The sequence below is a fragment of the Nesoenas mayeri genome (assembly GCF_963082525.1).
Source record: "Nesoenas mayeri genome assembly, chromosome: 1".
Lineage (NCBI taxonomy): Eukaryota > Metazoa > Chordata > Aves > Columbiformes > Columbidae > Nesoenas > Nesoenas mayeri.
This window is the reverse complement of record NC_137541.1, coordinates 209,382,020-209,636,051: the sequence shown is the minus strand read 5'-3', so window position 1 is coordinate 209,636,051 and position 254,032 is coordinate 209,382,020. Positions and strand designations below refer to the sequence as shown.

Sequence of the window (254,032 nt, the reverse complement as noted above, 5' to 3'; positions counted from 1 at the left end):
AGACTTGATATTCTTTGCTATGGCTTTCAATCACAGGTTGGTTGGGGTTGAAGGGACCTCTGGAGATCATCCAGTCCAACCCAGCTACTAATGCAGGGTCACCAGAGCAGATCACACAGGAAGGTGTCCAGGTGGGTTTGAATGTCTCCAGAGAAGGAGACTCCACAACCTCTCTGGGCAGCCTGGGCCAGGCTCTGGCACCTCAAAAGTAAAGAAGTTTTTCCCCATATTCAGATGGAATTTCCTATGCCTTTATCAACTCCAAATGACCTTTTCACACCTTTATCATCAAGCACTCTTTAAAATACGCTAATCCTAATGGATTATTTTCTAAGGTACGCAACATATATGTCCTAATGGATATAAAAAGCAAAATCCTAACGTCTCAGAAGGGTAGTACCAAGACAGATTGTTTCACCCACCCGCTGTCCCTGCCCTCCCCCTCATGCCAACCTGTGCCCCGGCATGGCTGTCACCCTGCCTGTCCTTCCTGGGGGAGGTTTCGGATACCACAGACAGATCGGTGAAATTAAACTGCGTCACCATGACAGCCAGCTCTGCTTGAACACACCGTGGAGATCGGAGCACTAGCAACGTCAGTTTGGGACAGGAGCTATCAGGGCCTAAACTGGGGTTTCTGTCTGGGCTCCTCCTGATGGGGAAGGCTGGTGCAAACGGAAGGTAATTTTCCTGCAATGTGATGATATTGATAGATGCCAGGCAACCTGCGAACAACCACAGATTTAAATGTCTCACCCTGACCGAAGCACTAAAGCGGGTACTTTCCTTGCTGCCACATCACGTGTTTCTGTTCCTCACCCTGTGACACTCACAAGTTCAACGAAAATGCTCCTTTCGCATGAGGTTGTGTGTGAAGCTCCTGCCTGCACAGGTACTTGCGGAGCACAGACCAAAACAGTTTCCTTCTTCCACACCCTCCGTTTCTTGGCATTTACACCCTTCAGAAGCCCATAAACAGTCCTGCCCTCCTCCTCATTTTAAAAAACTACACAAGTATATAGCTCTTTTATCTTCTTTTTGCGTCAATCCCTCCAGTCCCAAAGTTGCTTTCCCTCAATTTCCTCCTGTTTATCTGCTACAAAGTAACAACCATCAAAGGCGGCAAAAAAAACAAAACAGAAAACAAAATCCCCCCACCCCTCGCAGTGATTAGCAACATCAGACCCGATTTTCAGCAAGATATTTAAGAGTTTTTAAAAATACTTTACCAGTTGAGGTGCCAAATCCCAACAGTTTCCGAGGGAATCAAGCACCCACGCGCTTTCTGGATTCCCACTAGATGCCTACCCACATCTTTCAGTATGTAACCACATGAAACGCTACTTTTGTTCTCAAGGTTGGGCTCTCTAAGTGTGGCTGAGACAGTCCCCTAACGTTCCCACTGAAACCCATCGGCTGCTGAGTTATGTCCCCAGGTTACAAAACACACACATACAAAGAAAGCCCACAACCTTTTTTGTTCCTTCATGCCCAGCACATTTGCCCGAATACCTGCTGCACAGTTCCTGACAATATGAAAGTTTCTCATCTTGTTTGCATATTGGCTATGAATTCTGAGGCACAAATGTTGCCAAAGTCTTTCTGTGCATATTCCAGGCTATGCAGAGATAAAGAGACATTATGCTATACCAGAAATGGTTTTTCCTGTTCCTCCCTGTGCCTGCTTGTTCTCTGTTTGCCCTTTACACCTGCATAACAGAGGAAAGAACATTATTTCTCCAGCCCAGTTGTGTTTTATGCTCACTATGAGGCTTTATGGGCAGTGTTTAGGTGACAAGAGGGTGACAGAGACTCAGCAGCTCCATAAATAAGCCACAAACATTTGTACAAGAGATGACTCCCGTTCTATTGTCCTTTGACTATGAACTGAAGGCCTGCAAGGTGGAAGAGGCCCAGCAGCATTATTTAACAATGTCAATTAATGACTGGTAGCAGCATAAGCAACTTAATTCTGTCTTGGATTAAAACTATACATCTAGCTGGATATCAGCAAGACGTTCGGGTCCAGAGGACAGATTATAACCTGCTGGGGAAAACATGCATCTGATTCTGAATCATCTTTTCAAAGTTACAGGAAGACATGTAACACAAAGACACACGATATTATGCAGGTAGGTGACGGGAAAAATCCCCAAAGTGCTCTGCTACACCAACAAATGAACCCACTGGGTGAAGCATCCAAGCTCCTACAGTGCAGCAGGGATTGCAAGCGTTGTGCTCACATCGAATTAAAGGAGGATCCAGAACAGCAAAATAAAGGGCGATGGGAGAAATACATGATCCCCCTGTGATTTTCTGTCAGGCTTTTTCTCCTAAATACATTTATTAAAGGCAGAGAATCAGTTAAGGAGGAGCCAAAAGCCATTTTGTACCAAGGACTTTCAGATTCGGAGCACAAGCAGGTCTAGCAGGAGCTGACCCGGTGTGTGCTAGAGGTTCAAAATGCTCAGAGGCAGAGGAAGGCAAGAAATAACCAAAATAACAAGCTGTACACAGTAGGTACCCCAACAATACACCATGATTTTCAAGAGTAAAAAGGAACTTACTTGTGAGTTCATCCTGAGAAGCCACCAGATCTAGTTGTGTATCTTACAGCCGTCATATCCAGATTTGAAACCTACCAAAGAGCTCTGGGATCTTTAATACTACACCCCAGCTACGCTCACTCCTGTTTCTCCATTAAGTTTTCTGCCAGGTCAGCTCACAGCCAAGCGCTGAAAAGGAAAAGCACCCTTGCCTTTGGATGGCTGCGTGCCACGATGAGCTCAGCTGTGTCAAAGCTTCCCCCCTCCGGCCCCCATCGCAGCCTCCCAGAAGAAATTCAAGCGAAGAGCACGCTCCCAGCAGGTGGAGAGAGAACCCTCCCGTCCTTTCATCACGCCTTCGATCTCCAAGAAAACGCAAGTTCAGATTATACTTTTAATATTAATGCCGAGTTGGCCACATCAAAAGGAAAACAGCTGCCAACAGCCACATTCTTGCTTTATAGTTTTGTGATGGGGGGGGTGAGGGATGGTTTTTGGGAAAAAAAAAGCAAACAAGCTTTTCATCTGTTAGTCAAAAAGAATGCAAAGTCAACCACAGGCTTTTTCCTTCCAAATTTGTAGTTAGTTCATTAGCAGTTTAGGATTAGAGCCCTCACAAAGAGGTCAAATAGTCTTTATGTTGAAACTAGCATGGGTTATGATTTATATAGAAGCCTTTCACTGCTCACTCCATTCACATCCCTGTGAAAATATAAAATAATGCTATCAAGAGCCCCACAACAGAAGGGAAGCACGTGAATTGATGAGAAAGGAGGAAGGCAGACCACAGAGATCACACATGCTCATCCTGTTGGATTTCAGATGGTTTACCTATAGCTACAGGAAGCACGGATGGAACAGGATCTCAGGTCTTCGAAAACAAACACAACTACATCGCACATGGGATGAGATCACCTTGGTGAAGTCACTGCTCCTCGATACCGAGCCAAAGGAACAGGGTGGGACTCAACGAGCAACTGAACATCACCAGATATGACAGACATACTCAAAGCTTGACAACAGAAACAGGTAAGATATTAAGAACAGAAAGCAACTTGCTGTTAAGGTGAAATTCTTTTAATCTCCATGACCATTTACCTCCTGAAAGGCACACTGATGCATTTAATGCTGTCGCATGTCGCTGTGTGATGAAACTTTGTTGAAACAAACAAAAAAAGCCCAGACAAGCACTGTTGGTGGCATTTGGATTAGGTCCCAGGATGAGTAAGTATTGGATCAGAAGGCAGGAAGGGCTCTTGAAGGATGTATCTAGTATTAGAAAGGACTGACTCTTAAGAAAAAACAGCAAAGGGCACCTAAAATAAAATGGATGATGCAAATTAAACAAATAAAAAACCCCCATGATTCTGATGATCCCCTAATCAGCTGCAGGAGATGAAGGAAATCGAGCTGTGATTACTCAACATTGGTATTTTTTTAAAGTAGCCAATAACTTTAAAAGAAGACACGGCACAGAAAAGACATTTTTGGCTGGACTAAGTAAATGACTAAATTCTTACAAACGGGGCCAGCTCATCACTTCTGAATGTTTTTTCTTTTGCAACTCAAGGGCATGTTTCAGAGAGATGCAGGACAAATGAAAATGCTGGTGCCCAGAAGTCTACAAAGACGACATAATGAGGTTTCTGATCATTAACCCACCCCTTCCCACCTTCTCCTGCCCTGTCCCCCCAAATCCCCTTTTCACCGTGAATAAACTGGAGATGAGTTTGGGAGGGGGGACTGTTAATAGGAGCTGGCAGGATGGTGTTTCCACAAGTATAAGTTCCATGTGAAAGCCAGAATTCCTACTATGACAGTGTAGTGAGTAACTTGACAACAAGCCATTGAGGCATTTAGATACTGGGTTTGAATTCTAAGAAATGACAGTTTTTTGCCCTAACTGAAGGATGTGCCTTTATTGAACCTAGAATTCAAACACGGCCTGTGACCGTCTGTCTCCGTTTAAAGACAGCCCACACAGACATATCTACTGGTTGTGCTCTACCTTCTGGCTTTCAGGAGAGCCCTGAAGGAATTGTGTGGTTTTTTGCTATTATTTTCCTTGAAGAAAGTCCTGCTTTTGCCATTCACAGCCCTGCCCTCACCTCCTCAGCCTTTCTAAATGAAATCTATACATTTTATCTATTTCCATATATCCCATCAAAACTGCTTGATAAAGAAAGTCAATCAGTCTAAGGTTTCCTCCTCTATCCAGTCTTCATCCTCCTCCCAAGCCCTGAAAAAGCTGCTTCTTGTTGGGACAGAGGACAAAATATTTTACCTCCCTGCTGCTCATCTGTGTTTGCCCAGTATCTTCAGGATCACAGATAGATGAGGATTCTGTTTCTCATCAATCTTAGGGATGGCCAGGGAAAGTAAAGACAGGCAGGAATCACAGAACCACAAAAACACAGAATGTCAGGGATTGGAAGGGACCTCGAAAGCTCATCCAGTGCAATCCCCCCATGGAGCAGGAACACCCAGATGAGGTTACACAGGAAGGTGTCCAGGTGGGTTTCAATGTCTGCAGAGAAGGAGACTCCACAACCCCCCTGGGCAGCCTGGGCCAGGCTCTGCCACCCTCACCATGAAGAAGTTTCTTCTCAAATTTAAGTGGAAACTTTTGTGTTCCAGTTTGAACCCATTACCCCTTGTCCTATCATTGGTTGTCACCGAGAAGAGCCTGGCTCCATCCTCCTGACACTCACCCTTCATATATCTGTAAACATTAATGAGGTCACCCCTCAGTCTCCTCCAGCTCCAGAGCCCCAGCTCCCTCAGCCTTTCCTCACACGGGAGATGCTCCACTCCCTTAATCATCTTGGTTTCCCTGCGCTGGACTCTCTCCAGCAGTTCCCTGTTGATGAACAGTGTTTCTGTAGAAAGGCAAAAGCAAAACAAACAAACAAACAAAAGGCTTAAATAGATATAAGTAAGGAACGGAGACAGAGAAAACAACCAAACAAGAACACAAAAGTTAGTTCTTAACTGCAAGTGAGGTTTAGTGCGATTGTCAGGGCTCCCAGATATGGACAGAGAGACACCAACCTGACATGAGAGTCTACAGCTTCATCTAAGCGTCATTTTAATTTTGTTCACACTCTCCAAAATCTGGTTTAGGAACACAAGCCAGGCCTGGAAAAGTCATTCTAGTCTCAAGTCTTTTAGACTCTCTTGGCAGTCGCCTGGTAGCAAACCAGACTCCTGCTGCTTTTTGTGAATGTTGGTACAGCCTTTTTAATCATTCTCTCTGCTACCAAGGGAGTCAAAATTGTGTAGGAGAAGAATTTCTAAGACACGCAAATATAAGTGACTGCAATTTTCAGCATACACTTTATTACCAAGACATACAGGCTGATGAAACAGTAAGAAATTTGATAAGCCAGGAGTTAAGACAGGTTTTTCATTAGATCAACATAACTGTGATGCAAGACTTGTCACTGGTGCTGCAGTTCCCTCTCCTTCCTCCCCTCACAACTTCTCTGGTTTTCTGTAAGGCAACCCAGCGAAGATTTCAGTGATTTTGGAGAATTAAATTATAACATTAATAATTTACTGCTAAGATGCAGTAGATACCCTCAATTCCCCCACAAAATTAGGAACTGGAGGGTCAACCCAAAGTCTCTGTGTGCTCATATCTCATTATTTTAGACTCCAAGGCTCACTTGGATCAAATTCTGTCATTTCTCTCTATAGACAGGAGTAGGAGAAGTCTTTTTTATATGACACAGATTTTTGCATAGCTTTCACATCTCCAGGATCTTAGAACTAAACCGAAAGCATCAAATACCTTAACATATAACCACTGCATGCATACATTTTACTGAAGAATCTTACCAACTCCTTTGATTATCAGAAAGCAGATGGGTTAGATGAAGGGCTATGGGACATTATCACCATTCATTTCTAGGCCACCCCTTTGAATTCAGCTCCCAAAGCTTTTCCGTTTCCATCTGCAACCTCCTGCAAGCATGACGCTAAAGCAGCAGCACTGAAACTATACTTGCATCTTACTCCAAAGTGGGACTGAAGACAAGCACAATGTCAGGGTAAAACAGGGATGTGAACCACGAGCTTGTGGTTAACATTTTGTGGTTTAACAGGACAGTGTGGCAAAATTCAATCAAACTTCCGTGGAAAATAGAATTAGCAGTGACCACATCCATGAGAAGCACCATCCATTTAACAATCATTCCAGGATCTTTGTTTTACAACTTTATCTTCCTCTTGCAAAGAAACTGAGTTTTCCTGGAGCAATTTCTCATTTCAGCAAGAAGTGCGTTGAATCAAGTGATCCAAACCCTATCAAAGCAAATCACAGAATGCCAGAATGTCAGGGATTAGAAGGGACCTGGAAAGCTCATCCAGTGCAATCCCCCCATGGAGCAGGAACACCCAGATAAGGTTACACAGGAAGGTGTCCAGGCGGGTTGGAATGTCTGCACAGAAGGAGACTCCACAACCTCCCTGGGCAGCCTGGGCCAGCCTCTGCCACCCTCACCAGGAAGAAGTTTCTTCCCAAATTTAAGTGGAACCTCTTGTGTTCCAGTTTGAACCCATTACTCCTTGTCCTATCATTGGTTGTCACTGAGAAGAGCCTGGCTCCATCCTCCTGACACTCACCCTTTATATATCTGGAAACATTAATGAGGTCACCCCTCAGTCTCCTCTTGTCCAAGCTCCAGAGCCCCAGCTCCCTCAGCCTTTCCTCACACGGGAGATGCTCCACTCCCTTCAGCATCTTTGTTGCCCTGCGCTGGACTCTCTCCAGCAGTTCCCTGTCCTGCTGGAACTGAGGGGCCACAACTGGACACAATATTCCAGGTGTGGTCTCCCCAGGGCAGAGCAGAGGGGCAGGAGAACCTCTCTGACCTACTGACCACCCCCTTCTAATCCACCCCAGGTACCATTGGCCTTCCTGGCCACAAGGGCCCAGTGCTGGCTCATGCTCATCCTGCTGTCCCCAGGACCCCCAGGTCCCTTTCCCCTACACTGCACTCTAACAGGTCATTACCCAACCTACACTGGAACCTGGGGTTGTTCCAGCCCAGATCCAAGACTCTACACTTGCCCTTGTTATATTTCATTAAATTTTTCCCTGCCCAGCTCTCTGTCCACGTCTCGCTGAATGGTGACACAGCCTCTGTCGTGTCAGCCTTTTAATTAAAACCCTTTTAATAAAGATATTCTTTAACAAAGTATAACACTTAGTAAAGCACAGAGATTCACGTCAGAAATCCAGCTTTAAGTCATTTAAGATTCGACAAGGCAATTGGATCTGTAGCCTGAAAACTGCGTTTCTATATTATGGAGGCCATATGCATATTTCTGAAGGAATGAGGGAAAATGTGACACTTTTCCCTTTTATGAACCAATGTTTCCTTTCACAAACTTGTTTCTTGAGTTTGTGAGCTTGAATCAAAGGGTTTCTCCTCTACATGCTTTGTTTTGAAATACATTTGTCTGATTTGCTAAAAATCTGCCAGTATGTGTATGTGCCAGTATGCCCTGTAATTTTTGACCCTAACTACAGTGACCTAAGTCCAATTACACACTGATTCAGAGCACTCTCAAGTAAAGGAACTTTTAATACATGATACTATGACTAAGACTTCCAGTCTATTATCAGCACTTTACTAAATAAAGCTCAAACTGGGGGTCCACTAAGAATTAACACATTCTGTGGTTTGCAAAGGAAATTGCATTAAAATTTGTCTTGAATGAGGTATTCCTGAAAGGCTAAGGCCACACAAATTGTTCTATTTCCAGAAGAGCTGCAAAATGTAATGAGAGTTTTAATAGTGTGTCTTATTAATTTTAATGAACTAATCAATATTGCATTTCTAATCCTGATCTGTTCGTTTGCATCTAATTTCTTTTCCTTCTGTGCACTCCCTGGTCTTTGCAGCTGTTACCTGACTGTTAAATACCTTCTATTTTGAAGGGACCCCAGAGTTCAGAGTCAGGTGAGCAATTTAGTGAACTAGGAAAGCAGAGAACACACTATAAGCCTGGCCTTATTTTTTTCCCCCCTATACCTCAACACAGGCTGGGGTTACAAAGCTCAGTATTGGCCTCAAACACACGCTGCACCGTACACAAAGGTTAGAACGGGGCCTTGAGCTGAAATCATAGAAATGAATCATAGAAATGAAATCACAGAAATGAAATCATAGAAATTAATCCAACAGCTTCAGCATTATAGACAGGACTGGGAAAGGGGGGGTTGGAATATTCCTCTCTGTTGCTGCTGGGAAATCAGCTTTTCCTTCATCCCAAACAAGCCTGAACTATAGCAGCACATGAATTCTACATTCAGCTGTGACTTCTAGCTGCTCCAAAGCATGACTGAAATAAGACATTCTTAAAATACCTGCTAAGGGCAAATGATAGATTCATCTTGGCACAAAGCCTTTACACTGAACTTGTTGGTGAAACTGCATAATGTTCACTTACAGATAGCTGGAGTAATTAAATCCAAGTTGTACAAATGGAATCACTTCTCTACTCTTTCTACAGAGGAGTTTGGGTTAAGCAGCCAAGCCACTCGTATTTTAAGATCAGCAGAGAACGTGCATTTGGGAATATGTAGGTACAGAAAATAATCTATATTGGAAATTCTTTATGTTAAAGAAGTGATAAGGTACTTCACATTACACTAAGCTTTCTATATGTAAATGAGGAGAAGAACCACATGAAGCAAGCCGCTAGTTCAGATAAAAACATTTCTCACCCCAGCCTGTTTCATAAATAGAACATAAGCCTTGAGAAATGGGCTTCATCTTGTACAAGAGACATCATTAAAATATGTGTGTGCCTCTTAGAATCATTACGTGATAGTTTAAAGCCCGACTGATGCTTAAACTAACAGTCCCAAAGTGGTGCTGTGACACCTTAGCAAGCCGGTCTGTCAAACCGTGTCCCAACATTTCTCTGCTGCCATTCCTAAAGTCATAAAAATGCCGTGTAGATTATGGATATGGACTGATTTTGTGGAAACAGAAGAGAACAAGAGTCAAGAAGCAAGGCTCTATGTCCCACTTGCACACAGCATGTACTTGCCACTCAATTTGCTTGCAGTCCCACAGCTACAGGCCCACCTGGATCCAGATGTTTGCAGCCAGATGTCACATACTTCAAGGGAGTCACAATATATTACCCGCATTGCCTCTTGCATGGTATTTGGGATAACTAAGGGCTACTGTAGAAGAAATTATTGCTTTTCACAAAGTACATTTGATTACTATTTCTGATTTGGCCTGGTTTTCCCAAATTAGGATGTTTCTCCTATCCTGTTAACTTCTTTTTTCTCTCTCCTCTTTTTTTTTTAAGCCTAGAATGATAAAAACATTTCCCACCACTTCACTTCACCAATTCCAGGCAGGAAGTAGAAAATACACTTTAAGGCAGTTACATCAGCTTAAGAGTGAAATAAACTAGTTATAGATCAGGTCCAAAGAGCACAGAGCCCAAGAAGGGAAGAAACCAAGGAAGAAAAGTTATTGTTTAACCTGCATCTCAGATGAGATGCAAGAGATAGGGAAAGGCCATCCACTGGAAGCTGTAACACTTGGATTGCCAGTCTGAACAGCTATTGCAGAGCCTGGACAATTCACCAGAAGCATATTAGTACATAAACCCAGAACTGAACACTTCTACTTTCTCTTCAAATTGCCCCAGAAATGCGCTTAATCAGATGGTTTTTTTGTTTCCCCCAAATGTTAAAATGAAGGGAACTTGTGAAAGCTGTGCTGCTACAGTGCTTTTGCCAGGGGATTTGTTAGCACTGCTGCCCACATCCTCACAGCCAGAGCAGCAACTGAAACTCCTCCCAGCTACCTGCTGCCATGTACAACAAATCAGATGGGAGATAAAGAGGACCAGCGTGACTACCCAGAGGAATCAGCATTTTCAGAGTGCAACTCTCTGACTTATTTTTAAATGGCTACTGCAAGATGATACGTACCACATCCTAAAAGGGCCTTTTCTTCTCTCTACTGGTCATACTGGGGGCCTGGGGAGACTTGTTCAGCTCTGAGCATCTGTTTTCAGCTCTCAGCATCGATGTTTTTGCCAAGTGAATCCCACTAAGGGCCCTGAAACCGTGATGTGCACCCCACTGCCAGGTGCTGAAAAGGAGATGGTGTGGGAGGACCCAAAGACCCTTCTCCAGCTCTAAGGATGTGTCAGAGGAGGAACAGGACACACGTTTCCCCCCCTGCCCGAAGCCAGGAGCAGTCATCACCAGTGGCGGCACTCAGTGTCACCCCTCACAGCCATAATGTCCACACCTACACATTCCACCACACACAGGTGCACCTACGATCAGGAATTCCAAGCCTGGACTTAAGTTTGAGTAAAAACCTGGTCAGCATAAGCAGTGTCAGCTGTTTTTAAGCTATTCATTCCTCAAGAGCATCACACGCCTTATGCTCAGAAGGGAAGAACTGATCACAGTGACTTACGTGCTGCATGAGTGAGCATCTGCTGATGGTCCCAGCTGTGCTGCCACCAAAGGGAATGGACCACAGAATCCCAGAATGTCAGGGATTAGAAGGGACCTGGAAAGCTCATCCAGTGCAATCCCCCCATGGAGCAGGAACACCCAGATGAGGTTACACAGGAAGGTGTCCAGGCAGGTTTGAATGTCTGCAGAGAAGGAGACTCCACAACCTCCCTGGGCAGCCTGGGCCAGGCTCTGCCACCCTCACCATGAAGAAGTTTCTTCCCAAATTTAAGCGGAACCTCTTGTGTTCCAGTTTGAACCCATTGACCCTTGTCTTATCATTGGTTGTCACTGAGAAGAGCCTGGCTCCATCCTCCTGACACTCACCCTTCATATATTTGTAAACATTAATGAGGTCACCCCTCAGCCTCCTCCAAGCTCAAGAGCCTCAGCTCCCTCAGCCTTTCCTCACACGGGAGATGCTCCACTCCCTTCAGCATCTTGGTGGCTGCGCTGGACTCTCTCCAGCAGTTCCCTGTCCTGCTGGAACTGAGGGGCCACAACTGGACACAATATTCCAGGTGTGGTCTCCCCAGGGCAGAGTAGAGGGGCAGGAGAACCTCTCTGACCTACTGACCACCCCCCTTCTCATCCACCCCAGGTACCATTGGCCTTCCTGGCCACAAGGGCCCAGTGCTGGCTCATGCTCATCCTGCTGTCCCCAGGACCCCCAGGTCCCTTTCCCCTACACTGCTCTCCAACAGGTCATTCCCCAACTTACACTGGAACCTGGGGTTGTTCCTGCCCAGATCCAAGACTCTACACTTGCCCTTGTTCTATTTCATTAAATTTTTCCCTGCCCCTTCCCATGTCTAGGAACAGGGGTGCAAAGCAGTTCCTCCCAGCTGAGAGCTGTGCAAGGGCATAAGAAGCATCACACACTAGACAAATTATTTTCTCCATAAAAGCAAGCCCTCAGCATGAAGCACAACACGTCTACATTCTCCCCAGTTCCTATACAGGCCAAGATATCAGGCTGAGAAAATGAGTTCAGCTCCTTGTCAGGCATAGAAAAAGGTTTTCACACAATACGCTTCTGGCACACAATATTCTTTTGCCTTCCCATAGGGGTAAAAAAGCCAACAGGAGATATTATTGTATCTGTCAAAGGGCTAGCAATCAACTAGAGTTTAAAGAAATATGACTTTTGGTTTTAGTTGCCCGGTTTCAGTCTGTTTCTTGTACCTCCTCACAAAGAGTGGTTGTTTTTCAGGGCCTTTACAAAGTCTATTTGCTTCTGTTATCTGCTGTTGACATGACGAACTGTAAACTAAGATCCCTTTAAGGGTGGGGTCTCTGGATCATTTCTGTATTTTGGTACTGAGAAAAAGTCTATTTCAGCTCTAGGCAGTTTCATACGTTGTTAACAACATAAGGGAAGTGAACCATAACAACTAGATTTTGAAATGACAAAGCTTCCCCCATCAAGGAAGTGAGACAGGTGCATAAAAGGGAGAAAGGAGGAAAGAAGCAAAACAAAAAACCAAGTAAACAAACAAACAAACCAGGTGAAATTCATGCACTTGTAGTCAAAACCGAGAGAAAAGGTCTGCACAGACCTGGTAGAGGATACACAAGAACCAGCAGTAATCAAACAGTCCTTTGACCTCTCAGGCAAGAAGAGCAAGCATCAGTTTTTAATCCAGTGCAAGTAAAGCAGTCAAAACCACAAGAAACAATCAATATTTTCACTTAAGGGAGTTATGCTGGACTTATCACATCTTTCTTCCCATATTCTCCCGATGCACGGAAAAGCATGAACCAAAAGCCTTACGTTTCCCTACTCTTTTTTTCTGAGCAATATCCAGAGCACACATTGTGTGCTGCCTAAAACCTGCCACAACATTCCCATTCTCATGCTACAAAAGCATTTTCCTCTTCGATTTTATTTTTGGCTTCCATTTCCAAGTCAAGGAATGGTAGTTTTATCATCCCATTTAAAGAAGTTGGTCCCTCCCCACAGGACTCAGACTAAATACCCACCCAGCTTATCAGACTCCAGTCTTAAACTCCAGCTCTGCCATACAGTACAGCTAAGAACAGATTGTCCCGTGGCACAAGACAGGGGCAGTCCATAGTTAAACAGATTCCTTTCAATTTCCACCATAGCTTCTGTTCTCAGTGCGGAGATGAGCTTTACTTTTCTGACTTATCCATAGAAAACACAAAGGGAAAAGCAATTCCTAAGCATCCAGTGAACAAACACACACAAACTGTTCCACAAGGAGGAGTTTTTCCAGCTTTATCCTAAAAAGCTGTGAGCAAGATTAAAACACCCACACTAAGCAATGTTAGAACAGCGATGGGAAGATGCTCCCAGCTTTGCCAGGTAGTGTGTGCAACACCAGGAAACTCCAGGTACAGAGAGGGGGAGGTAATTCAGTGAAAGGCATCCATGAGTCACTGTACAAAGAGTAATTGCAAGCAAAGAGAACAAACACTCTTCCGTCTGTGCCCGGCACAGCCATTTCACCCAACTACAGCACCTGCTTTCACTTTGAAAAGCTTGGTTAACTAAAGAGCTTTTACAGTTGTTTTAACATATACATATATATATATATATACACTCACCATACTTAATCACCACATGAAGTACATGCCTTACAGCCAGTAACAAGTACCCAGCAAAGAGCCAGGTTTTGACATCTATTTATAAATCTTGTTCCTGAAGAAAAACTCCTGGAGGTGATGCTGGAATGAAGATCAAGTAATGCTCAGCAGGAACAGATGCACCATGACACGCACACGGATGAAGCCAGCTATTCCCAGCAATCATGAATTTTAAGTCTGCTGGATAACAAAAGCAGCAAGAACAGGGATTGCAGGCACCGGAGAGCTGTAGATTGGGGCATTGCCAGACACAGTGGAAGAGAAAAGCGCCGCTGCCCCTGAGGGCTCGTCCTGCTGGTGCTGCCTCTCCTCGGGCTCCCAGGATCATTCAAGAGCACCCAGAGGTGCCACCCATCTCACGATGTCCCTTCACAGCTACCCACTCCCCAGGCAGGATCCCCTGCTTTAAGCAGGAGGCTGGACTAGAAACCTCTCTTCCAATACGAATTACCCCACGATCCTAAATTCAGCCTTGCTTTTAAGTACTTTAATAGCAAAAAGCCACAGTTTCATACACACACACGGGCGGTGGGGGTTAAAAGACACGCTCCCACCTCTCCATCCCAGCGCATCAGCCACACAAAGCCCGGGGCTGTATCACCCCATCGCCCAGCGAGGGTCCAGCTCCTCAATTCTTTGTGTTTGCGCAAAGCACCCGCCCCTCCAGCCGCAGGCAGGACGAGGTGCTCAGCAGAAACTCTGGGCTCAGAACCGCGATTCCGACTCCCAGATCTGCCGCGGAACCCCAAGCATGCGGACCCAAACGGGCTTGCAGAGCCAGGGGGAGGGCGAAGATAACTCCCTTTGTTAAACGAATGAGCCGGGGAGGCAGGAGGTAGGCTCGGTAACCCACTCCAAAAAAAAAAATATATACATATATGTATATTTATTTAATAAAATAAATAAATTAAAATAAAAAAAAAAAAAAGTCCGCTCAACCCCTTTGCAAACTTCCCGGCTACAAAACAAGAAGCGAGGAAATCCCCTTCCCCGGCTCGGCGGGACTCACCTTCCTTCCGCCCGCCGCAAGGTGCTGCCCGGCTCTCCGCCCGGCTGGCCGCCCTCCAGCCGCCCCTATTGTCGGCCCAGCACCGCCTCCCTTCGCCCTCCCCGCCTTGCCGCTGCCATTGGCTCCGGGGGGGCCCGCCCCGCCGCCCCCCCCCCCCCCCCCCCTGCAGCCAAGGTGGGCAACCGGGCACGGCGGGGTAGGGGCTGGGACCCTCTCGCTTCGGTCGGGAATGGGGCGGCGGGGGGAGCTCCGCTGGGGCGCAGCGCAAAGTTTTCAGGGAGGGGATGGTACCTTCGCGGTGCAGGAGATCCGGAGTTTGCTTCGCTTGGGTTGTGCTACAGTTGCTTCCGGCACCCTTGGAGGGCAGAGGGAGGGAGCGGCGTTGGCCCGGGGTGGAAAAATCTTCGGCGATCACGCCATCGAGGGAGCAACAACGCGGGGAGTGGATCGCCGGCAATTATACCCTTGGCATGAAGCGCTGTAATGACTTGACTTGTGGTGTTCGTATCGCACCGTGCTATCGCAGAGCCGGCTCCATTGTGCTGCGGACTGTGTGGCTGCAGATCCAAAAAAGGCAAGAATAACACGGGCTCTGCCCCTGCTGCTGTGTTGCACAAGCTGAGACGTCTATACCTTATATTGCAGGGATCCGGGTGTTTGCTCTCCCTGTGATCCAAAGCTCGCTGGAAACTTGTTGCCCCAGTTTACAGGAGTTTTCCGGCTCAGGGCTTGTGCTCTAAGAGAGGAAAAGAGGGATTTGATCGCACAGATGTACAGCTGCGCCGCTCTCCAGAGCAGAGCACGGGCATGGTGAGGTTGTGTACTTTGAAGATGCTGTCTAGACATCCAGAAGTACAGTGTTAAGTGAAGCAGGTAGATAAAGGCAAAAGGGAGACAAATAATACAGGTCACCACCCAGATCTAACATTTATAATGAGGCAGCATGGCTACAAATGAGAGATTAAGACAACACTGCCACAGTCTTGCCCTTGCACTGTTATCTGTTCCTGTGAGAAGTTTGTTTGGGAGCTAAACCAGCAGAAAACCCCACAAAAATAAATGAATGGAGGAAGTGACAACGCGAGTCTGGGGCTGGTAGGGAAAGAGAGCTGATGTCTGTCAGTTTAACCTGTTGTGGAATGGCACACTTAGAATTACTTCCCTCTGTTGGATACCCGAAGAGCAACTTCCTTTTGTAGCACACTCAAAATCACAAAGGCTTTTTAGAAACATGGGCGCATGCTGGTAATCTAAAAAATACATCTTGAAGCCAGGCAGGAGATTGGTCCAAAATACTCATAAACGTGCCTTGTTTGGTGACATATTTTACTAAATACATTCATTCTACCACCTACCAAAAAAAAGGAGAAAGGTAATTGCAGGGTATGACCTGGGGCCTGGCCCATATACAGCTGGTGGATTGTTCTAACAGACCCTGCTAGAGCTGTATTTATATCTGTGTAAAGGTACTTAAAGCAGCATGAAATAACCAGGGCTTTAATTATAGGTGCTCTTAAAGCCACCTGAAGCTGAGAAAAGACGCAGGTTAACTCAGTTCACAAATGGTTTCAATTAAATCTTTGTATATTGCCTGCCAAGGGATCTCACCAAAATATTCAGAGCTGTATTCTTATGTTTCATTATTAGCCTGCTCTATGGTAATGCAGAATCCTAAAAAGATATCCTGAAGGGATATCCTGGGATTACAATACTACTTTCAAGACTCCTTTGTCTGGGTATTTCAGAGGGAGTTCCCCAAGCAGAAGGAGGGAGAGGCATTTGGGATGCCCATGAACAACATCAGAATGGGATCTAGAGCTACTGCTGCAAACCAGAATTTGGTACTTGAGAAAGGAATGAGTGAAATGTAGACCATTTTATTTGCCTTCTAAGCACTCAGAGCAGAGAAAGTGCTCAGGGAGTTTTCAGGGAAAGGATCCATCTTGCCTTGTACTCAGGAAAAGGGGATTTCTTACACCTCAAAAAGGTCTCTTGAGTTCTGTGTGAAGAAGCCTGGCACCAGGCCCCAGCCTCAAAGACCAACTCTGTTGAACAATCGATTTCACAGTGATCACGTAAGAACCGCATTTTCCTCCCCTTCAGACATGCAGCAGAACAAGCAGTCCAGCTGCTGCAGGGCATAGCGTGAATGTTTCTTTTTTGTCAGCAGTATCAGTATTGATAGTTCTTACCCTGCTGTGCATCTCCGCTCCTGAGCTACTCCCTGCACTGCATCAGCACAGCTATTTGTGCCGGTATTTAATGGAAGGAATCAAAGAACTGGTTCTCCAGAGATTTTTTTTCCCTGTGTGTTTTTCAGCTATATCAAATCCCCAAATATTTTGGCTGACACAATGCGGGGGAACACATAACATGTGAAATAGCAGAAGCTAAATCTCAGCTGAGGGACAGTAACTTGTTATGACTTACCAACTTAGTCACCTGCAATCATCTGATTGCTCCTTTAATGTGGTCTGGCAATTAGAGACAAATTGGCCTCAGCCTACAAGGAAGAAACCAGAGTTCATGAATGACTTGAAAACTATTTACAAGTCTCCAAGTCTTGGTCATCAGGAAAGAACTGGAAAAGGAAAAAAAGATAAGAAGAGTTATACAGTCATACAATAGACAATTACAAAGCTCTTCACCCACATGTCTAGCTGCAAAGATGTAGAAACAGCAAACAAAAGTGAAGGTGATGGTGGGTCAGCATACAACTGCCTGGAGGTTTTTCACCCAGTAAATCAGAAGTCAATCCAGCAAAATAATGTTGTTATAGTGGTGTGAAGTGATGAATAAGACAGACTATGATTCAGCACTGCCCTACATATCATAAAAGCATGTATAGCTCTGCAAAATGCATGTAAAACAGTTCCAAATCAAAACTATCCTAGTTTGTCCAGATAACACAATAGACTAAAGTACTGGCAAGTGTGTTTCTGGCCACAAATCTATGATTCACAAGAGTAAATGTTTTCTCTAAACACACAAAAGCACATAAGTAACAATCTTCCATTTCCTCAGTAAATTTCAGGGTGTTTTAGTGCCAGAAAAGCAAAATAGCGAAATAATGAAAGGGCCAGAACACCTGACTGGTAGACAACAGCACCTGGTTCCAATCTTAATGATCCTGTTAGATAATGTGTAATAACCATCACAAATGAATCAGTTCCAAAATGTATGCAAGTGGCACATTACACCTGGTAGGTATTTAATGTGGACACGCATTTCCTACCATCCTGGAAAAAGGTTTGCTAAGATTCCTCTGCCTAGAATGAGTTCAAACGCAGGGGTAAGAACCAGGACCACCCTTTTAGCAAAGCTGGCTCTGGATTACACTTGTTTGACCTCAGCACTGTCTGCAGTTTTATCAACTGAAATCGAAAACCTTATGCACTACCATTTCTCTGTATTTGGCTATATCCAGTTGTTTCTGGATGAATGGTTAGAGCATTTTTCTGGACATGTTCCCACTTGCCACTTGGTCCTTCGTTTCTTTATCAAGAGGCTCACAGTAAAAAGTCGGGATCTGTCTGATACAGCAATTGCAACCTGGTACTTTTTCTGGATGTTTAAATCCCAAATCGTTCAAGTCCTCCTTAAGGGTTACTTTCTTATTAATTAAATTACTCTGTAGTAGATTGAAAACGGAGAGGAATCTTCATGCCATTCCAATTTTAAATCATCTCTTACTGCTTCATTGAAGTCCTGGAATCTGGTAAAACCTCTGGCGATGAATACACTTTTACATTCCAGATCTCCTTTAGCCAGGAAATCACAGAGAGACAGCTGAGAGCACTCGGTGCTTTGGGGAGCAGGCAGCAAGTCAGGATGAAATCCAGGGAAGCCACAAGTGACTATTTGATTCTGGAAGCCTCGTGTATCTCTGGAAGTCAAAGAATACAGATGGGTAATGGCTTAACAATGAGGGCAGTCTTTGATTCATTAGCTAACAGCTGAATCTAAGCACAAATATCCGAGTTTTGAGGCATGCTGTTAATTCAAGCTTAAGAAGATTGGGGCTGTTTTACCCTATACTGTGAGTTTCTGTGGAGTTGTACTGGATCCTGGTTTTGACTTAGATTTGATGTGTTTTCTCAATGATTTGAAGAGTTTTGTTTCTTGCAAAAATATGATTAGCCACTGGTAATTTTCGGTAAAAAACATATTCAAATGCCATAAGCTTTTTTGGGGGCTGGGGAGCAGGGCATAAGCATCAAACACATTGGGTCAGCCACTAGGGCTATGCAAGTTCATACCAGGATCTGACCATTGACATTTTAATTCTGTGTTGTGCAAGAATTTGTGGAGACAAGTGCCGTAGCTGCTTTCAGATATTTAAACCAGTACCAATGAGCTCCAAAAGCAGGCATGAAACTAAAGTCAGAATTTCCTCTTTTAGTCTCCCAGCTACCAGCGTAACTGTACTTCCCTGCATCAGAACTTCCCTCTGCCTGCAGTCCAAAAAGCCCCTATATGCATCCCTGCCCCTTCCTCAGCTGTTTCCTTAAATATCTAGTCCTACTTCTCCCATTTCCCCATCCGTCCACGTTCACTTAATCATTCACTTCATTTTCAAAAGTCCCTTTCCTTCCTGATCCCACCCAGCCAAGCTAAGGCGAGGATACACATACAGTCTAGACGCTCGTCTAGTGATGAGCGCTCTATCTTAACTGGAAAGCACGACAGCAACTCTGCTGTGTAAAACACAGGCTGCAGATGAAGAATGAGGCACCCAGGGAGAGCTGGAGGGGCACCGCTGAGAGGTGGAGGGGGGAAAAGGGGAGGTTGTAAATACTGGTTATTCACTTGGGCCTTTGGAGCATGAAGGAACTTGCTGACGGTGCAGGAAGTGCGGAAAGTAGCACGGTAAAGGCAGACAAACATCTCAAGCACATGAGAGCGTGTCTCCGGGCTGGCAAAATACCTGCAGAAAGCAAAGAATGAGATGTGGTTGCTGTGTCTTGCCCAGCTGCCCATACAAGTGGCTCTGGTCAGTGATATTGTGTGATAGGATCTTTTCAAGACAAAGAATTAAGAAAAAAACAGCAGAATGTTGCCCAAAATGTAAATTTGCTGCCCAGAACAGCGTTTCCAACAGACAAGTCTGTGACAGGCTTTCCTTAGGGATTCAACTCAGAGTTGCAGTTGCACACACTTAGCATCACTATTTTGTCCTATAATTTTCTAATAATTTAATTCTGTCTATTTTACTGTGACCTATGATCCTTGTCTGTGAGCATGTGGGGGAACACAGTAGAAATGGATTGACACATAACTTGAGCTCAACAACTCCTGCTGAACCAGTAATAAATAACACTTCTGAAAACGAAATTAATCCAAATTGTCCTGAACTATGTTATTGAAAGGTCTTTTCCAACCACAACAATACTATGATTATAACTTCAAGGCAATAAGGGAGATGACTGAAAGTGTCGTAAAACGGGCTGCAGTGAACTTACCTTTCATTAGGGGCTGCCCAAGTTTAATGGGCTATCTTATAAAGAAAATAATAATAAAAATAATTTTAAAATCAATTAGCTTTTCCTCTCTTCATTGATTTTTTAAAGTACGCCTCTGGAGAGCTTCCACTGCCAGTATCAGGCTTTAAATATAAAAAGCTAGGTAATCAAGAGACAGTCTGAATGAGACATCAGACAGGGACTACTACTCTAGGGCTACTTTATGAATCAAAACCTAACAAAAGCAGCTCATTTTTCCACATAGAAAGTCTTGGCTGCATTGGATGACACTAAACAGAGGAGGGTGAGCCTGGAAGAGATTGTAACAGTGTAATGGTATAACAAAATTAGATTGCTTTGCTGGTTTTGCTGAGTTTATTCAAGCTGAATGACTCTGAGGAGCCGATCCTGTTTTGACTGAAGCCAGGGAGAGATTTGCCACACATTTCAGAGAGAACAAAACCAGCCCTTCAGCCACAGCACCTCTGCCAGATTGCGTTTCACACCCTGCCAAAATGTCAGAGCTTGAATCACTTCAGTAGCTCGAGCCATTTAAAACTGGACTGAACAAAACCCCGGAGAATAAACTGCAGAGAGAAATCTTCCCCTGTGCTTTCCCTTATCTCTGCTATTCTGCCTCCCTGGGTTTCATGGGTAGCAACCAAAAACTGCAGAGCACTGACAGACATGCGGTCTCTGGGTGTTTCAGATGCTTCACTAGCAAGCTGTGCAAATATGAAACCACCAGCCTTCATTTCTACCTATTTGCATCGTGTCCAAGGTGGACTAAGTGGATCATCACACAAAGATTATAGAGTAGCTGACTTTGGTTTGGGAAAACTACATGGAATTTGAGATAGTTCTTGGCAACTTTGTAAAAGTCTTCAGCAAATGTAGAGACCCAGAGCATGCAAAGTATCATAAAAACACCAAGATAATTCTAGTTGTTAGCTCATCAAAAAGCTGGAGATATGGAACGTCCATGTTGCCAGGTAAAGAATGGCTTTGGTAGTTAATCCAATAGAGGGAGCTATAAAAATCTCAAGGGCAATTTGACTGAGGACAGTGACACTGGTAATTTAATTATACTGGTTGGTCACACTAAAACCAAAGTTACACTGGAGATATAGATCATTTCAGGCCTGCCAAGAGAGCTGGCCCTGCAGAATTCCTTTGATATGATGTACATCTCAGTGCTCTCCAAATCGCTGATGAGTCACGGATTGTTCTGCAGGACACAGGAAATCTTGACAAATTATTTTTATTGCATAATCCTTTCCAATTGCTTCCTCATATATACATGCAGGAACTGCAGAATAACAGCATACAAGCCCCTGTGCCTTTCCACTGACTGCCTTAGGATAACACGTAGATCTTCCAAAAGGATACAGGATACAACTGAGGTTTTGGGAACATGCCATCCCCTGATTTTACATCCACAGAATCACAGAATGTCAGGGATTGGAAGGGACCTCAAAAGCTCATCCAGTGCAATCCCCCCATGGAGCAGGAACACCCAGATGAGGTTACACAGGAAGGTGTCCAGGCAGGTCTTGAATGCCTCCAGAGTAGGAGACTCCACAACCTCCCTGGACAGCCTGGGCCAGGCTCTGCCACCCTCACCAGGAAGAAGTTTCTTCTCAAATTTAAGTGGAACCTCTTGTGTTCCAGTTTGAACCCATTACCCCTTGTCCTATCATTGGTTGTCACCGAGAAGAGCCTGGCTCCATCCTCCTGACACTCACCCTTTATATATCTGGAAACATTAATGAGGTCGCCCCTCAGTCTCCTCTTCTCCAAGCTCCAGAGCCCCAGCTCCCTCAGCCTTTCCTCACACGGGAGATGCTCCACTCCCTTAATCATCTTTGTTGCCCTGCGCTGGACTCTCTCCAGCAGTTCCCTGTCCTGCTGGAACTGAGGGGCCACAACTGGACACAAGATTCCAGATGTGGTCTCCCCAGGGCAGAGTAGAGGGGCAGGAGAACCTCTCTCGACCTACTGACCACCCCCCTTCTAATACACCCCAGGATGCCATTGGCCATTGGCCCTGTCAAGCTGGCTCTGGAATCAGAAGAATGTCAAGTTGCCCTAGTCATGGACAAATAACGTCATCTAGGATCTTCGGTTTAGACAAAATGCACCGTTGTACCTGGCAATAATTTCTCTGTCAAGGTTTCTGTCCTGCATCTCATCATCTCATGTGGGTTTGTTAATTAACAGTTTTGGGGTTGGCTATTTTGTTTTTGGGACATTTTCTGGGATATGTAGAAATTCTTACCAAATTATTCAATTCTTACCAAATAATTAACTTCAGCAGCATAAATTAATCACCAAACCATCCTGTGTTGCAAATGGGGAAAATGAGGTAAGAGCTCAAGCAGTAGCCTCAGGCCGTGCAGCAAAACTACTGCAATTATGCTTCTTGAATTCAGGCGTTCCTGTCTCCCACTTCTGTTCTCAGCCTAGATCAATCCTTTAAAATGTCTCTGAATGCTTCCAGTTATAGCAGATACAAACACAGTGGAAAAGCCCTGACTCAATGCAGTCACACAGAGAAATAGTCTTCGGCAGGCAGGTGAACTATAGGGAAGAAACATTCAATATTGCAGTTTGCATCAGGTGGGCAACCTCTGTCCAAAGGCTTTATGTTAGCAGAGAGCAGCCTGGAAGAGAAACATGATATTGAAACTTATTCTCTTGTTGATGGTGGCCTTTATCCCACTCAGACAGGAATATGTAAGCGTCTGTATAGAGAAAAAGGGCCTAGAGGCGTAAGGTAAATAATTTTCAAAGAACAGTGCAGAAAGTGAGCCAACTGCTGATGTATGCTGACTGCGTTTGAAACAGTGTGGGAAAGCTACTCGCTCCCAAGAACTGGGGTTGGGAACATTTAAGTTACATGATGGACAATGCTCTGCTGTGAAATCTGTGTATAGGAGGTTTCTTATTTTTTGCACATATGCCTAGATTTCTGAACAGCACATTTAATAAAACCATATTCAAGAGGACCGTGCTGAAGTAATTGTTTTTCCCCTTTAATAAGTGGCTAGAAAACAATGAAGCTCTCAGTTCTTTACACTTCACAGGGGAGAAAGTAGAAAGAGCTGCTTAATCTCTTTCAGTTCAGCTCTTTTATTCTCATGGGTATCCAGTTGCAAGGTATCCGTATCAGTCACTGAATTCTCAGCCGATCCCCAAAGCAAAGTGCATGCAACTGGAAGCTCTTGTTTTAACATGCTGTTTTAGAACCGACCAGGTTTCAGCATGAGCGTGTGAGAGTTGTTTTGCCTAAATCCGTTCGACATTGGCAGAGGAGCAGTATCACCAAACCCAGCAGTGCTCGTTCTGATGATGAAATGCCGAGTAAGCGCTTTCACAACACTGGGCTGATCTTAACGCTGATGTTTGCGATCTAGAAGGAAGCAAGCTATAAAGCTAAAGTAGGCATGTCACCAAGGAAGATTTGAATGCTTCCTGATTGGTTTTCCAAGTAATTATTTCATTTGCTTCTAACAGAAACTAGCCTGCGATTCAAGTATTACATGGTTTTCTTCATTGCAAATGAAGGTGTGTTAGACCTGGGGTGTATTAGAAGGGGGGTGGTTAGTAGGTCGAGAGAGGTTCTCCTGCCCCTCTACTCTGCCCTGGGGAGACCACATCTGGAATATTGTGTCCAGCTGTGGCCCCTCAGTTCCAGCAGGACAGGGAACTGCTGGAGAGAGTCCAGCACAGGGCAACAAAGATGCTGAAGGGAGTGGAGCATCTCCCGTGTGAGGAAAGGCTGAGGGAGCTGGGGCTCTGGAGCTGGACAAGAGGACACTGAGGGGTGACCTCATTAACGTTTCCAGATATATAAAGGGTGAGTGTCAGGAGGATGGAGCCAGGCTCTTCTCAGTGACAACCAATTATTGGACAAGGGGTAATGGGTACAAACTGTAACACTGCAATTGAGGAATCAGATGGCAAGATATAAACCGTACCACGGCATCAGCTAGGAAAGAATGGTGAAACCAGACAGTATTAGGCACTCAAATTAATTTTCTCCCATTATTACCAGGCAGTCTCAAATGCAAAGAGGAAAAAAAGGAACATAAATGTATTTATAATTAAGGTAATAAATTAACACCTGTATGCCAAATTAATTTGCTAAATTAAAATGCTAAATTTGGTTCAGTCACTTAGCAACAGCTGCATCAGTTTAACATGTTTCCATTCTGCAGCTGTTAGCTGTCACCTCAGGCTGGAGGTCCCGTCCCTCTAGCAAAGTCAGCAGAAGGAAAAGTGCGCCTGCATTTTGGCTGCCTCACTCCAAAATCCAGTGCCTTAACTCACCTGCCTCTTTGTCATCTATCTCCAAGCTTGGCTTTGTCGTCAGGTTAGAAGCCCCAGCATGCATTCATTCTGACAGCTCTGATGTGAAGCAGTAACCCACACCAGAGGGGCAGAATAAGCAGTCAGACCTTAAACTGCCATAGCGATACTCACCAGAGCATATCCATCAATGCCTGAAGTTAAGACAAAAGGGGAATTGCAAATAAGGATGAATGTGCCCAAGGAAATATGGACAAGAAAACTTCCACCACATTTTTGTCAGAGCGTGACAAACAATTCAGGATTTAGTTGGCCAAAAAGAATCACAGAATCGACTGGGTTGGAAAAGACCTCAGAGATCATCCAGTCCAACCCTTGGTCCAACTCCAGTCCATTGACTAGATCATGGCACTAAGTGCCATGTCCAATCTCAGTTTACAAACCTCCAGGGCCAGTGAGTCCAGCACCTCCCTGGGCAGCCATTCCAATGCCTGACCACTCTCTCTGCAAAGAATTGTTTTCTAATCTCCTGCCTAAATTTCCCCTGGCAGAGTTGAAGCCAATGCCCCCTTGTCCTATTGCTGACTGCATGGGAGAAGAGACCAATCCCCACCTGGCTAGAACTGCCCTTCAGGTAGTTCTAGAGAGTGCTGAGCTCACCTCTAAGCCTCCTCTTCTCCAGACTAAACAAGCCCAGCTCCCTCAGCCTCTCCCCATAGGGCTTGTGTTCAAGTCCCTTCCCCAGTCTTGTTGCTCTTCTCTGGACCCGCTTCAGCACTTCAATCTCTTTCCTGACCTGAGGGGCCCAGAACTGAACACAATACTCCAGGTGTGGCCTCCCCAATGCAGAGCACAGAGGAAGGATCACTGCCCTTGTCCTGCTGACCACGCTAGTTTGGATACAGGAGCCTAAGGGCCAAAGAAGAGGGAGCTCTAGTCTTGGTCCGAGCTCCCTTGCTTGCTTCACTGCAGTGGTGATTCACTTGTTTCCTGACATATGTGACTGTGTGTGCTGTGATGTGTATTCAGTTCAGCATTGGCAGGTGTGCTTGGAGGAAAATTCAGAGTGCAAGAAACTTTCCCAGCCAGAAAGAAATCACTTGGCTGGTGACTTTGGAGGAATGTGCCTGTGAACCTACACAGCCAAACTCCAATAGGACAGATTTTTAAATTTCATATTTTGATCCTTAGATATTTCTGTCAGAGAACATCACTGGAAAAAAACCCCACATCACATAAATTACAGTCACAGAAAGAGACTCTCTGTGGGCTGGTTCTCACATTTTCTTGTTCAAGTGGATTAAAGCAACGGTCTGCCAGGTATCACCATCTACTCTTGAACTCCCTCAAACAGCGTGATGTCTTCTCCCATGCTGTCCTTTGACAGAATGAACTTAACAACATCCATAAAAATAACACTGCAGCCTCCTTTTCACCACAATAAAATTTAGGCTAAGGATGATGCCATCGTACCACTCAGCCACAAGGAAGCAGTTGGTATGCTGGAAATGATGCTTGTTTTTCTAATCATCATAATTTTTCATTGACATTTTCTGTTTTTAGGGGTTTTTTCTGTGATTACACTGTACGCACCGCGTAGTCACAAAGGCTGCCACAATCTCTGCCTGCTGCACTTCAGATTTAAAAATTAAGCAGACAAAATACACACCTAGCGTAGGCCATACAGTCATTTGAATTCTCTTAAATACACATACCTGAAAATAATACACGAACCACATGTGTTATACAGACCAAGAGCAAGGTTTGCATCCAGTGTTTTTATCACTACCCGCAATGGCAAGGCCATGGCTTGTAGGCACCACCATAACACTAATTATGAGCAATAATAATTGGCGAAGGCCAAACTCACAGCTCCAGCATGATACAAACACTTCCCAACTGCCTGCTGGTACAATAGAGAGCAGGAGTTATTTTGGTTTTAGAAGCAGCACATCCTTGGGTACAAATGGAAGAAAACCATCCAACATTGCAAGTATACGACTAATCTCTGTAACAAACAGGCATCGTCAATATACCCAGGAAAAAGACCTAATAAGCTCAGTGGGCCTGATTCTCCTCTGTCCAGTATCCTTCATAGTCATTTACGACAGGGAGTAAGATACCAAGAGTTCATAATCTCTTTTTTAACCTCCAATTTGTTCTGCACCATGTGTATATACATATTAGAGCTATTAAAAAAAAACACCTTCAGAGTATTCACTACTATATTCACATCAGTAATAAGTCCACTAAAGCTTTTGTTAGCTTATATAGGAACTGCACATGGTTCCTTCCTACTATAGGAGCTACGTTTCTTTGGGCAGACAGTTCTCATGCATAAGTAAATGCAGAACAGAATATGTGTGGGGAAACATGAAAAAGAAGTAATCAGGATGCTATTATTAAACAAATTCAGATCAGAGCTTGCCAGTGGCTATATCTTTTCCTTGTTTTCTTCCCCAAACCCTGTAAGACAATGTGATGACTAAGAAGATCACAAAAACAGCAGCAGGTTATAAGGCCCACTTAGTAAGGGAAAATAAATTTAAACGCGTAAACTTAAGTTACTTAACAAAAATAAATCAGCTCAGCAAACAACCTCAATCCTCAGAAACTGTATAGGAAGTTTTCCACTTCCAAAGTGTTCCCCCCTCTTTTGTCTTACAAGATTTTTCTTAAACAGCAGCTATTTTCAGGTGTTCAAGGTGAGCAGAAACGCAGCTGAAATTACTGCTTTCTTTGCATGGCGTGAGGAATGCTTCTAGCATGTTCCAGCTACAGAACAAGTCTCCTGTCCGGCCAGTCACTGTCAAATGAAAGACACTGCTTTTTTGTCCAACAAACTGTGTTGCCAAAATTTACTTCTCCTTCCAGATGGACCCTTTCCCTTCTGACTGTCCCAGCGTACCTGTCCTGTTCTTCCCCCATTCCAAAGGCTGGGAGAGGGCCCACCCAGTCCAACAAGGAACTTGGATTTTCTACCTATTTCCCAGATCATTTTTTCAAGCACGTCTAGATACCGGTGCACTAATCAGATAGACAAAACCAAGGCTGACAGAGAGATTTCCCTTTCAGGTCCACTCTGCAAAACACTTCCCAAAACAGCTAATTAAGTCTTGGTCTACTTCATCTAATACTAGAAACTGACCTTTTGTAGGCTTAAAGACACTATATAGAGAGTGGACTTTGTACTTGCCCAGGACTTAACAGCAAAGCATGTCAAGCACTCAGTCACTTCATCCAATCATAGACAATTCAGCGTATCCAAATCACACAGGCCTCAAAAAATGCCCACAAATACAGTGACCTCAACATCTACTAGTTGTCAACCCAGACGGAGCTTGGTAAACTCAGGATATGGTTCACCCCCTTTGCTGTTCACCGGCATGTTTTCCATGAGCCTTTCCTTCACCGCCTGTTAGCTTGATGCAGATAATGTGGCACAAAACAACCGGTTCAATGGGCTCACGAGACACAATCATGAAAAATCACAAGTAAGTAGGGGACTTTGAACTCGCCTGTTTATGTCATCATCCTTGCCATAATCCTCACTTCTGCCCGTTTGACTCCGTTTTCTTTGTGGCAACACATCAACTACTTCACTGAAGACCTGAGAGATGATATTTTTCTCGTCAAAACTCAGTTATTTTACAAAATAAATATATAGCCCTGTTGTGATACTGTGTATTTTGGTTAACTCCTTTTACTTTTTACCTGATCTCCACTTGCCTCTAAATCCTCCAGCTTTGTTGTAAAGCCTCCGCTTCCATCAAGGCCAGATTAGTGAGTCTGAGAGGTTTACTGGCTCAGCTGCAGTTTGCTGGGTGCTCTGCAGGTTGGTCAGTGAAGAATTAGCACATGCTTGAGACCTCTACAGAGATTTGGGTTTTCTTTAAAGTAATTTGGCATTTTGCTTGCAATGCAATCCCAAAGAAAGCATTATACAGCAGTGAAATCGCAATGTCAGAGTGTTATTTACACTTCGATTGCAAGAGAACAGCTTTGCTAGCTGTGCCCACTATTTTTGTTTGCTGTGGTGTCACCTTCTGTGGTGGGGGGACATTATTAGGAACATCTACACTAGCACTTCTCCCTTATATAACAAAGTAATCATTTAAGGTGTGATCACTGGTTCTTACTGCAGATCGAAAGAGGGCAGCTGATGAAACTAAAGTTTGTCTGAGCGCGTGAGATGGCTGTTCTTGTTATTTCAATCGGAACAGAAAGTTTTGATCCTGCAGTTCATCCACATGCCTGCAAACTGAGCCAGATTCTCCTGTCAGTCACAAGTTTGCCATGTGCATTACATCAGAGTCATTCCAGGTGTAACTCCACAGACTTCCACGCAATCAGACCATGACAAATTTAGCCTACTGTTAGCTTTTTTTTTCTTATAATTAAATCTCTTATCCAGGCTTCTAGGGTACAGTAGACACTTAAATGGACATCACAACCTCCTTGTATTAAACATAGCAAGTAAGTTCAAAGGAAAAGGGGGAGACAGAGCTGCCAAAAATGGTACTAAGTTTGAAAAGTTCTACCCGGAGACCTGCAGACTGCTGGAGCAGAACGATGGCTGGAATCCACGGGGAGAGAGCTCTTCAGACAAGCTCCTTGACCTGAGGAAGCCCCATTCCCCCAGCTCAGTCAGAGGGGACTGCAGCATGAAGAACAAGACAGCCAGAGTGTCCTTGACCGCCTGTCTGCCTGAGGAGATGAGCGATAGTCACTCAGGCGTTCTCAGTAAAGACGATTCGAGCTGTTTCATGTGTTACAAAACCAAGCGGCTTATCTAATACTGTAAGAAATGCGTAGAAGCCAGAAACTTTCATGGTCACTACTGCTTGGCCGAATGACTCTGAGCTCAGTGGGAAGGAGAAGAATGGATGTGTTGGAAACCACAAGCATTTCCAGTGAAACAAAATGACAATCTCTGTTGTCTGTTAACAGCGCTCAGCCGGCAACATCCAGCTGGGGAGTTCTGACACGCACCAGCGGGGCTTAAGGATTTTAAAAGGTTTTATGTTACAAATGATTGCTAACCGTCTCTGTCACCACGGAATTTAGAGCCCTAGGGTGGTAACACAAGATAGTACGAATTCTACAAAGATAACACGTCTCTTGTTCTGAAAGGCACAGTCTAAATAGACAAGTCAGTGGTTATGCACCGCTATTTGTGTTCCCAAAACAAAGTTCATAAGGCTCATTTTTTTTCAAATTTAGCTCAAGTCAGTCGTAACTGAAAAATCTGGCCTTTTGACAGCTATTCCATGTTGTCACTGCAAAGCCTTACAATGCTTGTCTAGGGCTTCCAGGATCTACCTCTATACAAACAATATACAACATTAATTAAACACACAAAGGATGCTAGAACACTAATGAAATTAGCAAATCTAAGCATTTGAATGCCAAAGTGAATGTCAGCTGCACCACCTTAATTAATGCCTTTTGCATATATACCTTCTAATAGATTTTAATTGTCTGACTTGGTGCTGGTTTTCCACAACTGTTTCCTCATTTGTTTCACAAAAAGAACAACACTCGCTCAAGGGGGGATGGGTGTCATTTGTCTTTATGTAGCAAATATAGGTAGTCTGAGTCTTAAGTAAACTGAATCCCCTTTTGAAATAGAGATCTTACCAAGATGAAGGTACAAAACCATAATTTAGGTGTCTCAGAGATGCGACAGTAATCTGCCCTTCAAAGGAACAGCAGCTCTGTTCTTTTTTTCCTCCTTATTTCATGCATGTTTCAATGCCTTAGTCACTGCAAGCTGGACAAACCTGAAGACAGAAAACATTTCTTTATTCTATCTTTTTCTAGGATTTTTATCATTATAGAACCTCAACATTTTTCCCTTATTTTTATAATACCCTAGAAGGGGGAGAAATAATCTCTCCAGTCCTATAGGGAACAGCTCTTGCTCAGACTCAGTTTCTCACTTCCCCTACATCCTGTCATTTCTGGTTTGTTTGTCTGATATATTTGTCCCCACGCACACCAGACTGTTTAGGTAAATCTGTCTCTACTCCCCCACAGCCAATCCAACACCTTCCTAAGGCCAGTCCTAGTTTCCTGTTCATGTCCCCTCTCTCCCACCACCTCCTCATCCAGTCTCTGTCATTCTCCCACCCACTGTTTCAGTTCACTGTTGAAGTTCAGCCCATATCCCCAGAACACCAGAAGCGAGATTCTTTTTCAAAGGTTTCTGACTTGGTCACATTTAAGTCAATTTTCACATAGTCCTGACACACAATCCATCCCCTTGCCAAACTGGAAAAAAACACAAAAGCATCCAAGCTTCTAAGATGTTTTAAAACTGAAAAACAACCTATTCTTTTCTTTTCACATAGCGAAACAACTGAACAGCTCTGGCTGAAATTTCAGGGGAAAGTAGGGATGAGTCAGCCCCAGACAGACTCTTGGATGAAAAACATAAAGGTTAATTAAAACTAAATAGGTAGCCTCAGACAGTGGCCCCATTACAACTGGTTAAAGGAAAATAATCACTTTTATTGCAAATTATGCTTTCTCATGGTCTCCATATGAGCTGTGATTACCCTGGTAAGATATCAGTCACATTTCTGAAGAAATTTGCAAACCTATGGTCTACAGACTCTTGACATGAGATTCATCTCAGATTGTAAACACCAAGAGAGGGAATTAGGTTTTCACGTGCACTTGCTGAATACCTCACCCAAGGGGATCCATGCAGCTGATTATTATGTTTTGAATACATTTTAAATATGTTTTGAATGCATTGCATCCTTCAGCATACAAAAGCTGCATTTACAAATATTTGTTTCTCCACATTCTCTTTTCATCCGAAACAGCAGGATTCATTTTCCATGTAGTATTACAAGTCTAATTCCTTGGTTCATTTTAAGTCTGTGTCTTGGAATCTTAAGTATTTATTATCCTTGTGATTCGTGGTTTACCAGTTCAAGATTGTGGAATTGGACTGGAGTGAGTACTTTTGCAAACACTGACATAAAATCCTACAAAACCAAGGTTTAAGTCCTACCTCATTAAAAAAAGGTTCAATCTCTGTCTCTTTAAAGTATATTTACTTATGAAAGAGAACATACATCTGTATCCCTTTATTGACCTTCCGTTTCAGTTTTGCTCTAACATGTAAGTCAGTTTTGCCTTATCCTACATGGGTCTGATTTGACTTCTGAGGGGTTGGGCTGAAGATTCTGAGAATAGACTAAGAAAGATCCTCTGTTTGATCCCCCGCTTAATTAAAATCCACTCTTCCCATTTTTATTTATTGCTTAGACAAATTAGGCAGAGTCACTTTTGCTCTAGTGAACCCTGATAAAAACTGGTAACTTGACTTTGGCTTTTCTTTAAGATTGCTTCCCAGGCTTCTTGGAGGTGGATACATTTTAGCAGGGAAAAGGATTACTGACAGTAAACGAGCCCGCACATGTTTCAGCCATGACTCTACGAACCTAAGTGATAACATGACTGGAAAGGAAACCTTGAATCATGAATTCGTGTTCTCTGCTACTAAAAGCATTGGAAGCAAAGTCTTAAAATAAATGCGTTTGGTTTTTTTGCTTAGAAATCTTCCCCTACTTTACATTTTTTTGCTTATGCCTTTCCATTTGTTCTTTTATCAACACTGTATTTTACATTAAACAGGTTGTCTTTCTGCAGAGCATTAGCTTGCCCCATGTATTCCAAGACAGCAACTAGAGACATTTTAAGATTTCATTTGCCTTCATCTGGGCACATCTTAGTGCTGGTTCGCAGTACATTAGCAGCTGGCAACTGCATCCAGATGTTTTACCTCTACTCTTTCTGCAAATCTCCTCGCTTCTATCAACATATTTTTTCCTTATGACTTTGTGATTCATACTGTCAAATTTCACTGGATTCCTACAACTCCATTCCTCAAGGTTATGCAGTGCTTTCTATATGATGCTCCAGCCCTCTTTTGTTTTGATATTGCCTTCCAGTTTTATGTCATCAGTAAATATAATTAGCAGATTCTGTCTTGCCTGAAAATTAGCCCTGAAAATATTGTTCGCTTATTGTTTTCATATGTTTTATTTGTATTGTATTACTGCTCTCTGGCTTCTTTATAAGCGCTTGACAAGTGGATAACCACATAGATCTAATTAAAAAAATGTGTTTATCTAAGCAGCACAGTTGTTATTGCTCCTGTCAGTTTTTCCATCAAAGATTTTCTATCAGCTTCAAAGTTGTCATTGTTCAGTTACTTGGCCACTGGCAGACTGGGAAATTGTGATGGCACTTTAGTCCAATCCCTCAATGATATTCCAACTATAATGAAACAATCTCATTTGTTAAGTTCAGAAATATTATCCACTGAGAAGCAAGGCAAGCACTCACGTTTCTCAGAACTATTTTTCCCAAGATTTCTGAAAACTCATTTCAGTCACATACTGAATTGTTTTCTGAAATCCTGAGGGCTAGAAATCAGAGGAGGTGGGAGAAAATGGGTGTTTATAAGAAAAGCTTCAATTCCGGGAAACTAGTGGCATCACAGAAAAGTAGTAATTGCCTGTAGTTATGTGCTGGCTGAATCTGACCTGAAACCAATTTTTGTTTAAAGGTGACACAGAAGCTCAGGCTTCAGAGCCTTTAACATGGCACCTCTCAACAGACTAAAACTCAGACAAAGGTAGAAACAGAATCATTGAGAAGTGGCAGGTTTCACACAGAAGTTGTTTCAAAGATGTGGTGTCTCAATGTGGTCCTTCAATTACCTCTGATTATCCATCTTGAAGGATGGGGTGGGATAGACTTTATAGAAGGGCGTGTTACAACAGGACAAGCGGTAATGGTTTTAAATTAAAACAGTAGAGATTCAAGCTGGACATGAGGAAGAAATTTTAACAATGAGAGTGGTAAAATACCGGAACACATTGCCCTGAGAGGTGGTAGATGCTCCATCCCTGGAAACATTCAAGGCCAGGCTGGACAGGGCTCTGAGCAACCTGATCTGGTTGGACTAGGTGCACTTTCAAGGTCCCTTCCAACTCAAACTATTTTATGATGCCTAACAACTTACGGAGGAAAGAAAATCTCTTTACACTTAGTGCCCGCATCCCACCCCCATGAAACCTTCTAAAGCTTCAGTTGAGTCAACTTGGGTCCAGCACAGCTGGAGGGAGCATCTGGGGGACAGGGGTCCATACTTCACTTTGATCTTGTGATTAAGGCACAGACTTAGGAGTCCAGAGGTCTAGATGTTGCTTAGTTCCTTCACATAATCCAGAGCCTTCCTGTCATACCAGGCAAGGCATTTAACTATCTGTTGATTTACTACGCAGTAAAATTAATAATTTTCTACTGTATCTTGTAACAGTGCTATGAAACATATTTTAATGTTCATGTAATATGAAGATCATTACAAGATCATGGCTATTACTAATTCTTTGTATTACATTAGGGTCAGAGATCCCATGTGAGATCTGATTGCATGCCACAGTGAAATGATCATCCATACACCCAAGTGTTTACACTGTAAATTGACAACTAGAAGGATGTAGACAAGCAGAACAGGAATCAGATCAAGACCGCAACACAAATAATTGCATAAAAAGGATTAGACTGCACCTCTCAACTAACATACCAATGCTTTGCTACCAGATTACCTCATCTCCCTCAACTCAATTATTACTACTACTTAGAAGTAGTCCATTCAACACCTCTTCTTATGCTGGAAAAATATATGTATTCAAGTATAAAATATAAGTAAACAAAAGATGTCGTAACCCCCCATAGAAAAAGTACTGTATCTGTTTGAGTGAAATGAAGGAAACACAGTTGTGTTTAATAAGATTTAATCTTATTAAACTTTCACAGCAATTACGTGAATGCAATGATAAACAGGCAAGAGACATCTCCTAGTGCTGGAAGCAACAACATCACTAACATAAACTTCTGCCACAGGGAGCCACTCACTCAAATTGATCTCCCTGTCTAACGCTGAGGTTTTCCTTCACTTCAGCTTCATGGCATCAGAAGCAGACAAAGAACAAATGCACCTTATCAACAGGGACTCCAGCAAAGATGAGTTTACAAAATGCTCTCTCTGAAGGAAATCTTACAGGACAGAGGCATGCTACAGCTCAAAGGGAACACGGAAATATAAAACCAGGCATAAATCATGTTCCTTTTCCACGGTTCCACAACTTTTCCTTTGGCTTCAGAAGCAGACAACTTCAGAGCCAACTAAAAGTTGTGATCATTCCCTTTATATCTGTTTCTTCACTCACCTTTGGTCAAGCTTGCTGCTGCAGCCGATTCAAATCCTGAGATAGGTTACGTCCTTTTTTTCTCTTAAAATCTTTCATCACCTGTTCATAAAGAAAAGCAGAGCTCCCATTTGCTTTCTAAACTACTCCTATTGTATTTTTGAGGCAATAAGCAACACATGAGTCATTATCACTAACAATTAAGAGAAGGAGAACAAAAGAACTCACTTCTTTCCCACAAAGAAGTTTCTGGCACACTTGCTAACCCACATTTTTTGATAAATGCTTTAATACATGTCAAGTGAATGTGATGTCTGATAGCAGGTTCAGAAGGGCGCTTGGCAGGTGTATGCAGACACTAGAGAGATGATTTATACACGAGTACACAGTTTACCTACAATTAAAAGTTAATTCAATAACTGCTTTGGTAGCAAACACAAAAGGCAACATGACTAGTGCAAGCCCTCCTGCTCACACAGTCCAGCAAATGCCACTCACAGCCCAGAGCCATGAAGGACAAAGTAAAAAACTAGTATGAACCAGGCTGAAAAGTTTTCACAGAGTTTGTTTTGCTAAAAGCAAGAGAGCGTGCTAGAAGACTGCTGGAGTCCAATTCTCTAACTCAGCCCAGCAAAACACATATGCATATAGAAATATATTACAGTGCTACATGAGACAATACAGTCCCTCTTAATCTTTTTTCTAGCCTTGAAACCAGATTTGTACAAAAATACTAATTAGAGCCACTGTAAATAGCAGTGGCACTTTGCTGGTTTTGTTCCACGGCACATTACAGAGGCAGAGAAAGCTCATTATCTGTGACAGCAACTGGAATTCAGTAATGCAGCTCTCTTTCCAAGTTCAGCAGAATATTTTGGTTTGCTCTTACGTAATTATTTTTCTCAGAAACACCCACAGGTAAAAAGATAACACAGCAATGATAATTTTTGTTGATCTATGGCACCATGCATAATAAACAGAAGCAGATAATTCAGTTTGTTCTTCTGGACACTGTTGTTCTAAATACTCTTGAAAATTAGTAATTTCACCTCAGGGCCTTCTACTGGGTTTTCAGCATTTACAACTCTTAGAAATGTGGTTCTATGGAAAAATACTTTGAAAGTTGGGTGCAATGCAAAAATGGAGACAATAAACACTCACTTGATGGGCTCCTTGTTCAATACAGGACCAGGTTTTAAGGCAAGCAGTTTGATCCTGGAAAAAGCTTCAAACAGATGGAAAGCAACGCGATGTGAACAAAAGATGAAAGATGTACAATTTTTGTTCGCAAGTGTCACTTTACTATCATGAATGGGGCTGTGGCAGCTAACAGCAACACTTAAGAAAGGCAAAACTAAGTGTGATTTTGTATTATATAACCCAGAGCAGGGAAAAAAACCCCAACAACCAGAAGTGGGATTAAAAAACAAGAGTCTTTAAACAATTGGAAGCTTTTTTTCTCTGCCTTTAGCTTTTGTGTGTTTTAATTTTTAGCCTTTTGGATTATGTGAGTTTGTCTTCAAAACCAGGAAAATTAGATCCTTCTGTTTTTAAATCAAAACTGACAGATATAATCACTTGAATTCAGGATCTTGGTCTTAGGGGGAAAAGAGAAATACTGTAGCGCTCACAAGAAAATCAAGAGCTCTGGCAGCATCAGTCAATGCAAGAGTCTTTGCCAACAGGGCCTGCTTTGAAATCATAATTTACTTAAACCTAATCTATTCATCTTCGGGTTGTATTCAAAATTTTGTTTAAAAACCTAAGTCTACATGCGCTAATGCAGTAATAACAGGTAAGTTCATGGAGCAAAACATCTGGTTTTGTCTAATGTTGAAAGATCTGTCTATTATTATGGAATAGTGATTTTATTTCTAGTAATTTGTATATGTCTTGTTGCATTAAAGATTATAAACAACAGGTGGTTTAGAGACTTCGTTTCTCCACGATTCACCAAATAACATTGCTTGTTAGATTTTTTTAGGAATAAAAGTGCTTCCCGTCAAAGCTAAAAGCATGATCAGAAAACAGAAGACAGTGGTAGAACTCATTTACTGTGCAGGGAGGCCAGTCGTGACTGAAGAGCAAATAAACCTTTTGGTCCCTTCATAGGGGGCAGTGACCTTTGGTAGCAGAGTCAGGGAATGGATGGGGTAACACAGCTTCAGTTAGAATCATAGAATCATTTTGGTTGGAAGAGACCCTCAGGATCATCAAGTCCAACTCTAGCACTAAACCATGTCCCTAAGAGCCTCATCTAAACACCTTTTAAACCCCTCCAGGGATGGTGACTCCACCACTGCCCTGGGCAGCCTGTTCCAATGCCCAACAGCCCTTTCCAGGAAGAATTTTTTCCTAATATCCAATCTAAACCTCCCCTGGTGCAACTTGAGGACATTTCCTCTTGTCCTATCATTTGCTACCTGGGAGAAGAAACCAAGAGTTGTGGGTGCCTGAACTCAACAGGGTTTTGCAAATCCACATTTTCAGCCTAGTGGCTAAGCCTAGTCACTGTTATTACACTCACATTAGTAAATTAAACAAGTCTGGGACCAGTCTCTTCCCCTGAGGCTAACTGGCACAGCACATCCAACGTTCACTCTAGTACAGCCTCAAAAAGGCAGTGAAATCACACATCTGCCTACTGGGGATGGCAGGATATATCCTCTAAACAGTGTCCCGGAGAATTTTGGGAAACTGCTCATTGGCCCAAGCTAAAACCATGGAAGGATTAATGAGAATCAGTTGAAACAACTGAGCTCCAGTGCTCAGGATTATCCTGATGCTGTTTAATGTGCTGTACCTTTTTTCTACTTTGATCTGTGCCAATACCCTCTCCAGGTCCTTCCAGCAATACCCCACACATGCGGCAGCATGTCATGCCATAATATTAAGCACTCTTGGATATATTGGCCAAAAGCTCACAGTTGTGCACTGAGCAATTTCCCAGGCTCTTTCCTAGTGCTTGTGCACCAGGATTCCTGTCTGCGTGGCAGTGTCGGTACAGCAGAGCTTCTGAGTGCCCTCTGGTGCAAAGTCTGGCACTGTCTTTCAACCGCTGTGAATATCACCCAGAAAACGGTGATGTTCTAAACCTCCACAGCCGCTTGCTAGGAAAAGCTGTGCCGAAGCTGTGCTTGAACTTGCCAGGGCCTGTGCTCAAAGATTTTCTTGTTTGGAGGCACTATGACTACTTTTAGTTTCTGTATCTTATTCGTTACCAGCTTTAAATGTCAGTGGAAAGCTACTGATTTGAGGGAAAATGAACTAACCCACAACAGAGAAAATACAGGCACAGGAATTCCGTGCTATACAGTTAGCTGAACTATAGATTCAACTCATCTGCAACTGTTCATTAACATTAAAGTTGTTGAAAGTGTTTGCCAGCATCTTCCATCATCATAATGCCCAATTTTGCCCCTGCAAAACCCATCCAAGAATTCTTGGCATGTTGACAACCTCCAAATGACTCAGCCTCCCATAGGAAAAAGGAGTAGATAAGGGAATTTTAGGAAGGAAGGGTGCTGAAATCATGCACAGAGCTAAGAACAGTTAACTGAATAACTGCTACAGAAGGAGCAGGAAATATGGGGGCTTGGGCAGAGAAGGAAAGGAGGAATATACACAAAGGGGAAAGAAAATGCAAGCATTTATATGCCTGGAAAGAAAAAATGGAGAAAAGGATGTGGAAGATCTCTGAAATGAGGAGAAAAGAAAGTGGGGAGTATCATAGAACAGGGAAACGATTTATTTCTGGTATAGAGCAGGCAGCAGCATAAGCGAATTTGGTACATTGAGGAGAGAACAGATGCAAGGACAACCTGGAATGAGACACAGAGCCAGCAGTCCTGCAAGGAAGAAGAAACTGATGAGCCTAACTCGTTCCGTTTCAAGAAACTATATGTTAAAAAATAAATTTGAGAAAACAGTCCAGGCTTTAAGATTCGTTTTTACAAATTACAAAATTAAGGGCTTGCACTTCTATGTAGAAGATCCATATTCTCACCCATCAGTGGCAAAACACAAAATAAAGCTGCTACAGGAGCGTACCAAAAGCAATTGTTTGGAATGACACTACCCTCTGGTGGTAGGAAAATACAATTCTATGTATACCAGGAGGTGATCTATTTGGAGCTGATTGTACAGGCAACTATGGCTTATTTGACCCCTTATTCATGTCATTGGCACCATCTATTCTTTTTAAAAAATAGAATAAATTCCAAACCCACAATTCAGTAATTCACCTTAACAACATACTGTTAAACAATACATGCACTCTATTACCCTGTGTTATGAAATGACACATTCATGACCGGTCCGAAGCACCAATAACTGTCTGAGGCTCTGAAATAGACTGGCAATAATTTTTATGTTCTCTGGCAACGTGCAAGAACAGGAACAACACACATGGCTGTGCGTAGCTACTTAAGTGAAGGAAATAACACAATAATAAATATCCAAACTGTGTACATTGTTGGCAGTGAATTCAAGAGTGCATAAAGCTGTGGTTGGAGGGAAAAAAAAAAATAGGGGAGCCTATATAGATGTGTTAAAAGGCAGCTTTCTTATTCTGATCCTTACTTCTAGCAGCACAATCCTTAATTCCATCCAAAAAATCTTAAAGGGTATAACTTTTTTTCTTCCATATTAGAATTACAGAACATCATTACTGAGAAAAGCCATTGCTTCAATTCAGGGTTTTTATTAAGGTGCTTCGGGACTTATGTAATGCCTTAACACAGTCGTTATGTCTCCTGCCTTTCCTCATTCACATTTCTTGACATCTAATCTTGTACAAACAATAAAAGCCAAATATTAACCGCCCTGACATTTCTCTCTTTCGTCTCTTCACATTATCACTGCTTAACTGTTGGGGTTTTTTTTTTCCCCTCCTTCAAAAACACTCCTATTCCTCATAGCTAAATGATCCTCTTGGAACCTGAGTCTTCCAAATACTCTTTTATCCCCAAACTTCCTAAGACCAGGTGTCTCAAGGGTCTTAAATTTCTGGAAATGAGGAAGAGCTTGTTGTGTCACTCACTCCCTCCTAGAGAAATTATTCTATGTTTTGCAACTTTCATCTTGATGGTCAACCTTCAACTAAAAGTAAGGGTTTGCTTTTGTTACGTGGAAGCAATGTATCAGTGTATTGCCCCCTTGTAAGAAATGCACTGTGCAGACCTTGATAGGGCAAAAGTCATTCCCATGGTCTGATAAATTGTCATATTTGATGCCACCTTGTGGCAAAAATGCTGGATCCTAGAAATACTCAGCATTCGTTCCTCCTTGCAGGTGCATTTAACCGCAGCAGAGCGGTAACCGCAGCCAGCATTGCTGCAGTTTTATAGCTCATAAACCCAGGATTTTAGTACTCCTAAAACTGCGGCACCAGCCAGCGAGGGAAAGGACAGAAAGCAGGAAAAAGCACCACAAAATGCATGTATTCTTTGCACATGTTGAAGACTAAAGTGGTATATCAAAGCATACACGGCACAGCCATTCGCGTGCTCAGAGCCCACACACACATTTCTCTCTCCTTGCCAAAAAACTACACGTGGTGAGAGGTGTAGTCCCTTCTGAACACATAACTGCAAAATAGCATCACAGGTAGAGACTAAAGAAAAACTCAGCTCCAGCCTAATAGGCCAGGAACCATTCACACCAATTGCCTCACACTGAACTCACCCTTCTCAGTTACTAGACACACAATATTATGCTAAAGGAGCCCATGCCTATTTTTTCAGGGCTGTCCCAAGGCCATTTGGGGTCTGCTACGGCAGCCAGTGTTGCCACATTCTGCAGCATGAGGACGGTACCTATTTTTAGCATTAATTCTACGGCAGAAGCCCAAGAATCACCACCTGCCTCCTCCCGGCGCTGTGTCGAACGCCTTTCAACCTGCAAGCGAGCGGGAGGAGAAGGCTGAATTCATAGAATCACAGAATGTCCTGAGTTGGAAGGGACCCACAAGGATCATGGAGTCCAACTCCTGTCCCTGCACAGGACAACCCCACAGTTCACACCGTGTGTCTGAGGACGTTGTCCAGTCTCTTCTTGAACACTGTCAGGCTTGGGGCCGTGACACCTCCCTGGGGAGCCTGTTCAGTGTCCAGCACCTCTGGGTGAAGAATCTTTTCCTCATGTCCAACCTAAACCTCCCCTGGCACATCTTGCTGCCATTCCCTCAGGTTCTATCGTTGGTCACTGAAGAGAAGAGATCAGCGCCTGTCCCTCCTCCTCTTGTGAGGAAGTTGTAGACCCACACATCTGCCAGTTGTGCAGCAAGGTTCCCGAGGGCGAGGGAAACCACTTTACGAGCCTTCAGCCAGGCTCAGGCTGCCAGCACCACCTCGCTTCTTGTCCCTGGGCCCTTCAGCTGGGGAGCAGGGGCTACTCCGCTCCTCATTTCTCCTCATTTCTCCTCACCTCAGCACCAACGGCCGCCCGACCCAAGCGCGGGAACGCCTCGCGCACCCCGCTCCCCTCCCTCCCGCTCCTTTCGCCCCCTCAGCAGCGGCCCCGCGCATGCGCGCTCCCGCAGCCCCCTCGGCCGGCTGAGGGGGAGGCGGGGACGGGGACACTTTGCCCCACCCCGCGGCGGGGACGGACCTTATTCTTTAAAGGCTTTCGCTTGTCAACGGAGGTGCCGCGTTACCAATTCGGCTAGAGGAATCGGCTCCCGTTCCCCCGCGGGCGGGAGCGGGGGGCTCTCCCTCTCCTCGCAGGCTGAGGGGAGCGGGGAGCTCCGTCCGCCCCGCCGCGGAGGGGCTGAGGGGAGGCAGAGCCCACTTCAATCCCCTCCGCCGTGCCTCTTGTCCACCTTCCTCCTCCTCACCCGTTCCCTGGCGGGGAGAGGAGTCCAGCAGCCTTCCCCCTGCTCTTTGCTCCCCGCCGAGCGGAAGGTGAGTCACGTCGAGCAGATGGGGACACAGGCTGGTTCCTACCCCAAAGGGAAAGGCTGGGCATTTTCCCTCCCTTTCCCTCTTTTCTTTCTCTCCACAGGTGGTGAGGCTGGACTGAGGTGAACTCTTTGGCCTTCACAACCCTTGCCATGGCCATCAGTGGGCTCGGGACGTCGCTTCTGCTCATGGCCGGCATCGTGGTGGCGGTGGGACTGTGCCGGAGATTGACCCGCCGACAGCTGCGATCCCACCAGCGCCTTTACACTTTCTTTCTGGAGATGTTCAGCACCTTCCAGATTTGTGCCTGCACCAACGAGCTGTGCATGCTGGGCACTGTGGACCCCGAGCTGCACACGGCGCTCACGCTCACCTACGGTTTCAGTGTCCTGCATGGCCTGACTCTGACCGGCAGCACCTGCAACCCCTGCGGCGCCCTGCAGCCCATGTGGGGCGGCGGGATGTCCGTCAGGATGGGGGGACTCAAGATCGCCGCTCAGTTCGTGGCTGCGGTGCTCGCCAGGATGTTCATGCGCTTTATCTGGAGCCTGGAGATGACGGAGCCGCATTTTGGAGCGCTCCTGCAGGGCTGCGGCAACCCCATGCAGACCACAGAGGTGCAGGCGTTCTGCATAGAACTGCTCTTTTCTGTGGTTTTCCAGCTGACTGTCCTGCGAGTGGAAAGTGTTAATCCCAAGTACAGAGTCCATTTGGTCGCTCTTCTCATCACCATGCTCGTGTATGCAGGTTAGTCTTTTTTTTCTCTCTGTTCCTGCAATGAGCTTGTAACACAAGATTATTTTTAAACGTTTCCTTAGAAGTGTTGAGATGCAAAATACTTTTTCTTACATTACAAAAAGAAGAAGCATCAAGGAAAGTCTTTGCTCCTACAGATGCAGAGTTTGTCTGGAGTTCATATAAAGTTTGCCTGGTTAGATTCCAGACAGGTGTAGGACGAAGAGTTAAATGAGTTGTGAATTTAAAATGATGTCAAGTCTATAAATAAATAGCATTAAGAGTTTCACAGAACACTGTTAAATACCTCAGTGGAGCACCGTTTCATAATCGACTTTATATTGCGTGAGAGATTTCCTACAATGTGCTCTGATTTTTAAGTGACATTGGGAGAAAGCACCACTGTCTGCATCAGGAAAAAATGCTGATTGCGCAGTGGCAGGGTACAGACCGGTAATATGGAAGTTCTGCGTTGAAATAATGCATAATTCATATCACTGCAGTTTATTTAACTACGTTAAATCCTTAAATCAGAAACAGGAGTGGTTATTGGTAGAATGCATGCTGAAACGATACGATAATACCCCTTGTGAAACTAAATCTAAAAAAAGGAAAAAAAAATCAGTGTATCATGGCATTTACGAGAGTCTCTTGTCTCTGTAATGCCCTGTGTGTACATGTCCCCTTCCCCTGCGTGTCACCTCATGCCTCCCACAGCTGGGCCACTGTCACCAGCGTAGTCTCTGGACCAGTGAGGGGAGTCAGTCCAAGCTGCTTTCTGCCGATTGTATCAACAGTCTCCCCATGGAAGTGCCAGAGTTATATCACTTGAGGACCTGCCTGCAGAGACTGGGTTGTACTGGGAAGGAGATTCTATAGTACAGGGAGGTGGGAGAGATGGTTACGGAGCTTCTTGCTTGTGTTCCAGACCCCACGACAGAGAAAGTCATCTAGGAAATGACCCAAGACATTTTTGAGAGAGGGAGATCACTCTCTTATCTCCAAATGTCTGGGGTGTTATTGACATTTTGCCCAAAAGGTTTAGTGTATTATGCCATCTAACATAAAAGCATATAGTAGAATAAAGTACCATCAGATTTTCAGATGTATTAATGAAGAAACCGTCACTCATGAAGTTTAGCTGAAATTAGCTAAGACTTGAGAGAATAAAATAAGTCCATGGAGAATTTTGAGAATTAATTTAGCAATCTGAACTACTTTCTAAAATTATGTTTTGAAGGCAAAGGCAAGGTGGTAGTGGATTTTAGCACATTAAATATATTTCTGAATTGCTCAGGAAAAGTGTAGCCATGGATTATTCTCCCTCTTATACAAGCATAGAAAGCTGGATTCCTGATGCTTAACATTCCTTTGCTGCTTAGCAAATAGTCATATAAATTAAAATGTGTCACATTGTCTTTCTCTTTGCTAGTTCATACAAAGAATTCCTGCTCAGTGTCCTTGGCCAAGCTGGCCTCATATCTTTCTCTAGCAGGAGAAGGCTGTGTACCAAGTCCCCTTCCTTCTCATGAACTTGGACGTGTTATGACTTATCCAGTGTAATTGTTCTGCTTGTACTTCTGGGAAGCATCTGACTCACTGCACCCAGGCCTTTTTTCACAAGCACAGTTTGTGTGCTACTGTGTGCACAACACCCTGTGCTACCTGGACATTTTTCTTTCAGTTTCTTTTAATCTAGGATCAGGTCTACAGTAAAAATACACGTGCATTCCAGAGACCAGATCCTGAACCTGTTTTTTTCCTCTCCTTAGGGGAAAATCTGATTCTTTTTTGTTTAGTTTGCTATAAGCTTCCTGAGGTTTGTACTCTGTTTCAAAAGGAGAGGTGGAAAGTCTGGTCCTCCCCCAGCAGCGGTCATGAGCCCAATGTTTACTGTGCACTCCTAAGGTGTGGATTGAGGCCTTCTAAAGTAGTGGAGGGTGTAAACCCCAAGATTCCTATTGCTGAGCTGTAACACAAGCATGGGAGCAGACTGCTGCTATTCATTTCTTTCTGTGACGAAGTCACAGGCTAGCACCATAACAGATTTCTTTTTCAGTAGAAGGTTAGGTAGGTGTAGGACACCTTAGAGGTTCTCAAACCTTTCTTGCTGCCTCTTTCCCTCTGCCCACATCTACACACAAACTTTCCACAGGATATCATCCATTCTTCCATCCCTCTGTTTTGAGGGGTGCAGATTGGGACCCCCTTCCTGTAGCCACTCGGCACCACCTCCTGACAACACACCAAGCAGCTGAGCAAAGGGCCTGGTAGGTGGCCGCAATCTGTGTCTGGTGCACATATACCAATGACAGAACTCCAGGGAATGGCAGGAAGATGTGCCGGGGAGGTTTAGGTTGGACATGAGGAAAAGGTTCTTCACCCAGAGGGTGCTGGACACTGAACAGGCTCCCCAGGGAGGTGTCACGGCCCCAAGCCTGACAGTGTTCAAGAAGAGACTGGACAATGTCCTCAGACACACGGTGTGAACTGTGGGGTTGCTATATGCCAGGACTAGAGTTGGACTCATTGGTTCCTTCCAACTTAGGATATTCTATGATTCTATATACAACCCATGGTATATCCTGTGGGTCTCGTGGTGTAACTGTAGCCACATCTGTCCAACTCTGTTTTGAGAAAGGGTATTTCATACACGTAGTAGGAGGAGTGTCTTCCAAATTGGGAATTATGGCTAGTGGCCTCTGGCCAACCAAGCTCTCTTACAGGCTTTGAAGACAGGCAGATGCTTAACTTAGCTGGGCTGGATCGTTCTCAGAAAATCTGCACCTCTTGGTTAACTTCATGAGAACTTGAGCAGTTCTTTAAGAGGAATGGGTCTTTCTTGGTCACCCAGCAACAAAGAGCAGGGCACTCAGTGCAAATTTAGGCAAAGCAATGCTAATTTAGGCAAACTAGTAACATTCTTCCTTTTTCTTACAAAAATATCAAGTAGTTCAGAATATTGTATGAATAACGTTTTTCAAGCTTTCAGTTGACAGATACAGTGTTCTAAGTAGAAACTCAGGTGCATGTAGTTTACAAAATAAAATTAATTATTTATTTTTATGCTCTCCTTTTAAAAAACAAATCAATTGTGCCTTCAAGACCCATGCTTTTTAGAGTTACGAATGAATCAGAAATGTTAGAAAATACATCTCATACGTAGTATATCGTATTTCATTCTGTGAATTATGTTCTACTATACATTTGAAATCTGTGTCCTGTAAGAAGGAGTATCTCTTACTCCATATCAAACTTGGGTACAGTTTTTAAGGGTAGCAATCTGCCTATGGTTTACACTGGTCTAAATCTATTGATACACATACAGGGCTCAAAAACATTAAATTGTATTTAGATTGTTTACTAAGTTAAAATAATTGTTGACAAGTCACTGTTCTGTGTACCCCATCAAAAGTATTTAGGTATACCATGCAGTTTAGACCAACAAATAACATCAGCTTTTACAGTACTTATTTTCAAAAATGACAAGCTGCTTCTTTAGTTTTTCTTTTACTTTTTCATAGTAAAAAAATTTGGGTTTCTAATATATAAATTAATTTACAGACCAAATTTTAATACTAGTGCATACTGTACACAAAAGCTCCAATACTGCATTCACTCTGTTGCTTCTGCTGAATAAAAGGAAAAAGATAAAGTTATGTCTTTGCATATTAAGCGAATGATTCAGAAGCTAAAGATACAGACCATATACATGTTGGTAAAGAGTATTTTTTTTATATTTCCTTTGGGGAAGTATTTAATTAGAAGAAGAAAAAAAATAGCTTTTGAGGGCTTTTTCATTTACAGGCAATATTACAATTAAGTTGGAATTATATGAAATTGGTTAGATGTTTCTGAGCCTAATATATCAACGTAAAAATGACATACATGCTTTTAATCCCGATTTTCTTCCTAAGTTTGGTTTTGTCTTTAGTAATTTCAAAAGTTAAAATAACTTTCTCACACATTGTGTGGAGCACACATTATTTCACCTTAAGTTTTCATGTGTACAACATCAAAGGTGTTCCACTTCTGCCAGAAGATCATGTATCTTTTCTAGTACACAAACTGAGATGTTTAATAAATATTTTTAAATATTATAGTAGTGGCCCTGGCCTGTGGTTGATGTTCCAGTAGTTATTAGTAATGAATATTGAAGAAATACAGCAGTTAAAACTCTGTCTAATGCTTAATGTTAAGGAACAGCAACTGAGAGTGAAATTATACTCTTGAATGTGTGTTTGTGGATATAAAAGCAGAAGCAGTGAATTTATAAATAGATTAAAGCAAAGTAAATTATTGTAAATTACTTTCCTGGCAACAGTGGAAGACGTTAATGTGTCAGTGTGCAGAACAACAGACTGCACAGTAAATCTGAATTGCTGTTGAGAACAAGTGTGAAAACAGAGTCAACTGAGTAGGTCAACAAGAATTAAAACCTTCCCAAACTGTAATAATGGTAAAAGAGATAATGAGTGTATAGGAAGAGAAATACAGCAGAAGAGAATGACAACCTCACTAAAACTTTCTGTAAATGATTGAATGCTTGTAACTAATTAGTATTACAGCAGCATGGTATTTGTATTAATACAAAGGGTAGGTTCAAAGCTCATGCTAGCTTATTTGGGCAAAATCAATAATAAGCTTTAAGAAACCAAACAGACACAATTCTATAATATTTCATGGGAATAGATTAATAGTTAGAACAGATATGGGTGGTTAGTAACTGACTGCAAAAATACAGAAAATGTTGCTGTAAGTAATGTTTATTCTGCAGGATTGCAATGAGAAGAACAACATATGTCAGAATTAAAAACATTTACCTCCAGGTTTGTCTGCAGTGTAATTACAGTTTTGTCTCTACAACGTAATACGTTCAGATCTAATTACTTAGAGAATGTTTAGGCAACTTCATTTACATCTGAAGTCAGAAGCAAGGAAAGATGCTTGGCTTTTTTTAAGCTTCTTTTTTCAAGAGAGTGAGGTCAGGGTTGCTTTTATTTTCTTTGAATAACATATAGCATGATTGTGAATACTTTTCCCCAAGTTATTGCAATATGATCATCTTAGTGTTCTAGAAACTGATATGATAATATTAGTGTTTTATTAAGAAAGTCTAGAGGTCAGTTTAGCAAGAACAGCGCTTGACAATTTTTTCTGTTATTCCTGCATATGTGTTACATGCAGCATAGGGATGTAGTAAAAGCTCAGTATTTCTTTAGTAATATTTGTGTAATTTCTGTCTCTTCTGAAAGCACCATACAGACTATTAGCAAAACAACTCATAGTTTTATCAACAGAAACATTCAACATTAGCCAAACCCACTGCTATAAACAGTATTTGCTAGAAAGAGATAAAGGAAATTATAGCCTACGCTTTGGATAATTTAAAACATTTTAGAAAAGAGATAAACAGTTAAACATAGATCATCTGGTAAATAACTAAAGAAGAGTTCACCTGTTCAAATGGTTTCTGCTAATGCATTTTATTGCAGAGTGTGCATTTCAGTGTTTATTTAAAATAAACATTAAGATGGTTTGATTTCATACTGTTTATATTTTATTGCAGGTGGAAATCTCACAGGAGCAATTTTTAACCCAGCACTGGCTTTTTCATTGCATCCAAATTGTTTCTATGAGAAGTTTTTGAGTTATTCACTAGTATACTGGATAGCACCATCCTTAGGTAAGTTCTTAATACTTGATGTATTGGAGAAAGTTTTATTTAGTACATGGTTCAAAAAATGGCTATTCATTATTTGATAGCCTGCTCATTTTCCATTTTAATTAAAATCCAGAAAATAGTCAATTATGTGTAAAAGTCATTGGAAATCATGTTTTTGTGTTACAAATGTAAGCTATGTGTTTTAAACTTGTTTAATGCTCTGTAGAGCACCTGTAGCATTTTGTTCTGTGAATCAAGCATCTAATATTGAGTTTTAAACACCAGTTTTATTCACAAAATATCATCTACCGTGGTAGGTAATATAATTGTTTAGTTTAGACATCATGTTCAAAGTCTAAGTACTTTTGAGACACTTTGAGCAAGATAATTTACCTACTAAAAAAAACCCACACCAGCGCAAATCTAAATGGAAGAAGGTTAGTGTTTAGCTTAGGGTTAACTAGTTAGTTATAAACAACAGCTGTTTACTCTGGAGTGTGAACCTTTTGGAGCTGCCTGTTGTTTGAGGCTTAAAATCCAGCCTGTTTGAGGTGTGCTGCATGTTCTCATGCTGACCAAAGGCCCACTTGTAGAATATTAAAAAGGAGAAAATGTTACCTGAAAGTAATTATTAGCCTGATTAAGTTCAAAAAGAGAAACATCTTGATCAGCGTGCAGTTGCTGTCTTGCTTTCTGACAGTGTACAAGAGCATGGGGAAGATTAATTAAAAAGAAACCCAACAAAAAAACAGATGTTAGGGGAGGTGCTTAAAATGTGCTTTCTCAGTTACGACTATTGAATCTTTTATTTCCATAGTGTCCAAACTTTGCTGTTCTCATTCTATGTTTTTCCCCCAATTACTGTTGGAAACAATATGTTCTTAGTTTAAGAATAAGGAATGCTTCTATTAGTAACTGGAATTTTTCTAACTTAAATTATGGTTTTAATTTGGAAGCTACTGATTTTTAACTTCCAGTTGTGTGCAGATGAAAATGCTCTATGTAATACTGTCAGTTGTTTACAGGTAGTCCCTACAAATCTTGAGCTTTCTGCTTAGAGGGTAAATAAAGCAGCAGTCTGCTAATCCCAAGTTCTTTCACGACCGTTAATCCTATTAGAAGGTACAACAGTGATCAAGGTGCAACGGTACGTGAAACATACACAGGAAACATCTCAAAGTTACAACAAATGACTTATTTTTCTTGTTCAGGTTCATGTCTGTGCATGTTCTGTTCACATTGACTCAGTTAAATGTGGAGACAGAATTTTTAGTCTCAAATTCAATTTAATATAATTTTAAGTTATATATCCAAGCAGGATGACTGAACAATAGAGTAAGCTTGATAAAAGCCTGTGCACTGCTCCCGTTAGTAGCTAATAAGATGTTTTAAGCAAATCTGATGAGCATGATCAGTTCATCAGCATGATCAAATATCATTGATGTTTCTCAGAATTCAGGTTTTGATTTCTGGTATAGGGACTGATTTCAACCTGATAACCATTTTGACATTTTCTAGGTTGTAAGTATTTGAGATTTAATATTTTGGCAAGTGATATAAAGAAACAGGAGGCATTCTGAAACACCGTGTTCTGCTTATTTAGCAAGACGCATCCTGCAGAACTGCTTTGCAGAAAGGCTTCAGGTGCTTTTGGCTTAAGAAAAGCAGCAGATATTAACTCAAATGGAACCATGACTTGAGGAATTTAGAATGCAATTAGACAGCAATGTTACATTTCTGTGCAAATTCATAAACAGCAGTTTATCATTAGTTAACATATAGAAAATACATACAGAATATACTGAATGTTGTCTATTAATTTATGAGGGAAAAGAGACTCAACACGAAGCAGTTGTAAAGATGTGAATACTTGGGACACATCACTTTTTGTGCAGTGTCACTACTGTAGCCAAACATTTGTTACAGATCTCAAGTCTGTGGATCACCCGAAGGGCCAAGGAGTTAATTGGTGATATAAAGACCTCATTACAAAACAAGGGAAGCTTCGTGGATACATATAGACCTTATCTTATAAACCAAGAGCTGTAAACAAATGTAAGGTGTCTGAGGTGGAGGTATCGAGGAGATAATTACGTTTGAAAACTGAATTGATGAATGCAGGAGCGCAGATCCACAAATCTAACTGAAATGAAATTTTTCTGACACTTTCTGAAAATAATGGGATCTTTTTTCTTCAAAAATTGGGCCAAATTATGATGCCTTTAGTAAAATGACCTGTTACGATAATAAGATCCTTGTGAAAAAAAACCCTCTAAGCAGAGTCATAAAAGTAGATGATGAGGGAAGGGATATTTTAAATTTAGTTGTAAAATCACTTTCAGAAGCCATGTGTCAGCTGAAGTACCATTTCAGACTTCCTAGGAACTGGCAGAGCCATAGTGATAGGCTAATTTGACATCTCACTTTTCCCAGCATCAGCATCTTAGATGGTTACATTACTTTGTTCTTATTTTGGGGGATTCTTTTTGAAGTCTATTAATAGGGTGGGTGGTTTTTTGGTGCTTTGCTGTAATAACTACCATGTGTAGAACTATGGACTAGCATACCATGAAACTTGCCTGTGCAAAGTGCAATATGATCTCATTTATGGGCACAGCAAATACCCATGAGGACAAGGAGATGGAGACTGTTCTGTGTATAACAGATACCCTGATATAGCCGAAAGCTACTTCTTAACCGTCAACTTCAACACATAGAAAAAGAGGTAGATTGATTATCACCTTCACAAGAAAGGGAGAAAGTGGAACTTTTCTTTTAGGATAAGCAAATCTACTTGTGGTTTATGGTGTTCCATGCCTATAATCTTGGAGCTGTAGTTAAGAATTCATTTTTCAAAATGGCTTCACTGCTGTTTTGGTGAAGGTGATTCTCCAGTAGCACTAAACCATCTAATTCCTGCAGTAAATATAGATGCCTGAATGTGTTTATGCCTTAGCATAGGCAGGTCTAAATTCCGCACTGTGAACACAGAAGGAGTAAGTACCAGTGAAACAAAGATAGTTTCTGTTTTACTGCCAAAGGAATTTGTGTTAATTGTCCCGACAGGATTATAACACTAGTAATGATGGGGACTGAGCTAATGCTTCTCTTTCAGTACCGGCTTAGCATCCCACTAGGTTTCTAACACTGTAAAAGCAGAATCAATCGCCATTTCTTAGATCAGTTTTACCTAGAAAAGACTAATATTATAGTAATTTCTGATATTAGGAAGACTAATACTGTTCCTTAGAAAAAACAAACAAACGTTTTTTTCACCATCAGGATAGAAAATAAAGGCTACAAAAGTCACTTAGCAGTAGATGTAAATGGAGGCGGTAAGCAAGGGAGAAGGCCACAGGTGAAGCTTTCACCTTTCTGCTCAGTGGAGAAGGCATTCAGAGGTTTCCATTAAGTTCAGTACACTTAAACACGGAGCTTCGCAAAGAAACAAGAATTGCAAGTCCACGTGCAGTGACTTGATCAGCATCGCAGGGACTCAATAGCAAAGGGTTTCAACAAACAACCGGCAGGAATCTCCTCCTCCCAGACCCTGGTTCTCTGAGGGGTTTCCAGCTGTGCAGGCATCATCTGACAGAGCAACTCTCATGCAGTGAGTGGATGCAATCCAGGAATTTGCTAGAAAACTGTCACTAATCCAGTGTAATTCAACCACGAAAGGGTCAGTGAGTGGTAATCCTGAACTTGACCTGCTCACGAACAGGGAGGAACCGGTGGTGAATGTGGCCACTTGGGTTGTAGTCCTCACAAGAGTTCAGGGTCCAGAGGAGGACTGGGAAAGTAAAAAGCAGAGATGTTTGGACTTTAGACTTCAGAACAACATTCTGCTTACTTAGGGAATTGTTAGGTCAGTAGTAATTCCCTTGGAAGCTGCCTCAAATGGGAGAACTATCTCACAGAAAGGTGACTTTTCATAAAAGCTTACTGAGCTCAGTTACACATCTTGATGTGCAGTTACACTGGGAGTTCTGACACAAAGCTGGCTAGACAAAAAAGCTTCCCTTTGTACAAAGGGGTGCACGTGAGAAGTAGAAACAGGGACAGGCAGCAAAGGAGGAGTATAAAAGCTTTGCATGTATACTCAGGATCAAATCAGGAAGGTCAAAGCCGAGCTGGAACTAAGACCAGGGACATCCAGGGTTACAAATATACTAATGAGAAAAAATGTCCAGAGAAAATGTGGATCCATTGGTGGATGGGAGAGAGAACTTGGTGATGGGTGACATGGAAAAGGGTGAGGAACTCTTCCCCACACCGCCTCACTGTTCCCAAGCAAAACTTGCTCCCAAAGCTCTGTAAAACACTAAGGTTTCGGAAAAGGGACAATAAACAGTAAATGAGCAACAGGGTAGGAAGGACAGAGCAGCTGGCTGAATGCAAATCCATTTTCTCTATGGGGATTCACCTAAAAATGCAGATAGAATTAGGTGATGTTATTGTTGTCCATTATTTATGGGATGTTACAGCAGCTGGAGGAGCTTTCTGACAATTGGAAACGTGCCAATACTGTGCCTGCTTTTAAGGAAGAGGAGGAAGAGAAAGGGAGGCCAAGAAACTAGTTGGAATCACCTCAGCCACAGGGAAGATGGTGGAGTATCTCATCTTAGAATCCATTTCCAATCATTTAAAAGACAGAAAGGTAATCAGGAATGATCAGCACAAGTTCAGTGAGGGCAATCCACCCTCAGCCAGCTTGTGTTCTGTGATTAAATGAAATGTCTATAGGATGTCATACCTTCACTTTAGTAAGGCTTTTGACACCATCTCCCACAGCATTCTTGTTTCAAAGTCCAAAAAGCAGGGGTCACGCATAAAGACTGTTAAATGGCATAAAAATTGGCCAAACCACTGCCCTCAAAATGAAATAATCAATGGGTTGACATCTGTTTGATTGGCCAGTAACACACAGAGTTATCCTGGTGTCAGTGCTGGAATTGCTGTTCCTCAGGATGTTCAACAGTGGCCTGAATGCAAGTTTGCTACAAGGGTTTGTTGTCTCTGCAAGTACATGATTCAGAGAATTGGGGGCAGCTAAACTGGGGATGTTATTGTCTCCCTCTACTCAACGCTTGTGAGGTGGCATCTGGAACACATCTGGTCTGGAGTCCCCCTGTTCAAGAGGAACGTAGAGAAAAGAGATGGTCCATCAGAGGACTGCCAAGGTGGTGAAGGGCCTGGAGTACCCATTGGTGAGGAGAGGATGAGGAGACTGGACTTAAGCTGACAAAGATGAGATGAAAAGGTGATTCAAGAGCAGTCAATGGTTATTTGAAGAGTTGTTTCAAAGGTTGATTGAGATGAACTGTGCTGGGTATTGGCAGACGATGTAACAACAGCAAGGCCATAGTTGTGGTGTGTGAGGTCCAGATTAGACTCCTGGAGAAGGGAAAAGCAACACTAGAAGAAGTTATCTGGAGAAATGCCACAGTCTCCATCTGTGGAGGTTTCTTGGGACACTGACCTATCCAGCACAGGCAATAGTCCTGCACTGAGTGGGAGGCTGGACTAGAGACCCTTTCCAATAAGCATTTTTGTGATCTAGGAAACCTCATAAAATACAAGCGATGGGTAAGGAACGCTCTCAACCAGAATCACCTTCTGAAACAGAATATACTGATTTTTTCCCAGGAGTTAAAAGAAAAACAAGTGGTCTTAATACACTGCAGAACATAAAATCTCTATCTAACTTTACCATTTTTCAGCTTCAGAATAAACCCTAATCTAGAATGATATTCAAACAAACAGAACAACCCCACTCCTGTATGTGTTTGCAGTGCCTACAATCGATGCGGTTATCGAAACAGACACTGGTAGCAAACTGCCTTATCTGATCAGCTGAGGAATGGAAGTTTAGTCCCTGGTTCTGTCATTTGTACATCCAGTTCCATAGAATTCGTGATTCTAAAGAAAAGAGGCCTGGTGCAGCCACAGGAAGGTGCACGTGTTGGATTCACCTGGTCAAACTGCCTTGGCTTAGCTTGGCTTATACAGACTAGAATTAAAACATTAAATATCCAAAGAAAAGCTACACTGTCATCTCATAAGGATCACTTGCATGGTCTCTTGGGTGAAAATGATTGTGTTTGCAAAAAAAATCCCAACTGCCTCTAGCCCTTTCAACAGAAAGTTCCATTTTTATGCAATCCATGCTCTATTGTATGTTAGATGTTCAAATACTTGAGTATAACATTTATTTTCAATACTGATACTGTGTCCTTGTCCAGTTCATTTAAACAAAGGTCCTTTCTGTAACTTCTGTTTTCAGGTACGATACTTGTGGCTTTTATATGGGATGAAATTCTTCCTCGGATATCCTGAGACATCAAATTCTGAATGAAAAATACTTTCAGCACCTGCAGACATGAAGCTTTCAGAAAACGGTTGACATCAACCCCTCTGCCGCCTTTCAGTTGTATTTTCAGATTTCATGTTTGAAAGACTTGACTTACAGCTTTGTATTCAAAAACTTTCTTTGTAATAGCGTATTGGGATTTTGAGGGCACCTGCCAACACTTTTAATTAAGCCAGATGAATGTGAAGGATTGTTAAAACATTGAAACTTTGTCACTTTAGCCATAAGTGCCATTTGCTGACTTTTATTACAACAGCATGCAAAACTAATTGTAGAGAAATACCCAGTCCTTTTGAGGTTTGATTCTTCTGGGATTTCTTCCTATAGAAGGGAACTGCAAACGGGAGCTGAAGATTTCATTCCTATAGTGACCTCATCATATTCCTACTTGCAATATATGCACCTCTGAGAGGAAGAAAGGCTGCGCTGCTCCCTAGAAGAGTCTCCACAGCTCAATTCTAGAGGTACCCTACACCTAAAATACAAATCTATAGGACCAGCATTGTTTTAATAATACCCAAGCGCCGGTATGTAACCTCTTGCTGCCTTTTGGGAAGGCTCTGCCCCATCCTGTCCCAATGTAGTCTGTTCAATCTTTATCTCAGTTGGGAAGAGCGGTGATAAAGTGCCAGAAAAATTCTACAGACGCACACATTAAAGTGTATTTTAGACAAAAAAAATCTCCTACTTTACCTGAGATTACTGCTGCCTCATCACATAGTAGAACAGACGCTATATGTAGGGATGAATCATGCAGAATGTGACTTTTTTTCTTGATTTTATCTAAATCTTATGAGATATTTTTCTTGAAATAAATGAACTTGCAACAGAAGAGAAAAAATAAAAAAGCTAAAAACATGGGAAAGCTACATCAAGGGGCAATGTGTACAAACTGGAACACAAGAGGTTCCACTTAAATTTGAGAAGAAACTTCTTCTCAGTGAGGGTGGCAGAGCCTGGCCCAGGCTGCCCAGGGAGGTTGTGGAGTCTCCTTCTCTGCAGACATTCCAACCCGCCTGGACACCTTCCTGTGTAACCTCATCTGGGTGTTCCTGCTCCATGGGGGGATTGCACTGGATGAGCTTTCCAGGTCCCTTCCAGCCCCTGACAGTCTGGGATTCTGTGACACCCTTTGTAGCCTCAGCTGAGAACACCACCAACAGGTACCATCCTCAGAAGTTCTGTTGCTAGAATGAGGTTTCCTTTTAATTTTTATATATGCCCAAATCTATTTTTCAAATTTAAGACTAAATTCAGTTTTTCACTGGGTGTGAAAGGAGAGATGGTTACAAGTTCCACAAAAATCTCAGCAGGATCCTCGTTACCCAAGTCACCTTGCAGACCATTTTCTAAGAGGAAGAGAGGGAATCAAACATGGTGTTTGCACAGTAAAATGATGAACAGAGTCTTAAACAGCTATTGTTGTCAGCTATCTTTTTTGCAAGACTTCAGGAAGTAAATATTTTCATGTCATTTCTTACCAGTTGCAATAAAACCTTTCTCATTTTAGTTTTCCGAGGTACGTTTAAGATTATAATGCAAAAGGAAATCAACTGTTTGGACGTACTTTTCATAAAAGAGAGTCTTAATCCATGACCTTGTATTGAGTCATTAAAATAAAAGGGAAAAACAAATAGCTTGCTAATACATTGAAGAGGACTAGAACTGCTGGGTTATCGTTCAGCAGTATTTTGAGCCCATGGGTTAAAGGTCTCAAAAATCAACCTTAAAGAGCATAAAAACAGGCGGGAAAAGAGGGAAAAGAGAAAGCAGAGATACAAACCTATGGGAAGCCAAGATTTGTTAGATGAGCGTCCCTACTTCCACATCATTTTTGACAGCCTGCAGAAGCAAAGTCCATAAAGCAAAGAGGTCAGATCTGACTTCTGTTATGTCTACATTGTTTACTTTGGCATAATATCAGTTTAAAAAACACTCCACAGTTTTAAAAAAGCTGATAGATATCTGGGTGATTAAGTAGTTGCTCTATTTATAGCCACTAGAAGCAGAATTAAAATAGACAAGCCTTAAATTGGCTGAATTAAGGCAAAAAAAATAGCACAAAGAATGAAAACTAAGGAGATGAATTTAACTGGGTTCAGTAGTATGGAAGAAAAATTTACCTTAAAAGTAATGAATGCTTATGAAGCGTAAGTGTTCCCAGAACACTTACAGCTTAAATACAGAGTTTTGTTCAAAAGGACTTTTCTCAATGCAACCTGCAGGGCTCATCCACATTTGTTTCTACCTGAAATTAATCTTTCTCCATTGATTTGACTGGAGGCGTCATAAAACGTCTTACTCTTGCAGCTCCGCATTGACATGAATTCTTATTTCTGGAGCTTCCTACTGCTCGGACATAGTATCTGAGAACTGGGAAGAGCTGCCTTGTAGGTTAACTGTGCCCAGCCTAAGATACACCAGAACAACAATGAAACAAAAAGAATCCAAAGGCAGTTTGAACCATGAATGCTGATTTAGACTTGTAGGAGCTTTCTTGCCTCAACTACAGTGCTTATAGATTTTTAGTGCTTCTTATGTGTCCCATGTGAAGATTCTGGGTTGAAGTAGATGATCTCCAGAGGTCCATTCCAACTCCAAGCGTTCTGTGATGCTTCAAATCCTAGTGCAAAAATGGAAGCTTTGCTCTGTACCCTGTTACACTGCACCCCTAACAAAACCACGCATATATTTACATAAATACATATATACAAAGGGGCTAAGGAAGACATTCTTGTGGAATGTTTTGTTGCTAAATACTTTAGTCAGCAACATCAATAGTTCACAAGAAGATTAAATCATCACTCATTTGCCTGGCGTTCCTAAGGAATATTCAACAAAGAGTGGTTATAATTCTCACGTAGCTTCAAGCCAAACTATATCCAAACAGACTAAGCAGGGCAGGGCCACTCAATATGATTCCAAGAGTCTAGAACTGGTTCAGAAAACTTCATATACCAACATAATTATATCAGAAAAAAATAATCATGAGTCAACAGCAAATCAAATGAAAAAAGAACAAGTTAATTTTCATTTGAATATTGGGGGGGAGGAATTGAAATTTGCTGCCATTGCCCCATGGCAAAACCACCACCACACAGGCACATGAGACAGTAAAAGCTCCAGCAGGATGAAACTCTTGGCACTATAAAGCTGGGTTCCTAAATTTGGGATGTGTCGCAGACTTAATTCTGTCTTACAGGTGCGCTCTGCAAATATTCTGCCCTTTTATCCTCCTGTCCAGGTAAATGATGAAAATAGCTTCACTGGACTGTTTTTTGTTATAGAACAGAGCGCTAAAACTCAACCGATGTCAGCTCACTAAAGAAAAGGACTCAACTGCAACACCCAAGTTGGTTGTGAGATACAAAAAAATCTTAGTTTATTTAACAATGTTGTTAACACTTAATACAAAGACACAAGACAGTTCTGTTTTTCAGGACTTTCCAGACTGTATTTCATCTCCTCTACCACCAAAACTCCGCTCTCGGAGAAATGAACGGGACAGCACTGAACTGAGAAATCAGTTACTTGAGGGGCATTAAATTCAGTTTTGCTTTTAATTCTTGGCTGACCTGATTTCCTTTTCGTCAAGCTTTGTAACATTTTTATTTCCATTCTACTCCACTAATGCAATTCACAGGTACAAAAATAAGGGCAATTCTAGGACAATGTAAAACTCTGTTCTACTTACAGTTTTATTCTGAAGTCCTAGAATTCCTACAAAGGCTTCTTTGAAATGACCCCTGATCAGCCCCATTCAAGTGTTAGATGCAAGAGGTTTTCATTGTTGGTTTTGTTTTGTTTTTTTTTAAATAACCCCATAGTGGTCACAAATGTCAAACCCTGTTTTAAACATCTATAAAAGCATTTATTGACCTAGATGTCTAAGCTTAGGTCATTAAAAGAAAGGTTAACTCCCGATAGTCACTGCAATGCCTTCGGTTTTACAGCTTATTCTGGAAGTGCCACAAGTAGAATCTGAAAGATACAAGATACCAAATTTATGTCATTGGCATTAAAAAACAAGCTTATTAATCTTTACTAATCATGGAAGAGTTTAGGTTGGAAGGGACCTTCAAAGGTCACCTAGTCCAACCCCTGCCATGAACAGGGACATCTAGGTGAAGATGTAGTAACAACAAAGTATAAATCATAGAGTCATTTTGGTTGGAAGAGACCATCAGGATCCTCAAGTCCAACCATAACCCAACTCCAGCACTAAACCATGTCCTTAAGAACCTCATCTAAACACCTTTTAAACCCCTCCAGGGATGGTGACTCCACCACTGCCCTGGGCAGCCTGTTCCAATGCCTGACAACCCTTCTTGGGAAGAATTTTTTCCTAATATCCAATCTAAACCTCCCCTGGTGCAACTTGAGGCCATTTCCTCTTATTCTATCACTTGCTACTTGGGAGAAGAGACCAACACCCTCCATGCTCCAACCTCCTTGTTCAGGTAGTTGCAGATAGCGATAAGATCTCCCTCCCCTCAGCCTCCTGTTCTCCAGGCGGAACAGCCTCAGCTCCTTCAACTGCTCCTCAAGACTTGTGCCCTAGACCCCTCAGAATCTGTTGTTTGCAGTCACAGAGGACAGCGCTTTACTGCAAACCCACACATTTTCAGAAGTGCTGAGCATCCTTTCCCTTTGGCAGCAAAATTCCGGTCAGCCAAGGACAGCACGCGGTTGTAGGTCCATGCCCTGGAAGACCCCGCCACACACAGACACACCAGTTGCTTCGGAACAATCACTGCAACCCCGTGATGCGACAGACAAAACACCGCTTATTACAGTGGGAATGTCCCACGTCAACTGTCGGCAAGTCTTCCAGGCGCTTAGGCAGGCAACTGTCACATCTCGTTAGGGTAACGAGCAGTGACGTGCAACACGAGCGTCCCACAAGGGCATCGCTTTAGAGGCAGGGCGGCGCGTTGCTCTCTAAAGCATCACCAACAAGATGTTTCTGTAGATTGTTTTTGCAGTTCAGAAGGCTAAAAGGGCCGAGCTGTTCCACACAGCACTGAGAAGATCACAGAGTGCAGAACTGATCCACACACGTGCTCAAACTTGTTAGTGGGGTGATCAGCACAGACCTCCAAGAACTGTTCCTGCAGCTTCGTGCCTGCAATTTATTGCTGCCATATATCCTGGGTATACACGTATTTCGTCTTTTGCTACAAGATCACTCAACACCACCTCCACCAGCACTTTTGGGCTTCTCAGAGATCTGCTGCCAGCCAATAACTCTCCTTAATCCCGCTCATGTTTAAATCAGGACAATAAGCATTCCCATTTCAATTTTCAACAGCACTATTTACTTTTTTTTTACTAAACCATGGACCAAAATAATCTTGGAGATGTGAGTCATCAGAGCCAAGTTTTCCATTCACACTTGACTACAGCTGAAGAGTTTTCCTTAATTTTAAATCTGTCCATTATCAAAGAAAATAACTATCCAGTGGCAACACAACCAGTATCTTGACTTTATTTTTGCAAAGTCCCTCTCAGGGTAGGAAGAACAACTGAAGAAAATGTTGAGCTCTTACACCAAACAAGAAATACTAATTCAGGCCCAGTGGCAGGGGTTGAGATCAGAAAGTGAACACAGGGCTGCTCACAGACTTTCAGAGCTGCAAGACTGTTAACAAATCAAAAACAAGGAATGCAGGAGGAAAACGGATGCGCATCAACCACAACAGCCTTTCTGGGGCACCGCAGCCTCTTTCTCGGTGACACTGTAATCCCTAACCAACTACTTCTGACCCATTTCCATTGATTTTTTTAACATGTCACCTTCCTATTTGTGGCCCTTTTCTCCTCTCCCCCTGTTCCTTTCTCTCTCCCCCAAGTTTTTGGGGTGGATCACAACCCCCCTGTGCTTGTGCATCTCCACAAAGTCCCAGAATAATCCGCTTTTCCTCTCCCACCCAGCACCACGGAGGAAACGCTGCCACATCTTGTAATGCCACCGGCAGGAAAAGAGCAGTACAGGTTGTGGAAGGCAAGAGGGCACAACCACCTAAGCAGAGTGTTTGTCTCTAGGTTGGGCACTTCTGACAACAATCCCATCAAGATCGCTCAGTAACTTTACCGGGAACTGTTCCTGCTCCACTTACAGCAAAGGAAGAGCTGGACTTGCAGCGCTGTGAAGTGTTCACCCCCTTGAAAGGCCTGGGAAATCTTGTAATGATAAAATAATGGATACTGAGGACAGTAACTTCGCAGCAATGGCTCCAGTGTTCACGTATCAGCATCTAAGAGCCTCTGTGATCACACCATTTTTAAATCTACTAAAGAGCTGACCTGTCTTCCAGAAAGGCACAACGATAGAGGTTACCCACGTAGCAATCATTCAACATCTTTCCATACCTGTGATAACCACAGCTGCCTTTTCCTTCTCTAAACCACCATCATCCTGCTATCACAAGATACATCCCGTAGGAGATCTGGGATCGTTTGCCTTACACAAAGTCAGAAGGTTCTGCAGGACTGAAAAGCTTTGGTGTTGGAAGATAGAAGAACTTACAGAATTATACGTCTGCCTCAGTGATCGACTTCTGCGTCTTCAAACTGCCCCGCGACTACTGGTGCTGTGTCCACCTCCATCCCATCTGAAAAACAACAGTGACATGACTCGCGAGCAGAAGATGGAATCACAGGAAAGAGAGCGAGTGCCCTCTGTTGATAAGACACGGCCAGAGCAGAAAACTCCCCTGCTAAACTTCTGAAGGAAACCACTGTCCCCACAAGCGTGTGGGTTTGTTCCAGCTCTACCGCTCCGCCGCTTAAAGACGTCACCGCTTCCTACAACCTCATCTCACTCTCTCTTATTAAGACTTAAATACTCAATTTAAACTGTTTCGTTTTTTAAAATGAAGTTTTGGTGTAACAAATGGCATGATTCCATTTAATAGCTTTAACTACCCTTGAACAGAAAGAGGTTGGATCCTGTTCTGAAACTGCTCTCAGCCATCATCAGGTTGATAAAGAACCAAACTGAACAATCGCTCTATGTTACAATGTCGAAAAATAACAGAATTCTGAAACCAAGCAGCCCTGGGAATATTAATAATAATAGCAAACCAAGAAGCCATACCTAACAAATAAGATTAGTAAGGCAAATAAAGTGGATAAAGACGGCTTTGAGAAACATGACATACTTGCTGTCCAGTTTATTTCAAAGTGTTGGGGTTCAGAAACCTGATGAAATATTCAAATGAAGGGCATTGCTAAAACATAACGTAAAGAAAAGCTTAGGTGATATACTTATATAAATTTATTTGAAGTTGTGGAACACAGAACCTGTAAACAACTGACAAAGCAAATAAAGATTAAAAAAATCATCCCTGGGGATGAAAACAGATGAATTATTATTCTGGTGACTAGTCCAGGTGACCTGATAGCTCAAATTCACAACAGCTGCACTCTTTTTCATCCTTCAAAACTATCAGGTCATAATAAACCACTGAGATTTGTATCAAAAAAAGACGCAATGCTACTAAACTACTCTCCTGTTTTTCTCCCAGATGATCTATTTCTCCAGTGAAAACAGCATGTAGAAAAGGCAAAATTTGAGAGACTAGGGTTTTCTTTTCTCCCAATAAAAAGAAACCTTAAAGCCAGGTTTGAACAATCAGTTAATGATGAGACAGCGTCCCTCAGAAAAGCAGATTTGTTGTTTTAAATCTATTCCAGTGTATTTCAATGACTATGAATTCACACTGAAGAATTAGTGAGAATTATTAATTTACTATTTAAGGTATTTAAAAAATAATAGTATTACCTGTTTAGAGTGGAAATTGCTTCCAGTGTAGACTGACAAGCGGAAATTTAATCCTAAATCAACTTCACCCTATTATTATTCCAGGAAATCCTGGCCAGACTGGAAAATAAACTGCTTTTGTATATTTTAGCATAAGAAACACACTTCTTACCTTCGTACTCCCTGACTGAGTCTTCTGTTCTCACCCCGGCCATGTTGTACTGACTGCTGACAGACTGGGCCAACATCCCTTCCAACCTCTCCAGCGTGGCCTGACCTTCTGCCGTTAAATGCAACAATCCTTCCTCGTAAGTGCAAAACGTCGGGATGTCGCCTTGTTCTAGCTCTGTAAAAATAATAGCTTATGTTCAGCAGCAGCCTGGATCAAGTCATGGCGAAGGAAGAATGCAGTTAAACAAATTATTCTTAAATTAAATGAGATTAAAAGGCTTCTTATGTCCGTTACAGAATATACACTGGGAATGGGAAAGTCTGATTTTTGTTGAATTCCAGTGATTTCACAGAATCACAGAATGGTTGGGGTTGGAAGGGACCTCTGGAGATCATCCAGTCCAACCCACCTGCAAAATCCACGACAGATTTTTCGGCAGATTTCTGAGTTTTTATACTCTGTGCTATTAAACAAGGAACTTAATAGACTAAACCATTCTCGTGGTAGATACCGCAGGAGAAGTTCCAGGTATCCAAGTGCTGGTAGGTATTTCAAAAGAAACATCAGTTACGAACCGTGGGCCTCAACATCGTACTCGTCCCCTTCGTAGTCATTGTCTGAATCTTCGTCGTCGGGGTCTGGGTGCAGAGCTTGGCATTCGCACATCGCCGCAAACATGGCTTCCACTGCCGGAACACAAACCAACGCAAACCTTCATCGTTTCTCCAACAACAGCCCAAGAGACAAGAAATCCCAGACTGACTGATCAGAGAGACAGAGAATATTCTTTGCCAGAGCCACCACTAAGTGTGTATTTGAAAATATCACCCCAGCAGCCATGCTAGGAACAAATCATAGAATCATTTTGGCTGGAAAAGACCTTCAAGATCATCAAGTCTAACTGTTAACCCAACACTGTCACTAACCCATGTCCCTGAGAACCTCATCTACACATCCGTTCAACCCCTCCAGGGATGGTGACTCCACCACTGCCCTGGGCAGCCTGGTCCAATGCCCAACAGCCCTTTCCATGAAGAAATTTTTCCTAATATTCAATCTAAACCTCCCCTGGTGCAACCAGAGGCCGTTTCCTCTCGTCTTCAAATCAAGTTTCCTAGATCCAGCTTGATGCTTTAACCTCTGAACACCACTTTTCCATTATTTCTTTGACAATAAAGGCTTATCTCCGGATGATTCAGTCTGTGGTTACCCCACTACAGGATTTCTTGTAGCTTCTAATAAGTTAGATTCTTAAAACTTGGATCCAATTGTAAGTTCTGCACCGGACGAGATCCAACTGCTTTCCAGTGCTAGTGTCTGGACATTAGCGTGTTCCTCATTAAATTATCACTGACTCAAATATCACTGAATTTGTAATGAAAAAGATGTTTCCCACACAAGTTCTCTGCAAGCATATATAGATAAAATTATCTATTTCATGTATTTATACTTAGAAGTCTCTATATTAAAGCATTGGAATTTTCCTTCAGAAGCAGCTGCTTGAAATATTAGAGTTTGAAGCAAGATAAAACAATTTGCTTCATTCTTCTCAGCTGACAGAAATCAATTAGAGAAGGACACTACGGGATCATGTCACTATATCCCAGTGTTTTCCACATATAGGCAGGACTTGAAGCTAAAATGTGATTTCCCTCTTCACTTACAGGCTGATTTGTCGCTAGGTACAAATCTGAATTCCGCAATTGGTTCAGCATCATCATCACTGTCTTCCTCCTCCTCTCCTTCTGCCAAGGGAGCCTCTTTTGTCTCCGCTTCTTTAGGAAATTGAAAGATTTAAGAGAAACATGTTTACTTTGTCCAAAAAAAGTCACATTTGTTTATTCTTTCAGGAACAGACGTAATCAAGTCAGAAACCTGGCCAAGAGAGGCACAAACCAACCCACTCCCATCCACATTATGGATGTATGAGGTACATACAGCACCTCGACAACACTTGAAACCACATGAAAATGTCTCTATTTATAAGACTTTGGTTTTCTGTAATGCTCACATGATGTATCCACGTACATCAGGAAAACTGCCTGGGTGTTATTAAAAACAACCATGCTTAATAGAAAGCCCCACAATTAACAATCATTAGAATTTACTTGCACAATGCTATATATGTATTTTTTTTTTAAATACATGAATTTTACGTATCCTTTAACAGTCATTAAATCAATGAGCATCCAGCGTGGCCTCTCAGAGGACTGTGACCCTTCCAGAAGATCTCTACTTGATTTCTCCCCCATTCCCAGCCGGCCCACACGACAGCAGAGCTAGAAACTGCACCCAGTCAACAAAAACTGCAGGCAAACCCGTGCTTCCCAACTCCTGTGCACTATGTATGGGAATAAATAAGCAATAAAGTGATAATTTACTTTCCATAAATACAAAAAAAAACCCCACAAAGAAGGTGGCTCCAGTTCATCTCTTTGTGGATGGGGATGCAGAATTATTTTCTACAGGGGAATAAAAGAAATATAGTTAAGGCTGTTTCACCGAGAGTGGCTTTTATGACATACAAAACTGGCACCACTCAGAATATGAAGAAGCCAGAGTCGTGGTCAATGGGGCAGAGTCCAGTTGAGGCCTGGATCTAGTGCAGTGCCTCAGGGGGCAGTGCTGGGGCCGCTGTTATTCAATATATTCATCGACGACTTGGATGAGGGAATAGTGACTGTCAGCAAGTTTGCTGGTGACACCAAGCTGGGAGGAGTGGCTGACACGCCAGAGGCTGTGCTGCCATCAGAGACCTGGACAGGCTGAGAGTTGGGCGGGGAAAAATTTAATGAAATAGAGTAAGGGCAAGTGTAGAGTCTTGGATCTGGGCAGGAACAACCCCAGGTTCCAGTGTAAGTTGGGGAATGACCTGTTGGAGAGCAGTGTAGGGAAAAGGGAGCTGGGGGTCCTGAGGACAGCAGGGTGAGCATGAGCCAGCACTGGGCCCTTGTGGCCAGGAAGGCCAATGGTATCTGGGGTGGGTTAGAAGGGGGTGGTCAGTAGGTCAGAGAGGTTCTCCTGCCCCTCTGCTCTGCCCTGGGGAGACCACACCTGGAATATTGTGTCCAGTTCTGGGCCCTCAGTTCCAGCAGGACAGGGAACTGCTGGAGAGAGTCCAGCGCAGGGCAACAAAGATGCTGAAGGGAGTGGAGCATCTCCTGTGTGAGGAAAGGCTGAGGGAGCTGGGGCTCTGGAGCTGGACAAGAGGAGACTGAGGGGTGACCTCATTAATGTTTCCAGATATATAAAGGGTGAGTGTCAGGAGGATGGAGCCAGGCTCTTCTTGGTGACAACCAATGGTAGGACAAGGGGTAATGGGTACAAACTGGAACACAAGAGGTTCCACTTAAATTTGAGAAGAAACTTCTTCATGGTGAGGGTGGCAGAGCCTGGCCCAGGCTGCCCAGGGAGGTTGTGGAGTCTCCTTCTCTGCAGACATTCCAACCTGCCTGGACACCTTCCTGTGTAACCTCATCTGGGTGTTCCTGCTCCATGGGGGGACTGCACTGGATGAGCTTTCGAGGTCCCTTCCAACCCCTGACATTCTGGGATTCTGTGATTCTGAGCCAAGAAGCTGCCAGGCAGCTGCCCCAAAAATTAAGCATCCAAAAAAGCCACACAGTCCTTTTCCAAGTGCCACCCGCAGGCGCAGCGTTACTGCCGAGCCCAGTGCTTTGTTTTCATGAAGTCAACTGCCAAGTGCCTTTTTCTAAAAAAGGGGCGAGGAAAAGGCACACACAGTGTGCAAGAAAAACTTCCAGAGGAAGAACAGAATGTACCCTGCCCAACTGAGAAATGAAGAAAGCGGAGAGCTTTGGGTTTAATGCTATTCGGTGGTTAAAACTGCAGGCCATGGATAGACCTGAAAACTAAACAAACCTTCTGCTTGTGGTAGGAAATTCACTGTAACTAGAGCTCAGCTATTTAAAAAAACAAGCAAACGAACACCAAAAAAACCTGACAAACAAAAAATCACCATCAAAAAAAAAAATAAAATAAACCCCAAAATTAAGGATTTATAGATAAGAAGTATCACAGAGTATCTGTATTTTCAAACATCATTATCAGAATGAATTAAAAGCTGGAAATGTCTTCAGACAAGGCTCAGTTTACTTCAAAATAAACACAGTTAAAGGAAAATGAGGAAAAAGAACCAAGAGGTTTACATACATGTTCTCTTGTTATTTGTAGTGATAAACTGTCAGAGAATATTAGTAACATAAGAGAAGGAAATAAAGAAGAGTATTAATAGCATAAAATCGCCTCTCCCGCTTCAGAGTTTTATCAGTACTTTGAGTATACAGAATAATTAAAGAAAAATTAGATGTCAGATTTTAACTTCCAACTACAATGACCAAAAACATGGAAAAATTGCATACACTGAAATAGAAAGCTTGTCTTCTCAAAGTCAAAGAAAGAACGGCCAAATGTTGGTTTTGTGGTAGATCTACAAAGATCCATTAAGCTGGTAACATGAGCTATTGTCTTTTTTAACAATATTGTGGAGAAAATGAATGAAAGCTTGCAGGGTAATGGGAAACAGCAGCAATTCATAAAGCCTGGATAAGGTAGCAACATTAACATAAATTCAATAAAGCAACAATGATACTCAAGCTGGAATCACAGGGAGACTGCAGAGGAACTGAATTGTTTAAAATGAGTATGAGAGAAAAGAACCGATATGCAGCAGCTCCAGCTGTAAATAGTCACATGCTGAGAGTATTTGTACAGAGGTGACTGTAAACAAGGACAAAGCTATAGTTCTAAAATAACCATCCTTCAGGAAAACCAAAATGAAAAGATAAGATATTACTTGAATGAAGCATATCATTTTTAAAAAGAAAATTTAATCTTTTTGAAGAAGAAATCGCAGCGCTCGGGACGGCGTTGGAACACGAAGCAACGCTCCAGGCCTACCTTCGAATTTGGCGTTCACCATGACGTACAAGTGCTCCCATGGGTAGGCGGTCAGGTCCCTGGAGACAGCGTGTAAACTTATGGTGGGATAATCCAAGGAGAAGCCAACTCCGGAGTTTTCCAGCCAAGACAGGCGACTAATGAGGGGTTAAAACAAAACCACACCGGTTAGAAACAGAGGAATCCAAGGTATCTGACTCACGCCTGCAGAAACACAAACCAACTCCAAAAGCGAGTAATTCAGGACAAGGTGCTTACCCACTCTCGGGTAATATGCAGTCCCAGACCTAACCTAACTAGTTGTTGCAATGGCATTAATTGATGGCTGAGGTAAAAGAAACCTTTTCTTACAGAACATGAAGCTGAGCAACCTAAACACATCTCAGCTTTATCTACATTTGCAATAAAACCCAAGTTTCTCTCCATGTCTGTTCATTTTCTCCTTCCTGTGGATATCTGTCATCCCAAAGATAATTACAGTGGTTCTGGAGTGTAATTCGTAACTCAAACTGTTAAAGGGTCTTGGATTTTTCAAGATAAAGAGAACACTATGAAATGAAAAATCAGTACCGTCATTTCTGGGGGATTATACATCCGATGTGGGTACAATATAGCCTGTATGTAGAAAAATCACCAGTTCTGTGATCAGCAGGGCTAAAAGAGCCCAACTCTGGCACTAATCCATGTTCCTGAGAACCTCATCTACACGTCTGTCCAACCCCTCCAGGGATGGTGACTCCAGCACTGCCCTGGGCAGCCTGTTCCAATGCCCCACAGCCCTTTGGGGGAGAAATTATTCCCCAGATCCAACCTCAACCTCCCCTGACACAACTTGAGACCATTCCAACACCCTCCATGTTCCAGTCTCCTTTCAGGCAGCTCAGAGATCAGAAGGTCTCCCCTCAGCTCCTGTTCTCCAGCTGAACCCCCCAGGTCCCTCAGCCACTCCCATCACACTTGTGCTCCAGCCCCTTCCCCAGCTCCGTTCCCTTCTCTCCACTCGCTCCAGCACCTTAAGCCCTTTCTTGTGGTGAGGGGCCCAAAATTGCCTCCAGGATTCGAGGTTTGGCCTCCCCAGTGCCAGCACAGGGACGGTCACTGCCCTGGGCCTGCTGGCCACACCAGTGCTGGTACCAGCCAGGATGCTGGTGGCCTCTTGGCCACCTGGGCACACGCTGGCTAACATTCAGCTACTGTTGACCAACACCCCCAACGTGGTTTTCTCCCTCTCACAACTTACGTGCTCTAACATCTGCTTCCCCCCATTTTCACTCTCGTCCCTAACGACAGGAAGACACAGCACAGGTTGTCACCACTGAGCTGTTTCCTCCTTCCTATAAGAAAGATCAACGTCTCTCTAGCAGACAAGAAATCAAACCCAAGCTCCTCTTGGGTGTCTGTGATTGGTGAAGTCGTATAGTGAACAGAAATACCGAGGGGCAGAGAGATCTCACCCCCACACAAAACCCAGTGTTCACAAGTTTTTGTGGAGGGACAAAGCCAAGGAAAAGGTCACAGAAGCTCCTCGCTGTGGGAAATGAGGCTGAGACCAAGAGCTGGTGAAGTAGGAGCGAGGAATTTGTTTCCCAGCTCTCAGTGTTTACAGCTCTTGATGTAGAGTCAGTTCATGGATCCAAAGCCGCATTGTCTGCCTGGCTCTCCCACAGCACGACACTCAGGCAAACGCTGTTGTTTTCTATTCATCACCAGCAAGTGACCCTGGTAAAAGCTCTGTGACACACTCAGAACGTGTTGGGAGGAAACTGGCAGACACAAAAATGTACTGAAAGCAAGTTAAAAGGAGATTGAACATCATGTTTCGAAAGCAGAGGCTGCGTGAACAGAAGCCTTTGTATCTGCAACCAAACAACTAAACAAAACAGTAACTGAAATTCCAAAGAGATTGCTTTCCTCGAGGAACACAACAACACTAACAAGTTCGGGTGGATCAAAAGCCCCTCAAGCAAGATCACTCATTTTATAAACACATCCAAATTTAAATGTTTTAAAAGACAATTCACTCCTCAGCGCATGTTTTAGATGATATTTTTGCTCTAACAACACGCTTCTGCTGCAGAAATAGATTATATTTAGAGTGCTTTTCCATAATTAAAAAAAAAATTGCATTGCCTTAATCAATGAGCTGTCTTCTTGAACTAAACAATGCAGGGAGGATTTAAAGCAAACTACAATGAGCTCGGATAACAGACTCCCAAATAGCTTGACTGCTGCCTTGTGAGAATATGCAGCGTCCCCATCATTAACACAACATGAAAATTTGGCCATGAGCTGACAATGTGCACTTGCAGCCCAGAAATCCACCCATGTCTTGGGCTACATCCCCAGCAGCGTGAGCAGCAGGTGGAGGGAGGGGATTCTGCCCCTCTGCTCCGCTCTGGTGAGACCCCCCTGCAGTGCTGGTCCAGCTCTGGGTCCTCAGCACAGGACACACATGGACCTGCTGGAGAGGGGCCAGAGGAGCCCCAGAAATGATGCGAGGCTGGAACAGCTCTGCTGGGGGACAGGCTGAGAGAGTTGGGGTGTTCAGCTGGAGAAGAGAAGCTCCGGGGAGACCTTAGTGTGGCCTTTCCGGACTGAAAAGGGGCCTGTAGGAAAGATGGGGCCAGATTTTGAGCAGAGCCTGTTGCGATAGGGCAAGGGGTGATGGTTTTAAACTAGAGGGGAGATTCAGGCCAGACATAAGGAAGAAGTTTTCTATAATGCTGGTGACTAAACCCTGTCCTAGGTTGGCCAGAGAGGTGGTGGATGAACCATCCCTGGAGACATCCCAGGCCAGGCTGGATGAGGCTCTGAGCAACCTGATCTGGTGAAGATGTCCCTGCTCATGGCAGGGGTGGCACTGGATGAGCTTTGAAGGTGCCTTCCAACTCAAACTATTCTATGATTTTATGATTTCAGAGAACCATAGTAATACCATGTTTTTAACATGCCAGCTGAGCTGCACTCCCTTGCTCTGCTCTTGCCTTCTTTAAAACTCCATTTACAGTGGGAACAGCGGGGCTGACCCCTCACTGCCCTCGTTGGGGGCCTCCAACACACAACAGCCCCCCTTATCCGAGTCCCCCACAACCCCTTTTGGGCAGCGAAGACCCTCACAGCGACCTCAGAGAACAGAGTGACTCAGAGTGGGCCCCATACTCCCCACAGGGAGATAAACCCTTGAGAGAGGCCCCACACATGCCACCTTCTCTCCTGGGTCCCCACCCGCCGCCAGAAACCCCCCCCCAATAAGTTACACTTGCAGGTGTTGATCAATAGATGTCTGAACATGAGCCAGCGTGTGCCCAGGTGGCCAAGAGGCCACCAGCATCCTGGCTGGTACCAGCACTGGTGTGGCCAGCAGGCCCAGGGCAGTGACCGTCCCTGTGCTGGGACCTGGGGAGGCCAAACCTCGAATCCTGGGGGCAGTTTTGGGCCCCTCACCACAAGAAAGGCCTTGAGGTGCTGGAGTGAGTTGAGAGAAGGGAACGGAGCTGGTGAGGGGCTGGAGCACAAGTGTGATGGGAGCAGCTGAGGGACCTGGGGGGTTCAGCTGGAGAACAGGAGCTGAGGGGAGACCTTCTGATCTCTGAACTGCCTGAAAGGAGCTTGGAGCCAGGGGGGTCGGGCTCTTCTCCCCAGGAACAAGCGACAAGACCAGAGGAAACGGCCTCAAGTTGTGCCAGGGGAGGTTTAAATTGGATTTGGGGAACAATTTATTGCAGGAAAGGGCTGTTGGGCATTGGAACAAGCTGCCCAGGGCAGTGCTGGAGTCACCATCCCTGGAGGGGTTTAAAAGATGTGTAGATGAGGTTCTCAGGGACATGCACTAGTGACAATGTTGGGTTAACGGGTGGACTCGAAGATCTTGAGGGTCTTTTCCAACCAAAATGATCCTGTGATTCTATGATTCTGTGAGGTCGCCCCCCTCGGGAGAAGCCCCGCACTCCTCTCACTAACGGTGCCCCCGGTCCCGCCGGGTCCGGCTCCCGCAGTCCCTCAGAGCAGCCCCAGTCCCTCAAGGCCTACGGGGGTCCCCAGCACCACCCCCCCACACGCTCCGGTGCCGCTCCCCCTCACCTCTCGGCGATGTAAAGCGTGCCGGCGCCCAGACTGCGCCCCGCCAGCACCGCCTCCGTGTCAGGCTGCTGGTGCCGAACGCCTTCGGCCGGCGGCGGGAACCGCTTCAGAAAACTCATGGCGCCGCCGCCGCCTCCCTCCTCCACCATCGCCGCCTCCTCCGCGGCCGCCGGAAGCGGAACCGCCCCGGCCGCTAACGGAAGCGGAGCTCCCAGCGGTGCCCGGCCTCTCTAGGCACGTCTCTATGGTGCGGGGGGAGCGGGTGGTGCCGCCATGTTGGAGCCGTTCCCGCCCTCACCGCCGCCGTCGTCCCACAGGGGAGGGGACGGTGTTTCACCCCTAAATGTCCGTGATCCTGAGGGGGAGGCTGGGTGTATCTCCAGAGCGATGCCGTCTGTGCTCCGAGAGTTTTTTGAGTAAAATTTTGACGATCTGGAAAAGAGAAGGAGCGAGGAGCACTGAGGTGATCGCTGACAGTACGAGCGTAATTTGGCCTGAAATTGTCTTGTTGGACAAGCGAGAAAGGAATAAAGCAAACACAGCAGCTTTTCAGTGACCATTGCCGGATCACGGAATCACAGGATCCTGTAAAGCCGGGGTCTGCAAAGTGGTTTTAAAAATAATAACTCAGATCTGTAAGCACTTCTCAGTTGTACATGAATAAAGTGAAATTATGTTGCCTGTTAAGGCAACATAGGGGATCCAAAAGGGAGATCTTGAACGGTAGCTGAGAGGTGTAGATGGATTTGTGCTTCTGTGTGGAGAAGACTGCCATGAACCATCATCCCTCACTTGTTTGGCTTGTGGCATCTCCACAAAGACACCAGTTTTCAGGAGCTCGGTGGATGTACAGAGACAATCTGAACATTGTGTGACTGTAACACACCTGTATAATCACAGAATGACTGGGGTTGAAGGGACCTCTGGAGATCATCCAGTCCAACCCACCTGCTAACGCAGGGTCACCAGAGCAGATCACACAGGAAGGTGTCCAGGTGGGTTTGAATGTCTCCAGAGAAGGAGACTCCACAACCTCTCTGGGCAGCCTGGGCCAGGCTCTGGTACCTCACAGTGAAGAAGTTTCTCCTCATATTCAGATGGAACCTCCTGTGTTTCAGTCTGTGTCCATTGCCCCTCATCCTGTCATTGGGCACCACTTTTACATGGATGGGCAGCAGCCAGTTCCTGATGGACGCACCTGGAGTGGAAAAAGAGTCACAAGTACCTGAATTGCTTAAAGGAGATCCAGCTGATGTCCCTCAACAGTGAATGATTAAGTTGAATTAAGCCACTGCAACAGAACAACGTGGAGTTCGTTTCTCCTCCTACAGACAAATGTGAGTCTCTTGTGTCACATACCAAAAGACTGGAAAAAGATGCTTTATGCCTAGGCTGGGAAGTTGGTTTTGAGGATGAGGCTTTAGGAAGGAGAAATCTGCATTTTCCTCATTTACAAGATCCCAATACATTTCCCAGTACAGAGCGCTGCATCTAACAGCAGTTGAGTGGGTGAGCAGACATTTCCTACAAGTTCACAAACAAAAGAGTATTTAACATGATGTGAAAGCTCTTTTTCTCAGCTTTAAAAAGTGAATCAGGATTCACCCTCACATCAACACCTGAACATCAGACACCCAAGAGTGATTTAGTCAACTCGGGCTGTGTTTGCAGGCAACGGGGAGCAGCAGGTACCTTTGCAGGGTTAGGAATCATTTTAGGACAGAAGGGGGGACTCGCTGCTCAACGGGGACCGTTTCTCTGCTGTCTGATGCAAGGTGGCCAATTTAGACTGAAACACCCAGAGTCCATCAAAAATGCAAGTGTAAAATTTTGGCATTATGTTTGGAGCAAGGGGATGGATTTTTGAGCAATTTCTCACCACTACATGAACACGCTTGACTATAAACACACATTCAAAGAGAATAAAAGATTGACAGGTGTCAGGGATTCACACAGAAATTGCCCTTTTCTTCAATTCACTTGTCTCCCCCCGATTTTTCCTGTTAAAGTCCAAAAGCATCATTGATGTCCATTGCCACAGATGTGAGTCGGAACATATTCACTGCTTCTCCTCAGGCTCCCATCTGGTGGTTTTTCAGCCTAAATAAATCAACCGAGCTCCTGTCTCATTACTATCACATAGAAAACAGCTGGAACAGCCTGTCCAGATACGGTGCTGGCTGCAAGTGTGACCCTCACAAACAAATTCTGGTAACAACCGGGCACATTTTCCGCCTTGCTGTAAAAATTCACCACTAATTGAGCGATTATACAACCCCAACAGCAAACGAGATGGATGTTGTAAGGTAAACACCGAACCCTGCTCCAGCTTCTGCTTTTTGTCAAGCGGCTGCAACATCACTGTGAGATTTGATATAAAAATTACTGGTAAAAAGCAGCTGTTTCTTCAAAACACAGTCTACTTTGTACATCAAGTTATTTCAATGTTTTATTATGACAATTTACATGTCATATTTATATGAAAGAAATGACAGTAGATATTATAACCAAAAAAAAAACCATTATGAAAGAAAAGTTACACAATTGGGCCTCCAAGCTATAAAATGGCTTTAGGCCCAGCTTATACACAAAGAGTTCTGACCAGACTGTAGTGAGAGACAACGCTGAACAATTCATTAACAAAAATATTGGCACCAGCCTTGACATTTTTGTTTTTACTTCATTTACAAGGAATACAGTATTTAAACAGTTGTGTACTGCGAATCTAAAAACATCAGCTGTTAATAAACTGCAGTTAACCCTTTGAGCACTGAGGCCACCGTGACTTCCATTTAAAAAGAAGTTGTAATGCATCGTGTTTTACATGCACGTGATATTAGTGGTGTGTGTGTGTGGGGGGGAGACGACAGTGAAAGCACCACCCGATTTATGTGCAACAAGAATTAACACTTCCAGTTTATTTCAACGTTATCTCCCCCCACCCCGCACACAGTGTGTGTCCTTTCAGTCCTTTGATACTGTAACAAGTCATGATTGAAGATTGAAAAACCAAGGTTCAGGAGTCCAGAAACGCAAGGGTTAAACTCTACCTAAAGAGCTTCAGCTTGTGGAACTTCACTCTTTAGAGAAAGAAAGCAAAAGTGAGGTCAACTGTGAATGAGACCATTTTTTAAGGAACTCAAGGTTTCTTTGCAAACATAGAAACAGCACGCAGGAGTAAAACAAAACTGTATTTCGTGTATCTTAAATTTTAACGGTCCTATCTGGCAGGTTGGATCTAATTCTCACAGAATATTGGAGGAGAACCGTTCCGCGAGTGAGTAACATGGGACGCTGAGTATCCTCAGTGTTTGACGTACGGGCTCTGCATCTACGTGACAACCGCCATGCACACCGAGAACAGCCACGTTCTGCTTTGGCGCCGGTCACACACCAACTGCCGTGGGATGGCTGTGACACAGGTAGGAACCGGCGACCACCTTGGCGTAAATGACAAATTGATTTAATTGCGTTAAGAGGGATGAGTACCGTTGTCGTGAATACAGGAATAAGATACCGTACAAGATTTTAGAGTCCATATAGCAAATATGAGATGGAAAACAAGACGCATAGCTTTATGATTCGGATTCCTTTTCTACCACTAACTTGAGTAGCAGATTAGTATCTATTAAAGACTTTTAACACTCTAATTAACAAACGGTGCACTGGTAACTAGGCCTATCATATGTTTTAGTAGAAGGAGGACTTTATGTCCGTCGAATCATTTAAGTCAAGTTTTGTCAGACTAATCTAAGTATCGCTAATCAGTTGTGTGGGACATAGGAACAAACAACAAAGCAAACTGTGCGGACTCGGACCGATGTCCCCAAACGTTGTCCTAATACTCTATGGACTGATCCTAATTTTCTCTATGTTGCGCTGATGGAACGTGACCGACTCCCTCAAGGAAGGAGACCTCAGAGAGATGTTCCTGTTGCTCTGAAGGTCAAGATAAGAGCTAAACTGGAGGCCTTGCGTTGGAAATACAGTCTGTAAAGGCCGTTTAAAGTAGCTTTAAGGCCTGTTCAAGACGTGTCTTGTGAATGGTTTGCACACACATTTCCATTCCGCTTCCCTCCATCTATTCCCCATCTCCTGCCGGTAGCGGAACGAGTGTTCCAAACGCAGGAGGACGTGACTGTCTGCACCTGGGGAACCAGTGAGACCGACTATACACAAAGTGCTGCAAAGTGCACAAAGTAAACCAGCCGAGCGGCCAGAGCCACTCTACCCTTCAGCTCTCCTTAGAAACCTTTGGGGTTCTACGTAGCAATAGGTTTGCGGACACGTGTGCTGTCGTGAAGCACCGTGTCCCCTCTAACTGCTCTATTGTCCCCTCTCCTACTCCTCAGCTCAGGTGTGGGGTGCCGGCATTTATGAAATGATAGTCAAAAACCCAAGCTGTAGGATTTCCTTTTAATTGCAGTTAAATCTGGAGCCTTTATACCACATATTCAATTATAAAATCATCTCTACTTTAGAGTGTTTTATCCTTTCCCCCAGAAGCTGTACACATTTTTAAGTGTCATACTAAGCAATATACATCTTTTGCAATATACAAAATAAGTTAAATTACTCTGAAGCATCGGGACAATCAGTTCCCAAGCACATGTTTTGGCCATTTGAAGCTATCTCAGTTACACCGAATCTAAAATAAGAGCTTGGTAAGTGATGCATGTTTGCAGAAGTAACTATTATAATCTTTGATACCCTAAATGCTGGGTGTCCAGCTTCAGAAATCATTTTCAGTTGATAAATATTGCTGAAGCGAGACCTCTCCACTAGGTCTCAGATTTGGGTACCCAATGCTAAAGCACCGAAAATTAGTCATATAGAATCATACACCAGTTCATACTGGTCAAAAATAAGGATAATTTCTGGTGGATTTTTTTATTTCCTGCCTTCCAATGTTTTAAGTGAGATATAATCCCTACCCCAACTGGTAAGGAAGGGGAAGAAAGGAAAAACGACCAGGAAATGTGGGCTTGCTCCTGCAAATCCTTATTTCAGCCAATATCCTCCATGCTTCTGCATTAGTTTTAACCATGTAAGGAATTGCAGAATTGTGCTTTTTCACATGAATTGCTGCGGCTTCCCCCACCATATTCAACACGTGTTTCTTCAGAAAGTTATTGTTTCTGTTTGAAGATATTTGTTCTTTCATATATATTTATACATGTAAGGATTTTACATACTCAGTGAATCGGAAGCATACGACAAATTTAAATAAATATCGAGGGTGCGCGCTGTACATTATATCCGTATTACAAGCCTGTGAATAGTAGTCACTGCACATGTACCACAACCAATTTTCGAGGCCTATATGTTGCCATTTTGAACTAGACGATACAAATCTCTTCATCAGACCAGTTCTGGGGTCTAGCATTACTGCCACAATTTATTTCCATTACTGTGTACAAAGTGAGTTAAAAAAGCAGATGCCATAAAAATCGCTCATTTACTTCTCCTAAAACAAGCTGGTGAAAATATGGGATTTGAAATAATTATTTGAACGTTTAGACCGGGCCTTCCTATTGAAGAGCATTGAAAACCAAGTTATAAGCGCCTGAAAACAGAGATATAACACGGACACCATGACAACGTGCTATTAAAATTCTAAACCAGTTGGAACATCTGGATACCAATGCAGTTCAATGATAGATACGAAGACAGGACAAGTGTACCACTACCATACAATTATTCTCTTGCCAACGTATCTTTTTTTCCCCTTGATGTTCTATCAATAAGGTCTCTCACCAAGAATTTGGACGCAGCAATTAAAAACCAGAAGTGAACAGAAAACAAGTCCAACTAAGTCATTAGCTCCTGCTATATGAAGAATAACTAACACACGTCAATCCAAAGAAATCTTGTAATGTATTTCATAAATGAGCAATTTAGGAAATAAAAGCATCTCTGTTTCTCTTGAGTGCTGGTAGGACAGAGCAATCCTGATGCAGTAATTTTGTAATGAAATTCAAGATGTATGAAGTCAAACTGTCAGAGAGCTGATTGTTCAGCACTGATTTTCCTACAAGATTTCAACACCAAGGTGGGTTTTTTTCAGTAGTTGGGTGATGTCGTTTCCCAGTTTAAAATCCAGAATATGCTCAGGTTTAGCCAACTCTCTAACTAGAGGACAGCACCTGCACTGAAACTTTTGATTTCTTAATTCTACCACCCTTCTGGCTAATTAACACACCAAATTCATTAATTACAGAGCAGATCCACTGTGCACTTTGTCCCTGATAGTCACACGAGCTGCACGCAAGAACGCAAACAGTCATCGTTTATTCGGTGACACAAACCAGGTCCATTCCTCCCCTCAATCTATACGTTCATCCCCTCACCAAAGCTACTTAAAGCACACACAGAAATCAATTCACTTTCTTCCCAGTTACACTCTTTTCGTTTGCAGATAAAAAAGACAAAGCCTTTAGTGACAACCTGTGTGGAATAAACAAGTTTGTTCAATAAATGTTGAGCCAACAGCTGCTTGATCTTTTATTCTTAAATCCATTATATTAAAATATAATCCACAGCAAGCTTGCTTTCACTGTTTCTTATCCAGTTTGTTAGCCCCAAATCACACCTGGAGATCAAGATATTTAATTGTTGATCTCACAAGGAGTAAAAAAGGGCACAGGACTAAGTACCTGGAGGACATTTCCAGTCTGGAGATATTTTCCACCAAGCAGGAAGCTTTAGAAATGAGAGAAATAAAGAGTTTTAAAATGTTAGACTTTCTTAGGATGTTTTTTTGGCAGTTTTTACTCGTGCAACATTCCCACAGGTCTAAGGAGGATGAAACTGTCTCAGGTACCAGAGGTGACTTCTTAGAAAAGTTGTTTTTGCAAAGTGACCTATAGAAAGTAAAACTTGGTAACAACTTGTAAGGACTTGACCTTCCAATTCTGCTTCCTGGTCTTTCCTGCTTTTATATCACTCCCTAACTCAGTTCTCAAGTTTTCCCTGGTTGGTATATTCACTATTGTAACTCCTTTCCTACATTCACAATTACTTGTTTGTGAAGTATGTAATATTTGGGGCCGACTCTACAAGCAAGAATGTTTACTACAGACACAAAAATGCTCCATCAGGCAGCAAAACAGAAGACAGTACTGCCAAAACAAATGAGAAACCATCGGTTGCACAGCGTTGCTGCATGTGAATCAGATTGCACTGCAAATATTAAGAATGCCCAGCAATTATTAACATTGGAAAGTAGAAGCCATATGTTCTTGCTTGTTTTAAAACACAAGTAGATTAGAAATGTAGAAGCACAATGTTTATGCCTCTCCCAGGCAAAGAAAAACACTATGGTAGTGTAAAATGCTACATCTGCTTTTTAAGAACTCATTCAAAGCTTCTGTGGCTTTTCACTACCCTGTTTTCATATCTGCTCATGAAAACAATAGTTAACATCGATATGGTGGAAAAAAATATGTCACCTTTAATGGAATTAAACTCTCATTTAGAAACTGAGCGATTTCTCATTGTTTTCAGTCACAAGCTTGCTTAGCGCAGCAGATAACGAAGGCGTTCCAGCTTTTTGCGGCTCTGAAAATTCTAGTTGTGTAGCGGGATACATGCACTGCTACAACCCAAATGAGCAAGGGTCATGGAGTGGTTCTGATAAAACTCACAGAGAAAGAGGTGGGGAAACAAAACCAAGACTTTTAAGGCCAGAAGACAGGTAATTTTTAGACCTAGGTTTTCTAGAGAGGTATTTAGTAAAGGCCTAATGCCAGTTTTATTACAAGAAAACAGAAGTGCTTAATGACCGACTAGTAAATACAATAGAATGGAAGGGGATGGGGTGGGAAAGGAGAACTCACTCCTCGGTGGCAGCAGCAGTTTCGGTGCATCCATTGCCAGCAACGGACATAAACACCAGTCAAAAATCCAAATCTCAGAGCAAAAGGATTAATAACTGTGACCTTTTTGGATTTCAACGCTCGGCAGATCTGTTTGAGCCGTGTGTGTGCTCCGACACGTCCAAATGCTACAGCCTGCGTCTTCAGAGTAAAGAGAAAACTGAATGCTACCCAAACCAAATTTCAGCTTTGCTCTTCCTTATGTGCCTCTTTTCTTTTGTCATCTTTATTTTCTTGAATAAAAGCACATATCACTTCACTGGATGAGATGTCTTGGAGCCAAGCGTTTTCTCTCAGCAATGCTGCCTTCTTGAAATCAGTTGGTCACGTGGCAATTATTAAAATGGATTTTAAGAAAATTCTAATGGCCAAAGGCCAACACTACATTCAAAACCTGCTAATACATCCAGGCAGATAAGTAAAATCAAAACAAAAACCACACACACACACACACACAAACCCCAAAGAGAAAACCTCCAAAAGGAAAACTGTTCCATTTGTTTACTTCAATTTGAAGTAGATATTAACATGAATGGACCAGTCGCGGTTTATTTGAAAACAAAAATATCCCTCAATCCTCTGACGCGCTGTCGTTCTGTGGTCAACGCCGTTCGGACAAACGCATTTCACTCCGAAAACTCCAACAGATGTAGCCGGGCAGCTCTTTTTGTCTGGCAAAAGTTTGCAGCACGTCAAGACGCCATCCGACTTACAGACCGACTTCCCAGCGACCGTGCGGAGACCGGCGGATGAACCACGCGCAGCATCGCTTTACAAACTCGTGGCCTAGCGTGTTTCCACTGTCAAAAACGTCATTACAGTACACTTTACTGTACAAACACTTTAAAGGATGTTTATTAGGAAAGTCTGCAAGTCATAATGGATAGTAGAGTTCTTGTTTATGGTACCTTCTTGGCCTCTAATAATTCGGTTTGCCTCCTGTATTAAAATCAAACTGCTTTTCCATGAAGGTGATTACTAAAATGAGCTATGGTATGTTAACCTACAACTCACAAAATGCGACAGTACAGACATTAATTTGTTTAACTGTCTGTTAAGTTGTAATCTAAGTTGTGAACATTTAAATATAATATATATCTCATATGAAAAAGCTAAAGCACAAGTGCTTCTGCATCCCCCCCCCTCCCGCCCCCCACCTTGAGCCAAACCCACCCCAGTTCCGGTTTGGGCCCTGACCGATTTGGAATGCTTTCTTAGGCCACCCATTTCCACAAATTTGTACGCACTCAGGAAATATAAAGTCAAAAATATACAAATCTCTTGTTGTTATAAGGTTTTTGTGAGTGAAATTACCCAGGACCATGGACTTGGAAGGAGAAAAGGGGCGGGGGGGGGGTTGGTTAAGAGAGGGAATTTACAGCAATCATCTTCAAAGTTCAAAACTGGTCACTTCACAGAAAGACTGCAGGACTGGTGAAATTCTTGCTTCTAAAAAGTGATACTGTAGTGGAGAATTTTCTAGGAAAAATAAAACAGCTTTTAATAACTGGCCCGCTGGTATGAGCTACCGTGGAATAAATTAGCACAAAAATGGAAGTCTTATAACTGTTCACTGTTACAGACGTAATCAACAAGGTCAGTCACTCTCAAAAGTTCGTCTTCGTCTTCCTCCGGCCCTACCGCCTCCTGCCCGCTGCTCGTGCCATTGGGCGCCAGGCTGGCGCTGGCCGTGCTGTCCTTGGGCGCCTGGGTCTTCTCGCCGGGTTTGCCGATCAAGTTCTCGATGGTTTTCCCTGGGCTCTGTCCATTGGTGGAAGGCAAGTCCACCAGGCTGTAGTCCAAAGGGCTCTCTACTTTGCCTACATTATCAAAGTCATCTTCGTCATCGCTTTCTATCCGGTAGCAGTGCTTCTTGGCGTTGTCTTGAGGAGCTTGCGGCGCTGGCAGCTTATTCGCAGGAGCGGGGTTTTCCGCGTCGTCGTTGGCGTTTTCGCAGTTGTCTTCGTCGTCCGTTTCGATTCGGTTCAGCCGTTTGCGGACAGGTCTCCCTTCATCTTCCTCGTCCTCTCCTTCCTCCTCAGAGTAGTCGTCTGTACTTCGCCGGCGTTTTCGAACTAATCGCTTTGACGCCTTTGTGGATTCGTCATCCTCGGAGTTCTTAGATGTGTAGCTCTCTGGAATAAGCAGCAGACTTAAAGCCGTTAGCAAATCTGAGCACAACCAAAACAATTACACTTTATTTTTCACCTTTCACACTCATTAAAAAGCCATTTCTCTCTCTCACCACACACATTTCCATCTCCTTCCTCAGTTTTCCCAAATACTTGCATTATTTCTACTTTTAAAATCAATTGCTCAAGAAGCCACGACTAACCATTTGTTGATATTCTGGTTTCCCATATGAGGAACACCAGAGGCTTTGGAGGCTGATGTGTTCACCTCCAAAAACAATAACTGCATTCCAGGAATAACGCAGAACCGTATCCCTCATTTCACAGCACCCACTTTACACCCTTCCAAGAACTAAGATCCCAAACAACAGCTGCACTATCATAAAAAGATATAGATCTATGTCTATACATATATACACAAGTATTCCCCTGCCACTCCCAAATTATATACAACTTCTTCCAAAGCACATGAACGCTGCCTAAATGTCACGTGAAGCTTGTTGCCCTTTAACAGAAGTCTATTGGGTTTTTTGGCGAACTGGAATATCACCTACACGCTGCCAACCTTTCTGCTGACCCTTCATGGCTTCGGTGAGAAAAGATAGATACTGAAGATTTAAACAGCAAACACCACTTGATGTCTCCATTAGAAATGCATGTGAATTGTTATTTTAAAGGGTATTAATTAATGCAGGTTTAAGTTGCGTGAGAATCAGAGTTGCTGTATTTTCAACAGAATTACACTTCAGTAACACTGTTATGTTTTATAGCTGTGGGACAGTACTGCAATGGTACCCAGTGGTGCTAATTTTAATAGGCAAAAAATCAGTACCAAAAACACCTGAGGAAACGGGATTTCATGGAGAAAATACATTGTTAGTCAGGTAGCGAAAAACTCTCTGTAGTTCTTAGAGAGCGTATAGATCCTCTTCCAATAACAGAATATATTGAAGTGTATGATCAAATTGGAGATATTATATGGTTATATTACATACTTGTTTCCCTTCATCTAAAAGGATTCGCTAACACTCTAAATTCAGGCCAGCACTTCCAAAACTTACCTACAAATCAGAGGTGCTCGGCATTTTCGGAGGAAGCTGAGTGCCCATTGCAGCCCTAACGCTCAGCAGCTCTTAATGCTGGACCTGAAGTCTCATAAGCTCACCCACAATGCGAACCATCCAAAAGTTGGTTTAGTAAAAGTTAATTTTACATCTGAACATACACCAGTCGCTCACAGTGTGACTGATGTTTCGAGAGCAGGTTTCCTCTATGCTTATCATGGGAGATTGAATGAATCTTAACCACCAGCACAAATATAATCAGGGCACCAAAAAGAATACTTTTGAAAGGAAGAGAATCTTTAAAGACTCATAGGATGAAGGTTTATGGGCTCTTAACAGAAAAGTGGCCAAAGGGTTACATGAATGCCAGTTTTGGGATCCCAGCACAGTAAATTTGGACCTGGATGTCAGGATTAGGGACGATGATGACTTTAAGAAGTGATCGTAATGGTGCACCGTGAAGTACCAGTGGCCTGGTTCAGAAGGAAACAGTTTCTGAGAAACACCACAGAATTCTAGAAAGAAGGTTCTCCAAAAATCTCTGAATTATATACAGTTTTCATGCTAATGCTGATGTATATTAGCTCCTTAGCTGTTCATTTTACCTTCACTATCTGAAGTGGAGAGCCTGCGTTTATGAACTCTTCTTAACTCCTTTCCGTATCGGACACTTTTCTGGGAGCCATCACTTTCTGAATCTTCCTTATAATTAACTTGTCTCTTCTGATTCCGTCTTGATCTTCTCCTCCTGGTTTCCAGATAATCGTCGTCACTGTAATCTGTGTACTCACCACTCTCTGTAAAGAAGAAACCAATGATGTGAGTTACTTCATTACAGCAAAACTGCATTCATTTCGATAATAAAATCATGTACTCTTCCAGCACCGGAGCATCCCAACCATCAGGGCTCATTACCCTGACCTATTCCAGGCTCATGGTATCAGTTCCAACCATTCATCACCAGCGTAGAACTGCCCGGTTTTAAAATCTTCTCACAAACCTTTTTCCTCGTCTCCCTCAAACTCCTCCAGAACAGGTTTCCTTCCAGTGTTTTTCTTCCCTCAGCTCTACTGGTGCCAAAGATGCTGCCTCTACAATTCCTGACAGCTGAAACAACCGTACTGAATCGGAGTTGATGATGCACGTTACTGCTGACACTGGAAAGTCCTTTCTGTTTTTAAAGTTAATTGTATTCTACTCAAACATCTTTAAGAATAGGTAGATGAAAAACCACTGACAAATGAAACTCCAGGTAAGACCTGAGTTATAGAATTTAAGTCTCACTTGATCGTGAGTTTGCTTAAAACAGAAACTGTACAGAAGAAACTTACCACCATTCACAGTTCCTCCTGCACCCGTCTACTGCAGCTCGTGTCTTTAAGAATTAAAGTTATTTGCATCACTTTAAATAGCCTTGAATCAACTTTAGCTGCTTTTTCACCAAGCTGTGCCAAAACAATGATCCCAAGATACATTTCTACACGTGTCACATACTGATCCTAAGTTATTGATTGACATGACCACAGCTCAAAGTGACATCCTTTTTCCTTCCTAAAATGTTAAAGAAAGAATCAGAGCAGCTCAACAACCACCACCACCATCTTCTGAGAGAAACTCCATCTCTGGAGACCGAACACAAAGCCGCTCGCAGCGCACCTTATGTCTTTAGCTCAAAATAGGGTTAAGGCAGGATCCTGAGGGACAACGACAGGGTAAAAGACCAAAATATCAGGACTATACTCTTAGATATGTAAGGAATCAGTTATTTTATCATGGTCGTGTGTTCACCAGGAAACAAATAGTTGCTCCTGGGCATCAGAGAATAAATGAACAACCTCTTTCGATGCTCCAGCTCAATGGTTTCAACCCTCTAGCTCCATCATTAAGAGTTTACAATGGGTACAGTGACACATTCCAGATAAGGAGAAACAACTATTGTCACTGCATAAAACTATCGTCATCTATCCATTTGTGAAACCTCCTGTTGGAAATCAGCACTTCAAAGCAACTCACGCCAACACGATCATCTACATTCTAGATACACATACACCACCGGAAAGGTAACACATACTGCAAAAAGTTGAAGCTCCAGTGAACTTTGTACCCTAAATTCATAATAAAAATACATAAAAATATCTAGGACTTTCTAGGATTGAGTCTCCAGTGAAGCAGAAACATGGAGGACAATCTTCAGATGTTTATCGTGAAAAGATAGAAGTATTGCATAGGGATTACACTCAAACTTCAAACCGGGCAAACAGCAAATGAACTGGTTGAAGGACAAGTAGAACAAAGTGAATTATTCACTTCTCCTGTGATGCAAGGGTTTTTAGTTAAAAAAAGATCAAAAAAGGATAATCATAGAAGAGACAGATTCAAGGTGCTATTACTTGCTTTCAAGCCTACCAGAGAACACAGAGTGCCAGAAAACTGAAGGAATTATTCTTCCATACAAAATGAGGGAAAATGTTTCTTTCAGAAATTTCTTCAAAGGTATTTGGAAGGTCTTCAAGTAGCTAAAAAGTGCATTTTTGCCTCCATCCTTTCTCCTCCCTACAATCATGTTCCAAACAGGAAGGTACAGGGTAGATGAAACCATCCACAAAGGCATTTTGAATCATAACACAAGCATTCATTTAAATATATAATTCCTTAAAATGCTGAGAACCTCATACTCAATAGCAGTTTCCTGCGCAACATTCGCAGCAGAATGAGCAGCAAAGTGCTTTAAAGCAAAGGTGACACCTTAGTTAGCATCCGTCATTACAGGAAATCGAGACTTCCACTCTTCCTCTCTCCAGAGTATTTAATATATTTAAAGACTTCTTATGCTCACCAGATTCTCTGCTTGAATTCTCCTCTGATTCTTCATCTTCGTCATCCTCAGAGTATTTTTTCTTGACTGTTTTCCTTCGTAACCGCCTGCTTTGCCTCATGGGCCTGGAGACGTGTCGCCTGGAAATGCGGGCACAGAACTCTGAATCGCTGTCTTCGTTGGATGGTGGGTCATCTTCACTTTCATCCAGATTCTCCTCCGATATAACAAACTCATCCTGAGATCTGTTCAAAGAGGCACCACAGACAACAGAGACAGGTATCAGAAATAACAGATTGAATCAGTATTTCTATTTTACAAGTAATGCATGAGCACACTTGAACGGATCAATGCGCTATTAATTCTGTGAGATTTCCACAAGCTACACTCATTGATCGGAAATATCCAGCATATTTAACTCAGGGTGCCACCGAAATGCCCTCAGCACAGTCACAGGTGAAAAACAAAGCTCAAAATTTGCATCTTTGTTGTATAGATTATCCATACACTTGGGAAATTGACTCAGTGACTGGTAAAGCTTTAAGTGTTGATTGTAAAGAGCCTAGAGCTCATCCTCTTATGTTTCTTCAATGAGGCAGAAAGGATGTATAAAATTATTATTAAATTTATTCATGTTGAGAGTTCCCCAGACTGAACAATAAGGAATCCCACCGAGAGTTTCAGTTAGCCAGAGCAATGCTCTTTTAGCATTTAAATCTTCACATGACACACTGTTTTCTACAGTATAAACCACTTCTTTAGCTGTTTTCAAACTCTGTCTCCTAGAGAGCAGAAATCAAGAGCTGTTTTCAGAACCTGCATGTCAAGTTTTGTATGCTGCAAATGGGGAAATTTTACACTTCCAATTTTGAAATGCCAATCGGGCCCAATAAAAATCCCACAAAATAGGACGTATTTTTCAAAAGGAAACAACCAGCCTCATTCTAGCTGCATCTTTGTTATAGTTTTCTGGTAGATAGGCACATTGGGAGGTTGTAGCATGAAGGGTGTTCATCTCTTTGCCCACATAACAAGTTATAGGATGAGAGGAAACAGTCTCAAATTGTGTCAGGGGAGGCTTAGATTGGATATTGGGAAAAATTCTTCCTGGAAAGGGTTGTGGGGCATTGGAACAGGCTGCCCAGGGCAGTGCTGGAGTCACCATCCTAGAAGGGTTTAAAAGACGTGGAGATGAGGTTCTCAGGGACATGGGGTAGTGCCAGGGCTGTGTTAATGGTTGGACTCAACAACATTGAGGGTCTTTTCCAACCCAAATGATTCTACGATTCTATCATCAGTCAGAGGACTCAGCTGCTTCACTAACATAACCATGTACAGAACCCCCCAGTGCAGCCTCATCCCAGTAACATTCCCAGAACACCTTTTACTTAAAATACAGATTGGATTATTTCAGCACGTGTATCCAGAGTGCGGTTTTTCCACTATAATGATGTTCCTCTAAGCCAGGAGGACTTTTGCTGGCACTATGCAGAGCTGTTCCAGCACCGGGCACATGCTCCAAATGATCATTTCAGAGTCCCAGAAGCCTGTAGTGGTCTGTGACTTGTGGTGGAAGTTAAACTGCAACCTTACCCATCGCTGATCTTGAATTCATCCTCACTCTCTTCTTCATCCAGATTACTGTCACTATCCAGGTCATTTAGTCGCCGTCGTTTCTTGCGCCGTGCTGCAGCAGCTCTTTGCGGTCGCTTGTTTTCTTTCCTTTCTTCCTCCAAGATTGTGGAAATGTCTTTTCCACGGTGACCTGTGATATTAGACATGTCTTTGCCTCTCCCAATGCCTGAATTCAGTGATAGAAAAAGGGGGGGAAAAAAGAGCAAGTTGATATTTGTTTATACATTTCTTCCATGCCTATAGCTTCAGGTTATTCTCTGTAAAGCAGCATATTTTGTCATGCAAGACTGTTTGTGGAGTCTTGTTCCTGACACACACAGCCCCAGCTGTGGTCACCTGGAAATACTGAGGTCCATGTGGAACAAGGTCCACGTCCATTCTTATACTCAACCCCACCCCACATTATTGCCTAATGCTTTGTGAATGGGCAGTTATCAGAAAATACATCATCTTCATAATGATTAAAACACTTCTTGGGAGATGAAGTGTTGCAGTTGCTGTTTGGCCAGGGAGTGGAGTTCCTGAAAAGCTGGTTTTACTGTTGAGACTTCATTGGGTTTATTATTTTAGTATCTTTCTATTGAGGACAGGCTGAGAGAGCTGGGGCTGTTCAGCCTGGAGAAGAGAAGCTGAGAAGGGACCTGATCAATGCTGATCAATATCTCCAGGGTAGGTGTAAAGAGGATGGACCAGACTCTGTTCAGTGGTGCCCAATGACAGGATGAGGGGCAATGGGCACAGACTGAAACACAGGAGGTTCCATCTGAACACGAGGAGAAACTTCTTTACTATGAGGTGCCAGAGCCTGGCCCAGGCTGCCCAGAGAGGCTGTGGAGTCTCCTTCTCTGGAGACATTCAAACCCACCTGGACACCTTCCTGTGTGATCTGCTCTGGTGACCCTGCGTTAGCAGGTGGGTTGGACTGGATGATCTCCAGAAGTTCCTTCAACCCCAACCATTCTGTGATTATACAGGTGTGTTACAGACACACAATGTTCAGATTGTCTGTGTACACCCACCAAGCTCCTGAAAACTGGTGTCTTTGTGGAGATGCCACAAGCCAAACAAGTGAGGGATGATGGTTCATGGCAGTCTTCTCCACACAGAAGCACAAATCCATCTACACCTCTCAGATACCGTTGAAGATCTCCCTTTTGGATCCCCTATGTTGCCTTAATAGGCAACAAAGAACATAATTTCACTTTATTCACGTACAACTGAGAAGTGCTTATAGATCTGAGTTAATATTTTTCAAACCACTTTGCAGACCTCATCTTTAAAGCAGATCAGTTCATGAACCCAGTTTTTACAGGTGACAGATGTCAATAGCACCAGCTGCCATTCCAACCTCAAATGCAAAACTTTGCAAATTAATTGTAAGGGTCTTCTTGTCATGCTTAGCCATTGCATTCATATATCAAAACATGTACAAGCTGAATTTAACTATCAAGACCAAATCAATTTTGGCGTCTTTTTGCAGCCTGACATGGCCGTTTCCAGGAGAAATTACTGAGTTTGATTCCAAAAACACAGCAGGAAAAACTGTAAACTACAAAGTGTAAGGGGGAAGACTATATTTGTTGCTTCTGGTATCAAAATACATTTGGTCTTAATCTTATCATCACCACTGCAATGAAAATAAATATCAGAAACATACCTCCTCCATCAGCCTCCTTGATATCATCTTCAATTGCCTCATCAATTGCCTCATCAAATTCATCAAACCTAAAAGTAACAGCTTTCATTTACCACTTGGAAGCACACCCTAATTAAATTATCTTACGAAAACATACCTCAAAAGCTAAAACTGTTTTAAAGAAATCACACTGCACAGACAACGGGCTGGATAGATAATAAAATTACAGAAATAATGGGCTGGATCGATGATAAAATAGCAATTTTTATTTAAGGTGTGTTTATTTCTACTTGCTAGCATATTATTCACCATTGCCTTCCTGTCTTCTTATTGATCTATGTGAACAGAAAACCACTTGCATTTTACATAACACACCACTGAATTTAACAATATATAATTGCTGAAAAGCACCTAAAGTAAAATTATTCATCCTCAATGTTCCTTGAAAACTTATTTTGGATCACTTCTTTCTCCTCTTAAAGCTCGTGGTAATTATACTTTAGGGATCTGCAGCATGCTAAACCGAACAGATAAAATATACTGTACACAGTAGAGACAAATGTACATATATACAAATAAGTTAAAATGTCATGTTGCATAAGGTCCTGGTTTTGTTAAAAACCAAGTTTGTCTTTTAGTGAATTTGCCTGTCAGCTAAAGCTTCATATTAGCTGCATTTTCCTGGAGAACCAGATACATGTTTTGGGAAACATAGCAATGGAATATGAAGTTATTGATAAGCATGGATGGACATCTCATGAGAGGGGCAACGAGAAACAGGTGACCAAGAAACTGACCAACTGTGTATAACATCCCATTCATGTGAATACTTCATATAAAAGTGGGAGATCACAAGGATCTCGTCCCCTTTTCCCTTTTGCTTATGGCCAACATTAGGAGAGGACCTTGCTAGTCGTCCCTATGAACTGAGGCCTAGTGACAGACTGAATCCAGCTCCGGTTGGCTGCAGAGTCCAGTCCAGGACTTCGGGTGCCGGCTCTGCAGTTGCTGGGACTTTCAAGATTGGTTTTGTATATTTTGTATTTTCTCTATTCTTATTAGTAGCATTGGTAAAATGCTACTAAGAAGGAGGGGAAGAAGGGGGAAGGGAGGGAAGAGAGGATGTTAACAATACATCTGCCAGGGTTTTATTGTCACCCTGCAATCTAAACCCTTGACACATAACTAAACAGGACAAACAAAAGCAAAATATTTGAGTACATTTGTCCTGCAGCAGCTTTTATAAAAGTGCTTAAATCTCTGCATGCTGAGTAATTCATTTAAAAGGAACAGCAAAGGGAGGAAAAAGGATCCCGTCCTTTTACACAGATAAATTCATAACTGAAGAAACAAACTGAAGTCACATCCCATATAAAAGGATTGTTACCTGTATCACGCCTTGAGATACAACATGCTAAAGTCTGAATTTCATTAACGAGGTAGGAAAGACATTTTATTTAGATCTAAGTTTTTCTTCTCATTTAAAAAAATTATTCAATTATTAATTTTATTAAACTATTTTTTAGATTATTAGATTTTTTGGACAATAATTGGAAAATACTTTGATTAAAGATTCAGTTTCTCGGTCACGAAAGAAACATATCTATCTTGCTCTTCCCTAGTAACCTCCAGCAAAACAAGAAAATAATGGATCTAATATTACTCTGTATTTCAACAGTAAGCAAAACCACTTTTTCCCTTAAAAACCAGGTGATGGATTTGGAGTCTCTCTGTATTCCCTAAGAACAACCGCATGGTATGTTCAAGGCAGCTTTACTCAGCAAGGAAGTATCTCTGCAATTATTCCATCAATAAGATTAGTTCCACACGACTCAAATGTTATTTTCCATCTATACCACTAAAAAAAACAACAAACCCTCTCTTTAAAATGTGAGGAATCACTTAACACTTCCAAATCACCCCTTACAACCTGAGCAGCCATCTCCTTGTCCATTAATAGGACATAATTGCTGCTGCTTTATTCCCAATGCAGATTTCTTAGAGATGACTCAGGTGACAAAGGGTTTGCATCTCTTTAGAGAACCAGGTTTGTCTGTCAGCGGAATAAGATGTTCAGCATTCATTAATATTAATATTTCCTCCCACTGAAGGAAAACATCCACAATTCCCACTGCCACCAGCAGTGGACACAGAAATCTGAAGTAAGCGCAATATTTTCACAAAGTTGTGTGTATGACTGAGTCACTTTGTATCAGAAGATCAACTATTTTTCCAGAGCAACATTATACCAAACATTATTTCCAATAACAATTACCGTCTTTGCACAACATGTCACACCAGAGGCCTGACAGGCAAGATGTTTATTCTCTTGCTCAGATGCTGCTTGACTGGTCATGAGCATATTTGCAAACCTATATAACTTCAAAGAAACAATTTCCCAAAGCAGCAACGGCATTTTTGTTACTGCATCTTTTAATGTTAATTGTCAAAGCTACTGAGGACCAACAGCTAAGCAAGGTCAGGCTGAGTTTTCTGATCGACCACGACTTGAACCATTGGAGCACCTCAAGGTAGTTTATAAACCACTTTGGTAACACATCAAGAACAAAAGATTATATAAAGATCATGCCGAATTTTGTAAACTTTAGTGACCTGTTCTACTTTTAGAATGCAGGGAGTCTAAATATCTTGGAATTCTAATTTACTAACTGCATTTTTATCACAATTTCCCTAAAGAGTTACAGACCATTTTTAGACACACTGTCTCAATCGCATTTTGAATTTCATGCCCCTTTCATGTATAGAAGCCATAAGGTGGGGGGAAGAGAAACAGGAATTGAAGGCCTTTACACACAAGTCTGCCTTCCAACAGAAAGGAGAGGTACAATTCACCTGCTTTAACCTACTCCAGAAATTCCAGTAATGCCAAAGCCTTCTCCAATATTCCTGAACAAAGCACCATCCATATTTTCCTCATTTAGTGCATTATCCCTTCACTAGACCATCTCACCTGCACCTCTGCTGCAAGCACAACCGGTATTCAGAGGAAAGAACAAACCCACTTGAGTTGGGGCTTGCTTTTAAATGTAAAAGTGCGTATGAGAACCAATGGATTGCTTAAGAAAAACAACAGTGTGAGCTTTCTTGGTTTTACAAGCTATTGAAAAGAGCTGCCGACCTGTAGCTTATGCACTTGCGGGTCCTGGTAGACCTCCTTTCAAGCAGCTTTGATTTGGGCTTTTTGGAATCTTTCTTCTTTTCTTCCTGGCCTTCAGGTATCTCTGGCTCCTGTTCACATAACACAGAAGCGTCAAAAACGTTTTATCTCCCCAAACTGAACTCGTATGATACCGATATTTGTATGATCTAGAAAACGCATCCACCCAACACATTTTCCCTTCTAATATATTCATCATAACTTGTTACAGCAGAGTTCACATGAACAAGTGCACATATCGCCCTTATTGGCAACATAATTTTGCAAATACAATGTTTAAGGGTTCAGGCTTGTGATTGTGCTACAACACTGATGGTGCCTCAGGTGCTACTTGCAGGACTAATAAATGCAGCAACTGAACAAATTATTGGTGGCATCTCTGCATACCGAGCACAGGGACACATTGACATGCTGCAGTCTCAAAATTCCACACAGGTTAGTTTTATGACACCGTTTCCAAGTTATTAATTAAAATAATCTGCCCCCAGGCTTAATTTGTCAAATATTTGCTCCCAGCCTGAGACTCTTCAAGTTTGTTAAAGGTGTTATTTTTCTGCTATCAAGAGACAAGGAGAAAGTTTGCTTTATTAGAGTCAAAGTCTATGTTTAAAACAAACAACAGTTTTATTTTAAACTATTATGCAAAACCAGATTATGATCTCCAACAAAGACATTTGGCTAAGACTTCAAAGGCATCGCTTTAAAATATATAAGAAGTGAGAAGAGGCCGTTATCCCCGAATAAAAACATCTTCCCTCTTCTGTAAAAGCATCTGTTAATAAAATACTCAATGTTTATACTTTTTAACCATATGTGACTTCAATATACAATTCTTGGAGACAAATGTAATACTTCTTATAGATAATACATATGTTCCCTGAATCATAAGCCAGAAACATTTGTTTCCATCAGTTCCAATGGAAAGCTGTGACAATTAGCTCGGATCTAGATAATTATACAACAGACAACAGTGTTAAATAAACTGAATCCCACCTTTATAAACTACAGATTAGTGGAGCGCTCTACATAAAACCCAACTGTAATGGGTGGGGAGGTGATTCTGTGACCCTGTGTGACACCAGTTGGCTCTAATAAACATGATAAATATCCCTTGTTTCCTCTGCTAAATTCAATCTCAGTCTAAAACACAGAGCCCAGAATTATTTCTGACCTGTAGATAGATTGATTTTCCCTTCCAAGATGCTACTGGCACTTCTGACAAAGCACTAAGAAACTTCTTCCCTGACAGGTTTGGAAAATAAACCGATAATACAATAGACACGCAGTGACTTACCTGAGGGGGAATGATGTTCTCAATACTGATACCCACATACACCAAGCGTTCTTTTCTTTAGGAGAGAAAAGAGAAAATAAGCTTATAGAAAAACTACAGATATCTAAAATAATGCTGTAATTAACACTGTTTGAAGCTCTTACTATTGCCAGGCAGAAGCATCCCAAGAGGATGCTCCAACAGAAAACACTTTCATTGGAATTACATACTAAATCTCATATGATTACATTTTCCTACCTGTGTAATTTAAGAGATTTCCGAAGAATTCTGACAAACAACAGTACTTGAAGATTGCGAGTGCAATGGAAATGATTGAATTAGGGTGTAAAAAGCAATTAAAACACAAGTGAAAAATAATAATGATGTGATAGAGACTATAATGTTGGATCCGTAACTACGATCGACCCTGGAGGTGCTGAAAGATAAAATGAGAATTCAAAAATCACAATGAACTGGGAAAATTCTCAAAGACAAGATGCAATCCAAAAAAGGACAAGTTCCAGATTTTAGACTCGGGCAGGAATAATCAACTCTAGAAACACCTGGGAGCAAATAATGGCCTACGTAGCAATTCTTTGTCAGAGGAGAACAACCCAACAAAGCTCAACAGAGTCCAAATGCTGCAGAAACAACTGTCACCAAACTGGGTGGGGAAGTGGACACTTGGGAAGATCTGGAGAGGTTGGAGGAACGAGCCAAGAAGAACCTTATGAAGTTTAACAAGGACAAGTGTAAGGTCTTGAACCTGGACAAACAATCCAGGCTGGGATCTACCCAGCTGGGAAGTGACCTGGGGGACAACAAGCTCTGTATGAGTGACCATTGGCTGCTGCAAAGGACAATGGGACATTGGGCTACATCAACAGGAGCATCATTATCCTGCTCTACTCCACACTTGTCAGGTGAAACCTGATATACTGTGCTCAGTTTTGGTTCCTGCTACACAAAAGGAGGTGGACAGGCCAGAGAGGGTCCAGAGAAGCACCACAAAGATGATCCAAGGACTGGGAAACACCTGAGAGAACTGGGCTTGTTCAGCCTTGAGGCAAGAAGGTGTAGGAGGGACCTCATCACCTTGTTCTGGTATTTAAAGGGTGGCTACAAAGAAGAGACTTCCTTTCTAGAAGGAGTCACAGGGAGAAGATGAAGGGTAATGGGTACAAGTTACTCCTGGAGAGATTCTGATTGACACAAGAGGGAAGTTTTTCATGATGAGAACAATCAGCCATTGGAATAATCTCCACAGGAAAGTGGTGGATGCCCAAACCTTGGACACTTTTAAGATTCAGCTGGACATGGTGCCGGGTCATCTTGTCCACGTGGTGCTTTTGCCAAGAAAGGTTGAACCAGATGATTCTTGATGTCCCTTCCGACCTAGGCTTCTGTGAATATTACAGATGGATATGTGAAGAGGACAACAGCCTATGGGAGAAGTGAACGACACCTGCCATGGCCACCAGCCCTGCTCACATGTAGCTGGAGTACTTGGTGCCATCCAGGCACCACACATACTTCAAGAAAGACGTGATCCAGCCGAAGAGTTTAGAGCAAGTCAGTAGGAGTTACAACAGTGCAGCAGACATGTGCTGCTGAGAAAGGCTGAAAAAACAGAGTAGATTGGTTGTGTGTTCTCTAGACCAAAGACAGGAGAGAGAACAGCACTCAAATACAGGAAAGCCTGTTTATGGAAAAGTGGGATGACCTTGCACACAGTTGGTAACAGGATTAAACCAAAGTTGGTAAGACTCAGCTTAGACAGTCCCAGTAAGCTCAGCTTGCCTCATCACAAGCATCCAGCATCATCTGAATTGCCCTGGGCACAACCCTGGCTCCTGGTCTCTACTTGCAGCTTTCAAAGGACACAAGTCTCCCGTAGGTCTGAAGGACAATCTGAAGAACAAACCTGCACGGGCGCAAGGTACGGACTACGCATTTACAAGATCTCCAACTTTCAGGACCCAGTGAAGCATCATATCAGTTGAAATGAAATCACACAAGAACCTCTTAGAATCATAAAATCACGGATTCTGAGCTCAAGAGTCTCACTCAACCAGACCCAGACTTGTGAAGTTACGGTGAGCGGTTGCGTGGGCACAAATCGTATCACACTTGAGTCGCAACAGGATGGATGCGTCATGTACACAAGTCACCTAGACCTGGACATCAACCCCTGTTTCTGATTGTTTCATTAATTTATAAAGAATCTAAGTAAATTTTAAAAGTCTTCTGACCAGCACTATACACTTTTATCTAAATAACCTCCTAGAGAACTCTTTAGTGAAAGATTTCTGCGTATTATTTTCTTAAATAACATGAACAAGCACAGTTCTTAAAGCAATACTGACCAAGAGTAAAAACAGATTTTAGCTTGTTTTACAGCCAGAAAGACCATGAACTTGGACAAGTCTGTATCATCAGATCTAAATTACAATATCTGGCTGTGTATAAAAGTGATTGGCTTTGTCTCTTAATATCGGTTCTCCAAACTGATAGATCAAAAGAAGTCTTCATCCCTCTGAACACCATGGAGTTGCATGAGGAAGAATTTTGCATTGCTGCAAAAATCACTACGCTCTTGAAAATGAGTTAAAGTAGCATCTTAAGGCAAGGAATACAACTGCTAAAATGAGAAAGGAACTGGAAATGTACACATTTTAGTATTCAGCAACTGTCTCTGAATTTCATCTCATTTAGCAACACGACTGGTGAAGGGACTTGAGCACAAGACCTATGGGGAGAGGCTGGGGGAGCTGGGCTTGTTTAGTCTGGAGAAGAGGAGGCTTAGAGGGGAGCTCAGCACTCTCTAGAACTACCTGAAGGGCAGTTCTAGCCAGGTGGGGATTGGACTCCTCTCCCAGGCAGTCAGCAATAGGACAAGGGGCCATGGGCTTCAACTCTGCCAGGGGAAATTGAGGCTGGATATTAGGAAGAAATTCTTTACAGAGAGAGTGGTCAGGCATTGGAATGGCTGCCCAGGGAGGTGCTGGACTCACCGTCCCTGGAGGTTTTTAAAGTGAGGTTGGACATGGCACTTAGTGTCATGATCTAGTAAACAGACTAGAGTTGGACCAAGGGTTGGACTCGATGATCTCTGAGGTCTTTTCCAACCCAGTCGATTCTGTGATTCTGTGATCTGCTTCTCATTTTTTGTGTGACACAAAACATCAGGAGATGGGTGAGATGAGGAAAAGTCAGCTGGTTTTTAAGTGTGACCAGTGAGGCTTTCAAGAGCTGCTTTTCTTCTCCCCAAATACCAACTGCTTAAGAAATTATCAAATAAATCAAGCCAACCCTGCTGAGAGAAAGGTCTTCAAATGCAAAATGAAGTAAAAAATGTTAGCACGTAGCACACTGAAGCTCAACACTTTAAACATTTGATCCAAGAGGTCTCCAACACAAGAGCTGGCTAGTTGTAAACTCTTCCTAAATGAACCCAGAAAACATTTTCTCTCATGTAAGCGGCTGTGAAAGTTGCTACAGGGAAACCATGAAAGTGTGTGTGAAATTTGGCCTGGGAGAAGCAGAGAAGTGATTTTCCATCAAGAAGAAGTCAGAGGCTCTACCATGAAATAAAAGGGATCCATAAAAGCTTTAACAACTACTCCACCTCGCTAGTAGTGATTATAGAAGTCGGCGTATACATGAGAAACCTGAAATTCAGGCAGATTCTTGCAGTAGCATCTTGAATTCATAAAGAGAAGGAAAAAAAAAAGGTATCACTTTGATCTATGTATTTGTAAGTCAATGTGAAACCTTAAGTTTTCATTAAAATAAAATAAATCCATGACAAAACGCTTTGGGGATGCGGAAAAATAAAGCTGAGGAACTGAATGCATTTCAGTCAGATTCTGAAAGCTAGAGAATAATCAAAAGAGCACGACAGTATTACTACTTCAAAAAGCACGATAGTAATGCTAGTTCAAACAATCTATTAAATGTGTGATGAGACCGTCACTTTTCTTCTCTTTGTCAAAACGACAGACAACACGTCCTGTGAGTTTACACAAACACTACATTAATATATTTCTGTGCCCTAAACCAACCTGCTTGAACTTTTACACCTCTAACTGTTAAAAGATCATATATTTATGCAACACTAGTGGCTTTAAGAAAGCAAGACAGACTGGGAAAAACTTGGATTTCATGTCATGTTTGCCAGCGGAATATTTACCAAAATAGGCCCAAAAATACTGCTCACTAGCAATAAATCCTCCCACTGTAAAGCAAAGCAGCAGACACAGCTCTTTGTGTCCCGCACTCCTGCACAGATGGAGGCTCGCTCCTAAAAATAGCTCATCGCTCTATTCCCAAGGCTGCAAATTCACTAGAATTGGCAAACCAAGGGTAATTTTACTACAGGGTGATCTAGATCTGCTGCCAGCACTGGGCCCTTGTGGCCAGGAATGGTACCTGGGGTGGATTAGAAAGGGGGTGGTCAGTAGGTCAGAGAGGTTCTCCTGCCCCTCTGCTCTGCCCTGGGGAGACCACACCTGGAATCTTGTGTCCAGTTGTGGCCCCTCAGTTCCAGCAGGACAGGGAACTGCTAGAGAGAGTCCAGCGCAGCCACCAAGATGCTGAAGGGAGTGGAGCATCTCCCGTGTGAGGAAAGGCTGAGGGAGCTGGGGCTCTGGAGCTGGACAGGAGGAGACTGAGGGGTGACCTCATTAATGTTTCCAGATATATAAAGGGTGAGTGTCAGGAGGATGGAGCCAGGCTCTTCTCGGTGACAACCAATGACAGAAAAAGGGGTAATGGGTTCAAACTGGAACAAAGAGATTCCACTTAAATTTAAGAAGAAACTTCTTCTCAGTGAGGGTGGCAGAGCCTGGCCCAGGCTGCCCAGGGAGGTGGTGGAGTCTCCTATTCTCGATACATTCCAACCCGCCTGGACATCTTCCTGTGTAACCTCATCTGGGTGTTCCTGCTCCATGGGGGGATTGCACTGGATGAGCTTTTGAGGTCCCTTCCAATCCCTCACATTCTGGGATTCTGTGCTCTGAGCAGAAGCAGTGATGGCAGGAGCAGGGGGTACTTGATCTGTCACTGTCATTGTTGCTGCTGCAATGATAATAACAAACAGGAGATGCGAAGGAAGCTGGAAGCAGCCCAGGATTGTTCTCTGCTCTTCCCAGAACCAAATGTATCTGCCACAAATATAACCCTGCTCAATCACTTTCTTTAAAAGGGGTCTCACTTTCTGGTGAAATTTGCCTTTCAAGATACAATTCATTCAGAGTTTTGATCAATAATGCATACAGATGTTATTCAATTTTGCAAATATGTCCTAAAAGTTATCAATTATGCAGACCACGTTTCCTGTCCCTCATTTTCAGGTCTGAAAACTGCAGGTAGCATGTTCCAAATATTAAGGATGTTGTTTATAAATGCACCAGCCTGGTTTGTATTTACCGGTCAGTAATGGCAGGGGTCACAACATTTCATTCTAGCTCAGCTGACCCATCGCACTACAGCAACTCCATCATCTTGTAAATTCAGCAAAATTTAACAGAATCTGAAGCAACAAGACTCTAAAATCCCATTAATTCAGACCATCTTCGTAACAAAGTCAGGACTTAACCTTGTGTACAGCAGGAATTCTGCACACAGCTGCCAGTATTATTAACACTTGTAGCTGAATCAGTGCTGAAAACCATTTAACTACTGGTATGGAAAAGCCAAATTTGTGTTCAGGCACCTTGTCCAAGTTTAATACAAATATATTTGCTTCTCTACCCCAATTATTAGGCTTATTTTCCCTTCTTGCAACCTCTCGCAGCATCATGCCACCAATAACCTCTCAAATCAGTGCCAAGTCAAAACTGCTCCAATTCCCAGTCTTGTCGCTACTTTCCCCCCAGTCCCCCGTTATTTTAATGCTCGTTGAATTACTACTACCCCTCTGTAGAGCAGCTCGCTGTGAACACAACCAACCAGTAGTACCTGCGTTCCGCACGCTCCTTCTTTTTTAAGACAACATCCAGGTCTTGTAGTTGTTCTTCTAATTTCTCGCAGAGTAATTTCTAAGGGAAGGAAACACAATATCAGTTTCTTTCATAACCAACTCTTTTCATGTTGAGCTAATGTTCCGACACTTCAACTTAACCATGGAGAAACCTGAGGAGTACATACACCCAGGCGCCCATACACACCCAGGTGCCCATACACACCCAGGCGCCCATACACACCCAGGCGCCCATACACACCCAGGCGCCCGAGTGAATACATGCACAGTGGTATCTGTCCTTTAATTCTTGGAGAACACAACTCCGTGGAAACCACAGTAAAAAGCAGAGATACACTCCAAGGATATTTTTCTTACCAAATGTTCCATATCTTAGAACACAATATTTAAGGAGCCATATGTAAAAAATGACTTTTTATGGACAAATTGCGCCTTATTCCAAGTTAACACCCGCATCGTGCTATTTCCAAGGATGATCTTCACGCTTTTATAAATCTGTCATTTTTCATATTAATTAAAAATTACCAAACAGCAACAGCACACAGAGATGCTCTGACCGCAAGCTGAAGTCTCAAACTGCTTAAGGAAAACTTTCTCACATATTAAGGATCATCATTACTAAAAATACTCCTTGGATGACAACTAAAAATCAGCGCTCGATACAGCCACGTCCAGTGTGGGTAGTTTGCTGCAGGGCAACAGCCCTTTTGGTAAAGTAATTTTCTAAAAGTAAGGAAGGGGTTTGGGATCAGACAGATTATTCTGTAAACGTGCATAAATGGTTCAACATTAAAGAGCAGCAGCATCACACGCTTTTTGGCTTATTCTCCCAAGCACCATCGCTTGCTATTCTAGATGGAATTTAAATTGAAACTAGACACATGCACTGATTTCTTTTTGGCAGAAGCAGCTTCCAACCTTCAAAAAAGTGTTTCTATTTGTTTCTTTCTTGACAAGGACAACACTGACTTCCCAGCAGGGGAAAACTATACCCTGGGACTTGTTAGAAATAGCAACTTTCTCTTTTGGGAAAATATTTAGATATATTTTTAATACTAGTTTAGTCTGGAGGTAATTTAAGCAATGATGGGAGAGTGTGGCTGGAGATTCATCCATCACTAGCAGAAAGAAAAGGAAAATCACCCAGCAAAACTGTTTTAGTAATAGGCAAGAGGGAAGATCAGCATCTCTACAATTCACCAGAATCTATTTTTGAACAGAATAAAAACCAAAAGAACTTGTGAAAGGAGAGCAAAAGTCGAACAAGAACCGTACATGCTGGCAGGGAGGGCAGAACCACTCTCCGTCGGGGATGATCATGAGCGGAGGGCGAAGGCAGGCGGTGTGGTACCCGCTGTCGCAAGAGTCGCACAACAGAATCTGTGGAAACCAAACGAATCCTGAGTATCTTCTGGCATTCACGACACATAACGAGCTCCAGAACTATTTCCCCAGCCAACACAGAAGCTCTTTATAAATACTTTGGGCTGTGCCAAAACCAAAAATATAATCCTGTTATCACTTATCACTAGGAGTTTCTGGGGCCAGCAGTGGTTTTTATGGGGAAGTTTATATATCACAGTCTATTTTAACACCAGATTTCCTCTTATTACGTGTTCTCAGGCACTTCTGAGCTACTGGATTACGTAGATTGTGTGCCCACAGTGTGGAATATGGTAATGCTTTCCAGATCTGGAACTAAGTGGAAAACTGCACACAAGATGTGGTGTGAACTGTTTTCCCTGTGCACCCAACATCCACACAAAGCAAACCTGCCCATTTCCACAATCAGGATGATTGTGTGTCCAAGAGGGTAGAGACAAAGCCTTGCAGGCTCTATGGGGTACATAAAACTATTAGAGTTCATACTTAACTGGGTAAAACTTGATATATCCCTTCCCATTAAACCTGAGGAACAAAGCTGTGCGAGTATCCACCAGAATATTTATCTCTAACATCCTAAAGGTCAAACTTTGTCTCAACTCTGCTACAGTATCTGTCCCACACCTGAGAGTGTGTTTATTCCTGTGGATTCATAGCAGGAGTGCACAGTACGATTTCCCAGATAAACTGAAATTCATGATGGTGTCTACCATTAATGAATAAGAACCAAAAACAATAGGAATAGGGAAAGCTTCACTGTGCAGGATTTTGCTGTACCCAGTGCTCAGAATGATGCGCAGCTGTATCCAACAAGGATGACTATGGAGCTGTGACCATGGCAAAAGATACTGGAAAGCATATATTGCATTGCGGGGTTTCATTCTTTTAAATGTCTCCTCTGCATTCCTTGAGATCGCAGACACAACCCCAAAGCCTCAGCCAGATCAATCCTCAATGGGCTAAATTGTGTTATACCTCTTAAAAGAATCACAGAATGGTTTGGGTTGAAGGGACCTTCAAAGCTCATCCAGTGCCACCCCTGCCATGAGCAGGGACATCTTCACCAGCTCAGGTTGCTCAGAGCCCCGTCCAGCCTGGCCTGGGATGTCTCCAGGGATGGTTCAGCCACCACCTCTCTGGCCAACCTGGGACAGGCTCTCACCACCCACAGGAGCAACAGTTTCACCCTCAAGTCTGGTCTAAATCTCCCCTCTTAGTTTTTAACCATCACCCCTTGTCCTGTTGCCACAGCCCCTGCTAAAAAGTCTTTCCCCATCATTCCTATTGGTCCCTTTTAATTACGGAAAGGCCGAAATAGGATCTCCCCAGAGCTTCTCTTCTCCAGGCTGAACACCCCAACTCTCTCAACATTTCAGAGGTGGTCAACAGAAGAAATAACTTCCCTCCTTATTAAACTCATCTACTGTCATGGATTTAGAACCTAGAAAGTATTCTCCTATAACCAGCCCCCGCAGAGGACGACGCGCCTTCAGATACCACCACGGCAAATCCACCAAACCTGACACAACAGCAACCTTCCCCAAAACCCACCAGCTCGGGGTGGTTGGGAAGGCCACACTTCTTGCACGGCTCATCGTCATCAGCAGGTGCAGCTTCTTCCTCCTCCTCTTCTTCCTCTTCCTCCTCCTCATCGGAGTTTTTTTCACTGTCCGAGTCCTCGCTTTCTTCATTACTGGAGTATTTCCACCTGCCCCGTGTTCGCGTCCCCGTCCACCGAACTTTGCTTCTCTAGGAGACACACGGTTGCAAAGAGAAAACACAAAGGGAGCTCACAGAGTTTCTTCCCAGATCTCGACAAATATTTGTCTCTACAGTAATTCATTTCAATCAGAACAGCAGAAGTGAATTCCCAACATTTCAATGAACGGATTGTGTGTCAAAGAGCCTTAAAATACAACAGGATAACACAGGGAGAAAAGAAATCCTATCTACCTGCAGGAAGAAAATCTCAAATGTCCTATTTTGACAAGGTAAACTTGCTTGTGAACACAGTAAATTCCACATTTAAACTTTCTGATGACAGGTTTCCTCAATCCAAAGAGAATGTTTTCTTTCCAGGCCCCCATGTACAGTTTGTGTCTTTTGTTGTGCTTTAAGAGACACGTTTGCACTCTAACAATTAAACTAACTTCAGTGTTTCTGGTGTTTTCCTCTGAGATGGGTGCACTTTTCTGAAATATATCACTGCACCCTTTAAGTGCATTACTTATAGGTCTGCTTTCCAATTTATACTTCTCTGCTTTCAAATTTATACTTTTCCATGAAAACTGATTCAGTTGATGCTTCTTTTTCGCTAATCAAAGGGGCATCTACCCCTTTTTACCACATCTACCTTAGTAAAGCAACCATACGTCTTGCCATGCATTTACTTGGACTTTCCACCTTTTTATTTTAGACTGGAAAATGACACGTCTTACTCTCTAGATGTGTTAAGTTTTACTATAGTGACTTGTTTAAAATACATTCTGAATGAAAACCAGACAAATTAAAATTCAGAATATTATATTAGTTAAAACTGCCTTCTGCAACTAAGATATTTTATATTTAAGTAAACATATCCAACAAGAAAAAACCTTTTCTTATCATCAACTTATTTCTCAGAGAACTCATTCTCTTATAACTCTTTCCCCCCACCAGACACTGAATAAGGAAAATAACTTTCCTAATCTGTTTCAACCCAAACATTTCTCATTTTTGACTGAACTACTCATAGACCTGAACCAGACAAATGATCACAGAATACCAGAATGTCAGGGATTGGAAGGGACATCAAAAGCTTATCCAGTGCAATCCCCCCATGGAGCAGGAACACCCAGATGAGGTTACACAGGAAGGTGTCCAGGCGGGTTGGAATGTCTGCACAGAAGGAGACTCCACAACCTCCTTGGGCAGCCTGGGCCAGGCTCTGCCATCCTCACCATGGAGAAGTTTCTTCTCAAATTTAAGTGGAACCTCCTGTGTTCCAGTTTGAACCCATTACCCCTTGTCCTGTCATTGGTTGTCACTGAGAAGAGCCTGGCTCCATCCTCCTGACACTCACCCTTTATATATCTGGAAACATTAATGAGGTCACCCCTCAGTCTCCTCTTGTCCAGCTCCAGAGCCCCAGCTCCCTCAGCCTTTCCTCACACAGGAGATGCTCCACTCCCTTCAGCATCTTGGTGGCTGCGCTGGACTCTCTGCAGCAGTTCCCTGTCCTGCTGGAACTGAGGGGCCACAACTGGACACAATATTCCAGGTGTGGTCTCCCCAGGGCAGAGCAGAGGGGCAGGAGAACCTCTCTGACCTACTGACCACCCCTTTGTGGTTTGGGAGCATCCTCAAACAGACCCACCAGCCACCACCAAGCCTCTGTCTAATAAATCCAGAGGATTTAGGGGGGTGTTGTTTTAGATTTGCCAAGTCCACTAACTGGATTACAAACCCCGTTCCTTTCCAAAGCTGACCAAACAACCAACCCTTAATATTCCTACATACATATTTATTTTCCTTATAAGGCTTTGGGCACCCTTTCTTCCCGGCTAAGAAATCTGTATTACCTTGTTAACCTTGGCATTTGGCTCCTTCTCTTGTTTTTTTGCATCTTCTTTCCGTTCGGGTTTTTGCGCCGCCGCGGGTTTCTCCTCCTCCTCTTCGGGCCGTTTTTTGTCCGCTTTCTGATCCCGCGTCTCCACAACTTTGGGAGTAGGTTTGGATATTCTCGGCGATCGCCTCAAGGTGCGCCCAACGCCGACCTCTTCCGGCGGCGTTTCCGTCTTTCTCTTCCGACTGGAGATCCTGATGGTTAATTTAATTCCTTCTTTCTGTCTTTCGGAAGTTAGTTCTTTATTATCTGTGGCACAGCTTCCTTCTTCAGAAACTAGCTTATATTTAAATTTGCTTTTAGGTGGCGGAGATTCCTTTTTACTCTCTGAGGAATCCTCTAGATTAGAAGCATGGGCATCATCTAATCTATCCGGCTCCGTCTTGGCCGTTTCCATCTCTTCCTCTTGTTTGTCAGGGCTGGGTTTTTCTTCTACTTTGCTCTCCTCCGGTAGAGCTGGTTTACTATGAGAACTCTCCTCTTCCAAAACAGGTTTCTCTAAAGGAAGGGGAGAAGTAGACGCAGGAGGCATCTCAGCAGCTTTTGGAGAATCAGGTTTCTCCTCAGACTCCCCTTTACTTTGCAAAGTTTCTTCATCGGGTAGCAGAGGCATTTCTGCAGGACTAGAAGCCTTTGGGGACTTCTCTAAACATTCTTTGGGTGGCGACAGTCCGTCCTTTTTGATTTGCATGGCTAATTTCTCTTCTGTTATTTTGGCACAGTCTTCCGAATGCGCAGATTCTTCCGCGACCGTTTCGGCAGTCGTGCTGTCCAGGGATTCTTTCCCCACAGGACTAGATTCCTCCTTTAAAGGCACTTTCTGATTAGAAACCTCGGAGACCGCAGCCCCGATCTCCTTCAGCACAGTCACCGTATTTTTCTCGACCTCGCACGTTTTTGTGACTTTACTCACGGAATTGAGGGGGTCTGACACCTTTTCCTCACTTTTGCCATTTTTCAACGAGCCGCTCTCTTCCTTTGCGCTCGCGGAGCGTTCGGCCGCATTTTGTATGACGCTCGGGGTTATTTTTTCGCAGCTCACCTCTCCATTTACCAGCACTTTCCCATCGGGACATAAAGCCGTAATCGTAGGGACTCTCTTAAAAGCTTCTTCTTCTGGTTTCCCCTCTTCCTTCAAAACATCTTTCGTTGGAGTAACACATTTACACAAGGGCCCCTTGATGGGACTATCGTAATCATCTGTCAGCTTGATCTCTCGCTTTTTAAGGGGTATTTTTGCCTGCTGGTCGTTTTTAAGTTTCTCGCTTTCTTCCACAGATTTCTCCACAATTTCTTGGGGAGTTTTGACATTAACACAAAATTCCAACCTCTCTGGCTCATGAGCTGCTATTTTGTCCGTACAACTTTTGACTTCTTTCAAGTCTTTTGGTTCTGGTTTGTTTTCCTTCACCTCTACCTTAACAGGCTTGACGTTTTCTTTAAAGGAGTCGCTTTCTTCTCTGACACTTTGCTTTTCTTCATTGTATTCTGAAGGTTTATCTAATTTTACTATTACTGGCAATTTTATAATTTCTTTTTCTTCCACCTTCTCAATTTTCAGCGCGTTTTCGTCCTCTTTGACCACAGGGAGAGGAAGGTTTTCCAGTTCCATTGGCTGTTCCTCCACCTCCTCTTTTTCTTCTTTGATTTTTAATTGATTTTCTGTCAACAGAGGAAAAACAAGGATGAAATGACCAAGGGACACAAAGGATTACAAACAGCATCCATCGAAACAAAAGGCAGATCTGAAAAACCCAACGAACCCAAACTCCCCCACAAATGAATGAGGAGGAGCCTGGTTGTCTAACGCTGTCAGTAAATGAGTGTGTTGCCAGTTTTTAGGTATAGAATCACAGCTCAGTTTAATTTTATACCAAGATAAACTTCGATTTCAGTCGCTATCAGCAGAATTCTAGATTTAATCCTCCTTTTTACGGACATCTCAGCCCTTTCTTTAGTAGTACCACGATTCTTTCAGAGGATACATAAAACCTTAGTGATGGGCACACGAAGCGTCGACTTGAAGTCTCGCTTGAGCTTCTGAATTACTTCACAAACCAGAACACGGGGTGCGATTCCACGGTCTTCAAGTGAAATTCCACAGAGAAATCAGTCCCGTTTGTGCACGTTTTTATTTCAAGAAATACTCAACTGTTGTATATCAATGGTTCAGAGAAAGAGGAGACACTCAACATTACAACTTATGGCAAAATTCATCTCAATTCCCTGGGCAATGCTACATCTCCTATGGACTATCAAAACACAGTAACAGACAATATTCTACATTTGCTTCACCTCCTGCTTCTAAAACAAGCTCAGTGAGTAGTAGCACATGCCAGAAAACCCTGCAGACTAAAAAATAACATTATACCTACTTTGCTAAGTCAGTTTTAGGTCATTAGGATTTAAAGCACACTTCCAGCATTCAGAAGAAACCATATTTTATCACTATGTACGTAAGCCTGTTAATTTATCATTACCACAGCTTCTTAATTCCTCAGTTTTGTTCCTTTACTATACTTTTTGAGCCAGCCAGGGATAACACTAATTAGAAAAAGCAAATATAATAGCACTACATATATCACAACAGCATCTTCTACCATCTGGAAGACATTATTGCAAGTGTGCCGTAACTCCAAATGGAGTTTGGATGGGGGAAAGTACATGACAGCTAACTTAGTTACATTAAAGAAAATAAGCATTTTAGAAAAGAGCGGTGAGGAAGAATTTATAGGCTTTATAATATTGTTCAAATACAAAGCATGTCTGCAAATAAGACTCAGCAATTAGTACAGCAGTAACAGATGCATCTACAAATAACATTTTGAAGGCTCAAGGCTGTTTTTTTTCCCCCTATCACACAAGTGAGCCCTTGTAACAAAAAAGCTGCCTATTTAAAGACATTTGTCTATACGAGTGAGATGTTTTTTGTGTCCAAATTCTTCCACCCTCCCTTCACCTTTTTGTTCAACCATTTCTTCCCATCACCTGCTGCTTTCCCCCAAACTACATCAAGGATCATCAGAATTCCCAGACTTCTCCGTACTGAAAATCAACAGTTGTTCTATGGTTTAACTCCTTGAACTGCTCATAAAGCATTTTGCATCTACCTATGTGAAATCCATACGTATGTGAAATATATATATATATGGAACAGGCTGCCCAGGGCAGCGGTGGAGTCACCATCCCTGGAGGGGTTTAAAAGACACATAGATAACGTTCTTAGGGACATGGGTTAGAGGTGGACTTGGTAGTGTTGGGTTAACAGTTGAGCTTGATGATCTTAAAGGTCTTTTCCAACCAAAATGATTCTATCATACACAAAATGAGGCAGTTGATGCACAAGTTGTCTATTCGGGTCAATCAATCAGGCCAGGAAAAAAACATTGGTTCAGTTTACCTGATTTTTCCATAAACTAATTTGGGAAGTGGCCAAAGCCAACAGGCATCAAGTCTTCCAATATAGTTTCACTGGGCCTTATGGCTCCTCCTGAATTCACAGAATCGTATTATAGAATAGAATGACAGAAACATTTTGGTTGGAAAAGACCTTGAAGATCATCGAATCCAACCGTTAACCCAACACTGTCAAGTCCACCTCTCAACCATGTCCCTAAGAACCTCATCTATACAATGTAAATACAATCCTATCTGAAGCAGAGATCTTGCTTAAGTGATTTATGCTGGCTTGACCAATTTTTAGTGAGAGAAAGGCAAATCAGCACTTGGAATTAATTCTGTGCTGTTGGTAACCATGCAGGTCATGTTATTACTCACTTGCACAGTTATATATTGAAAATACCTTAGAACAAAAGACAATTCTGCTGGTGTTCCTCACAATTTACTGCAATTTCTACAGTAGCCTTTTAATGCTTCCACAACAACTCCAATTTTATCTGTTGTATTTATTTCTTCTGTTCCACACTCTTTGTTACAAAGAATACGAGTAAAATAGCAAGTCTTTTTGCTACTGAGCACCAAGACAGGCCGTGGCTAATTCCATATATCCAGGTAACTTCAATAGATTGGAAGAAACACATACTGCCCCGTTTCCCTGAAAATAAGACCTACCCCAAAAATAAGCCCTAGCACGAGTCGGCAGGATTTTTGAGGATGCTCAAAATAAGCCCTACTCCAAACTACGTCCTAGTTACAGTTCATTTAAAGAGTCGATTTAAATGGTGTCCAAGCAGCTTAACATCGAAAAAGTTTCGTAGCAAAAAAATAAGACCTTGTCTTATTTTTCAGGGAAACACAGTGGAATCTTTAAATCTTGTTTCTGATTGTGAAAATCTTTTCCTTTATTTTAACAAAATTAAAATACCAGGCAGTATCTGGGGTAAAATGACTTGGGGTAACAAGCTTTTGCCTTTTCCTAACCTAAAAAAGATCAGATTCTTATAACAGAAAATATTTCAGGCTAACCAATATTTAGTAAAAGCAATTCACAAACAATCAAGTCAGGTAAGTTGTTAAATATGTGCAATGACATGATAATACAGATGGAAGAAAGGTTGTTTGCTAATAAGAACAATCCAGTGGAAGCAGGTAAGGACCACTTCTAAATTATTTTAGTATTTAAATTGTTTTAACTTAAGCTCATGCCTACTTGAAAAACCATGTCAACTGTGAAATATTTGAGGTCATAACCTGTATTTTTTTGATGCAAACTCAAAAGTAAAAACAACATACCAAACACTGTATGGATTTCAATCATGGCATTGCACAGATCTTTTTAACATTTTCATGTTGCTAGAACAGGACAACCACAGAATCCCAGAATGTCAGGGGTTGGAAGGGACCTGGAAAGCTCATCCAGTGCAATCCCCCCATGGAGCAGGAACACCCAGATGAGGTTACACAGGAAGGTGTCCAGGCGGGTTGGAATGTCTGCAGAGAAGGAGACTCCACAACCTCCCTGGGCAGCCTGGGCCAGGCTCTGCCACCCTCACCAGGAAGAAGTTTCTTCTCAAATTTAAGTGGAACCTCTTGTGTTCCAGTTTGAACCCATTACCCCTTGTCCTATCATTGGTTGTCACCAAGAAGAGCCTGGCTCCATCCTCCTGACACTCACCCTTTATATATCTGGAAACATTCATGAGGTCAAGTCTGACAACAGCTCAATGCCCCACAAAACAATACAACGATGGGTATTTCCAATACTACACAAGATGTACAGCAAAACCAAAATGACTTACAAACCAATTTATACACAGCTCTTCTAAATAAACTCTTGAGCCTAAACATGCACTAAAAAACTTCCAACAATATTTATAATTTCAAAGCATTTCTTATTTACTTTGAACAGAAACACTTTTTGTTTGTTGTTTGGTTTTGCTGGGGTTTTTTTAAGTCCTAATCTAACACACTGACTTTCCATTAAGCTGAAATTTCCAATGTTGCCCCAGCCCGATATTTAAAATTTGAGAAAAGAACACAGAAAACCTTGTGTAGATGCTTCTTCGCCCTTCTTAGTGTCTTCATCTTCTATGCTTGGGCTTTCACGTGATGAATTCTCCTGCTGAGAACTGTTGGGTTTCAACAGGGCGGGATCAATTTGCGCTTTCAAGAGCTCGAGGGTCTCGGCAAGCTCGTTGCGGTTTCTGAACAAAAGAATAAAATACACATTGTCTGATAAGCCACTTACTCAACCCAAAGGGATTCATAAAAAACAAACACGTACCATCTGTTTAAGTGAACGCTGCCCTGAAAACATTCTATACAGCCAAACGTCCATCTCACCAGAGCAACTTCATGTTGAGAAAAACTCCGATTTATGCAGACCACAATAAAATCACGTCTATGGAAGGACCTTATTTATCCATAGCCTGTTGAGTCTGGATCCAAGCTGCTACCATTCTTTTATTTATTATCCTCCTACCAATTCTCAAATAGGAAAACCAAGGAAAAAAAACAAGGCAAAACCCAAGGAAAAGCAAAGAAAGGAATACCTAACAATGCACTTCCAGGTGGATCCGTCCTGGTCGTCCTGCTCCTCTATGTACATCCTGACGTTGTGCTCCTGGTCCAGCTGGTACCAGTACATCAGCCCGTCCTTGTCGCGGCCGATGGGCTGCAGGCGCATGGCATCGGCGTCCTCCTCGTTAATGATGTTCTTAAACTTGAGATTGTCATCGAATTGACATTCACAGAGATACTGAGAAAAATGAGAAGGTAGAAGAACTGTTAAAACATCAAAATATACGCAGAAATACGAAAATCAGCTCAGTTCCTTTCAGTGGAATTTGCAACTTTTTAGTTCTCTATTGGATCTGTGAGTTCACTATAGATACTGGTTTGGTTTTATCTGATTTTTTACATAGTACCAATGATCTCATTCTACAAGAACACACGCGCATAACTTGGAACGAACCCTGACGCTTTTCTCAAGGCTTGAAAAGATGAAATCACATCTTTGCCTTTGGAATGCAGAGAAGCTTAACTAATTGCAAGTTAATAAACACTTTTTCAAGCGTATTGCACAGGTAAATAGTTATTGACAAAACAGTGAGTGCAAAACAAATTTCATACAAAGTGTGATAAATATGCGGAGTGTTACATACGGTTTGGCCCCAACCCATTGCCATGAGCATCATGTCAGCTACGAGATCAGCTCCATATTTAAAATATCTATTTACAGCTCAGTCAAGCTAAATTTGCAAGATGTTTAAGTGAGTGAAGAAGCCACATCGCCAAGATATTTATGTGAATACAGAAAAAGTCATTGAGAAGCTTCATTAATGAATTTGTACCTTCAGAATCCCCAGTTTGCATTCAACACTCATTTCTAGGTAGCCTTTTTTTTCCATCTCCCAAGCCCAAGTGCTGTTGAATTCTTGGCATATCTGTCACAGACAAAATAAAAGATTGCTCGGGTTAGTGCATAAAGGTAACTTTAAACTCTTATACTAAGTACAACTCTGAACTGAGGAGTTATTGTGCAAAATTTCCCATTTTTCTATTTCTGACGTATCTATTTTGAATATAAATTCTCTCAAGTAGATGCGATTTCTTACCACGTGTCTTTACATCAGCTGCCAAGCTCTCTTGGGGCCCCCAAATCCTACAACCCATGTGCAGATAACAAATGCAACTAATATTCACTCCATGCTGTGGAATTATTATGCTTTAGAAAACACTACAAATGGCCTCGAGCCATTTGATAAATATTTTAAAATATCTTAAGTATCAGGAATTTTGATTTACTTAAAGCAAATAAATTCAACGGCACCAATGTGGGAAAGAGAAAACACATGATGAAATAAGTGGCAGTAGAGGATAAAGCTTTGCTGAATGGATTCGTTAAAGCAGTGCAGTCTCTCAATCACCAAATTATTGTTAAACAGAAAACATAGTCACTAAGCTACTTAGAAACTTGTAAATCACACCTGAAAGCAGTTTTCTCTGGAAACAGCAGCAAAAATAACCCTAAATTTCAGCTACAGATCAGCTAATTCGTGTTGTAGAACTCCACCTGCGCTACAACCAAAAACCAGTGCAGCTGCCTCTCCTCTGTGTTACTTACCCTCTGCTACCCCTAGTACGGACACCGGTGTAAGTGAGCCGAGGGTAAGGCTGCAATTAGGTCAGCTCAGCCGCATTGTAAATCATACTCTGACTTTACAACCTGGAGAGAGCAGTGAGTGTTCCCTGCACACAAGGAATCCTGCCCCACTGAACCATAGAATGTCCTGAGCTGGAAGGGACCCACAAGGATCATTGAGCCCAATTCCTGTCCCTGCACAGGACACCCGTAAAATTCACACCATGTGTCTGAGGGTGCTGTGTATCAAACCCCTTGCTAAGGGCATGTGCCAGTCGCTGTTCATTACTTACTCCTTAAGTACAAAAGCAATAACAAGAAGTTTCAAGTGCGTGGTTGTCAAAGCAAAAGCTCCGAGACACAGACATCTGTTCCAACTCAAATGACTATGTTTTGACAATTAAAAACCCGATGATCATGTTTCCTCTTGACAAGTACTGTCACAACCCCGAGCTACTGATCCCCTTGATTCACTCTCTGCTGAAACATTCCACCTCGGCCTTCACAGAGGGATGTTTCACACCCATCAAAAACCTCCTGCGCCCTTCAGAGTGCTCAGCACCTTCCAAACCTGCAACAGACGCTGAACTATCTCCCTCTCCAATATTTCCCAAGCAGATACGATGGCACCTGACACTTAACATTACCATGCTCCAAATGTTCCCTTTAAAAAATGAAAACAAGAAGGTGAAAGGCACAATCTGCTTGGGTGGTACCATCAATTTTAACAATCGGGGCAGAAAAAGCTGTGTGCAGAACATGCTGATTACAGGGCTGAAGGTTCCAGATGGACTAATCCAGAGAAATCTTATCTGTACAAAAACACAGAATATGTTTGACAACAGTCAAATAAAGCATTTTGAAGACAGCGCAGCCTGAATTAACTCAACTACGTGTTTCTCAAAGAAAAAACAGCTGAGCTGCACAGTCCTCTTAGTTGCTAAAATGTTTAGGACAAGCCATTTCGTTACCTCGGTCATTCATGATGTACATTCCTTGCACAGGCAAAGTCAGATTTCTGGAACCCTACAGCTATTTGATTTCATATAGGACGAGTATGTCCGCTGGTGAACCAATCTGTACAGTTCACCATCAGAAGAGGGAAGGGACAGAACTCTCAAAAACCACATTTCACTTCCTAACCCAAAATATATTCATCTGTCAAAATAGCAGCCATGGCCTGGAGACAGTTTTTATGATGCTCTTTATAAACATGACAAATAAAGCATTATCTTATAAACAGTTGGTATATAAACTAAACATATTAGTAATATATACATACAAATATAAAGAACATGTAAGTTGGAACACCCTCCACTTTAAGTTTCCTCCTAAATAAGAAAACGGTCACGTCTGGAATGATCAAAGCATCACATTAGTAGTTTCTAACAAAGGCAAAACAGGTCAACGTTGCCTCTTCGGGTATGTCAATAACATATCAAACAACACGACAAGAACGCTCTCGATGCTTCCACACCTTTTCAGTTTTTTTCCTGGCTTTTGGGGCATTTCCCAATACTCTGTTGTTTTCCTAAATTAATTATACCACTTCAAAATAAGGACAACATTAGCATACCTCTCTAATGAGTTATAGTCAAACTCCTTTGTTCTTCAAGGTTCCTTTGAACCCCTAGCTAGAATAAGCTCCAAGTTAGCTCTGGGGATGGTTAAATGAAGCAGAATTCATCACTGTTTACTTGGTCCTCACAGGACTGCATGGGAGGGTTTCCTTCCCACCTTTTCCACACCTCCTGAAGGAAGATCTTTTCAAACTATCCCCTCGTAGACTTGTTTTCTCCCTCTGCTCACCACACAAGTGGTAAAAGTGGCATTGGTGGGTACAGAAGTTCACTGCTCAGAGTTGGGTTTTCTCTACCTTTTGCTGCAATGGCTTTTTGGTATATTAAAGATATTTTAAACACAATTCAATAAGCACAGTACTTGGTAACGTGCAGAAGTTACATTAATTATTATGTTATTATTTTAAAATGTCATCCTAAATACTTTACAACTGCTTAAGAGTTTGGATTTAACCTAAAGCCTTTCAGCTTATTTCCTGACATACTCCCAGTCCTAAACCCATCATTTTAAGGCTACACAAACCTCAAAACAAATCCCCATCTCCATAAAGCTTCCAGATAGCACCTAAGGGGACAAACTGCAATGGGATTTGCCAAGTGGGCAACAAAGATGCTGAAGGGAGTGGAGCATCTACCATGTGAGGAAAGGCTGAGGGAGCTGGGGCTCTGGAGCTGGACAAGAGGACACTGAGCGGTGACCTCATTAATGTTTCCAGATATATAAAGGGTGAGTGTCAGGAGGATGGAGCCAGGCTCTTCTCGGTGACAACCAATGATAGGACAAGGGGTAATGGGTTCAAACTGGAACACAAGAGGTTCTACTTAAATATGAGAAGAAACATCTTCATGGTGAGGGTGGCAGAGCCTGGCCCAGGCTGCCCAGGGGGGTTGTGGAGTCTCCTTCTCTGCAGACATTCCAACCCATCTGGACACCTTCCTGTGTAACCTCATCTGGGTGTTCCTGCTCCATGGGGGGATTGCACTGGATGAGCTTTCCAGGTCCCTTCCAATCCCTGATATTCTGGGATTCTGTGAGGTGCCATTATTTGTGTTGTTGCTATTCCTATCAGGTTGTATTTCTAAGTAAGAAGCGATCATGACTGCAGACAGTACCCAGACTACATTCTTGTGGATCAAAAGGCATATGGAATATATCCAGAGGGGAAATGGTAACCCATTTATTTTGAATCTCTGTATATTTTTATTTTCGGAAGTGGCATAAATTCTTTAAATTGAAACCTACTCGCATAGGAGGAGCCAACAAAGGCACAACTGCAATTAAAATACCAATATAGAATTATGGAAATGATGGGACGCTGCATTTTCACTGAGGCATAATGACATTTTCATCTGAGCTGTGCCATTCTGAGCACGCAGATATCAATCGCATTCATTTATTATTAACACGTGCTACAAGAACTCTGTGCGGTTAATCCCTGCATGAGCACCAAGCAAACCACAATAATTAAATCACATCCAGACAATTGGTATCAAAATGAATTGTTACCGTGCAAATCTCTCTGCTCAACTGAGCCTGTTTGCAGGCTACGAAATCTCCTTTATTTAGGGTCTTAAGGCTCAAGGAAGTATTTTACGAGAAGGGTGACAGTGTACAGTCTTCAACATTTTTACCCAAGTCTAGACAGACTTAAAGTTAAGCTGGGATCTTACATAAAGTCTGGGCATGCACATGGCTGTTGGCCCAGGGCTCACCGTAATTCATCCCAACAGCTCCTCACAACCACATTCCAACACTGCGGAACAAAATGATATCGTACCTTGATCAGATATTTTTCCCATCTGTCCGCCGTGACGGACTTGCCAATCTTTCGCATCAGTTTCAAGTGAAGCTCCACCAATTCTTTTGGAACTGTGGTATAGAGAGAAAAAACAAGGAAAAAACAAATTAGGCTGGTGCAAATATACTTCAATGTTAAACACTCGTAACACTGAAACAAACTGAGAAGTTTTAATCGAAGTTTTAATCAACATAGTAACTTCTGCTGAAGAGCAGCCGCATCACTGAGAGATGGAAGAAGGTTCATTTAATCACGTTGAATCTTTTTGTTTAGATTTATATTCAGGGTGATCGTTGCCCTTCCTTAAACACAAGAAAACCGTGATAAATATGCAATTAAAACAACAACTGGGCAGTAATGATGTCAAACACCTACAAAAACACCCCTGAGAGCAGCACAACCTGCAGCCGCCTCCAGAAACCCCAAAGCCAACCTGGAATATCACAGACAATTTTTGGCTGGGTGTGTGGTATGGGGGAAATGTTCCAGAAACACTGTCCTCACAAGTGTAGCTTTGCTATAGATTTGCTCTTGTACTAGAGGGGTAGAGAGGGATGAGAGATCTGGGGCACACCAGGAATATCAGAAATCAAAGTTTTCCAACTAAATCGTATTTATCTCTTGGCGTTGGATACAACACCAACATCTTGTCTAAACTCACATCTGTGATTTAGAAATCGATCTGGCACCACCAAGTGGCAAATTTGCAGAACGTCACTGTTTCTAAGCTAGAGAGTAGTATCACTTAGAAAAACTACGTCATTATTAATGTGAGCTTTCTCATTTGTAATTTGTTGATAAAAACTTCAAGAAAAGAAGTTTAAGTATTTTTATTTCTCTACTCTTTCCATACAATTGTATTTTCTGAGAGCATTTTCATTACTCAATGCACACACAGTTTAAAAGTGTCTTACCCAAGAGCTTGTATAAGCCTAATTTATTATTACCATTTTTCTGCTGGTCCTGTGGCGTTGACTTGAGACAGGATAAACCACTGGGACACCAAATGTGTTTGTTCTAAACTACACATTACTGACATTTCTTGAGATTTCTATTTCTTTATACAACATTTTAACATCTGTGTGAATCTCTTCAGTATTTAATTTGATTTCAACGGATATTTCTCTTTCGAAAAACGCCTCTGTTTTCAGGTGAACAGAGGGAGTAGGTAAAATAGCTGTTTGATGGAAATACTTGTGTCATTTCAAATCATCGCTGCTGGTTTGCACTCAGAAATTTAATATAGAAATTCCTTTAATAAATACATAAAGTAGGAGCCTGGTACCCCAAAAGAGATGTGTTTTTAATATAAATTAATTGTAAACGACTCTAAACTAGCCCCAACTTTGTATCTTTTATTCCATTTATACTGTTTCCATTACCACTACCTATGAAAGAAACCTAACACATCTCCCCCTTGGCTTTCCTAAAAATTGATGCATTTTGTAATATTAAACTCCCACATATTTTAAGAGGAACAAGTTCAGGTCTTAACCCCGATAGGTGCTGAGTTTTTGGCACCAACAAAATGAAGCACAAAGCACTTTACACACACCAGCAATTCTATCCAAGTCAACTCCCAGAATTAAACCTCGGCTTGTGTTTGTGTGACATGGAGTTGTGCCAAAGCATTCAAAATCTTGCCGGATCAAAGCTTTTGTTCTCTATCTTTTATTCTGGTCGCTTGGCTTTCATCAGATTTCTTTTTGATGGGTACACACTGATTGGAATCCTAGTTTAAAGAAGCCTGGGTGATTTGTTTCAACTAATCAAATCCCTAGTCACTGCAACAATATTTGCTGGACTGTTAGTCTTAGAAGGAGAAAAACAACAATTGGGAAGTAATTATGCACATCGTTACTCAGCACTTACTGTGATTTCTGTCAGTACCTATAGAAACCTCACCTTGATGTTTGAGATTCCACCTCTTGCATTTCTAGGGTATTGACAATGTATCACTGTGGTGATACAAATAAACCCCACCCAAAAAATCAAATTCATTCTCCATTTATAACTCTCCTGAGATGTTTTGCATGGATCGTAACAATATTAACAACAGGATCTCTAGGTCAGTTTTTCCATGGTTCCCTATAAGGGCTTAGAGGAGTTGCACATTGTCCTTCTTGTTCTCAGGAATGAGGTGGGAGTTTTGGAGAAGAAAATTGATGTTTGGTTTGCAGGTAGAAACCAGGGAATGTGTGAAGTGCAGCCCGACCATGAGAAGAAGCCAACAGGATGGAGAAATAAACTCGGTATTGAAACCAAAGTACCTGGAAATAATACCTGGATCACGTGGAGCCGTATACACCTGAACTACACAGAAATACCACCTAAAAAAGCAGTGGAAATTCCAGCTTTTCCCAGAATATGTATTTGGCAAGGAGTACAAGTGGACCAGAAAATGAGACCAACGCTTCAGTCATCTCAGAAATGCATCGAGCTGCCGTAACTTTAACTTACTGTTCAGAATATAGATTTATTGACAAGAGAGGGGCATCAATACAGCTCATTGTTACAACACTCTTCTAATCCTACTTGTAACACACCAAAGATAACGAACATGAGATGTAATTACTTTGGGGTTGTGGTGTTTGCTTCTTTTTAAATGACAACGGTAGACTATCATCTCTGGTTTAAAATATCATCAGCATTCAAGCGGGACCTGCATAATTCATTCCAGGAACTCATAGATAACCCAGTAATGTTTTGCATTTAAGTTTCATATAAGGGAAGGCGCAATCCGAACCATCTTTCTTGCATAACAGCCATTCCGCAGAAGATTTTGGCCAAAAAAGAGTGATAGGACATACACAAAGCCCCAAATCTGAATGACAGTCTCAAACTTCTATAAAACTTTGATTTTTCTGGAAAGCGCGCTCTAAATCCTTGATAGAATCCACTTAACTGGCGGAGAAATAGAAATGGTGCCATTTTCAACGAAAATCTGTTTCCAATAATCAAGTATAATTAAACCATGGTACCATCTGCTAGATATTCAAAAATATAGACTGTTCATAGGAAGAAGCCATGAATCAGAAAGACTGAGTCACTGTATGTACAATTATAGGGCTTCTGGTGGAGTTTGGCCAATTTGTTAAGTCCTGCACTTTCCCGGAGGGCAGGTTCTTCTCATAAATATCCTTTTAACATTATTCTACCAAGTTCAGCATTTCAGGGAACGTCCCATACATCAGTCACATATTTCTGATAAATCTGGGAAAGACAAAACTGAAATGGAAGAAGAAAAAGGATGAACACGTGGAAACGCCATCATCTGGTCAGAAAAGACGTAGCTTTCCAACACCTACACAACCGCAAATTAAAGACCTTGTTGTGGGTTCTCATTAACACCTTCCCACATAACCACAACCCCATTCACCTCTATTTTCCCTGCCAAAATTAATACGCTCACAGCTGAACACTCACCTAAGCAAAACTGAAATAAAGGTGGAAAACAAAACGTAGATGACAGGCAAAGCCATGGTCTGGAGGGAGGATGGGAGCAATCTGTTATTTGAAAAATGATTAAAAATGATAAAATTATTTGTATCAGATCTGGAGCACTGGACATGGAGGGGAAGATCAGAACCACGATGTGGGCGCTTAGGGGGAACGGAATGAGAAGCGAGAAGCCAAGACCGCCAGGTGTTTTCACGCTTCAGGAACACAAACAGGTCTTCCCAGTTAGACCAGCAAAACCTTTTTTTCTATGCTAACTGGTTTTGGCAAGCGGAAGAAAAAAAGTGAGTTAGAGAATATACAGGGGAAATATTTCCTTTAAGAGTTTGCCCTTTTTCATCTTTCTGCCTTGACCAAAATTACCTCTGCGTGCCGGCAAATAAAACCACGTTAAGCAGGTGGAAGCCGAGACCAGCAAGATCATTAATCCTTTTCCTGCCAAGGGATGCGAGCTCACAGTAACTTGTACAAAATCAATGTGTATTAGGCACATGGAAAAGCAAGAGCGTCTTCTCAGACATTGGTGACAAGTTACTATGTGCTCAATGAGCCCCCCGCACACCAACCCTGCACTTAATTCACTTTACAGACAAGCCTTTATCCATACATTTTCTTGCCAACTTATTCTTCTCTAGGAACCAACTTGTTTCTTATCTCAATTCTTCATATAAAGAAAATGGGAGATCCCTATAGTTGGGATGTGTTATTAAGAAGTTTATAGGCCACAGAAAAAAATTATCAACTCAGCATGATAAATAAATGGAAGGACAAAACCTCGAAAATGAACCAGGCAAGAAGTTCTAGCGAATCTCTGAGAAATGACTGATATTAAGAAGCCCCATATTCATGCAGCAAGCTTGGTGTCCAAATATTTGAAGCATTTGACCTCTATAATGTTTCCCAACAAGAAAAAGCAGTAGTGCCTGTTCCAAAGGACCATCTAAAGATGTTTTCTAGCTGAGACACCCCATGAGTATTAGCATCCTACCTCTGAGTTGTGTGCCCATAAAAGAAATGCGAGGAAGGGGGAAAAATGTAACTACCGGCTCCCAAGTGAAGGAAAAGAACAATCAAACATGTTGTAATTAAAGTCAAGATGGAAACAGAAAGAACAAGCCACCAAACAGCAGTTTTATATCCTGTTCCTAGAAAGATTTTGGCAGGCGTTATAAACAAACAAACCAGGCTCATATTTTAATGACATCGTTATTCTTGTGTGGCACTTGGAAGTCGGGATGCTCGGCAGCTATAATAGATCCATTTTCATACAAATACCCCAGTACCTTTGTATCATTTATCTGTATCTATTTGAAGACTTTCCTCTTGCATGGACTATTCAGAGCACACACCACTCTAATATTACTCAGCGAAGTCAAGATTATCTTGCTGATAAACTCCCTCCCTGTCCCCATGCAATGATCTCAGCCCAAAACCACTGTCACTGCTGCCTGCAGATGAACGGCAACCAATGTGGCCAGTGCTTTCAACTGGGACCAAAAAGCCTTTTCCACTGGCAGTTCTTTTAGAATCAAAGTATTAGAATTGTTTTGTTGGAAGAGACACTCAAGATCATCAAGTCCAACCATTAACCCACCCCTGGCACTAACCCATGTCCCTGAGAACCTCATCTCCATGTCTGTTCAACCCCTCCAGGGATGGAGGGGCTGGATTGTGGGCAATGGAAGAGGGCAGCAGCCTGTTCCAATGCCCAACAGCCCTTTCCAGGAACAAATTGTTCCCAAGATCCAGCCTCAACCTCCCCTGGCGCAACTTGAGGCCAGTTCCTCTCATCCTATCGCTTGTTCCTTGGGAGCAGAGCCTGACCCTCCCAGGTCCAAGCTCCTTTCAGGCAGTTCAGAGATCAGAAGGTCTCCCCTCAGCTCCTGTTCTCCAGCTGAACCCCCCAGATCCCTCAGCTGCTCCTTGTTAAGGCTTTTGCTCCAATCTAACAGACCTTTCTTTCCTTTGAGGTGCCAGAGCCTGGCCCAGGCTGCCCAGAGAGGTTGTGGAGTCTCCTCCTCTGGAGACATTCAAACCCACCTGGACACCTTCCTGTGTGATCTGCTCTGGTGACCCTGCGTTAGCAGGTGGGTTGGACTGGATGATCTCCAGAGGTTCCTTCAACCCAACCAGCCTGGGATTCTCTGACCTCGCCATCAGAGCTGCACAATGACCCCAGTGCATCGTAGTCCTTGCTGCAGCCAGAGTGTGACCTTAAAATTCAGCTCTAATTTTAGCTATGAGGTTATTTTCAAATATTTAGAATTTATTGCATATTTGTCCCTTTTTTTTTCATTCTACCCTCTTCCATTGCCCACAATTCAATCTGATTTTTCTTGTACTCTCTACTGACCACCATACCTTCAGTCACCTTCTCATTGCAACTGAAACTTTATTCAAATTATATGTATTATCACCAGCATAACTCTTGAATCTGGAATTAAAGACCATACCAATCTAAACAAAATCCCTACACACAGGTTCAGGTGGTTTTCAGCAGCCCTCTAGTAGTTAGAAAATGGTTTAATCTTTCACAAGTTCCCTCTATTTCAGTCTCTGGCTATTAAGCTCCTAGCAGTGTTGGGGTTTTTTTTAAAGCCTAATATACTAAGCAACAGCAGAAAGGTTAACAAAAGCAAGACTGATGTTAGAATAAAGCATAAAATTTCGGAGGAAAAGCATGCTATACTGTGCAACAAAAGAGAAATGGAGGTGGAAAAAGAAAAAAGAAGATTGCTTTGAAAACAATGCAGGAAAAAATAGCACATGAGCTATTTTAGAAACTGGAGATAGCCCAGGTAAGGAAAGACAGTGAATAAAAGTCCCATTTACTGCCTCAAAAAATTGTACTGAATAAAACATGGACTCCAAGCCCACAAAGTCCGGACTCATGAACAGCGAGTGAGAAAAACCACGCTGCGGTAACAACACGTGAACAAGCAGAGCACGCTAAAAAACAGGTACCGAAAACATCCCATTGTAACACATTGACATCGTTCACAGTTAAATCGCTCACACTGACCACACGTGTATTTCAGCTATCAAAAATCAAGAGCACTTGACTTGCTGATCCTTAATTCATGCACGGACAAGCGCTTGACTCCATGGAACTGCTGGGATCACAGCCTGTAAACGTGAGGACACGGCGGCACAAGTATCTTTCATTCTGCCTGGTAAAAGTTGGGAAATAAGATCTTCTAAGGTGACTCTGGGATCCTCTCAGCCTCCAATATAAGCAAGACTTTTAGACTGTGAGCAAAAAATCCTCCTCATTTCCCTCCTTGGCATTGAACTGTGTCATTACAATTCTCAAATAGGGAGTAAGTGCGACAAAGGTGAAAGGCAACCAGAGAGATGACACTTCAGTAGTGGATTCTGATTTATTTATCTTATTTTTTAATATTCACTGGAAGAAGATGCAGGACAAGAGCTGCTGTGGATGCTAGTGCACCCAGTTTTGGTACTGGGAACCCTGTGGAGCGTGTTGCAAATACATTTCCCACACTGCAGAGACATAAGATGTACAGTGGGTACCCTATTCTGCTACTGGTTTTGCTGTAGTAAAAAAAACCAAAAGCAGGTTGATAGATGGGATTATTCATTAGGAAGAGTGTGACCAGCAGGTCGCTCTCTACCCTGGTGAGGCCACATCTGGGGTACTGGGTCCAGTTCTGGACAAGGAATTACTGGAGAAACTCCAGCAGAAGGCTACAAAGATGATGAGGGTTCTGGAGTATCTTTCTTATGAGGAGAGACTGAGAGAGCAGGGGCTGTTCAGCCTGGAGAAGTTGAGAGGGGAATTTATTTATGATTAAAAATAGCTCAAGGTGGGTGTCAAGAGGATGGACCAGATTCTTCTCAGTGTTGCCCAACTACAGGATGAGGGGCAACAGGCACAGACTGAAACACAGGAGGTTCCATCTGAATATGAGGAGAAACTTCTTTACTGTGAGGTACCAGAGCTTGGCCCAGGCTGCCCAGAGAGGTTGTGGAGTCTCCTCTTGAGACATTCAAACCCACCTGGACACCTTCCTGTGTGATCTGCTCTGGTGACCCTGCGTTAGCAGGTGGGTTGGACGGGATGATCTCCAGAGGTCCCTTCAACCCCAACCAGGCTGTGACATCTCCAACAGGAAATGCTGAAGGGGCGTGTAACCAGAAACACAACCTCTCTCCAGAAAGATCAGTAGCAAAACAAAGATTGACACCCAGATGTCAGTCTGGGCTGAGGCATCTGCTGCCCACTGCAGTAATGGAAGTTTACACTTAGAAGAAAGCACATAAGCAACATTTACCTTTTGGAGATGGCAACATTTCCTATTTGATTTAACACTAAGTATTTACATAGCCATTCAACAACTGGTAACATTGAATTCAACGCCTTCATTCAATCCCAGAAGGTTAAAAATTACCACTCCTACCCCTAAAAGGGTGGGACAGTCACAAGGCAAGAAGCTAGAAAAGAAATGCAAGATTCAGGGGCCCAAAGAAAGGCCAAGAAAAGGAAGAATGAGTCTAATTCCCATGAAAAATGAGCCTGAGCTTTAGTCCATCCTCCAAGCTCCCAGATTTTTTTAGGTATTTTACTATGAATACCTTGGAAAGGGCAGGAACAGAGCAGTAGGATTCATCTAAGCAAATGTAGATATTTACACCTGAGCCAGTTCCATACAATAAATTTATAGCTCATGGAAAGAAAGACACTTTTAGGAAGAGTCAACTCATCCTCAAATAAACATCTGAGCTCTGCTAAATACAGTAAGTGAGATTAATTCTGTTGTAGAGTGTCTGGCAAGTTTGTCCAGTGAAAATCAATGTATGTAAGGTCTTGGGGATACAGGTTACCAGTGACTGAGGGCATATGTCACTCCTAAACTGTTACCTAAGCTCTTACGCTCCACTTTAGGCACCGAGTTACCTTCGCAGATCTGACCTGAGCTCCTAAGGTTTGTCCTACACAGACATTTCTAGCAAACAAAATCAATTCTCTAAGCATGGCAGCATTCATCTTCAAGAGAAAAAACATATATCCTGCTATATTAAACAAAATTAAAGTATCCTCAGTCAGGGAAGTGAAAAATCAAGATTTAACATATGAACGTAGAGTTGCATATATCACGAGTTAAGGTGGCTTCTGCTTCATTTACTCACATAACTAACACGCTTCTTTCAATGTGTCCTGTTGGAGGATAAGTTGAATATAAAGGTTTTTTAGTGCATTATATGAAAATGAGGAGAAATCTAAATGCTTTTTAATTCCTTACTTTATTTACTAGAAACATCACTCCGGTGTCAGTTTTGCTGTATTTCCCAGGCACTGTCTGAGAGTTTTATTCATCGTTAACAGAAGAAGGATGTTGATTACACTACAAAAATCACTTTCTCCTCCATCTCTCTCTTGAATAAAAAGGCAGTATTAAAAAATTCACTTGAATAAAAAATCACTTTTCTAAAGCAAGTTTCATTACCAAGGTCGGGGATTATCATTCCTCAGTCTTCAGTGGAAAAATAAAAGCCAAATCAGAAAGAGTTGCCTTGTTTCATATATCAAATGAGAACTACTCTGAAGATATTTCTGCCCTTTTCCAGGTTCAGCTTCAAAACCAGCATGTTTTGTCACCAGTGATCCAACCTGCACTTCAAATACATCTCATTTGATTCTGGGATTCACCATTTCATCATTAATTTACATAACTTTACTGAACAATATCAACAGGTGAACGTTTCTTGGCAGTTTCTCTATAACTGTCAAATATTGCAGACACCTCTTCTTGAAAATCTAGTCTTACAAACTTTGGTCTCCTGATTAAAAACATATACATATATATATGTATATATATGTATATATATATATATATTTAGCTTGCTGCACCCTAAAGAAGTACAAGAACATAACCATGCTACAAAGACATACATTTTATATCTTGCAGTGACTAATTTCTGTAGAAAACCTGAGTACCACTCAGTAAGTATTTGGTATTTTGCAAACAGCAGCATTATTTGAACGCGAGTTTTCTTTGAGCATCAGCAAACTTTGCAGGTGCAGCCAATGCAAGTCAACCTGAAATACAGAACATGCCTCCCAGCTGGAAATAAGCAACTGAGTTTGTTCTGCTTTACGGTAATATCAGTTCATTAATTTATCAGCAGTAGAGACCGAGCACATTTCAGAGACTTAGGCAAAATAGTCATTAAGACAGTAACATTTCCAGCAGCTAACAAAGATTCCTGGGAAAGGCGGCAGCCACACAGCTGGATGAAAGTTGCTCTACAGATGAATTCACAATCACAAGCCTCAAATTTTACAAGTTTAATCCAATTAGCAGAGAGTTTGAGGCTTCTTTTCAATGGTTTCACAGCTAGGAGCAACTTGTTCTCCGTTATTTCTTAAGAAAACCAAGAAGTAAGTGAGAACAGAAATTTAAGAAGGAAAACTGTCCAAGACAATTGCTTGACAAAGCGCTAGTAGCACATGAAAAACCACTGTGCGGCTTTTGGGCAACTTTCTTAAGCTTAGGTCTAAAACACACTTAAAAAGCAAATCACTTATTTCCTCATGCAAGTTGATATTTGAATCTCATACAAAGTGAGGATTCACACAAGTTTCATTCCTTGAAACACCCAACTCCGAAGCATAGGAGTCTACAAGCAAACTCATGTTTTGACCTGTTAACTCTATTAAAATATCTACCCCCGTCAACACTAATTCTTTTCATTGCAAGAAACAGTTATAACTTTGGGGTTGTTGTAGTTTCAGAGGGGTAGCCAAGACTGTTGGCTTTGGGGTCGACGTTATCTGTGGTCTATCTCGGCAGCCTCAAAGCCACAGCCCAGTTTGCCAGACTGGAAGGGTTCTCAGCTCCCAGTAACTCAGGCTTGGTGCTACCAGCCACCTTTTACACCACTTTTAATCTGAGCTACAAAGAAAGACGAGTGTAACAGCCTGAAGGGATGATGAGTTTTCAGCTACCATTTGCATATTGCCATCACTCAGAGCTTGTGTCTGAGATAAAAACCCTCCAATCTAAACAACCACCTGTAGGTGCTATCAGGGTCAGGGAAGAGCCTCAGGTTGCTGGCAGAAGGAAAGTGCCACTGTATATAAAACCACAACAATTTGGGCTGGAAGGGACATTTAAGATCATTGAAGACAACCATTAACTCAACATTTCCAAGGCAACCTCTAAGCCATGTGCCTGAGAACCTCATCTCCATGTCTTTTAAACCCCTCCAGGGATGGTGACTCCACCACTGCCCTGGGCAGCCTGTTCCAAAGCCCAACAACGCTTTCCTGCAATAAATTGTTCCCAATATCCAATTCAAACCTCCCCTGGCGCAACTTGAGGTCGTTCCCTCTCATCGTGTCGCTTGTTCCTGGGGAGCAGAGCCCGACTCCCCCTGGCTCCAAGCTCCTTTCAGGCAGTTCAGAGATCAGAAGGTCTCCCCTCAGCTCCTGTTCTCCAGCTGAACCCCCCAGGGCCCTCAGCCGCTCCATCACACTTGTGCTCCAGCCCCTTCCCCAGCTCCATTCCCTTCTCTCAACTCGCTCCAGCACCTCAAGGCCTTTCTTGGTGTGAGGGGCCCAAAACTGCCCCCAGGATTCGAGGTTTGGCCTCCCCAGGTCCCAGCACAGGGACGGTCACTGCCCTGGGCCTGCTGGCCACACCAGTGCTGGTACCAGCCAGGATGCTGGTGGCGTCTTGGCCACCTGGACACACGCTGGCCCATGTTCTGTCACTATCACCAACACCCCCAGCTCCTTTTCCACCGGGCACTTTCCAGCCGCTCTTCCCCGAGCCTGTAGCGCTGCCTGGGGTTGGTGTGACCCAAGTGCAGGATCCAGCACTTGGCCTTGTTGAACCTCAGACAACTGGCCTAAGCCCAACGATCCAGTCAGTCCAGATCCCTCTGTCTGGCCTTCCCACCCTGCAGCAGATCAGCACTCCCACCCAACTTGATGCCTTCTGCAAACTCACTGAGAGTGCACTCAATCACCCCATCCAAATAATTGATAAAGAGATGAACAGATCTGGCTCCAGTACTGAGCCCTGGGGAACACAACTTGTGACTGGTCACTAATGGGATCTGACTCCATCCCCACCGCCCTTTGAGCCCAGACATCCAGCTGTTGGGTTTTAGCCAGCAAAGAGCTGGCCCATCCAAACGCACCTGAATCCTCCCACTGAACCGACATCCCTAAAAAACAACAGTATCTGGAAAAATATCAAACTTGTGCCATCGGATCTTTGCTTTCCTGTACAGCACGAAACAGGTAGAGGGAAAAGAGAACAGATCTTGGCAATAGAACCTGTATTTATAGATACAATTTGGAAAAGAAAATGATGAGCCATGGCTCATGTAACCCAGCAATCGTTTTGACAGCAACCACCACCTGCTGCTTCAGAGCATGGGGAATGAAACCTCAGAGCACACCTATGAAATCACCTGCCCCTGCGTTATTATCCCTGAAACCTCTTTTTAGCTACAGCCTGTTTTAACAAAGAAGTAAGAAAATCCATATTCTTTGCTTTATTTTTAAATATTTTCACTACAACTCAATATTCATTAGTATCTAAATCTTTTTGAGCTCTGGCCTCCATAATAATCTGCAGCAATCAATTGTAATTACGGAACATGTGAAAGGCATTTAAACTTGAATTACTTTTCAACTTCATTCAATACACTATTTTCCTGGCTTTACAATATAAAAGGAATGCAAATCTCTAGGAGCCTTGCTTCATGTGCATTTAAGAATCTCCTCTGAATTTAACAGTACCCTTTTCTACAACATTTCTTTTTGGTGGAAACTTTCAAACAGTCCTCAGTCCACTGACCTGTCTGTCTTATCTTTTAAGATGGAGCAGCCGCAACTGAGCCTTGAAGTCAAGATTAAGGGAAACAGTTGACAATACGGGATGTATACACACACACCCCCAAAATAAAATATCCTACAAGTTTTACATATGATTCTCAGCCCATTCTAACATCTTATCTGCTATTATCTTAATTTTTTAAACTCCAGCCCATTCTACGCCTTATCTGGTATTTTCCTAATTTTTAAACTCCAGCTGCATGTTGGTAGAGGTGCTTTCCTCTGACCTATCACAATACCACTTCGAATGCTTTGTTGATTAAATATTCTGGGATGTATTAATCACAAACAGCTTCTTTTCTAACGCATATCTGTAACTGTTTCATCTGCAGTTTTGCTGCCCATTCACAACACTATTTTCACCACAGCAGCGTTTCTCCTTAATCCAGATTAGCCAGCTTGCACCTTGAGCTTTTTTCCTAAACAACTCCTATTCCTGATTTCTAGGCAAATATTAATTGTCCATACCATAGAAAAAAAATTGAGTAATACTACATATACCACAGTGACCAAAAAACCCCTATTTATCTAACCAGCTTCCTGTGGGTTAATCAGTTTAAGGTTTGCGATGCTGCTGATTGCGGTTCAGTGATACATTCCTTGATGTTCCTCCAACCCTCTGCCAGGGAGGGTTGTTGGGGACAAACATAAAGCAAATCCACCCCTCAGTTAGCCCGTATTTAAAATGGAGAGCAGGAACGCAGACCAGTTTGCATTAACGTGTTGGGCTGTAGATGGCAAAGGCTAAAAACACACTCCGTGGCTCATCTGATTCCTCCTGCCACAAAGAATAATGTCAAAGAAAGGGCTGGGACTGAGAGCTCCTGTTTTGGTCATATCAGGTAAGGCTGCTGTGGAACACAAGTCAAGCACTTTAATCAGTGACCTCCTTGAAACACTTTACATCCATATATATCTGTCAAGCACGATCCATCTATCCATGCTACAAAAGAACTATCCCTGCTTTTGAAAGAAAATAGAGTATTTTATTCAAAGAAAAAATAATATAATTATCAGAACTATAAAAATCACAATTTCATGAAGTTTATCAAAACCAGTTGTAAAAGCTCCTTGCTTTTCATACCCTGCATCTTTGTTAAACTCTTTATAATGTACTAGTCACTCTGTTTTCCCCTTCCATACTCTACTAAAAGTTCATATAGTTTTACCAGCTCTATTTCTAACTTTTTCAGGTGGCCAAATGAGTATCTAAGCCTGGCAACTCCATGTGCTTTCACATTATCACATTATCCAGCACACCATCTCCTAACACAGCACTTTTAGCATATTTCATCTTTATTGCCAGAAAAGGCAGCGTAACTAGAATAAAGAGATCACAAATTAGCCTAATAATGACACCTTATGCAAAAAGGTTATTTCAGTTATCAGCAATGTTATTTTAATCCTTGTATTAACCCATGTTTCCAAGGTTCTTTTTATTTTTACATAGGACAGCGGTCTGTCCACACATTCTCCAAATACACCTTGGACTTTTAGCTTCTTTCTACCACCCACTAAGAGCACATTCTCCTCCTGGACCTCACCAGGATTGGATTTCTACCTTTCACACAACTACTTGGCTAAAAAACTTGGACATTGAGCCCTTGTGCTTAACTTCACCATCCTATTCCCATTTATCAGACAAATGCATTCAGAGACCTCTCACAGCTCTGCAAGCATTTCAGACATAGTGTTTTCATTCCTTGACTTAAGACTCGTCCTGGTCTCCCTTCTTATAAAGGCTGGGTCTTCCAAAAGCTCCCTTGTTATCTTATTCATTTCTCTTACCTGCTGCTAACCATTTTTTAACCTTCATACAGATCGCCAACGTGTTTGTTAGGAGTTCAGCTAATACCGCCTGCTACAGAATCTATCAAAGCTTAAATAAGCATTTCAAGGGACAGTTTCACCAATAATAGAAGCACCTTTTTGCAATAGCGACTTTAGGCCCAGCTTAAGCTATTTCCCTTTCAACTATTTCTCACTGTCCCTGGAGGTTTTTAAGCTGAGGTTGGACATGGCACTTAGTGCCATGATCTAGTCCATGGACTGGAGTTGGACCAAGGGTTGGACTTGATGATCCCTGAGGTCTTTCCAACCCAGTCGATTCTGTGACTACCACCTCCAGGCAAAAATGGGGTTTTTCAGGTGAGTTTCTTGTCATCGCATCCTATCAGGCATCTCTCCCTCTCAGATTCTTTCTTGCAGTGTATTGTTGATTACTGCACGGACACCACGCCGCAAGCTCAGGGATCAAACTCAAATCTCCCCACTTCTATCATCCACTAATTAATATGGCTTTTGTGAACCACTGCAGTTTGTTCTCAGGAGGAAACAGTTATAATCCTGCTAGTCATTAATACTAAAAGGCAATGAACGTGCCCTGGCGCTTGTGCTACTAGATGGCTGTAGATGAGCTGGAAAACAGCCAGGGCGGTACCAGAGGGACACAGACCGGAGTAGGAAAATCAAGTGATTACTCGCTCACAAACTTTAACCAACTTCATTCAGCATCAGCACTTTGCCAACCAGACCTGACTGTTAGGCTATAAAACCAGTTATAGCCTAATACAATGAAAAAAGCCACAGAGCTTCAAGCAATAACCACCATTTTCTTGGAAAAGGGGGATTTGCAAGGCTGAGACTGGTGAAGTACAACTTGCTCATTATCCATTCTTCAAATATCAATCAAGCCTGTGAGTTCAAGGGTAAACAGCACTTTTCCCCAAGGTACTACAAGATCTAAATGATCATAATGGAAAGAAATCTAATACTAAAGCATAGCTGCTGAAACACAGAATCTTTAGAAATAGGCCTTCCTTCAATTTGAAAAATTGTTTGTTTTCCCCAGACCATTACAGACTTTGACAGGGTCACAATTTCTACTGTAGTTCTGAGAAATTCTCTGCTGCTCGAGCTTTAAGGGCTTTGTTTGGCTCTTGGGGAAGAGAAATAACTGCATCAGGTTGACGGCAAACTGCGTATATGAGAGACTGACAAATGCTAAAGGCTACTAAGAAATGCTTGTTAATGCTAAAATGTTTGTCGAGCTTTGTAGAACAACTGAAGCAAAGGAGAGTTCATTGATTTGGGGAGAAGGGGAGAGAAGTGAAAGGGTAATACAATAGGGTGGGAAGATCATCTTAGTGTTAGGAATGGCCACAGACCTTGTTATTCCACCGCTGGAACCAACTATGCTCTTACTGTAAGGCTGGAGGAAACAACAAAACCCAAATATACACACTTTTCTATGAGTTTTATTATTTCTCAATGATTTCAACATTCAGAACCAACCACACAACTTTACTGAATGCCACAGCCAAAGCTACCCATGCATTATTTTCACCAAATCACAGAATGTCCTGAGTTGGAGGGGACCCACAAGGATCAAGTCAAGCTCCTGTCCCTGCACAGGACAACCCCAAAATTCACACCATGTGTCTGAGGACATTGTCCAAATGCTTTTCGCCTAAATAAAGAACGATGAAGAGAACCAGGAGATTCCTCCCAGAGGAGCAGAAGTTGTCCTGAGAAGATATCAGAGAACACTTGTCCCAGCTACAGAAGATATACATCAAGTCCTGAATCTCTCCACCAGCTCCAACCGCTGTAAAACCTGGAAGAATGCAGTTGTACCGCTAAGATGTGTCCTATGGCCCAGATAAATCTTGATGTTAAAATGGAGACCTTCAAACAACTGGCTCTGAGGCAGCAGTAAGCCACAATATTCTTCAGCAGGTTATTTATTTATCATCTGCCCCTTCTTGCCAAGTTCAGGCCTTTGGTAGCTCCCATCCTCTCCTTCACGCCACACCAAGGAAATCTTGCCGCTGTCATCTTCTAAGGAGGTTCTCTCCCCCCTCCTAAATCTACCAGGTTTCTGCCTGAGGGCCACAGTTTATCAGCTACCAAAGAGCACAGAAACACCACAAATATTGTTTGAATCTTCACATCAACAACACTATGAGTTTTCCAGAAGTTCCCATGAGCTTCCAAGCACGTCAGCTTTGGGATGGGCTCAGAAGTGCGTGTACCAGGCAGTGGGCACTAATAATTACCCATATGTATCTGCCAACTGTTTGTACACCACACATTATCAACTTGGAGGAATTCCATAAGAGAAAAAAAAGTTGCATTCACGATAGGTGTAGAAAACCAGGAGGCTCCTGAGTTACAAACTACTTGATGCAAGGAGAAACAGCTTCTACAGAACTCTGAGGTTGGCCAGGGCCAAGGACAACGCACAGTGGTGATGGATCGCTGGACAAAACACAACTTCCAGCCTACACGTGATGATGGTGTCACACACAACTCTGTTTATGAAGTTCTCCAAATACAAATATATAGCAATACAGCCCATGGGACTTCTTTCAGTAAATTGTATCTCACACTTGCCAGAAAAATTTCTACCGGCATTCCTGGGTCTTACACACTTGTCCTGAAATCAACCTTAAGACTGTGACTTGGAAGTACTATCAGAAGTTTTTCCTCCAGTTCTGAACCATTCAAAACATGCTGGAATTCAACAAAGTCACCTCCCAAAAAGTATATTACACCTTTCCACAATGGAGGCACATGGTTCAACAGCATCTGCATGATCCCTAGGAAGGCCAAGCCTTGGAAGGGGCTTCAGATCTCCTGTCATGGGTCATCCATGACCAGAGAGTGGCATCCCAAGGGTTTTTTTTTCACTCCACATGGCATCTGTCACCTCTTTCAGGTGGGCAGGGTTACTGGGAAAAAGACCCAGGATCAGGATCATTAGATGATGTGAAGTTTAGTTCCAACTGGCGTCACCAGGCGAAATACAAGAGTCAACACTCCAGCTCAAGGGACATAAAGATATGAAGTCTCACCATGGAAAAACTAATGAAATAGGAAAAAGTAAAACAAAGATATATATCCGTACTCTTTATGAGACAACTATTTCCAAGGTAAACTTAATTCACTTCCTAAATGAATAATCCACTTGTGGATAAGGCATAGAATCATAGAATCATTTTGGTTGGAAGAGACCCTCAGGATCATTGAGTCAAATCATAACCTAACTCCAGCACTAAACCACGTCCCTAAGAACCTCATCTAAATGCTTTTTAAACCCCTCCAGGGATGGCGACTCCACCACTGCCCTGGGCAGCCTGTTCCAATGCCCAACAACCATGCTGACCTTAAAGCCATATTAATCTAAAGTGACTGGAGTGTAGACAAGAGTTTATTATGCATTAGAGGTTTATTTGCTATCAAGTCAGTACAAGAATGATTAGCCCTGCTACTCTTGCAGAATTTAACTCTTTTATTCTGTTTCTGAATTTCAGCTCCAAGCCACTGGAGTCTACCTTCAACAAATAGGCTAATTTGATAGTCAGAAACATTACAGGTGTAGAATCCCCATGGTATTCAAAACAGAAACAAGCACAGATGTAATACACCATGTTCTAAAGTTTACTAGATGAGTAACTCTCCAATAGTTTGTTGCAAAATTAAAAACACTGCATTTTACTAACAGGCGGTGGATTAACGGCTTTGGCATCAATGTTTTGGTTCAGTCCCTAAGTGCAGCAGGAAAGCAACGATCTACTTATATTCCAGGTTTAGACAAGCAAGTTCAGCCTGTGTTCAGGTGATAACGACTGATTCGGAACCACAGTTAAATTTCTTACCCATAACGGGAAGGGTGTGATAAGACACGAACACGCAGACCTGCAGAGCAGATGAAAAGTGGCTGATGCAGCTTTATGGCAGAAGTAAGCCCATAATATTGATATATCCACACACTTAATATGTTTAATGAAGAAGATTCAGCAATATATAGTGAGTGAATAAACTCCACCCATCCAGCACCACAGGTACTACCCACATGGGATGTCAGAACTTGTTCATTTATGACAGGACACCACATGAATCAATCTTTCTGCATTGAAACCAGCTAATAAATCTTAATGGTAGTATCAATTATTCACCTTTAAGTGAAACAGTGTCTAATAGTACTTCCATATCACATTTATCTCCCACTTTCAGTACTAAACAACGTACTGTAGATATTACAGGTTACTGCAATGTATCGTGACTTTACCTAAAAGTCACATCAAACCCCATAACTTCTGATCAATAGTACACAAACATGCTTGATATCAAGCATTACATATGAGAAAAATCAATCACATTAGCAGAATGCTACTTCAATACCTTCTTCTTTATACACCTAATCTTGAACTTGAAGCCTGTCAAACCCCTTGTCATTAGGTCAAGTTGACCTTTGCTGCCTTTAATTAACAGCTACAAAGTTTCAGGTGTGTTTCTTCCATACAAATATTGAACAGCAGTTTAAGTCCACGTTAATTATTAATTTCTTCAAAGAATGTAAAGAACCCTTAAGCTTAATGTTATAAAGCTTTCCAGAGGTATTGGAATGACAGTAAAAAAAGCCTCTGACATAACCCACTGAAACAAACGAGTTTGGGAGCCAAATTGATCTGACAAGAGAAATATGTTAGGTGTCTAAAAGATTTAGAAAAATAATGCTGCTTATCAAACATAACTTACTGGCAGCTCCAAAGACTATATATTTTTTCAGTTCCACAATGCAGTATCAGGTATTTTCTATTAAAAGAAACCTATAAATAGTTTGTGCAGATCTTCTACAATCCACCTGCCATTAACCTCACTCCTCACTACAAAGACAGAAAAGGGGAAGGTGAGAAAAGATTTACAAAAATAAACCATCTCAGCATCTTTATACCTCTTGAACCTGAGCCAACGTGGCCAGAGTGGTTTTTATCACTAAACTCCAAACAAACAAAACACTTTCATGCTGTAATTAAGCAATAAACTTCTAGGCTGGGTCAATCAAGAGTCAAAGGAGATGAAGTTGGAGCAAAGTGTCTCAGCCTGGAAACCCACCCCCCAAAACACAGTTGCTGTTTCCAAGACGCCCTTTAGCACGACCATCATCAGCAAGATTCTGATGCAAGTTCAGTGTTTTGCTGAAAGAACGTGCAAAGCGTGTGGACGTGTTACCATTTCAATCAAGAGCAAATCAAAGCCTCATATTGCTAACAAAATAATCTGCAAAAATGGATGAGCTACCACAGCCCAACGCTCTTTGAAGACGCCGCAAGAGGTTCTCCCATTCAAACCAGCAAGAGTTTTGTGTAGTCATGTGTAAAATTAGATCTCTGTTGTGCAAGCTAACATTCTCCTAATATTTTCATTCACAAGAGACCAAGTGCTTAATTAACATTTATACCCAATCTCAAGCTATTTACCAATGCCAAGGAAGTGGTGATTTGATATCTTGGTTCCTTAAACAGCCCTAAATACAGATACAGCTCTTGCTCCTACCGCACGTATTTACTATTTAAATTTGCAACTGCTTTTCTATTGCAAGTAAAACTGTTAGTAAAAAAAGACTGTGTATGTTTGTTGGAACAAGGGAACAATATTGGTGTCCTGTGAAGATTTATTTCAGCTTGCACAGTTTTGCCATGGGAAGGCAATAGAAATCCAGTGCCGTAACACGCCGTAGGATGATCTGTGCTGTTACCTTAGTTTTGCATCTATAAATATAGTAATACAAAGGCGACGGCACCTCCCAGCCCTCAGAGTTTCACTTAAAATCATGTAATGAGGGGATTTTTAACAAATCTTACAAGAAAATTTCCTTTTTGAGACATATCAGCTGGTAAATTTTGTGAGTTAACACCGTCACCATCTTGACAGACACTCAACTTGATTCTTTCCCAAAAAGATTGGCGTAATTGCAACCCAAGTCACAACATTGTACATAAAGCAAGGGTAACTGTTATCAAAAGGAAGGTAATTATTCCTCATCAAATAAAATCTTCACCAGGCAACCACAGTCTCATTACTTTGAATAGTTGCAACTTTTAAATGAACCACCAGCCAGAAAAGTTATTTTATTGTACAGCTTTCCTAAGAAGGAGACTATTTCCACACACATATATATACACCCTAAACTATACCAGTTTATCCCACCATTACATAGCAATGGGCAAAAATTGACACCATACATTCTTATTTTCCTATTCAAGCATAATACCTACTACCCACCAAATCCCAAATAACATGTTAAATTTGTTTGTGCATTTCAAGACAAGACCATATACACAGCTAGAACACCTAACTCACTACAAATACATGTCATTAAGGAAACCAGGTTAGACATCCAATTAATAAACAAGTTCTTTGTTCTAATTATTAATAGGAAAGAAAATATAAGTGGCATACAACTAAGGAACAACACTCAGACTTGAGATCCTAGTTCTTGAGGCTCCTGATACAAAGAAACTAATTTCTACTAACATCTTCTAAGACTAGAAAATATAAGCCAGCAAAGCCTAGTCTAGTCTTTTCTAGTCTTCCAAGACTAGAAAATATAGGCCACATTTGGGGAAAAAGCAACAGCACCCCACACAACCCTCAAACCAAACACCACATTTGAAGCTGCTGAGTGTTTGATAATAAACAACAAAACCCTAAATTATTGATTCCCTTCCTTGATTGCAAATCGGCATAGAGAGGAGTCCCCAACAGCCATCAATGAGCAGCTGAGATTTAAAAGTTGGTCCAGGTTCTAAGAGGTTCAGGAAAAAGCAGCACCTTGAGGTTTTACAGCTATTTGCTTAGATTTTGTTATTTGTTACTGTCAAGCAATGGAAAAGTGAAAAAGTGAAACAAACTGTATAGAAGTGAAACCAAAATCTCTTCTGCACTCCAGGGAAAACTACATACAGTTGGTAAATAACACATGTTCAGGATAAAACAAGGATCACTTCAGTTTTCAATCAACGTTTAGCAACTTTATGACTTGTACCCTTAAAAACAACAAATAAAAATCACGTAGATAAATCTATTCACTGCAACTGTTTATTCTCCCGAAAGCATAAAATACACCAGGTAACAGCTGCCGGTGACACAAACCAAGCCCAATGAGTTGGTTGTACCAAAAGAAAACCCCTGCCATATAAGTTGTCACACAAAGCAACAAGAATCACCCAAATTTGTTTTTCACGCCTCCAGAATAAACGTAAATACATCAAGCAAATACATCATTTACACCAGACACCAGCAAAAAAACCCCAAGTAATTTAGAGATGACGTTTTCAGGAGCTCAAACTGCTCCCATTTGAGAATAACCCATTGCGTGCCAAACAGGAGGGGCAATACGGAGAACACTTTAAGAACCTGGCAAGTACAAAATCAACTCATAATGCAAACTCCATAAAGCAAGTCATTTGAAAGCTTCTTTAGAAAAGCATCATGCTGTTGATAAACCCCTCCCTGCTCATGCAATTAAAGTTATCAGGAATTATTTTTTATAACCAGATGCATATTCTTCAAGCACAGGTCACTATCTCATCTCATTTTAATTTATTCTGCAGTTCACACAGCAAATTACTCGTACACACCCACTTATGTTGTGTCACATAGCAAAAGCATTAGTTTTCTTTACAGACATCACTTTAAAAGGAATATTTTAATTAAAAATTGAAACTTTTAAGTGTGTCGCTGGTTTTTATGAGTAAGTTTTCCAACAGGTTAACAAAGCAACGCTTTTTCTAATGAGTCCTTTATATAACATTAAGTAGTACAGGAGCGCTGGGGAACTGAATATAAATACCTATTTTCCAGCAAGTTAACCTTGGTTTTAAGAAGTTAGCGGATCTCATCTGTCTTTCTCATATTGATCAGGCACCGGGCAACGCAAGGAGACAGTACATTAATCTTATTTCATTATATCTCAGCAGCGGCCATTGCGAACTCACAGACAGGACATTCGCACTTTGCAAAACTAGCGATTTCCTTCACCCGAGGAAAAACCGACACGCTGATTTAATCCCACCTTACAGGGTGGGTTTGGTGGGGAAGGAGACGAGGGTGTTTTGAGGGGGAAAAAACAGGGGGTGTTGGACCAAAAGGAGCCCCGAGCTGAGCTTTTCCAGCAGCAGGAAGTTTCTGTGGGGCCTCGCTGAGCATGCGCCGTGAGCTCCACGCTCTCCCTATGTGGCAAGAGTGCAGAGGCAACAACCAAACCAATAATAGAGACAAGAGCAACAAGCACCTTCCCCTCTCTATTCCTATCGCCACCCCCACGCACAGCCCTTCTCAACCCCCCACCAGGGCCTGGACCTTCCCCACATCCATGGCAGGGAGAAGGAATTAAGAGTCTGGCAACCCAAATGTGCTGCTGGAAAGAGAGGAGAGGGGAGGAGGAGCAGCTTGAAAGAAAACAGTGGAGGGCACAACCCTCCCCTCCACCTCGCACAGCTCAGGTGGTGCTGGGGAAAGAGCAAGGAGAGCTTTTCCCCCCCCCCCCCTAAAAATAAACTGCAAGGGGGTTGAGTGGGGCTAGAGAAGACACAATGGCTGGCTGGGTGTCAGGGGGGAGATGGCCTAAAATAGCAGCTGTGGGGACAACTCAGGGCTTCTCTGTGCACCCCCACCCTACATATACAGAGAGGAATGGAGGCGGGGTGAAAGATCAGGACGTTGTCTCCTGTATGCGTCCTTGTTTCAAGGGAGATGTAAAAAATGGACATATACATGGAGGGAGCGGGGAGTGGGGGGGGAGAAGCAACCCCCAAAGCTGTGGGGAGGAGATATAAGAGCCCCATTGCCAGCATCAGGCTGATCAAAAAATAGTAATTTAAAAAATTAGTTATTTTAGCTTGCCCTCCTTTCTGCAGGATTTCCCCCTGCACAGAACTGGGGAGCAAACCCAGAAAAATGGGGTGTGTGTGGGGGGGTCATGACCAGTAATAAGGAGGAGAATGGGAGGGGGAAGGTCCCCCAGCTCTACTGTGGGGGGAGGCAGCTCCCTCCAAACACACAGCTGCTACCCCCTAAAAAAAGAAAGGCTGTGCTGGGGAGGAGGCACAGGTCTATCCCCCAACGCCCAGAAGATGGGCTGTGCTGGAGGACACACACAAATCTATCTCTCCTCCTAAAGAAATACTGTGCTGGGGGGGGGGGACACACGTCTACCTCTCGTCCTAAAAATGTGCTGGGCAGTGGGGGGACACAGGTCTACCCCTCCTCCTAAAGAAGGGCTGTGCTGGGGTGGACAAGTCTCCCCCCACTCCCAAAGAAGGGCTGTGCGGGGGGAGGACACACACAAATCTACCCCAAAGGGGCTGGGGGGGACGGGGACAGGTCCACCCGCCCCCCCCGGGGCGCCGCTCCGGGAATCCCAGGCCCCTCCTCTCCCTCATCGCGCTCCACCCCCGGGGCCGGGAGAAGGCGGGGGGGGGGAATAGCCCCGGCTCCCCCCTCAGCGCCCCGGCAGCCCTGAGCCGGCCGGGAGGGGGTATGTGTGGGGGGGGAGTTGGTATCCGGGCCGCTCACCCTGGTCTCCGGGCTCCTGCGGCGGCTGCAGAACGCGCTCCAGCTCGGGGAAAGGCAGCTCGGGTAGGTCCAGCAAGGCCCCGTAGCGTTCGAGGAAGGAGCAGACGACGGCGAAGTTGGGCCAGGAGCCCGGGCAGCACGGGCCTGCCGGGGGAGGGGGAGGCGGAGATGGAGCCGGAGGAGCCGCCGCCGCCGCCATCTTGGACCTGAGGATGGAGAAGGAGCCGGGAGGGGAGGAGGGGGCGGGGGAGGGAGGGGGCGCTGTCGAGCCGCGCCGCCACGATCCCACAATGCAACCGCGGGACAGGGAGGGGAGGGGGCGGCAGCCAGAGCGGCGCAGAGCGACACCTCCCGCCTCGTGCGGCGGGGGGAATGAAAACAAGACGGGGCGGCCGTTGGGCGGAGCCAATTATGACGGGGCCCTGAGGGGGGACAGCCCGGCGGTTTAGCCAATCGGAGAGCGCGAGGGGGCGGGGCTTGAAGGTAGCGCTGGCCAATGAGGAGGCAGCGGGTGGTCCCGCCCGCCCCCGCGGGAGAGGTGGCGGTTGCGCGGCGGGGCAGAGGTCGCGCGCGGGGCGGTGAGTGGGGGCGCGTAACGGTCGTGACGGGGCCTCGGGCTGAGGGGAGCGGGGAGCGGGGAGGGGGGGCGGCCTTGTCGGGGTCTGCTCGGCGCCGGCTCCCGGCCCCGCGGGCGGGGACACGTTCTGTGGGGCGGGGGAGAACCGTGTGAGGCGGCGGGGCCTTGTTTTGAGGCGAGGGGGTGGATTGTTCAAGAGCGGTTCGCCCGCCCCCCTGTGTGACAGCTGCCGCCTCCCCATGTGACAACTGCCCCCCCATCGCTGCTTCTCCGGGCTCTCTGTCCTTTCCTCTCGTCCTCCTTCCTACCAAAGTACTGGGAGTAAACAAGTGTCAACTTATCTCAGTCCTCTAAAAGAAACTGAGAATCCTTCCGAAAAGAAAAGAGGAGGGAAATAGTATTTATGGGTTAAAAAACGCACCCCAAAGAGGGGCCAAGTTCTAATCAGGCTGTACAGTATATTACTCCTGTCCATATAGAGATACATTGAAATTGAATCAATGAGGAGAATTAGTGTGAGGTAATAGTGTCTTATATTAAAAATATAGGTCTATTTACGGATTTGTTTGTTGAAAGTGTACTGCTAGTAAACGGGTGTCCGGGGCCAAGTTCTAGTCACAGGCTGTACAGTATATTACTCCTGTCCATATAGATACATAGAAATTGAATCCATGAGGAGAATTAGCGTGACATAATAATATATTAACAATACAGGTCTATTTATGAATTCACGTGGTGAAAGTGTACTGCTAGTAAACAGGTGTCCTTTAAAAACCCAGTCAACATGCTGGTAAATCTCTTCTTTTCTTTGAGGAGTTTATTTGGTTTCAAATATTCCTTTCTTAAAACGCAGAATAGTGCAGAAATGGAAGCTGTTCATTGAAATGGAGCTGACCAGTGCTGCTCAGTCCTCTTTGGTAAACGAGATTTGCAAAGTAAACAAGAGAAGAACATAAGCATTTTAATTATTTGAGGAGCTCTTCATAATTGAAGTGAATAGACTTTGGCTTGCCGCAGTCTTTATTACAAAAAGGTTTTGTTCGTTTGAAAGCAAACAGCAAAATGTTGCAGTTTATTGATTTCCCTTTAATGTATATAAAATGCTATTTGTTCGAGATAAATGCTTTAGAAATGTGTAACGCATCTTTTTATTTTTAACTGTTTTATGAAGAGTGTTAATATTGCCATCAGCTGATTCACTAACATCCTCCATCTGCATATAAAATACCTATTTTAATCACCAGTGTTATCTTCTCTGTGTATGCAGAAAATAGGGTTGTGTTACATTTTTTTACTGCTAGTTTACTCGCCCCCTGCTCTGTGATCTACTCAATAAACCTCCTTCATCCAGGTCCTCAGCAAAATTAGGTGAAGCACAGCAGGTTCCATCTGATTATGAGGAGAAACTTCTTTCCTTTGAGGTGCCAGATCCTGGCCCAGCCTGCCCAGAGAGGTTGTGGAGTCTCCTTCTCTGGAGACATTCAAACCCACCTGGACACCTTCCTGTGTGATCTGCTCTGGTGACCCTGTGTTAGCAGGTGGGTTGGACTGGATGATCCCCAGAGGTCCCTTCAACCCCAACCAGCCTGTGATTCTGTGACAAAGTTCCCAAAAACAATCTTTTCCTAGTTCTTAAACTTTGCATCTTGCTCCCTCCTTACCCTGTTCATTTCAGTGTAGCCTGTCATTGTCGCTTGCCTTTCTGCTGTCAGTTTTTAAATCCTGAAGTGCTTTTCTAGCTGCTCTATCGCTTCTGAAATGGCACCGGCTGCAGCGAACTCACCCACCTCCGCCCCATGACCCTGTTGGCGCTGGAGAAAAACTACATCATCTTTTGATACCTTACAGGAGTTTTGCTGCCTGAAGCTTGACATAAGTCAATTTATTCTTTGATCTCAGGTTGCACATTGTACTTTATGAAACATTCTTTCCTACTATAGTCAATAAAATTTTCTCTGCACTTCTCTGGTTCACTTTTTTTATTCTATTTGTTGCTAGTGGGTGCTTCTCTGAAACAATGTTTGCCTTCACAGAAGACAATTTTAAAATCCACCTGCTTGCGCAACTGCAATTCAGCCTCATGTTTCTTCTGTTTTATTCTCAGCTGTTTTTTTCTTCTGCCATCCTTAACCGCAGTTTCATTTCTTTCGGTATAATCTCCTTGTATAAACTTGTATTTTGCCTCCTTTTTAAGCTTTTCTGCTTCCTTTATTTCCTAGGTTTTTAAACCCTCATAACTTCGCTTATAGATTCCTGAGCCATTTCTCCGCATCTCTTTGTGTTTGGGCTGCTGTGATTGAAATAAGCTGCTATTTTAGATTATGCTTCTGAGTTGTATAGTTCATGTGTCTTTTGATCCTTAGTGGTACTATATATTTTGCTACTGTACTTTTCTCGTAGTGAAAAATTTAAAACACAATTAATTTCTTGGGGAAATATTTTTCTGCTCCTTGCTGATTGGTAACTGGACCGTGCCCTTTGTCAACAATGTCCAAAGTTCCTGATAAAAGGTTCATTCTTATGCAAATTTAAGATACTCTTATTAATTCAAATAGCCTGACCTTACCGATATTCTCTGGCAGTATTATGGGAAGTATTTTTAGATTACAAATTTTTATGGCTTTTATTTTTGTCTCTTTGTTTCTGCTGTTTGCTCATTTTTGTGCTGTTTGGAGAAGACACTTTGGAACCCTTAGCTTGTATTTGCTCTCCCATTTGCAGTTTGTGCCTGTTCGAATGGACAGTCCCAGCCTTGTACTGCTGTTTGGATTGGGAAATCTGATATTCCTAATCATTTTGTTGTTAATTCACCTCTCTCTAAACCTCCGGGTCTATTTCTGCTGTTTCATCTCAAAACTAGCATAGGCAGAAATTCTGGGTGGTTTATTCAGTGTTTTCTCTTTGACTGGTGAGTGATTTCACTTTGTGCTGGTTATTTCTTCTCCTATAATCTTCCTTCAAGCAGACTTTTGGAAAAATAGTCGTAAAACTTTTGTTTCAATCTGTTGCATTGTGGATATGTAACGAGAGAATGTAGAATATATGAATCCGAGCAAGTTTGAGTTCCTCATAGCTGCTTGCCTGGTACCCTATTTGGTAGGGCACACATGCCGCTAATTCACAAAGGAGCAAGAAAGAAAGAATCGCTCTGTTATTACGTGGAAGAAGCGGCTCCAGTCCTGTGCCAGATCCAAACTAGCGCAGTTTTTACTTCATGCGACATTTGAAACGGGATACCGGGATCCGCTCCTGGCGATGCGAGAGGAGCGTGTCCTGCCTGGCCGGGCTGTGCTTTGCTGTGACACATGCAGGATGGCAGTCGGGTAAACCAAAGATTTGTCTTTTGTGAGCGCTTTTTCTTTAATCAGTGCCACCAGGATTCCTATGATCTTTTTGTTTTCCTGGTGAATTTAACAATTAAAACGTAAAGGATGAGAAACTGCGTATCTGGAAGGATCTACCACTGAGGTTTTCTGCATCAGCCAGGAGCAGATGTCTTTTTACTGCAAAAACAACCTTATTTTTTCAGATTTCAGACTGTTGTTCTTCTGAACTGGAAGGGCAGAAAGATGTCCCTGCCCTCCTGATGCCCAGCTGGGGTTGTGATAGCAGATCTAAAAATTACCACTGCTAATACCAAAAAGCAGTTGGTCTATAGCTGATAAGGCCTCAGCTGGAGCACTCTGTGTAGTTCTAGGCAACAGACATCAAAGAAAGATGCATACAAAAAGGTGAAAATAAGCAGAGATTTAGAAAACAGGACTGAAGGGAAGGGAAGTTTATTTAACCTCAAAGAAAGGAAAAAAAGAGTTAAGTCCTTAGGAAAACACAAGCTAGTGGAAAAGACAAAGATTAAGCTGTTCTCCTTGTCTGCAGCAGAAAGGCTTAGAAATAATGGTTTTAAGTTGAAACAGTGAAGACTGAGGTCTTAGAAAACACATTATTTGGATGTTTAAGTGTCCTGAGATGTTACAGATGTTACTTGGCCTCTAAGAGTGACAAGGGAAACAAGGTTTGATCCCTTTAGGTCTCTGAAAGTCTTGATTGCTGTAGCAACATGGCAATGCCGTTGTTTTCTTCATGGCTTTCTGTTGGGTTGGTTCGTTTTGGATTTTTAAAATCTAATTTACTCCTTTAAATTAATGAAGCAATCAGAGAAACAGTCACATCTCTCAGATATTTGAGGAAATTATTATCATCCTCATTGTACATTTTAGGAAGGAGATGAAAGCCCAGATGCAAGAGGATATTCTGGAACCTGATCCATGTTGATAGTTTTAAAACTCGAGCACCCAACACTTGCACAGATTTAGCATGTATAATGATTTGCCTAAAATCCTGCACACAATCCCCGGGACTGGTAATTCACCAAATCTGCTGATCCTCAGTTCAATTCTCTTGTCACAATATCACGTGAATAAAGTCTGTAAGAACGTTTCCTTTCCAGCTCCTGGGGGCAAGGACAGAATTTTCTGATTTTATTAATGTGCTGCATATGTGAGCCTGATGTTATGTATTAAATATCCGTTTTTCCAGACTTTGGTTGAACTTTGTGATGTCTTCCCCTGAAATTGCTTCCCTTTCTTGGGGTCAGATGAAGGTGAAAGGCTGTTCTACCACATACAAGGACTGCAAAGTGTGGCCGGGAGGAAGCCGAACCTGGGATTGGCGAGAAACCGGGACTAATGTAAGTTTGCTTTTTATTATCCACCCTGCATTTTATATAGGACTCTAAGGATAGTCCAGAAAACAGTTGTTAAAGTTCCAGCCAGAAATTCCATAGGTTGAATTTTCCTGGGAAGAACAGAGGCAGTTCTATGATTGTGCAGGGAGATGATGGGGCTGCAGATACACCATGTCTGGAAGTTCAAAGAAGTCGACACTACTCGACCGTACGTGTTTGGAAGACAACAATGCATGTGGTTTAGTTTATATTCTTTTCCTTGGTGTCCCTTGTGCTTATTTCAGAGGAAAAACATGCAGATACAGTGTCACATGCACTAGTTTCTCCATGGAAAGCTCGCACTTTGGCGAACCACACAATGTCTTCTCTTGGTAGCCATGTACAAAGTGCTTGCCCTCACCATTTTAAAACTTCAGCTGTAAACGCTGCAAAATTTTGTAAAAGCACATGGAATAGGATTGACATTCCAGATTTCAAAGTAGCATAATGTTGGTTGCATTAGGAACCTGGTGTTGATAATTCTTCCCAGATTAGGGCTTGCACTAGGATAGCTGGATTGGCTAGAAAAAGATCAGTGTTTTCTAAACAAAAGTTAAAGCACAAAAGAAAGATGTACTGATGAGGTCTTACAGCCAACACCTGCAGCTGTCCCCACGCTGCGGATCCAGCGCTGCTCAGTTCATTTGGACACAACTGAAGGGCAGAACCTTCGGTTTTGGAACTTCATCTAGAATCTTTGGGGAACGGAACTTTATTAACCTGTCAGAGTTCAGTTTTTACAGGGTATATAATGCCAAGAGAAAGGTAGTGCTGTCATGCAAAGATACCTGTACCTTGCAGAGAGAAAGAGAGCTGTGTATGTAACCTTTTAAACATATTTATGGCCTCATTGTGAAAAATGAAGTTTTTGCTTTTTGGCTGCTCGGAGAGGTGGATTCTGTGGTGTGGGATGTCGCTTTTTGTTTATTTGACAACATTGCTTTCCTGGTATATGTGACTGGAGAAGCAGAAGAGATAGATTAGCTAGAAAGTTCACAACTAGTTCCCAGCTCAGTCACATTTTTATACTCATTCTGACCACTTGAGAACTTTAGTTTCAAACTATATCCACCTATTAGCATTTAGGAGGCTGTGCTTTCTTGTTGAACTTTCAAATGAGGGATGTCTTCAGGTGACAAGTAAAAGCTTTAAGTTCATAAAAGTCTTTAGAGAGCTGAAACAAGAAAAATGAGTCTGTGTTAGATTAAAATCAGAGGAGGAAAGTTGAGTTATTTGGAGAGGTGGGTTTTATGGCATCTTTTTATATCATCAGGAAGTAAAAAAACCCAACATGTTAAGGGTTCACCTTACATAGGTCACTTGTAAAGCTCCTGCTTTAGGTCAGTTCTATCCCTGCAGCTATGAGGAGTTTGGTGATTTGGTTTAAAAACAAATAGCAAGCAACAAATATGAGAACAGAACTAAACTTTCTAGACTGTGTCTCAAACTTTAGAAGAAATGTAAAAAATAATCCCATCAACACTGGAAATTTTAGGATTCACCAGATGCGTTTTCTTTGTGTTTGACTCCAGTGTCCCTGCTTTCTCTGAACATGTTTTTTCTGGGGTAGGTAGAGCTGAAGTTTGGGGAACAAGTGTTGATGGTCATATCCCACGCTATAGTTGGAAATAAATTGCTTATTTTTCTTCTCTGCTATCAGCCCGTTGTCTAGTACATAATTCTGTCATCGGGAACATTGTATAACTGGCTCTGCAAGGTTCTGTAACTAAGCACTGATAGTTCTTACGGCCTTAACCCTTGGAGATGAAAGGCAACCTCCCTGCTGGCTCCATTTCAGTGCCATCTGCTAATGGGAGAAAAAAGTAGGAATCCTAAAAGGGAAACAAGAGAACAAAACAGGTGAGAAAATTCTGCTGCCCTTTCTCTGTCCCTCCAGCTGTCAAATCAGCAATGATACAGTTACTCCATCATGTTACATGTCTCCTTTAAAGACACTAGTTTCCAATGAAACATGTACTTAGTAAATTTGCTGATGACACAGAATTGGGGGAGCTGTGGATACTCTGGAGGGCAGAGAGGCCCTGCAGAGGGATCTGGACAAATTGGAGACCTGGGCAACCACCAACCACATGAAATTCAACATGAGCAAGTGCTGGATTTTGCACTTGGGACACGACAACCCTGGCTGTACAGACAGACTGGGGGTTGAGATGCAGGAAGGCAGTTCTGTGGAGAAGCATCTGGGGGTTCTGGTTGATGGCAAGTTGAACATGAGCCAACAGTGTCCCTGGAGCCAAGAGGTACCCATGTCCTGGGTGCATCCAGCACAGCATGGCCAGCCGGGCAGGGAGGGGATTGTCCTGCTCTGCTCTGGTTCAGCCTCACCTGGAGCACTGTGTGCAGGGCTGGGGACACGGGATAAAAAGGATATAAAGCTACTAGAGAGCGTCCAGAATGGGCTACAAAGTTGGTGAAGGATTTGGAGGAGAAGCTGTATGAGGAACGGCTGAAGTCACTGGGTTTGTTCAGCCTGGAGGAGACTGAGAGGAGAGCTCATGGCAGCTACAGCTTCATCACAAGTGGAGGAGGAAGGGCAAGTGCTGATCTCTTCTCTTTAGTGACCAGTGACAGAACCCGAGGGAATGGCAGGAAGATGTGCCAGGGGAGGTTTAGGTTGGACATGAGGAAAAGGTTCTTCACCCAGAGGGTGCTGGACACTGGAACAGCCTCCCCAGGGAGGTGTCACAGCCCCAACCTGACACTGTTCAAGAAGAGACTGGACAACGTCCTCAGACACACGGTGTGAACTGTGGGGTTGTCCTGTGCAGGGACAGGAGTTGGACTCGATGATCCTTGTGGGTCCCTTCCAACTCAGGACATTCTATGATTCTATGTGGAAACCCCTGGAAAAAAAGTGTCTTGTGCAACCAAAGAAAATCCCTTTGTTCCATGGCTTTAATGTCTGTGGAGTACTTATGACTGCAAACCTTCCTCATCCATCTGTTGTAATTGCAGTAAACCATTCCAGTTCTTTTTGTGTAAGTCCTGAGTCTACTTTAAAACCCCAAAAGGAAAAGCATCGCCTGTTCTGTCTCAAACATGTACTTGCTGTGATTTGCTCTGAGAAAGCTCTGCATGTCAAAGCGACCCCTGTATTCTAATTGCAGATATCAAATGTAAAGCTGGTGCTTTGACCTTAATTAATGGGATGAACCTAGAATTTTCTGGAAGTATAGGGGATATAGATATATGGGCGTCTCCTTAAAAATAACGTTCTCCAGAAGTCCACCACTGCACTACCTAAGTGAGAAACGTATCTCAGTCCTCTAAAAGAAATTGAGAATCCTACCAAAAAATAGAGGAGGGAAGTAGTTTTTGTGGGTTAAAAAACGCGCCCCAAAGAGGAGCCCAATTCTTGTCATGGGCTGCACAGTATGTTACTCCTGTCCATATAGATACATAGAAATTGAATCCATGAGGAGAATTAGTGTGACATAGTGATGTCTTATATTAACAATACAGGTCTATTTATGAATTCATGTGGTGAAAATGTACTGCTAGTATACAGGTGTTCTTTAAAAACCCAGTCAACATGCTGGTAAATCTCTTCTTTTCTTTGAGGAGTTTATTTGGTTTCAAATATTCCTTTCTTAAAACGCAGAATAGTGCAGAAATGGAAGCTGTTCATTGAAATGGAGCTGACCAGTGCTGCTCAGTCCTCTCTGGTAAACGAGATTTGCAAAGTAAACAAGAGAAGAACATAAGCATTTTAATTATTTGAGGAGCTCTTCATAATTGAAGTGAATAGACTTTGGCTTGCCGCAGTCTCTAGTACAAAAAGGTTTTGTTCGTTTGAAAGCAAACAGCAAAATGTTGCAGTTTATTGATTTCCCTTTAATATTTATAAAATGCTAGTTGTTCGAGATAAATGCTTTAGAAATGTGTAACGCATCTTTTTATTTTTAACTGTTTTATGAAGAGTGTTAATATTGCCATCAGTTGGTTCACTACCATCCTCCATCTGCATATAAAATACCTATTTTAATCACCAGTGTTATCTTCTCTGTGTATGCAGAAAAGAGGGTTTTGTTACAGTTTTTTACTGCTAATTTACCCCGCTACTCTGTGAACAGTTTCAGAACATATAGATGCTATATAGATATATAGTTATTTGCTGTTTTTCCTCCTGACCTTCAGCATTCCCCCGGAGTGCAGCCAGCTGACCTTGAAGAAGTCGTTAAGAAGGGTGTTAAAACTCTGGTGATCGGTCGTGGCATGAGCGAGGCTTTGCAGGTAGGATTCTGTTCCGTGAGAAACATACATTAGAACTGCTTGTTTTCTTTTCTTTCTGATCAGGGAAAGAAAAAATCCAGGAAGCTTTACTAGGAGAAAATTCAGGATGCTGGATTAGTGTGACTGAGCTCCTGCCAGGAGTACATCTCTTCCCAAAAGAAACAACGCTTGAGCTTCGCCGTGTTAGTGTCAATGCCAAGCAGTAAACAGGTTTACGTTCTGCTACAGCAACAGTTTAAACAAGGAGAATTTTTTACAATGTCATTAGTCCCCTCTTTTAAAATAGGTTATGAACTGGCTCTCTAGCCTGCTGGAAATCCTTTGATAATTTGATAATACTTTGATAACTACCTACAGAAAGCTCACAAGTGCTGCACTTCCCTTCTAAAGAAGCAATTCTTTATTTTTTTGGTGAAGTAACACCTTATTTACATTAATTATCTTTAGCTCCATTCTACTGTTGTAAGAAAGAATGTTGTAATGGAACAGCTTATCCTTGGTGCCATCTCAAGGCACATCAGGGATAAGAGGGTTATTAGGGGCAGTCAGCATGGCTTTACCAAGGGTAGGTCATGCTTGACCAACCTCATAGCCTTTTATGAGAATGTAACAAGGTGGATGAATGATGGCAGAGCTGTGGATGTGGTCTACCTTGACTTCAGTGAAGCCTTTGACACAGTCTCCCACAGCATCCTCACAGCTAAGTTGAGGAGGTGTGGTCTAGACAATAGAGTAGTGAGGTGGGTTACAAACTGGCTTAAGGAGAGAAGCCAGAGAGCGGTAGTCAATGGTGCAGAGTCTAGTTGGAGGCCAGTATCTAGTGGAATGCCTCAGGGGTCAGTACTGGGGCCAATATTATTCAATATATTCATTAACGATTTAGACGAGGGAACAGAGTGCACTATCAGCAAGTTTGCTGATGACACTAAGCTGGGAGGAGTGGCTGACATGCCAGAGGCTGTGCTGCCATCAGAGACCTGGACAGGCTGGAGAGTTGGGCGGGGAATAACCTAATGAAATTTAACAAGGGCAAGTGTAGAGTCCTGCATCTGGGCAGGAACAACCCCAGGTTCCAGTATCGATTGGGAAATTACATATTAGAGCGCAGTGTAGGGGAAAGGGACCTGGGGGTCCTGGTGGACAACAGGATGACCATGAGCCAGCACTGGGCCCTTGTGGCCAGGAAGGCCAGTGGCATCCTGGGGTGTATTAGAAGGGGGATGGTTAGTAGATCGAGAGAGGTCCTTCTGCCCCTCTGCTCTGCCCTGGTGAGACCACATCTGGAATATTGTGTCCAGTTGTGGCCCCTCAGTTCCAGCAGGACAGGGAACTGCTGGAGAGGGTCCAGCGTAGGGCAACAAAGATGCTGAAGGGAGTGGAGGAAAGGCTGAGGAAGCCATGTGAGGAAAGGCTGAGGGAGCCGGGGCTCTTTAGTTTGGAGAAGAGGAGACTAAGGGGGGACCTTATTAATGTTTGTAAATATATAAAGGGTGAGTGTCAGGAGGATGGAGCCAGGCTCTTCTCGATGGCAAACAGTGATAGGACAAGGGGTAATGGGATCAAGCTGGAACACAAGAGGTTCCACTTAAATTTGAGAAAAAACTTCTTCCCAGTGAGGGTGACAGACACTGAAACAGGCTGCCCAGGGAGGTTGTGGAGTCTCCTTCTCTGGAGACATTCAAGACCCGCCTGGACATGTTCCTGTGCGACCTCACCTGGGCGTTCCTGCTCCAGCAGGGGAATTGGACTAGATGATCTTTTGAGGTCCCTTCCAATCCCAAACATACTGTGATACTGTGATACTGTGAAAGGGCTGCATTTTAAACTCTGTTGAAGAGAGATGGGAGCTGTGTAGCTTTATTGAAAGACATTATAGCAATCTTAGAAATATCTGAGCATACTGTCAGTTTGGTTCCTGTCATTTACTCATGTGAATCTACTAACAAATGCTATCAGCATCTGATTTTCTTCAAGCCTCACAGTGTGTATAGGGGGGAAAAAATCTAATACTTGCTCTTCCCATTTCCTTTTCTCTTCTGAGGTTCCACAATCTACCGTGGACTATCTGAAAAGAAACGGGATCGATGTGTTGGTCTTGCAAACGGAGAAGGCCGTGGCCGAGTACAACGCCCTGGCTGCTCGGGGGGTGCAAGTGGGGGGAGTTTTCCATTCAACCTGCTGAAGCTTTTGCAGCTTGTTCCACCTTTCGCTGCCGCGGCCAAATCACAGACACGCGTTGAGTCACATCGCGGTCAACGGAGCGTGGATTTACCTACCTTAAAATGCAAGGATGGTTTGTCAGAGTGCTCACAAAAAGGACTATTAATGAAATAATTTAACTACAGATCCATTTTCATACATTCTTGAGATTGACCTAATCTTCCTCTGAACACTGTCCGTATTCTGGTTACTTAACTTTTCACCTGTTGGCTAAATTAAGATACTACGCTTTGGATACTTCTCTTAGGAAATGGCCCAAAATGACATTATTAGCTATTGAAATGCAGCCATAAAATATCTGATGAGTACAATGCAGTGGTAGATATGAAGCGGTGGTAAAGCAGCAACACACTGAGCTGTGCAATACATATCTATGCAAAAGTCCCTACGTGCTTAAAATCACCAGGAAGGTTTGTCACAAAACTAGTTTGCAATATAAAATGTTGAGTTTTTTAGGAAATCAGTCTAAATTGCTGCTGGGGATGGATGTGAGAATTCTTACTGGTCATCATTAGCTGATGATTGAACCACTGTGCCATCAAGCATATTATTTACAGTGAAAATTTAATAAATTCTTAAAGTTGCTGTTCTTGCTGGGCTTCTATTGATATTATGAGTTGCAAGTTACCTACTGTAAATATCTTCCCCACCAGGCTCACTAATTCTTGGTCTGTGCCTATGAATTCTGTGTATATGAATGAAATTACAAAGCTGTGGCTCCTCAAAGCCCTGAGGCGTCCGAGCTGTCGGAGCAGCAGCAAAGAGGCTTAGATCGGTATGTGAACGCTCTTTCTCAGGAATAACCCTTCACAAACTACTGTGTTATTTTTATTTGCTCTAGCAATCCTTTAAAACCTCTTCTTTTTTGCATTGTGTCATCTTAGAGCAGAGGTGGTTTGATGCTCTTGATCACAATCATATATTTGCAATATTTCATGAGTTTTTGGGCCTGAAGGCAGCCTGAAATAGGAAGAGGTTTTATAAGGTTTTTACTGGGAGGACAATTCTAGTTTTTTAGAAGTTGAGCAAACAAACACCTGATCTTTCACCTCTAGGTTTTGGCTTTTTAAGTATTTTCATATTAATGTGGCACATTAATGATCAAGCCACATTCAACAAAACCGCTCAGCCCAGGTCCTGCAGAGTGAGCCCCTCGCACTGGTGCTACGTGTTTGTCCTCCCAAAAGTCTGAGACCATTTTAGAGGTGCTGCAGCTTCTTCATTTTTCCTTCCATTTGGCAACCAGTAGGATAGAGACAATTCCACTACCAAACCAGGGAGATACAGAGATAAACTGCTAAGTTTTGCTACCATCAGCACACAACTTGGGCGTTAACAAGAAGATAATCCGCTGCAAGTTGCATCAATCCCTATTTTCTACTTCTGCTCTTGAGGCAGCTTCATCAGTTCCACAAACGTGGCTGCTCCAGTCCCCGAAATCCCAAATTTCCTCCTTGGTGTCTGAAATTGCTTTGCTGCATGGTGGAAACAGCTGGGACTGATTCATCGAAATAAATTCATCCAGAGGTCAAAACGGTATCGTTATTAAATCACCGCTTTCAGCTAGAGCCGTAAATAATGGTAAAATTAACAGGCTCATCGTCCAAATCGTGGGAATGCACTTTTTTTAGGGCAGGATTCCTCACATACGCCACTTCTCTGCCTCCCAGCAGGAAAATGCTCTCCCAGTAATGGCAGCGAGCTCCCAGTACAGCAGATACTGGGCTGGGCACCAGAAGGTTCCGCTGTAAGCGGGTCGGTCGCCAGCCCTTATCTTTGTGAAGCAGCACGTACGAGCTGGCGCTGGAGATACCGGCCTTAAAAAGACTCAGACGCACCAAACCAGCATTTTTAAGGGACATCAGGCAGCGTTTGTGCTATTACATCTCCGAGCCTTCAAACTTAATAAAAAGTTGCATTAATATCGCATTAGCAAATTGTAAAGCAAGAAGTCAGCCTGCTCCTGAATTCCTTCTGCCCCCTCCTAAGGACAAACTGGAAGACGAAAGTGAAGTCAGAAGAAAATAATAATTGTATCGTCTCTGACGTGGTCAAAAGCTTTGAGAACGGGGATAAGCAAGGCAGGAATGCAGAGGAAACTCATCTCAATGAGCTGGAACCCCAGATGATGGCACATGGTCCCGATTTAAATTCATGTTTTTATATCCTCCCAAGAACTTGCTTTGTGCTTTTTGCAGTGACTGTACCCACCAGCTTAGTTTTTCTGGACTTTAAGATACAAAAAGCCACACCAGGTTTGAGTTAATATCTCATAAGCTTCACCTTTTGTCTGAATAAATTTATGCATTATTTTAAGCACTATTGACTTGATAATTGCATTATTTCAATAGACTTCAGTAATCTGATGATGAATTTCCCATTAAAATAGAATAGATGAAACCTAAGAATAAAAGGAAAAACCAATGATTTCATCCACGACTCAAACTAGGAATCAAGATCAATATCTCCAGGACAATATTGAGAAGCCAACTATGGAATACTCTCATTAGACTGGAAATGTTTGTCGCAGTCTTAAATTCTCAAGTGGTTTTAAGCACCTTGAAATTACAGATGAACTTTGATACAGCTCTTCAATACTTACTCATTGGTTGGAACACAGAAGGCAAGTGATCCTTGCCCACTATGTCAAATTAAAATCACAACTCGGAGGAATCTTTTGTTAGCCTAGGACTATGTATGTCCACTTATATAATAAAGAGATAAGCCTGAGTTTTCCTATTTTATTGTAGAAAAAGCACAGAAGGGGTTATTATTTACACTGATCTTTGTCCAACTGGAATGTGTTTCTTCAGGGCTTTGTTTACTTGCTAAAAATACACCTTTTTTTTCTTTTTAATGATTTATGAGGACAGGTAACATTTGGCTGCTGCACTACGAAGTTTCACACATTAAACGCTCCTAGAAAATCCTACCAAAGGTTTGCTACATATTGCGGGATGTTCCTTAGTCCGCTGAAGCTTTGCCCAGACACCCTTTCCACCAGGAATGCCAGAAAAACCACATTTATAGTATAATTCTGTCCCTCCGTACTCATAGCTCAGCCACTTAGGACACTGAGAAGCTGCCTGACCACTGCGTAATTGAGAGCGTTTGGATATTTCAGCTCATCAGAAACACTTTGATTGGCAAAACTGCTCCAGGACTGTAAAACTAAAGAGGTTTTCTCATCTGAGTAAGATGGTTCAGGCCAAGCTCACCACCCAGAAACAGATTCTGTGGCATTTAATCACATCGTTCCTACAGACATCCATAAAATGGAGTTGAACATTTTCATCTCTTGCAGGTTTGTAAACAAAAACAGTAATTTGTTGTTTTCTTGCTCTAACTCCAGCTCCATGTTCTGTAACTGAAGCTCTGGTTGCACCAACAGGTTCCTCCTGCCCCGGCACCACAATGTGAACAACCTGTGCTCCCCAAAACTGCACCAGCTTCAATACAGGACGGAACATCGCTCGGGATTTAACATACGGCAACTGGGAATTCCACTTTGAGGTGCAGTTCCTACACAAAAACAATAACACTTTTGATATTATAGATATATATATATATATGTAGACTAAGAATTTAGGTACCAATGCACAAGTTCTAGCCATTAAAAAGGAAACAACCAAACAAAAAACCAAAACCAAACCTCTACAAAAAATCCGAACTCCTCAGCTTCATTTCGAAGGTCTGTAAAAATAACCTTGATTTATGTGACTAAGCATTTACATAGTATATACCTTGGTAAATACACAGCAGAAAAACCTTGAGGAGAAACTTCTATTAAGTAACAACTGAAGATAGGGCCAAATGACGTTACTGCTGGAATGCTGATTGGGAACTGTTTTCATCTTGTCGATTCAATATAGAAACACCCGCATTTTCTTGAAACTACTCCCAGTTAGCTGAATAACTCCTGTATTGGTATATCTGCTTCGTCACAGAGGAGATCGATTGTTCCTCAACAGCTTTATTTCTCTTTTTTTCCCTTTTCATACAAGTATAAAATTATTTGGGTTTGATTCACCATCTTGCAACACTGTGTATTGCCCATAAATATATTTCTTTTAGCCACAGACTTCACCGCCTGGCGGGTTTGGGCATGATATAAACTTTGACAGGTTTGCTGAAGGGGATGGTCCCCTCGATGCCGTTTTCAGATTGCGGAAGAGCCTCCAAACTCTCGCTCCAGGTAGATTTGGGGATTTTAGCAGACGCTTTGCTCTTGTTGGAGTTGTACGCCAGCAGCAACCGCACTTCGATCTGACACGGCTCTGCGGAGGAAAAACACAACACAACAACCCAGACTTGACTATTGACATAGGGAACAACCGATATGAATTGAAATTGTATCTCACGTGTGCTGGGTGAAGCACAGAGCAGGTCTGGGCTGAGCAGAACCCCATCTGGCGTTTGAAAATACAACATCGTCACAGAATCGACTGGGTCGGAAAAGACCTCAGAGATCATCAAGTCCAACCCTTGGTCCAACTCCAGTCCATTGACTAGATCATGGCACTAAGTGCCATGTCCAATCTCAGTTTAAAAACCTCCAGGGCTGGTGAGTCCAGCACCTCCCTGGGCAGCCATTCCAATGTCTCATTACTCTCTCTGCAAAGAATTGCTTTCTAATCTCCAGCCTAAATTTCCCCTGGCAGAGCTAAAGCCCATGGCCCCTTGTCCTATTGCTGACTGCCTGGGAGAAGAGCCCAATCCCCACCTGGCTAGAACTGCCCTTCAGGTAGTTCTAGAGAGTGCTGAGCTCACCTCTAAGCCTCCTCTTCTCCAGACTAAACAAGCCCAGCTCCCTCAGCTTCTCCCCATAGGTCTTATGTTCAAGTCCCTTCCCCAGTCTTGTTGCTCGTCGTTAGGCTCAGCACAGTAGAACTAGGCACTGGTTTAAACCCCTCGGCTCTTTGTCATAGCTTAAAAACCTCTCACAACTAACAATAAATAGCAACTTTCGAAAGTAACTGTTAGAAGTTATTCCAACCAAATAATAAAAATAAATTTAAAAAAATAATAAAAGATCGTAGAACTAGTAGGTCTTGCGAGCTGTATTTTTATGGCAGGATCAAGTGGATCCAGCTGATGGCTCACAAGCCTCAGAGCGCATTAATTGAAGATTCTCTTCTCTTGGAGGTTTTTACGCTGACAGTCTTTTCCCCATCTCAGCAGCTGGACAGATATTCCTAATTCTGCCCATAAGATGATTTCACTTTGTTCTTCTCCCAGCAGACATCAGGAAAACAGGTTCCCAGCCTACATAGTAGGACCCTGAGCAGCACGCAGGACTATATCCCCATCAAAATTTTCCTTTCTAGATTGAAAACCATGATTCCTTTAGGTTTTCCGTATGGAATTGTATTGGTTTTGATTGGGATAAAGTTAATTTTCCATCACAGTAGCTCGCGTGGGGCTGAGTTTCGGAATTGTGACCAAAATGGTGTTGCTAACCAAGGGATGTTTCAGCTGTTGCTGAACAGCGTAACGTACTTTTTCACCAAAACCAGGACTAAATTACTGAAACCCACAGAATGTTAAGGCGGGACACCCAGAACTGCAGCTGAGACATCACCCACACCTGACAGAACACATGAAATAACCTTTTTCCCCACCTTTCTCACAGACTCACCTTTTTGCCACACTGGCACCTCCTTTAATTTGTAGCTTGCTCTATCGCTTCTGCTATTGATCAAAAGTGAATCTGTGCTTTGCATTTGGGCATCCTCTTTCCTAAGCACACACTTTTTACCGGCCTTCGATAAGTTTCAATGTCTGGAATTTCTCCATTTTCAATTCGGAGCCCTGAGCCCTCCCAGCTTGGTGTCCTCCCCACGTTTTATAGGCCCAAGTGCCAAATGTCAAAGTTTAAAGTTAAAATAAAGACCAGAGGAGACACCAGAACAGAATCCTTTGGGACCAGACCTAAAATGCCCTTTCAGTGAACGCTGCAGAAGCAGAAATAAGGATTTGATTCAGCTCCCATTGGTACAACACGATCCCTTAAATCCAGATACTTCCAGTTATAGAAGCAATACTATTTTTCTCCTCCAAAACAACAAATACTTTTGTTGTTTGAAACCAAGTGAATGACTGAAGCTCTTTCCTCGGGAAGGGTGAATGTCAGCTGAGACTGAACGAGAATGTTGGAGTCACGTATTTCAGAGCTAAAAGGTGGTTTTTAGGACATCAAAAAGGTCAAGTTTTAATCAGCAGTGAAATTACACTGTTGAGTACACACAGTTCCAAAGGTTCTCTGCCCTCCTCAAACACCCGTCAGATCTAAAGCGATGAATTACAGTGACTCAGTTGATCGTGACTCCTCAACTTAAAATAAGGACACAGACCTCACTTCTCAACTGCTCTTCCTCTACACCAGGGATGTCAAACTCTTTTTCACCAAAGCCACATCAGCCTTGTGGTTGCCACATGTGGTGGCCACATGTAATTTTAGCACTGTATATGTGTAACTACTCCTACATTTATTTACATATGACCACACATGCAGCCACCGGCATCTTCTCCCCAGCAACTGCAGCCCCTCAAGTCACCTACGGAGCCACGGTGCTGTGCCACCCAGCGAGACATCACTGCCCAAAGGCTGCTAGAAATCTGAGGAACGCCAAGGGCAGCACCAATAAGTAGAATCACAGAATCATAGAGTGGTTTGGGTTGAAGGGACCTTCAAAGCTCATCTGGTCCAACCCCTGCCATGAGCAGGGACATCTTCACCAGATCAGGTTGCTAAAGTGCTGTGTGCCTGGAGTGCTGGGTCCAGTTCTGGGCTCCCCAGTTTAAGAAGGACAAAGAGGTGAGAGCTACGGGGATGCTGAGCGGTCTGGAACATCTTTCTTATGAGGAGAGACTAAGAGAGCTGGGGCTGTTCAGCCTGGAGAAGAGAAGCTGAGAGGGGATCTCATCAATGCTGATCAATATCTCCAGGGTGGGTGTCAAGAAGATGGACCAGACTCTGTTCAGTGGTGCCAATGACAGGATGAGGGGCAATGGGCACAGACTGAAACACAGGAGGTTCCATCTGAATATGAGGAGAAACTTCTTTCCTTTGAGGTGCCAGATCCTGGCCCAGGCTGCCCGGAGAGGTTGTGGAGTCTCCTTCTCTGGAGACATTCAAACCCACCTGGACACCTTCCTGTGAGATTTGCTCTGGTGACCCTGCGTTAGCAGGTGGGTTGGACGAGATGATCTCCAGAGGTCCCTTCCAACCCAAACCATCCCGTGATTCTATGAACAACAGCTGTAGACTCCAGGACCCTCAAAAACCCCAAGACTGCAGGGGTACGTCTTATGTACAGGAGTCTGACATCAAGCAAGACACACTCCTCTCTCAGAAAAGTGCTGCGACAAAATGACATGAACTTGTATCGTGAACGTTACCTGTCCAGGCTGTGTGTGAGAGGTAAACCTGAGTTATCAGCCTGTGCCTTCCAGGACCAGGATTTCGAAAGTCAGCTGGTTTCGGATGGATGATTTGTGCTTGTCCATCGGGATACAATACCTATAGCGGGGGAAAAAAAGGAAATGAATGACAACTGGATTGTGGATTTGCAACAGGACAAGAGGTGATGGATTTAAACTAAAAGAGGGGAGATTCAGGCAAGACATGAGGAAGAAATTGTTGCCCCTGAGGGTGGTGAGAGCCTGGCTCAGGTTGGCCAGAGAGGTGGTGGATGAACCATCCCTGGAGACATCTCAGGCCAGGCTGGATGGGGCTCTGAGCAACCTGAGCTGGTGAAGATGTCCCTGCTCATGGCAGGGGTGGCACTGGATGAGCTTTGAAGGTCCTTACGACCCAAACTGTCCTATGATTTGCACACTGTGTGCTATTTTGGTGGTTCAGTTTGAGTTCAGAAGGCAGGAGGGTTTGCTTTATCTTGGAGCCAGGAGTCCAGTTGCCCCTGATTTAACAGCCACACGCTGGCCACTCAGACCCACACCAGAGGGGAAAAATTTACCTTGACATCACCTTCCTCCTCTGCACTGTAAACAGAGGTTTTCAGTTCTTTGTTATGCAGCGAATTTGCATATGTGACTTGGCATTATAGCACATCCACCTCCTCAGCTGCATTTGAAACTAATGATTCAGCAGCAAGAAGACAGTTAAGTCAGAAATACAAAGAGCCGAGAGCCTGTGCGTTTCTGTCCCGTTCAGAACAGCTCCTTTTGCTCCTCCTTCTCCCAGCTACACAAGCTACAAGCTCACCAGCGTTTATTTGTGCTCATGTCGGTAACACGCCCAGTGCACGTGAAAGCACCGAGTGGAGCACAGAACGGCATCCAAGCACTCAAAGCCTCAGGAATTGCACAAGTCAACTCAGCGCACTATCCACAAGCTGGTTTCAGAACGTGTGGTTCAAATACAGAAATCCAGCCTTGTTGTGTCCAGTTATTCGCAATTGAGAAGTGTTGACATCCTTAAGCAAACACAATCTCCTTTGCATTTATGTCAAGCAACAGCTTACCTGGACTTTAACGGTTCCTTGGGGATCCTGCACGTGTTCCAGAGTCGCATCAACATCCAGTGCCACCACCAACCCCGACGTAAACCTCAGAGGATTATCCGATTCACCGGTAGGCTCGATGATATTTGCAGTAGCTCTGTGGAGCTATTAGGGGCAAAGCGGTTGGCAAAAATAAGGCATGGGGAGGAGGAGGAAAGAAAAAAGGATCATAACTTCTTAATGGAGAAGTTGTGCATTAACTTTGGGTTCATTTAGATACTGCCAGGAGTTATTAAGCGTTCCAGATGCTAAGGATATTGCATTGGAATTCTTTGTGTTACACTGACCTGCTCTGGAAGAGGAAGGTGGAGGAAGGTACTTTGTCGCAGGGTTGTCTGAAGAATCTTGACCACTTCCGAAGGCTTGGATGTCACAAGTCTGGGCATTAAGTCCAGCAATTTATCTACAAAACTGCCTTGCATGTGTGGGAGCTCAGAGATGAAACATCTGTGTTAAGAAGAAACCGAAAATCAAATACTTTTTTCAACAGTATTGTTATTTTCAGCCAAGCTACTTCATCCTTATATTTAGTTATAAGGTCAGAATTAGATATGTGGATTCCCCTTCTGATGCAACAGAGAAACACGGCTGGATGAAAGCGCCGTTCCTGGTATAGTTGCCTCAAAAACGTTTGAACTTGGTGCTTCTCAGGGATGTCATGCATATGCCTTATTCTTTATGCTGTGCGCTTTCATCTGGCTAATTAAATAGCTGACTCATTACCGGCTCTAACGTACCCACACACCCAATACGTGAGTTGGCTGATCCGCTGCAGCAAAGTTTCCAGAATGGTTTTCATCTACCAATATTTAAGAGAATATTGATTATTACATCTGAGGAGTGAAATTTTAATAGTAAACTACAAGAGGTCAAGAACAGCAAATAGAATAGCGAATAGAATCTCCTCTATAGTTTGGGACGACAGCCTCTCACAACAGAGTATTTAATACTTATTCTTTATATAGAAGTAAAATTGGGCTATCACCCTACATCCCTGTATGCAGAAGATGCTTCTTTAGACTGATTGGTGGTTTATCTCTTGTTATCAGCAGTTTTTGAAGCCTAGTAAATACTCATGCAATCTAGGGGAATGAATGCACTGTTTCTTGAACAATGGGTTCTCCTCGCCCTTGTCAAGTTCGGTGGTGTGTTGTATATTCACCTACAGTTGAGTATATAAAGAACAGGAACACCAGACGTGCCCAAAAGAGCTTCAGGTCCTAAAGCCTTAGAAGTGAGAGGGGTTTTAGGATCTTGGGTGTTCTTACAGAAGCATAATCCATAAACAGAAGCCTCCACCACTCTTCTGCATACAGAGTAATAGGGTGATGCAGGAATACACATCCCTGTGTTCCTGTGACTGACACTATGTACAAAACACATTCCAACTGCTCCATCATGGGATGCAGCTAAAATCCAGCACACCGAGGCTGCACCACTCAGACACAGAGATTTTACATGCCCGAGCATTTACAGGTGACCTTACAGCAACTGACAGGATCTACCATCCCCCACAGAAACAGAGAATCGTTTGGGTTGGAAAAGACCTTTAAGGTCATCCAGTCCAAGCGTTAACCCAACGCTGCCAAGGTCACCACTACCACATGTCCCTAAGAAGCTCATCTGTGTGTCTGTTCAGCCCCTCCAGGGATGGTGACTCCACCACTGCCCTGGGCAGCCTGTCCCAATGCCCCACAGCCCTTTGGGGAAGAAACTGTTCCCCAGATCCAACCTCAACCTCCCCTGGCGCAACTTGAGGCCGTTTCCTCTGGTCCTGGCGCTTGTTCCTGGGGAGCAGAGCCCGACGCGCCCTGGCTCCAAGCTCCTTTCAGGCAGTTCAGAGATCAGAAGGTCTCCCCTCAGCTCCTGTTTTCCAGCTGAACCCCCCAGGTCCCTCAGCCGCTCCCATCACACTTGTGCTCCAGCCCCTTCCCCAGCTCCGTTCCCTTCCCTCAACTCACTCCCCCTTTTGTGGAATTCACGTAGGAGTTACATTCCTAGGAAACAGTGATGACTTTTGCACATCCCAAGACTCAGCGCAAGGATAAAAAGCAACTGAACAGCTCTAGTTGGTATCTACCAAACGAGCCGAGCACTCGGGAGTGGGTAGATTTGGTTCACTTTCCTCATCATGTAACCACCCGCAACTGCCAAGTATATGGACCACAAATAAATGAGGATTTAATGGGAAATAGAGCTGGAATTCTGCTCAGCCAACTCTGGATATCTGTGTCTCTGGGCGAGCTATCCAGTTCCCTTCTGAACAGATGGAAAAACAACTGCACATCCCTAATCTGACCTATTTTAGCCATCTAGATTAGGATAAAAATCAAAGAGGAGAGCTGGGGGAGCCCTTCACAAGCAGCAGATTTACAAAGCACAACTCAACACCTGGTCCAGGCGACTCCCATCCTGAGCATGTAGATGGTTTGCTCACTCATTTACAACTTCATACTCCCAGCAAAGCTCCTCCATTAATCCCACATTTCAAAGGGAGTTTATGTCTTGCTTTATCGATCTCATAGTCCCCGATGTAAAACAGCAACAGGGGAAGATGCGAAGGCATGAAGAATAAATGGAATATTCCCTGATGACAACAGCGAGGAGATTTTCTAACAAAGAAGCAACAGAATTTCTCACCTCTGAAAGGAATCCACTTCTTGCAGGAATTTTTCACACATCCCAAAAAGGGGTTCCACTCTGTAACAAAGATAAGGTTCCTTGCTTCATTCTAAATAAAGAAAACTGGCTATACAGCTACATTTAGGTGTTTTGGAACCCAGGTCAAACTCTTAAAAATACAAGATCTTACAGTTTTGAGGCTAGAAAGGTGTTCTCCATGAGAAAAAAACAAAATTAATTGGTGTTCCCTTCCCACATCCATATCCCACAAAAAATCATTTGCTTAAGGCACTAATTAAGTTCCCAAAGCCACTGTTAGAAAAGATTAAGTTTCCACTTATAAAATAAGAGGTTAAAATATATTATGGGCATCTATGGCAACGCAGTAAATCGACGGCAACAAACTTGAAATGAATTAGGATACTAATCACTTTGCTCTAATTCTACAACCACCCAAACTCGTATGTAACTTCATTGACCTCAGCAGCCAAAATGAACCACATGGAGCCTCTTGTGTTACCTGAGCCACGATTTGCACCAACATCAGCTGCAGATCAGTCACAATGACAATTATTTTCTGATGCTAAGACCTCAGCAACTAATACTCAATGAAGCAAACACGATCAGGGCATTCTTTGATACTTTTCCCCATTTAAGTAGGTCCCAAATACCAACTCTACAGCATTCCCGCCTATTTATATCCTCATAGTGAGAGAACTCAACCACCAAAACGCATCTTCCCAATAATTTTGTCATTTAATTTAGTATTGTGCCACTATACAGCTACACCGAAGGCTCTTCATTCGGAATTATTTTAGCAGTGGTTATTGGCATGCTGTGATTTATGTGTCCAATTTCTCCTTGCTCTTCCTTTTAAGCAAAGCTTAAGGAAACTAAGCTTAAAGTTAAGCCTAAGAAGCGCTTTTAGCAGGTCATCCTTACCCTCTAGTGGTACGTGCGGTCACGATGAGCTGTAACGCCTTCGCCTGCAGCCTCATGTGATGAATAATGACCACTTGTCTGCTTTCCACTCCGCTGTACATAAACTCCATCTTGTAAGTTTCTTCCAAAATCTGTCAGACACCACAAGGGTAAAAATACATCAGGTTCTGTTAAACTCTTACACACGCACGATCACAAGATTCTGGTATTTTTCCTCACATCGAGGAACACGTTAATCCACGAGTCTCATTCTTTTGGTGAAATTCTTTACGGCATAAAGCGGCACCTAATACTGAAAAGTCTTCTTGGCTATATGAAAGAAATAATTCATGAAATCAAGCACTCTCTCCATGCACAGTCAATTACATTTTAAATTTCCAAGGGTAGAGCACTCAGAACCTCCCACTGGCTGCTCTGGAACACAAAACATGAGCAACCTCAGTGGTCCTGCTCGGGTTTACGTGTTTGGAGCCAGATTTGCCAAGTTCTGTTGAAAACAACTTGACATTCGACAACGCTTCATGTGTTGCTGATGGGAACTATCCCAAGATAATTGTCGTTCTGGGTTATTTTAGATACAAGGTTAAAAGCTCAGATGGACATTGGACAGTTTTACTCATCGTACTTTATCTGGCAAAACACATGGGCTTAAGTAGACGAGGGAAGAGCTCGAATTAATACAGCTAAGTTTAGTGTGACTGTATAGAAGCTGAGAACTTCCAAGTTATTTAATAGGAGACATTCCCTCACTTTGCATTGATGAGAAGTGATCTACACGCACAGTCACAACAGATAAAACTTCCCAGGGGGTTCACATGCCACTGAAAAGGGCACCCAAGACACACAGTTCAATTAGAGATGATTTTAAAAGCTCATCGGCTTTTGTTTCTAACTCATCCCTGGGGACAGCTGTCAACAGCACTGGAAGGTTTTGATGTGCAGCAGAACCTGCCTCTTATTACATCTTAATTAACCGAAGACTCAAAATGTCAGCAGAGTTTCCCAGCAGATCCATGAATTCGCTTTTACTCTACATTTGTTTCTGCATTATTTAATAGTTTGCTTTCTCCTTTACCTTTTCTTAGGGCTTGGCTTCAGTTTTTTAGCTTCAGTTTTTCCAGGATCTGATCATTTATACATCGCAGGATCAGAATAACTCAGGTTGGGTGGGAGCTCTGGAGGTCATCTAGCCTGATCCCCTGCTCAGAGCAGGTCTGATTAGACCCAGTTACTTGCAACCACATAAAATTGTGGACACTTCCAGGGACAAAGATTCCCCCAACTTCTCTGGGAAACCTGTTACAGTATTTAACCACCCTTATGGTAAATTACTCCATTTATATCTAATCAAAATTTCTCATATTCCAACCTGGGTCTCTTGTCCAGGGCAGTCTGGACATGTCTTATCTACATTCTATGGATGAGGCAGTGGTGGACAGCAGTAAATCCACCCTGAAGCCTTTTCTCCAGGCGGGACAAGCCCAATTCCCTCAGCCTCTCCTTGTAGGGAATGAGTTCCAGCCCTGACCACCTTGGCCCTCTGCTGAACCTGCTCTGGTTTGTCAGCATCTTGGAATCATAGAATCATCTCGGTCGGAAGAGACCCTGAGGATCATCGAGTCCAACCATAACCCAACTCCAGCACTAAACCATGTCCCTAAGAACCTTGTCTGAACACCTTTTAAACCCCTCCAGGGATGGTGACTCCACCACTGCCCTGGGCAGCCTGTTCCAATGCCCGACAGCCCTTTCTGTGAATAATTTTTTCCTAATATCCAATCTAAACCTCCCCTGGCGCAACTTGAGGCTGTTTCCTCTTGTCCTGTCACTTGTTACTTGGGAGACCAACATCCTCCACCCTCCTCTACCAGGGAGCCCAAAAAACAACTCAGCCCTCCAGATGTGATCTCCCAGGAACTGAACAGAGGGGAGGGACCATTTCTCCACACCTGATGGCTACGCTCTTGCTAAGCCAGCCCAGGATGCAGGTGACCTTTGTTACTGCCCCATGTCCAATGTGTTGTCCACTGGGATCCCCACGCTGAACATCATGAGGTTCCTGTCATCCCAGTTCCCCAGATGTGCCCTCCAGTGTGTCAACTGGTTCCTCAATTTGAAGAAGCCTTATCAGCCACTTATTCAGCCAGAATTCTGCCAGTTTGGTGAAAAAGAAACTACAGGAGACTGCAAACGCTTTGCTAAAGTCAAGAGATATGACATCCACTGCCCTCTCTCTGCTCACAGCACCAGAGAGCAATGGTGTTGGTCATGCCGGGCTGTCCAGGGCAGTGGTGGAGTCACCATCCCTGGAGGGGTGTAAAAGACACGGACGTGAAGTTCTCAGGGACATGGGTTAGTGCCAGGGTTGGGTCAACAGTTGGACTTCATCTTAAGGGTCTCTGCCAACCAAAATGATTCTATGGTTAGGCATCATTTGCCCTTGGGAAATGCATTTTGGCTGTTCCAAATCACCACATTGACCTTCACTTGTTTAGGAATGGCTTTTAAGAGGATACAATCCACAGCCTTCCCTGGGAATGAGGTGAGGGCAAACAGCCCACGGTTTTCTGGATCTTCTTTCTTGCTCTTCTGCATTGTACAGTTGTCATGAACCTCCCCACTCATCTTTTGAAGACGAGCAAAACTTCTCCTCCTTGTGGAACCACAATTTACTTGGACAGACTACAGCAGTGGAGGATCAGAAGCATATTTCTGTTGCGTGGCCAAGGAGGGGCTCATATCCAAGGACCTGCAGACCCCGCTGCTTCTGCCTCACCTGTTTTGCTGCGGCAGACGCCAACACGTTCTGTTTCAGGTACAGAGGAGCCGCCACGTTCCACAGCTTCTCCTGCAAGGCCTGCAAAAGAAAACCACGAAATGATGATAAATACCTAGTTCAGTCTAAAAATTATAATGCTGGGCTAGATGGGTTTGGGAGCAGGGAAGATGCCCTGTCTCTCGGCTCTACACCAACAGGTTGGGTGAAAAAGTGTCTTTTGTGCTTTTAAATATAACATGGAGAAACACAGCTTCCAAAATATGTATTGTTCTATCAATACACAGAGATACCCATACAACTATAAAATAGAAGCTGAGAATATTAACTAAACCATGAAGTAGAGATTGGCTGTGTCAAGCTATTAGTGTTTTTTAAGGAGAATTTGATGCAGAATGCAGTTACTTATTTAATAAAACAATAGCCCACCATGTTAACACCTCCCTGAGAGGAAGATCAGGGCAATCCCAGACTGCAAGCAGAAAGCAGAAACAATAGCAACTGTCCCCAGAAACACACCTACACAGTCATATTTCTGAACTTTCCTGTTGACAGACTCCACCCCACCCAAGATCCTGGAGTTACTAAGAATACTGAGTGTAAATCAGCCACTGATCAAACCCAACAAACAACACCCACACCCTATTTGTTTTTTATCATAGAATAGAATCACAGAACCATTCGGTTGGAAGAGACCCTCAAGATCATCAAGTCCAACCATATGTGTATGTTAAAATGTATGTTAAAAAATTAAGAAGGCTTGATTAGATGATTTATATCACTTCTTGAAAGCTGCCTGTCCTTAGCTACAGATACACACAACACCGGCTGTATCCTCCACCTAAACTGGCCCCAGAATCCCAGTTTACCCCTAAAATCACTGGGTGTGTAGAACATTTGTAGCCTCCAGAGGCTGGGAAATGAAGATATTTTTTACCTCAGCAGCTTCTGTTCTGTTGGGGAAAGAAGCAATTGGCATGGAATCCACTGAAAAAGGCTGCTCTGACTTTTGGGTTCTCTCTGCCACATCACAATTTCTAACTATATATTACGAGTTCTTTTTCATTTCGGCCACATTGTTGATGGATTAACTGTTCTACACCTTGAGCCAAGAACGGCTGATGCAGCTTTTACCCCCCTTCTCCCCAACAAACCATCTGGTTCACGCCACTCGAACCCTGGAGAAGGGCGACAAAGCCACCTCCAAATGTTGGTCCCGCGCCTGGACAGCACATTTTGCTTTGGCAAAAGGTTTGGCTTTAGCTGAACTGTAACAGCACTCGACTGAAATACCTTCTGAGGGTGATAAACGCGTCCCAAGGATTTGAGGGCTGGCATGAGCTTCGCCAACTGGCAGCTACTCATTTAGCAAAGGAACTCAAATCCCTTCTCGGTTTTACATAACAAAGCTTTTATTGAGGCCTTTCTGGAAACCTGTTTGTCGCTTGCTTTAGTTCTTTAGTGTAAGTTGCATTCAAACACCTAAAGAATGCCAGGAGACTGATTTCAATCCTAGTGCCAGCTTATAGCTTGAGAAGTGAAGCAAAGAACGAGTTGCTGTTTACAGCAAGAAGCTGATAGAGAAAAGGGTTTTGCTTTGCCGTGGTGTCAAAGGAACCATTTCATCTGCTAATACCCAACGGACAGATAATTTCGGCACTTTCAAAGAAAGCACAACTGACTATTTTGCTCAATCAAGTCGAAGGAATTCCAGCTTTTTAGCTGCTTACAAAACATTGTCTATAAAAACTCTGCTTATAGCAGCAGTTTAGCAAAAAGCACTCAGAGAAAAGCTGCTCTTGTAACATAAAAGGCCACAGAGTAGTTGCCTCCGTTGCGATTTCTGCCAGAAAATAAACCCTCTGCTGGCAAAGTGCACGTGAACCAACATAAGGCCTGTGTACGACAGCAGAGATCTGCACTGGCGTGTTCACTGGCAAAGTAACCGCATCGATTATTTGCCACAGAAGGGGAGGGGGAATATCAGAAATTCACGGAACCTGCATTTTCATCATGAATGTGAAAAGATGGAAATGCAGCGCTGTGATGGACCGGGGGAATTACACAGAATCCCAGAATGTCATGGATTGGAAGGGACATCAAAAGCTCATCCAGTGCAATCCCCCCATGGAGCAGGAACACCCAGATGAGGTTACACAGGAAGGTGTCCAGGCGGGTTGGAATGTCTGCAGAGAAGGAGACTCCACAACCTCCCTGGGCAGCCTGGGCCAGGCTCTGCCACCCTCACCAGGAACAAGTTTCTTCTCACATTTAAGTGGAACCTTTTGTGTTCCAGTTTGGACCCATTACCCCTTGTCCTATCATTGGTTGTCACCGAGAAGAGCCTGGCTCCATCCTCCTGACACTCATCCTTTACATATCGATAACCATGAATGAGTCACCCCTCAATCTCCTCTTGTCCAGCTCCAGAGCCCCAGCTCCCTCAGCCTTTCCTCACACGGGAGATGCTCCACTCCCTTCAGCATCTTTGTTGCCCTTTGCTGGACTCTCTCCAGCAGTTCCCTGTCCTGCTGGAACTGAGGGGCCACAACTGGACACAATATTCCAGGTGTAGTCTCAAGTCAAACCTTGATGAGGAGCAGCTGACACTGAAGGTAAGTTGCGGTGAAATCCGCCATCCCTGCCAGTTCCGACTGCAGCTCTCCGAGCCTCTGAAGATCACTGAAACACATGGAAAGAGAAGCAAAAAAAAATAAACATAAGACAGCAAATTAATCTAAATGCACTCAGGATGCGGCAAGAGCGACGACGATGCCAACAATTCCTGCAATTTTGTTCAATTTAGAAGCAGCGCCAGAAACAGCAGCAAACGGGCACTACAAACCACTTTGCACCTTGGGACTTGGCGTCTCCTTTTTGCTGGAGGACGATACCAGCACAGCGGCAGCAGAAAATCCATCAACACGTGTTGCTCTGCAGCCCTGTGGGGACCACACAGCCCAGTGGCTCCAGATTTAACTTAAAACACGCCAGATTTAACTTAAAACACTCCAGATTTAACTTAAAACACTCCAGACTTCTCCAGTAGCTAAAGAGCCATTCGCATCACGCTGTTGGGAAATCTAAAACTGTTGGCGAGGAAAGGTTGGTTGGAACACGTCAGGCTCCCAAAACTGAGCGTTATTTGAAGTATTGCTGCCTTTTTATAATAAACCAAGCTGAAATCTGATGCATTGATATTTGCCCCAACGAGCTGCGTGTTGTCTGGTGTTCCTTGTATATCATACAGCAATAGAAGTAGCTTGTGACTCCACAGAAATATAAATGACAGTGAATGGAACCCCAAAAAGCTTTAGTTATACATGTTTTAAAATCAAAAGTGTGCACCAAGAAACCAAAATTCATTTTTGTTGCAGAACTGCAAATAGGCTGGATGACATGGATTGGACACGTCCGTTCTTCTCTGCATTTTGCTTTGATATCATGTGTACTAAAATTGCCATTCTCCTTCCACATTGCCTAGTGCGTTATTAAAAAGAACATTTTACCTTCAGATGACCCTTTCCCTCTTGATTATTTTAGATTTACCTTTGCATTCATGACACAGTTCTGCAGCTTTGGCTCTGCCAAACCAGCAGCTTGCTGAGCACTGATACATTAAAAACCAAATCCAGAGGGGCTGTGTCTTTCCTTCGATGCTGTGATAGCAGAACCAGCCTGAGCTTTACACAGCGACTCCATTTCACCTCCCAGAGAGAAGAGGAGACTCCTGGGTGCTTCATTTTAATGCATCACGTCGCACCAATGGGGACCAGGATGTCACGTCTCAGCTAACAACTGGGCAATTATTCCATTTCCCAATCTCCTACAGTTCCCAATTCCACTCATTCTATTTCCTTACAAATCTTAAGCACATATCAACATCCCTGCGAGCCAAAAACCAAAAATTCCTGTTGTACGGATGGAGAAATCAAACCACAAAGAACAATGTGCTGTTTGAAAAGCCTGTCTTGCAGTTTCGGCAGGAGAGCGTCAGGCCTGAGCGTGGTTGGAAATGTAAATCCCAAGGAGATACCAGCTCTAGGAGGTTTGTGTTACTTCCCTCAGTGACAAAAATGATAGAGGAGGAGGGAACGATGTCCCTGTGAGCTTCCCCTCTCAGCAACCAAACTGTTGGTGCAGGAACCTCTTGCCTCCTGCAAAACAACCTGTAACACTTTGGTTTTGTCCTAAAAACTGTCTGAAAGGAGGTTGGAGCATGGAGGGTGTTGGTCTCTTCTCCCAAGTAGCAACTGATAGGATGAGAGGAAATGGCCTCAAGTTGTACCAGGGGAGGTTTAGGATGGATATTAGGAAAAAATTCTTCATGGAAAGGGCTGTTGGGCATTGGAACAGGCTGCCCAGGGCAGTGGTGGAGTCACCATCCCTGGAGGGGTTTAAAAGGCATTTAGACCATATTCTTAGGGACATGGGTTAGTGCCAGAGTTAATTATGGTTGGACTCGATGATCCTGAGGGTCTCTTCCAACCAAAATGATTCTAAATCCACCCTTCTCTTATGGGTGGAAAACATTAGCTGGTTAAATATGGTTCGTGAGGAAAAAAGCCAAGCCAATAATTCCCATCAGCTCCAAAGCATCGCTGTCCTTTACTGCACATAAGTCACGTACAGCCATCTCCAACACGATTCCTACACTCAAAATCTAAAACATCCCCAGCCTGTGAGGTTTCCAGGCCTTGTGTCTGTAAGATTTTGGATGCTCTGCCAAGAGATCACCTGTTTCAAGCGTTCAGTGCATTAAATGCTTTGAGATGAAGGTTTAGGCTGCGCAGAGTAGCTTCAAAACAGAAGACAAACCACGTAGTTTCCCCAGTTGGGTTTTCAGTGGGGAACACAGTGTTGATCCGCCTGTGGAGGTGGGTGCGGCAGCGATTCCCAGCTACACACACAGAAAAGGCAGCTATTTGGGGGGAAGAAAAAGAATAAAGCCCTTTGGAATTCCATATTCCAAACAAAGCATTTTGGATTGTTTTGCAATAAGGCTCTTTTCCTCTTTGCAAGCAAGGCGATCATATTGAAACCCTTTTCAAGTGTTTCGTTTGTGTCAGTTTAGAGAAGAAATGGAAGGTGCGGCATAAAAGCCACATTCACACCCGTTTCTCTACAAGAGCAGACAGCAACACGCAATAATATCGTCTCATCCAGGAAAATCTCATATTTTCAAAGCAATGAAGAATGCAAATGTCCTTTGTAAGCAGGACTGGTGATAAGAACCCAACCAAGCAGCTTGTCTCCCGCTGAATGAAAGGCCATAGCACCTGGGAATTAAAACAGCAATGAGAACAAACCTCTCTCTTCCTACCAAAATGAAACAAAAAACCCCTGTAAAAACAGTAAAAATAATAGGATAAAAATGAATGACTTATACAAGGACTGAGAATTAAAAAAGACACACAAGGCTGTTATCCATAAAGATGGAAAATGTGTTTTACCATAAGCGAACAGTCTGAGGTCACCTTGACCTGCCCCTTACCTTGTTCAGTGGGGCAGAGCAGTTTTGTTTCAAACAGGCTGCAAACACTGTTTGATCACAATGCTCCCTATAAGAAGCCTCAGGCTAAGCGCCCAACAGCAAAGTACGACTTGGATATTCAGAAGCAAAGCGCCTGCTTTAGAGAAACCGGGAATCCTAATGGATCTTCCACTAATGGGTCGGTGGGCGGCCTTACCGGATGGTGAATTCCAGCAGCTCCTGCACGCCCTGCGGGTCGAGGTGCTGAAGGTTGTAAACCCTCTCCAGGCTCTGGTGTAAGAACTGCTGGGAAGGATCTTCGTGTGGTGTAATGCTGGGAGAGACCGGGGAGGACACCAGCTTCCTACCTGGCAACTGAGCAAGAAGAAACAAATGAGTACAGGAAAGTTTAACACAAGTAATAACATTACAAAACGCTGCCCGTGTTTAACAGTTCAGATTTTTTTCTTAAATTGAGAAATTGTATCGATGATTTCAAGCCTGAATCTTTGATCTTCGTTTGTTAACACCCTCCTTTTTATAATTCTCTTGCATCTCGAGATCTTCAGGTTAAACTTCAACATCCCTTCGAGGAAAACATCTTCCACATCTACGAACTATGATGGGAAATCAAGGGAATTCCAAGACAACGCAAACCATGATCCTTTTTATGAGCTGTAATATGACTTAGGACCAACTTCAGTCCCACCTGTACTTACATGCAGGAAAAAACACAGTTCAAAGCAGCAGGAACACATCTCACCCGCAAATAAAACATTTAGTAGGATACAAGTCAAATGTTGGAAGATCTCACAGAATCCCAGAACGTCAGGGACTGGAAGGGACCTGGAAAGCTCATCCAGTGCAATCCCCCCATGGAGCAGGAACACCCAGATGAGGTTACACAGGAAGGTGTCCAGGCGGGTTGGAATGTCTGCAGAGAAGGAGACTCCACAGCCTCCCTGGGCAGCCTGGGCCAGGCTCTGCCACCCTCACCAGGAACAAGTTTCTTCTCAAATAAGTGGAACCTCCTGTGTTCCAGTTTGAACCCATTACCCCTTGTCCTATCATTGGTTGTCACCGAGAAGAGCCTGGCTCCATCCTCCTGACACTCACCCTTTACATATCTGTAAACATGAATGAGGTCACCCCTCAGTCTCCTCTTCTCCAGCTCCAGAGCCCCAGCTCCCTCAGCCTTTCCTCACACGGGAGATGCTTCACTCCCTTCAGCATCTTTGTTGCCCTGCGCTGGACTCTCTGCAGCAGTTCCCTGTCCTGCTGGAACTGAGGGGCCCAGAACTGGACACAAGATTCCAGGTGTGGTCTCCCTAGGGCAGAGCAGAGGGGCAGGAGAACCTCTCTGACCTACTGACCACCCCCCTTCTCATCCACCCCAGGTACCATTGGCCTTCCTGGCCACAAGGGCCCAGTGCTGGCTCAGGCTCATCCTGCTGTCCCCCAGGACCCCCAGGTCCCTTTCCCCTACACTGCTCTCTAATAGGTCATTCCCCAACTTAGACTGGAACCCGGGGTTGTTCCTGCCCAGATCCAAGACTCTACACTTGCCCTTGTTCTAGTTCATTAAATTTCTCCCCACTCAGCTCTCCAGCCTGTCCAGATCTCTGATGGCAGCACAGCCTCTGGCGTGTCAGCCACTCCTCCCAGCTTGGTGTCACCAGCAAACTTGCTGACAGTCACTCTGTTCCCTTGTCCAAGTCGTTGATGAATATATTGAATAACAGCGGCCCCAGCACTGCCCCCTGAGGCACTGCACTAGATCCAGGCCTCAACTGGACTCTGCCCCATTGACCACGACTCCCTGGCTTCTTCCCTTCAGCCAGTTCACAGTCCACCTCACTACCCGATCGTCCAGACCGCACTACAAAGGCCAAGCTCCCCTTCCCCACGCAGTCAGGGCTACAGAGGGAATTCTGCCCTCCCCATATTCTTTCCTAACCGGCAAACCATGTGCAGTTCTCCCCAATATATTACAAAATCCATATTGTAACAATTTAATATTTGGCTTTCTTATGCACCTTTCATTCACTTGGAGCTCGGGAGGAAAAAAAAGAGTTAGAATTGAAGCGTTACACACCAACAGACACGGAAGAGACAAGAATATTCATAACAGAGTCGTGAAATGCAAACCAAAGTAGTTCAACTTACTCTGAGTGGAGGGACCAGATGAGAGAGACTGTCCCGAAGATACGCGTAGTGTCTGAACGTGTGATCGGAGAACAGGGCGGGCATGGTCGGGCAACTCTTAGCAGCGTTAAAAATCAGAACCAGCACAGCAATGTCTATTGAAATGGATTGTTAAAGAAAAATAAACACGAAGAAGAAAAGCTCCTCGGGGATGGGAGGTTAAAACAACAGCTCGGCATTCTTTCTTGGCCAGGGATTGTTTAGGAAGTTCTTCACAGTTGGAGGACGCTGAGCAAAACCCAAAGAGGCAGCTGGCTGAGCAGATGAAAACAAACGACAAAGCGCAAATATTGCAGGATGGGCCATATTGGAGGAAGGATGTTGCTGCCAAGGCGGGATCGCTCAGAGGATCGGAGCCAGGGATTAGAAATGCAGAACGTGCTCGTTAGGTGCAGTTTCACTCTTCCTCAAAGCTTACACTCTGCTTACCAGTTTGGGACCCAAACACCATGTAAAAATAAACATTTACCCCCTCAAAATATCTCCTGCGTCCTCAGGCTGCCAAGCAGAAAAGCTTCCACTTGACAAACCAGTTTCTCCTCTTTGCCCAAAGTCCTTTCCAAATTTTCAGCTGAAGCTATTCAACTAACTTGATTCAAATTTGCCAAGTGCTTTGAATCAGACAAAAACATGTTTTTAATGAGCAGTTTACACTAGAAACATGCTATCTAGGTCTACCTTGTAGTTTATGGCTGCCAGGCCTGTCTTTACATAATGTATTTTTGTAAAATTTGGTGGCAAGTTACTTCCAGAATAATCTTTACAATAATATTATTTGTTTCAGCGCAGAGAGGTGCATTGAGCTAAATACCAGCTTTGTCTCCTGCAGTGTTCCTTCAATCCTCAGCTCGTAGGATAAGTTTACTCAGATTATGACTCAGCTACTTGCTTAGGGATTAATCTTTTTCTCTACCTGATTCTAGCCCTTTTCAATCCTCACAAGGTATTTATTTACTCTCCATAGAAGTTCTAGCAGATCACAGAATCAACTGGGTTGGAAAAGACCTCAGAGATCATCAAGTCCAACCCTTGGTCCAACCCCAGTCCATTGACTAGATCATGGCACTAAGTGCCATGTCCAATCTCAGTTTAAAAACCTCCAGGGCTGGTGAGTCCAGCATCTCCCTGGGCAGCCATTCCAATGCCTGACCACTGTCTCCACAAAGAATTGCTTCCTAATCTCCAGCCTCAATTTCCCCTGGCAGAGTTGAAGCCCATGGCCCCTTGTCCTATTGCTGACTGCATGGGAGAAGAGCCCAATCCCCACCTGGCTAGAACTGCCCTTCAGGTAGTTCTAGAGAGTGCTGAGCTCACCTCTAAGCCTCCTCTTCTCCAGACTAAACAAGCCCAGCTCCCTCAGCCTCTCCCCATAGGTCTTCTGTTCAAGCCCCTTCCCCAGTCTTGTTGCTCTTCTCTGGACCTGCTCCAGCACTTCAATCTCTTTCCTGAGCTGAGGGGCCCAGAACTGAACACAATACTCCAGGTGTGGCCTCCCCAATGCAGAGCACAGGGGAAGGATCACTGCCCTTGTCCTGCTGACCATGCTATTTTGGATACAGAACAGGACACCATTGGCCTTCTTGGCCACCTGGGATGGGCTGTGAGAGAAATAATCAGCAGCTTCACAGAGGAAGGGAGTTCTTCCAGTCAAACATCTATCAGCATCAGAACTAACGTTATGTTCTGCAATGGCACAGAGGGAAGCAAGGAGAATGAACAATGGAAAAACAGTATTTCACATGTCCAAGGCATCTCCTGTTGTTAAGGATAATGGTATAACAATAACGGTTTGTATTCTAAAGCACTAGAAGAGCTAACGTTCATAAAATGATTTCTGATTTTGAATTGATGGTAATTTATAGTGTTATAGGGATTCAGCCACTGCTGCACGAAGAGACGATACTGTTCTACACACTACACAACAGTGAGGGGAGGAGGATTTTTACATAAAATGAAAACAAACAACGAAGACCACGCTTCTTATATAAAAGCCAAAGCATCTTCAAAATTAGTGCAAACCAGACAAATGTTTTCACATCAAAAGACTCATCTACAAAGCCTAATCCTTGACACATGGTTCAATAAACAGATTATTCATCACAGCATAAAAAAAGGCCAATTGTACCACACTAGTATTTATGAAGATGGCTCCAGGTAACAGTTATGCCATCACTTGCTGAGTAATTAAACCAAGTGCCAAAGGGATTTGGAAATAGCTACGGGATTGTCTGCTACAGTTTGAAATGGTTTAACAAATGTGAGCATCGGGAAAATATGAATAAAACCTATTACAGTCCAAACAATCAGCTGGTTCCATTAAAAAGATACAGGCTGGGTCATCCATGTCTGGTTCAGGAGTGTCGAAGAACGGGTGCGTACTCAGCAGCTCTGGGACCAAGGGAAGCACCAAAGTGGGGTGTCTGCTGCCCAGGAACTTCAAGCATCTGAAAATACACAGAAATGTTTCTTAGCAAACACATAAAATACATTTTAGAGTGTTACTACTTTATGGTCAGCATCAAAATCCTACTGTCCAAGCCTGCTGTCTCTGTTCACGGCTGAGTATTTGCATTAATATTTGATAGAATCTGAGAAAACGGAGAGGACAGCTTGAAAAAGCAACCAGTAATAAAAAAATGTCCAAGAAATACATAATGCCTGTAGATATACAACCCAAGTGAAGCTTTCATACTAAACACTAACAAATGAGTGTATTTTTTTATTCTTCAGAAATAAAGGAGTGAGGAGGTAAAAACCCAACCAAATAACACAAACACCCAAACTCCAAACCCAATGTTAGAGTCCACTGCAAGACAAAGTGGACTGAAATAAGTGTTTCCAATGATACCCAAGAATTCCATCTCCAACCACGTGTGCTGGACCATCCCATCCTTTGTTCCTTCCATCAAACAACCAAAAAAAACCCATACAAATGTTCATTATTTTTGCTCAGACAGAAAAAGTCCCACCAACAGCACAATGCCACGCAGCCGTGTATCCACGTATCACAACTGACATAATCAACCCCTGGCAAATATTACTATTTAATGCAGTATCAAGTAAGCACAAAACATCAGCTACATAGAAGAGATGGGGTTTTAAACTGACAACTGAATTGATTTTTTCTGGGAATGCTTCGAGTGCTTGTAGGAGACGGATATTTCCAGGAGCGGTCATCCGTTCTGGATTCCCAGTACAGCTATCGACAAGCAAGAACAATGCAGAGTTTCTACGTCAGCCGTGAATACGCACAATGCTTAGTGTAGCCACTACTCCAAATATTTACAGAACAACAGGACTGTGCACCTGCGATACCTGTTCCCTCCTTACCTAGCTTAATATTTCCCTAATGTCTCTATTACTAAAATGAATAGAAGAATAAGTGGACACACGAAGGCTCCGAACACACTCACTTCCAGATGGATTCTCTGTCTGTGGGATACTTTGTGAGGTTTTTCAGCAGCTCCACCAGCGCCAGATGGATGCCTTCTTTAGTGGAGACGTTGGTGCAACACAACAGTTCATGAAGCGCTTCCCGGATGTCTCTTGAAGAATCCTAGAAAACAAAACCAAACCAAAACAGACACCTTTGAGCACCAAGATGCGCCAGAATCACAGGATGGTTGGGGTTGGAAGGGACCTCTGGAGATCATCCAGTCCAACCCACCTGCTAACGCAGGGTCACCAGAGCAGATCACACAGGAAGGTGTCCAGGTGGGTTTGAATGTCTCCAGAGGAGACTCCACAGCCTCTCTGGGCAGCCTGTTCCAGGCTCTGGCACCTCAAAGGAAAGAAGTTTCTCATCATGTTTAGATGGAACCTCCTGTGTTTCAGTCTGTGTGCACTGCCCCTCATCCTGTCATTGGGCACCACTGAACAGAGTCTGGTCCATCCTCTTGACACCCACCCTGGAGATATTGATCAGCATTGATAAGATCCCCCCTCAGCTTCTCTTCTCCAGGCTGAACAGCCCCCACTCTCTTAGTCTCTCCTCCTAAGAAAGATGCTCCAGACCCCTCAGCATCTTTGTAGCACATTTAAAGGGAGCAGTTGCTGTTCCTTGGCTGAATTAGCACTAAAGGTATCTGAAAAACAGCGCATATTTCCAGTTATCGTAGCTGAGCACAGATGAAGTGACACACCAGCCAACTGCTGCAGGGTCTTCTGCTGGTCTCATCCACCCATGTGCTTCATTTACTGGGATGAATGGGAAGATCTTCACCTCTGACCTGCTCAAGCAGGACATGAGTCACTGTTTGGTTTGGGTGTTGTACCCTTAGGTGCAGTAAGGAAGGCACTGGGTAACTCAGCAAAACAATCACTAAAGATTGTTTTACCCTCTTTTGGAGAAGCTGGGGAAGGGGCTGGAGCACAAGTGTGATGGGAGCGGCTGAGGGACCTGGGGGGTTCAGCTGGAGAACAGGAGCTGAGGGGAGACCTTCTGATCTCTGAACTGCCTGGAAGGAGCTTGGAGCCAGGGGGGGTCGGGCTCTGCTCCCCAGGAACAAGCGCCAGGAGCAGAGGAAACGGCCTCAAGTGGCGCCAGGGGAGGTCGAGGTTGCATCTTGGGAACAATTTCTTCCCCAAAGGGCTGTTGGGCATTGGAACAGGCTGCCCAGGGCAGTGGTGGAGTCACCATCCCTGGAGGGGTTGGACAGATGCAGAGATGAGGTTCTTAGGGACATGGGTTAGTGCCAGGGTTAATGGTTGGACTCAATGATCTTAAAGGTCTTTTCCAACCAAAATGATTCTATGATTCAACATCTGAAGCTCAGCTCCACAGCCCTGACCCAGTCACCAGCCTCTAGAGGGTTTGTTTAAGTGTTGAGGACACATCAACGGCCGGACAGATCAATAGTGACCATCTACAGCATAAAACAACTTGACCTACTGTGGATTTATGGATGGATAATACAAAAAACCAACCAAAACACGTTCTTACAAATTCAGTGAGGAACTTTGTAATGATCATATGGGACCACTATTATACTGTTTCTAAAATCACATTGCACCCATTGTCTTTTTCAGGCCAGGGTGACGTACAGAGGAGTTTATGCAATCTCCAAGCAGTATTTTTATAAGTGCTGTGGCTGAACTCCAGCTTAATTCATTACATCCCTTCCGTCAAAAACCACCTTGCCGTTCCACATCAGTGTGTTACACTTCCTTGCTGTCAGCATTTGTGTGGCATTTGCTGGATAGAATGTGAAAATTTGACAGGATACAAGAACTGGATGCATTTTAATGGCAGATTTGTTTGTTTGTTTGTTTTTAATTATAATTTGCTAAGTATCAACAGCTCATTCATCACTGTCTTACACAAAGGAAGAAAGGGCAGCCCGATTGTAAAGGCTCTTAAATGATGGCCAACACACACAAATGATTAAAGGATGAAAGCAGAGTGGGGTTCTCAGCCATTCCTTATATTGGTGGTGGAACACAGACTACGACCAACAGAGATGATGTTCTCTAAGAACAGGAATGAAATGACCATGGAGATGGTCTAAGTGAGCTCCATGACCACTGCATTACAGAGACAAGCGAGGCAGAAGACTAGGAAAGGACAGAGAGGAGCACAACTCAACAGAAACTGAGATCAGGACCAATAAAACCAGAACACAAAGCCCAGTGAGAAAAGCAAGGACGAGCTGGGAGTTATTGAGATCAAGTCAAAACGGTTGGATGAAAACACAAGTTACCCCATGACCAACTGTTCCATATTTACACTCTCGAAAGAAACTTAGGCCCTAAAGTTAATGCTTTTTTTCCATATCCTATATTTTGGATGGATTTTACAGAAAGCGAGTAAGTGCATTTCAGAATGAGACAAATGCATTAAGATGTTAATAACTCTCACACTTTAGCTATCCTAATACCTGATAATAATTACGACAATCCAAACCATAATACATGTATGATTTATCACACAGGATAAGTCACCACAGAAGTTGAAGACAGAACCCCAGCCCAACAACAACGTTTTTATACCTTGATGTACAAGTTCTCAACTTGAACAAACGTAAATCAACGCCATAAAAATGTAAGGCACTTAAAACTCATTGCTGCGTCTGCAAATTCACATCATACTGCACAGCGTTGATAAAATAGGTTGGAGAGTTAGTTAGTTAGTTAGTTGGTTGGTTAGTTTCTTCCTGGGGCACAAGTGAAAGAAGCCACCGATGCCCTGGGTCAAGCAAACCACAGGTGAAAAGAGACAGAAACTGGATTTTCAGCACTGCCCACTGTGTTGTGGAATGTGAACACCAAGGAGAAGGACTAATTTTTGAGTTTGTAAAGGGATGAAGCTGAGTAAACTTTAGGTGAAATAAAGAAATCCCCCCCTCAAGGCAATTCAGGGAACTAGGGAACAGCTTCCCAACAGACATGGTGACTGTGGAGTTGCCTGAAATATCTGGAAGTAGGTGGATGTGTTTGAATAACAGCAGGTTAAATGGATCTGTTTCTGTATCTTTTTTGATTGCAAAGGGTGGGGTAGGTGGAGGATTCAACAAACCGCAAACTTCTTATAACTTTCATTAGTAACAGCTGATTTTTCTCAGTATCAACTTAAATACTACCAAATAAAGCAGATATTGCTATCGTAATGGGGGAGGAGTATTGTCTTTGCTAAGTTTTATTCAGATGATACATCCTGTACCTTTCTGAAGAGCATGTATTTTTGTGTGTATGTATGTAATATAGATGTCACATCGCTCTTTCAATATTTAGGGCTTCGGAAAAATTTGGCCAGAGTTCGGCAAATAAAAGAGGTTTGAGGGGTAGCGGTTTGGCACACACAGTTGAAATCTCCCCTTCCCGGATCAAACCCATCAGCCAGGAAGAGCTGGTGACTCACAGCATGTCCTGGATCCTGGCTCAGCACCGACAGGGAGGAGGCTGGATGGCAAAAGCCAAAATTACACCGCAGAGCACACTAAGAAAGTGTGGGAAGTCAGAAGAGAGGTCTCAGGCTCATGCCCTGTCTCTGTTAGGTGAGCAAAGATGTAGCCAAAGCAGCGGAGCAAAGGAAACAGAAAGAAAATGGTCCTTCCCCTCTGCTCTGCCCTGGGGAGACCACATCTGGAATATTGTGTCCAGTTGTGGCCCCTCAGTTCCAGCAGGACAGGGAACTGCTGGAGAGAGTCCAGCGCAGGGCAACAAAGATGCTGAAGGGAGTGGAGCATCTCCTGTGTGAGGAAAGGCTGAGGGAGCTGGGGCTCCGGAGCTGGACAAGAGGAGTCTGAGGGGTGACCTTATTAATGTTTACGAAGGGTGAGTGTCAGGAGGATGGAGCCAGGCTCTTCTTGGTGACAACCAATGGTAGGACAAGGGGTAATGGGTTCAAACTGGAACACAAAAGGTTCCACTTAAATTTGAGAAGAAACTTCTTCATGGTGAGGGTGGCAGAGCCTGGCCCAGGCTGCCCAGGGAGGTTGTGGAGTCTCCTTCTGTGCAGACATTCCAACCCGCCTGGACACCTTCCTGTGTAACCTCATCTGGGTGTTCCTGCTCCATGGGGGGATTGCACTGGATGAGCTTTTGATGTCCCTTCCAACCCCTGACCTTCTGTGATTCTGTGAAAATGAAGATGTACTCAACATCACACGGTGCCGAGTGCTGCACCAAGAACAAGACACAAGGAAACACCAATGAGGCAACAGCACAGTGATCAAGGGAAGAGTTTTTAGCTGAAATGCATTTATTTTAGAAATATTCTGTTGTGCTGGAGATTGCAAGCTGCTAGACCTTTGGAGCCTTTGGGGGTGTTCAAAGAATAGGAAAAAAACCACAAGAAAGCACAAGGTGGAGAGTTTCATCTCAGAAGGGGCTGATTAGCATTATATAATTATAACACCTCAAAGAAAACAGGAATGAGATTTTTTGTTCCTCCCTCAGCAATTTCTTACCTCCAAGACAGCTAACACGGTATCCAGCTGGTCTTCCCGCAGCGTGATGTTGTTGGAAATCTTCCTCATCGTGTGGATCGACTGCAATCTCACCTCCTCGATCTCGTCGTTAAACATGTCGACCAAAAAATCCAGGCATTTCTCCGCGAAGGAAGGCGAGGACTGAGCCAACATGCAAAGGGCTTCGACCGCGGCGATCCGAACCTCTGTTAAAACACAGGGGAGGAATTAATCAGCGACATTAGGAATTGATTTAAAAGGACATACTACCCAACAGCCAGGCCTGATGTTATTTAAGGATTGGGCTAAGGACAAGAGATGCTATAGAAACCCTCAGGACAATGGAAACTAAGCAGGAACACGTGCCAACAGGGACCTTTCCACAGGTAAATCTTCAGATTAAAATCCTTACCTCTAATCCAGCGCACGCTGCCGTCATAACCATATATAGAAGGGCTTGTAGGTGAAAAACAGATCTCCCATCCAGCAATAAATATTACACATTTCATCGTGCGTTTTGCAAGCGCAGCTATAACCCTGGTATCATAAGCAAACTAATTTAGGTAATTAAGCCCTGCTTGTTTTATTCTTCCTGACATTTTAATTGCTCGGAGCGCTTGCTGCATTTTTAACTTGCTACATAGCACTTTATGAATTGCTGAAAAGCCCCGGAGTATCAGCATGTTGTCAGTAAACAGAATGAAATTCCTCTGCTTCGTGACTTCAGATCCTCAAAAGACAGCTAAAAGGTGCCACCTGATTATTAAAATTATGCAGAATTTAAGCAAAAAAAGCACCAAAAGGCGTCCAGAGTGTATTGATGCTGCAAAGCACAGCAGGAATTTGAAGAACATCCAAACATAACAAGCTTAAGTGGAGATAAGGTTCTTCCTCCCTGCCGCCATCCTCGCCAGCTTCCATAACGTTAATGTGCCGGGATCGTATAAATAAGAATTAATCTGATGTCTTGCAAACATTATTGTATTAAACATACTTCTATTTTTCATTCAAATCAGCTCATCTTGAATACATTTACTTTCAACTTGTGTGTAGCTTTTAGGCGCATTGTTCTTCGAGAACATATTTGATTCCTGATGATTCCGATTAAGCAGCAAAATGCAAACGCAGCAAGACCCCTGCTTGTTCAGTAACGAAGCGTTTGTCACAACTACGAGTCTCCGTGGTCATTAAGACCAAGGTATTACAGGAGAAAAACACTTTGCCAATATTCTTTTCATAAGCTGACATGCTAATCTAGATTGAAGTTACAACAAGGAATTCAAGAAATGAAGCAGCACTGCAATTAAGGAAGAGGAGAGCTCAGCAGTATTTAAAAACGCCACAGAATTCTACATTATTTAAAGATCTGTGTATATTCCACATCTGTCTACATTATGGACAGTGAACAATTTTTTACCGTTAGTCAGAAAAAAGCTGCATTTTCAAGTTTCAGGGAGCGTTTGGCTTTGGGGAAAACGTGCTTTTATTTGCAGGAGTCATGGAACAATAAACCAACTTTCACAACACAGTCTACAATGATATTTTTGTCATGGTGGTTTTGTATTTTCTAATTTAGCCTCGTCCTTGCAGTCAGATTAAAAGCAAACTCAGGAATAATGTTCAGAGCCCGGGAATTTCATGGTTCTATTCAAACACCAGCTGTTCTCAATAGCCTTAAGAAATAAAAAATCTTCAATCTACCCACAGCAAAATTGGGCTGGGAAGGGTAATTTTCATGAGGCCACTGGTATGGTCAATGCTGCAGCCAAAGCCAGGAGAGCTCAGAACATCTGTGTTCTAGTTTGACACTCAAAACCCATCGTTTTTGAAAGAACAAATCAAATATAATCTGCTGGAAAGAGACCACAGTCCGTTATATCGCAAGAGACTAACACAATAGCACTGTGGAACAGGTAAATGTGACCTCAGAACACAGGGATTTCTGTTAAAAGAAAAAGAATCCCAGAATGTCAGGGATTGGAAGGGACCTGGAAAGCTCATCCAGTGCAATCCCCCCATGGAGCAGGAACACCCAGATGAGGTTACACAGGAAGGTGTCCAGGCGGGTTGGAATGTCTGCAGAGAAGGAGACTCCACAACCTCCCTGGGCAGCCTGGGCCAGGCTCTGCCACCCTCACCATGAAGAAGTTTCTTCTCAAATTTAAGTGGAACCTCCTGTGTTCCAGTTTGTACCCATTACCCCTTGTCCTATCATTGGTTGTCACCAAGAAGAGCCTGGCTCCATCCTCCTGACACTCACCCTTTATATATTGATAACCATTAATGAGCTCACCTCTCAGTCTCCTCCAAGCTCCAGAGCCCCAGCTCCCTCAGCCTTTCCTCACACGGGAGATGCTCCACTCCCTTCAGCATCTTTGTTGCCCTGCGCTGGACTCTCTCCAGCAGTTCCCTGTCCTGCTGGAACTGAGGGGCCACAACTGGACACAATATTCCAGATGTGGTCTCCCCAGGGCAGAGTAGAGGGGCAGGAGAACCTCTCTGACCTACTGACCACCCCGCGTCTAATACACCCCATTGCTAGAAGTGTAAGCAAGACCTCACCTGAAATTTAAGTACTCGAAAAGATACAGATCCTGTCACTAATATTCAAGAATAACCCCTAAAAGGAGCTGAACCTCTTTAGCCCCTCGCAAAATTAAAGCTGTTCATTAATTAATTAAGGAAAACAGTCCTGAGAGAAGCAATAACTATTTAATCGGAAACCTACCACTGGAAAAAAAATCAAATGCATATATATTGGCTATGGATAAAATTGGGTTGGAAATTAGAAAAGTTCTGTTTGTTGTAGCTGTTGGATGCTGAAATATGTTGAAAAATAGATGGGTTTGTCTCCATGAGTTCTCACCTTTGTTAGGGTGGAAGCTGTTTATAATGTTTATAAAATGAACAATCACTGGACTCTGTGGGCACAAGTTCCTTGTAGTGCCATGTTTTAAACAACAAATTCTATAAATTTTACTTTTCCTTCCTGAAGAGAAAACGCTAAGTTCAAACAGCAGCAACTAATGTCGCCAATTTAGAGCCACATGCGAATTTTAAATTCAGGTCAATAAGAAATAATAAAACAAATGTGTTTCTGCGTAACATAAGCTACCACTTCCTACCAGGTATTAAAAATCTACTGCTTATAGGAAGCTAGTTGGTTTTGGCTATTCGATGGAATATGTCCATCCAAAATTCTGTGCAACACTGTAGGATTTTACACAGTTACACAGGGAGTGCGGTCTGGATGATCGGGTAGTGAGGTGGGCTGTGAACTGGCTGAAGGGAAGAAGCCAGAGAGTCGTGGTCAATGGGGCAGAGTCCAGTTGAGGCCTGGATCTAGTGCAGTGCCTCAGGGGCAGTGCTGGGGCCGCTGTTATTCAATATATTCATCAATATTTTGGACGAGGGAATAGAGTGACTGTCAGCAAGTTTGCTGGTGACACCAAGCTGGGAGGAGTGGCTGACACGCCAGAGGCTGTGCTGCCATCAGAGACCTGGACAGGCTGAGAGTTGGGCGGGGAGAAATGTAATGAACTAGAACAAGGGCAAGTGTAGAGTCTTGGATCTGGGCAGGAACAGCCCCAGGTTCCAGTATAAGTTGGGGAATGACCTGTTGGAGACCAGTGTAGGGGAAAGGGACCTGGGGGTCCTGTGGACAGCAGGATGAGCATGAGCCAGCACTGGGCCCTTGTGGCCAGGAAGGCCAATGGTACCTGGGGTGGATGAGAAGGGGGGTGGTCAGTAGGTCAGAGAGGTTCTCCTGCCCCTCTGCTCTGCCCTAGGGAGACCACACCTGGAATATTGTGTCCAGTTGTGGCCCCTCAGTTCCAGCAGGACAGGGAACTGCTGGAGAGAGTCCAGCGCAGCCACCAAGATGCTGAAGGGAGTGGAGCATCTCCCGTGTGAGGAAAGGCTGAGGGAGCTGGGGCTCTGGAGCTGGACAAGAGGAGACTGAGGGATGACCTCGTTCATGTTTACAGATATGTCAAGAGTGAGTGTCAGGAGGATGGAGCCAGGCTCTTCTTGGTGACAACCAATGATAGGACAAGAGGTAATGGGTTCAAACTGGAACACAGGAGGTTCCACTTAAAGATGAGAAGAAACTTGTTCCTGGTGAGGGTGGCAGAGCCTGGCCCAGGCTGCCCAGGGAGGTTGTGGAGTCTCCTTCTCTGCAGACATTCCAACCCACCTGGACACCTTCCTGTGTAACCTCATCTGGGTGCTCCTGCTCCATGGGGGGATTGCACTGGATGAGCTTTCCAAGTCCCTTCCAATCCCTGACATTGTGTGAATCTGTGATTTTTGAAATAAGTGCCATATCAGAGATCACAATGGAATGAAAACCCACATTGTGAAATCCATGATTCATTTAAAAAACATCATCAAAAAACATTTTTAAAATATATATATATATTTATATAAACCCCAAACACCACACACAACAGGTAAGTGATCTATTTTGACCAAAAACCTTCTCAGAAACAAAGCTTATCAGCCAGCACACATCTCCTCCTTTAGTCACTCCACAATAAATTAACACTTACCATACATCTCATCTTCCAGGCCATGAACGAATGCCCCACAAGCTCCCGATTCAATCAGGTTCACAGCGCCCGTATCGATTTCTTCTTTGGGAGCATCATCTCCCCACTTTCTGCCACTTGAAAACTCCCCAGAGCTGTAGAGTTCCTTGGCTCGTTCATGTGCCGTGCGCTTCCTCTGTCCGAACAAGTTTATCAGTTACAACCACCGTAAACCTTAAAGATTATTAAATAAACTATTAAATAGCTTTATCAGATTTTAAAATAGATGTATCTAGAGGTTTAGACACTGGCAGAGACAGGGAAATGCTAAGAAAAGCATATATTGCCTTATCTTTTATGAATACTTCCAATTGCCAGTAACTCTTTTGTACTCCTGATGTTTAGCCAAAAGACTGTCAGAAGAACACAAACATTGACCTCTCAACTGCGAAACCTCAATAGCCTCGAGCTGTTTATTACATGCTCAGCTAATGAAATCTAAAACTAGCAATTACTTCACTGACTTTAATCTAAAAGAAAACCTATCATCATCAATTAACTCTCGGCAGCCCCGAGGCAAGGACATGGTAAACACACTCAACGTTAACATACCTGCTGTGCAATTTTAGTATGCTACACACACTAAAAACAACCACGAATATTGACGTACCCTCAGGTCTGACATGAGCTTCTTGTCAAGGGTCTGCTCTAAGAAATGGGAACTCACTTGTTGCATGGAACCCTAAAGAAAAAAATCAAAAGGAAGAAACAGGATTGTTCTAAATTACACCATATAATTTCCCCATTTATCTCAAGATGGTGTCCACTGTTATACACTCAAATAGCTTTACCCAATGCTTGACACTCCTGTATATCAGAGTCAAAAGTTTAACTGAAGACAGTCAGAACGTATTATTTTCACACTGACATTAATATGGTCTTTCCCGAGTTCAGCTGGTGTAAACGGGGCAGAATTACAACACGTACTTGTTTTTTTCTTGGATTCCCAACCCTTGACTCTCAAAAATCTCTGTACAGCTTGGCTGAGAAACTTTTGGGTTTCCTCAACCTCCCTCATTTATTTCTTCTCAGAATTTTGCTAGAATTTTACCTGTACTGTTTTTAAACATCACAGAATCCCAGAATGTCAGGGATTGGAAGGGACATCTAAAGCTCATCCAGTGCAATCCCCCCATGGAGCAGGAACACCCAGATGAGGTTACACAGGAAGGTATCCAGGCGGGTTGGAATGTCTGCAGAGAAGGAGACTCCACAACCTCCCTGGGCAGCCTGGGCCAGGCTCTGCCACCCTCACCATGAAGAAGTTTCTTCTCAAATTTAAGTGGAACCTTTTGTGTTCCAGTTTGAACCCATTGCCCCTTGTCCTATCATTGGTTGTCACCGAGAAGAGCCTGGCTCCATCCTCCTGACACTCACCCTTTATATATTGATAACCATTAATGAGGTCACCCTTCAGTCTCCTCTTGTCCAGCTCCAGAGCCCCAGCTCCCTCAGCCTTTCCTCACATGGGAGATGCTCCACTCCCTTCAGCATCTTGGTGGCTGCGCTGGACTCTCTCCAGCAGTTCCCTGTCCTGCTGGAACTGAGGGGCCACAACTGGACACAATATTCCAGGTGTGGTCTCCCCAGGGCAGAGTAGAGGAGCAGGAGAACCTCTCTCAATCTACTAACCACCTCCTTCTCATCCACCCCAGGTACCATTGGCCTTCCTGGGCACAAGGGCCCAGTGCTGGCTCATGCTCATCCTGCTGTTCCCCAGGACCCCCAGGTCCCTTTCCCCTACACTGCTCTCTAATAGGTCATTCCCCAACTTATACTGGAACCTGGGGCTGTTCCTGCCCAGATCCAAGACTCTACACTTGCCCTTGTTCTAGTTCATTACATTTCTCCCCGCCCAACTCTCAGCCTGTCCAGGTCTCTGATGGCAGCACAGCCTCTGGCGTGTCAGCCACTCCTCCCAGCTTGGTGTCACCAGCAAACTTGCTGACAGTCACTCTATTCCCTCATCCAAGTCATTGATGAATATATTGAATAACAGCGGCCCCAGCACTGCCCCCTGAGGCACTGCACTAGATCCAGGCCTCAACTGGACTCTGCCCCATTGACCACGACTCTCTGGCTTCTTCCCTTCGGCCAGTTCACAGTCCACCTCAATACCCAATCGTCCAGACCGCACTCCCTCAGTTTAGCTATAAGGATGCTGTGTGAGACTGTGTCCTCTCATTTCTCTTCAAATATATGTGAAATATCAATTAATACAAGATGAACTATTTTCAGATAGAAAAGAAAGCAACTTACCAGTAACTTGGCAGCTTGTACTCTAACAACCCAGGAACCATCGCTGACCATATGACAAATTTTTCCAAACGCATCATCAACCAAGCGAATTTCCTCGTTAGAAGAAGGAATCGGGACGATGCTAACACAGAGAAACAAAAATCAGTACGTGGATCTGACGTCAGGCTGGATGGCATCGAGCAAGAACAAGCCGCGCTGAATTCCTACGGATGTGCAACACGTATCAAGAACTGAAACTTCATTCGGATCAATGAATTCTTATTGGGTATCAGCAATTTGTACAAGGTTTTTTTTTTTAACAGCTACTCCTGTGACTTATCAGCACAGACCCCTCAGGATTAGGATGGTTACTATACAGTACATACCTTTCAGGGTAAAGCTGACTGAGGACCCAAATCAGCTGAACGGCAGCGCTGCGCACTTGCTCGTAATCATCTGCCAACAGCTTGCAGGCCTGAAAGAAGATTCGCAGCCCAATATACCCAAAATATCTCCATTTGAGCTGCCGTTCACCTCCCACCGCAGATTTAGGATCCTCACCATAAATCAGTCTCCTACTCCCTACTATTTCCAGGTTTGATCCGACTAGTCCTAAGAAAGTCAATTAGGCACATGCTGTAAAACTCCAGAACTGCCCATGATATGCAGGAAGATGGAAATAGAAATTTGGACTAGAATTAACTTGATACTGGCTCTAGGTGCACAACCCTGTCATAACAAATATACGCTTCACATGTACTCTCCAACGAACAAGGGTTTAAACTCTGAGGTTGCCAGATTATAGTAATAACTACTGGCCTGCCCTTCCTGTGACCATCTCCCCCAATAAACAAGATATTCCAATTAAAGCACGTGCTTTCGCGCATTTAAGCACAAGGAGATGCAAAACAGATCTTTACTTCCACTGCCACAGTGCAGGAAGGAATAGGAGCAACCTAAGTGCCAAATATTCCACCTCTGCTCAGTGCCTTCCTTGTCATGGAATCTAAAAAGCAAGATATGCAAACACGTATGAAATAAATACAAATTAATACAAGGTTTTACCTGATTGTAAATAGCCTGCTGTAATTTTAATCCTCTTTCATGAAGCTGCAGCTACAAAACAAAAGGCACAAACCAGTGTAACTATAGGTTTAAGTGACACAGACTAAGTTGTCACTGTTGTTTTTTCTGCTTTGCATAAACATAGTTGCTTGCATTTCTTGACTGTTGCTATAATTAAAATATTTCATTATCCCAGCCATAATTTAAATAATAATCTGGATTTCAGTATAATTTTTTTAAACTCCGCAGTCATCCATACTTTGGATTAGGAAAACACAATTTCTATAAATACGCCGTCTATTCTCCCAACCTTCAAACAGTTCAACCGTATTCAACTCCAATTAACAGAATTAGGAATCTTCAAAATAATTAGTTTACTACCATTCCTGAAACATGGACTCAGAAGTGGCATAGCCAATGGATTTTCAGGCCCTGTTAATGTTTCAGTTACCAAACTAGAGGAATAGCAAAAAAATTACCGTTGTTTCTATGTGGAATAAGGTGGTATCACGACTCTGACTTATAAACAAAGGGATAATTTAATAGGTCAACAAGAAGTTGCTTTTTACATCCACGTCTTCAAGCTACAACAAGTTAGTGACGATATTAAAGAAAAAAACACAAGTATAGTAGCAATGAAAACTATGATCAACAACTCTACAAGTGGTTAGTGACCCTGAATTCATTCAGGATGTTTCTGTGCTTCAAACAACAGACAGACACTTGTTTTTGTGCTGTGATTATAAACTGGAGGCCATAAATCTTGCTATGGATTTGGCTGAATGCCACTGTAAAAGTCACTCAAGTGACTTTAGAAACGAATTGTACCAAGAAAAATCAGAAAGGAATGAAAATAAAGGATGAGCGCAGCCTCCAGCAGAGGGAGATCCCAGACAGATTCCAGTACCATCTGATCCCAAACACATCCTGCTTCTTTCTCTGGAATTTAATACCATTAATTCAAATACTCTTGTTGACCATGGGACACTGTTCATAAACTTTAAAGGTAAGAGAGAAACTTCTGTATCCCCACATACTCCCAGGCAACTCACATTAAGCAGAATTCTCAAGTGCACGATCCTTGCTTGCATTTCTGCAAAGCTACGAACATCTGAAGGGTCCCCACATGAAACCCAGTAACTCTCATAAACAGAGAATGCTAATGGACGCCACCATGGGGTAAAACATAAATGTTGCTTAAAAAGGAAACAAAACTCTTTCTGGACTTATTGCACAGATTTCCTGTTGCAAACAGCTTTTTATTGCCTAGTGACTAGTACCACCACCACTTACCATGGCTTTTATAGCTGCAGTCCTAACACGAGGGTCCTGGTCATTAAAATGATCTCCTATGATCTTCTGGACATCTTTGGCAGCTTGGCTTTCAGCTTCCTTTGCAACACCTTTTTCCACTGGTCCAAGACAGCCAATTAACTGAAGACACTTATTTCTTACACCATGGGAAGAATCTGTCAGATGCTACAGAACAGAAGAGGAGACGTAACTGGATTCTTATCGTTCTTTCACGCCTTTGAAACAACTAATCATGCTAAGTTTCCTAGCAGTTAAAAAATGTTAATACTGTAACAATTTGTTAAGAAAAATTAAAATAATTTAAGCACTGACTGCGTATTTTTTCCTACAGCAGTGACAAAAGTTTCCTGCCTTACCTTGCAGGCAACCTCAACCAGCCTCATCCTGACCGACGGATTCTCTGTGAGTTTAGTGCCGATCACCAACAGGGTGTCCAGCAGCTGAGCAAGGACCTGGTGAGACTCTGCAAAACAAAAGAGTGAAAGGTTACATCCCTCTTTACTGAGCTCCTCGGCAGCTACCGAATCACAGACTGATCCAGGTTGGAAGGTCCTCCTGAAACTTTCTCCTTTCAAGGCCAGAACAAGCGCAGCTCCCTCAGCACCTCCTGGCACATCATGTCCTCCAGCCCCAGACCACCTCAGTGCTCCTCTGCTGAACTCACCTCAACCCTACCAGCCCAAAATTGGACAGAGTATTCCAGATGTGGTCAAGCCAGTGTTAACTAAAGAGGAATAACATTTTCCCTTGACCCCTGGCTACACTCCTGTCGATACAGCCTGGTACGCAGTGAGCTGTCACTCCTCACTCGTGTTTAACCCACTGTTCACCTGGACCACAATAAGACTGTCACCTCTAAGTTGGAGAGAGATGGGTTTGATGGATCGACTGTTTGGTGGGTAAGGAATTGGCTGGATGGCCACACCCAAAGAGTTACAGTCAATGGCTCAGTGTCCAAGGGGAAACCAGTAATGAGCAGTATCCCTCAGGAGTCCACACTGGAACCAATACTATTTGATATCTTCATCAATGACATAGACAGTGGGATCGAGTGCACTCTCAGCCCATTTGCAGATGACCCCAAGCTGAGCGGTGCAGGTGACACACCTGAGGGATGGGATCCCATCCAGAGGGACCTGCACAAGCTTGAGAAGTGGGCTCATGTGAACCTCATGAGATTCAACTAGGCCAAGCACAAGGACCTGCACCTGGGTCAGGGCAACTCCTGGTATCAATCCAGGCTGGGGATGGAGGGATGGAGAGCAGCCCTGTGGAGAAGGACTTGGGGGTGCTGGGGGTGAAAGATCGGCCATGAGCCGGCAACGTGCGCTTGCAGCCCAGAAATCACCCATGTCCTGGGCTGCATCCCCAGCAGCGTGAGCAGCAGGTGCAGGGAGGGGATTCTGCCCCTCTGCTCCACTCGGGTGAGACTCCCCTGCAGTGCTGGTCCAGCTCTGGGTCCTCAGCACAGGACACACATGGACCTGCTGGAGAGGGGCCAGAGGAGCCCCAGGAATGATGCGAGGCTGGAACAGCTCTGCTGGGGGACAGGCTGAGAGAGTTGGGCTGTTCAGCTGGAGAAGAGAAGCTCCAGGGAGACCTTCTAGTAGCTTTTCAATATATAAAGGAGGCTTATAAGAAAGACAGAGAGAGACTTTTTACCAAGGCCTGTATGGATAGGACAAGGGGCAACAGTTCCAAGCTGAAAGAGGGGGGATTTAGATTAGATAGAAGGAAGAAATTTTCCCTCATGATGGCGGTGAGAGCCTGGCCCAGGTTGACCAGAGAGGTGGTGGATGAACCATCCCTGGAGACATCCCAGGCCAGGCTGGACGGGGCTCTGAGCAACCTGAGCTGGTGAAGATGTCCCTGCTCATGGCAGGGGTGGCACTGGATGAGCTTTGAAATTCTCTTTCAACCCAAACTATTTTTTAAGTGACATTAAAACAGAAACAAACTGCATCATGTAAAACATATACAAACTCTGAATATAAAATACAAAATCGAAATTGAATTCATTAAATCCACAAACAGAACAGCCTACACTTTCCTGTCTATTACAAATCCAACGCTAACAAACCATCACCTTCTTGCATTAGTTCTGATGAGATGGCCCACAGCACAATAAGAAAAATACTCCAAAGGTTCTACTTTAAGCAAGACTGTCCAAAACCAAGCACTTCAGAAGAAACAGTTCTCAGATGAAGATGCAAAAGCAAACTTTGTACTCCCTTAAAACAGAAGTATATAGCAGGCAGGTCTGAGGAACATTTTTCTCCGTGTCAGAACGTGGTATTTGTCACCATTTGCAAAAGCAGAAAATAAATACTCTGACCAACAGAGTTGCAGTTATACAGTTCTGATGTATGGGCCTTGACACTGTCCTAAATGCTTAAAAACTACACTTTTCTGCCTTGATCTCAAGCACCACCCGACAAGCGAGACTTACTCTCATTTTGAAGCGTGTTAATGGCATCATCCATGATGCAGTCTGGGGAAAATCCTGCAGTCTTTGATAACAGCCCCAGCAAGGAAGCAATCTTCAGTCTCACAGAGGCATCGTTCTCCTGGAAGGAAACACAGACACCCTCGTTTATTTTCCAGTTTGAAGAGTAAAAAACGCTACACACAAGCACGTATAATCCCATATAATAAGGATCTGAATTTTACTGTCAGGCTATTTCTTCCTCCATGGCACAACCTACAGAAAATTAACCATAAGAGAATGTTTAAGTGGCAGCTTCCAGTACATTTCAAAATGATTCTTTTACTCATAATTCCTCAAAACTACCTCCATATAGTTTAAAAAAATCAAAGCTGAAATAACCAAGATGCTGGAAAATCTGCTGTTGATTATCTTTGCAAGTTTTTAATGAACAAATGGGAGAATTTTAGAAGATGAACTGATGCTGATGGTCTCTTGACCTCTGCTAAGTAGCAAGGTCTAGGGCCTACAGAAACAACCATTTTTCTTAATGGTGGGGAGCAATCCTGCCAATTTGATAGCAAAAAGGAAAGAAACCAAACACAGCAAGGTGAAACAAACAAAACCCAAACCAAACATACAACCCCCCCCATGTCTGCTCATTGAAGCAACAGCTGTCACAGATGATAACTACATAAACAAACTTCACAAATTACCATGCAGTTTAATTTGATTTTAAAAGTTTATGGGTTTCTAAGAGTTATTATTGTGAGCCTTCTACAGGCTCTTGCACACAAGACTCCTGGTCACAACTGGAAGCTTTGTCCTTCATCATATTGCCAGGGGTACCCAATATAGATTTCATACTTATGGATTTCATACTTATACCAAGCAATTCTGCAACACTGAAGGTGCAGTAATATCATGATTACAAGTATTATATCTTTCAACAGGTGCAGTAATATTACAGGTACAACTTTTACATCTTTCAACAGTGTTTAGGAGTGACTTCAGTGTCACCAAGTTGTCACCAAGTAACAAACGTGATACCTTCAGGAGTAATGTCTTTCTCAGCTGAGCTGAGAAGCATTTTCTCTTTTCAGGATCAAAATTACATGCTTTAAAAATTGTTACAGTCACAGGATTACTTACGTTGGTGGTAGGATGTGCAGATTACAACAGTATAACACATTTGGTGTTTATTCACAGAATCCCAGAATGTCAGGGATTGGAAGAGACCTGGAAAGCTCATCCAGTGCAATCCCCCCATGGAGCAGGAACACCCAGATGAGGTTACACAGGAAGGTGTCCAGGCGGGTTGGAATGTCTGCAGAGAAGGAGACTCCACAACCCCCCTGGGCAGCCTGGGCCAGGCTCTGCCACCCTCACCAGGAACAAGTTTCTTCTCAAATTTAAGTGGAACCTTTTGTGTTCCAGTTTGAACCCATTACCCCTTGTCCTATCACTGCTTGTCACCGAGAAGAGCCTGGCTCCATCCTCCTGACACTCACCCTTTATATATCACCATGAAGAAGTTTCTTCTCATATTTAAGTGGAACAACTACTCACTTTCTTTGAATAAAAGGACAACCCCCTCCACGAGTACAGATGAAATCGGTGATTTCAAAACACACTTATAAAGGCATTTTTTAAATCCTTATGAATAACGTCTGCAGCACTACCCTTAACAAGTTAAGAGCAGCCACCCACACACCAAAGGGCATGTTCTCTCTCCTCCTAATGGTTTGCGAGCAGGAAATTAGAGAAATGTATCCTTTTAATCTGCAGGTACCCCTGTCATCCCTCCTTGGTGAGCTGTGTTGATCACTGTCAGCATGAGAACTATGGGTGAAAAATAGAGAAAAAATAAAGGGCTATGAATTTTTTCTGATTCACTTCAGAGGCCACCAACCAGGACTGTTCACAGACTGTCCTATCATAATACAATGGAATGGAGGAGCAGGAGGCTGCAGCACCACCTTAAAGAAAAGAATAAACGATGCTACAAACACATCACTGCACAACTTCCACTGCGGTTACAGCTTTCAGGGGTGGGTTTTTAAAAGATCAGTTCAAGCGCATGTTTTCTACAGATACTAAGAAACCAGTTCTGCAGAAAATTCTGTCCTTAAGCAAAACAACGTCAGCTGTAGGACTCCAATGATTTTAAAAGCTGGTTTTGTAACAGCCTGTGCACTTGAAAAATGTGACCTTGTCTCTAGATTTAAGAGTCTCTCTTTCAAAACAGGCTACAAAACAAACTTGAAACACAAATAACCTGTGTTATTTGATTAGAAACCACAGTTTTCCTTATAGATGAAGAAATTAGGTTCAAGTGGTAGACTCCTTTGAGTGGGGACTAGTCCAACAATGAAAAGAAGTTCCCATCAAAAAAAATGTCAAACAGTCTCAACACATAAGCCAAAGAAATACAGAAGTAGATACAAAAATAGATAAAATGAAGCCTAGAGTTTTAGTGTAAGTTCAAAGCAAACCAGACTCAATTGTAAGAAGACAGAAAGAAAAGTACAAGGACATTTATGAGACATGTTTCAGTCTACAGTGCAGCTTTGTCAGCTGCAATAAGATTTGCTTTATCAAGTGAAGGATCAATATCTGGATACTACAAAGCACATATTACTTCTGTGGACCAGGACAAGCCTGTGACTCTCTATTCCACATCCAACTCCAAGAAAACAAAACCCAAAGGGGGATTTTGGAAGCACAGCTGACTCCCAGCTTCTCCACCTTGTAATAATGCTCCAGCAGGATCCTGACAACCCCTTCGACGCTCTCCACTTCGACGGGCTTCCTGGTGAACTGGAGCAGGTACTGCAAGGCATCTGCGGGTGAGGTGGCTTTGCACAGGTCGACGTGGAGCGCCGCTGACTTGCTGGGCTTGGTCAGTCGCAGCTTCTTTGCAGACAGGTCTTCATGCTGCTGCTGTGGACAGGGAGACACGATTCACAAACACGGAACAAATCCTGACCTGCTCCTTCCCAGAGTGAATGCTGTCTCAGTATTGAACCTGAGGAAGCTCCGGTGCCCCTCTCGGTCAGCTGTCTTGGGAAGGAACGCATCTTCAACCCTTGGGGCAGCTCCAAACCTGCCCAGGCAGCCCGTAACCTGGGGAAATATTGTTTGTCCTCGGCCCAGCCTGAGGGAAATCCTGCCCCATCTAAAGTCAGAGAACCAAGCAAGGGCAAACACGGCTTCTCCCCCACCCCAAGCCCAGAAACTCACAGCCATGACCCCATCCCAGGCTGGGGGAACCATGCTCACCACCCCGCCCCAGGCCAGCACTGCTCTCCCAGGGATCACAGAACAGAATCACAGGACAGTTCGGGTTGGAACCCAACCCAAAGTCCAACCCCTGCCATGAGCAGGGACATCTTCACCAACTCAGGTTGCTCAGAGCCCCGTCCAGCCTGGCCTGGGATGTCTCCAGGGATGGGGCATTCACCACCTCTCTGGGCAACCTGGGCCAAGCTCTCACTACCTTCAATGTAAAAGGTTTCTTCACAGAATCACAGAACGTCAGGGATTGGAAGGGACCTCGAAAGCTCATCCAGTGCAATCCCCCCATGGAGCAGGAACACCCAGATGAGGTTACACAGGAAGGTGTCCAGGCGGGTTGGAATGTCTGCAGAGAAGGAGACTCCACAACCTCCCTGGGCAGCCTGGGCCAGGCTCTGCCACCCTCACTGAGAAGTTCCTTCTCATATTTAAGTGGAACCTCCTGTGTTCCAGTTTGAACCCATTGCCCCTTGTCCTGTCATTGGTTGTCACTGAGAAGAGCCTGGCTCCATCCTCCTGACACTCACCCTTTATATATCTGGAAACATTAATGAGGTCACCCCTCAGTCTCCTCTTGTTCAGCTCCAGAGCCCCAGCTCCCTCAGCCTTTCCTCACACGGGAGATGCTCCACTCCCTTCAGCATCTTTGTTGCCCTGCGCTGGACTCTCTGCAGCAGTTCCCTGTCCTGCTGGAACTGAGGGGCCACAACTGGACACAATATTCCAGGTGTGGTCTTCTGTTTCTCCTCAGCCCCGCCTGAGGGAAACCCTGACCCTTCGAAACTGAGAGAACCAATCCAGGGAAAATACAAACAAACAGCCTCTCCCACACCCCTCACTCTGCAGCATCTCCCTGAAGCCCAGAAAATCACAGCCATGACCCCATCCCAGGCTGGGGGAGCCACGTTCACCCCGCAAGGGCGGTGCAGCTCCCCCCAGGTATCAGAGAACAGATTCACAGAATAGTTTGGGTTGGAAGGGATCTTCCCAGCTCCCCCAGTGCCACCCCTGCCATGAGCAGGGACATCTTCACCAGCTCAGGTTGCTCAGAGCCCCGTCCAGCCTGGCCTGGGATGTCTCCAGGGATGGTTCATCCACCACCTCTCTGGCCAACCTGGGACAGGCTCTCACCACACTCAGGGGCAACAATTTCTTCCTCATGTCCGGCCTGAATCTCCCCTCCTTTAGTTTAAAACCATCACACCTTGTCCTATCACAACAGGCCCTGCTCAAAAGTCCGTCCCAGTCTTTCTTCTCGGCCCCTTTTCAGTACAGAGAGGCCGCACTAAGGTCTCTCCGGAGCTTCTGTTCTCCAGCTGAACACCCCAGCTCTCTCAGCCTGTCCCCCAGCAGAGCTGTCCCTTTCTCCCTCCCGCACACACCCCTAGGCAGCCCCCATCCCTCCAGGCACCTCCAGCCTCCCTAATCCCGGGGCCAACTCCTCCCGCTCCTCCTCAGCCCCTCACGGGCCGCCCCGGCCCCGACCCCCCGCCATGGCGGCGGGCAGCGCTCCCGGGCCGGGCCCCGCGTTAGGCCGGCGGCTTCTCCCACAGCTCCGCCTCACCCGCCGCACGGCAGAGCTCGGCGCTGTCCCCTCCCGCCCTGCAGCGCCCGGCCCGGCCGCGCTGCGTTACCTGGACCACCTTGGTGAACTCCTCGTACACCCGCTTCTTCAGGTGCGCCGCCATGGCACCGCCTGGCCCTCCGCGGCCGCCGTATACGCAACCCGGAAGAGAAACCACAGAGTCGCCCGCGGAGAGGCGACCGAAGGAGCGGCCTCTCTTGCCAGTTGGAGGCTGCGCTCTGTGGTCAGGCGCTCGCGTTGCCATGGGAACGCGGGCCTGACATGGCGGGTGAGGCCTGGTCCGCCCAGCTGCTAAAGCCCAAGTCAGCTCACACAGTTTTCCCCCAAAATACCCACATTAATATTTATTGTTAACCCATGTAAGGACCAAAATGTAAATAATATGGATTGGCGTTTCCAGGCAAGCTTGTGTTATGCACACATTAAAGCCTATCACGGCCTTCAAAGATGTCTCCTTCGAGAAGAGGCAAAAATGACCCCAGCATCAAGAAGCCCCTGACAGACTGATCTCCAGATGGATGACAGTGCACTCAGGCAATTACATCTGTTATGCAATTGTCCCAAAAGCTGGGATCATTACCTGGGTGCAAATACCAATTCACACACAGGGTTGAGGTCTTCGCTTTATTTACAGTTTCACACAGAAAAGGCTGCTGGGTGTTCTTTTGTAAAACTGGCACACCAGAAGCAGCCTGAGTTACATATTTATACATTGCAACTTTTCACCACTCCTAACACAGGTATTTCGTAGAACTATAGAATAGAAACGTGGAGTCGCTTCATTTGGAAGAGTCCCTCAGGATCGTTGAGTCCAACCATAACCTAAATCTGGGACTAAACTAGAAAAGCTGGATATAAAAACCTCAGTCATTATTCAGCCAGAAATTCCAGGAGGGAGAGAATGAACTCTGCTTCTCTCAAGAGTGGCAAAACCACCATCGCCAACAGCCAAGAAGTGCTAAGGAGCCGCCATCCCCCTAAACTGGAACCAACTGAAAAGGGGCCAAGTGCGCTAATTACTATTGTGAAAAATGCAGTTGTGATTCGTGCTAAGATGTTTAATGTTTACAGGTATAACCAAATGAGGCACGGACTCTGAACTTGGAAAAGGGAAAGGCGGTTAAGTTCCATGTAAAAAGTTATGAAACTTGTTTAGGAAGTTATATTGATAGAGGGAACTAACATTTTAAGGGTTAAGCAACTATATAACAAGCTAACATTTTAAACCAAATAATTAATATCTAGTTTAGAGCTGTATGTAACTAATTGTGCTAAAAAGAAAGCAGGACTTCATTAAATGCCGAGATAAGAAGTTCTACAGCACCAGCTGCAACCTTGAGGAGACAAGATAGCCAAGATTTACAGCAAAAAGGAGGCACCAGGCTGGTTCCAGTTGGTTTGGTAGCTTGGGTTCCAGCCAGTGCCTTCTAATGAGCCAAAGGTAAAAAGTTCACTGTGACGAAGCTGAAGGAGCTTCATCCAAAGACCCCCAAAGACCCCTCCTCAAATTCACCAAGTGGCATTGCGCAGGTGCAACAGGGGAGGGTCAAGGAGGGGAATATGTAAATGGTTATCTGAGACTCATTTTAATAAAAAGCGGGAAAGGTCATGAATATGTATAGGCGTTTCTGAGGTCATTATGAATATGTAATTCCATACTGTATTTAAGCACACTTCTTATTGTTAAAGGTGTGCGTGTTGGGCGGAGAGAATCCCCCGCGCACCCAGCGCTGTTTTGCTTATGCTCTAATGAACGCGTTTTTACGGAACACAAGGAAATGGATTAAACGTTGTTTATCCATAGAAAAAGCGTAAGTTATTTATTTCACTACCTACAAAAAAAAAATAAGGGTATTTTCTGTTCTTTCCTTTTAGCCCTGAAGAGCAGCCTTAAGGGGGTTGTCATTTATACCAGGTTCTGTTGACACACAGAACTGCACTGTCATTGTTTTGGAAGCCAAAAATGATTTTATTCCATGTTCCCCTGACATCCTGGAACTAGATTAAATGATGCACTGAAACAAGGGTTAGTCTGGTTTTATTACCACTTTGTGTATATGTATGCACACATCAGAGCAAAGCAAAGTAAAATTGCCTAAGGCATTTTGGGTTTCAAGGTCTTAAAATAACCAACTTCTGAGGTTGATAACCAACTTCTCAGTTTAATAACCAACTTCTGAGTTTAATTTATGCCTGCTCAAAGTCCATTGGTCTAAACTTTTCTCACTTCGGTTTAAAGGTGTGATAAACGTAAAATCTTCTATACACGCTCAGTGAGTAGGAGGCTTCTCCTAGAGGCAGGTGGCCTTCGACAAAAAGGTGTATTTTTCTATAAAAATGAGTGTAAAATGACTGTAGTTGACCGAAGTTCACAATGTACCACTAATCCTTGCCGAATTTCACGTTTTGTTACTATATGCATATTCTTTAAGCTTTATCTCCGGGTTTATCCTTCACGTTCCTCTCATAAGTAACTCCTGTTCTGTTTGAATGATATTCTTTGTTTTATGGTCTGCTTCAACCTTCTGTAAAATTCCATGAAACTTAACAGAGACATGAATGTTGTGTGGCTAGAGGTGGCCAGGGTGGCCACATTTTGGTCACATCTTGGGGACAAGGTGGTTTGGGAAGGGTCTGAAGAGTCCAAAAGAGTCCCAAGGAGGTGATCAAAGGTCTGGAGAACCTGTCCTACGAGGGAAAACTGAAGGACCTGGGTCTCTTCTCCTTGAAGGGACCTTAGCACAGTGTTCACTGTGCTTTAAGGGCATCCACAAAGGGGATGGCGTCTCACTCTTCACAAGGAGCTATGTGGAGAAGACAAGGGGTATGAGTTACACCAAGAGTGCTTTCATCTCAACATAAGAAAGAATTTCTTCATGGTGAGAGCCATCATTCACTGGAACAACCTCCCCAGGGACATGGTAGAGCCCACGTTGCTGGGGCTTTCCAAGACATGACATGACAGGCTGCTCAACAATTTAATCCAGGCTCCCTTTCCCACCAGAGCCTGGACCAGATGATCCTTTGTGATCCCTTTCAGTCTGGGCTGTTCTATGAGACCATCCTTGATAAAACTGTTAAACTTCCTCATGACACCAGTCCTGTAGTCTTAGGAGGTTAGTTGAGGTTTTACCTACCCTATAATTGGATTTTTTTTTCTTCTATTATCTAATTTTAATCTCCTTTGTTGAAATTTAAGCCAGTTCTTCCACCCTTAGCATGTACAAAGAATAACAAATCTCTTTAAAGCAACTTTTTGTCTATTTGGTGTCCTCTTCAATCTCTCTTCTTTTAGGCTAAGCACCACCGACCACTTAGTTATGATCAAACTTAAGATCACAGATCGTATTTTCTAAGCATTTTAGTCTTATCAGACACTGTGTCTGTTCTTTTGAAGGTTATAAGTGCAAGAGGTATCTAAGAGTCCCCTTATATCAACAGCAGAACTGCCCTGAGGTCAGTGATGGGACTCCAAATTTCAATCTGTGCTAGGATGAGCACATCTGCAACCAAGATTAATTAGGAATTATCCAAACCATTACCATAAAGATAAAACTTCAGGTCTTTTGAATTAAGGGGTTTGGAGGGAAGGATGTCAGTAAATAAAGCGCTTCTGTATCATTCAAAGAGGTTTAAAAAGTTATTTATTTAACATTCCAGAGATTATTGTCGTTAACTGTAAGAAATCCATGTTCTGAGAAATAAAGGAAATACGATCATAATCAAATTAGCCGTTATGATTTTCAGAGTGATTAAAACCAAGCTAACAGCCGTCTCCAGTATAAAAATAAACTTTTGAATACTAAGATTTTGAAAACATGATGTAGGATCCAACTCATGTTCTGCGGAGGAGAATTTGCACTGAGGTCCCAGGCCATTGCTTCAGCAGCGCTTCCTTCCCATCAAATCACAGTGAGTTTTCCCCATTTTTCCAGAAGTTATATATTTAGAAATAATATCATAATAATAATGGGTGTCACAAGAAAAAGATGGAAATAGTGTGGCGTGTGAGAGGAGCGAGTGTCCTTAGGTTATAAACTCCTCAGACCAGCAATGGCATTTTTGCCTTTTGTTGGCCCTGGACCATAGCTGAGGTTCAATGTTTCTCCTTCAGAATAAATAATAAATAATGCTAATAAATACATTGGCCAGAGAGTAGGCTGTCTACTGGGGTAACAAGAAAAGAGCATGGTGCACTGAAAGAGTTCTTTTTAACCTCGGTTCTGGTGTGGGAAGCAGTGAGAAGAGCTTTTGCTTTTGCATTGAGGATCCAAATTAAAGTTGAGCATGTGCTAATGCAGCTGTCGGCAATTCCATCGGGAATTGTGCGTATGTGACCTGTTCCCATTTGCACTGAGAGACCAACTCCATGTGTCCCTGAGACATATGTGAGATTATAATGTTCTCTTAGGTTGAGCAAGGCTTCCTGGGCCTTCAGATCTGGGTCTCTGAACTTACCTAATAGAAACACTGAGAGAGTAAAATTCCTCCTTTTCCTGATACCTTTTAAATTGTATAGTTATCCCCTGAAGCCCAACAAAACGGTGGCTCTTAAGTGCTCGTTAATTTAGCAAACGACCAAAGGAGATCCTTTTGTTGGGCCATTCATTTCTTCTTCTGGTCATCCATAGCTTAGTCTCTGCAGCCCAAGTTAATTTGTTTTAAATAATCGCTTTCTTCCATTCCCCATCTAAGGCAGCACTTTGCTACCACCAGGTGAACAGGAACTTGTAGAAGAAGTCATGTGATTTGACGCGAAAACCTTTTTCAGCGACGTGGGGCTGAAAGGATATTTTGTACCCTTTGGCTTCAACATCCATTTGAATGCAGTCCAGCAGGTCAGAAATACTTGGTGCTGCCTTCCAGGGGCCAAACTTCACCACGGATTTTTTATCCATATCCAAGCTGTTCAAGGCATCCTGACACCTGGCCGCGTCCTCCTCGGTTCTGACCACGCACACGATGACACTGGACCGGCGGGATGCGACCGCTTCTGCCCTGGCGATGCGGATCATCAGTTCAATGTTCTCACTGTAGTTGGGGACACGGGCCAGGAACTGCTTCCTCGCCACCAGCTCCCCAAAGATCTGTGGGGAGTCCTCTAGCTGTTTGATTAGAGGTTCGATGTCGTAGAACAATGCCTCCTTGTAGACGTCCTGGATGCACTGGGTGGGCACTTGGTTACTCCGCAGGTACTCCAGGATGTATTTGAAGTAGACGCCCGGTCTGTCGATGAAGAACCTCCCTTCCGAGTCGGTCCGGAGTTTGGGTTGGCCGGTGAACATCTCAGCCAGCTTGGAGCCAGGGTGTTTCTTTAAGGTGCTCAGCGTCGTCGTGTACATCTCCCCGCCGACATTTAACTCCACGATCGGTGACAACTGCAAGGGGACAAAAAACCACGTGCATTACCTTTCTGGGGCTGTCAACACGGAGGCGTCAAGGAAAAGAAACAAAAGAAAAATACAGCTGGAAATCAGAATGATGGTGTGAAGAGTGGGTTGAGCCTCCATCCCATGGGGGACAGATGGGAACGTCCACCCCATTTGTTGCTAAAAGCAGATACAGGAGGAGATTTACACCAGGGGAGGTTTAAATTGGATATTAGGAAAGAATTCTTCCTGGAAAGGGTTGTCGGGCATTGGAACAGGCTGCCCAGGGCAGTGGTGGAATCACCATCCCTGGAGGGGTTTAAAAGGTGTTTAGATGAGATTCTTGGGGACATGGTTTAGTGCCAGGATTGAGTTAACTATTGTACTTGATGATCTTGATGGTTTCTTCCAACTGAAATTATTCTATTCTATTCTATTCTATTCTATTCTATTCTATTCTATTCTATTCTATTCTATTCTATTCTATTCTATTCTATTCTATTCTATTCTATTCTATTCTATTCTATTCCATTCTATCCTATCCTATCCTATCCTATCCTATCATATTTTGCCCTGATAACCAGAGCAGAAGAGACTGGGACATCTCTAAATGGCTGAGTGCTCACCATGTCTTTGGCAATAAGGAAAGTGTCGTTTTGCCAGTGAGGAAGAGAAACAAGAAGCCCTTGCCCAGGGAGACTGTTGGTGACTACAGGATTTGACAGGTCCTACACAAACATCGTCCCTCTTGGCCCCTGTCCTTCCAGCGAGAGTGATCTGTGAGCTCTCACCCTCCCCTTGTACAGAGGGACAAGGACAGAGCTCAAAGCTGTGCAGCTCCATTCTTCTCACCCAAGCTGGTGTTTTCTCCTCAAAGGAAGAACTAAGAGGTCTTTGAAACTTTAGAAAATGGGCATAATTGGCTTCCACCCATCTGGGGTTTTAATTGCAAATACTAAACCGAGATGTAAAAATACAGCATGTCAGAGGTAGAAGACAGAAGCTGTTTATCAAAGCATTTTTAAAACGTATTATTGCTTCAGGTAGGAAGGAAAGGAAATAAATACTTCATGCAGCTGACATGGATTTAAGAAGGAAGAATGGAAAGTTTGGACTCTTGATTTGTTTTATTTCACTGTGCATTAACACCACTGTCTGGAAAGCTGGACCTGGTTTAACTTCTGATGACCTTCCTGATGTTCAGTGCTAAAGATTTTAACAGCTTCCCTTTGCCCTCAGTGATTTTTATAGTACTCAGTAGAGAACAAGGAGAGAGAAGAAAGGAGGCAGTTATTTCCCCTCCCGCCGTCACCGCTGTAATACAAGTCGCACGCCCAGCCAGGACCACACCTGCCATTGGGAAGGTGTGAGTCAATAAACAACCCTTGTTTCCAGGAGATCACCTGCTCCCTCTTGGCTCCAGCCACGCAAGGACCTGCTTCAGTGCCTCAAGTCACATGCCTCAAGTGAAGCGTGTACATAAGTGCTTTGCTGGACCCCGCAGGTACCAGCCCACGGGATGACGTGAGCTGATCTCACACCTCGCACCAAAGGAAGGGGAGCTCCTGCTGCTTTCTCCCTTCTCCACCCTTCTACCTACCGACGTGTTTCTGTTGCTCCCCTCTGCTTCTCCTTCATCTTATTGAGCTGGGTTGGCTGACAGAGGATTTCACAAGCACCAGAGCTGGCTAAAGGAAGGGACAAGGAACAGAAAACCTGGAGCAGGGAGAAACCTTCCCTTTAAACAGCAGCAAGTGATCAGATTTAGCAGAAATTTGCTCAAAGCCTGGGCAAGCCAAGGAAACAACAGCAGATTCTGGCCAAAGACCCAGCTGGCATTTTGCTTTGCCCTGGTGTGAGTGGCTTCATCTTGGGGACAATCACTTGCACTACAACCAAGGAGACAAAAATTACTCTGTCTGAGACTATCTGATGGTTTCTACCCACTAAAGAACACAGTTCAAAGCTGTTTCTTTAATAAAGCTTCTCAGTTAGGAAATTTGCTATTAGTGCAAGTGATAGCAACAGATTTCCCCAGCAGGAATCATTTGACAGGAGGGTCTCATGCTTTCGATACTTGGCTCCTTTTTCAGATGGCAGGTCAGATGTTTCGTGCTGTTTGTCACTAATACCAATGGATAACATGGTATTCATTAATACAGTAGCTCAGCAAACCTCATGTTCTCCGAACTTGATTAGTATTTTTGGCCGGGGACCAAACTCGTTCCCAGCAAACTGGGAGTACTGGCACCAGCTAATTCCCAGCTCTGTAATCAGCCAGTGAGGTGACACTTGGGAAGTCATTTCACCTCTCTGTGCCCCAGTTTATTAATCTGCCAAACAGTTACTTCCTTTGGGAAGCATTTTGCAACCTGCACCTGGAAAGTGCAACACGAGAGATGGGATTTTTTAAAGACAGGTCTAGGGGAGAGGCTGTACAGCTACAATAGAGAATGAGGAGAGGAAAAGGAAGAGTCATCTGATCCCATCACTGATTTCTGCCTAGTAATACGCTGCTTTTCTTGAGATTGACGTTAATTTTCCTTAAAGCTAGAAAAACTGCTGCTCCCAGCCGATGATTGTGCACGTCTACAACACAGGGCAGCTTTTGCATCTTTAAAGTCTCTAAGAACTATTGAAAATCCCCAAAAGTCACAACAGGCTTTTCAGTTAGGGATCTGACAAATCAAAGTTCACAGCAAATTAATTCCACCTCTTGTGAAAGGAGAAGAAGAACCGCTCTGGTTATTTGTTGTTGCCAGATCCTGCACACCTGTGAGGGACATGGCCCTTCTGCAAACAGACGGGTGCAAACAGGCTGGAGTCAAGCAAACCTTTTCACCGAGTGTCCCCTTCTTGGTCACATACCTGGCAAGTCCTGGTGTCTTCAAAATAACAGATGGGAGGAAAAAAACCCTCTAAAGCAGCCCAAAGGGGATGCTGTGATCCCACAGGAGGACACGGTGGCCCTGAGCGCGTCCCTTACCGTGTGCAGGACACCGGTGACCTGCTTCCCGAGGGGCTTGTGCTCCGACGAAATGCTCATCTCCCCCGGGAGGTGTGGAAAAACCCGCTGCTCTGTGCTCTGGTCGTTCCCCACACGTAGGATGGTTCCTTGCCGCGCTCCAATCCCCTTCCACTTGCTTTACTTTTCAGTGGGTCAGGTTTTTTCCAGCCTCCCAGCCCAGTGCTGCCCCAGTGGCTCCAGTTTGCTCCCAGCGCCGCTCCGGTCGCGGGTGTCGGGAGAGGGGAGGGAACAGCCTGGAAACGGAAACGTTTGCTCATTAGTTTTCTGGCAGGGTGGACTCGGGCTGGCTGCCAGCACACACCTCCTGTAATATTATCTGTGCGGTGACTAAGAGCCAAATAATCCTTTCAAAGGAGGCCCCGTGCCCAGAGCGCCTCCGAGGAGCCCCACAATTCCTGCCTGTGTGAGCGTCTCCACCTCGTGAACCGGTTGTATCGAAACCAGCAAATATTTTCACAGCTTTTTGGCCTCCGTGTGCTGCTGATTTAAAGGCTTTATCCCAAACCATCTCATTGATCCCATTTGTCATACCCATCAATGCCAGATCAGGATCTCTACAATCTGTCCAAGGTGGTGGCATTTTCTTCCTTGCCAAAACAATCTCTGGGCATTGAGTAATTTCTACAAGGTAAATAAAACCAAACCTGAATCTCTGCTGGAGCCTGAACTATTATTTTCAGTTGGACATAAATATTTGATTAATATCTTTGCATGATGGTGTTTTCTGATATCCTGTATCCACCACATATGAAAAGCGGAAAGCACTAGAAATTTAGTGGGAGTGCGACTATTTCTTGCAGAATTTAAACACTCACAAGGACATGTGTGTTCAGAACATGCCTCTCCTCTGCCATCCTTGCCTTACTCTCTTTCATTTCAAGCTGCTTCCTGATACCAGCAACCAAAGGGAAAATCTCAGACAAACATAATGCTTCCTAAAAATCTTCCTCAGTGAGATTTTAATGATGAAAAGATAACAGCATAGTATATAAGGAAACCATTTGCACAAGATCTGCATTGTGCTCATGGAAACCAGCTTTGCTGGTTTTGCATCCTGCAGGGATTTTGCTGGATCTGTGTCTTTCCAGAACAGAGCATTGATCTGACCAGACGCTTAAGGCATGGGGAAAAAAAGAGAAGAGTTATCATTTGCACCAGTTACCTCACCTTGAGAATAAATCCGGTCCTTACGCAAGGCTCCATCAAAGCTGGACTCAGATTCTTTGGAGTGTTTTGTGCATTTGGATGAACCTCTCATTGAACCCAACTTATATATTGCTTCTGCTGCCCTGAACCATCCTGAGGGAACCTCAGTAATAACCTGGTCTGAGTTATCTCACAGAATCACAGAATGTCAGGGATTGGAAGGGACCTGGAAAGCTCATCCAGTGCAATCCCCCCATGGAGCAGGAACACCCAGATGAGGTTACACAGGGAGGTGTCCAGGCGGGTTGGAATGTCTGCAGAGAAGGAGACTCCACAACCCCCTGGGCAGCCTGGGCCAGGCTCTGCCACCCTCACCATGAAGAAGTTTCTTCTCAAATTTAAGTGGAACCTTTTGTGTTCCAGTTTGGACCCATTACCCCTTGTCCTACCATTGTTTGTCACCGAGAAGAGCCTGGCTCCATCCTCCTGACACTCACCCTTTATATATCTGTAAACATTATTGAGGTCAGCCCTCAGTCTCCTCTTGTCCAGCTCCAGAGCCCCAGCTCCCTCAGCCTTTCCTCACACGGGAGATGCTCCACTCCCTTCAGCATCTTTGTTGCCCTGCGCTGGACTCTCTCCAGCAGTTCCTTGTCCTTCTGGAACTCTGCTGCTTTGAATTTTCCCTTTGCCAGACCAGAAGAATTAATAGCGATGGATGCACTAGTGAGGACCGCGTGGGAGCCTGGGTTTTGTAACTTGTAATAAACTTTAAAAAAATCAGTGCTTATTGGAAAACAGGGAGAGCTGGAAGATCTGTGTGTTCTGAGCCTTTGATTCCTGCAGATCCCAATCTTTGGGCTGGCTTACGCAGGTGCTTCAGAAAATATCCTGGATATAACTGACAGAAGTGGAGTTCAGACTCGTTCTGTGCGAGACGTCTTTGATGCTGGAGGTGATAACAGAACTGGATAGACAAGCAGATCATCACCTCTCTCCTCCCACAAGCTTTTTGCTGGGGAAGGGTGAAGAGCAGTAGAAGGGGTGACTTTGTCCAAAAGCTCATCTGGAAGGTTTCCCCAAACCAGAATCAAGGGTGGCTGATGGGACTTGAGGCCAAACTCTCAAGGCACACTGTAGATCTTTACCACTTTGGCAAAAGGAACAGTTGTCAGCTGATGCCTGCAGTTCTTTTCTACTGCTAAGCCAACTGGTCCTTCAGCCTCATGAACATACGCTCTGGCTCCCTCACTCTTTTACTCCTTTTTTATATCTTAGCCACTTTTGCTGGCACATTATGGGACAAAGAATCTGTCTGAAAGCCTGTGAAATGTTTTCACTGGATGTCACCATGTATGTGAAAGGCCTGATTGTTATTTCTGCTTCTTCAGGGACTTTTTAATCCTACCAACTGCACGACTTGCTTTAAGATGACATCTTTCAGTCCTGCTATACAAATTACTCCCAGCTGGATTTTTTTTCCCCCTTTTCAATAAAGACTTAATTTAAACTGACAAATTCATCGGATCTCTATAAAGACCTTAGGAAGAACTTCTCGCAGCCCAAGCCATTGGCATATCACTGCCTGTCCGTGGGGATTTGGTGGCTCTTTTTAGGTGGTCACACCAGAGGTGACATCCTGCATTACAAGGACCACACATCTGACCTGTTTGGTGTCACAGCTTTGCTGGGCAGACATCCAACGCTGCATCAAAGCCCTCTGTGCCTGCACAAAGTGGAAACAGTCGATCTTGCGGTGTGTCACTCCTCCTTTTACCCCATGGTTAAAGCCATGTCGAGGAAACCAGCAGGTGGAGGAGAAGCCCATGAAAGGCAAAAATGGGACAAGGGTTTTTAAATAAGGATGGAGAAGGCAGTTCCAACAAGGCTCCCAGATGTCCATGCTGCTGGTAACAACTACTTGGGGCTGGTTTGAATTTCATTCTTCCCTTGAAAAGGAAGTAAAAAGTCAAGACCATGAAAGTCTCCATAGCCTTGGGCAACCAGGGTCCTGGGATTCCTACAACCAGCAGCTCCATTGTAGCTGCTGCTCCACACCCCCTGGTGAGGAGTCACCACTGTGCTGTTCTGGGGACATTAGCTGAGTTTCTTCCTTTGGGGAATGGGATTTGATGTATGTTAAGCCAGAATTTCCACCCAGGATCCCTGTTGGGCTTTATGCTTGTTACCACTTGGCCTAAATCCCTGAAATCGTTCATCCTTTGGGCCTTTTAAAGCTGTCTCAGATGCACCGATGGTCTGTTTGGGATCCACCTGCTTGCTGTCGAGCAGAGAAAGAGACATCCGGGGATTTTTGTGGAGGAGATCAAGAAGGATCAGCAAGGTCCTGTCCTTGAATAGGAGGATGCTGAGACCTATCGGAGAGACCAGCTGCCCAAATGGGTCACAGAACCATGAGGAGGACAAAGAAGAAGAACCAGTTAGATGTTCTCCATTCCTCTCCCTGCTCCTTGCACAGAGTTATACTTCAATCCTCCTACCTGTTCTTCTCGGGGTGGCCGCTGATTCTGACATTTCTTTTGGAGATGCTTCGAAAGTAGATTTCCCTCTGCACAGGTTTGTTGTTGTTGTTGCTTTTGTTTTCAATGAAGAGGATATTTCCAAGACTGCAAGCTCTTTCAGGCAGGGAACATCCTTTCACTGTCTTCGCATGAAAGAATTAACTTGTGACCGGACCTTGTACGAGCAACCACAATATGAATCAGAAGAATAATCATACTAATGCTGAGAACTTTGTGTCTGCCAAAGAATGGATAACTTGACAATGGTTTTGTGGGGAATAAATATGTGGGCTTTGAAAATTGTATAAATATGTACATAACAATGAACTGAAGCATCTGTGTGCTGGTACATACATCATTTTGGAAAACAGTATTATTCATAAAAGTTTTTTTAGCAGATTTATTTCTTAACACATTGGATTGGCAGCTTCTCTTTAAAATAATTAGGCCAACAACATTCAGATTTGGATTTTGTGCCCTACTACAAGTAAATACGCTAAATCCAAGGGGAAAAAATGAATTACATTTTTAAGACAGGAAGGGAAGTGTGAAGTTCAGATGTGGAGAAGCAGCTTGGAACAGTTTGTCTTTCTCTTCTTGTTCCCTCTTTTCCAGTGTATCAAGCTTCTTGAGGGAGGAGATTAAGCCCTTTTGCTCTGGACCATTTTCCTGGAGCGTGGAGGTGACGATCCACAGCTGATCTGGGAGTGATGATAAACTGGTGGAAGGGACACCTACTGAAGCTGATCCCCAGGACCCATCTGCATCTCAGTGGAGGAGATTCCTGTGGAAAGCAAAGAGGAGATGCAACATAGCTGGCGTAGCTCCTCAGAACTCCAGGACAGGAGTTGGATTCAATGGTCTTTGTGGGTCTCTTCCAACTCAGGACATTCTCCTTCCCCTCTACTCTGCCCTTGTGAGACCACATCTGGAATATTGTGTCCAGTTGTGGCCCCTCAGTTCCAGCAGGACAGGGAACTGCTGGAGAGAGTCCAGCGCAGGGCAACAAAGATGCTGAAGGGAGTGGAGCATCTCCCGTGTGAGGAAAGGCTGAGGGAGCTGGGGCTCTGGAGCTGGAGGAGACTAAGGGGTGACCTCATTAATGTTTCCAGATATCTAAAGGGTGAGTGTCAGGAGGATGGAGCCAGGCTCTTCTCAGTGACAACCAATGACAGGACAAGGGGTAATGGGTTCAAACTGGAACACAGAAGGTTCCGCTTAAATTTGAGAAGAAACTTGTTCCTGGTGAGGGTGGCAGAGCCTGGCCCAGGCTGCCCAGGGGGGTTGTGGAGTCTCCTTCTCTGCAGACATTCCAACCCGCCTGGACACCTTCCTGTGTAACCTCATCTGGGTGTTCCTGCTCCATGGGGGGATTGCACTGGATGAGCTTTAGATGTCCCTTCCAATCCCTGACATTCTGGGATTCTAGGATTCTGTGATTCTATTATTCTATTCTATGATTCTAAGCCAAGTCTCTTCCAAAGGTCACAGGAAAACCAGATTTTTTTTTTGTCTTTTGAAACACATATGCTAACTGCCAGATTCTTCTGGTGACATGTGGCCAGCCTGCACAATTTGTGTAGTTTCTGCTGAAAAGCAAAACCACCAGCAGTTGGCTTGAGTTCTGCTCAGGAATTGCAGCGGTGCAGCTGTGCTGCTGGTTTCTCAGTCGGGGAGCCACTCCTAAACCAAACAACCACGCGCTGCGCAAACACCATCGGCGCTTCTACCCGCTGCCTTCCAGCCATTCCTGAGCTCCACCCAGCTTTGTGGGCCTCAGGAGTGTGTCACTGGTGGCTTGCATCAAGATCTGAGCTGGCTTTGGAAAGGCCCTGGGACACCACCAAAAGCCAAGGGAGCAAAATACCTCCTGGCCAAGCAAGTGCATGTGCCATCCTCAGGAAACGGACTCGACCACTCATGTTGCCATCGGTTAAAACAGCCCAGCAGGTCCATTAGTGTCCACATTCCTGAGAAATCACATTATTCTCCTGATCCTCATGCCCATCGACTTCTTTCCCATGTTTGTATCACGTTCAGCTTAGGTTGTAGGCTTTCCTGGAGCATGAAGCCAATCTAGATACAATAGCGCTCTCTTCTAGCCTGTCTTTATCTCCTCATGTGGTTTCCCTTCCTAAGCTCTCACCCAACTCTTGATGTGCCACATGGAGAGTGTGGGGCAGAGCTGAGTGTATGGGTGCTACTATTCCCAGGCCCTTGTCACACAACAGTCAAGGTGTTGCCACAGGCCAATTCATCTGCTCACTCCCTCTTGAGGGACATCAACTTGTCAACAGTCCAAGTTCAGGCTGATGCTGTCTATTTAGCCAGAAAGAAAAAAGGACAATCTGCAGAAAAGAGGATCATTCCAATGTAATCTACGAAGGTTGGAAGACCAGCCAGTGGGTTTGTGCCTGGTCTTGCTGCTGAGACTACAGCCTGCGTATCCCAAGCTGATGGTGGGAGAGGAAAGGCTGGGCTTCTCATGGATAACCAACGCTGGGATATAGACACACAGAAATTAAAGGAGAAAGAGAAGACAGACCTTGGCGGTGTATCTCCGGGAACATGTGAAACCAAGACGTCAATCAAGAAGAAATCCTTGGGCATCTACTGTGGAAATAAGCAGCTAGGGAGCTAGAGGAAGGATCAACACTTCCGAGGCTCCCGTTGGGTGTCAGTGACAGATATCCCTGACGCCTGGTGAGAAACTCCTGCCAAAGGGTGTGTGATTTCAGGGGTATTTTTTCCAGCACCTCCTCCCTCCACTTGGGCCGTTGTTGCAGCTAAATGGTTTTTACATTTTTATGGTTACCCTTATTTGTCCCTTGGGCAATGCAGGGCTGTTCAGGCAGTGTCCCTCTCTAAGAAACCCTGGGACAAGAGGATGAAGCAAACAAGAAATTGTCCTTGCTACACACATTGTGCCTTCCCCTTAAGTCAACGCTCTGAATGAGCATCAATTCTTAAACAAAGAGAAGGGGAACCTGCGGACCAGACTGGCAAAAGGTTGGCCAGGATCATGCAAGGAGCAAAACTCTACCTGGACATGGGATGATCCTGCTTGTCAAGGAAAATGTATGACCCTGAGGAATTACATGGGGCATCAGGTGTCCTCAGACCACTGCTGGGTTCCTTCTGTGCACGGACTCTAGGACAGTCGGTGCTTCTGCAGAGATTTAAACATGATTGATTTTGAGGCAGCATCTGTCATTGCTGAGGACATCAGGGCAGGGGGTGTGGTGGGAGGATGCTTTGAAGCCCCATTGCATTTCATTGTTAAATTGTGAAATAAGTTTTCTCTTTTGGTTTCTGTGCCATTAGAGTTTCACTAAAATAAAAACAAGGGATGGAGTTCCCGGGTTTTTTTTGCCTTTTTACAGCTCTGTGGAGCTTCAAAGTGCTGCTGAGCAATCAGGGCATTGACAGGAACAGGAACCTCTGACTAGGACATGGAGCTGCTCCAAGTAATGGGAAGAAACAGGGGAACCATCTGCAGAACATTTGCTCCCTTTAGCCTGAGACTTTTAGAGCTGATGAGTCTCCAATTTCAGCCTGAAGGATGTTACTTCACTCTTGTGACATGGCAGATTCAGAGAACACGTGCAGAAACACGTGCAACACAACTGGAGCTGGCAGCCCAGGTCATGTTGCAATCCTCTCACAACAAATGCTCGGAGATCTCCAGTTTCTTTAATCAAAACTGCAAAGCTGATGGAGGACCAGTGTTTGTTAAGCAAAAGCAGCACTGTTTCAACAGTTGAATTTGTTTTAAAATGTCCTGAAGAGGCAAGGGGACACCTCCCTCCAGTGCCCGGCTCAGTAGGACTTCCCAAGTGGTGTGTCTGGGAAGGATGGAGTGGCCTGAAGGTGAGACCCAGCCTGTGCTGAGGGCTCCAACCCCCCTGCACACCTACCCGGAGAGGACTTTGCCCTTTTTCTCCCCGCAGCTCACAGAGAATGAAGGTGAGCGAAGCCCTTCCTTCCAGCTCCCCCAGCTGAGCATCCCCAACTGCCCCCCTGCCCTGGCTCTGGAAGGTGCCACAGCCAAGTGGGAAGGAGGCAGAATTGCCCCCCAGAATTGCTGGGACTGGCTGGGGTTGTGGCAGGTTGTCCCCAAGGCTGTGTGTGGTGGAGATGGTGCTTTTTCCGAAGTGCTGGATGAGTGTGGGTCAAGAGAAGGGATGGACAGGTACTGATGGGGTGGGGGAGCTGAGAATTTGAGGGTTCATGGGGGAAGGGGATGCTGGGGAAGGAAGGTCATAGAATCATAGAACAGTTTGGGTTGGGGGACCTTCAAAGCTCATCCAGTGCCACCCCTGCCATGAGCAGGGACATCTTCACCAGCTCAGGTTGCTCAGAGCCCCGTCCAGCCTGGCCTGGGATGTCTCCAGGGATGGGGCATCCACCACCTCTCTGGCCAACCTGGGACAGTGTTTCACTACCCTCATCCTAAAACATTTCCTCCTCATGTCTGGCATGAATCTCCTCTCCTTTAGTTTAAAACCATCACCCCTTGTCCTATCACAACAGGCCCTGCTCAAAAGTCTGTCCTCATCTTTCTTGTTGGCCCCTTTAAAGTACAGAAAGGTCACAATAAGGTCTCCACAGAGCTTCTCTTCTCCAGCTGAACACCCCAGCTCTCTCAGCCTGTCCTCCCAGCAGAGCTGTTCCAGCCTCGCATCATTCCTGTGGCTCCTCTGGCCCCTCTCCAGCAGCTCCATGTGTGTCCTGTGCTGAGGACCCAGAGGAACACTGGGGAACAAGTTGGGATCCCAGCACCCAGCATGATAGCAGGATCACACCAAACTTCCACAAGGTATGAGAGCCAGAGGGCTGTGGGAACATCCATCCCGACACAAACCCAAGTCCCACTCCCTGCTGGAGAGATCCAGCTCTCCTCTGTGCGCTGGAGCATGGCTTCAGTGGCCAAGGTTCCCCCATCCTCATGGGCTGGGGGACAGTAGCTGTACAGAAGTGACAGCTGGTCACAAACACAGGACACATTTGCACAAGGCTTTGTGTTTCATTTATTATACATTATCAAAGAGACTGGATGGGTGGGGGGTTTAGGCACACACAGACAAAAGTTTCACTTCGAAGTTACAGATGCCTACTACAAAGCAATAGCACAAAACACTCATTTCTGCCCCACAGAAATCCCCCTGGGACAGGGTACATGAAGCAGCCAGGTTACTGGCAGGATCGGCCGCAGGGCAGGTCGATGGTACAGGCGGTGCCCGGCGAGCAGACGGCCAAGCCCTGCACTGCTCACGAAGGACGTTCCTTGGTGGGACTTGGCGCAGGAGAAAAAGTGCTGCTGGGCTGCAAACGATGGATCACCCTGTGGGGATAATCAACATCTTCATTCCTGGCCATGTTCCCCCAAAAAGAAGGGTTTGACCTTGCAAAGTCCCCATTAATGCTCCCTCTGGTTGCTGTCACCTTTCTACACTCCCCATTTCACTACAAGGAGCTTGGCCATGAGCCTCCTCTTGGGTGGGACACAGGGATGTGTTCTCAAGAGTACTCAGGGTACTCAGGAATGAAAGTCCCACCAGCAAGGAGAATGCATTTCCATCCCCCAGGCTAGAGGAGAATTGAAGTATCTGAGATGTTTGCAGGTGGCGTATCAAATTTAGACATTAGGAAACCTGAAAGTGCCAAATTGCTCCCTAAATATGACCCTGTTGCAATTTCCATCACAAAGAGAAGTAGTTGGAGCACCAGTGTCTGGCAGCTCCTGGATTCCAGAGCTCAGGGTCCTACAACCACACGAACCTTTTATTCTTGACATCTTTTGTATCTGCACAGTGTCAGCCAGACATTGCCTATGCTGCAAGCGGGGAAGTCCTGGGGACAATGTGGAGCTCACAAAGTGACCTTTGTCCAGTGGCACAGATTGCACAAGTGGACAACTGAGAAAGACAAATCCAGGAGGATCGATCTGTTGAGCAATGAACTGCAGACTCAGAACTCCTGGGATTTGGGGGTGTGATGCAAACATTGGAAAACCACCCAGCTGATGGAGTAAGAGGACAAAGTATGTTACCCGACAGCCAGCTTCTTCTGGCACTGCATCTCCCCAAACTCTTACCTCAGAGGCTGGGGGTGCAGGCTCAAGAGCTGGACTGATCATCGCTGAGGTTGATCTGCTCCAGGATCTGGCTGTACCTCCGGGTGAGGGCTTTGGTGTTTTTGGTGAGGTCCGTCAGAACCTGCTGCAAGCCATTGACGTGATGGGAGAGGCGCTCCTCCAGATTGCTGTCTGCACCCTCATCTAATGCTGTATCGCCACTAGTGCTGTCCAAGGACGTGTCCACAACGATGTCGGCGCTGTTTCGTCTCTGGTCGGTGACACAGGCCAGGCCTTTCTCCACCACAGGCTTGATGGCCTTGAGGAGCTGGTAGCGCTCGTACAGGTCCGTGTGGCCGCCCGCGGCCGGGGCCTCCCCCTCCTGCTGTGGGAAGACCCCTCGGAGCAGGCTGGGGAACATCACCTCCTGCTCCATCTTCTGGGTGGCCGAGAAGTACTGCTCCATGGCTCCCACGGCTCTGGCTGCGCTGGAATGGGCTCTTCTTGGGGTTCCGCCTGCTCCCCGTCCCCACCGAGGGCTTTTTATTGTGGCCGGGGCACGTCCCTCCCCTGCTGTCCCCTGCTGTCCCCTCCTGCCAGCCCTGGGCCGGGCTGGGCGGCCATGGGGCCGGGCTTGGCTGCAACCCAGCTGGGGCTTGGCCACACCGTGTCCCTGGCTCTGTGTCATCTGTCCTGCGCCAGCCTCCCAATGGCCTTTGCCTGAGCTGGACAGGGGTCCAGCTGTGTCCCCATGCTGGGAGCGGGACGGCAACGAGGTGCTGAGGACCTCTCCTGACACATCCCATCCCATCCCATCTCATCCCATCCCATCCCATCCCATCCCATCCCGTCCCGTCCCGTCCCATCCCATCCCATCCCGTCCCGTCCCATCCCATCCCATCCCATCCCGTCCCATCCTGTCCCATCCCATCCCATCCCATCCCATCCATTGCCACCTCTCTCAGGGCCCATGAGAGTGTGTCCATCACCTGCCCCCAGGTCACACAGGCTGCAGGCAGCACCGTGGGACATCTGCCGTGATCTGGGCAGTTTTGAGGAGGGAGGAAGCAGAATCAGGTGTTTCTGTAGAGTCAGAGTCCCCCATGAGCCCTGCCCGACCACCCTCCTTCTCCAGCGCTGCTCTGGGGTCTCACATGGCCCAGCCTTGGCACGGGGCCTTGATACCAACCCCTGCGGAAAGAAGAAGGTGCTAATGAACAGATGGTATTGTCTGAAGGTGTTTGCCCAAAACTGGTATTGTTATGGAGGAAGATGACCCTCAGCTGGATTAAATAGTGACCAGAGAATTATAAAATAGTGAGCAGGGAATTATAAAAGCGACTTTTAAAACCAAGAAAGTGCTGGCAGCCCACCCGCCCTGTGATCTGTGCTGGGTGGTCAGGACTTCTTCCATCTGCGAAGAGAAGATGACTTGGAATTTCTTATATATGTAACACTTCGGGGCAGAGCTCTGCTTTATCCCTGGTCTTCCTGAGCCTGCACGCTCAGGTCACGACTCTCTGCTTAATTGGATGTTGTTAAACAGCTATCAATAAACTTGCCATCCTGATTGGCCTCAACCATGTGAAAGGAAAAGCTGCTTTTGGGGCCAGAGTCCCCCTGCCACGCCAGAGAGGGGCTGATCCGCCCCGTCTGCCCTCGTCCTGCTGGGGACCTGCGCTGGGTTTTCCAAGGACAAAGACCTTTCCAGTGACCATCTCGTGTCTCTTATCGGTCACGTCCAGCAGCGGTGGCCAGCAGCAGGGCACTGTGGGGCATTGACACGTCCCTGGGGACAGCGTGATGCAACATCTGCAATGGGGCAGCACGAGTTTCCCGTGACATGGGGTGAGGGTCGGGGCTGGCTGGCCTGGCAGGAGCTGGCAGAGAGGGGTCTGGGGGTCCTGGGGGTCTGCAAGTGCCCCATAAGTCATCAGTGTGTCCTTCCAGCTGTCACAGACCTTGTGGTAACGTCTCACGCCTCTTACCAGCCATGTTCAACAGTGGTGGTGAGGGCTTCTCCACATGTCCAGCTACAATACTTCCCTGGGGCACCACCAACCTCCCCAGTGCTCAGCGCACAGCCCGAGCCAAAAGCCATTGATGGAGGTGACCACAGGCTTCCTCACTGTGACCACCATCTTCTCCAGGGGACACAGATCCCATCCTTCAGCAACAGCCATGTAAGCCACCAGAGTAGCATCACCTCCATGGTCCTCATTTCAGTGGGAACCAACGTCCATCCATCCTTCACAGTACAAAGGAAAGCGAGGAGCTCCAAGGGTGGTTTGGAGACCCCATGTCCATCTTGCAGCTCCACTTCTCCTCTAGCCCGTGTCATCATGCCCCAACCTGAGGTGGCATTGCAATGAGAACAGCTCAGGTTTCTCTCAGGATCTCCTTCATGTTTCTCTGTTTCTGGCTAAGACAGAAAGCTGCAACCTTAGCAGGGCTGCGGAGCATCATGGTGGGCAGATCTGCTCTGATGTCCTCACACTGACTCTGGTTATTTGGATTTGTCTATATTTTAGCAAACATGGTCCTTGGCCGCTGTTTTTATAGCTGGTGTGGTTGCCCTTTGTGGAAATGGAGAGATTTGGGGGGGTCAGGTCCTGTTTGGCCAAAATTGGCCTGAACAGCATGCGACGCATGCTACCTCCACTGGGCAGCATATGGCTGTCACCCCTGCAAGGACACACAGGTGACACTGCCTGGAGCCATGTGGAAATGGAGCAGAGCGGGGTTGATGCTGAGCCCCCCAGGAGGTGCAATGAGCTCCTCAGGTCTCTGTGGTTGCAGATCCGGCATTTGGGAAAGAGTCCCCACGACCACCATGCTCGTGGGGATCAGGTCGTCAGCCGTGGCTGAGGAAGTGGGAAAAGGCCACCAAACACATGTCCCCAGGTGTCCCTGTGTCATCCCTGGCATCTCGTGCTGTCAGATCTCCCATGTCTCTGCCTCCCCTGACACCAGCAGCACTGTCCTTGTCCTTGCTCAAGCCCACCCAGAACCCTTTCAGGTGTGGGGCAGTGCTGGATCCAGCCCCAGCTGCCCCCCGTCGAGAGTGCCCGTCCCCCCCCACCTTCTGACTACTTGGCCACACATGGCTGAGACCATGGCCCCAATTCTTGTGAATGGGGAGGACAAGCTGAAGCCAAGATGGTCTTGACAGCCAGGAGAACTGTCCAGTATAGACAAGAGGAGATGGGAACCACCAACAGAACCCAAACCTGGACACAGGGCTGGGGTCCTGGAGGCTGATGCTTCCCAGAGGGGTTGAGACCTGCAGCTCTTCTGCCACTTGGGGACGGTCCCCAGGCTCAGCCCCACTTAGGGCAGATCTGGGACAGAAACCCCAACAGGCTGGGAAAAGGTGTGTGGAGCTGTGGGGCACGAGGCATGACCAGTGGGGAAAGACCCCTGGGGAGAACTTGGAAGAGGACCCTGCATCCGATGACACTCTTGGGTATTCTGATGTCTCCCCCCTTCCCTTTTGGGTGCACACCAGGGGGTTCAGGATAAAGTTTGTAGGATGAGGGTGGTGAGGCACTGGAATAGGTTGCCTGGAGAATTTGTGGATACCCCATCCCTGGAAGTGTTGAAGATGAAGTTGGATGGGGCTTTCAGCAACACGATATGATGAAATATGTCCCTGCAACCACAAGAGTATGGACTAGATGGTCTCTGAAGCTCCTTTCCAACCCAAACCATCCTGTGACTCTGCGATTCTTTTTCCTTCAAATTCCCCATCGTTGCATGACAAAGTGCCCTCCCAGCAGAGCCCGTGTCCCCTGCCCCACACCAGGTCACTCCCTGAGGGCTCCAGTCAGGAGAAAGCACCACACCAGCAGCAGCTTCACAGGGCGTGTTTTATTAGGAAAGGTTGGGGAAAATGTCCCTTGGAGTCCAGGTACCAGCTGGAAAAGGGCTCGGCAGTCACAGGAACCATCAGAGGTGGGGGTCATCACATGATGCCACCACCTTTGTGCTGCTCTTTGAAAATAAAGAGGAGGGCACAAGGCATGTGGCTCTTCCGATGGACCCCCCAGCACCACCAGATGCTTCTTCCTATGAGGATAAGGCACCATCTGTGTCTCGGGTGGTCACAACTGTCACCAGTGTGTGGTCCCAGTGCTGGGAGATCGGCTGAGCGGTGCTGGAGGGTAATTGGGGCTGGGGAAGAGCCCACGATGGTCAGCGATGGGGACGTCCTCTCCTTCGTGCCACCAGCACCCAACCTGCAATGGCAGCTGTCCTTAACCCCAAAGGCCATCCCAGGATGAGACCTGGTCCACCAGCCCCGGGTCCCTGGACCCTGAACCCCCAGAGTCTCTGCACAAGGGGTTGGGATGAGTCCCCTTCTTCAGCATGGAGATCTGCTGGCATTTGAGGGACAGACCCCATTTCAAGGCATTGCCCAGGAGCTCCCCACCCCCTGAAGTGTGGGGGATCTCCCCAGGGACATCAAACACCCTTTGCCCTTGTCCCTCCAGACTCCACGTCCCCCCAGCTCCTACCTGGTGTCCGGGGCAGGGTCACCAGCTGGGCTGTCCCTCGCTGGGGCTGATCTGCTCCAGGATCTGGCTGTACCTGCGCGTGAGGGCGTTGGTGTCCCTGGTGAGGTGGGTGAGGACCTGCTGCAAGCCGGCCAGGTGGTGGGACAGGCGCTCCTCCAGCTGGGCGTCCATGGTGTCGTCATTGTCGTCCGAGGACGTGTCGACAACGATGTCGGCGCTGTTTCGTCTCTGGTCGGTGACACAGGCCAGGCCTTTCTCCACCACGGGCTTGATGGCCTTGAGGAGCTGGTAGCGCTCGTACAGGTCCGTGTGGCCGCCCGCGGCCGGGGCCTCCCCCTCCTGCTGCGGGAAGACCCCTCGGAGCAGGCTGGGGAACATCACCTCCTGCTCCATCTTCTGGGTGGCCGAGAAGTACTGCTCCATGGCTCCCACGGCTCTGGCTGCGCTGGAATGGGCTCTTCTTGGGGTTCCGCCTGCTCCCCGTCCCCACCGAGGGCTTTTTATTGTGGCTGGGGCAGGTCCCTCCCCTGCTGTCCCCTGCTGTCCCCTCCTGCCAGCCCTGGGCCGGGCTGGGCGGCCATGGGGCCGGGCTTGGCTGCAGCCCAGCTGGGGCTCGGCCACGCCGTGTCCCTGGCTCTGTGTCATCTGTCCTGCGCCAGCCTCCCAATGGCCTTTGCTTGAGCTGGACAGGGGTCCAGTTGCATCCCCATGCCAGGAATGGAGTGATGAGGAGAGGAGATGCCCGAGACCTCTTCCTTCCCATTCCATCCCATCCCATCCCATCCCATCCCATCCCATCCCATCCCATCCCATCCCATCCCATTGCCCCAGCACTGATGCTCCCAGTGTCCTGGGTTTGGCCAGGCTGCAGACAGCAGTGCTGGGGGCTGTCACCTCTGCCCTCTCCTTGCTGCCATGCGCTGGGGATGTGAACCCTCTGGGGACATTGAGCAACCCCTTCTGCAGACATATGGAAAACCCCACTGGGTATGAGCTGCAATGTGGGGTCCCATGTGGGGGCCTGGGACATGTCAGCCAGGTCGTCCCCAGCCATGGGATCCCCAAAAACATCCCCTTCCCCTGGGTAGGGACAGGGAAACTGATCGGACTCCACAATGTGAAACTCCTGTGGCCGTGGCAGGGAGCCATTGCTGCCCACAGCTGCCAGACCCCAGCTCTGTCACCCCCATCCTGGGGCAGAGGCCATGGCTTGGCCAACGGCCAGTGCCGCTTGTCCCTGCATGTCCCTGAGGTATGTGGCAATAGGGGAAAGCTGTCCTATTTTGGGAAAGGCCACAGGTTCCCTTGTCACTTTTGCAACCCTCAGCAGTGGCTGCTGTCTCTCCACACCCCCCACATGTCCCAGCCCCACTGCCACCCACCCTCTCCTCCCCAGAGTTGTCCCCTCAGCTCCTTTTGTCCCCTCCCATGTGCTCCCAGCGTGTCTGGGTGTCCTGCCATGGGACACAGTGCTGCACCGAGGTGTGTGGGTGCTGCTGGCCCCATGCGGCCATCAGCCGGCAGCTTGGCCATGTTGTAGGTCTGGGCCACCATAGAGGTGCTGGGAAGCACAGAGACATTTCAGGGCTTTTGGGGCAGAGGGACACAGGGGCCACTGTGCTTCCCGCTCCCTTGTTTTGTCTTTGGCATCATGGCCCTGAGGTGACGCACCCCTTGGGGCAGCAGGTCAGGGGGGTTACAGGGGATCTGTAGCCCCAGGTCACTCTCCAGGTCCACATTTTTGGGACATGAATCATCTCCAAACTCTCCCCACGCCTCCAGGGACCCCAACAGCTAAACACAGCCCCCCCACACCCTTCTAGGAGAGGCTGGGGGCAGTGACCACCACCACAGCGATGGTGGGAGCAGGGGGGAGAGGGGCTGGGGCTAGGCTGAGCTGAAACAGGTGCCTTTGGTGGGCGCCTAGAGGAAGATGCTCAGGGACATCAGGGCTCCTGGGAGGTGCAATGAGATCCTCGGGTCTCTGCTGCCACAGACGTGGTGTTTGGGAAAGTCTTCCCCCAAGCCTCCATTGTCCTGGGGTGACACCTGCCCCTGTGTCCCCAGATGTGTGGCTGTCACTAGAGTCTGCAGACCGGCTTCCTCCATGAACCCTGCGGTGAAGCTCCGGCCTCAGGACCCACTGTGCCCACCCTGGAGGACACTAGGATGTCAGTGAACCCCCATGGTGGCCCATACACCCCAAAAGCATGGGGTCAACAGCACCTGCCCACCTTTGTGTGCTGCTGGGCCACACAGCAGGACACCCAGAAAGGCTGAGGGCACCCTGGAAGGGACAAGAGCTGCACAGGGGACAAGTGAGGGGGACAGAGGATGGGCAGCAGTGTGGGCACCTGGCAGGGACACGTGGGGGAGCAGTGGGAGAGCTGGCACCACCAAATATTGCAAAAGAGGAAAGAGACTTTGCAGCCTTTCCCCAAATAGAACATTCTTCCACGATTGCAACATGTCATGGGGACACACGGGGACAGAAAGCACCGGCCGTTGCCCCAGCCATGGCCTCTGCCCCAGGATGGGGGTGGTGCAGCTGGTGGTGGTGGCACCGTCCGTGCTCACGTGGCCAGTGACAGCTCCGTGTAGTGGCGGATGGAGTTTTCCACCTCAGCATTTGTTCTCATCCCTGCGCCTGCCGTGTCCCCAGGGTACCACACAGGACCCCAATGCGTCACTGTGTCCCCAGTGACATTCTCCACACTGGTGGCTGACGCTATCTCCAAACCAGCAGTCACAGACAGGGGTTGCTCAATGGCCCCAGAGAATTCACATTCCCAGAAATGTCAGCAAGGAGCGGGGAGAGGTGACAACCCCTGGGCAGCACTGCTGCCTGCAGCCGGCCCGAACTGCGGGCAGGACACAGACACACCGCCTGGGGCCCTGGGAGCATCAGTGATAAGGGACGGGATGGGGTGGGGTGGGATCCCCTGATCCTTGCAGACAGAAGAAGTCCTGACCACCCAGCACAGATCACAGGGCGGGTGGGCTGCCAGCACTGTCTTGGTTTTAAAAGTCGCTTTTATAATTCCCTGCTCACTATTTTGTAATTCCCTGGTCACTATTGAATCCAGCTGAGGGTCATCTTCCTCCATAACAATACCAGTTTTGGGCGAACACCTCCAGACAATACCATCTGTTCATTAGCGCCGCCTTCTTTCCTCAGGGGTTGGTATCAAGGCCAAGTGCCAAGGCTGGGCCGTGTGAGACCCCAGAGCAGCGCTGGAGAAGGAGGGTGGCCGGGCAGGGCTCATGGGGGACTCTGACTCTACAGAAACACCTGATTCTGCTTCCTCCCTCCTCAAAACTGCCCAGATCACGGCAGATGTCCCATGGTGCTGCCTGCAGCCTGTGTGACCTGGGGGCAGGTGATGGACACACTCTCATGGGCCCCGAGAGAGGTGCCGATGGATGGAATGGGATGGGATGGGATGGGACGGGATGGGATGGGATGGGATGGGATGTGTCAGGAGAGGTCCTCAGCACCTTGTCCCGCTCCCAGCATGGGGACACAGCTGGACCCCTGTCCAGCTCAAGCAAAGGCCATTGGGAGGCTGGTGCAGGACAGATCACACAGAGCCAGGGACACGGCGTGGCCGAGCCCCAGCTGGGCTGCAGCCAAGCCCGGCCCCATGGCCGCCCAGCCCGGCCCAGGGCTGGCAGGAGGGGACAGCAGGGGACAGCAGGGGAGGGACCTGCCCCAGCCACAATAAAAAGCCCTCGGTGGGGACGGGGAGCAGGCGGAACCCCAAGAAGAGCCCATTCCAGCGCAGCCAGAGCCGTGGGAGCCATGGAGCAGTACTTCTCGGCCATCCAGAAGATGGAGCAGGAGGTGATGTTCCCCAGCCTGCTCCGAGGGGTCTTCCCGCAGCAGGAGGGGGAGGCCCCGGCCGCGGGCGGCCACACGGACCTGTACGAGCGCTACCAGCTCCTCAAGGCCATCAAGCCCGTGGTGGAGAAAGGCCTGGCCTGTGTCACCGACCAGAGACGAAACAGCGCCGACATCGTTGTCGACATGTCCTCGGACGACAATGACGACACCATGGACGCCCAGCTGGAGGAGCGCCTGTCCCACCACCTGGCCGGCTTGCAGCAGGTCCTCACCCACCTCACCAGGGACACCAACGCCCTCACGCGCAGGTACAGCCAGATCCTGGAGCAGATCAGCCCCAGCGAGGGACAGCCCAGCTGGTGACCCTGCCCCGGACACCAGGTAGGAGCTGGGGGGACGTGCAGTCTGGAGGGACAAGGGCAAAGGGTGTTTGATGTCCCTGGGGAGATCCCCCACACTTCAGGGGGTGGGGAGCTCCTGGGCAATGCCTTGAAATGGGGTCTGTCCCTCAAATGCCAGCAGATCTCCATGCTGAAGGAGGGGACTCATCCCAACCCCTTGTGCAGAGACTCTGGGGGTTCAGGGTCCAGGGACCCGGGGCTGGTGGACCAGGTCTCATCCTGGGATGGCCTTTGGGGCTAAGGACAGCTGCCATTGCAGGTTGGGTGCTGGTGGCACGAAGGAGAGGACGTCCCCATCGCTGACCATCGTGGGCTCTTCCCCAGCCCCGATCACCCTCCCAGCACCGCTCAGCCGATCTCCCAGCACTGGGACCACACACTGGTGACAGTTGTGACCACCCGAGACACAGATGGTGCCTTATCCTCATAGGAAGAAGCATCTGGTGGTGCTGGGGGGTCCATCAGAAGAGCCACATGCCTTGTGCCCTCCTCTTTATTTTCAAAGAGCAGCACAAAGGTGGTGGCATCATGTGGCGACCCTCACCTCCGATGGTTCCTGTGACTGCCGAGCCCTTTTCCAGCTGGTACCTGGACTCCAAGGGACATTTCCCCCAATCTTTCCTAATAAAACGAGCCCTGTGAAGCTGCTGTTGGTGTGATGCTTTCTCCTGGCTGGAGCCCCCAGGGAGTGACCTGGTGTGCGGCAGGGGACACGGGCTCTGCTGGGAGGGGACTTTGTCATGCAACGATGGGGAATTTGAAGGAAAAAGAATCGCAGAGTCACAGGATGGTTTGGGTTGGAAAGGAGCTTCAGAGACCATTTAGTCCATACCCCTTGTGGTTACAGGGACATATCATATCATGTTGCTGAAAGCCCCATCCAACTTCATCTTCAACACTTCCAGGGATGGGGTATCCACAAATTCTCCAGGCAACCTATTCCAGTGCCTCACCACCCTCATCCTACAAACTTCATCCTGAACCCCCTGGTGTGCACCCAAAAGGGAAGGTGGGAGACATCAGACCACTCAAGAGTGTCATCGGATGCGGGGCCCTCTTCAAAGTTCTCCCCAGGGGTCTTTCCCCACTGGTCATGCCTCGTGCCCCACAGCTCCACACACCTTTTCCCAGCCTGTTGGGGTTTCTGTCCCAGATCTGCCCTAAGTGGGGCTGAGCCTGGGGACCGTCCCCAAGTGGCAGAAGAGCTGCAGGTCTCAACCCCTCTGGGAAGCATCAGCCTCCAGGACCCCAGCCCTGTGTCCACGTTTGGGTTCTGTTGGTGGTTCCCATCTCGCCTTGCCTGTTCTGGACAGCTCTCCTGGCTGTCAAGACCATCTTGGCTTCAGCTTCTCCACCCTGTTCACTAGAAGTGGGGACATGATCTCAGCCATGTGTGGCCAAGTAGCCAGAAGGTGGGGGGGGACAAGCGCTCTGGGGGGGGCAGCTGGGGCTGGATGCAGCACTGCCCCACACCTGAAAGGGTTCTGGGTGGGCTTGAGCAAGGACAAGGACAGTGCTGCTGGTGTCAGGGGAGGCAGAGACATGGGAGATCTGACAGCAGGAGATGCCAGGGATGACACAGGGACACTTGGGGACATGTGTGGTGGCCTTTTCACACTTCCTCAGCCACGGCTGACGACCTGATCCCCATGAGCATAGTGATCGTGGGGAGTCTCTCCCAAATGCTGGATCTGCAGCCACAGAGACCTGAGGAGCTCATTGCACCTCCTGGGGGGCTCAGCATCAACCCCGCTCTGCTCCATTTCCACATGGCTCCAGGCAGTGTCACCTGTGTGTCCTTGCAGGGGTGACAGCCACATGCTGCCCAGTGGAGGTGGCATGCATCGCATGCTGTTCAGGGCAATTTTGGCCAAACAGGATCTGACCCCTCCAAATCTCTCCATTTCCACAAAGGGCAACCATAGCAGCTATGAAAACAGCTTCCAAAAACCATGTTCCCCAAAATATAGGAAAACCCAAATACCCAAAGTCAGTGTGAGGACATCAGAGCAGATCTGCCCACCATGATGCTCCGCAGCCCTGCTAAGGTTGCAGCTTTCTGTCTTAGCCAGAAACAGACAAACATGAAGGGGATCCTGAGAGAAACCTGAGCTGTTCTCATTGCAATGCCACCTCAGGTTGGGGCATGATGACACGGGCTAGAGGAGAAGTGGAGCTGCAAGATGGACATGGGGTCTCCAAACCACCCTTGGAGCTCCTCGCTTTCCTTTGAACTGTGAAGGATGGATGCACATTGGTTCCCACTGAGATAAGGACCATGGAGGTGATGCTACTCTGGTGGCTTATGTGGTTGTTGCTGAAGGACGGGATCTGTGTCCCCTGAAGATGGTGGTCACAGTGAGGAAGCCTGTGGTCACCTCCATCAATGGCTTTTGGCTCGGGCTGTGCGCTGAGCACTGGGGAGGTTGGTGGTGCCCCAGGGAAGTATTGTAGCTGGACACGTGGAGGAGCCCTCACCACCACTGTTGAACATGGCTGGTAAGAGGCGTGAGATGTTCCCACAAGGGTCTGTGACCTGGCACAGCTGGAAGGACACGCTGATGACTTATGGAGCACTTGCAGACACCCAGGACCCCCAGACCCCTCTCTGCCAGCTCCTGCCAGGCCAGCCAGCCCCGACCCTCACCCCATGTCACGGGAAACTCGTGCTGCCCCATTGCAGATGTTGCATCACGCTGTCCCCAGGGACGTGTCAATGCCCCACAGTGCCCTGCTGCTGGCCACCGCTGCTGGACGTGACCGATAAGAGACACGAGATGGTCACTGGAAAGGTCTTTGTCCTTGGAAAACCCAGCGCAGGTCCCTGGCAGGACGAGGGCAGACGGGGCGGATCAGCCCCTCTCTGGCGTGGCAGGGGGACTCTGGCCTCAAAAGAAGCTTTTCCTTTCACACGGTTGAGGCCAATCAGGATGGCAGGTTTATTGATAGTTGTTTAACGACATCTAATTAAGCAGAGAAGTGTGACCTGGGCGTGCAGGCTGAGGATCAGGAAAACCAGGGCTAAAGCAGAGTTTTGCCCTAAAATGTTACATAAATAAGAAATCACAAATACTTGTCCCTAAGCAGCCCCAAGAAGTCCTGACCACCCAGCACCCAGCCCAGGGTGGGTGGGCTGCCAGCACTTTCTCGGTTTTAAAAGTCCATTTTATAATTCCACGGCCACTACTTAATGCAGCTGATGGTCACCTTCATCCTTAACATGACCAGTTTTGGGCAAACATCTTCTATATGAGGAAAGGCTGAGAGGGCTGGGTCTGTTCAGCCTGGAGAGAAGGGGAGGGGGAATCCTATAATAGAATCATAGGATGATAGTTTGGGTTGGAAAGGACCTTCAAACTCATCCAGTGCCACCCCTGCCATGAGCAGGGACATCTTCACCAGCTCAGGTTGCTCAGAGCCCCGTCCAGCCTGGCCTGGGATGTCTCCAGGGATGGTTCATCCACCACTTCTCTGGCCAACCTGGGCCAGGCTCTCACCATCCTCAGTGTAAAAAACATCTTCCTCATGCCTGGCCTGAATCTCCCTCCTCTAGTTTAAAACCATCATCCCTTGTCCTGTCACAACAGGCCCTGCTAAAATGTCTGTCCCCATCTTTTTTTACAGGCCTCTTTTAAGCACTTATCACTGTATAGAAATACCTGATGGGGGCTGGAGATGGAGCCTGGAGATGGAGCCTGGCTCTTTACAGCGTCACCCAGTCACAGGACAAGAGCTGACAGGGACAAACTGAAATGCAGGAATTGAGATATGAACATTAGAAAAACTTCTTTCAACAGTGAGGGTGGCCAAACACTGTCACAGGCTGTCCAGAAAGGTGGTAGAGTCTCCATTCTTTGTAGGTTATCAACAAGTGAAGCAGACACAATCCTGGGCAACCAGCTGTTGCTGGACTTGCTTAAGCAGGGTTGTAATTCCCTCCTCAGTTGTTAGCCCAGCAGATTGTCACCCTCCTCTTCATCATCACCTGTTTTGAGTAAACATCTTGTGCTAAGTCAGGTTGCTCAAAGCCCCGTCCAACCTGGTCTTGAACATGACCAAGAATGGAGCACCTTCTGGGTTATTTTTATAAAATATACATTGCATGAACAATCTTCCATTTTCACAATTAAATAACTTTCATTCAGTCCTTTTTCAGTTAATATCCTATTACAAATATTATTCACCTATATACTGATGCACCATAATGGGAGAGGAGAACAAAGAACTGAACGCTACTTATTTGATCATAGTTTTTATTATGTGAAAGCAAATAATGGTTCATTTTCAAGCCATGAACAGTCACAGCCAGCCTGCCCAGGGTCTCAGTATGGAATTATTTCATCTTGTAACACGTCACCGCTGGAGAAATCCTCAGCGAACCGGGTGGAAATCCTCCAAAAGTTCTCCTATTCTTTTCCTTTCTGCAAGAAGCAAGAGGCAGAGGTGGGAATTTTATTAGAAAATAGATAATTTTCACCAAAAATTGCCGTTGCATTGCTGGGTGTAGTGACTACATTTAGTGAAATGCTGTTCTCCATCAAGGCTCTGAGCCAACAGCACTTCACGTTTCCTGCCATTTCTATTGATTCTTTTTTTCACCTGCTCTACTTATTTTCTGAACATTCATCATATCATTTTTAAATCAACATGGGCTGCAACTTTACGAGAATAAACAGTAAAATCTTGATTTTATAAGAATAAACCTTGTGATTTCTGATTTTCATGACTTTGTTTCTCTTTCACGGGCACAATTTTTAATCACAGAATGGTTGGGGTTGGAAGGGACCTCTGGAGATCATCCAGTCCAACCCAGATCACATAGTCCAAACCAATATTTTTCGGCTCTGCAATGAATTTTTACATTAAAATAAAATTGTAAGAAGCAGAGTTGCTCACCAAGGGGATCAGCTCAGGAAAAAAATAGCTAGTTTTATACCCTAAAATCCTTAATACTGTTGCAATTCAGATTGTGAACAAGCAGGACGGAGTTAGCAGTCACTACGACTTGCTAGCAAAGAACTGATTCTGCAAGCCGCCCAGCAACATCTCTATGTAATTAGCACTTGTTAACCAGTACGTTAGGGCAATTAAATACCAATTTATTGTACCTGCTCTCTTGAAATCCTCTGGGTGATGCCTGACATACTCCAAGAGCTCCCTGTCCACCTTGGCATGTATGTACTCTGCACGTTTAGTGAGGTAATAGCCAACAAACCATCCCACCGTCGTGAACAGGACCTGGCGGTGAAGACCTGCAGTGGGGGGGAACGTCCTCCCTGTCTCAACCCATCTCCTGGCCCCAGTTGGGCCCTTTGCTCTCCCCAGTTTGGCCCCACAGGCCCCAGCTCCTCTTTCCCTATCATCATGCCCCCAGGTCCCCACCTGCAGACCCCCTTTGGCCCCTGCCACCCCTAGAGAACCCCCCCCCAATTCCTCAGGGCTCCCTCCCCATATCCCTCAGAAAGTCACCCCAAATCCCCTCTACCCCTGTGAAATGCCTCTTTCCAAGCCCCCTCCAATTACCTCCAGCCCGCTCAATAGACCCCCCACCTCAGGGCTCCCTTCCTGTTACTTCTGCCCCTAGAACCCCTCCCAGAGCCACCCCAAATCCCACAGAGCACCCCTTTCCCCCAACCCCTTCTAGTCCCTCACCTCAGAGTCCCCTCACCTCCTAAAACCCATCCAGAATCACCCCAAATTCCACATACCCCCTTCCCCAGCCCCCTCCACCCCTCTAGCCTCCCTCCTCAGGGCTGTCTCTCTTTCCATCTGTCTCCATATCCCTTACAGTCACACCAAATGCCATATACCCTCTTTCTCAGCTCCCCAAAATTCCATGTGTCCCCTTCCCAATCCCCTCTAACCCCCAGCCCCACCCCTCAGGTCTGTCTCTTTTTCCTGTCTGTCCCCATGTCCCTTACAGTCACGCCAAATCCCACATACCTTCTCCCTCAGGCCCCCAAAATCCCACACACCCCCTTCCCCAGCACCCCTAATCCCCTAGCCCCTCACCTCAGGGCTGTCTTCTCTTCCCCCTGCCCCCATATCCCTCAGAACCACCCCAAAATCCCACATACCCCCCCAAATTACACTTCCTTTCATGCCACTCCCATTAACAAAAACCTCAGTCCATCTCTTTTCCCAATGCTGACACATCTGACTATGAGAACATTCCTGCTATGAGCTCTGACAATATAATTATACACACCCCCTTCCTCAGACCCCCATACCCGCTCTACCCCCCAGCCCCTCACCTCAGGGCTGTCTCCTCTTTCTCTACCCCATATCCCTTCAAATCACCCCAAATCCCACCTACCCCCTTCCTCAGCCTTCCCAATCCCCTCCAACCGCCCAGCCCCTCACCTCAGGGCTGCCTTCTCATCCCCCTGCCCCCATATCCCTCAGAACCACCCCAAAATCCCACATAAACTCTCCCAAATTCCACATACCCTGTTCCTCAGCTCCCTGCCCCCCTCCCGCCTTCTAACCCCCCCAGTGACTCACCTCAGGTCTGCAGCCTCTTCCCCTGCCCTCATATCCCTCAAAAACACCTTAAAATCCCACATACCCCCTTCCCCAGCACCCCTAAGCCCCCAGCCCCTCCCCTCAGGCCTGTGTCTTTTCCCCGTTTGTCCCCATGTCCCTTACAGTCACACCAAATCCCACATACCCTCTTCTCCAGGCCCCCAAATTCCACATACTGCCTTCCTCAGCTCTCCAAAAATCCCACATAACCCCTTCCCCAGCCCCCCAAATTCCACATATTGCTTTCCCCAGCCCCCCCAAATTCCACATACCCCCTTCCCTGGCCCCTCACCTCAGGGCTGTCTCCTCTTCCCCCTACCCCCATATCCCTCTAAATCACCCCAAATCCCACATACCCTCTTCCCCAGCTTCCCCAGCCCCCCACCTCAGGGCTGCCTTCTCATCCTCCTGCCCCCATATCCCTCAGAACCACCCTAAAATCCCACATAAACCCTCCCAAATTCCATATACCCTGTTCCTCAGCTCCCTGCCCCACTCCCACCCTCTAACCCCCCCAGCCCCTCACCTCAGGTCTGCAGCCTCTTCCCCTGCCCTCATATCCCTCAAAATCACCTTAAAATCCCACATACCCCCTTCCCCAGCACCCCTAACCCCCCAGCCCCTCCTCTCAGGGCTCTGTCCTCATATCCCTTACAGTCACACCAAATCCCACATATTACTTTCCCCAGCCCCCCCAAATTCCACATACCCCCTTCCCTAGCCCCCTCAACCCTCTCTGACACTCTACAGCCCTTCACCTCAGGGCTGTCTCCTCTTCCCCCTGCCTCCCTATCCCTCAGACCCACTCCAAAACACTACATATCACCTCAAGACCCCAAATCCCACATACATCCTTCCCCAGCTCCCTTAACCCCCCAGCCCCTCACCTCAGGGCTGTCTCTTTTCCCCTCTGTCCCCATATCCCTTACAGTCACACCAAACCCCACATATCCTCTTCCTCAGCCCCCCCCCCAAATTCCATATACACCCTTCCCAAGCCCCTCGAAATCCCACACACTCCCAGCCCCTCACCTCAGGGCTGTCTCCTCTTCCCCTGCCCCCATATCCCTCAAAATCACCCCAAATCCCACACACCTTCCCCAGCTCCTCACCTCAGGGCTCCCTCTCCCATTCCCCTCCCTTTAGGGCTGTGACTCCTTCCCTCTGCCCCCATATCCCTCAAAATCACCCCAAATCCCACACACCTTCCCCAGCTCCTCACCTCAGGGCTCCCTCTCCCACTTCCCTCCATTTAGGGCTGTGACTCCCTCCCCCTGCCCCCATATCCCTCAAAATCACCCCAAATCCCACACACCTTCCCCAGCTCCTCACCTCAGGGCTCCCTCTCCCACTCCCCTCCCTTTAGGGCTGTGACTCCTTCCCCCTGCCCCCATATCCCTCAAAATCACCTCAAAATCACCCCAAATCCCACATACCCCCTCCCTCAGCCCCCTGATCCCCTCTACCCCCCCAGCCCCTCACCTCAGGGCTGCCTCCCCTTCCCTCTGCTCCTGCATCCCTCAGAGTGACCCCAAATCCCACACACCCCTTCCCTCAGCCCCTCTAATCCCGTCTACCCCCCCCAAACCCCTCACCCCAGGGCTCCCCCACACACCGGCTCGGAGGACGGGGCGGTGGTTGAAGCCGTTATCCAGCAGGGCCGCCACCCAGCCCGCGAACCCCAACCAGACCGAGCCCTTGTTGACCAGCGGGGGCGGCGGCAGCGAGCGCGACTCGTCGGGCAGGAACACCATGGCGGCCGCCCCGCAAGGTGACCGGCGGAGCGGTGCTGCGGCTGCTCCCTCCGCCGCGCCCGCCGCCGCGCTCCCGGGTTCCGCCTGCCCCGCTTTAGTTATTTAACCGAAAAAACACCCCAAAAAACAACCCCCCCAGCGCACAGATTGGGGCCTGTGCCTAGTGCAGTGCCTCAGGGGGCAGTACTGCGACCAGTACTATTCAATATATTCATCAACGACTTGGACGAGGGAATAGAGTGACTGTCAGCGAGTTTGCTGGTGACACCAAGCTGGGAGGAGCGGCTGACACGCCAGAGGCTGTGCTGCCATCAGAGACCTGGGCAGGCTGAGAGTTGGGCGGGGAAACATTTAATGAAATACAACAAGGGCAAGTGTAGAGTCTTGAATCTGGGCAGGAACAACCCCAGGTTCCAGTGTAAGTTGGGGAACAACCTGTTGGAGAGCAGTGTAGGGGAAAGGGACCTGGGGGTCCTGGGGACAGCAGGACGAGCATGAGCCAGCACTGGGCCCTTGTGGCCAGGAAGGCCAATGGTACCTGGGGTGAGTTAGAAGGGGGTGGTCAGTAGGTCAGAGAGGTTCTCCTGCCCCTCTGCTCTGCCCTGGGGAGACCACACCTGGAATATTGTGTCCAGCTGTGGCCCCTCAGTTCCAGCAGGACAGGGAACTGCTGGAGAGAGTCCAGTGCAGGGCAACAAAGGTGCTGAAGGGAGTGGAGCATCTCCCGTGTGAGGAAAGGCTGAGGGAGCTGGGGCTCTGGAGCTGGACAAGAGGACACTGAGGGGTGACCTCATTAATGGTTACAGATATATAAAGGGTGAGTGTCAGGAGGATGGAGCCAGGCTCTTCTCGGTGACAACCAATGATAGGACAAGGGGTAATGGGTACAAACTGGAACACAAGAGGTTCCATTTAAATATGAGAAGAAACTTCTTCCCAGTGAGGGTGGCAGAGCCTGGCCCAGGCTGCCCAGGGAGGTTGTGGAGTCTCCTTCTCTGCAGACATTCCAACCCACCTGGACACCTTCCTGTGTAACCTCATCTGGGTGTTCCTGCTCCACGGGGGGATTGCACTGGATGAGCTTTTGAGGTCCCTTCCAATCCCTGACATTCTGGGATTCTGAATCAGGCGGCTTTATCAAGGTTCGTGTGGGGGTTCCCACATTCCTGAGCCCACCGGATGAACAGGCTTTGTAGGAAACACCTCAAAAATAGAATAGGCCCGGGCAACATCTCTCAGCAAAGCATATTTTAATAGCAATTTTGCAAGATCAGGTGTTCTACCTAAAGGTAGGCACATGGAACAGGGCTGCAAATTCCTTCCCCTGATCCCCAGGAGTTGGTACTTAAGGGTTTACAGGCTACCCAACGCCTGCCTCAGTTTACCTTCCTCATTCATCTAATTCTAACAACCCCCTCCCCATATTGATTTATTGAAAATACGGATTCCTGGCTCTCTGGTTTCCCTAACTTTTAAAATACAGTAATCAGTTTGCATTCCAGGTTTAGTTCAAAGATACTTTGTTTTACATTAAGGATTCATAGTCTGATGTCTCTGGGGTTGGGCACCAGGTCCCCAGTTTTGTAAAAACAACGTTTTTCCTTCAATGGCTCCTTACAATTCAGCTCTGCCACCTGTGCAGTGCCAGGGAGGCCTGTCTTTAATTAAATTAGGGGTTTAATTAAACCCTAAAATCAAAACCAAACCAGTTTCAGAGCTCTTCCTACTGACAGATTAAGACCTACAGCATTAGGGCGTTTTTTTTTTTTAAATTACTATAAAAACCATGTTAAACCAGTTGCAACTGAAGCTGCTAAATTGATGTATGCTGTGATTAAGTTATAAAAGACGTACCCATCATTAACCAATTGACATGAGATCAATGCTTTCTGACCACTTGCAAAATGAGGGGATATTTTTCAAGTTTTACATCCTTCTGCATGACAAGAGGGAGACAGAAGATTGAGCGATACATTGTTTTGAAGCACAGTGCTTAGCTTATATTTGGCTAATAATTAATAGGTGTATTGTAAGTAAGAAATTAAACAATTATAATTGACACAATCAATTATTTCTTAGTTAATAGATGTCCAAATTTTCAAAAATTGTAATGCATATGTAATAATTATGTGAATATAAGCAACGCAAGAGCATCCAGTCTTTGGAGCACTTACGGAGGATGATCCCCAGTGCTGATAAAACAAAGAATGCCACTTAACAGTATAATTGGCTCCACTGTTATTTCTTCATTTCACAACACCAATAAAACAGTTTTACTGCTTTTATTGCCAATGCAAATAGGCTGCAGCAAGCAGGACAGGTATGAAGGTGCTCAAGCATCACTTGGGGTTGTCTGTCCCACCTACAAGGTGAGCTGATGGTCTTAGGCCCCCTTTTCAGGAGGAGAAACTGCTCAGCACTATCAGCTTTGAGGAAGAAGTTAAAGCTGTGCATCATTTTTACCTACTATTAAGGTTTGGGGCAGCGGTGTTGCTGCTTTTCCTGTCATTATGTGGGCACAGAAGCAGGGGACAGCAATACTGGGCCATGGAATTAAATCCTCCAGCATTTAAATGCTGTTTTTTCCCATCCCACCCCAAGCAAAATTGTGAAAGGACAAAAATTGGTGGAGGAGAGAGGGAAAAACATCAAGTAGATGTATAGAAATGGGTGAGGAGCTAAATGCTTTAGTGGGGTTTAAGTGCCTTCGGTGATTTAGGTGCTAGTTGAGTCCCATTAAGTCATGCCGTGAACACTGGGAATAGTGTTGGGTTAATGGTTGGACTTGCTGATCTTAAAGGTCTTTTCCATACAAAATGATTCTATGATTGATAGAACCATTTAAAAACCTCATATCTGAACACATCACAGGTCCTAAAGGATTCCCAGCCTCTTTTCTGAGAAATATATTTAGCTTTTTTTCTCTGCAAAGGAAGAGATTTGGCTGCTACCACTCCTTAGCAGAAGATGCTGAAGGTGAGGCAGGAGCCCTTAGAGGATTTCAACTTGCAAAGGTGCTGCTGGAGAAGAGCAGGGAGATGGTTGGGTTTTTTTTGCGATATTACCGTTCCCCTACGCAGGACAACACCTATACACAGTAAAACACGAGCAGTAAGGATGTGTTGCCCCGTGCAGAGCTTTGAGGCTCAGACCGAAGATAAAATAGAGGTGGAAGTGGTACTAAGGCACTGCCAGGGGTCACAGTAGCTAAAAACACTGTGGCAAAAGAATTAATGGAAGAAAGTTCAAAAAGTGCTGGAAAAAAACATCATCCCATCCCTCCTCTCCTCCCAGCTTCATGTGGGCTCCAAACCAGACCTCAATTCCTAGAGCAAAATCTTTCTTGGACAGTTCTATGAGATTAAAAAAGTACAATGAACTGCATCAAGCTGTAGGTAACCGTCATCTTTAAGGGCAGATGATTTTGCAGAGATGGCACAATAAACCTCTTCTTTCTGTTTACTGGAAAACTGCAGACACTTGGTCTTTTGTTACTGTTGCAGAGTTTTACATGAACTGCAACTAAATACCATTATCCAGCCACATCAGCTGACACATTTAAGGGTGTTAAAACAATAGCAAATTGAGGCGTGTGTCTAAAAATGGGGAAATCTGGTCTACAAAAATAAGCGTGATTACAAGAATATTAAAACCCTTTTGCAAAGACTGTGAAAGGAGGAGATCAAAGGCATCCAGATGAATAATTTCAAGTGTGAGATCTGGGTGGTCAAGAGTTTGACAAAGCACCTTGGGACAAGTTTCTAGCTAGACGCTACGTCCTGGCTTGCATGGAGGTCCCTTAAAAGTAGGGTTGAAAAAAAACCCCACAATAAATGCTCGAACAAAAAATATAGCAAGTTTTTAATGAACATATTCAACAGAATGCAGTAACAACGCTGTCTTCTACACAGCAATGATCCCTTGTAATTTGCCACAGCAATTTTTATTCAAATATGAAGAGTAACGGGAAAGCTGGGCAGGTTTTCCTGTGGACAGAAGTCTGGACCTCGTTAAGCTTCACATTTTATCCACAGCAAGTGGCATCTCACTGTGCCTCATGTTATTGTAACGAGTCCTTCTGATCAGAGGTATCCTCGTTGGGCAGTATAGAAGTGTTGGAATAAAAGAAAATAGAGTAAACATATAGAGTTGTACATCCTTGTGACAACCCCTCACCGTGCCAGATAATCCCCCTTAAACCTGGGACTAGTCCCAACACCGAGGCTTTACTCAGCTTTTTGTCTTACAGAAATTCGTTCGGTTAAGACGGAGACGTAGAGTTTCAGCCAAGCGTACGTGATGCCCAGAGCACAGTACACAGAGGTCAGCAACAGAGGGACAAAAGGAAAGTGCCGTTTCCAGGGGGTCAGAGGAAATATCATTTCACAGAAGATTTCCAAAGGCACCAGTTGGACGAGGTAGATTGTTTCAAGCCAGTTAAGGAGAGGCCTCTCTCTCCTGTCAGGATAAAATACATGATGTTAATTAAAATAACTACATCAGGTTCCAAGATGCCCTGGAATCAAAGTAGAAATCTCAGCAGCTGCTCCACTTCACCTCACATCATTCTAGTGAACAAGAGACCTCCATACACATTTGTTCCACTGAGAAATATGAGATTTATCTTAGTCTTTGTCCCCGAGCCCCAAACTCTCTGTAGGGTGTATGAGCCAATCTCTCCTGCAAAGGGTTTACAGAGAAATTCATGTTATTCTGGAAGGAATTTAGGGTTTTTTTGGAAGGTGGAAACAAGAAACTTGCAAAAGCTCCATCTCTAGGCAGAAACTAAGCTCTTACAGAGGTTTTTAGTTAGAACTCTTGAGACAGAGGGAATTCTGGAATCCTAAAGAGGGGAAAAAGCAGTTTGGTTGAAAGAGGATCACCTACAAAAAGCAGGTGACTGGAGTAGTGAATACAGCTTTACAGCATTTCCGACATCCTTCATTATGGTTTGGTTTTGCCACAAAAAGTTTGGGAAATAGGAAAATAGAGACTACAGAGGTTTTAAGGATAAGCACTGTGATCAAGTGGGTAAGAAATCAGTGGCCTGTAAAAATACACAGGATAATCTGGGAAATCATATGTCCTGACAACCAAGCGTTTGCAAGAGATTTGTTGACAAATTACAGCTTGTAAATGCATGTTATTTGTCACCTGCCCCTTCCACACATGAAATACTAAGTACTCCTGCAAAACAAACCACGTAGTAGTAATTATAACTACTAGTACAGACAAACAAGCTCCAGATAACTTGCTGCAATAAATGCTGTAATATCAAATTAAATCCTCAGATTTACGAATCATTACAAATTTGTTCTTCACCAGTGCATCAAGCAGGGGGGGATTTACAGCCTGCAGGCAGCTGCAACAATTCAAACAATTCATGGATATGCTACGATAATCCTAATTTAAGCCTTGCCTCCTGACAAGAGGAGAGAGGCAGCAACATCTTTTGACCAGTAACACTTCAATTTGATACTTCAGCATCAGTTTTCTGTGCTGTTTGCCCCCTTATGACAACACTGTTCTCAGTGACAGAAGAAATGGTTTTGGGCTCTTAGCTTTGCAAACAAGTTGCTTTAATTACCTGAATAGAGATTTCAACGAAGAGAAGCTATAAACAGTGAACAGCAGCATAAGCAGTATTTTAATTGGAAGTTCTGAAATAAAAGGAACATAATACACTTTTAAAATTAATTACAAAAACCTTTTGCTGTGTAAATTGCATTATCTTTAAATCCTACTAATCATTGCATTGTCCAACTTAATTATTTTCTCCAAACAGCACAAAATGTTTTACTGCTTAGGACACCTAAACATAAGCATAGGTATTTACTAAGGTAAATGCCAAGTGTTCTTAATTGCAATACATTTACTTCAATTATCTATAAAAATACCAAACATGCTAATTATAATTACAATATGATAACACTGCAAATAAGATTTTCCTATTAAAAAAATAATCAGAAATTATTGGGCTGGAAAGCTTAAAACATAGATGTGACAGCTTATTCAATGCTATCTTAGTTCTAGGTTGTGTGGTAGATGAAAATCAAGTAATACAGCAAGCAGAGGAAGTTTCTCGTTTTATAAGGCAGCAGCTTCGCTCTTGCAAATAAGCAGCATCACCAGACCAGAAGGGTTTGAGTGTCTGGATTTGAACTGTCCCCGAAGAACAATAAATATCATGTTATAGTGTTGTAGTTACGAAGGCAAAAGGTTTAAGTGAAGCAAACAGACTCTTGATTAATTGAAAGGGGAGGAGGAGGAGGAAGGAACAGCCTTTGGTCACAAAGACAAATCTGTGCCTCCACACACCAATTTAACTGATGCTGCTGCATGATTTTTTTATAGTTTAAGTGCATTACTGATAGCAAGAAGTAGCAGTCAGCTGGAAACCAGCCTACCAGGTTTGCAGTTTCAAATTGTCTTTATCACTTTTATCACACGGTTACGTTAGACAGGGGGAAGTTTCTAGAACTGTGGGAGGATGAGGGATAACGAGTATTGACTATGACAATTTCCCATCTCCACTTGAACTTAAAGCCTTCAAAACAATTACCTGTGTGTCACCTCTGGAAAAAAACAACAACAACAGCAACCCTCTAAGCAGTAAATGAAAGAAGGAAAACACTTTACCTGCTGGTGTGAACAGCAATGGAAAAAGTGAGAAGTGCCCCGTGGTTGTCAGAATCAAGTAGATGCCGGCATCCTTTGCTCTCTGAACAGACAACAAGCTAAAAATGACAACAGTTTATTACACTTTTGTCTTTTAATGAAGAAACTTAATTTCAGCAAAGCATTACACAATTCACAAGAGATTGAAGAACAGGTGAAACAGTTTCATAATACCCCAGTCCCTCCAAACACTGGTAATGTGCTGAAGTCTCCTGCTTCCAAAGCACATGGTCTGAGAGATAAAAATGCAGAAGAAAAATCAGCCAGGAAATCCTTCCCCAGAAAAAAATCACACACCCACTGAATACAAATATCAGAAATACCAGGGTTTCCTATAAGCGGTCTTTTTCCTTTGCCCGCAGGCTGCTAACATTGTCATCCCTACTTTTTCCTTCTCCAGTGTTAATTCTCCCCTTCCCACAATTCCCACTTCAGGAGTTTAAGTATCATCAAATCGCTCAACAGGAAAATCCATTTTGTGGCAATACTGGTCAGGCAGCTTATGAACTACAGCCTCACTTCTACCCAAAACCAGGCGTTAAGTCCTTTTGGTGGAAACTGCATTTTGTCCTTGTCAAGCATAATGCAGAAGGTCCCTTTCCTCAGCTGACTCCCGAACAACCTACCCAGCATTTTAAATATGAACCAGCAACTCAAAGACTACAATATTTATACATTTGTCCTTGCCACAGTAGATCTCTACACTTAGCTATTCAGAGAGAATAAGAACATCATATTGAGAATAAGAACTATGCGTGCCTGCCAAACTGGAGTATGACAGCAGCATCAAATGCATCAAGCCAGGCAAGCCAATGATTTTTTTTGCTTAACACAGGAAAGCCACAAGACACACAACAAATAGGTCTTGGACTTCTCAGATACAATGAAAGTACAGCACAAATGCAGTATTAACAGTGCGGGAAACAAAAGACCCTAAGAAAGCAGCCTGCTTTTGTCCACCACATTACAAGTGAAATGTATTATCAAGCCTGCTCCCAAGCTATCACTGAGAAAAGGAGGCTTCAGAAAAATCAGCCAGGAAACCCTTTCCCAGAAAACCACACCCCCACTGAACACAAACATCAGAAATACCCAGAGTTTTCTACAGGTTTTCTCTTTTCTACAGAAGGAGGCTTCAAGGAAGCTAAACGAATTCTTTTCTGAGCTGTGGGTTCACATACAGCCTAAAGTCTGAACCCCATTCTTTCATAAGATACATAGTATACAGAAAATCTGTGTTAATACAACTCAGCATTCAAAGAGAGACAAAAGAGTATGTAGCAGGAAAGCCTGTGTCAGACTCCTAAACCAACTGCTTCATCATCCCAGCACCATACGCTTCTGTTCTTCTGAACATTTGTAAATTAGTACAAAGCTTTGCTGTGCCCCACAGAGCTGCTACCAATAAAGCTCTACTTAAAGATTCTGTCAATGCAAACTATTGTAAAATACAAGCTAGTGTTAATATGTCATAAAAGATACTGTTTAAGAGCACACCAGTTTCCTATGTATGCTATACTAGCATCAGCACATTCTAGTGTTAAGGCAGCCACATTTTATTGTGCTCAAAATTAATTTACTTGAAGTGCACTACAATTTCACAGCTTAAGGCATTTTATATAACCACATTCATTTCCTGAAATATACTGAAAGCAAATTGAACCTCTCTGAGAATTCCTCAACAAGTGGCTGCAGGTTCATTTGGATGAGTATGACGTACAAAATCACTCACCTTAAAGGTAGAATAGCAAGGAGTATTGCTTTTTCATGCACGTGCCAGCCAAACATGAAGGAGCTCAACGCGCAAAGAACAAGGCACTGAAGAAAGCCCCTGGGCCCTTGAGGTTTAAACCAAAGACAGAAAACAGAGGGCTAGAAACAACAGGCAGAAACAGGACTTCAGTGAAAAGGCTGGCAATCCTGAACACAAGCCATTGCCCAGTGAGATTCTTTTATTTCTTTTTCAGTGTTAATAAACAGCACTGCACCCAGGTTGTGCCTGTGTGGCACAAACATTCCATCGCACTGGAGGAACCATATGTATTTGGACATATAAGTAGAGCCTTAAGGTCTTAATCAATGTAACAGAAGGGGAAAAGTAGACTGAATGAGTACAGCCAACTCCCTGTTATTACTGTCTTTGTATCTATGCCACTATACTCATTTTATGAAAGTTACTACATAAATGTGTTGAAACAAAGATTTCCAGTTAAGGGCTAGAGTGAAAGAGACTCTGTTATCCAGGTAATTACTTATTGAACCTTCAATTATTTGCTTGTCACGCAAAGAACACTACGCTGGCCTGTAGCTCATGTTGGGAACACCGTAAGCTGCCTGGGTCCACCAGTATCTCTACCCACATCCCAGTTCAATTATCTCCTATCACAAAAGGTGCTTATAGCTCAGCATATGGAGTGGTTTTGATCCAAGACTGTTTTTAATAATCTCTTAACCCTTCTAGAGTTGACAGGGGCCATAATTTATCCATACTTGAATAAAGCAATCCAGAAATATATTAATCCTCCATTTATCCTAATAATTGTTTTTTTAATTATTTTTAAAGAAAATGTATTTGTTGCCCTGGAATTAAAATTCATGTGAAGTGCTTACTAATCAAATAAAATCTATAGGGGATAAAACACATCAACTTTCAAAAAAAATATTATTTATTCTTACCAATATAGATATGAAAGTACAGATTAACGTCGCTAGTGGAGTCACAGAAGGGAGAACAGTATGCTGAAATTCCTGAACGAGCCCTCCTGTCATTGAGGCTTTAGGAATTTTTGTGGGATCGAGCAAGTTACACTTTAAACCTAAAAATAAAACACACACAAAAAAGCACAAACTGATAAATGTTAACAACAAAAATAAAGTAGTTGAACTCAGTACATGGCCAAGTCTTTTCTTTTTTTAAAGGAAAGCAGAAAGGAACGATTTGATTTCTGAGCTACTGCTACACGTACCACACACTGGATTTTGTAGACAATCAGGTGATTTAAGGTAATCTGAAAATGTCATTTACTACCTGCATTTCAAATGGGGATGAAAGACAAAAATTCAGAGAGCTCTATCTGCATTTAAGCATAACATAATAAGATTAGCATACTGTACCAAAAATTGTTAGTGCTTTATCCATGGCATTGTACAAAGCCCAGAAGTTAGGGGCCCAATAGGCATGGCAGATGCCTCGCTTGAAAGGAAAAAGCCGTGAAATGATTTGAGGCAGCTGACCCTACAGAAAACAAAAGAGAAAGAAAGAGTCTCTTTAGATGAGACACGGTTTATAGTTTTATAACACAATTTTCTAACAGTCCAGGGGAATAACGGGTGAAAAAAGGGCTTGTTACCAATACTATGAAGGGGCCCAATGAAAGAGCAGAAACAAGACAGACAATCAATCCCAGAAGAGTCACGTGAAGCAAACTGAAGCTTCTCCACTTCACAGATCCGTCTATGAGAAGCAAAAAGATTGTGAAAAGTTACTGTTGTAAGCAGAGGGAGACAAAACATTCCACACTAATAGTGAATTGCAAGCATCTATCTAAAAGGAACATATAGCTCTTTACATCAATAAATTCAGTTGCTTCCTTCAACAGTTTATATTTACTTTTTCCACATTGTTAGCTCTTCTACTTTACAAACTTTCAGTATTTTTCTCATTCAGGAGAAGTGCTGTTAACAAGAGGAATTCAAACAGGTTTTCCAGTGCTAAAAAGTGGAGATAAACTCCAAGAAGGGCTTTACTTGATACTATTTAACCGTTTCATATCCAGAATAATTCTTATGGCTTCAAACTTCCACCTGCAGTTTGTTCATGTTGTTTTTTCTTAATAAAGAACTGCCAAGAAACATGAATTTTACATAAATAAATTTCAAAGATTTTAACAGCTCTGTTACCTGAGCAGAATTTTCATTTGACCCACAGCCATTTCATCCCAACAGTATCTGCATGTCTTAAGTCTTACCCAAGTCCCACTAATTAATACAATCCCCCAAAAGCAAGTGAGGAAAAACCCATCTTACCTGCGTTATTTGCAGTAAAACAATAGGATCGTAATAAATAAATGCCATATGCTGGGGCCACATATATATAGATGTGCTTGAAATGCAGAAGAACGGCAAAAAGAAGAGCGCCCTCCAAGTATCTTTTCTAAAGGAAAAACAAAACAAACCCCAAGCTTTTCTACTTGTTTTCCCTTTGTACAGTGAGTTTCAAGTACTCCTTTTCCCCCCAAACTCAACAGATAATTAGGCATCCAGTTTAGCACAACTCAGCTTCCAGCAGCAATCAATCACTTAATTAGGCTGCTCATATTGAGGGTAATCAATGCACCTAAAATACATGTAGTGACAAGAGGAAAGAGACACTCAGGTTTACCTGACACAGTCGGGCAACAGAAAGAAGCATCAGCCCAAACAGAAAGCCATTGTACTGAAAGTGAATATCTGAACTGCAGTCAAGGAAAGGATAAAGCAAGCTTGCTTTACTACTATCAGATTTCTGGGAAAGATTCAAACTTATAAATAAATTCAAATTAAAATGGAACTTAAATCAAGAAAGTAGCCTTAAATTCACTCTACATAGAGTTTTGGTTAAGTAATGACTTCATATGTAAGCACAAAGTCAACTAATACTAGTATATTATCTTGATGAAACAAAGCACAACAATCTGACCACATATGTATCATGCAACTTTATATAAACCAAAGCAAATAAAAGGTTAATACTCTGCTCTTTGAGTTTTTAAATATTAGTTTTTATCTTCCATTGGCTAATGGATGGAAACAGTAAGCAGGAAACTTAGACAAGGACTGGGACAGACAAAACTACTCCTTTCTATAAAAGAATTACTGTTTTTCAAAAGAATTATTGTTTTCCCCTGTATTACCTCCTCAGCTACATCAGAGCATGTTGTATCAAGACTGACTCACCACAACTGGACTTCCCAGAAGCGTTTTTATATCCTCTTGAAAAAACCCCTTGCTAATTCTCATGTAACATTAACCAAATGAATACAGTCTGAAAATAAAGCACTTGTAGAGATTTTTCTTGCCACGGGACAAACCTAGAACCACGCGCAAAAAAAGGGGCTCTCTGCTAATCCTCCTGTAGGCAGGTGGAGAAGTAGCCAGCAGGAACAGGCCTGTTGCTACCAGACCTGTTTTCCTGCAGCTCTGGCAAATCAGACCAAAAACTAAACAATTAGCATCTTTCCAGATAATAATTGTAATGAAAACATGAAGTTATTCAACTAAGCCCAGAAACACAAACAGTAGTGTTACACGCTGTGATAATCACAATAATATTCATGGGTTTCTACCACACACTGTAATAGATGAAGAAAACCCACGAACAACCCACAATGACTTGAAAGGATACGATCCACAATTAACAACCCAAAATTCCACAAAAGCAGAACAGCAAGAATAAATGTTGGTTTTTCCAGAATATCCTTTGCAGCTCGTTTCCCATTTACACATCTGCAGCATCTGAAAAAGAGCAGAAGAAACAGAAGTCTTAACTGCAACAGCCAACAAAAAGAATTGTTGCTTTTAAGAGTTGAGTAGTGCACTTAACCTGAAGATAACTATTTTAGATTGTTACAGGAGGTAAAATAGGCAACATAATTCTCAAAACATCTTCTCCCCCTCTACTGTTTAGGTGTAAGATAAACACTGCATGCGTGCCCTGATGTTGTGAAAGAGAAATCTTCATGTTGGCAAATCAGACTGCGAATAATCAGTTTACCATCAGGAATACCAGAGTGACTGCATATTTGAGGATACTGGCGTTTTGTCACAAGTTTCCTTCATGCTTCTACTCTAGAAAAATGGGGTAATGTAAAAAATAATAGGAAAAAACAGCTGGGTGCACCCAAGCTGTCCTGCAACTCCTACATAATGAACCCAGTGACAGAAGCAAAACACCTATAATGTGTGAAACAGTGGCTCATTTCGGAATGCGTACAAATCTGGTCACATGTACCACAACGGCATCTCCAAGAACAATAAAAAGTTAACTTGTGTTTAGCAGCATCTTTCAAATTTCTCCTTTAATAAGTTAAAGCAACTTTGATATTTCCATGCATTTACAAGCCTATTTGTACAAATAATTATTTGTTTTTACTGTAGAAAAGTCTATATATCAGTGACTACCCACTGTCCCTAAAATTAGAACATTAAGACTTACTCACGAACTGCATATATGAAAAGGATATCTGTAAATATGACAGAAAATCTTTGAAAGAAGACGGTTGCACGACTGGTGTAATTTAGATTTTCGATAACCAACATCTTGGGGTCGAAGTACTTGGCAACATGCGAAAGCGCATATTCAAACCAAGCAAAAAACGGCGGATAATCCAGGGTCCATTCTGAAGTTGCCTAAAGACAAAATGAGAATAATTTAACACAAACCATGCTTTTTATTCACAGTAAATCAGCTGATGTATTTTATCTCAGTAGCCTCTATTTAACAGAAACTACCACACAATAAAGTTCCCAGCTGTATGGTGCTGAATGTGACTTGAGGTGTTTTTCTGGTAGAGGGATGGGAGTTCTCTTGATTAGTAAAAAGAGATGAAACATATTGTGAATCTGCACCTAACCAATAGATAACTGCTCTTTATATATCAACTTAGAGTAATAGGGCCAATATTAAAAAAAAATCTCAATAAAACAGTGAATATTTGGCTACATAAGAGGATTCGCCAGCACAATCAGCCTTCTTACAGTTAAAAATAATTTTATTTTTTCTTATTAGTCAACAGGCCTAATTCTAATAAGACCTCATCAAGATTGGAGAGTATTATTTGATCTTGTCCCACAAGGACAGTTATCATGACCAATTAACTCCTTGGCTGTGCAAATAGGAGAGGGAGAAATAGGAACAGAGCAGGTTGGGACGGGGTATATTTTTCAGTGTGCATGTTCCCAAATGCTTATGTCCCGCCACCAAAAGGCATCCTGTGCTTTGGCACTGGGATCACACAAATTTGTTCTACAGTATCGGATCAGCCTTTCAAATTTCTGACCAGCACAAATAATTTGTTCCTGGATAAACAGTTCGCAGACACTTACGTGGAGGAGTATGAAAGACTATGATACTTATCCCAGAATTCCAGGAAATAGCATAAAATAGATTAAATCCAATTGTGTAGGCTGAGTCTATCATCACCTTAAAGGTGATTCATCTAGATTAAAATCAATGCATGCTAGTAGCACACCAGCAGAGACTCAAAACTTTAATACAGCGATCGACTTCACAATGCATATACCCATTTATATGATTCATTCTTTATCGTGATAACTACGTATCATTAATGACAAGAGTGAAGAGAACAGCAGCTTAAGACTACAGCGCTGTGTTACACGGCCTAATAATTCATGCTCCTTAACTGTCTTTTCCATTTCAACTTCACCAGTACTAGTAGCTTCCCCAAACAATTCTCATTTTTTAACTAAATGCTACACGGGGCAAACAAATTGTGATCAGTATGTTTTAGAACCACTGCATTACAGCTGCCAGCCATCAGTACCCATGACATGTACTTTCTGCAAATAAAAGCCTTCTTCTCTCAAGTCCCAAGTAGCAAATGACAGGATAAGAGGAAACGGCCTCAAGTTGCACCAGGGGAGGTTTAGATTACAGATTAGGAAAAAAATCTTTCCCAGAAAGGGTTGTGGGGCATTGGAACAGGCTGCCCAGGGCAGTGGTGGAGTCATCATCCCTGGAGGGGTTGAACAGATGCGGAGATGAGGTTCTTAGGTGTCCTGGTTTTGTTAAAAACAAGTTTCTCTTTCAGTGAATTTTGCCTGTCAGCTACAGCCTTCGTATTAACTGCATTTTCCTGGAGAACCAGACACATGTTTTGGTAAAACCTAGCAATGGAATGCAAACTTATTGATAAGCATGGATGGACATCTCGCGAGAGGGGCGACGAGAAACGACTGACCAACTGTGTATAACATTCCATTCACGTGAATACTTCATATAAAATGGGAGATCACGAGGATCTCGTCCCTTTTCCTTCTGCTTATGGCCGACATTAGGAGAGGACCTTGCTAGTCGTCCCTGCGAACTGAGGCCTAGTGACAGACTGAATCCAGCTCTGGTTGGCTGTGGAGTCTAATCCAGGACTTTGGGTGCCGGCTCTGCAGTTGCTGAGACTTTCAAGATTGGTTTTGTATATTTTGTATTATTTTCTCTATTCTTATTAGTAGCATTAGTAAAACATCTTTAATTTTTCCCAACTCTCTTCTCTCTGTCCTTCTTTTTTCCTCCTAATCGCCTCTCCCGAGTGGAAGGGGGGAGAGGGAGGGACAAAAAGGGGGAAGTGGGGGGGGAGAGGGGGTTAACAACACATCTGCCAGGGTTTTATTGTCACCCCGCAATCTTAACCCTCGACATTAGGACACAGGTAAGTGCCAGCGTTGGGTTAATGGTTGGACTTGATGACCTTGAGGGTGTATTCCAACTAATGCGATTCTATAATTCCTCCAGCATTCACATAGGCTGAAATACCCGATATACCTATAATTTATACACAGCTAAAAACCCCAAATGCGTACTTACTTCATAGTACCACTGAGAGAGGGGTAAGTTGTGAGTGATGGCAAGCCAGTTCCTGTGCACTTCAAAGTCTGTGGAATAACTACAGAAGGTTTATATTGAGTCCCATAAAATCACTCAAAAGAGAAACACTTCAGAGCATATCATCACAGGTACATAAAAAGGTAATTGATCAGCTCTAGGGCAAGACTTCAATCAAGTAACTCAAACGATGACAAAGATGCTGCATGAACTTCTGTGCCAAGGGCATATACAGGCAACTGTAGCACAATAATTATTTATAGCCTTGGCCTTTTCTGACACTTAAAGCCAAAATTACAGGTTCTGATTGATTTGTTTTAACAGCAAATTGATGGGGGGAGGGGCGGCAAAAAAAGCTCCAGTGCCTTTTAAAGCTAAAAAAAAGCACTTTTAAAGGCCCTCCCGAACAATAGCCCACCGGGCACAGCTTCAGACACAAAAGCAAAGCTAGTGCACACTGCCCAGAGGATGAGACACCCTCATCCCGCTCCTCACAAGCACCTGGAAGAAATAACGACCCTCAGGTCATCAGGGTCCCCTCAGGACCGGCGGCCACTCCCCAGCCCCGGCCGCTCTGAGGGGCGGTGAAACCAACCGCTGCCCAGGGAAGTGCTCACAGGCTGTACCGTCACCACCCCTCCTTCCTCAGCCCCGGGGAAGCTCCTTACTATGCGGGGATGAGGAGGCACTTGAGGAAGGAGACGCCGAGCGCCAGGGCGCGGAACCAGCTACGCCCGCCCGCCGCCATGGCACGCGCCGCGCTGACAGACCCGCCGCGCACGCGCGGTAACAGCAACGGCCGCACCGCCCGCCCAGTTTGAAGAGCGAGGCCCCGCCCACCGCGGAGTGCACGCATGCGCGGGGCTGGCAGGGCAGAGAGTCGATCCCAGAATGTCAGGGGTTGGAAGGGACCTGGAAAGCTCATCCAGTGCAATCCCCCCACGGAGCAGGAACACCCAGATGAGGTTACACAGGAAGGTGTCCAGGCGGGTTGGAATGTCTGCAGAGAAGGAGACTCCACAACCTCCCTGGGCAGCCTGGGCCAGGCTCTGCCACCCTCACCGTGAAGAAGTTTCTTCTCATATTTAAGTGAAACCTCTTGTGTTCCAGTTTGTACCCATTACCCCTTGTCCTATCATTGGTTGTCACTGAGAAGAGCCTGGCTCCATCCTCCTGACACTCACCCTTTATATATCTGTAAACATTAATGAGGTCATTCCTCAGTGTCCTCTTGTCCAGCTCCAGAGCCCCAGCTCCCTCAGCCTTTCCTCATACGGGAGATGCTCCACTCCCTTCAGCATTTTTGTTGCCCTGTGCTGGACTCTCTCCAGCAGTTCCCTGTCCTGCTGGAACTGAGGGGCCACAACTGGACACAATATTCCAGGTGTGGTCTCCCCAGGGCAGAGCAGAGGGGCAGGAGAACCTCTCTGACCTACTGACCACCCCCCTTCTAATCCACCCCAGATACCATTGGCCTTCCTGGCCACAAGGGCCCAGTGCTGGCTCACGGTCACCCTGGTGTCCCCAGGACCCCCAGGTCCCTTTCCCCTACACTGCTCTCCAACAGGTCATTCCCCAACTTACACTGGAACCTGGGGTTGTTCCTGCCCAGATTCAAGACTCTACACTTGCCCTTGTTATATTTCATTAAATTTTTCCCCTCCCAACTCTCCAGCCTGTCCAGGTCTAGGGCGGTGTGGGCGGGGCTGGGTGGGCACCAGGGGGTGGGGATTGGGGAGGGGGGCCGTGGGTTTGGGGTTCAGTTGTGGGGTGGGGGCTGGGCTGGGTGAGGTCTTGGTGATGTTAAGGCAGGGTGGCTGTGGGACCCTTTGTGGGGCTGGGTGATGGGGGACCAGGTGTGGGGCTGGGTGATGGGGGACCAGGTGTAGGGCTGGGTGAAGTGGGATCAGTTGTGGGGTTGGGGGATGTGGGATCAGGTGTGGGGTTGGGGGATGTGGGATCAGTTGTGGGGTTGGGTGATGTGGGATCAGTTGTGGGGCTGGGGGATGTGGGATCAGTTGTGGGGTTGGGTGATGTGGGATCAGTTGTGGGGTTGGGGCATATGGGGTTGGTTTGCTGTGGGATCAGGTGATGAGGGACAACCAGTGGGGCTGGAAGGTGTGGGGTAGGGTGGTGAGGGACCACTGGTGGGGTTGGATGGTGTGCGGTTGTGTGGTCTGAGGCCAGGTATGGAGCTGGCTGGTTATAGGGCCTGGGTGATGTGCGGTTAGGTGGTGAGTGACAGCCAGTGGGGTTGGGAGGTGTGGGATCAGGTATGGAGTTTGGTGGTGTTGGACTTGAGTGATGTATGGTTGGGTAGTGTGAGGGCTTTGGTGATGTGGTGGTGTAGGACTACCAGTGGGGCTGGGTGGTGCGGGACCAGGTGTGGAGCTGGGTGATGTGGGGTTGGGTGGTGTGGGACCACCAGTGGGGTTGGACTACGTATGGAGCTGGGCTGATGTAGGATTGGACAGTGTGGGGCCAGTAGTGGGGTTGGGTGGCTGTGGGACCAGCTATGGAGTTGGGTGGTGTGGTGTTGGGTGGTGAGGAACCACCAATCGAGTTGGGTGGCTGTAGGACTGGGTGTAGAGTTGGGTGATGTTGGGCCTGAGTCATGTAGGGCTGGGTGGTGTAGGGTCCAGCTGATGTGGGGTTGAATGGTGGGGGACCACCAGTGGGGTTGGGTGGCTGTAGGACCAGATATGGAGCTGCGTGGTGTGGGTCCTGGGTGATGTTGGGTTGGGTGGTGTAGGACCACCACTGGGCTTAGGTGGTGTGGAGTTGGATGGTGAGGGACTACCAGTGGGGTTTGGTGTTGGGCCTGAGTGATGTAGGGTTTGGTGGTGTGGGGTTGGGTGGTCTAGGGCCCAGCTGATGTGGGTTTGAATGGTGTGGGACCTAGGAGGTGTGGGACCAGGTATGGAGCTGGGTGGTGTGGGGCCTGGGTGATGTGAGGTTGGGTGGTGAGGGACAATCAGTGGGGCTGGGAGATGTGGGACCAGATATAGAGCTGGGTGGTGTTCGGCCTGATTCATGTGGGGTTGGGTGGCTGTGGGACCAAGCGTGGAGCTGGGTGATGTTGGACCTGATTGATGTGCAGTTGGGTGATGTGGGGCCTGGGTGATGTGCGGTTTATCAATGTTTAAAACATAAATGAGCTGATGCATTTAAAATTGTTCAAATTTTTTAGGATGGCTTGTTCATCCAAGTTTTCTACAACTGTACTATTTTGGAGAGCTTCCTACAATTCTCAGCCATGGAGACACACTCTGTAGAATCCTTAGAGAAAAAAACTACAGATTGAGCAAGCATCTATGTATGCTTTTCTCTCAAGAAATGTACGCCAGGTAGAGCATCCTTTGCTTCATTCACATTTTATTTACTGTTTTCTAAAATGCATAGTGGTAAGTTCATAAAAGAGTTACAGGCGGAGAAACGCAACCAGGTTTTTAAATGCGATAGCCCTACAGGCTCTCTATGAAAGTGGTAAGAAATCAAAACCAACCTTTGACACTTGACAAATAGTATTCATTCAAAAACATGGACTTTAGTGAATTTGGGATTAAATTCTGATCAATGGGAGAATCCCATGGTTAGGAGTAGGAGCAATAAAATAAAAGGGGAGTGGCAAAAAGAGGAAGAGAAAAGGAATTATTCCATACAGCCCTCCCCTAAAGCTCCTTTTTTTCTGAATTCATAGGGAAAATGTTCCTCATGTTGGTCCCAAGTGAATCTGAGAGAGTGATCTGCATATTTATGTTCAATCCAGCCCTTCTCGCACAGAATATCTACACAACTGGCTCTACTAATACACATACAAGACTTTTACTGGGAGGGCCACACATTAGCACCACTCGTACCCTGCACATTTGTGCCCATCAGTGCGTGGATATGGGAGTCATTACAGAACAGCGGTTAAATATTTCAAAACATATTGAAATTCTGAGCACTGATACCAAATTCAAAGGGATGGGGTGAAAATGAAACTCCTCAAAGGATCTTTTTCATAACTTCTCCACTTATCTATGAGTATCAGCCTAGATATATTTTCTGCAGTGTATAGCTGAAGGCAACGTTTATCACTCCCATCAACCTTATATGTGGACCCCACCAGCCTTTCCTGGAGTGGGAATGAATCTGATTGATTGCAGGTTGTCCTGGTTTATTCCACAAAGCTATCTCCTCCTGACAAGTTACTAATGTAGCTTTTGGCATGACCAATATTTAAGTTGCATAATAGGAGATTAAAACTGGAAAGAGATCAGTGAGTCATTCCAACCGCAGGCTCCTTCCGTAGCAAAATCTTTTGTCTCTGTTGTTATCTCGCTGGATTTTTTCCTGAACACGTCAACATTCTTTATTCTCTCCCTTCTGAATTCTTCCAGGTCTAATTTTTACACCTGTTTATTTGATTTCCCTACCATTACCTGCAGCAACAAATACTCCTCTCACCGACTCCTAACAACCTTTAAAAATAGCTGCATGAACTAAAGATATCTTAGTATTTATGTACCGTTTTAGTCCCTACATTATAACTGGATATTGTTAGATATTTAAGAGCTATCAAGCCTAGAAAGCACATAGAGAAATCCATGAGTAATTCTTTCTGGACTCCACTAAGGTGCTTCATAGTCACACTTTTGTCATATAAGAAATCCCACTGTGCTATGCACATGCCCATATCTGAAAATGCCATTACACTGCAGCTAATAACTTATTTATGGGTTTTCTATTGATCGCTCTATTCAGCGGCTCTCTCAGTGTTCAAGCCATTAAAAAAGTAAAGTGCAGGACTTGGCCTCATTTTGTAGATGAAGATGTTGAGGGAGACGGTGACATGGCAGAACCAGAACAGGAGTTTTGCACCGACACGTGGAAGAAAATATCCTTCAAACTTTAAGGTCAAAAATCTCCTTTCCTTGTTCTCAGGCCCTTAGAGGAAAAAAAATCAGTTTGTTCTGAGAGTGAATATTCCTCTCAACAGTGAAATAAGTGGTAGTAAGTGCCAAGTGCTTTTCAATGGGGTTTTGCGCTGTAATTAATGTGCATGTTCACTAGTCTTTAATTCAGGGAAACTCTTGAGAAGAAGAATCAGCGGTGCTGTTGACTGGTGAACAAAAGCAAGTGACACCTCCAGGGCTTAGGAAAAGAAGGTAAACAAAAGCCAGCTATCTAGATAAAAAGGGAACAAATGTTTTGGAGAGAGAACATTCCTATAAACAGCCATTACAATGCAACTCACAGACAGCAAAATTAAGGAGCAGTTGTAAATTTAGCTTAATGTGCAGTCTGAAATAGCAACCGTGTTTGTATAACATATTTTTGCGATGGCAAGTGATTCACTTACTGCTTATTTCACATCCTCGATTCGCAGGCAGAATGACTCTGGCATTATAAATAGTACCTCATGCTTAAAGGTGTTTATTCTGCTTAGCAATTCAGAGGTATCTCCAGTTTTTCTATTCCTCTCAATGTCTGTCTTCACTCATGTCTCTATACTTGTTGGAAATTTTGCATCTCTCTGCATATTAATTAATGCCAGAGATTTGTGGCCAGCCACACCTTTGACTGATTTAGTTACCTGAGCACAGATAAATGTGTATTCAAGTGGTCTTTCTTTTGCATAATAGACTAATGGGTTAAAGCCATCCAGGAGAAGACCTCGGTTTAGTTCTTTCCTTAGTCTCTGGGGATTGAAACCCCTATATCCATGTCAGCAGAATTACCCCAGTTACCATCCAGGCCAGGTTGGGGTGCTCTGCATTTCTTGTTTAGACTTCTAAGAAACTGCATAACTGCTTTTAGTTTAGTCCAAAGGTGGTGGAGGCAAAGGGTAAATGAGTAAAAAGAGTAAATGCTCTAGATTAAGCTATGCAGAGTGCTTTTATGGACTCCTCTTAATTGCCTTTCACCAGAAAATGCAGTAATGATTCAAGTCTCCTATGGAATATTTTTATTTTGCTGTAACAGAACAGAGCAGAATCGATCCAGAGCTCTAAAAGGTATAGATCAGACTTCTACCTCCTTCCAAAGGAGATTTGAGCCCACTGTTCTTATCTTTGAATGAACTCAAGCTGACAGGAAACAAATTACTCCAGATAAATATTATTTTAGCCCTGACATACAAGAACTCCTGTTACACATCATCTAAAATCTACTCTTAAGAGCGTGGGCTAACAAGAAACACTGCCAACAGCCCCCAAAAGCTCTGTTAGCACAAATTCAGCAAAGGCATACCTGTTTCCAAGGCATAGATTTGATGAAAGAGGGTTCATGGATGGTATTTTACAGGTCATAATCATATTACGTGCATAGAGCATCACTGTGAGCATCCAACTGAGTGGAAAACTCATG

The 254,032-nt window shown here is 44.4% G+C and overlaps 11 protein-coding genes across 21 annotated transcripts; 3 read left to right on the top strand and 8 right to left on the bottom strand.

Moving 5' to 3' along the window:
- Positions 1–41,328: 41,328 nt before the first annotated feature.
- On the top strand, positions 41,329–55,947 carry AQP11 (aquaporin 11). The gene is made up of 4 exons (XM_080342659.1): positions 41,329–41,584; positions 41,685–42,328; positions 47,886–48,002; positions 54,265–55,947. The coding sequence occupies exons 2-4, from the start codon at positions 41,734–41,736 to the stop codon at positions 54,315–54,317; spliced, it is 765 nt and encodes a 254-aa protein (XP_080198785.1). The 5' UTR covers positions 41,329–41,584; positions 41,685–41,733; the 3' UTR covers positions 54,318–55,947.
- A 79-nt stretch (positions 55,948–56,026) lies between these two features.
- On the bottom strand, positions 56,027–71,451 carry CLNS1A (chloride nucleotide-sensitive channel 1A). 2 transcript variants are annotated; one of them, XM_080342673.1, is made up of 7 exons: positions 71,289–71,451; positions 67,209–67,345; positions 63,953–64,063; positions 62,864–62,974; positions 62,289–62,462; positions 60,881–60,965; positions 56,027–58,332 (listed from the first exon to the last, which is right to left on the bottom strand). In XM_080342673.1, exons 1-6 carry the CDS (start codon positions 71,435–71,437, stop codon positions 60,898–60,900), a joined length of 750 nt encoding a protein of 249 aa, XP_080198799.1. In that variant the 5' UTR covers positions 71,438–71,451; the 3' UTR covers positions 56,027–58,332; positions 60,881–60,897. The 2 variants fall into 2 exon arrangements, with proteins under 2 accessions (XP_080198799.1, XP_080198800.1); XM_080342674.1 differs by having other exon boundaries at positions 63,953–64,060.
- Positions 71,452–78,476: 7,025 nt separating this feature from the next.
- RSF1 (remodeling and spacing factor 1) lies at positions 78,477–138,838 on the bottom strand. Of its 2 annotated transcripts, none has more exons than XM_080363508.1 (16): positions 138,486–138,838; positions 114,770–114,861; positions 110,621–110,713; positions 109,820–110,025; positions 109,314–109,471; positions 103,825–105,530; positions 101,816–102,013; positions 100,157–100,261; positions 98,860–98,939; positions 92,920–92,974; positions 91,587–91,696; positions 88,469–88,536; positions 86,770–86,977; positions 85,198–85,421; positions 82,967–83,158; positions 78,477–81,300 (listed from the first exon to the last, which is right to left on the bottom strand). In XM_080363508.1, the coding sequence occupies exons 1-16, from the start codon at positions 138,682–138,684 to the stop codon at positions 80,726–80,728; spliced, it is 4,269 nt and encodes a 1,422-aa protein (XP_080219634.1). In that variant the 5' UTR covers positions 138,685–138,838; the 3' UTR covers positions 78,477–80,725. The 2 variants fall into 2 exon arrangements, with proteins under 2 accessions (XP_080219634.1, XP_080219635.1); XM_080363509.1 differs by lacking the exon at positions 138,486–138,838 and adding an exon at positions 136,762–136,789.
- Positions 120,212–154,480, top strand: AAMDC (adipogenesis associated Mth938 domain containing). Of its 6 annotated transcripts, XM_080363518.1 has the most exons (5): positions 139,008–139,063; positions 143,599–143,749; positions 147,944–148,039; positions 153,651–153,772; positions 154,384–154,480. In XM_080363518.1, exons 2-4 carry the CDS (start codon positions 143,618–143,620, stop codon positions 153,741–153,743), a joined length of 321 nt encoding a protein of 106 aa, XP_080219644.1. In that variant the 5' UTR covers positions 139,008–139,063; positions 143,599–143,617; the 3' UTR covers positions 153,744–153,772; positions 154,384–154,480. The 6 variants fall into 6 exon arrangements, with proteins under 6 accessions (XP_080219642.1, XP_080219641.1, XP_080219643.1 ...); XM_080363516.1 differs by lacking the exons at positions 139,008–139,063; positions 153,651–153,772; positions 154,384–154,480 and adding exons at positions 120,212–120,336; positions 150,081–150,844; XM_080363515.1 differs by lacking the exons at positions 139,008–139,063; positions 153,651–153,772; positions 154,384–154,480 and adding exons at positions 122,273–122,316; positions 150,081–150,844.
- On the bottom strand, positions 154,339–197,387 carry INTS4 (integrator complex subunit 4). 3 transcript variants are annotated; one of them, XM_080363510.1, is made up of 23 exons: positions 197,272–197,387; positions 195,089–195,283; positions 192,365–192,482; positions 190,272–190,378; positions 189,895–190,080; positions 188,602–188,652; positions 187,923–188,011; positions 187,558–187,678; positions 185,909–185,980; positions 185,260–185,434; positions 180,710–180,915; positions 176,216–176,358; positions 175,131–175,246; positions 172,764–172,897; positions 170,815–170,972; positions 167,713–167,806; positions 165,125–165,205; positions 162,349–162,479; positions 161,425–161,484; positions 159,072–159,231; positions 158,746–158,889; positions 157,661–157,781; positions 154,339–154,536 (listed from the first exon to the last, which is right to left on the bottom strand). In XM_080363510.1, the coding sequence occupies exons 1-23, from the start codon at positions 197,323–197,325 to the stop codon at positions 154,343–154,345; spliced, it is 2,910 nt and encodes a 969-aa protein (XP_080219636.1). In that variant the 5' UTR covers positions 197,326–197,387; the 3' UTR covers positions 154,339–154,342. The 3 variants fall into 3 exon arrangements, with proteins under 3 accessions (XP_080219636.1, XP_080219637.1, XP_080219638.1); XM_080363511.1 differs by having other exon boundaries at positions 195,089–195,280; positions 197,272–197,338; XM_080363512.1 differs by lacking the exon at positions 188,602–188,652.
- Positions 197,388–201,928: 4,541 nt separating this feature from the next.
- Positions 201,929–205,637, bottom strand: KCTD14 (potassium channel tetramerization domain containing 14; the record flags this gene model as incomplete). Its single annotated transcript, XM_080361478.1, has 2 exons — positions 201,929–202,600; positions 205,578–205,637. 2 exons carry the CDS (start codon positions 205,635–205,637, stop codon positions 201,929–201,931), a joined length of 732 nt encoding a protein of 243 aa, XP_080217604.1.
- A 9,769-nt stretch (positions 205,638–215,406) lies between these two features.
- Positions 215,407–215,829, bottom strand: LOC308052958 (mid1-interacting protein 1-B-like; the record flags this gene model as incomplete). Its single annotated transcript, XM_080363673.1, has 1 exon — positions 215,407–215,829. One exon carries the CDS (start codon positions 215,827–215,829, stop codon positions 215,407–215,409), a length of 423 nt encoding a protein of 140 aa, XP_080219799.1.
- Positions 215,830–219,898: 4,069 nt separating this feature from the next.
- On the bottom strand, positions 219,899–220,303 carry LOC308053169 (mid1-interacting protein 1-B-like; the record flags this gene model as incomplete). The annotated part of the gene is made up of 1 exon (XM_080363959.1): positions 219,899–220,303. The coding sequence occupies one exon, from the start codon at positions 220,301–220,303 to the stop codon at positions 219,899–219,901; it is 405 nt and encodes a 134-aa protein (XP_080220085.1).
- A 3,379-nt stretch (positions 220,304–223,682) lies between these two features.
- LOC308053054 (mid1-interacting protein 1-B-like) lies at positions 223,683–224,087 on the top strand (the record flags this gene model as incomplete). Its single annotated transcript, XM_080363789.1, has 1 exon — positions 223,683–224,087. The coding sequence occupies one exon, from the start codon at positions 223,683–223,685 to the stop codon at positions 224,085–224,087; it is 405 nt and encodes a 134-aa protein (XP_080219915.1).
- Positions 224,088–228,389: 4,302 nt separating this feature from the next.
- Positions 228,390–232,434, bottom strand: NDUFC2 (NADH:ubiquinone oxidoreductase subunit C2). Its single transcript, XM_080353751.1, has 3 exons — positions 232,266–232,434; positions 229,234–229,377; positions 228,390–228,546 (listed from the first exon to the last, which is right to left on the bottom strand). Exons 1-3 carry the CDS (start codon positions 232,402–232,404, stop codon positions 228,497–228,499), a joined length of 333 nt encoding a protein of 110 aa, XP_080209877.1. The 5' UTR covers positions 232,405–232,434; the 3' UTR covers positions 228,390–228,496.
- Positions 232,435–236,238: 3,804 nt separating this feature from the next.
- On the bottom strand, positions 236,239–247,729 carry ALG8 (ALG8 alpha-1,3-glucosyltransferase). 2 transcript variants are annotated; one of them, XM_080360391.1, is made up of 12 exons: positions 247,661–247,729; positions 245,276–245,469; positions 244,466–244,575; positions 243,464–243,531; positions 243,109–243,235; positions 242,433–242,536; positions 242,197–242,317; positions 241,759–241,898; positions 240,815–240,954; positions 239,044–239,141; positions 237,992–238,064; positions 236,239–236,862 (listed from the first exon to the last, which is right to left on the bottom strand). In XM_080360391.1, exons 2-12 carry the CDS (start codon positions 245,377–245,379, stop codon positions 236,631–236,633), a joined length of 1,317 nt encoding a protein of 438 aa, XP_080216517.1. In that variant the 5' UTR covers positions 245,380–245,469; positions 247,661–247,729; the 3' UTR covers positions 236,239–236,630. The 2 variants fall into 2 exon arrangements, with proteins under 2 accessions (XP_080216517.1, XP_080216516.1); XM_080360390.1 differs by lacking the exon at positions 247,661–247,729 and having other exon boundaries at positions 245,280–245,378.
- Between the last annotated feature and the right edge of the window lie 6,303 nt (positions 247,730–254,032).

Excerpts from the sequence above, each read along its gene's own strand:
- AQP11 (XM_080342659.1), top strand. The coding sequence starts at position 41,734 with ATGGCCATCAGTGGGCTCGGGACGTCGCTTCTGCTCATGGCCGGCATC. Across the intron at positions 42,329-47,885 it reads CACCATGCTCGTGTATGCAG|GTGGAAATCTCACAGGAGCA; the intron begins GTTAGTCTTTTT and ends ATTTTATTGCAG. Across the intron at positions 48,003-54,264 it reads CTGGATAGCACCATCCTTAG|GTACGATACTTGTGGCTTTT; the intron begins GTAAGTTCTTAA and ends TTCTGTTTTCAG.
- CLNS1A (XM_080342673.1), bottom strand. The coding sequence starts at position 71,437 with ATGGTGGAGGAGGGAGGCGGCGGCGGCGCCATGAGTTTTCTGAAGCGG. Across the intron at positions 64,064-67,208 it reads GGTGAACGCCAAATTCGAAG|AAGCGGAGACAAAAGAGGCT; the intron begins GTAGGCCTGGAG and ends AATTTCCTAAAG. Across the intron at positions 62,463-62,863 it reads GTACGATGTTGAGGCCCACG|AGCTAGAACAAGGCGACATC; the intron begins GTTCGTAACTGA and ends TTATTTTTACAG.
- RSF1 (XM_080363508.1), bottom strand. The coding sequence starts at position 138,684 with ATGGCGGCGGCGGCGGCTCCTCCGGCTCCATCTCCGCCTCCCCCTCCC. Across the intron at positions 109,472-109,819 it reads ACCTGGAAGTGCATTGTTAG|AAACCGCAACGAGCTTGCCG; the intron begins GTATTCCTTTCT and ends TCTTTTGTTCAG. Across the intron at positions 92,975-98,859 it reads AAGGAGCGTGCGGAACGCAG|AAAAGAACGCTTGGTGTATG; the intron begins GTACTACTGGTT and ends TCTCTCCTAAAG.
- AAMDC (XM_080363516.1), top strand. The coding sequence starts at position 143,618 with ATGTCTTCCCCTGAAATTGCTTCCCTTTCTTGGGGTCAGATGAAGGTG. Across the intron at positions 143,750-147,943 it reads GGCGAGAAACCGGGACTAAT|CATTCCCCCGGAGTGCAGCC; the intron begins GTAAGTTTGCTT and ends CCTGACCTTCAG. Across the intron at positions 148,040-150,080 it reads GCATGAGCGAGGCTTTGCAG|GTTCCACAATCTACCGTGGA; the intron begins GTAGGATTCTGT and ends TTCTCTTCTGAG.
- INTS4 (XM_080363510.1), bottom strand. The coding sequence starts at position 197,325 with ATGGCGGCGCACCTGAAGAAGCGGGTGTACGAGGAGTTCACCAAGGTG. Across the intron at positions 175,247-176,215 it reads GACAGAGAATCCATCTGGAA|ATGCTTGAAGTTCCTGGGCA; the intron begins GTGAGTGTGTTC and ends GTGTATTTTCAG. Across the intron at positions 165,206-167,712 it reads GTCAGCTGCTCCTCATCAAG|GCCTTGCAGGAGAAGCTGTG; the intron begins GTTTGACTTGAG and ends TTTCTTTTGCAG.
- NDUFC2 (XM_080353751.1), bottom strand. The coding sequence starts at position 232,404 with ATGGTGTTCCTGCCCGACGAGTCGCGCTCGCTGCCGCCGCCCCCGCTG. Across the intron at positions 229,378-232,265 it reads CCGCCCCGTCCTCCGAGCCG|GTCTTCACCGCCAGGTCCTG; the intron begins GTGTGTGGGGGA and ends CCCCCACTGCAG. Across the intron at positions 228,547-229,233 it reads AGAGGATTTCAAGAGAGCAG|AAAGGAAAAGAATAGGAGAA; the intron begins GTACAATAAATT and ends TGCTTCTTGCAG.
- ALG8 (XM_080360391.1), bottom strand. The coding sequence starts at position 245,379 with ATGTTGGTTATCGAAAATCTAAATTACACCAGTCGTGCAACCGTCTTC. Across the intron at positions 242,318-242,432 it reads TGGGCCCCTTCATAGTATTG|GGTCAGCTGCCTCAAATCAT; the intron begins GTAACAAGCCCT and ends TGTTTTCTGTAG. Across the intron at positions 236,863-237,991 it reads TCGTTGAAATCTCTATTCAG|GAGAGAGAGGCCTCTCCTTA; the intron begins GTAATTAAAGCA and ends TTATCCTGACAG.